This window comes from Nothobranchius furzeri, chromosome 7 (genome assembly GCF_043380555.1).
Source record: "Nothobranchius furzeri strain GRZ-AD chromosome 7, NfurGRZ-RIMD1, whole genome shotgun sequence".
Classification (NCBI taxonomy): domain Eukaryota; kingdom Metazoa; phylum Chordata; class Actinopteri; order Cyprinodontiformes; family Nothobranchiidae; genus Nothobranchius; species Nothobranchius furzeri.
Genome location: NC_091747.1, coordinates 53,837,694 through 54,073,664, shown reverse-complemented (window position 1 = coordinate 54,073,664; position 235,971 = coordinate 53,837,694). Strand labels below are relative to the sequence as shown.

Genomic DNA, 235,971 nt, shown 5'->3' with positions numbered 1-235,971 from the left:
GAGTAGCTCTGTTGACTATATGTAAGTTTTGTCTTTTCTTGGGCATTTTTTCTTATAGTTTCTCAAGAAAAACTGTATTTTTTGGACACTTTACTTTTCTGTTTCTGGTGCTGTGAAGCTTGGAGGATTTTTACTGCTATTTCTTTTAGCTTTTTTCACTTTTTGAGCATTTGTTATGATGCATAACCATGGCAACAAGCTGGTTTACAATCGATAGCAGCTGATTAACATTGGAAAGGCTGAAATAATACCTCAACTGAAGCCACAAATCCCAAATGAGCTAAAACGCAAGAAGCGTGGGTGCAGAGCGGGAGCAAAACGGAGATGGAGAAAGAGGAAATTCAAACCATCTCTTCCATCGATCATAATGGGCAATGTGAGATCACTGGCCAACAAGATGGAGGAACTCCAAGCCCTTTCAAGGACTCAGCCAGAGTGTCGGCAGTTTCGGAACCACTGGAGGAGATAATGTAAAGAAGGATTCTCCAGAGAATCAAGAAACTTAAGGACAACCCTGAGCATTCTCTTCACAAGACTGTCCGACAACAGAAGAGTGTCTTCAGTCAGAGGCTTCTTCAGTTTCAATTCAATTCAAAAATACTTTATTAATCCCAGAGGGAAATTGATTGCTGTAGTAGCTCAGAATAATAATAATAATAATCAAGTCATCAAAGAGTTATTGTATATTACAATGGCTGTTGGCAGGAAGGATCTCCGGTAGCGGTCAGTGTTGCAGCCAAACTGAAGAAGCCTCTGACTGAAGACACTCTTCTGTTGTCGGACAGTCTTGTGAAGAGAATGCTCAGGGTTGTCCATCATTTTCTTGATTCTCTGGAGAATCCTTCTTTGCATAATCTCCTCCACTGGTTCCACAGTCGTCCCCAGAACAGAACCAGCTTTGTTATTAGGCTGTTGAGCCTTTTCAGGTCCCTGCTTCTGATGCAACTACCCCAACAGACGATGGCTGAAGAGATTACACTCTCAACAACAGACGTGTAGAAGATTTGCAGCATCTTGCTACAGACATTGAAGGACCTAAGCGTCCTCAAGAAGTGCAATCTGCTGTGTCCCTTCTTGTAAACAGCTTCACTGTTCTTTCTCCAGTCCAGTCTGTTGTCCAGGTGAACTCCAAGGTATTTGTATTCCTCAACCACCTCCACTTCTTCTCCCATGATGGAAACAGTGTTTGACTCCACCCTTTGACTCGCTGCAACACTGACCGCTACTGGAGATCCTTCCTGCCAACAGCCATTGTAATATACAATAACTCTTTGATGACTTGATTATTATTATTATTTTGAGCTACTACAGCAATCATTTTCCCTCTGGGATTAATAAAGTATTTTTGAATTGAATTGAATTTTGGAGTCTTATTTCCTGATATTTGGACATCTCGCCTCGGATTGGATAACCATTACACGACATACCACTGACTTGCAACGTGGATGTTTTTTCTCCAGAACTAACTCAAACATGGAGGAGTTCTGCCATGTGGTGGTAAGGCTAACAGTTAGCTTCTACAAGCTGGGACGTTCTCTGCTGATTTCTAGCGTCAGGAAACTACACACAGTCTCTTTAAATGACAATGTGACGTAGATCTGTCAGGCTTTTCAAATCCTAGTTTCACCGTCTATCAGAAGCTAATGCAGGAGATAGGTGTAGGAGACTATTTTCATGTTCAGCCTGCATGAAATAATTTTTCAGTGTTCCACACCTTTAATATTAATATTCACAAGAGGAAAAAAAAGTTTTTTTCCAGCGTCCCTGATATAAGGAGGGTATTCGCTAAATGGCACTTTCCTGCCCATTCATTTGTTTGGCTTGTATAAAAGTTTGAAGATCTACTTTCTCCACCTAACTTTATGTGGAAGAAATGAGTTGTAACAACGTAATCAGAAAACATTAGTTTATTTAAAATGTTCAGTCCAGCATTTTATTCTCATGATTTCAAATAAATCTTATCATGGATGTTAAAAAATGTACAAAAATAGTCGTGAATGTGTTAAACATAGATCAGAGGGTATCAGTAAAAGAGTGATTAAACAAATGTTAGTTGATGGGCTGATAAAATTGAAAACACTCAGTTTTTTTCAAGTTTATTTCATTTTAAATATTCTCTGCCATCATTTGTTTTCTTATAAAAAGCAACCTGATTCTCTACTGTGAGAGTGTGACATCAAAGTAGAAAACAAGTGAAATAAGCAGTACGCTCACTGATCGGATGGTCACATGAAAATGATTTGAGAACCTGAATCTGTTTTTTTCCCCTCCTCTATGAGTAGTTTTACATTAAAGGTACCATAATTTTTCAAATATCAAACGTTCCGCCTTCTGTCTGAAATAACCAAATGCTCAGGTGGTCGTCAGCACCAGCCAGGAGTGGAGCAGCACGGGATGCACCTTCATCGTCCAAGGCAACGGAGAAAAACCTTATTAAGAAATGTAAAAAATAAAAATCTAATTCTCATCACAGCACTCTACGTCAGTAATCAGGGGAAGAGTTCACTCAGGATGCACACGGGAGAAAAAGCTTAGCTCCAAATGCTGTCAAACTTGGCAAGATGCAGTGGACTGATGCATCTGTCTGATGTATCTGCAGAGAAATAAAAACATTATTACTGTAAGTCTGTGTGTTGGTTATTAGCTGCCTGGGCTGCCTGTGATTAAACTTTTAGCTTTCCAAATCCCACGACTGAAGTGGGCACGTGACTTTATCTGTTTGCTTATAACCTTAAAGAAGAGTAAGACAGAAATAAGAGTGTTCTGGACAGGATGTTGATTATAAAACGGAGACAGCACACAGAAAAAAGCTATGATAGAGAAACAAAAATGTTTTATTAGTTTTTGCAGGGAGATGTGTGCAATCTTGTGTGTATGGAAGGAAACAGGGGATGTAAATACAGTACATGACATAGAAAACAGAAATAAAAACAGTGTAGATGGCAAAAGCTACAAAAAACCTTCACAGTGAAAACGAATAGGTACATGTTCAGACAGCAATACAAAAAGGACACAGCACGGTGTGAGTTGTGTTGAAATGTTATTTTTAAAATTATTACTGCTAAAAAGTGACCTGATCATCATGAAGCTGTAAATAGACACAATCTGACTAAACTTCACTTGTACTTCCACATGTTTTTGAAGAGACTTTATGGTCGATGTTGGCCCACTAAATCGGCCGACTGTCATTGGTCTGCCCCTAGTCTCTAGTATAAATGAGTGTCTCGTTGGTCGATCTCTGTGGAAAAAAAGTTCTGGTGCTCCTATTTCAAGAAGTGGAATTTAGTTAGAGGAGAGAGAGTAAAATACGGCAAAAATTAGAGTCATATTTCCTGATATTTGGGCATCTCCCCTCTGATTGGCAAACAGCAACGAGATTACAATTGACTCCAATCACTCTGCATGTTGACGTTTTATCTCCACAAATAACACAAGCCTAATGTTCTGCCGTATTGTGGAATTGCTAATGCTAACAGTTAGCTTCTACTAGCTGAGATGTGCTCTGCTTTCTCCTGGACAATAAACCAACAGCCTTCCCTGTCGAGAGCCACGATGGGTGAGTCCGTGATTATTAAGTGACAATGTGAAGTGGGATTAACAGGTTTTTCTAATTCAAGCGCTTCCCCGTCTATTTCCTGTTGGCAACTAATGCAAAAATAGGGGTAGCAGGGTTTCCCCTAGAAATCTTTCCAGCCGTGATGCTAATTTACTGGGTGAGGATGTGTGTGTGTGTGTGTGTTTCGTTTTGGTGTGTTTCCCGTAAGAGCGGGGTGGTGCAACGCCACGCCTCACCCTTTGTAGGGGAAACACTGGTTGGAAACTATTTTCAAGTTCAGCCTACATATGAAACTCAGAGTGACCTTGGTTCTTAAATAAACGACTGATAAGTGAAAATCTCTTCTTCAAAACAGTTTTGTTTGAATAAAATAATTCCATCACAACTTTTTAGATGAAATATCACAGAGATGAGGATAGAAAAGGAAACAAAACAAATATGACTGAAGCACACAGTTCAATTTAGTTGGAAAAGGCACAACAAACCCAGGCTGTAAGCCCCAAGAAAAGAAAAAATAGGCTAAACACTCTGCCTCACTAAGATGTTGAGGCTTTATGAACAAGAACCTTCAAACACACTTATCCTCAAAGTAGCCGTTACATTTATAGCATCAATCAATCAATCAATCAATCAATCAATCAATCAATCAATCAATCAATCAATCAGTCAGTCAGTCAGTCAGTCAATCAATCAATCAAATCAAAGATACTTTATTAATCCCAGAGGGAAATTAGAGCTTAATAATTTAAAATGCAAATGGTTTAATCCTTACAGAAATCAGATTGTGCACACAAGACTTTAATGATGATCAAATCACTTTTTTATGTAGATTAGGTGCACAAATTCCAAAAACAGCCATTTTCACCTCATTGTCTCGTTTCCATTTTTTCCACTTCATGTTTTTTTATACAACAGCATTCTGCTAAACCGGAGCAGAAGGTTTCTTGTTTGAATGATACACTCACATTAAAATTAAACTACGTCCTCTTTCACTGGTAAAGTTTTATGTATCAGGACTTAATAAAGAAATTTCTATTTATTAAAATCATCTATCGGGTCACTTAATATCACAAATGTCATTAATTACCAAAAATAAAGTCAAAATGTGGAGGGAAAAGTCCTCCACTCATACCTTCATGAATTTTAAGATGGTAATAATGATAAAATTGGCATTTGTGTTATAAACAGATTTTGAAAACAACTAAACAAGTATGGTTGATAGCCAGTGAATCAAGATATCAAAATTTAAGTGTGTAAATTTCAGGGAATGTGATACCATATCACTTCACTGTCAAGCATGGTGGTGGAGGGCCGATGATTTGGGCATCTTGCATTTACTGAGTTAACCACAAGCTCATTTGTTTTAAAGTATTTAGAAAACATCTTGCAACTTCAACAAAAAGCTGCACATTTACAAAAGAAAGCCTGAAAAATTGAGTGTTTCAGAGACCCAATCAAAGTTAAAGGTGTTGAACACTCGTTTAATTCCATACATCTGCAGCGGTCTTTAGTAGGGGTGAATGCCTTCAAAGAAAGAAAAGAAAGAAAATGATGTTTTATGTAGCGCCTCTAAAGATAAAAATCACGAGGTGCTTCACAAGAACAAAAATTAAAAATAGAAAAATTATTGAAAAATATGGTTAAAATGAGAAAAAATGTGATTAAAAATGTAAGGAAAGAGAAAATGAATAGGAAAGAGGGAAATCAGTGGAACAGATATGGACAAAATTGTTGGAACCCTTCAGCCAATGAAAGAAAAACCAACAATGACAAAAGTAATAAAACATTCTACGAATTTTAACCAATGAAAGTCAGACATTGTTTTTTAACCTTCAACAGAACTATTTAAAAAATTATCTCAGGGAACAGGCCTGGACAAAAGTGATGGCACCCCTAACTTAATATTTTGTTGCATGATTGTTTGCAATCAAACAATCCCCGTAACTCTCATCGAGACTTCTGCACCTCTCAGCGGGTATTTTGGCCCACCCCTCATGAGCAAACTGCCCCCGTGGTCTCAGGTTTGAAGGGCGCCTTTTCCAGATGGCATGTTTCAACTCCTCCCAGAGATGCTCAGTAGGATTGAGGTCAGGACTCATAGAAGGCCACTTTAGAATAGTCCAATGCTCTTAGCCATTCTGGAGTGAGTTTAGCTTTAGTTTTGGGTCATTGTCCTGTAAGACCCACGGCCTGCGACTGAACAAGCTTCCTGACACTGGCCAGCTGGTTTCTCTCCAGAATCCCTTGATAGTCTTGAGATATCCGTGTACAATCATCTTTCCTGATCTATCCTTGTTCACAACTCCGGAGTGGAAGTCCGCTGTAATGTGTTTTTTTGCTGGGACAGTCATTCTGTAACACAACTACGTTAAGATCTTATAAGACAGAAACTGACAGGGTTGCTAAAGGACATACTTTATTGCTACACACAATGGTGCTATGCTAAATCTGGACAGCGGATGCCAGATTTTATTGGGTTCAAATGAGTCCCAACACTGAACCGTTCGCTTCATGGTTCGGAAAGCTTTGGTTTCTCCATCACTACATAACAGAGACTCTGCCATACTTCACAGTAGGGACAGTCTTCTTTTCTTGATAAGGTCCCATTTTCCATCTGTGAACATAGACCTGATGTACTTTGGCAAAAAGTCCCACAGGACATTATCCCAGAAGCTCTGTGGCTTATATAGGCCCACTGACTGATTACAAGATTGTAGACACCTGTGATGCTAATTAGTGGACACACCTTGAATGAAATCATGTCTTTGGTCACATTATTTCCAGTCTTTTCTAGGTGTATCGTCATTGTTGCCCAAGCTTATTCCATGAATTTATTTTTTAAATAATTCTGTTGAAAGCTGAGAAGCAATATCAGACCTTTACTGGTTAGATTTAATAGAATTTGTACTTAATTGTTAACTTAACTATAATTTAAATCTCTTAAATTAAATATTAATCTTTGGATTAAATATAGACCAAGCCAGTTGGCGTATGAACTTCTATCGATTATATAAATATCCGTGGATATCTATGTAAATATAAGTTCATATGCTAATTTGTTTGATCTTTCTCAGGATTTAGCAAAGCTGATAAAAAACAGCGTTAAATCCTAGTTATGTAGAATATCTACGCTACTTTTATTATTATTTATGTCAGATTCAAGTTATTTCAGTGACCATTGTGGTTTTTTCTTTCTTTGACTGAAGGGTACTGGGAATTTAGTCCATGTCTAAGGCCTAGTCCACACGTAGCTGTTTTTTTTAAAAACGAATATCCGCCCCTCCAAAAACTTGCATCCACACCACCTCGTTAAAAAAAAAACTCTGTCCACACGTACCCGGATAAATACATTGTTAAGGACATGCCAGACCTGTAGGCGGCAGTACTTCCCCCGTTCTTAACCTCGTCCTTCGTCTGTGGTCTTCCGCAAGGAGCAGTAATACCGCTTGCAAAAACAAACAAGCAAAATGCGCCTGGACAATTGATAAAGCGAGCGCAGCTCTGAGGGCACCCATGCTGTCGGCTACAGTAAACACAGGTCGCACACGTGATGTCAGCATTTTTTTTGTCGCGGAAAGTGACGTTGCGGACCTTAAAACTCCGGTTTTGTCTGTCCACACGCAGATACCCAAAATGGAGAAAACGCAGATCTTCACTTTGGCCGGAGTTTTTAAAAAGATCCGTTTTCGTGTGGATGACAGGCCAAAACCATAGACTGTAAATACGGGCCAAAACGTAGAAAAATATCTACGTTTTAGTAGATCCCCGGCTACGTGTGGACAGGGCCTAAGTCACAGTGAGTCAGAGTGACCAATCGTGTTTTAATCCATTTAAAGACTCACCAATGACCTTGGTGTCATAAGGCGCTATACAAATAAATGAGTTGAGTTTTTATTACGTCCTGATACATAACACGTATCGAACTGATACTTCAAATTGATCAGGACAAAGACAGGAAGACATTTTAAGATTTTTCAAACATTATTGGACATTTTATTCCTTCGGTCTTGGTGAAACAAATCATCCTACTCTTCGTCCATCTTCCTAAGTCCCAACAAAATTATCTAAAGGTTTATGATGGTGAAACATGGATAGTACATGCCAAGAACACTAAATGAACACTGATCAACAATGAGTTGAAGGGAAAAAGGGGAAGATTCGGAGTTTGTTTATTTCGAAAAGCATCAATAAAATCAGCCCGAAAAGTTAATCTGAGCAATGTGAAAACTTTTGCACTTTTTTCCCGGTATAAAAGTCTGTTTCAGTACAAAGAGCATCTACAGGGAAAAAGAAGTCAGTCAGACTCAAATGTATGTTTGCTAAAAAGCAAATACTCTCTTTAAATAAGAAAAACCTGTGAAAGAGTTCATAAACACATTCTATGGAGAATCTGAACATAAGTTCTGAATACACCTGAGCCAGACTTACTGTTGCTATGCAGCATATGATGCATTTCATCCTTTTAAAATCACCACCTTAAGCTCATGAGATGAGACCATTTAAAGCTGTTTTGTAAACACCTTTTAAAGGATTTTTCTCTCAATTTTGAAGCACGTTTCAGCATAAAATGTGTAAATAGTTATTATTTTAACTGCTGTTGACGGCTATCTGAAGAGCCTCAGTTTAGAGAAACAGAGTTGACCTCATTTACAACTGATGAACAAAGCAAGTCCAAATGTACCCGTTTTAAAACGGTTTCGGTCTCTAATATTTGACCGTTTTTTAAGATTAGCGTTTTTGACTTTTTTTTTTAACTTAAAGTATCTTTCCGGAGTTTCCCCCTTTCAGAAATTATGTATGATTTTTCAGAAATCCGTAAAAATGATTATCTTATCATGTACTGTGATATAATGTAAGCAATAAGTCTTTGTTTTCATTTGCTAACCACGCCCCCTGCCCTGCAGAGCTCCGTGCAATAGAGCTCCCTGCAATAGAGCTCCGGGAGTTGACGTCACTTCTCCCGGCATGCAACAGTTCAAATCGAAACGGCGCCATCTTGGCAGGCAGAAACCCGCAGCTGGGCTATTTGTTATTGTCAGAAAACTCAAACAGGAAATATGGTAGATTCCTGTTGTGCCCCAGGATGCCAGAACAGATGCAGACAACACAAGGGATGAGCCATCTACAGGATTCCCCAAGATCTGGAGCGCCGCAAACGTTGGATCATTGTAATAAAACGCGCTAGTGACCGGGCTAAAATGAAACTGTGGGATCCCGAGAGTAAAGGTTTTCACTTATGCAACGACCACTTCATATCAGGTACTTAAACCAACGTTTCCTCAACTGTATATGGTATTTATTGGATAAATTATGGATACATTAGTATTTTAAACGAAAGCTCATCCAGCTCTTTTTCCCCTGGCAACAGACAGGCGTTTGACCTTGCTTCTTCCCAGTCCTAGCTAATCAGTAAGAACGCCCTGTGCCAGCGCCTGGGTGTCTCCCTTTCGAAGTCTAAAGGAATGTGCAAATGTGTGTGCGTTTTATCATCTCTGTGTGTCTTTAATAAATACTCGAGAGGGCTTTTGACTGATGAGAGCAAAGAGACCACCGACTCGTGTGTATCATTTTATCTCTTTCTCCACTTTGCAAAGTCTAAATGGTTTATTGCTAATAAGATTAGTATGGGTTAAATTGATCAGCTTGTTAATACAACCCCGGCGTGGTGAGCTTTTCCTTCAGGTAACCCTGGATGGGAAAATGAAAATACCTAACAGTATTTTATTTTAAATGCTTTTATTACGATTCTTAGTGGGCTTCCTAAACTTATTTTGGCGTGGCTTTTTCTGTCTCATTACTCATAGCAACAAGTAAACATCACGTAAAACGTTTCCTCGTGATTTCTGCGTGCTGCCGTTTACGTGTTTTATGATCACAGCAATTAACCGGCTAAGCTGTATTTCGTTTTTAAGCAATGGTCGATCAATTGTCAGATCACACATAAAAAGCACTTTGGATTGCTATTATCTGTCTCACCGAGACAGACCTCAGACAGTTCCTGAGACGCTCCTGCCTGACATATTTATTTTATTCACGGAAAAAATCAAACTAGTGATTTCTCTTGGAGTTCAGTTTATACATTCAAACAGCACAGCACTCTATTTAAACTACTTACATGTAAATCTGTTATTTGTCCATCCATCCATCCATCCATCCATCCATCCATCCATCCATCCTCATCCGTTTATCCAGAGTCGGGTCGCGGGGGCAGTAGCCTATGTCGAGAGGCCCAGACTTCCCTCTCCCCAGCCACTTGGGCCAACTCCTGCGGGGAAATCCCAAGGTGTTCCCTGGCCAGGTCCGCTCTGACAGCTTCTGGCGTTTTTATAAAGTATCCCAGGGGCACGATAAGGGTCGGAGATGTTTAGTCTATTTAATTTCTGACTATATAAAACGATTTCTTCGGTTTTAAAGTGTGAAGTAAACTCAGACGAAGTAAAATCCAAGCTGATCCCGTTCATTTTGTTTACCTTTGTTGCCTGCCAACATGGCGTCTACTCTCTGAGAGTCACGTGACGTCCGGAGCTCTATAGGAAACTGAGCGCTGACCAGAACTAACCAATAGAGTTAGACTACCACTTACCTGCTTCAAATTTAAGGAATACCTCGGCTGATGCAGAGTTGATGAATTTTTCACGGACAAGTTTCTAAAATATAAATATATGAGAACACAACATGACATGAGAATAATACTCGTAAAACAACGTGTTTTAGTTCTGTTTGTCGGCTACAGAAGCACATTTATAAACAGAAACGTGAAGCTGCCATCTTAACAAAACAGATCCAGAGATTATTTGTGTGATATGCTTGTCAGCCACTAGATGGTGCCATCGGATAGGAGAAATACTCCGGAAAAAGACTTTAATATCATATTCTGAAAAAGAAATTCAAGAACTGAATGTAACTTTTAAGTGCTGTTGTAAATAAGAATCCAAAATAGTCTGCAAACACAGCTTAGTGAAAACTCACGCTCTGTCGGCCTTTTCTCCTGGAGTGGATTTGCGTTTACAAGCTGGAATTAATAAACTGTCATCAACTAGAGACTTGATTCAGACAGTAGCCGTAACCCTTACCCACGCTCCACTGAAGCCTGAGCAGACCCAAACAGTCTTGTGTCTTGCCAATCACAGTTGGTCTGCTGGTCAGGATGATGCCACTGAGCGAAACAGCTAAGACGGCGTCGGCTTGATTGAAACGGCTTTGGCATCAACTTTGGACTATTAAGACTTGGGCTTTTCTTTGAGTCAAGGGCAGATAAAGATACTTAAGTCCTTTATTTAGATAAAGGACGTTTTTGTGTCTTCTTCGACGGTGTATGGTGGACCACCCCGTTGACTGACATTCATAGCCGTGACGTTGTTCGTTATCCAATAGCACGTGGAGACAGTTTGAAAGACAACCATAGATTCCACCCCATGATGGATCATATGGGTCATGGCCAGATTATATATTCACATATACAGGATGGCTTGCCAGGCTTATTTTTTAGTAGAAAACTATAAGAAACTACAGCCAAAGATATTTTTGACAGAATAGGAACAACTACTAAAAGTACGGGAGTCTTTATTTATCTCTGTAGTTATGCTGCTATAGGCTTAGACTGCTGGAGGATACACTGACCACTTTCCACACTCTACTACTTTCTTCTACAATCTGCTCTTTAACTGTATTATTTTCTGCAATTTCAGCTGTTAACTTTATTTTCTCTCTAAGTGTTTTCCTCCCCAGAAGAAGCTACAATGATGTTCTGCTGAGCTGTGGTGGCCTCATGGAGGGGGCCATCGTCTAGCACACTGCTGCTAACCCCTTAAACATTGTCCCTCTCCTGATGATAACTTTTTGCTTTCCTTGACGTTGGATGTGCTACTACTAGTTTATCCGTTTAATTATAGATCCACTAGGATAAATACAATAAAGTTTATCTCTCACCAAATAGAATATTTACTAAGAAATCACAATATAACTATAGACTCATTACTTTGTCTTTGTCTGTGTGTGTGTGTGTGTGTGTGTGTGTGTGTGTGTGTGTGCTCTGTTTTCTCGATCCCCAGTGAGTTGTGGAGGATGACTGCTTATACTGAGCCAGGATCCTCTGGAGGTTTCTTCCTGTTAAAAGGGAGTTTTCCTCTCCACTGTCGCTATATGCTTGCTTAGAATGAGGATTGTGAGATAGTGACTTTACAACAATCCTCATTCTAAGCAAGCATATAGCGACAGTGGAGAGGAAAACTCCCTTGCAATTTGCTGGGTTCCTTATATAGGAAACTTTTTTTCTGATTGGCTTAATGAACTGACCTGGATTGGAATGTTTACTATGTGAAGTGCCTTGAGATGACTCTTGTCATGATTTGGCGCTATATAAATAAAATTGAATTGAATTGAATTTATTGATAAATACTAACAGATTTTTCTCTGAAGTGAGGCCTTTCAGGAAACTAACAGGCAGCGTGGTAACTTTTTGTAATTTTTACAGAAAAACACATTTCCAAATGGGAACTAATCCCGTTAATTTTTATTAAAGAAACATGCAGAAGCCAAACGTCCCTGCCCGTTTGTTGTGCCAAGAGCATTAAATTCAACTTGGTTAATACTAGTTTAATTCCAGATTTTACCGAAAATGAATTATTAGATTCAAATAGCAGCAAACTCAATAGTTTGCTCTTCAAATCATAACATGTTGCTATAGCATAAAAAAACCATGCCTAAAAATGAACTAATGAGTGTCATGAGAAAAAGGAGACAATTATTAATTTGTGTTCTTTAACAATAAAACAGAACATGTAAGAAACAAAGAACTCATTTTTTCAGCTAGTCTTCTGTGTCCATCTTTACACATTAGAACTCTGTCATCAAAGTGTTCCTTCATCATCATCAGCATCAGCATCATGCTGGCGTAAATCTCCTTTCCGCCTTTTCACAAAGTCAATGATGCTAGTTCAAACTGATCCAGGATCGCACTATCCTCAAGAAGTCTACATGATGGAGACAGTGCAACACAATGCAGAACATAAGCATACACACACACACACACACACACACACACACACACACACACACACACACACACACACACGCGCGCGCGCGCACACACACACACACACGCTTTGATCAGGACGGCAATTTTTTTTCCAATTGAAACACAAAACGATGAGTAGCATTTGTTGTGAAGGCTCTGTTAAATCCACACATGGAGCTGCAAGTGAGACTCTTTGTAATTAAGTCAAATGCTTCATACTTCTGCGCGCAGCATCTTAGCATCCACATGAAAGCATTCTTGAGGAGCGCTTGCACAACAAATGTCCCACACGTGCAACACTTCTATACTTACGTTTTATGCAAGCGTAAAACAAAACTGACACATATCATGCAAATCTACTGGAGTTTTCGGTGTAAGGGTGAGAGGAGGAAATATAGTGCGCTTTGTTGAGTGCAAATTAAACTGTGCAATTTTGTTCAAATAAATAAACTAAATTCTCGCTGTGCTTTCATGTTAAAATTTTAATGATGATAGGAACATAAATAGTTTCGTCTCCGTTAACTAACCTCTAAACCCCTCCAGTTCATGTCAGATTTATCTGGAAAAAAGCTCACAGATATTTTGGGCTTTGACTTAAACTAATTATCTTTTTTCTGATTAAAACTGAATTATTTCTAAATCTTTAAGTTCTTATTAATTGAGGGAACTCTAAAACTATTTGAAAATTTTAGTGTTCTTAGCAATGAAACCCAAATTACTCATCAAATGTTTATAGTCAATATAATTTTGTTTAGCTTCCAACCTTTTGTGGCCAAAGAGGGAATCCTACCTCTAGATCCCGGGGCATGAAGCCAAATTTACACGGGGGAATTTTTAGAATGTCTGCCGATTTTCAAAGCATGTGATGAATAAAAAAATAATAAAAAAATCACGAATATACCAGTTTTGGTCTTACATGAACATTTCACAGTCAGACGGGAAATCTCGCGAGACAAAAACATGACTTTGAAGCAAATAAACATGGTGGAGGAGGAGGAACATGAAGCCCACTTCCGTTACCTCGCTTCCTGATTGGCTGGACTTCACTTTCAACAGGCAGAACATTTGTTTGTCCCCGAAAATCAGACCAAGACAATCCAACATGTTTCAAAGCCTGGGTCAATGATCAACACAGTCTTGACGTTCTTCCAAGCAGAGTGCTTGCAACACCACACACTGTAGGATTATCTGATAAGATTATCTTTAGAACCATCAGTGTAACTACATAATTATCCTGTCTTGTGAACTGGGCTTAATATGATTGAGTTTTGTGGAACTTCAAAGCAAATTTCGACCCAATCTGTAGAAGAAATGGACAATTTTCCGACCGGATTATTTCTCAAACACCGTGCTGGTGTATGTACAAGACTCCAATAGTGTGTGTTTGTGCTTAGCACAAATGTCATCTGTGCATTATCAAAGGTACATAATTTTTTTGTGCAAACTAAGATCAGTTCATGACAGGGTAATCACGAGATTACCATAACAACTCTTAAGATAATTTTTTCAGATAATCCTCTGTGATGTGTTAGAAGTAGGGATGCATCGATACCGATACTGGTATCGGTATCGATGCAGACACCAATACCAATACCAGTATCTGTAAAAGTTAACTGATACCAGGAACCGATACCAATGCAGTTGCTTGAAAATGGCTTCACTGTAACTTGTCATTTCTGTTCACTTAATATTTTAGTTTTGTGATGATTTCCATTCATATATTTTACTTTTTAGCTACCTCGCAGTCTTTTCCTGTTGAAAGCAGAGAAGAAAATAAAATCTGTATTCCAAATCATTGCATTTTTTTGTGTGGTGTCAGTATCGGTAATCGGCATCGGCGAGTACTCAGATCCAAGTATCGGTATCGTATCGGTTTGGAAAAAAGAAGTATCGGTGCATCCCTAGTTAGAAGCATTCTGTTGGACTCATTCCAGTTATAAATCCAGGCATTCAAACTTATTGGATTGTCTTGGCCTGATTTCCGGGGACCATGGTCATTCTGCCAGTTTAATATAAGTAGCCAATCAGAAAGTCAGGTGACGGAAGCGAGATGCACAATCCTCCTCCATTATGTTTATTTTGAAGTTGTGTTTTATCTCGCAAGGTTTTCCATCAAATTAACTCCTTAACTAAATATTAATTTATTCACAAATCAAAATGAACTAAAAGCAAAATATTTTGTGAACCAACAATGTCTATTGTTACTATATGCAAAATGCATTAATAGATGGTTTATCTAATTTACTTTTCTCCTTTTCATTTACTGAAAATTTGAGGTGACTGTGTATCAAATAAGCTGCAGTTCTATGGGGAGAAATGGGAATAGGTAAAACATGTTGACCAATATTAATTACTGCTAAAACAATTTAAAATTCCTTGCTAATCTGTAACATGGTGTAAAGTGTATGCCATCTAAAGAAGAGGACACAGTGAACTTGAGCACCACAAAGACTTCAACCAAACTCACTGAGAAGGAAAGATGGCTGCAAGCCAGGAGACCATCTTGGTGAAAATGAACATTGACAAAGCAAAGAAATAAAAGTACAAATAAATGAAACATAAGCCGTGCAAAAGTCAAAGAAACTTAATTACATGAAAGCAAATACTCACGGAGCAAACAACGACTATACGACAACATTTAAAGATGTTGATGTTAGATAAGCAGGCTTACCTTGAGATTGTCTCCTAGACCCTAGTTGTGTTGTACTCTGATTCATGTTTGCTCAAAGAGCCAATGAGGCAGAACCTGAAATGTTACGGCTCTTTCATTTAGTATCAAACTTTCCTTTGCATAGAGGTCAGATTGCATGACGTGTCACATAAAATACAAGAAACTTCATCAAATGTTCCACGGCTTTTAAGAGCCTTGCATGCAGATTTGCGGTACATCGATACTTTGAAGAGCTCATACAAAATGCATGCAAAAAATTCGTATGTCATGTAAAAACTGCTCTGACACATTCCTAATGTATTTTTGTAAACATATAAGGTTGCTTTCAAGTTGTCAAGGTGCAAATCCACTATAAAATACTTGTTTTTGTCATTAACTCATTCACTGCCAATGACGACTAAAGTCGTCATTTGCATTTTTTTTACTGTTTGAGCATTGGAACGAGCCCCCGCGCTGAGAGAACAAACATCTCAGCCCTGAAGCCGATCTTCATCCGCATACGTCACAGATCACATGATCAGGAAGCAGACCATCCATGTGTTTGGAGATCGTTTTGGGCCGTTCCTGTAAAAAAAGTGAGGCGCGAACCGGAAAAGCGTTTGCCGATCACAATTCGACAACAAATTATGAAAGAACGGATAACGCTCGAAACACACGGCTTCTTCCTGATGTAAGAGGTGAGTCTCCTCTTTGTTTAGGTTGTTTTGGCATCGACATCATGCTAGCGCGCAACGTTCTGTGACTCTTAAAAAAAACAGTAAAAACGGTGAGAAACGCTGGCAGCGAAGGCCGTTAGCGATCAGGAAACGGCTTCCAGTGAATGAGTTAAAAATCTGGTTTATGCTGTAATTACCTTATGAATTATATATATGAATAAATATGTTAATTATAAATGCATATTTTATAATTTGCAATCTTGTCACTAATAATCTTTTAAATCAGACACCAATTCAAGCCCTTGTGTGAGTAATGTAAAATGTTGTTACAGACAAAAAACAAGAGGTTTGCAACTCTGTAAAGATTGCTGACAAACTTCAAATCTCAGGAGAATTTAAATAAAGTCAATATAAAAATAAATGTTCACTTAAAGGAACTTATCTGGGCTGTCTTAACAAAAATGATCATGCAAGAAGGAATTAACAGAATTATCTATGTTATTTTTGCCTAAGATTTGCAATGATGGAACACGTGGAAACAACAAAGGTTAACTCAGAAATGAAGGTTATACTTATAGGTAAATATATAATGAGAGGAAGAAAAAAAATCATGAATAAAGAAGACAACAAAATAAAAAAATAATGTTTTCATGGTTAGATATAGAACTGCTGCTGCTCCCACATCAGAAATCTATGGATACTGACCGCTGTACCGCCTTTTCGTGCCGTGACAGTCGGTGGCTGGTGGTAGGAACGTCTTCCAGGTCATCGTCTAGGTCGCATCCATTGTCCGCTGCCTCTTGTGAGTAGCTGTGCTTCATGACTAAGATGCTCCTGCGGTTCCCTGCATTCGGCAGCAGGGGGCGCACGGACATGGGCGGCTGTGGGAGGTCCGCAAGCAGAGTGGCGGCCCCTGTGTCACGAGCGCTCAGGTTACTACGGCTGCCACGTCCGCTGAGAGACAGCTGGGATATGTGTGCAGAGCCAGGGTTAGTGGTGGAGCCACAGTGGTGATCGTGGATGCAGCGGGAGGAGGCCCGGCGAAGGGCATGGTAGTTCCCAAAGTCTTCTGCCAAGTCGACTAAATCCGCAGAGGCCGCCGTGGGCGTGGCGGCACTCCGCAACGTACACAGCTCATAGTGAGGGGGCTCAAAGACCTCCTGAAACATGGTGGGGTCGAAGTCCTCACGTCGTAGGATGTACTTCTTACGCGGTTGCTTTATCTGAACAATCACTGAGACGATGAGGAGGATGAAGACGATGCAGCAAGTTACTCCAATGATAGCCCCATTTGTGGAGTTGAGGTTGTCCAGGAATTTGGTGTTGGTTTTCTCTGTGCAGAAAGACATGAGGCAAATGTTTATTAATCCCATTTTCCTTTTACACACACACATACGGTAGTTTTTCCGGTCATTAATTCGTCGAAATTTCTGAAATTACAGAAAAAGAATATCGATCTGTTTTCAAGTAAACAGCAGACACGGGCGTTCCCGGCCCTCCCATATTCAGTTAACGGATGATCATAAGAGCTCTTCCCCTGCTCGTCTGATGCTCCTGCACTGGGACGCGTACACATAGAATGCTATTGTGTCTATTCGAACACCAGAGCGCACCCGCAACCCTCCTGTCTGACCTTTTTTGTCCTAAAGTTGAAGCGGTAGCAGTCGTTTCTCCTCTAGCTCCCAAACACCTGAATCCCCTTGCAAAGGCTTACGTCACGGCCCAGCCGCTCCGGTCATCGAAGGATCACCGGCTAGCAGCGCCTACACCACACTCAGGACAATCCAGACTCTTTTTATTTGCCATTCCACAGATGTGGAATGACCTACAAGCACTACTAGAATAGGGGCTTCATGGTCGATTTTCATGAAACTCCTGAAGACCCAGCTCTTCAGAGATCATTTTCTGAACTAGCACCCTCCCTGCACCCGTCCCCCTCTCTGCTGCACTCTCCATGTTCTCTGTGATTGATTATGCTGCCTCACTGCCACCTACGATTGACTGAATAATGTTTGTTAGCCTCAAGGACAATCTGTATGTTGCTCTGGACGAAAGCGTCCGCTAAATACATAAACATTACTGAGCAGGGAACCTCTCACACCAATAGCTCAGTTGTTAAATACGCGAGTGCGTAATAAATGGAGGACCCGGGGAAGTGTGGCGGTTCAGCGAGACTGACAAGTGGATGGTCCAACAGTTGGCGTTATTGGCGGTATATTTATAGCTATATCATGTTAGAACATTGTTAAGAGGCATGAAAGAAAAATTTAAGCTTATTTATTTTCCAAATATGTTATAATAACTTAAAATGAGTGAGAGACATTTCTAATGACGTATTGTGTTCCTTTTATGTTCTGCGTCCTTCTTTGCCATCATCATGAGCTCTGTTGGCTCCAAGAACAATGGCAACGCTTTCTTCTGTGGTCAGGTTTCCTGGGTTTCTAGATGTAAAACATGTGGATGACTCAGATAAAACTACTAGTGGTGTTGTCTCTTAGCTGGAAAAAGCACTGGCTGCTAACTAGATGAAACTTTGTTCATTAGGTAAAACAAATCCTCGGATGTGTGAGTTGTATTCAGTTTAGAAATGGTCAGAGATTCCTTTCCAGTAAAGAATGACCGACGCTTCTGAGTGAGAACAGCTCATGACAAATGGAGCAGCGTCAGATAAAGCCACAGGCTTTCACGTGCACTCCAACAGTTGGACACAAAGGTCAGATCACAGCTACGGCCTGGCTATCACAAGAGGAATCAACAAAGAGACAAATGGAGTGCAAAGAATACTAATCTGTAGGCCGATCTGTGACATTTAAATGCTGGATGAACTCAGCTCAGTGCACCGGGCTCCGGCGACAGTTAATGGTTACGTTTACATGTGTAAAGAGGAAGAGAATAAAACCTGACATTTTGCTGCTAATGAGAACAAATGTGGGCCTTGTGCATCACCAGAGCAGAAAATGCAAGAAGACAGAGTAACAGATGAGGAGATTTCTTACAAAGTTCAGCTACCCTATAGAATGGGTTGGTCACAAAACATGACAGGAGAAGATGGGTTTGTGGGTAATATTTGTGATTGATGATTCATGACTTATGTATTACAATGTGCAGAATAAAAGAGCACGTAGAGTCAAACAGTCCAGGTGAGCTGGTAGGTGCATACACACTACTCTAACCCATGCACCATTTTAAACACCTTTTTGTAGGTTGGGAATATGCCTGCTTTTTAACCTCACATGGCAGCAGGCGTGCGTCTTGTTCACATACTTTGTGCTGTACTGCCTGTAGTACTGGAAGATTTCACTGGGTAAGTAAATTTAGTAAGTACATTTTATTTATAAAGCACTCATCACAGACATAGAATCACAAAGTACTTCACATAGATCAAAACAAAATAAAACAAAGTCATAAAATCATAAAGATCTCAAAACAGAAATAGATTAACATCAGAAAAAATAAAGTCATAAAATTATAACATTTCATAAACAAATGAAAGATGATTACAAATTTCAGTTAAAAATAAGAAAATAAAAGGTTTAGGTAAAAGCAGCTTTAAATAAAAGGGTCTTTAGCTGTTTTTAAGTGTCCAGACTTTCAACGCTGCATAAGGATAAAGGAAGAGCATTCCAGAGACGGGGTGCAACAGTCTGGAAGGAGCGATCACCTCGACTTTTAGATCTGGTCTTTGGAACTTCTAGAAGGTTCTGGTGGGTGGACCTGAGGGCTCGGGTTGGAGCATAAGGCTTTAACAGTTCAGTAATATAGGGAGGAGCTTGACCATGTAGAGCTTTGAAAGTTCTAGTCAGGATTCTAAAATGAACTCTAAAGTTAACGGGTAACCAGTGCAGAGACATCAGAATAGGAGTGATGTGTGCTCTTCTGTTTGCTCCAGTTAGGAGCCTCGCTGCAGAGTTCTGGACCAACTGAAGGCGGTCAAGGGTTTCTTTGTTAAAACTTGTGAAAAGTGTGTTACAGCAATCTAGACGGGAGGAGATAAAGGCATGGAGAACCCTTTCAAGTTCATGTTTTGACACCAACCTTTGCAGTTTGGAGATATTTCTTAAATGATAAAAACAGTTTCGGACCGACGTTTTTCAGTGACCTTCAAGAGACATTGATTGGTCAAAAACAACACCCAAATTCCTTAAGGTTTTCTTGACGGCAGAGGATAAATGACCCAATTTTAGACTAATCAGGGGAGCCATGCTCTCAGGGGCAATGATCAGACATTCACTCTTTTCAGAGTTTGAAGGACATTATCTTCTAGCCAGCTGGTGATAGCTGATAGACACTCTAGTAATTCAAACAGTTTGTAGAACTCAGAATCCTTAAAGGAGCAGTACAACTGAATATCATCTGCATATAGGTGATAAGAGACATTATGAAAAGATTCAGGTATCTGTCCAAGAGGGTGTAAGTACAGCGGAAACAGGAGTGGACCCAAAACAGAGCCTTGAGGTACGCCACAGATCAGATCTAAAACTGACATGATTTGGTTTATACAGACACTGCAACTTCTGTTAGAAAGGTACAATCTAAACCAGTCTAGAACAGTTCCAGAGATCCCCACTGAGTCACCAAGTCTGTTAATTAAGGTGCTGTGATCAACAGTGTCAAAAGCTGCAGCGAGATCTAACAATACTAACACTGTGAACTCCCCGTTTTCTGCAGCCATCATGATCATCGGAAACTTTAAGCAAAGCTGTTTCTGTTGAATGCTTTTTATGAAAACCAGACTGGAATTTATCAAAACTGTTGTGTAGTTCCAGAAAAGTAATCAGTTGATCTGCCACATCCTTTTCCAACATTTTAGAGATAAAGGGTCATTTAGAAATGGGTCTGTAATTTTTAGGCTGAGATGAGTCCAAACTTGTTTTTTTAAGGATAGGTTCAACAACTGCATGTTTGAAAACAGAGGGTACAGAGCCAGATTGTAGGGATAAATTAATAAAATCTACAGAAAACAGTACAGAACTCAGGATGGATAGAGTACCAGATATGTAGGCTACAAACAAAACATGGCAACAGTAGAAGAGATCAGCAGCTGGGTCCTTTTGAGATTACCAAAAGAAGAAGAAAAAAAAAACAGCTGCAATATCATAGATGGTATGAAGACCTCTAAACCAGAGATGGCATGACTTTCTGCCAACTCCTCCTATTGGTTACTCATATATTACTGGATAGCTTTTGGGGCTCCCTGTAGCTCTCCCATAATTTGAACCCTGTCTAGTTGGGAAATTCTAAGTTTCAGTATTTCGATACCACAAACACTAAAGCTGAGTAACTCACCTTTACACTGGTTTTCATCCCAGGGGTAGACACAGTTCTGCATGCCGTTACACACCAGCGTGTAGTTTATGCACATGTTACTGTGACAAAAGAAGGCATCGGCATCACATGGGGCTAAAAGGAGAGAGAGCAGAGTTAAAATAGAACAGAAATATTTTTCTTAATGAAATTTTTTTAAAAGAAAACTTCATTTTGTGACTTGACCAGATTTAACGAATTTGCTTCTGCATAAACCGATGTTTGAGGTGCAGCTGAGGAGAGGCTACAGTGTGTCAGGATTTGAGAAAATAAATTTGGACTGGCATTACTCAGATCAGACGGGTTCTCTGCAAACCCATCTGTTCTTCATGAATTTTTCATCTTCAACCACATCTTCAAACATTTGCAGAGGAAACCTGAGGATCTGAAGGATCATGGGGAGGTTGTGGGTTGTGCCTGGATGTGCAAAAGGTATACATTGGCGCAAAAAGAATGTAACAAACTTGATTGCCTGAAATAGAAACATCTCTAAACTGAACAACCGAAGCAGCTCAGTGGCCTAGTGGTAGAGTGTCCGCCCTGAGACTGGGAGATCAGGGTTCAATTCCTGGTCGGGTCATACCAAAGACCTAGAAAAAATGGGACCCAATGCCTCCCTGCTTGACACTCAGCATTAAGGGGTTGGATTGGGGGGTTAAACCACCAAATGGTTCCCGAGTGCGGCTGTGTCTGCAGCTCACCGCTCCCCCAGGGGATGGGTCAAATGCGGAGAACAAAATTTTGCACACACACCTGTGTGTGTGACAACTAATGGGAAGAGGAAGAGGAAGAAGAAGAAAAACATGACCCACTATGTGACATAAACCATTCTAAAGACACAACTTAGAGATCATTCACCCCGTTATGAGGTGCAGCAGCATCATCCCCGGGAAGGACAAGGCTACAAAATCAATGTGGTTCCATTGGAAGTACAAGCGGACGTACAGAAATTAAAGCCAAGGTGCCTTTCAGCTAGACAACCAATCAGCCTAATGTGTAATCCTGCAGAATGGCCAGTTTATTTCTTTTAACTGTCAATTCTAGAAAGGACCAGAGCATGAAATGTTATTTTTGCAAATAGAGAAGAAGATTTGAATCTTTATTAATCATTTTGCCCATTAAAAAAAGTATTCTCCCCCAGATGTTGACTCCTATTGCTTCACATAATTACCACCTTGCTATCTTATGTGCAAATATTCATTTTTCTAATATGTTAAACGGTAATTGGTTCTTTGATGCTTAGCAGTTACCATGATGCAAGACCCTTATCAGGCTCTACTCCAAAAGCGCAACACGGCAGAACATTAAAGGAAGTTTTTTTATTTACTTTGCAACAAAGAAAAAACAGTGATGCTTGGTCCATCGTCATTTACATCACAGTCACTAAGAAATCTGACTAATCCCAAGAGTTAAAAAACACAAAACTACAATAAAAAGCAAGAATTAAAACAAAATAAAGAAAAAAACCCAACAACAATAAAGATCGTATCGACCAGTGATGGAATGTAATCAAGTACAAGTACTTTGTTACTATAAGGATGTAAGAATGTGGTGAAATATCACAATATCTCATGTTATTACTAACTACTACTAACATTATTCAGTTATACTGAATTGATCTTTAAAAGCAGTGTGTTGATTTTCTATTGAGAATTTACAATCAAATACATTTACTGTATTTCTTTTCTGAGGTGCAGTTCATAACTCTAACTGCTAGGTGGCAGCAGTTGTTACCACCTTCATTCTTGTGTAACAACAGGATCTTGCGATAACACTGGACGTGTCTTGTATTCAGTCTTAAAAATGCATCTATTGGCTTTTAGTGTCGCAAAAAATTGTATGCAATAACATACATTTAAATGTTAATTTAATTTCTTTACTTTTAGGTACATTTGAAAAAGCATACTTTAATACATTTACATAAGTAAAAAATGTCTGATTTAATGTCTCAGTCACGTTGGAAGGAAAGTTAAATTGGACCGGATTCAGCCTACAGAGATGGAAAAAACTGTTGGTACCCTTCGGTCAATGAAAGAAAACCCCATGGTCACAGAAATACCTTGATTCTGACAAAAGTAATAATAAATAAAAATTCTATGAAATTTAACCAATGAAAGTAAGACATTTCTTTTCAACCATCCTTAACTCATTCACTGCCAATGATGATTAAAGTTGTCATTTGCATTTTTTTTACTGTTTGGGCATCGGAACGAGCACCGTGAGAACAAACATCCCAGCTCTAAAGCCGATCTTCATCCGTGTACGTCACACGTCACGTGGTCAGGAAGCAGAAAATCCATGTGTTAGGAGATCGTTTTGGGCCGCTGCTGTAAAAAGGTGAGGCGCGAACCGGAAAAGCTTCTGCCGATCACAATTCGACAACGGATTATGAAAGAACGGATAACGCTCGAAACGTGTGGATTCTTCCTGATGTAAGAGGTGAGTCTCCACTTTGTTTTGGTTGTTTTGGCGTCGACATCATCCTAGCGTTATGGAACAGACCTGGACAAGAATGTGACCAAAGGAACATGTTAATTCAAGGTGTGTCCACTAATTAGCATTACAGGTGTCTGCAATCTTGTAATCAGTCAGTGGGCCTACACATAGGGCTCCAGGTAGTCACTGTGTTGTTTGGTGACAAGGTGTGTACCACTCTCAGCATGGACCACTGGACTAAAATCGAACATATCAAATAAATAAATAAATAAGCCACACAGTTTCAATGGCACTTTTGAATCAGTGCTAAAATTATATGTAGGACTACATTGGACAGTTTAAATCCGGTAACAACCAGACAACCTTGTGTAATCATGGGTGTAATGTAATTGGAAGGTTGCAGGTTCGATCCCGGCTCTGGACAGAGAATTCTGCTGTTGTCTCCTTGGGCTAGACACTTTACCCACCTTGCCTGCTGGTGGTGGACGGAGGGACCAGTGGACAAGTGTTCGGCAGTCTCGCTTCTGTCAGTGCGCCCCAGGGCAGCTGTGGCTACATCGTAGCTCATGATCACGAGTGTGTGAATGGGTGAATGACTGATTGTGTTGTGAAGCATCTTGGGGGATTGTAGGCGCTATACAAATGCAGGCCATTTACAATAAATTAGCAACAATAATAATCTCCCCAAAATACAAATCTCTGTTATGAGAAGTACTTCGAGAGTGTGCCGTCGGACGCGTCCTTCCCTGTCTCTGATTGCCTCCCTTTATCTCTTTTTTCTCCCCGCTTAGACACAACACCATCACTGATGCTGAAGGAGCTTGGCAGTGCTGAGGCCTCTCTGACAGTGTTACCACGGTGATGTACGGCTGTTTTTATTCCAGCTCTCATCTCAAGTGAATAATACCGCCCCAAATTAAAGTGACTCATCGACATCCCTGTGTGTAACTTATCCGAGCTCAACCTTGTGATCAACTTCTGAGTCAAACTGTCTTTATATGTGTATTATACCCCCCCCCCTTCCTCCAATATGCTTTTTCTACCTCTCCTGTTTACCCATACTGTGACAGAGCTGTTGTTTCAGTTATCAGCCTCTAGAGGGAGCCCACGCCTTCTCTTCAGACTCCAAAAACAAACACGATTCTTGTGCAATCCACTTTAATCTCCAGCAAAATTAATTTTCAAGACACTGTAATAAATGTGCCCTTTTGCCTGCAAGATAATGCCCACAGTTGCTGGTGGAAGCATAAATTAACTCCTAAATGAGCAGCTGATGAAAACAACCTCTGTGGAGCTTGAATTTTAGTTTTTTCTTTTCAATCCAAAAGTTAATCCGTGCTTTTTTCATGATTTTGGCTCGAAGAGTTCAAAAAGTCACAAAAGTAGGTGAAAGCAGCCTCCCTTTTAAAATATTTCTATTTGAAATCTGTAACAAGAGGTACAAACAGTAACAGAAGGTGAGTTGATAACCTTTTAAAAATAAATTTGAACCTAATTTAATCTAAACACATCACCAAAGTGCCCACCTTGGCTACAATAGGAGCAAACACGCCGAGTCACCGGAGTTGCTGTAAACTACCACAATCTATCCCCACACTTCCTGATCTCCTTGATCGCACAGCAGCCAAGATGACAAGCGCACGCAGATGGCATAATCTGATCAGAACCGAGCGAAAATCCCCACACTAACAGACATTAGCATACTGCGCTGGTCTCCAAAAGCCTCTATGCGCGTGGCAAAAAGAAGCTTTGTGAGAAACAAGAAGTGATGTGTGTAGTGAAGCCCGAGCACATTTCCATCTGCAGCCCCAGAGACGTGCTGCAAGATGAGGCGAAACAATGCTGACAGCCGAGATGTCGCACAGCCATATTTATCACCAAAGACATAACTGGTTCTTGGGTAAAGGTAAGTTTTGATTTCTTAGTGGTTGTGTTTTTCAGACTGGCCTACATTTAGATGTGGGAAAGGTGCTCTCCACACAGGAGACCCTGTGCTGGTTGCACGTGGATCGAACATAAAAACGGCTCCAGGGCGATGGCGGCCGAGGAGTAATGACTGTTAAAGCTGCCCTGTAGGGTGCACATCCTGCAGTATGCATCGTGACAAGCAGCACAAACTTTTTCCAGTGAGAGTAAAGAGTCAGGAGCACCCAGCTGATGCCTTACCATGCCGGTCTGGAACTACTAAGCTGCGACGGATGCTGCTCTAAAGGCTCACGTCTGACTGAGTGGCTTAGGCAGAGGCGTTGCCTCGGCAACAGCACATCCTGGCTCCGCTTGGTGAAAAGGTCTTACAGAAAGGGACACTGACTTCACAACATAAACAACTCCACTGCTGCTGCCTATACTGATTAGAGTGCTCATCCCACTGCAGCAACACACAAACAAGTTGTTTTGGTAGATTGTAGCTGGTTAGATTGTTTATTTACAATGCAGTGTGTTGTGTTTTAGTCACACGTTTCTAACAAATGCATCTACTTCTCCAAAACTCCATGTCAGTCCCATCTAAAAGACGTACAATAAAGAAAAGACTGCCTACTTGTCCCTTTCTTGTCCTCAATGCTAACAAGACAGAGACCCTGATCGCTGCACCCCCGGAACTTCAGCCAAAAATCGAGCAGGAATTTTCCTCTTTTTGCCCATCAGCCAAGGCCAACATTAGAAACCTGGGAGTTATTTTTGATCCAGCTTTAAGTTTAGACTCACACGTCAAAACCATCTCCCGCTCTTGTTTCTTTCAACTGAGAAGCATTTCAAAAGTCCGTAAACTGGTTTCTACTGCAGATCTGGAAAAAATAATCCATGCCTTTGTGTCATCACGCTTAGACTACTGTAACGCTCTTTTTACTGGTCTCAGCAAAACCTCCCTCTCACACCTTCAAGCCATCCAAAATGCAGCAGCCAGACTCCGAACCAAATCCAGCAGACGAGCTCACATCACTCCAGTTTTACAGTCCCTCCACTGGCTCCCGGTAGAATATAGAATACAGTTTAAAGTTTTAGTCCTGACCTATAGAGCTCTTAACAACCAGGCTCCAAGCTACCTATCTGAGCTTTTATCCCCACACACCACCTCTCGGAACCTTAGATCCACATCTGAAAACCTCCTGGCTGTTCCTCGAACCAGACTGAAAACCAAAGGGGACGGGGCCTTTCAGACTATTGCACCCAGACTTTGGAACAGTCTCCCTTCAAATCTCCGTCTTTCTAACACTGTAGAGGTCTTTAAAAATCATCTAAAAACTCACCTTTTCATCCAGGCGTTCCCTCCCTAAATGTTCCAAATGATGGCTTTGTTCAGGTTCACACCTTCACTTTGTTTTTACTACTGATTTTATTTACTATTTTATCACTGCTATTGTTTTTACGATGTTTTTATTGGTCAGAGGTATTTGCCCTGATCTTACTCAAGTTGTACAGCGCTTTGTGATTTATATCTGCGAAATGCGCTCTATAAATAAACTTTTACTTACTTACTTTACTGCCTCTACAAACACTTGAAACGTGGAAAAAAAGTCCTCGTTTGTGATGTCACAACCCTCCCAAATATCAGAGCTTCTCAGCTTACGGCAGCCTGATAGAGGTGATGGGTGGGCGTGGCCAGCTTGTTTTCCTAAAGTGACAAAGCCCTGAAACGGCTCATTCTGGAAGGTACTGAAAATGCCAAGAAGAAGACTGCTGAAATTGCCTCTTGTGAGAGGGATTTAAGCCTGAGGCACACTGCAGACAGACACGTTGCGTCGTAATGCACCATCATTTTCAAAAGAAGCCATTATAGTTACTGAGAGTGGCTACATGGGGAGTGCAGCACCGTGTCCCAGAAGCGCCGCGCTGAGGCGTGGAAGACAGGCACCAGCTCTATTTCAAGCATTGTTGCGCAGGGGAGGCTGTTTACAACATATTGGAGTACGGTTTTACGGCACAAACCCAACCACAGTATAGATTACTTTAAAGTACCACTGATCTTAAAATATTCTAATAAGTAGCGTACGTTCATTTTTAATGAATTAAAGTCTCACAAAACACGACGGCGAGTCTGATCCTGTTCTCACGTCCTGCGTGATGTTGTGACTATTGTGCGACTTTCAAAGAAGCGTGCAGCGACGCGGCGCTTCCTGTTTGACCATTTGACTTTCCAAAACCGAGGCTTACGCATAGGAAACTTCATGAATATGTTTGGTATCGACCATAGATTATTAGAACTTAAGAAAAAAAGTAATCACATGTCTCCTTTACTTCCTTTTTCCAACACAAAGTGATTTTGCAGGAGACTTTTCTTGGTGTGCATGTCAAAATGCAATAAAGAGCATTACATAAAATGTAATTAAAAAAAAAACAAATGTTATTTTTACAAAGACCAGTGGACCGGTACCTGTAGCCGTCATCAAAAATGAAAGGAAATATAATAAATGAAAGAAAAGCAGATAGAAGCGACTGAAAACACAAACTAAACTTTTTAGAAGAAGTTTTTAAAATGAGCCTCAAGTGTCCCAATCCTGGATGTAAACAGTGAATATATTAGTAGACACTCCTTAACTACAGTATCTGTGAATTCAACAAAAGAACACATTTTTAACTTCATTGCTAACTACAGTATGCTTAAACATCCTGGAACAAGGCAGAAAAGGCCTTGAGAGAATCTTCAACCATAGAAACCTGAAAAAATATTCAATCAAAAACAACAAAGTTGAGTAAACAAAGTCATAATCACAACAGGCCTCGACTGTGAGGTGTCAATTCCATACAGAAGAGAAACCTAGAAAGCCTTTTTTAATTTAATGCTTCCAAAAAGTTGCCCAACTCTGATGAAAGCCATAATGTCGGAACAATCGGACTTTGATACGTCAGATTGTTGGTTTGAAATGAACTGTGTGTTGTATTCTCTATCTCTTTTCTCTGTTTGGGAATCCTTTTAGATTGTTAGATTTGGATGTTCCAGAAAAACAGTTGTTGTTCAGAGTGAGAAAAATAAAATTTGTAAGCGGTTCTTTGTTGTAATATTTCTCATTTCTGCTTCCAGCCATGTTTTAGAGACATTTTCTACAAAACAGGGAACTTCTAACTGTGGATCGTGACAAAGTGGGGAATAACTTAGCCTAGTAATCTAGACAGACATTTGCAGAAGTAAAATGATTTTGCTCTGATCAGCAGCCCAGACCAGTATTGTGAGACTGGCTTGGTGGGCGGGATGTTACTGCGACTGAGCGAAACTAAGATAGCGATGGCTAGTTTGACATGTCTTTGGCATCAACTTTGGACTATTTAGACTCAGCCTTTTCTTAGAGCAGATGGAGGTACTTAATTTCTTTATTTAGAAAAAGGATGTATTTGCGTCTTCTCCGACAGTGTGTGGAGGACTAACCCATTGACTGACACCTGTAGGGGTGAGTACGTCACGTCTTGTTGAGACTATTTGAAAGACAACCATTGACCCTGCCCCACGACCAGTGTTGGGAGTAACGCGGTACAAAAGTAATTAATTACTGTAATGCATTGCTTTTTGCTGTAATGTGGTAATGTAAGGCATTACAGGGAAGGAAAATGGTATTATTTACTCGGCACAATTGTCAGTAACGCGGTAATTACAATGCATTTTTAAACCCAGAATCGAGCTGCGTTTCTTAAAAATTCAAATTGCGGGAAACCCGAAAAAAGTTCCAGTATCTGCATATGTTACATCATTTATGGACTCAGCTTTGCGGGCAGAGAGGACGCCGCAGTACCGGCTCAAATACTCCAACTGCATCCTGCACGCGGCCGCTGTAACATTCACAAAATCGCTCCACTACAACAAAATAATTCACTTGCGATTGTTCATATCAGCGCATATTCTCTGGTATTCTGTACTTTTCTGACGTGCTTTGCCTCAGCTGAGTTAATCTGGGCTCCGGTGATTTCAACTCATTGCTGCTGGAGCGCCGCACATGTGAAGATCCTTTTGGCTGATTAGTTAGAAAGTAGGAAATCTAGGAAACGGGTTTTCTGGAAGACGGAGAAAACCTGCAGCATGCAGGAAGGTTAGAGAGAGAAAGGGCCGGAAATGATTCAAATAAAATCAAGAAAACAAAACAAAGTGCTTGAAAAGAAAAAAAAGTAGGTAGATTTATCCCCATTACTCATTTTTACCAGTGAAAAGCAATAATATATAAGCATTTAATATTTATACACGTGATAGAATCAGATCACCCCAGAAGTCAGTCCCACATCCAGGGCCGTATCAAGGCATTTGGGGACCAAGGCAAATATAGGCTTGGAGCCCCCACCACCTCACTCCCTGCTCAGTTAATCTAAGATGGCAGCATGCTGAGAGTACAGATTGTTGTTGCTTTTATTTAATAAACAATCCTTCTAAAGAACTGTTTTTAACAGCAATCCTAGCTCAGACACCACATCACCTTCCACCGGATGTGTCATGAGTTCACCAGGCATCAGATTACCAAACTCATACTGAAGTTGTTTTGTTGAAAGTAACTTAAGAGTAATGCAAAAGTAGTGTAATGCCTTACATTTTAAAATCAGTAATATTGTAATGTAAAGAATTACTTTAAAATGAAGGTAACAAGTAATAAATAATGCATTACAGTTTTGAAGTAACTTGCCCAACACTGCCCACGACTGACATCTGTCTACGGGTCGTCACGCTTTCAAAGCATTCTTTAAAAATCTACTTCCGGTTTCACTTTGTCACCAACAACCGTGCGGTACGGTGGATGGAGGTTGCCCTGAAATTCGTGTTTCTCATCTTACGTTCTTGGTAGGTGGTGAAGAGGATTCGGAAGCGGCTTCTGCGGCTGAGCTCATCCGCCCACATACGGACGACTCCCAGAGTGGAGACCAGCATGATGTCGTTTGCCACCGTGGAGCAGAACTTGCTCTTCAGGTCTTCCACCGAACTAAAACAAGACAGTGAGATCATTTTTTTATTGAAGATAATTGGTTTAATCATAATATTTAACCCTAGAAATGCCAAAACGGGCATATTAAGTTTCCAAGATGTCTACCTCTCTTACAGGATTAGTACTTTCCAAAAACCTGCTGTAGCTACGCCAATACTTGTTCTCTGCCCTCTAGTGGAGAATCAAAAAACCTCATGTAGGGAGTGTACATTTTATTGTTCATATTTTTATTGTTAAATAATCATATTATTATTTTATAAGCTAATCAGTTTTATAAAATATTAAGACATATTTGCAAAAATGTCAATAAAGGAAGTGAAAACGTGTTTAGACACAGAAGACTTAAACATATTAACTATAATTTGTTCTAAAGCTTATAAATGAGTTTTAAATTGAAATTTAGCTTCATGTGAAGGTTTGCAGGAATCCAGAATCTTTATTTTTAATAAATATTTAGCTAATCTTTGACCATATTTGCATTTTTTTTGCATAAATACGACACCAAATATCACCCTAAAGCTGCAGTTTATTGAAATGAGCCAATTTAACAACCATATCTAAAACAATATGCTTGTTTTAATCAAGGTCATCTCTCTAACCTTACATATCTGTGAGATGTTTTGATCAGTCCTGGACCAACACTCAGGAGGAATATCATCCCTTTCCTCTGTAAAAATTAGCTTCAGCTCTGGGATGTTTTCTCACATTGTTTCAAGTCTTTATTTATCTTAAACTACGGTCACAACTTTTACCTAGAGAGGATACTTTCTGTAATGATTCCACCTTGTTCTGCCATGCCTGTCATGTTTGTAAGCGGTGTAAATCATCTTCACCCAGTTCACCTGAGCCCTGCCTGATTGTCTCCTTGCTTCACCTGTGGGCTCCTCCTTTTAAGCAAAGCTCAGGCTCTGTCTCCCTTCCATGGCGTTACATCGGTTGGGTGTTAAGGGTTGCGAGGTGTGTTTTGTCTGGGTTCTCACGCATGTGGGGGTGGAGGGTAACGAACGGGCGGATGCTGTGGCTAAAAGCGTACTGGGGAGGCAGGTTGTGGATTTCAGGGTGGAGTTGGGGCCTCCGGAGTGTCGCTCTGCAATTGGTCAGGTGGCTATGAGGCTGTGGCAGGCCTTCTGGGATGAGGGGACCACTGGGCGGTCCTATTTTGCTTTACAGAGACGGGTGGGTGATCGTGGGCGGGATATTTCCTGTAGGAGGCGAGACTCTGTGGTTATGACCAGGCTACAGCTAGGACATTACGGTTTGTGTGTGTGTGTGTGTGTTGGGGGATGGGGGGTGGGGGGTTCTAGTTGATAGGCACCCGAATGGTAGGTGTGAGTGTGGAGATCTGGAGACAATAGGGAACGTTCTTCTGAGGTGCAGCGGACAAGCAGTGGAGTGGCAGACTTTATTTGGGGCTTTGGGCGCATTGGGGGTGACTGTGTTCAGTCTGAGGACTTTACTGGAGGTGGTGGAGTGGCGCAAGGTGGAGCTGTTGTTACGTTTTCTGTGAGCGGTCGGTGTCTATGACAGGATATAGCCAGGTTTGGCTGTGGGCATAATGTTGCTGTGGCAGCAATACGCCGCGAGGCCTCCAGCCTGCCTTATCCAATGAAGCAGAAGAAGATTGTCTCCCTGCCAGATTATCGACAGCCTAGTGCCAGTAGAGACTCCAGCGATAGTTTCAACAACGCCTTTTGTCTTTTGACCACATTTTTTGTCCATGGATTGTGCCTTCCTTGCCCCTCACGGATTCTCTCACCCATCTGTCATCTGGACCCCGACCTTGGCTCTGAACTTTGACTACTGATCCCTGCTCAACCCCCTGATAAGTATTGCTGACTTCTGCCTGTTCGTGTATGACCTTCCCTGTACCTCACTCTGACATTGGATTTTTGGATACTTGAACTTCTATGGGCTGTACTAATTGTCTGTGTCGTTTTGAGGAGAGGAGTTGAATCCACAGATCGAAGAGGAGCTCCCATGGCAAAAATAAACAATAATGAACAAGAGTCTGCTTCTAGACCTGCAGAAAAGGGACACACAACAATACAACAGGAGCAAGCTATCACTGTGTCAGCTTGATGAAGAAATATAAAATCAACATTGTTTTACTGAACAATCACACGATAATAACTCACAGTGCATTTAGTGCCAACCACAGCCTTAAGACATGTGTTGAACGTGCCCAAGTCTATACTTATGAGAGCACCATGTGAGCACCTGTGTGTGTACACGCGCTTGCTTATGTAAGGTTTCTCTATAGGAGCGTCCAATAGACAGTGTGAGGGGCCACAGATCTGCCCCGAAATATGTGTAGGAGATGGAAGGAGCTCCAAGTCCCAGAGATCCAGGAGCTGCCCCAGAGCGCAGGAACCCCAGGGAGACTGTAACCAGAAAAGCCCCTGCCCCCCTTGAGAGGCGCAGAGGATTGCCCCGGGGGGCCACAACCAGCAGCCGGCAGAGTCTCGGGAGATATCAGCGGCAAGCCCACAGGCCCGCCCGCAGCCTCTCACTCCCTAGCCGGCCGAGCCTGGGACCCAGCGACCCGGGACCCAGGGGCGACAACCCCCGCCGGGGACCTAGCAGATCCCAGGGACTCAGATCCCACCAGGCAGCCAACGGGATTGATCAGGCAGACACCAAAAATCTTAAACCCCCTGACCCGGGAGCCACGAACATTCAGGCAGACCAAGGCACCGCACTCCACACCAGGTGTGGCAGGGGGAGGGCAGGCAAAGATGTATAGCATCAAAAGAAGAAGATTCTCCCACATTTTAAATAAACCTTCTTTAACGTTTTACTGCTGTGTTCTGGCTGAATTTCCGGGTCTGAGGTGATACCCATTACAACTTTCTAGGTATTTCATTCACAACACTAATAAAAACACTTTTTCATTCATGTTGCATCATAAAAAACACAAAGTTTAACTGTAAAGTAGCTAAAACTAGATTTTTGGGGCTGAAATAATTAAAGGAAAGACACACAAAAACTCCTACCTGCCACCGTCATACACTGCTACAAAATTGCGTTTGCATTCGTTGGAATTAGCCATCTCGTAGTCCAGAAACCGTAGGTAGATCTGTTCGATGCAAAGAGAAAAAAGGCAAAAACAGAAGTTTAGCTGCGAAGGGCAAAAAAACCTAAAGAAAATATATGAGAGAACAGATTTCTGCTGCTTCCTTTTCCAGTTTTTACTGTAAATCCCAGAGGCGGATATGGAATAGTTGTAATTAAATAGGACTAACAAATCATTATGTATGTATATAAAGTTAGGACTCAAAGCCAGAGTCTACTGGGTTTTGTTCATTATCTACATTTGAGATCAAGCATCACAGAACCTTCACTCTTGTGGAGAAAATTAATTTTCTGTCATAAATCTATGAATTGTTCAAAAGTTAACTATACTCGTGTTAATACATCTGAAGTAGTCTCTTGTAGGAATGAATGCCGTTTACGTGGTAAACAAGCTCTGTTGCGCCTGTTTCAGGAAGTGAGTCAGCCGGAGGAGAAAGTAGCTTCGGACTCTTATCTGACGCCTCAACGTGACACTACCTCGGACTCAGTTTGCTCTGCAACGTTGATGTTTTATCTCCACAAATAACACAAATCTGAGGACTTTTGCTGTGTGGTAGAGCTGCTTGCTAATGCTAACTGTTAGCTTCGACTAGGCCGAGAGGTTCTCTGCCGTTTCCTGGATGCTAATCCAACAACAGCCTTCCCCGTCACGAGCCAAGATGGGTGACTCTCTGAATGTTCAGTAACAGTGTCGTAGAGCTGTCAGGATTTTCAAATAGTTTCCATTTTCTCTCAGAGGCTAACGCAGGAGATGTAGGAAATTATTTTCATGTTCAGCCTGCATAAAAAACTCAGAGTGACCGATCATTTTCAAAAATAATAAGTAAAAAATTATTTCTCAGTGAATCTGCTCTTTAGGTTTTTGATGAATGAGTAGACCTCATTGCGCATTCATACTCCTCACATAAGCTTCGATTGCTTCTGCCTGTCCATCACTCATCAGATCACAGCTCTGGTTCTGGTCCGCCACGTGCAGCTCTCGCCATCCTTTTGGCTAACGAGTGAACGGCTTCCTGATTGTGACTCTTTCACCCGGAAATAAAGCAGAATGATGGGCAAACTTGGCTCTGACAACATGACAAATGAATCGGATCGCAGCACGAGCTAACTGCCTCCCCTCAGGTCCCAAACTAAGTTCAACAAGCTAGAGGCCCTGCCAAAAAGCTACCTTACTTAAGATTTATTATAAGCATAGAAAATAACCTGCAGAAGTATCAGTTAGTATATTAATTAAGACACTTGGCCCAGTTATTCCACTGATGAGCAGTGAACAAATTAGCCAGCGTTTTTCACCCACAGCACTAAGAATCCACTGAGTGCATCGTCTGTAACCAGTTAAAAAGTTATTACAAGCAGGGGAGACAGATTTTCTTAATTAATGCCAAGTTTTTTGTTATTTTTCACTGACTTTGAAAAGCGTTTGTGATTCAAACAACGAAAACACAGAAAACAAGCGCATTCTGAATGGTTTTACAATTGGATGGAGAACAATAATGATGCAGATGGTGATGGATTGTGTTCAGCTTTGCTTTCAAAGGCTAATGTCATCAGGTTGTCTTAATGAAGCCTGAACAGAGTCACCTATCAGCAAAAGAGGGTCGTGTCTGTAGGGTAGATCGTTAGAAATCAACAAAAAAGGCTTTAATTCATGATCACACCCTAAAAGACAAGATGATTTAGATTTACAACCATACAGTTTTAATGAAATCTTCTTTGGCTGTTCATCAACAACCCATTCGCTTTTGGATTAGAGCACTAAAAGATTGGCCTAATTATAAATTATCATTAGATATTATTATGTAAAGATGTTCTGTCCTCGGAGTGAAGGGAAGTAGATTAGAAACGTAGACAAACAGTAGCAAAAGATTTTGCTCTGTAGGTTGATCTAACCACGCTCCATTGTACCCTCAGCCCTGATGAATTAATCTGGGCCTTCTTTACCGTTTTGAGTCCAGTTGGTCTAAATGGTTATGACATCATTGTGACTCAAGGTGGTTTTACTGTGATAAGAACCTAACCAGTGTTTGATAAACTCATTTGTTTTCTGCTAAAAATCAAGATAACACCATAAAATGACACAAAATGTGCAGTTTAGTAATATTTAATGTGCATCTAAGCAGAATCGTTACTTGCATGATGCAAAGCTACTCACGTTTAGACACTTTCTTCACGCATAACTGGAATCCTTGGTATTTATCTGGACACTCTTGCTACAGTTCATCCTCAGAAGGATGAAAGAGATTATTTATGTGATTGTTTACATGGCTTTGTGATTTTCACCCACAACCATTTTTAGAATTCCCAGAGGACGGTCTGAAAAAGTGAAACAATGAAAGAAAATGTTTTGCCGGTGTTAGAAAACACAGAAATGTTGGTAATCTTTAACTTACACTCTACATTTCCCCTGAGTTTCTTCTCCTGTCTCTACAGCAAAATGAATCATTTACGAGAGCCTAGAACATTGGCCAATAGAGTTGCGTATTAATAGGAGGGAATATGCCCCAGTTCCCAGCATGCACTGCGGGTGAAGCACAGTTAGCTTAGCACACCAACCTAGCTTGAAGGATAACACAACCTGCATTGAATTAATGTCAGTCTGTAAACTTCAAGCTGACTGTGGAAGAGAAGGAAGAGGAACGAAAAGGGATTTATCTTGTGTGCATGGGAGCTAAGTGATTAGCGTAGCATTCAACCTTATGCTACACCAGAATGTTTTCTCCTGTTAGCAGGGATGTGTTAGCATGTGCCAGATTATGGTGTGTCCGAATCGTCCGAATCCACGGGTAGTATGCTTATGAGTACGGGTCCTTGCCGGTCTAGCAAGGCCGGGCCCTTGCTAGACCGCTAAGACCAGAACCCAGCGGCTCTGAATTCAGGCAGTCTAGCCTTCACCTCTACGGTGGCCCATAGGTCCCGTCACAGCCGTGGCGGCAGCTACACGCAAAGGAAAAATGCTAAAGCTAGCGAAAATTGAGCAGGAATATTAAGGAGCTAGAGCAGCTTCACGTCCATCAGCAGCGTTTGTTCACAACCGTTTTCAGGTAAAGTAACTTTGTTTATTCTAGAAGCTTTCAGGACTTACATGATAACTTTATGGTTTCATGTATGTTTTAAGCTACAGAATGAACTTGTTAAACCCACAACACATTACTACAGAGTATTAACGTGTAGGTAATTAATATAAACCAAGTGCATTATAAATGTTGAATGCAGTAGGACGTTTTCTAATGTTAATTGGACCTTAGAATTTCTTATTTTGCATCAAATGGGGGTAAAATGCTTTAAAAAACAGGCTTTTTAATAAAATAGCATTGAAGTGTTTTCAATAAGCATTTGTTTATTCAAGTTAAGCCTAATAATGATTAGATATGTCTTAAAAATGTAAATTCTCTGTAGTTTTTATTTAAATATTCCCTGCTGCTTTTCTTTAAACTGAACAGAATCAGTGTACTGCAGGTTATTGGTTTGTTTTACATTTTTCTATAAAAACCTCTTTTTAATCTATTACAGGTCAGCATGCACTGTGCTGCACATCTGCCTCTGTGCTGGTGAAGTTGTGGGTCTGGAGGATGAGTCTGAGGAAGATGTGTGTGGAGGTCAGCGGTGCTCTGTCCTGCAGGAGGGACCAGCAAACCACCACTAGTGTTAACAGGCAAGTCATTTATGTAGGAACCTCTATTAAAAACAACACTGTGGTTTTATTTGCTGAAGAGTCATAATTGTTATACCAGTGGATCCATAAACCATCTCCTCATTTCATATTTCTGAATACATCTTAGAGATGTAACAGCTGTCGTCTGAGCCAGCCCAGCAGTCCCTGTAGATGGACGATGGACTGGACAGTGAGAGGAAGCGTCCCAAAGCTCTCTCTGCAGACCGTCCTGTATGATGTTCCTCTGACCAGAAACGTCCAGCCACGGGTCTGCTCCAGCCCTCCATCCACGTCTGGATCCTCCTGCAGCAGATCCAGCTGCACTGTTAAAGACTTCCTGCTCACTCAGTTTAAATAAATGATCCAGGAAGAGTCAGTCAGGCTAATCCTGCTTTAACCGTACATAACTGGTCCATACTGGTTTTGATCTGTAAATAAGTGTAACGTATTATAAATAATCTTGTCTCCTTACCATCTTTTCATTTTCTGTCCATGTAACATGTTCAAAAACATCTGTAATAATAAAACTGGTGATAAAATCAATGACCAGAAAGAGTTATCAGTTAGTATTTGTTTTAATAAACGTGTTCAAATATCAAACAGCTAAATAACATTAACATGATGACAGTAGAAGGCCTCTCTCCCAGGAGGACCACCAGGTAAAGCCTCTCCTGACCCTGGACACCTGCAGTCCTACAGAGAAAATCAGAGACCACGGGTGACAAAAAGGCAATAAACACATTTTTACATTTATCCACATGAAAAGATAAAAATTATATTCTTCACACAAACAATTTTTACTTCATTAAAACGTGTCAGCTGTGTAAATCCCTGAATGTAAACCTGCTTTTCACAGAGGAACTACTGTGGTTGTGTGTGTAAACAGCTTCACTCTTCACCTCTAAGCTTAATAAAAACGCTTCTTTGCTCCGTTGTCCTGAAAACAAATGACAAGTTTAATTCGCTACACACACACACACACACACACACACACACACACACACACACACACACACACACACACACACACACACACACACACACACACACACACACACACACACACACACACACACACACACACACACACAGGACCCGTGATACAAACTCATTCTGGCTGATTTCTGCCTAAAATGTAATTAAAAAAACAATTATACAAACAAATGTCTATAAACAGAACCGCTTTAAGCTTTTTAGGTTTCTACGGCTAGTTTTTAACAAACTTACGTTTAAAACTTCGTAGCTCTCCCCATTTTCTCTTCTTGTTGAAAATCCACAGCCAGCGCGCAAAGCATGCTGGGATAGCCTTGTTCTGTGAGGATACAACAGACCCGTCCTCGAAATGTAGGGGGAGCGAGGACACATTTGAGGACGAGAGAATGAGTATTCTTGGAATTCGGACAGTACTCGTCGCTGCGCTGTGACATCATCGACCTCAAAATGCGCTCTTACAAGCATCCTTCCCGTGGATTCGGACACACCCCCTGTCCTGTGGGCGACAACGGCACAGGAGTTAAGTGCTCGCCTTGTAATCGGATGGTTGCAGGTCGTTGTGTCCTTGGGCAAGACACTACACCCATGTTGCCTGCTGGTGGTGGTCAGAGGGACCTGGGGCACCTGTGATCAGTAACCTCGCCTCTGTCAGTGCGCCCCAGGGCAGCTTTGGCTACATCGTAGCTCATCACCACCAGTGTGTGAATGTGTGTGTGAATGGGTGAATCACTCATTGTTTTGTAAAGCACCTTGAGGGGTTCCAGGACTCTAGATGGCGCTATATCAAATACAGGCCATTTACCATTCCTGTCGGTTTACCCGAACATGATGATGGCTACAATCAGGTGTGTCTGAGCAGGAACATATAAAATTAAAGCTGCAAGCAGCGTCGTTCGGCCCTCGCAGCTCCGCGCCGCTCCGGCCTGGCCGGCAGCCCGGGGCACCAGGGCACGTCTGGCAGAACAGAAACGTCAACCACCCCGACACCAGAAACCGCAAATGGCCTCCTCGTCCGCACCTCACCCTGACTCAGCATCCCCTCTGAGCTCACCATTAAATTGAATTGTAAGGTTACGGCGTTACGCCAGAATTCGCCATGGCATCAAAGCCCCTCCCTATCTGGAAAGCTATCAGATCTGAATGGTCATTACAGCATCATGAAGACCGTGCATGACCTTAGTGTCATGTTGACTAAATTAGAGGGGACAAATATGGGCATTTCAGCATAAAACAATAGACTTCCTGTATTCAGGGGGCGGGGCTTAGGTGATGTCAGCTGTCCACATTGTCATTGTTTAAAGATATGGTCAATGATCACACAGACAAAGTTCGAAAAAGATCTGATCATGCACATGGGAGTTATTAAGTCAAGTAAAGTAATGGCGAAAGGTCAAAGTTTGAGACTTAGCCACGCCCACACCTTTCAACTTTTGAAAAATCCGACGGTTGAATTTTTTCTCCTATGTCTTAAGAGTAAATAGCAGAAGTTTGAAGGCGATTGGTGAAAAGGGCAACGGAGCATCACTCTCCAAACAACGTGTGCCAAAACAACTAAATCGCGTACTTGGACCAAAATGCCCGACTTCCTGTGCGACTTTGCACTTGGCTCCAAGAGACTTTTTTGTAGGTCCGGAGACACCTCATTAGTGTACCAAATTTCGTAATCCTCAGTCAAAGAATGGCTAGGGGCTGACAGTTTTAATGGTCCTAGGGGGCGCTATTTCAGAAAAATGGCCACGCCCACAAATTTTAGCTGTCCATTTCTATTGGGGGTCAGACTAGGATCACTCACAACAAATTTCGAGGTGATATCTCGATAACTTAAGAAATGAGAGGCAAACGTATTTCCATGGCGTGATGGCGATTTTCGCCATGCTCCCAAAGCCCCGCCTTTTTTCAAAACCTGCCAGTACTGGAGACAAAGTAACCTCAACTTGTCTACTGCTGTTTGCCACAGAATCCTGGTGTTTGGGTAAAAGGAGTCCAGTAGGGAGCTGTGAAAAAAAGAGTGGCGTGGCGACAGGTCAAAGTTTGAGGCTTAGCCACGCCCACATCTTTCAACTTTTGAAAAATCCGACGGTTGAATTTTTTCCCCTATGTCTTAAGAGTATATAGCAGAAGTTTGAAGGAGATTGGTGAAAAGGGCGACGGAGCATCACTCTCCAAACAACGTGTGCGAAAACCACTAAATCGCGCACTTGGACCAAAATGGCCGACTTCCTGTGCGACTTTGCGCTTGGCTCCAAGAGACTTTTTTGTAGGTCCTGAGACACCACATTAGTGTACCAAATTTCGTAATCCTCAGTCAAAGCATAGCTTGGGGCTATTAGTTTAAATGGTCCTAGGGGGCGCTATTTAAGAAAATAGGCCACGCCCACTAAATTCAGATATCTATGTCGCTTGGGGGTCAGACTAGGATCACGCACCAGAAGTTTCGTAGCAATATCACGATAACTGAAGAAATGAGAGGCAAACATACTTCCATGGCGTGATGGCGATTTTCGCCATGCTCCTGAAGCCCCGCCTTTTTTTGAAACCTGCCAGTACTGGATACCAAGTGACCTCAAGTTGTCTACTGCTGTTTGCCAGAGATTCCTGCTGATTGGGTAAAAGGAGTCCAGTAGGGAGCTGTGAAAAAATGAGTGGCGTGGCGACAGGTCAAAGTTTGAGGCTTAGCCACGCCCACACCGTTAAACTTTTGAAAAATCCGACGGTTGAATTTTTTCCTCTTTGTCTTAAGAGTATATAGCAGACGTTTCAAGGAGATTGGTGAAAAGGGTGACGGAGCATCACTCTCCAAACAAGGTGTGCGAAAACCAGTAAATCGCGTACTTGGACCAAAATGGCCGACTTCCTGTGCGACTTTGCACTTGGGTCCAAGAGACTTTTTTGTAGGTCCTGAGACACCACATTAGTGTACCAAATTTCGTAATCTTCAGTCAAAGCATGGCTTGGGGCTGACAGTTTTAATGGTCCTAGGGGGCGCTATTTCAGAAAATAGGCCACGCCCACCGGATGTTCACATCAGATCTTTTGGGGGGCCAGACTAGGATCACTCACAAGAAGTTTCGTGATGATATCTTTAGAAATGACGAAATGGGAGGCAAACGTAAGGCCACGGCGGTACGCCTGACTTCGCCGCGCCGCCACAGCCCCGCCCTCTGCCGAAAACTCACATAATGTGACACCAAGCAACCCCCACTTGTCTTGAGTTACCAGCTACAAATTTGTGGTGATTTAGTGAAATGGGGCAATTTGGGACCTTTCACAGTAAAACTTAACCTTTTTGGTCCTGAGGGGGCGGGGCTTGTGTGATGTCATCATGCGACCATTCAATTTACTTTGTGAGGTGATGACGAATGACCACAGAAAGTTTGGTAACTCTATTCCATTCAGTTATGAAGTTATAGCAATTTAAAAATTTTTGGCGAGTAGTCAAACTTCGAGGCCTGGCCCCGCCCCTTCAGTATTTACGAAAAGTCAATTTTATTGTCTCATTTTGTTCGCCCATCTCTTCTGAGCAATTTTACAGAATTTTTGAGATGATCGTGCAAAAAATGATCGAGCAATCCAATCAGAAACGGACCCTAAAAACGGCCAAAACGGCAAAAAATCGCCATTTCAACCCAAAATGGCCGACTTCCTGTTTGATATTGACCATGCTTGCAAGAGACTTTTCTGTGCGGACTATTGAGTACTATAAGTGTACCAAATTTCATAACGGTACGATAAACTAAGCTTTATGGAGAGGGTTTTTTTTCATTTTCTAGGGGGCGCTGTTCAGCCAATTTCTTTGCGATTTTTTTGGGACCTTTAAAATATCAAATTTTTCACCAGGCCTGACAAGTATGCAAAATATTGTGAGTTTTGGGGTATGTTAAGGTCCCCAAAAAGCCATTCAAAGCGGCACCGGAATAATAAATAAAATTAAAGCTGCAAGCAGCGTCGTTCGGCCCTCGCAGCGAAGCTGCTCGCCCTCCTTCCGCACCCCCTCCGCTCCATCCCCGACCCTCTCCAAACCCAGCTCCGCGCTTCTCCATCCTGTCCGGCAGCCGGGGGCACCAGGTCACGTCTGGCAGAGCAGAAAGTCAACCACCCCGACACCAGAAACCGTGAAAGGCCTCCTCGTCCACACCTCACCCTGACGCAGCATCCCCTCTGAGCCCACCATTACACGTCTCACCACTAGGAGATACTCTATCTTTACCACACTGGTGATGTGATGTTCAGTCTCGGGCAAATCGGAGGCTGTTTGTGGAAGTTACAGTCAAATGTAAGGTCACAGCGTCACGCCAGAATTCGCCATGGCATCAAATCCCCTCCCTTTCTGAAAAGCTAGCAGATCTGAATGGTCATTACAACATCATGAAGACAGTGCATGACCTTAGTGTCATGTTCACTAAATTAGAGGGGACAAATATGGGCATTTCACCATGAAAAAATCGACTTCCTGTAGTCAGGGGGCGGGGCTTAGGTGATGTCAGCTGTCCACATTGTCATTGTCTTGAGATGTGGTCAATGATCACACAGACACAGTTTGATATAGATCTGATCATGCACATGGGAGTTGTTAAGTCAAGGAATGTAATGGCGAAAGGTCAAAGTTTGAGGCTTAGCCACGCCCACACCTTTATACTTATTTGAAATCCGATGGTTGAATTTTTCCCCCTTTGTCTTAAGAGTATGTAGCAGAAGTTTGAAGGCGATTGGTGAAAAGGGCGATGGTGCAACACTCTCCAAACAACGTGTGCGAAAACCACTAAATCGAGTACTTGGACCAAAATGGCCGACTTCCTGTGCGACTTTGCACTTAGCTCCAAGAGACTTTTTTGTAGGTCCTGAGACACCACATTAGTGTGCCAAATTTCGTGTTCCTCAGTGAAAGCATGGCTTGGGGCTGACAGTTTTAATGGTCCTAGGGGGCGTTATTTCAGAAAATAGGCCACGCCCACAAACTTCAGCTGTCCATTTCTATTATGGGTCAGAGTAGGATCACTCATCAGAAATTGTGTGGCGATGTCACAATGATTGAAGAAATGAGAGACAAACGTATTTCCATGGCGTGATGGTGAATTTCGCCATGCTCCCAAAGCCCCGCCTTTATTCGAAACCTGCCAGTACTATAAACCAAGTGACCTCAACTTGTCTGCTGCTATTTGCCAGTGATTGCTGGTGATTGGTTAAAAGGAGTCCAATAGGGAGCTGTGAAAAAAAGAGTGGCGTGGCGACAGGTCAAAGTTTGAGGCTTAGCCACGCCCACACCTTTATACTTATTTAAAATCCGACGGTTGAATTTTTTCATCTATGTCTTAAGAGTGTATACCAGATGTTTGAAGGTGATTGGTGAAAAGGGCGATGGTGCAACACTCTCCAAACAACGTGTGCGAAAACCACTAAATCGAGTACTTGGACCAAAATGGCCGACTTCCTGTGCGACTTTGAACTTGACTCCAAGAGACTTTTTTGTAGGTCCTGAGACACCACATTAGTGTACCAAATTTCGTAATCCTCAGTCAAAGCATGGCTTGGGGCTAATAGTTTAAATGGTCCTAGGGGGCGCTATTTCAAAACATAGGCCACGCCCACAAAATTCAGCTGTCTATTTCTCTTGGAGCTCAGACTAGGATCACTCACCAGAAGTTTCGTAGCAATATCACGATAACTGAAGAAATGAGAGACAAACGTATTTCCATGGCGTGATGGCGATTTTCGCCATGGTCCCAAAGCCCCGCCTTTTTTCAAAACCTGCCAGTACTGGAGACCAAGTAACCTCAACTTGTCTACTGCTGTTTGCCACAGAATCCTGGTGATTGGGTAAAAGGAGTCCAGTAGGGAGCTGTGAAAAAAAGAGTAGCGTGGCGACAGGTCAAAGTTTGAGGCTTAGCCACGCCCACACCTTTCAACTTTTGAAAAATCCGACGGTTGAATTTTTTCCCCTATGTCTTAAGGGTATATAGCAGAAGTTTGAAGGAGATTGGTGAAAAGGGCGACGGAGCATCACTCTCCAAACAACGTGTGCGAAAACCACTAAATCGCGTACTTGATCCAAAATGGCCGACTTCCTGTGCGACTTTGAACTTGACTCCAAGAGACTTTTTTGTAGGTCCTGAGACACCACATTAGTGTACCAAATTTCGTAATCCTCAGTCAAAGCATGGCTTGGGGCTAATAGTTTTAATGGTCCTAGGGGGCGCTATTTCAGAAAATAGGCCACGCCCACCAGATGTTCACATCAGATCTTTTGGGGGGCCGGACTAGGATCACTCACAAGAAGTTTCGTGACGATATCTTTGGAAATGACGAAATGGGAGGCAAACGTAAGGCCAAGGCGGTACGCCTGAATTCGCCGCGCCACCACAGCCCCGCCCTCTGCCGAAAACTCCCATAAAGTGACGCCAAGCAACCCCCACTTGTCTTGAGTTACCAGCTACAAATTTGTGGTGATTAAGTGAAATGGGGCAATTTGGGACCTTTCACAGTAAAACTTGATCTTTTTGGTCCTGAGGGGGCGGGGCTTGTGTGATGTCATCATCCGACCTTTCAATTTACTTTGTGGGTGGATGACGAATGACCACAGAAAGTTTGGTAACTCTATTCCATTCAGTTATGAAGTTATAGCAATTTAAATATTTTTGGCGAGTAGTCAAACTTCGAGGCCTGGCTCCGCCCCTTCAACATATACGAAAACTCAGAATCCTTATCTCATTTTGTTCGCCCATCCCTTCTGAGCAATTTTACACAATTTTTGAGACGATCGTGCGAAAAATGATCGAGCAATCCAATCAGAAACGGACCCTAAAAACGGCAAAAACGGCAAAAAATCGCCATTTCAACCCAAAATGGCCGACTTCCTGTTTGATATTGACCATGGTTGCAAGAGACTTTTCTGTGCGGACTGTTGAGTACTACAAGTGTACCAAATTTCATAACTGTACGATAAACTAAGCTTTATGGAGAGGGGTTTTTTTCACTTTGTAGGGGGCGCTGTTCAGCCATTTTCTTTGCGATTTTTTTGGGACCTTTAAAATATCAAATTTTTCACCAGGCCTGACAAGTGTGCAAAATATTGTGAGTTTTGGGGTATGTTAAGGTCCCCAAAAAGCTGTTCAAAGGGGGCACGGAATAACAAAAAATAATAATAATCAGAGCAAAAACAAGAGGCCTTCGCAGCGCTTTCGCTGCTCGGGCCTAATTAAAGCTGCAAGCAGCGTCGTTCGGCCCTCGCAGCTCCGCGCCGCTCCGGTCTGCCGTCGCACCAGTGCACGTCTGACAGAACAGAAACGTCAACCACCCCGACACCAGAAACCGCGAATGGCCTCCTAGTCTGCACCTCACCCTGACTCAGCATCCCCTCTGAGCTCACCATTAAATTGAATATTAAGATTACGGCGTTACGCCAGAATTCGCCATGGCATCAAAGCCCCTCCCTTTCTGGAAAGCTATCAGATCTGAATGGTCATTACAGCATCATGAAGACAGTGCATGACCTTAGGGTCATGTTGACTAAATTAGAGGGGACAAATATGGGCATTTCAGCATAAAAAATAAATTCCTGTAGTCAGGGGGCGGGGCTTAGGTGATGTCAGCTGTCCACATTGTCATTGTTTACAGATATGGTCAATGATCACACAGACAAAGTTCGAAAAAGATCTGATCATGCACATGGGAGTTATTAAGTCAAGTAAAGTAATGGCGAAAGGTCAACGTTTGAGGCTTAGCCACGCCCACACCTTTCAACTTTTGAAAAATCCGACGGTTGAATTTTTTCCCCTATGTCTTAAGAGTGTATTGCAGAAGTTTGAAGGTGATTGGTGAAAAGGGCGACGGAGCATCACTCTCCAAACAATGTGTGCGAAAACCACTAAATCACGTACTTGCACCAAAATGGCCGACTTCCTGTGCGACTTTACGCTTGGCTCCAAGAGACTTTTTTGTAGGTCCTGAGACCCCACATTAGTGTACCAAATTTCGTAATCCTCAGTCAAAGCATGGCTTGGGGCTGAAAGTTTTAATGGCTCTAGGGGGCGCTATTTAAGAATATAGGCCACGCCCACAAACTTCAGCTGTCTATTTCTCTTGGAGCTCAGACTAGGATCACTCACCAGAAGTTTCGTAGCAATATCACGATAACTGAAGAAATGAGACAAACGTATTTCCATGGCGTGATGGCGATTTTCGCCATGGTCCCAAAGCCCCGCCTTTTTCCAAAACCTGCCAGTACTGGAGACCAAGTAACCTCAACTTGTCTACTGCTGTTTGCCACAGAATCCTGGTGATTGGGTAAAAGGAGTCCAGTAGGGAGCTGTGAAAAAAAGAGTAGCGTGGCGACAGGTCAAAGTTTGAGGCTTAGCCACGCCCACACCTTTCAACTTTTGAAAAATCCGACGGTTAAATTTTTTCCCCTATGTCTTAAGGGTATATAGCAGAAGTTTGAAGGAGATTGGTGAAAAGGGCGACGGAGCATCACTCTCCAAACAACGTGTGCGAAAACCACTAAATCGCGTACTTGATCCAAAATGGCCGACTTCCTGTGCGACTTTGAACTTGACTCCAAGAGACTTTTTTGTAGGTCCTGAGACACCACATTAGTGTACCAAATTTCGTAATCCTCAGTCAAAGCATGGCTTGGGGCTAATAGTTTAAATGGTCCTAGGGGGCGCTATTTCAAAACATAGGCCACGCCCACAAAATTCAGCTGTCTATTTCTCTTGGAGCTCAGACTAGGATCACTCACCAGAAGTTTCGTAGCAATATCACGATAACTGAAGAAATGAGAGACAAACGTATTTCCATGGCGTGATGGCGATTTTCGCCATGGTCCCAAAGCCCCGCCTTTTTTCAAAACCTGCCAGTACTGGAGACCAAGTAACCTCAACTTGTCTACTGCTGTTTGCCACAGAATCCTGGTGATTGGGTAAAAGGAGTCCAGTAGGGAGCTGTGAAAAAAAGAGTAGCGTGGCGACAGGTCAAAGTTTGAGGCTTAGCCACGCCCACACCTTTCAACTTTTGAAAAATCCGACGGTTGAATTTTTTCCCCTATGTCTTAAGGGTATATAGCAGAAGTTTGAAGGAGATTGGTGAAAAGGGCGACGGAGCATCACTCTCCAAACAACGTGTGCGAAAACCACTAAATCGCGTACTTGATCCAAAATGGCCGACTTCCTGTGCGACTTTGAACTTGACTCCAAGAGACTTTTTTGTAGGTCCTGAGACACCACATTAGTGTACCAAATTTCGTAATCCTCAGTCAAAGCATGGCTTGGGGCTAATAGTTTTAATGGTCCTAGGGGGCGCTATTTCAGAAAATAGGCCACGCCCACCAGATGTTCACATCAGATCTTTTGGGGGGCCGGACTAGGATCACTCACAAGAAGTTTCGTGACGATATCTTTGGAAATGACGAAATGGGAGGCAAACGTAAGGCCAAGGCGGTACGCCTGAATTCGCCGCGCCACCACAGCCCCGCCCTCTGCCGAAAACTCCCATAAAGTGACGCCAAGCAACCCCCACTTGTCTTGAGTTACCAGCTACAAATTTGTGGTGATTAAGTGAAATGGGGCAATTTGGGACCTTTCACAGTAAAACTTGATCTTTTTGGTCCTGAGGGGGCGGGGCTTGTGTGATGTCATCATCCGACCTTTCAATTTACTTTGTGGGTGGATGACGAATGACCACAGAAAGTTTGGTAACTCTATTCCATTCAGTTATGAAGTTATAGCAATTTAAATATTTTTGGCGAGTAGTCAAAATTCGAGGCCTGGCTCCGCCCCTTCAACATATACGAAAACTCAGAATCCTTATCTCATTTTGTTCGCCCATCCCTTCTGAGCAATTTTACACAATTTTTGAGACGATCGTGCGAAAAATGATCGAGCAATCCAATCAGAAACGGACCCTAAAAACGGCAAAAACGGCAAAAAATCGCCATTTCAACCCAAAATGGCCGACTTCCTGTTTGATATTGACCATGGTTGCAAGAGACTTTTCTGTGCGGACTGTTGAGTACTACAAGTGTACCAAATTTCATAACTGTACGATAAACTAAGCTTTATGGAGAGGGGTTTTTTTCACTTTGTAGGGGGCGCTGTTCAGCCATTTTCTTTGCGATTTTTTTGGGACCTTTAAAATATCAAATTTTTCACCAGGCCTGACAAGTGTGCAAAATATTGTGAGTTTTGGGGTATGTTAAGGTCCCCAAAAAGCTGTTCAAAGGGGGCACGGAATAACAAAAAATAATTAAAGCTGCAAGCAGCGTCGTTCGGCCCTCGCAGCTCTGCGCCGCTCCGGCCTGGCCAGCAGCCCGGGGCACCAGGGCACGTCTGGCAGAACAGAATCGTCAACCACCCCGACGCCAGAATCCGCAAATGGCCTCCTAGTCCGCACCTCACCCTGACTCAGCATCCCCTCTGAGCTCACCATTAAATTGAATTGTAAGGTTACGGCGTTACGCCAGAATTCGCCATGGCATAAAAGCCCCTCCCTTTCTGGAAAGCTATCAGATCTGAATGGTCATTACAACATCATGAAGACAGTGTATGACCTTAGTGTCATGTTCACTAAATTAGAGGGGACAAATATGGGTATTTCAGCATAAAAATAGACTTCCTGTAGTCAGGGGGCGGGGCTTAGGTGATGTCAGCTGTCCACATTGTCATTTTTTACAGATATGGTCAATGATCACACAGACAAAGTTTGAAAAAGATCTGATCATGCACATGGGAGTTATTAAGTCAAGTAAAGTAATGGCGAAAGGTCAAAGTTTGAGGCTTAGCCACGCCCACACCTTTCAACTTTTGAAAAATCCGACGGTTGAATTTTTTCCCCTACGTCGTAAGAGTATACAGCAGAAGTTTGAAAGTGATTGGTGAAAAGGGCGACGGAGCATCACTCTCCAAACAACGTGTGCGAAAACCACTAAATCGCGTACTTGGACCAAAATGGCCGACTTCCTGTGCGACTTTGTCCTTGGCTCCAAGAGACTTTTTTGTAGGTCCTGAGACACCACATTAGTGTACCAAATTTCGTAATCCTCAGTCAAAGCATGGCTTGGGGCTATTAGTTTAAATGGTCCTAGGGGGCGCTATTTAAGAGAATAGGCCACGCCCACAAACTTCAGCTGTCTATTTCTCTTGGGGGTCAGACTAGGATCACTCACCAGAAGTTTCGTAGCGATATCACGATAACTGAAGAAATGAGAGGCAAACGTATTTCCATGGCGTGAATGGCGATTTTCGCCATGCTGCCAAAGCCCCGCCTTTTTTCAAAACCTGCCAGTACTGGAGACTAAGTAACCTCAAGTTGTCTACTGCTGTTTCCCACAGAATCCTGGTGATTGGGTAAAAGGAGTCCAGTAGGGAGCTGTGAAAAAAAGAGTGGCGTGGCGACAGGTCAAATTTTGAGGCTTAGCCACGCCCACACCTTTCAACTTTTGAAAAATCCGACGGTTGAATTTTTTCCCCTATGTATTAAGAGTATATAGCAGAAGTTTGAAGGAGATTGGTGAAAAGGGCGACGGAGCATCACTCTCCAAACAACGTGTGCGAAAACCACTAAATCGCGTACTTGGACCAAAATGGCCGACTTCCTGTGCGACTTTGCACTTGGCTCCAAGAGACTTTTTTGTAGGTCCTGAGACACCACATTAGTGTACCAAATTTCGCAATCCTCAGTCAAAGCTTGGCTTGGGGCTATTAGTTTAAATGGTCCTAGGGGGCGCTATTTAAGAGAATAGGCCACGCCCACAAACTTCAGCTGTCTATTTCTCTTGGGGGTCAGACTAGGATCACTCACCAGAAGTGTCGGAGCGATATCACGATAACTGAAGAAATGAGAGGCAAACGTATTTCCATGGCGTGATGGCGATTTTCGCCATGCTCCCAAAGCCCCGCCTTTTTTCAAAACCTGCCAGTACTGGAGACCAAGTAACCTCAAGTTGTCTACTGCTGTTTCCCACAGAATCCTGGTGATTGGGTAAAAGGAGTCCAGTAGGGAGCTGTGAAAAAAAGAGTGGCGTGGCGGCAGGTCAAAGTTTGAGGCTTAGCCACGCCCACACCTTTCAACTTTTGAAAAATCCGACGGTTGAATTTTTTTCCCTATGTCTTACGAGTACATAGCAGAAGTTTGAAGGAGAATGGTGAAAAGGGCGACGGAGCATCACTCTCCAAACAACGTGTGCGAAAACCACTAAATCGCGTACTTGGACCAAAATGGCCGACTTCCTGTGCGACTTTGCACTAGGCTCCAAGAGACTTTTTTGTAGGTCCTGAGACACCACATTAGTGTACCAAATTTCGTAATCCTCAGTCAAAGCATGGCTTGGGGCTGACAGTTTTAATGGTCCTAGGGGGCGCTATTTCAGAAAATAGGCCACGCCCACCGGATGTTGACATCAGATTGTTTGAGGGGCCAGACTAGGATTACTCACAAAAAGTTTTGTGACGATATCTTTAGAAATGACGAAATGGGAGGCAAACGTAAGGCCACGGCGGTACGTCTGACTTCGCCGCGCCGCCACAGCCCCGCCCTCTGCCGAAAACTCCCATAAAGTGACGCCAAGCAACCCCAACTTGTCTTGAGTTACCAGCTACAAATGTGTGGTGATTAAGTGAAATGGGGATATTTGGGACCTTTCACAGTAAAACTTGACCTTTTTGGTCCTGAGCGGGCGGGGCTTGTGTGATGTCATCATCCAACCATTCATATTACTTTGTGGGTGGATGATGAATGACCACAGAAAGTTTGGTAACTTTATTCTATTCAGTTATGAAGTTATAGCAATTAAAAAAAAATTGGCGAGTAGTCAAACTTCAAGGCCTGGCCCCGCCCCTTCAACATATACGAAAACTCAGAATCCTCATCTCATTTTGTTTGCCCATCCCTTCTGAGCATTTTTACACAATTTTTGAGACGATCGTGCGAAAAATGATCGAGCAATCCAATCAGAAACGGACCCTAAAAACTGCAAAAACGGCTAAAAATCGCCATTTCAACCCAAAATGGCCGACTTCCTGTTTGATATTGACCATGCTTGCAAGAGACTTTTCTGTGTGGACTGTTGAGTACTACAAGTGTACCAAATTTCATAACTGTACGATAAACTAAGCTTTATGGAGAGGGTTTTTTTTCACATTGTAGGGGGCGCTGTTCAGCCATTTTCTTTGCGATTTTTTTGGGACCTTTAAAATATCAAATTTTTCACCAGGCCTGACAAGTTTGCAAAATATTGTGAGTTTTGGGGTATGTTAAGGTCCCCAAAAAGCCATTCAAAGGGGGCACGGAATAACAAAAAAAGAAAGAATTAAAGCTGCAAGCAGCGTCGTTCGGCCCTCGCAGCTCCGCGCCGCTCCGGTCTGCCGTCGCACCAGTGCACGTCTGACAGAACAGAAACGTCAACCACCCCGACACCAGAAACCGCGAATGGCCTCCTAGTCTGCACCTCACCCTGACTCAGCATCCCCTCTGAGCTCACCATTAAATTGAATATTAAGATTACGGCGTTACGCCAGAATTCGCCATGGCATCAAAGCCCCTCCCTTTCTGGAAAGCTATCAGATCTGAATGGTCATTACAGCATCATGAAGACAGTGCATGACCTTAGGGTCATGTTGACTAAATTAGAGGGGACAAATATGGGCATTTCAGCATAAAAAATAAATTCCTGTAGTCAGGGGGCGGGGCTTAGGTGATGTCAGCTGTCCACATTGTCATTGTTTACAGATATGGTCAATGATCACACAGACAAAGTTCGAAAAAGATCTGATCATGCACATGGGAGTTATTAAGTCAAGTAAAGTAATGGCGAAAGGTCAACGTTTGAGGCTTAGCCACGCCCACACCTTTCAACTTTTGAAAAATCCGACGGTTGAATTTTTTCCCCTATGTCTTAAGAGTGTATTGCAGAAGTTTGAAGGTGATTGGTGAAAAGGGCGACGGAGCATCACTCTCCAAACAATGTGTGCGAAAACCACTAAATCACGTACTTGCACCAAAATGGCCGACTTCCTGTGCGACTTTACGCTTGGCTCCAAGAGACTTTTTTGTAGGTCCTGAGACCCCACATTAGTGTACCAAATTTCGTAATCCTCAGTCAAAGCATGGCTTGGGGCTGAAAGTTTTAATGGCTCTAGGGGGCGCTATTTAAGAATATAGGCCACGCCCACAAACTTCAGCTGTCTATTTCTCTTGGAGCTCAGACTAGGATCACTCACCAGAAGTTTCGTAGCAATATCACGATAACTGAAGAAATGAGACAAACGTATTTCCATGGCGTGATGGCGATTTTCGCCATGGTCCCAAAGCCCCGCCTTTTTTCAAAACCTGCCAGTACTGGAGACCAAGTAACCTCAACTTGTCTACTGCTGTTTGCCACAGAATCCTGGTGATTGGGTAAAAGGAGTCCAGTAGGGAGCTGTGAAAAAAAGAGTAGCGTGGCGACAGGTCAAAGTTTGAGGCTTAGCCACGCCCACACCTTTCAACTTTTGAAAAATCCGACGGTTAAATTTTTTCCCCTATGTCTTAAGGGTATATAGCAGAAGTTTGAAGGAGATTGGTGAAAAGGGCGACGGAGCATCACTCTCCAAACAACGTGTGCGAAAACCACTAAATCGCGTACTTGATCCAAAATGGCCGACTTCCTGTGCGACTTTGAACTTGACTCCAAGAGACTTTTTTGTAGGTCCTGAGACACCACATTAGTGTACCAAATTTCGTAATCCTCAGTCAAAGCATGGCTTGGGGCTAATAGTTTAAATGGTCCTAGGGGGCGCTATTTCAAAACATAGGCCACGCCCACAAAATTCAGCTGTCTATTTCTCTTGGAGCTCAGACTAGGATCACTCACCAGAAGTTTCGTAGCAATATCACGATAACTGAAGAAATGAGAGACAAACGTATTTCCATGGCGTGATGGCGATTTTCGCCATGGTCCCAAAGCCCCGCCTTTTTTCAAAACCTGCCAGTACTGGAGACCAAGTAACCTCAACTTGTCTACTGCTGTTTGCCACAGAATCCTGGTGATTGGGTAAAAGGAGTCCAGTAGGGAGCTGTGAAAAAAAGAGTAGCGTGGCGACAGGTCAAAGTTTGAGGCTTAGCCACGCCCACACCTTTCAACTTTTGAAAAATCCGACGGTTGAATTTTTTCCCCTATGTCTTAAGGGTATATAGCAGAAGTTTGAAGGAGATTGGTGAAAAGGGCGACGGAGCATCACTCTCCAAACAACGTGTGCGAAAACCACTAAATCGCGTACTTGATCCAAAATGGCCGACTTCCTGTGCGACTTTGAACTTGACTCCAAGAGACTTTTTTGTAGGTCCTGAGACACCACATTAGTGTACCAAATTTCGTAATCCTCAGTCAAAGCATGGCTTGGGGCTAATAGTTTTAATGGTCCTAGGGGGCGCTATTTCAGAAAATAGGCCACGCCCACCAGATGTTCACATCAGATCTTTTGGGGGGCCGGACTAGGATCACTCACAAGAAGTTTCGTGACGATATCTTTGGAAATGACGAAATGGGAGGCAAACGTAAGGCCAAGGCGGTACGCCTGAATTCGCCGCGCCACCACAGCCCCGCCCTCTGCCGAAAACTCCCATAAAGTGACGCCAAGCAACCCCCACTTGTCTTGAGTTACCAGCTACAAATTTGTGGTGATTAAGTGAAATGGGGCAATTTGGGACCTTTCACAGTAAAACTTGATCTTTTTGGTCCTGAGGGGGCGGGGCTTGTGTGATGTCATCATCCGACCTTTCAATTTACTTTGTGGGTGGATGACGAATGACCACAGAAAGTTTGGTAACTCTATTCCATTCAGTTATGAAGTTATAGCAATTTAAATATTTTTGGCGAGTAGTCAAACTTCGAGGCCTGGCTCCGCCCCTTCAACATATACGAAAACTCAGAATCCTTATCTCATTTTGTTCGCCCATCCCTTCTGAGCAATTTTACACAATTTTTGAGACGATCGTGCGAAAAATGATCGAGCAATCCAATCAGAAACGGACCCTAAAAACGGCAAAAACGGCAAAAAAATCGCCATTTCAACCCAAAATGGCCGACTTCCTGTTTGATATTGACCATGGTTGCAAGAGACTTTTCTGTGCGGACTGTTGAGTACTACAAGTGTACCAAATTTCATAACTGTACGATAAACTAAGCTTTATGGAGAGGGGTTTTTTTCACTTTGTAGGGGGCGCTGTTCAGCCATTTTCTTTGCGATTTTTTTGGGACCTTTAAAATATCAAATTTTTCACCAGGCCTGACAAGTGTGCAAAATATTGTGAGTTTTGGGGTATGTTAAGGTCCCCAAAAAGCTGTTCAAAGGGGGCACGGAATAACAAAAAATAATAATAATCAGAGCAAAAACAAGAGGCCTTCGCAGCGCTTTCGCTGCTCGGGCCTAATTAAAGCTGCAAGCAGCGTCGTTCGGCCCTCGCAGCTCCGCGCCGCTCCGGTCTGCCGTCGCACCAGTGCACGTCTGACAGAACAGAAACGTCAACCACCCCGACACCAGAAACCGCGAATGGCCTCCTAGTCTGCACCTCACCCTGACTCAGCATCCCCTCTGAGCTCACCATTAAATTGAATATTAAGATTACGGCGTTACGCCAGAATTCGCCATGGCATCAAAGCCCCTCCCTTTCTGGAAAGCTATCAGATCTGAATGGTCATTACAGCATCATGAAGACAGTGCATGACCTTAGGGTCATGTTGACTAAATTAGAGGGGACAAATATGGGCATTTCAGCATAAAAAATAAATTCCTGTAGTCAGGGGGCGGGGCTTAGGTGATGTCAGCTGTCCACATTGTCATTGTTTACAGATATGGTCAATGATCACACAGACAAAGTTCGAAAAAGATCTGATCATGCACATGGGAGTTATTAAGTCAAGTAAAGTAATGGCGAAAGGTCAACGTTTGAGGCTTAGCCACGCCCACACCTTTCAACTTTTGAAAAATCCGACGGTTGAATTTTTTCCCCTATGTCTTAAGAGTGTATTGCAGAAGTTTGAAGGTGATTGGTGAAAAGGGCGACGGAGCATCACTCTCCAAACAATGTGTGCGAAAACCACTAAATCACGTACTTGCACCAAAATGGCCGACTTCCTGTGCGACTTTACGCTTGGCTCCAAGAGACTTTTTTGTAGGTCCTGAGACCCCACATTAGTGTACCAAATTTCGTAATCCTCAGTCAAAGCATGGCTTGGGGCTGAAAGTTTTAATGGCTCTAGGGGGCGCTATTTAAGAATATAGGCCACGCCCACAAACTTCAGCTGTCTATTTCTCTTGGAGCTCAGACTAGGATCACTCACCAGAAGTTTCGTAGCAATATCACGATAACTGAAGAAATGAGACAAACGTATTTCCATGGCGTGATGGCGATTTTCGCCATGGTCCCAAAGCCCCGCCTTTTTTCAAAACCTGCCAGTACTGGAGACCAAGTAACCTCAACTTGTCTACTGCTGTTTGCCACAGAATCCTGGTGATTGGGTAAAAGGAGTCCAGTAGGGAGCTGTGAAAAAAAGAGTAGCGTGGCGACAGGTCAAAGTTTGAGGCTTAGCCACGCCCACACCTTTCAACTTTTGAAAAATCCGACGGTTAAATTTTTTCCCCTATGTCTTAAGGGTATATAGCAGAAGTTTGAAGGAGATTGGTGAAAAGGGCGACGGAGCATCACTCTCCAAACAACGTGTGCGAAAACCACTAAATCGCGTACTTGATCCAAAATGGCCGACTTCCTGTGCGACTTTGAACTTGACTCCAAGAGACTTTTTTGTAGGTCCTGAGACACCACATTAGTGTACCAAATTTCGTAATCCTCAGTCAAAGCATGGCTTGGGGCTAATAGTTTAAATGGTCCTAGGGGGCGCTATTTCAAAACATAGGCCACGCCCACAAAATTCAGCTGTCTATTTCTCTTGGAGCTCAGACTAGGATCACTCACCAGAAGTTTCGTAGCAATATCACGATAACTGAAGAAATGAGAGACAAACGTATTTCCATGGCGTGATGGCGATTTTCGCCATGGTCCCAAAGCCCCGCCTTTTTTCAAAACCTGCCAGTACTGGAGACCAAGTAACCTCAACTTGTCTACTGCTGTTTGCCACAGAATCCTGGTGATTGGGTAAAAGGAGTCCAGTAGGGAGCTGTGAAAAAAAGAGTAGCGTGGCGACAGGTCAAAGTTTGAGGCTTAGCCACGCCCACACCTTTCAACTTTTGAAAAATCCGACGGTTGAATTTTTTCCCCTATGTCTTAAGGGTATATAGCAGAAGTTTGAAGGAGATTGGTGAAAAGGGCGACGGAGCATCACTCTCCAAACAACGTGTGCGAAAACCACTAAATCGCGTACTTGATCCAAAATGGCCGACTTCCTGTGCGACTTTGAACTTGACTCCAAGAGACTTTTTTGTAGGTCCTGAGACACCACATTAGTGTACCAAATTTCGTAATCCTCAGTCAAAGCATGGCTTGGGGCTAATAGTTTTAATGGTCCTAGGGGGCGCTATTTCAGAAAATAGGCCACGCCCACCAGATGTTCACATCAGATCTTTTGGGGGGCCGGACTAGGATCACTCACAAGAAGTTTCGTGACGATATCTTTGGAAATGACGAAATGGGAGGCAAACGTAAGGCCAAGGCGGTACGCCTGAATTCGCCGCGCCACCACAGCCCCGCCCTCTGCCGAAAACTCCCATAAAGTGACGCCAAGCAACCCCCACTTGTCTTGAGTTACCAGCTACAAATTTGTGGTGATTAAGTGAAATGGGGCAATTTGGGACCTTTCACAGTAAAACTTGATCTTTTTGGTCCTGAGGGGGCGGGGCTTGTGTGATGTCATCATCCGACCTTTCAATTTACTTTGTGGGTGGATGACGAATGACCACAGAAAGTTTGGTAACTCTATTCCATTCAGTTATGAAGTTATAGCAATTTAAATATTTTTGGCGAGTAGTCAAACTTCGAGGCCTGGCTCCGCCCCTTCAACATATACGAAAACTCAGAATCCTTATCTCATTTTGTTCGCCCATCCCTTCTGAGCAATTTTACACAATTTTTGAGACGATCGTGCGAAAAATGATCGAGCAATCCAATCAGAAACGGACCCTAAAAACGGCAAAAACGGCAAAAAATCGCCATTTCAACCCAAAATGGCCGACTTCCTGTTTGATATTGACCATGGTTGCAAGAGACTTTTCTGTGCGGACTGTTGAGTACTACAAGTGTACCAAATTTCATAACTGTACGATAAACTAAGCTTTATGGAGAGGGGTTTTTTTCACTTTGTAGGGGGCGCTGTTCAGCCATTTTCTTTGCGATTTTTTTGGGACCTTTAAAATATCAAATTTTTCACCAGGCCTGACAAGTGTGCAAAATATTGTGAGTTTTGGGGTATGTTAAGGTCCCCAAAAAGCTGTTCAAAGGGGGCACGGAATAACAAAAAATAATAATAATTAAAGCTGCAAGCAGCGTCGTTCGGCCCTCGCAGCTCTGCGCCGCTCCGGCCTGGCCAGCAGCCCGGGGCACCAGGGCACGTCTGGCAGAACAGAATCGTCAACCACCCCGACGCCAGAATCTGCAAATGGCTTCCTAGTCCGCACCTCACCCTGACTCAGCATCCCCTCTGAGCTCACCATTAAATTGAATTGTAAGGTTACGGCGTTACGCCAGAATTCGCCATGGCATAAAAGCCCCTCCCTTTCTGGAAAGCAATCAGATCTGAATGGTCATTACAACATCATGAAGACAGTGTATGACCTTAGTGTCATGTTCACTAAATTAGAGGGGACAAATATGGGTATTTCAGAATAAAAAATAGACTTCCTGTAGTCAGGGGGCGGGGCTTAGGTGATGTCAGCTGTCCACATTGTCATTTTTTACAGATATGGTCAATGATCACACAGACAAAGTTTGAAAAAGATCTGATCATGCACATGGGAGTTATTAAGTCAAGTAAAGTAATGGCGAAAGGTCAAAGTTTGAGGCTTAGCCACGCCCACACCTTTCAACTTTTGAAAAATCCGACGGTTGAATTTTTTCCCCTACGTCGTATGAGTATACAGCAGAAGTTTGAAAGTGATTGGTGAAAAGGGCGACAGAGCATCACTCTCCAAACAACGTGTGCGAAAACCACTAAATCGCGTACTTGGACCAAAATGGCCGACTTCCTGTGCGACTTTGTCCTGGCTCCAAGAGACTTTTCTGTAGGTCCTGAGACACCACATTAGTGTACCAAATTTCGTAATCCTCAGTCAAAGCATGGCTTGGGGCTATTAGTTTAAATGGTCCTAGGGGGCGCTATTTAAGAGAATAGGCCACGCCCACAAACTTCAGCTGTCTATTTCTCTTGGGGGTCAGACTAGGATCACTCACCAGAAGTTTCGTAGCGATATCACGATAACTGAAGAAATGAGAGGCAAACGTATTTCCATGGCGTGATGGCGATTTTCGCCATGCTCCCAAAGCTCCGCCTTTTTTCAAAACCTGCCAGTACTGGAGACTAAGTAACCTCAAGTTGTCTACTGCTGTTTCCCACAGAATCCTGGTGATTGGGTAAAAGGAGTCCAGTAGGGAGCTGTGAAAAAAAGAGTGGCGTGGCGACAGGTCAAAGTTTGAGGCTTAGCCACGCCCACACCTTTCAACTTTTGAAAAATCCGACGGTTGAATTTTTTCCCCTATGTCTTAAGAGTATATAGCAGAAGTTTGAAGGAGATTGGTGAAAAGGGCGACGGAGCATCACTCTCCAAACAACGTGTGCGAAAACCACTAAATCGCGTACTTGGACCAAAATGGCCGACTTCCTGTGCGACTTTGCACTTGGCTCCAAGAGACTTTTTTGTAGGTCCTGAGACACCACATTAGTGTACCAAATTTCGCAATCCTCAGTCAAAGCTTGGCTTGGGGCTATTAGTTTAAATGGACCTAGGGGGCGCTATTTAAGAGAATAGGCCACGCCCACAAACTTCAGCTGTCTACTTCTCTTGGGGGTCAGACTAGGATCACTCACCAGAAGTGTCGGAGCGATATCACGATAACTGAAGAAATGAGAGGCAAACGTATTTCCATGGCGTGATGGCGATTTTCGCCATGCTCCCAAAGCCCCGCCTTTTTTCAAAACCTGCCAGTACTGGAGACCAAGTAACCTCAAGTTGTCTACTGCTGTTTCCCACAGAATCCTGGTGATTGGGTAAAAGGAGTCCAGTAGGGAGCTGTGAAAAAAAGAGTGGCGTGGCGGCAGGTCAAAGTTTGAGGCTTAGCCACGCCCACACCTTTCAACTTTTGAAAAATCCGACGGTTGAATTTTTTTCCCTATGTCTTACGAGTACATAGCAGAAGTTTGAAGGAGAATGGTGAAAAGGGCGACGGAGCATCACTCTCCAAACAACGTGTGCGAAAACCACTAAATCGCGTACTTGGACCAAAATGGCCGACTTCCTGTGCGACTTTGCACTTGGCTCCAAGAGACTTTTTTGTAGGTCCTGAGACAGCACATTAGTGTACCATATTTCGTAATCCTCAGTCAAAGCATGGCTTGGGGCTGACAGTTTTAATGGTCCTAGGGGGCGCTATTTCAGAAAATAGGCCACGCCCACCGGATGTTCACATCAGATCTTTTGATGGGCCGGACTAGGATCACTCACAAGAAGTTTCGTGACGATATCTTTGGAAATGACGAAATGGGAGGCAAACGTAAGGCCAAGGCGGTACGCCTGAATTCGCCGCGCCGCCACAGCCCCGCCCTCTGCCGAAAACTCCCATAAAGTGACGCCAAGCAACCCCCACTTGTCTTGAGTTACCAGCTACAAATTTGTGGTGATTAAGTGAAATGGGGCAATTTGGGACCTTTCACAGTAAAACTTGATCTTTTTGGTCCTGAGGGGGCGGGGCTTGTGTGATGTCATCATCCGACCATTCAATTTACTTTGTGGGTGGATGACGAATGACCACAGAAAGTTTGGTAACTCTATTCCATTCAGTTATGAAGTTATAGCAATTTAAATATTTTTGGCGAGTAGTCAAACTTCGAGGCCTGGCTCCGCCCCTTCAACATATACGAAAACTCAGAATCCTTATCTCATTTTGTTCGCCCATCCCTTCTGAGCAATTTTACACAATTTTTGAGACGATCGTGCGAAAAATGATCGAGCAATCCAATCAGAAACGGACCCTAAAAACGGCAAAAACGGCAAAAAATCGCCATTTCAACCCAAAATGGCCGACTTCCTGTTTGATATTGACCATGGTTGCAAGAGACTTTTCTGTGCGGACTGGTGAGTACTACAAGTGTACCAAATTTCATAACTGTACGATAAACTAAGCTTTATGGAGAGGGGTTTTTTTCACTTTGTAGGGGGCGCTGTTCAGCCATTTTCTTTGCGATTTTTTCGGGACCTTTAAAATATCAAATTTTTCACCAGGCCTGACAAGTGTGCAAAATATTGTGAGTTTTGGGGTATGTTAAGGTCCCCAAAAAGCTGTTCAAAGGGGGCACGGAATAACAAAAAATAATAATAATCAGAGCAAAAACAAGAGGCCTTCGCAGCGCTTTCGCTGCTCGGGCCTAATCAGAGCAAAAACAAGAGGCCTTCGCAGCGCTTTCGCTGCTCGGGCCTAATTAAAGCTGCAAGCAGCGTCGTTCGGCCCTCGCAGCTCCGCGCCGCTCCGGCCTGGCCGGCAGCCCGGGGCACCAGGGCATGTCTGGCAGAACAGAAACGTCAATCATCCCGTCACCGGAAACAGCAAATGGCCTCCTAGTCCGCACCTCACCCTGACTAAGCATCCCCTCTGAGCTCACCATTAAATTGAATTGTAAGGTTACGGCGTTACGCCAGAATTCGCCATGGCATTAAAGCCCCTCCCTTTCTGGAAAGCTATCAGATTTGAATGGCCATTACAGCATCATGAAGACAGTGCATGGTGTCATGTTGACTAAATTAGAGGGGACAAATATGGGCATTTCAGCATAAAATAATAACTTCCTTTAGTCAGGGGGCGGGGCTTAGATGATGTCAGCTGTCCACATTGTCATTGTTTACAGATATGGTCAATGATCACACAGACAAAGTTCGAAAAAGATCTGATCATGCACATGGGAGTTATTAAGTCAAGTAATGGCGAAAGGTCAAAGTTTGAGGCTTAGCCACGCCTACACCTTTCAACTTTTGAAAAATCCGACGGTTGACTTTTTTCCCCTATGCCTTAAGAGTATATAGCAGAAGTTTGAAGGCGATTGGTAAAAAGGGCGAAGGAGCATCACTCTCCAAACAACGTGTGCGAAAACCACTAAATCGCGTACTTGGACCAAAATGGCCGACTTCCTGTGCAATTTTGTGCTTGGCTCCAAGAGACTTTTTTGTAGGTCCTGGGACACCACATTAGTGTACCAAATTTCGTAATCCTCAGTGAAAGCATGGCTTGGGGCTAATAAATTAAATGGTCCTAGGGGGCGCTATTTCAGAAATTAGGCCACGCCCACATATTTCAGGTGTCTATGTCTCTTTGGGGTCAGACTAGGATCACTCACCAGAAGTTTCGTAACAATATCACGATAAATGAAGAAATGAGAGGCAAACGTATTTCCATGGCGTGATGGCGATTTTCGACATGCTCCCAAAGCCCCGCCTTTTTTTGAAACCTTCCAGTACTGGATACCAAGTGACCTCAAGTTGTCTACTGCTATTTGCCAGAGACTCCTGCCGATTGGGTAAAAGGAGTCCAGTAGGGAGCTGTGAAAAAAAGAGTGGCGCGGCGACAGGTCAAAGTTTGAGGCTTAGCCACGCCCACACCTTTCAACTTTTGAAAAATCCGACGGTTGAATTTTTTCCCCTATGCCTTAAGAGTATACAGCAGAAGTTTGAAGGCGATTGGTGAAAAGGGCGACGGAGCATCACTCTCCAAACAACGTGTGCGAAAACCACTAAATCGCGTACTTGGACCAAAATGGCCGACTTCCTGTGCAATTTTGTGATTGGCTCCAAGAGACTTTTTTGTAGGTCCTGGGACACCACATTAGTGTACCAAATTTCGTAATCCTCAGTCAAAGCATGGCTTGGGGCTATTAGTTTAAATGGTCCTAGGGGGTGCTATTTCAGAAATTAGGCCACGCCCACATATTTCAGCTGTCTATGTCTCTTTGTGGTCAGACTAGGATCACTCACCAGAAGTTTCGTAACGATATCACGATAAATGAAGAAATGAGAGGCAAACGTATTTCCATGGCGTGATGGCGATTTTCGCCATGCTCCCAAAGCCCTGCCTTTTTTTGAAACCTTCCAGTACTGGATACCAAGTGACCTCAAGTTGTCTACTGCTATTTGCCAGAGACTCCTGCTGATTGGGTAAAAGGAGTCCAGTAGGGAGCTGTGAAAAAAAGAGTGGTGCGGCGACAGGTCAAAGTTTGAGGCTTAGCCACGCCCACACCTTTCAACTTTTGAAAAATCCGACGGTTGAATTTTTTCCTCTATGTCTTAAGAGCAGATGGCAGAAGTTTGAAGCAGATTGGTGAAAATGGCGACGGAGCATCACTCTCCAAACAACGTGTGCGAAAACCACTAAATTGCGTACTTGGACCAAAATGGCCGACTTCCTGTGCAACTTTGCACTTGGCTCCAAGAGACTTTTTTGTAGGTCCTGAGACACCACATTAGTGTACCAAATTTCGTACTCCTCAGTCAAAGCATGGCTTGGGGCTGACAGTTTTAATGGTCCTAGGGGGCCCTATTTCAGAAAATAGGCCACGCCCACCGGATGTTCACATCAGATCTTTTGAGGGGCCGGACTAGGATCACTCACAACAAGTTTCGTGACGATATCTTTAGAAATGACGAAATGGAAGGCAAACGTAAGGCCATGGCGGTACGCCTGACTTCGCCGCGCCGCCACAGCCCCGCCTTCTGCCGAAAACTCCCATAAAGTGACGCCAAGCAACCTCCACTTGTCTTGAGTTATCAGCTACAAGTTTGTGGTGATTAAGTGAAATGGGGCAATTTGGGACCTTTCACAGTAAAACTTGACCTTTTTGGTCCTGAGGGGGCGGGGCTTGTGTGATGTCATCATCCGACCATTCAATTTACTTTGTGGCTGGATGACGAATGACCACAGAAAGTTTGGTAATTCTATTCCTTTCAGTTATTAAGTTATAGCAATTTTAAATTTTTTGGCGAGTAGTCAAACTTCGAGGCCTGGCCCCGCCCCTTCAACATATACGAAAACTCAGAATCCTTGTCTCATTTTGTTCGCCCATTCCTTCTGAGCAATTTTACACAAGTTTTGAGACGATCGTGCGAAAAATGATCGAGCAATCCAATCAGAAACGGACCCTAAAAACGGCAAAAACGGCTAAAAATCGCCATTTCAACCCAAAATGGCCGACTTCCTGTTTGATATTGACCATGCTTGCAAGAGACTTTTCTGTGCGGACTGTTGAGTTCTACAAGTGTACCAAATTTCATAACTGTACGATAAACTAAGCTTTATGGAGAGGGTTTTTTTTCACTTTGTAGGGGGCGCTGTTCAGCCATTTTCTTTGCGATTTTTTTGGGACCTTTAAAATATCAAATTTTTCACCAGGCCTGAGAAGTTTGCAAAATATTGTGAGTTTTGGGGTATGTTAAGGTCCCCAAAAAGCCGTTCAAAGGGGGCACGGAATAACAAAAAATAATAATAATCAGAGCAAAAACAAGAGGCCTTCGCAGCGCTTTCGCTGCTCGGGCCTAATTAAAGCTGCAAGCAGCGTCGTTCGGCCCTCGCAGCTCCGCGCCGCTCCGGCCTGGCCGGCAGCCCGGGGCACCAGGGCACGTCCGCAGAACACAAACGTCGACCACCCCAACACCAGAAACTGCTAACGGCCACCTTGTCCGCAACTCACCCTGACTCAGCATCCCCTTTGAGCCCACCATTATATTTTATGTCTCACCACTAGGGAATCCTCTATCTTTACCACACTGGTGGTGTGATGACAGTGACCAACTTTAATGCTATTCTGACCATGTTTTTTAAAGTTATCGAAGGATAACGTTATCTAGGTGGCGCTGTGACCAACTACAGAAAAGTCCCATTGAGGTCAGCTTTGGTGACATTATATAACATTCACCAACCGTTTGTGCCTCATTGGCTAAAGGGCATGATTGTTCATTGCCATATTCAGTTTCGGGCAAATCGGAGGCCGTTTGTGGAAGTTACAGTCAAATGTAAGGTCATGGCGTCACGCCAGCATTCACCATGACATCAAAGCCCCTCCCTTTCTGGAAAGCTATCAGATCTGAATGGTCTTTAAAACATCATGAAGACACTGTATGACCTGAGTGTCATTTTCATTAAATTAGAGGGGACAAATATGGGCATTTCACCATAAAACAATAGACTTCCTGTTGTCAGGGGGCGGGGCTTAGGTGATGTCAGCTGTCCACATTGTCTTTGTCTTGAGATGTGGTCAGTGATCACACAGACAAAGTTTGAATTAGATCTGATCATGCACATGGGAGTTATTAAGTCAAGTAATGTCATGGCGAAAGGTCAAAGTTTGAGGCTTAGCCACGCCCACACCTTTATACTTATTTAAAATCCGACGGTTGAATTTTTTCCCCTTTGACTTAAAAGTACATAGCATAAGTTTGAAGGTGATCGGTGTAAAGGGCAACGGGCTATCAATGTCCAAACAACGTGTGCGAAAACCACTAAATCGAGTACTTGGACCAAAATGGCCGACCTCCTGTGCGAAATTGCGCTTGGCTCCAAGAGACTTTTTTGTAGGGCCAGAGACCCTACATGAGTGTACCAATTTTCGTAATCCTCAGTCAAACCTTGTCTTGGGGCTGACAGTTTTAATGGTCCTAGGGGGCGCTATTTCAGAATATAGGCCACGCCCACAAATCTCAGATGCCCATTTCTATTGGGGGTCAGACTAGGATCACTCACCAGACATTTTGTGGCGATGTCACGATAATTGAAGAAATGAGAGGCAAACGTATTGCCATGGCGTGATGGCGAATTTCGCCATGCTCCCAAAGCCCCGCCTTTTTTCAAAACCTGCCAGTACTGTAGACCAAGTGACCTCAACTTGTCAGCTGCTATTTACCAGAGATTCCAGGTGATTGGGTAAAAGGAGTCCAATAGGGAGCTGTGAAAAAAAGAGTGGCGTGGCGAAAGGTCAAAGTTTGAGGCTTAGCCACGCCCACACCTTTATACTTATTTAAAATCCGACGGTTGAATTTTTTCCTCTATGTCTTAAGAGTATATAGCAGAAGCTCGAAGGCGATTGGTGAAAAGGGCGACGGAGCATCACTCTCCAAACAACGTGTGTGAAAACCACTAAATCGCGCACTTGGACCAAAATGGCCGACTTCCTGTGCGACTTTGCACTTGGCTCCAAGAGACTTTTTTGTAGGTCCTGAGACACCACATTAGTGTACCAAATTTCGTAATCCTCAGTCAAAGCATGGCTTGGGGCTGACAGTTTTAATGGTCCTAGGGGGCGCTAATACAGAAAATAGGCCACGCCCACAAACTTAAGCTGACCTTTTCTATTGGGGGTCAGACTAGGATCACTCACAACAATGGTCGAGGTGATATCACGATAAATGAAGAAATGAGAGGCAAACGTATTTCCATGGCGTGATGGCGAATTTCGCCATGCTCCCAAAGCCCCGCCTTTTTGCAAAACCTTCCAGTACTGGAGACCAAGTGACCTTAACTTGCCTGCTGCTATTTACCAGAGATTCCTGGTGATTGGGTAAAAGGAGTCCAATAAGGAGCTGTGAAAAAAAGAGTGGCGTGGCGAAAGGTCAAAGTTTGAGGCTTAGCCACGCCCACACCTTTATACTTATTTAAAATCCGACGGTTGAATTTTTTCCTCTATGTCTTAAGACTATATAGCAGAAGTTTGAAAGTGATTGGTGAAAAGGGTGACGGAGTATCACTCTCCAAACAACGTGTGTGAAAACCACTAAATCGCGCACTTGGACCAAAATGGCCAACTTCCTGTGCGACTTTGCACTTGGCTTCAAGAGACTTTTTTGTAGGTCCTGAGACACCACATTAGTGTACCAAATTTCGTAATCCTCAGTCAAAGCATGGCTTGGGGCTGACAGTTTTAATGGTCCTAGGGGGCGCTATTTCAGAAAATAGGCCACGCCCACCAGATGTTCACATCAGATCTTTTGGGGGGCCGGACTAGGATCACTCACAAGAAGTTTCGTGACGATATCTTTGGAAATGACGAAATGGGAGGCAAACGTAAGGCCAAGGCGGTACGCCTGAATTCGCCGCGCCGCCACAGCCCCGCCCTCTGCCGAAAACTCCCATAAAGTGACGCCAAGCAACCCCCACTTGTCTTGAGTTACCAGCTACAAATTTGTGGTGATTAAGTGAAATGGGGCAATTTGGGACCTTTCACAGTAAAACTTGATCTTTTTGGTCCTGAGGGGGCGGGGCTTGTGTGATGTCATCATCCGACCTTTTAATTTACTTTGTGGGTGGATGACGAATGACCACAGAAAGTTTGGTAACTCTATTCCATTCAGTTATGAAGTTATAGCAATTTAAATATTTTTGGCGAGTAGTCAAACTTCGAGGCCTGGCTCCGCCCCTTCAACATATACGAAAACTCAGAATCCTTATCTCATTTTGTTCGCCCATCCCTTCTGAGCAATTTTACACAATTTTTGAGACGATCGTGCGAAAAATGATCGAGCAATCCAATCAGAAACGGACCCTAAAAACGGCAAAAACGGCAAAAAATCGCCATTTCAACCCAAAATGGCCGACTTCCTGTTTGATATTGACCATGGTTGCAAGAGACTTTTCTGTGCGGACTGTTGAGTACTACAAGTGTACCAAATTTCATAACTGTACGATAAACTAAGCTTTATGGAGAGGGGTTTTTTTCACTTTGTAGGGGGCGCTGTTCAGCCATTTTCTTTGCGATTTTTTTGGGACCTTTAAAATATCAAATTTTTCACCAGGCCTGACAAGTGTGCAAAATATTGTGAGTTTTGGGGTATGTTAAGGTCCCCAAAAAGCTGTTCAAAGGGGGCACGGAATAACAAAAAATAATAATAATCAGAGCAAAAACAAGAGGCCTTCGCAGCGCTTTCGCTGCTCGGGCCTAATTAAAGCTGCAAGCAGCGTCGTTCGGCCCTCGCAGCTCTGCACCGCTCCTGCCTGGCCGGCAGCCCGGGGCACCAGGGCACGTCCGCAGAAAACAAACGTCGACCACCCCAACACCAGAAACTGCTAACGGCCACCTTGTCCGCAACTCACCCTGACTCAGCATCCCCTTTGAGCCCACCATTATATTTTATGTCTCACCACTAGGGAATCCTCTATCTTTACCACACTGGTGGTGTGATGACAGTGACCAACTTTAATGCTATTCTGACCATGTTTTTTAAAGTTATCGAAGGATAACGTTATCTAGGTGGCGCTGTGACCAACTACAGAAAAGTCCCATTGAGGTCAGCTTTGGTGACATTATATAACATTCACCAACCGTTTGTGCCTCATTGGCTAAAGGGCATGATTGTTCATTGCCATATTCAGTTTCGGGCAAATCGGAGGCCGTTTGTGGAAGTTACAGTCAAATGTAAGGTCATGGCGTCACGCCAGCATTCACCATGGCATCAAAGCCCCTCCCTTTCTGGAAAGCTATCAGATCTGAATGGTCTTTAAAACATCATGAAGACACTGTATGACCTGAGTGTCATTTTCACTAAATTAGAGGGGACAAATATGGGCATTTCACCATAAAACAATAGACTTCCTGTTGTCAGGGGGCGGGGCTTAGGTGATGTCAGCTGTCCACATTGTCGTTGTCTTGAGATGTGGTCAGTGATCACACAGACAAAGTTTGAATTAGATCTGATCATGCACATGGGAGTTATTAAGTCAAGTAATGTCATGGCGAAAGGTCAAACTTTGAGGCTTAGCCACGCCCACACCTTTATACTTATTTAAAATCCGACGGTTGAATTTTTTCCCCTTTGACTTAAAAGTACATAGCATAAGTTTGAAGGTGATCGATGTAAAGGGCAACGGGCCATCAATGTCCAAACAACGTGTGCGAAAACCACTAAATCGAGAACTTGGACCAAAATGGCCGACCTCCTGTGCGAAATTGCGCTTGGCTCCAAGATACTTTTTTGTAGGTCCGGAGACCCTACATGAGTGTACCAATTTTCGTAATCCTCAGTCAAACCTTGTCTTGGGGCTGACAGTTTTAATGGTCCTAGGGGGCGCTATTTCAGAATATAGGCCACGCCCACAAATCTCAGATGCCCATTTCTATTGGGGGTCAGACTAGGATCACTCACCAGACATTTTGTGGCGATGTCACGATAATTGAAGAAATGAGAGGCAAACGTATTGCCATGGCGTGATGGAGAATTTCGCCATGCTCCCAAAGCCCCGCCTTTTTTTCAAAACCTGCCAGTACTGTAGACCAAGTGACCTCAACTTGTCAGCTGCTATTTACAAGATATTCCAGGTGATTGGGTAAAAGGAGTCCAATAGGGAGCTGTGAAAAAAAGAGTGGCGTGGCGAAAGGTCAAAGTTTGAGGCTTAGCCACGCCTACACCTTTCAACTTTTGAAAAATCCGACGGTTGACTTTTTTCCCCTATGCCTTAAGAGTATATAGCAGAAGTTTGAAGGCGATTGGTGAAAAGGGCGAAGGAGCATCACTCTCCAAACAACGTGTGCGAAAACCACTAAATCGCGTACTTGGACCAAAATGGCCGACTTCCTGTGCAATTTTGTGCTTGGCTCCAAGAGACTTTTTTGTAGGTCCTGGGACACCACATTAGTGTACCAAATTTCGTAATCCTCAGTGAAAGCATGGCTTGGGGCTAATAGTTTAAATGGTCCTAGGGGGCGCTATTTCAGAAATTAGGCCACGCCCACATATTTCAGGTGTCTATGTCTCTTTGGGGTCAGACTAGGATCACTCACCAGAAGTTTCGTAACAATATCACGATAAATGAAGAAATGAGAGGCAAACGTATTTCCATGGCGTGATGGCGATTTTCGAGATGCTCCCAAAGCCCCGCCTTTTTTTGAAACCTTCCAGTACTGGATACCAAGTGACCTCAAGTTGTCTACTGCTATTTGCCAGAGAATCCTGCCGATTGGGTAAAAGGAGTCCAGTAGGGAGCTGTGAAAAAAAGAGTGGCGCGGCGACAGGTCAAAGTTTGAGGCTTAGCCACGCCCACACCTTTCAACTTTTGAAAAATCCGACGGTTGAATTTTTTCCCCTATGCCTTAAGAGTATATAGCAGAAGTTTGAAGGCGATTGGTGAAAAGGGCGACGGAGCATCACTCTCCAAACAACGTGTGCGAAAACCACTAAATCGCGTACTTGGACCAAAATGGCCGACTTCCTGTGCAATTTTGTGATTGGCTCCAAGAGACTTTTTTGTAGGTCCTGGGACACCACATTAGTGTACCAAATTTCGTAATCCTCAGTCAAAGCATGGCTTGGGGCTATTAGTTTAAATGGTCCTAGGGGGCGCTATTTCAGAAATTAGGCCACGCCCACATATTTCAGCTGTCTATGTCTCTTTGTGGTCAGACTAGGATCACTCACCAGAAGTTTCGTAACGATATCACGATAAATGAAGAAATGAGAGGCAAACGTATTTCCATGGCGTGATGGCGATTTTCGCCATGCTCCCAAAGCCCTGCCTTTTTTTGAAACCTTCCAGTACTGGATACCAAGTGACCTCAAGTTGTCTACTGCTATTTGCCAGAGACTCCTGCTGATTGGGTAAAAGGAGTCCAGTAGGGAGCTGTGAAAAAAAGAGTGGTGCGGCGACAGGTCAAAGTTTGAGGCTTAGCCACGCCCACACCTTTCAACTTTTGAAAAATCCGACGGTTGAATTTTTTCCTCTATGTCTTAAGAGCAGATGGCAGAAGTTTGAAGCAGATTGGTGAAAATGGCGACGGAGCATCACTCTCCAAACAACGTGTGCGAAAACCACTAAATTGCGTACTTGGACCAAAATGGCCGACTTCCTGTGCAACTTTGCACTTGGCTCCAAGAGACTTTTTTGTAGGTCCTGAGACACCACATTAGTGTACCAAATTTCGTACTCCTCAGTCAAAGCATGGCTTGGGGCTGACAGTTTTAATGGTCCTAGGGGGCGCTATTTCAGAAAATAGGCCACGCCCACCGGATGTTCACATCAGATCTTTTGAGGGGCCGGACTAGGATCACTCACAACAAGTTTCGTGACGATATCTTTAGAAATGACGAAATGGAAGGCAAACGTAAGGCCATGGCGGTACGCCTGACTTCGCCGCGCCGCCACAGCCCCGCCTTCTGCCGAAAACTCCCATAAAGTGACGCCAAGCAACCTCCACTTGTCTTGAGTTACCAGCTACAAGTTTGTGGTGATTAAGTGAAATGGGGCAATTTGGGACCTTTCACAGTAAAACTTGACCTTTTTGGTCCTGAGGGGGCGGGGCTTGTGTGATGTCATCATCCGACCATTCAATTTACTTTGTGGCTGGATGACGAATGACCACAGAAAGTTTGGTAATTCTATTCCTTTCAGTTATTAAGTTATAGCAATTTTAAATTTTTTGGCGAGTAGTCAAACTTCGAGGCCTGGCCCCGCCCCTTCAACATATACGAAAACTCAGAATCCTTGTCTCATTTTGTTCGCCCATTCCTTCTGAGCAATTTTACACAAGTTTTGAGACGATCGTGCGAAAAATGATCGAGCAATCCAATCAGAAACGGACCCTAAAAACGGCAAAAACGGCTAAAAATCGCCATTTCAACCCAAAATGGCCGACTTCCTGTTTGATATTGACCATGCTTGCAAGAGACTTTTCTGTGCGGACTGTTGAGTTCTACAAGTGTACCAAATTTCATAACTGTACGATAAACTAAGCTTTATGGAGAGGGTTTTTTTTCACTTTGTAGGGGGCGCTGTTCAGCCATTTTCTTTGCGATTTTTTTGGGACCTTTAAAATATCAAATTTTTCACCAGGCCTGAGAAGTTTGCAAAATATTGTGAGTTTTGGGGTATGTTAAGGTCCCCAAAAAGCCGTTCAAAGGGGGCACGGAATAACAAAAAATAATTAAAGCTGCAAGCAGCGTCGTTCGGCCCTCGCAGCTCTGCACCGCTCCTGCCTGGCCGGCAGCCCGGGGCACCAGGGCACGTCCGCAGAAAACAAACGTCGACCACCCCAACACCAGAAACTGCTAACGGCCACCTTGTCCGCAACTCACCCTGACTCAGCATCCCCTTTGAGCCCACCATTATATTTTATGTCTCACCACTAGGGAATCCTCTATCTTTACCACACTGGTGGTGTGATGACAGTGACCAACTTTAATGCTATTCTGACCATGTTTTTTAAAGTTATCGAAGGATAACGTTATCTAGGTGGCGCTGTGACCAACTACAGAAAAGTCCCATTGAGGTCAGCTTTGGTGACATTATATAACATTCACCAACCGTTTGTGCCTCATTGGCTAAAGGGCATGATTGTTCATTGCCATATTCAGTTTCGGGCAAATCGGAGGCCGTTTGTGGAAGTTACAGTCAAATGTAAGGTCATGGCGTCACGCCAGCATTCACCATGGCATCAAAGCCCCTCCCTTTCTGGAAAGCTATCAGATCTGAATGGTCTTTAAAACATCATGAAGACACTGTATGACCTGAGTGTCATTTTCACTAAATTAGAGGGGACAAATATGGGCATTTCACCATAAAACAATAGACTTCCTGTTGTCAGGGGGCGGGGCTTAGGTGATGTCAGCTGTCCACATTGTCGTTGTCTTGAGATGTGGTCAGTGATCACACAGACAAAGTTTGAATTAGATCTGATCATGCACATGGGAGTTATTAAGTCAAGTAATGTCATGGCGAAAGGTCAAACTTTGAGGCTTAGCCACGCCCACACCTTTATACTTATTTAAAATCCGACGGTTGAATTTTTTCCCCTTTGACTTAAAAGTACATAGCATAAGTTTGAAGGTGATCGATGTAAAGGGCAACGGGCCATCAATGTCCAAACAACGTGTGCGAAAACCACTAAATCGAGAACTTGGACCAAAATGGCCGACCTCCTGTGCGAAATTGCGCTTGGCTCCAAGATACTTTTTTGTAGGTCCGGAGACCCTACATGAGTGTACCAATTTTCGTAATCCTCAGTCAAACCTTGTCTTGGGGCTGACAGTTTTAATGGTCCTAGGGGGCGCTATTTCAGAATATAGGCCACGCCCACAAATCTCAGATGCCCATTTCTATTGGGGGTCAGACTAGGATCACTCACCAGACATTTTGTGGCGATGTCACGATAATTGAAGAAATGAGAGGCAAACGTATTGCCATGGCGTGATGGAGAATTTCGCCATGCTCCCAAAGCCCCGCCTTTTTTTCAAAACCTGCCAGTACTGTAGACCAAGTGACCTCAACTTGTCAGCTGCTATTTACAAGATATTCCAGGTGATTGGGTAAAAGGAGTCCAATAGGGAGCTGTGAAAAAAAGAGTGGCGTGGCGAAAGGTCAAAGTTTGAGGCTTAGCCACGCCTACACCTTTCAACTTTTGAAAAATCCGACGGTTGACTTTTTTCCCCTATGCCTTAAGAGTATATAGCAGAAGTTTGAAGGCGATTGGTGAAAAGGGCGAAGGAGCATCACTCTCCAAACAACGTGTGCGAAAACCACTAAATCGCGTACTTGGACCAAAATGGCCGACTTCCTGTGCAATTTTGTGCTTGGCTCCAAGAGACTTTTTTGTAGGTCCTGGGACACCACATTAGTGTACCAAATTTCGTAATCCTCAGTGAAAGCATGGCTTGGGGCTAATAGTTTAAATGGTCCTAGGGGGCGCTATTTCAGAAATTAGGCCACGCCCACATATTTCAGGTGTCTATGTCTCTTTGGGGTCAGACTAGGATCACTCACCAGAAGTTTCGTAACAATATCACGATAAATGAAGAAATGAGAGGCAAACGTATTTCCATGGCGTGATGGCGATTTTCGAGATGCTCCCAAAGCCCCGCCTTTTTTTGAAACCTTCCAGTACTGGATACCAAGTGACCTCAAGTTGTCTACTGCTATTTGCCAGAGAATCCTGCCGATTGGGTAAAAGGAGTCCAGTAGGGAGCTGTGAAAAAAAGAGTGGCGCGGCGACAGGTCAAAGTTTGAGGCTTAGCCACGCCCACACCTTTCAACTTTTGAAAAATCCGACGGTTGAATTTTTTCCCCTATGCCTTAAGAGTATATAGCAGAAGTTTGAAGGCGATTGGTGAAAAGGGCGACGGAGCATCACTCTCCAAACAACGTGTGCGAAAACCACTAAATCGCGTACTTGGACCAAAATGGCCGACTTCCTGTGCAATTTTGTGATTGGCTCCAAGAGACTTTTTTGTAGGTCCTGGGACACCACATTAGTGTACCAAATTTCGTAATCCTCAGTCAAAGCATGGCTTGGGGCTATTAGTTTAAATGGTCCTAGGGGGCGCTATTTCAGAAATTAGGCCACGCCCACATATTTCAGCTGTCTATGTCTCTTTGTGGTCAGACTAGGATCACTCACCAGAAGTTTCGTAACGATATCACGATAAATGAAGAAATGAGAGGCAAACGTATTTCCATGGCGTGATGGCGATTTTCGCCATGCTCCCAAAGCCCTGCCTTTTTTTGAAACCTTCCAGTACTGGATACCAAGTGACCTCAAGTTGTCTACTGCTATTTGCCAGAGACTCCTGCTGATTGGGTAAAAGGAGTCCAGTAGGGAGCTGTGAAAAAAAGAGTGGTGCGGCGACAGGTCAAAGTTTGAGGCTTAGCCACGCCCACACCTTTCAACTTTTGAAAAATCCGACGGTTGAATTTTTTCCTCTATGTCTTAAGAGCAGATGGCAGAAGTTTGAAGCAGATTGGTGAAAATGGCGACGGAGCATCACTCTCCAAACAACGTGTGCGAAAACCACTAAATTGCGTACTTGGACCAAAATGGCCGACTTCCTGTGCAACTTTGCACTTGGCTCCAAGAGACTTTTTTGTAGGTCCTGAGACACCACATTAGTGTACCAAATTTCGTACTCCTCAGTCAAAGCATGGCTTGGGGCTGACAGTTTTAATGGTCCTAGGGGGCGCTATTTCAGAAAATAGGCCACGCCCACCGGATGTTCACATCAGATCTTTTGAGGGGCCGGACTAGGATCACTCACAACAAGTTTCGTGACGATATCTTTAGAAATGACGAAATGGAAGGCAAACGTAAGGCCATGGCGGTACGCCTGACTTCGCCGCGCCGCCACAGCCCCGCCTTCTGCCGAAAACTCCCATAAAGTGACGCCAAGCAACCTCCACTTGTCTTGAGTTACCAGCTACAAGTTTGTGGTGATTAAGTGAAATGGGGCAATTTGGGACCTTTCACAGTAAAACTTGACCTTTTTGGTCCTGAGGGGGCGGGGCTTGTGTGATGTCATCATCCGACCATTCAATTTACTTTGTGGCTGGATGACGAATGACCACAGAAAGTTTGGTAATTCTATTCCTTTCAGTTATTAAGTTATAGCAATTTTAAATTTTTTGGCGAGTAGTCAAACTTCGAGGCCTGGCCCCGCCCCTTCAACATATACGAAAACTCAGAATCCTTGTCTCATTTTGTTCGCCCATTCCTTCTGAGCAATTTTACACAAGTTTTGAGACGATCGTGCGAAAAATGATCGAGCAATCCAATCAGAAACGGACCCTAAAAACGGCAAAAACGGCTAAAAATCGCCATTTCAACCCAAAATGGCCGACTTCCTGTTTGATATTGACCATGCTTGCAAGAGACTTTTCTGTGCGGACTGTTGAGTTCTACAAGTGTACCAAATTTCATAACTGTACGATAAACTAAGCTTTATGGAGAGGGTTTTTTTTCACTTTGTAGGGGGCGCTGTTCAGCCATTTTCTTTGCGATTTTTTTGGGACCTTTAAAATATCAAATTTTTCACCAGGCCTGAGAAGTTTGCAAAATATTGTGAGTTTTGGGGTATGTTAAGGTCCCCAAAAAGCCGTTCAAAGGGGGCACGGAATAACAAAAAATAATAATAATCAGAGCAAAAACAAGAGGCCTTCGCAGCGCTTTCGCTGCTCGGGCCTAATAATAATCAGAGCAAAAACAAGAGGCCTTCGCAGCGCTTTCGCTGCTCGGGCCTAATAATAATCAGAGCAAAAACAAGAGGCCTTCGCAGCGCTTTCGCTGCTCGGGCCTAATTAAAGCTGCAAGCAGCGTCGTTCGGCCCTCGCAGCTCTGCACCGCTCCTGCCTGGCCGGCAGCCCGGGGCACCAGGGCACGTCCGCAGAACACAAACGTCGACCACCCCAACACCAGAAACTGCTAACGGCCACCTTGTCCGCAACTCACCCTGACTCAGCATCCCCTTTGAGCCCACCATTATATTTTATGTCTCACCACTAGGGAATCCTCTATCTTTACCACACTGGTGGTGTGATGACAGTGACCAACTTTAATGCTATTCTGACCATGTTTTTTAAAGTTATCGAAGGATAACGTTATCTAGGTGGCGCTGTGACCAACTACAGAAAAGTCCCATTGAGGTCAGCTTTGGTGACATTATATAACATTCACCAACCGTTTGTGCCTCATTGGCTAAAGGGCATGATTGTTCATTGCCATATTCAGTTTCGGGCAAATCGGAGGCCGTTTGTGGAAGTTACAGTCAAATGTAAGGTCATGGCGTCACGCCAGCATTCACCATGGCATCAAAGCCCCTCCCTTTCTGGAAAGCTATCAGATCTGAATGGTCTTTAAAACATCATGAAGACACTGTATGACCTGAGTGTCATTTTCACTAAATTAGAGGGGACAAATATGGGCATTTCACCATAAAACAATAGACTTCCTGTTGTCAGGGGGCGGGGCTTAGGTGATGTCAGCTGTCCACATTGTCGTTGTCTTGAGATGTGGTCAGTGATCACACAGACAAAGTTTGAATTAGATCTGATCATGCACATGGGAGTTATTAAGTCAAGTAATGTCATGGCGAAAGGTCAAAGTTTGAGGCTTAGCCACGCCCACACCTTTATACTTATTTAAAATCCGACGGTTGAATTTTTTCCCCTTTGACTTAAAAGTACATAGCATAAGTTTGAAGGTGATCGATGTAAAGGGCAACGGGCCATCAATGTCCAAACAACGTGTGCGAAAACCACTAAATCGAGAACTTGGACCAAAATGGCCGACCTCCTGTGCGAAATTGCGCTTGGCTCCAAGATACTTTTTTGTAGGTCCGGAGACCCTACATGAGTGTACCAATTTTCGTAATCCTCAGTCAAACCTTGTCTTGGGGCTGACAGTTTTAATGGTCCTAGGGGGCGCTATTTCAGAATATAGGCCACGCCCACAAATCTCAGATGCCCATTTCTATTGGGGGTCAGACTAGGATCACTCACCAGACATTTTGTGGCGATGTCACGATAATTGAAGAAATGAGAGGCAAACGTATTGCCATGGCGTGATGGAGAATTTCGCCATGCTCCCAAAGCCCCGCCTTTTTTCAAAACCTGCCAGTACTGTAGACCAAGTGACCTCAACTTGTCAGCTGCTATTTACAAGATATTCCAGGTGATTGGGTAAAAGGAGTCCAATAGGGAGCTGTGAAAAAAAGAGTGGCGTGGCGAAAGGTCAAAGTTTGAGGCTTAGCCACGCCCACACCTTTATACTTATTTAAAATCCTACGGTTGAATTTTTTCCTCTATGTCTTAAGAGTATATAGCAGAAGCTTGAAGGCGATTGGTGAAAAGGGCGACGGAGCATCACTCTCCAAACAACGTGTGTGAAAACCACTAAATCGCGCACTTGGACCAAAATGGCCGACTTCCTGTGCGACTTTGCACTTGGCTCCAAGAGACTTTTTTGTAGGTCCTGAGACACCACATTAGTGTACAAAATTTTGTAATCCTCAGTCAAAGCATGGCTTGGGGCTGACAGTTTTAATGGTCCTAGGGGGCGCTAATACAGAAAATAGGCCACGCCCACAAACTTAAGCTGACCTTTTCTATTGGGGGTCAGACTAGGATCACTCACAACAATGGTCGAGGTGATATCACGATAAATGAAGAAATGAGAGGCAAACGTATTTCCATGGCGTGATGGCGAATTTCGCCATGCTCCCAAAGCCCCGCCTTTTTTCAAAACCTTCCAGTACTGGAGACCAAGTGACCTCAACTTGCCTGCTGCTATTTACCAGAGATTCCTGGTGATTGGGTAAAAGGAGTCCAATAGGGAGCTGTGAAAAAAAGAGTGGCGTGGCGAAAGGTCAAAGTTTGAGGCTTAGCCACGCCCACACCTTTATACTTATTTAAAATCCGACGGTTGAATTTTTTCCTCTATGTCTTAAGAGTATATAGCAGAAGCTCGAAGGCGATTGGTGAAAAGGGCGACGGAGCATCACTCTCCAAACAACGTGTGTGAAAACCACTAAATCGCGCACTTGGACCAAAATGGCCGACTTCCTGTGCGACTTTGCACTTGGCTCCAAGAGAATTTTTTGTAGGTCCTGAGACACCACATTAGTGTACCAAATTTCGTAATCCTCAGTCAAAGCATGGCTTGGGGCTGACAGTTTTAATGGTCCTAGGGGACGCTAATACAGAAAATAGGCCACGCCCACAAACTTAAGCTGACCTTTTCTATTGGGGGTCAGACTAGGATCACTCACAACAATGGTCGAGGTGATATCACGATAAATGAAGAAATGAGAGGCAAACGTATTTCCATGGCGTGATGGCGAATTTCGCCATGCTCCCAAAGCCCCGCCTTTTTGCAAAACCTTCCAGTACTGGAGACCAAGTGACCTCAACTTGCCTGCTGCTATTTACCAGAGATTCCTGGTGATTGGGTAAAAGGAGTCCAATAAGGAGCTGTGAAAAAAAGAGTGGCGTGGCGAAAGGTCAAAGTTTGAGGCTTAGCCACGCCCACACCTTTATACTTATTTAAAATCCGACGGTTGAATTTTTTCCTCTCTGTCTTAAGACTATATAGCAGAAGTTTGAAAGTGATTGGTGAAAAGGGCGACGGAGTATCACTCTCCAAACAACGTGTGTGAAAACCACTAAATCGCGCACTTGGACCAAAATGGCCGACTTCCTGTGCGACTTTGCACTTGGCTTCAAGAGACTTTTTTGTAGGTCCTGAGACACCACATTAGTGTACCAAATTTCGTAATCCTCAGTCAAAGCATGGCTTGGGGCTGACAGTTTTAATGGTCCTAGGGGGCGCTATTTCAAAAAATAGGCCACGCCCACCAGATGTTCACATCAGATCTTTTGGGGGGCCGGACTAGGATCACTCACAAGAAGTTTCGTGACGATATCTTTGGAAATGACGAAATGGGAGGCAAACGTAAGGCCAAGGCGGTACGCCTGAATTCGCCGCGCCGCCACAGCCCCGCCCTCTGCCGAAAACTCCCATAAAGTGACGCCAAGCAACCCCTACTTGTCTTGAGTTACCAGCTACAAATTTGTGGTGATTAAGTGAAATGGGGCAATTTGGGACCTTTCACAGTAAAACTTGATCTTTTTGGTCCTGAGGGGGCGGGGCTTGTGTGATGTCATCATCCGACCATTCAATTTACTTTGTGGGTGGATGACGAATGACCACAGAAAGTTTGGTAACTCTATTCCATTCAGTTATGAAGTTATAGCAATTTAAATATTTTTGGCGAGTAGTCAAACTTCGAGGCCTGGCTCCGCCCCTTCAACATATACGAAAACTCAGAATCCTTATCTCATTTTGTTCGCCCATCCCTTCTGAGCAATTTTACACAATTTTTGAGACGATCGTGCGAAAAATGATTGAGCAATCCAATCAGAAACGGACCCTAAAAACGGCAAAAACGGCAAAAAATCGCCATTTCAACCCAAAATGGCCGACTTCCTGTTTGATATTGACCATGGTTGCAAGAGACTTTTCTGTGCGGACTGTTGAGTACTACAAGTGTACCAAATTTCATAACTGTACGATAAACTAAGCTTTATGGAGAGGGGTTTTTTTCACTTTGTAGGGGGCGCTGTTCAGCCATTTTCTTTGCGATTTTTTTGGGACCTTTAAAATATCAAATTTTTCACCAGGCCTGACAAGTGTGCAAAATATTGTGAGTTTTGGGGTATGTTAAGGTCCCCAAAAAGCTGTTCAAAGGGGGCACGGAATAACAAAAAATAATAATAATTAAAGCTGCAAGCAGCGTCGTTCGGCCCTCGCAGCTCCGCGCCGCTCCGGTCTGGACGGCAGCCCGGGGCACCAGTGCACGTCTGACAGAACAGAAACGTCAACCACCCCGACACCAGAAACCGCGAATGGCCTCCTAGTCTGCACCTCACCCTGACTCAGCATCCCCTCTGAGCTCACCATTAAATTGAATATTAAGATTACGGCGTTACGCCAGAATTCACCATGGCATCAAAGCCCCTCCCTTTCTGGAAAGCTATCAGATCTGAATGGTCATTACAGCATCATGAAGACAGTGCATGACCTTAGGGTCATGTTGACTAAATTAGAGGGGACAAATATGGGCATTTCAGCATAAAAAATAAATTCCTGTAGTCAGGGGGCGGGGCTTAGGTGATGTCAGCTGTCCACATTGTCATTGTTTACAGATATGGTCAATGATCACACAGACAAAGTTCGAAAAAGATCTGATCATGCACATGGGAGTTATTAAGTCAAGTAAAGTAATGGCGAAAGGTCAACGTTTGAGGCTTAGCCACGCCCACACCTTTCAACTTTTGAAAAATCCGACGGTTGAATTTTTTCCCCTATGTCTTAAGAGTGTATTGCAGAAGTTTGAAGGTGATTGGTGAAAAGGGCGACGGAGCATCACTCTCCAAACAATGTGTGCGAAAACCACTAAATCACGTACTTGCACCAAAATGGCCGACTTCCTGTGCGACTTTACGCTTGGCTCCAAGAGACTTTTTTGTAGGTCCTGAGACCCCACATTAGTGTACCAAATTTCGTAATCCTCAGTCAAAGCATGGCTTGGGGCTGAAAGTTTTAATGGCTCTAGGGGGCGCTATTTAAGAATATAGGCCACGCCCACAAACTTCAGCTGTCTATTTCTCTTGGAGCTCAGACTAGGATCACTCACCAGAAGTTTCGTAGCAATATCACGATAACTGAAGAAATGAGACAAACGTATTTCCATGGCGTGATGGCGATTTTCGCCATGGTCCCAAAGCCCCGCCTTTTTTCAAAACCTGCCAGTACTGGAGACCAAGTAACCTCAACGTGTCTACTGCTGTTTGCCACAGAATCCTGGTGATTGGGTAAAAGGAGTCCAGTAGGGAGCTGTGAAAAAAAGAGTAGCGTGGCGACAGGTCAAAGTTTGAGGCTTAGCCACGCCCACACCTTTCAACTTTTGAAAAATCCGACGGTTAAATTTTTTCCCCTATGTCTTAAGGGTATATAGCAGAAGTTTGAAGGAGATTGGTGAAAAGGGCGACGGAGCATCACTCTCCAAACAACGTGTGCGAAAACCACTAAATCGCGTACTTGATCCAAAATGGCCGACTTCCTGTGCGACTTTGAACTTGACTCCAAGAGACTTTTTTGTAGGTCCTGAGACACCACATTAGTGTACCAAATTTCGTAATCCTCAGTCAAAGCATGGCTTGGGGCTAATAGTTTAAATGGTCCTAGGGGGCGCTATTTCAAAACATAGGCCACGCCCACAAAATTCAGCTGTCTATTTCTCTTGGAGCTCAGACTAGGATCACTCACCAGAAGTTTCGTAGCAATATCACGATAACTGAAGAAATGAGAGACAAACGTATTTCCATGGTGTGATGGCGATTTTCGCCATGGTCCCAAAGCCCCACCTTTTTTCAAAACCTGCCAGTACTGGAGACCAAGTAACCTCAACTTGTCTACTGCTGTTTGCCACAGAATCCTGGTGATTGGGTAAAAGGAGTCCAGTAGGGAGCTGTGAAAAAAAGAGTAGCGTGGCGACAGGTCAAAGTTTGAGGCTTAGCCACGCCCACACCTTTCAACTTTTGAAAAATCCGACGGTTGAATTTTTTCCCCTATGTCTTAAGGGTATATAGCAGAAGTTTGAAGGAGATTGGTGAAAAGGGCGACGGAGCATCACTCTCCAAACAACGTGTGCGAAAACCACTAAATCGCGTACTTGATCCAAAATGGCCGACTTCCTGTGCGACTTTGAACTTGACTCCAAGAGACTTTTTTGTAGGTCCTGAGACACCACATTAGTGTACCAAATTTCGTAATCCTCAGTCAAAGCATGGCTTGGGGCTAATAGTTTTAATGGTCCTAGGGGGCGCTATTTCAGAAAATAGGCCACGCCCACCAGATGTTCACATCAGATCTTTTGGGGGGCCGGACTAGGATCACTCACAAGAAGTTTCGTGACGATATCTTTGGAAATGACGAAATGGGAGGCAAACGTAAGGCCAAGGCGGTACGCCTGAATTCGCCGCGCCACCACAGCCCCGCCCTCTGCCGAAAACTCCCATAAAGTGACGCCAAGCAACCCCCACTTGTCTTGAGTTACCAGCTACAAATTTGTGGTGATTAAGTGAAATGGGGCAATTTGGGACCTTTCACAGTAAAACTTGATCTTTTTGGTCCTGAGGGGGCGGGGCTTGTGTGATGTCATCATCCGACCTTTCAATTTACTTTGTGGGTGGATGACGAATGACCACAGAAAGTTTGGTAACTCTATTCCATTCAGTTATGAAGTTATAGCAATTTAAATATTTTTGGCGAGTAGTCAAACTTCGAGGCCTGGCTCCGCCCCTTCAACATATACGAAAACTCAGAATCCTTATCTCATTTTGTTCGCCCATCCCTTCTGAGCAATTTTACACAATTTTTGAGACGATCGTGCGAAAAATGATCGAGCAATCCAATCAGAAACGGACCCTAAAAACGGCAAAAACGGCAAAAAATCGCCATTTCAACCCAAAATGGCCGACTTCCTGTTTGATATTGACCATGGTTGCAAGAGACTTTTCTGTGCGGACTGTGGAGTACTACAAGTGTACCAAATTTCATAACTGTACGATAAACTAAGCTTTATGGAGAGGGTTTTTTTTCACTTTGTAGGGGGCGCTGTTCAGCCATTTTCTTTGCGATTTTTTTGGGACCTTTAAAATATCAAATTTTTCACCAGGCCTGACAAGTGTGCAAAATATTGTGAGTTTTGGGGTATGTTAAGGTCCCCAAAAAGCTGTTCAAAGGGGGCACGGAATAACAAAAAATAATAATAATTAAAGCTGCAAGCAGCGTCGTTCGGCCCTCGCAGCTCTGCGCCGCTCCGGCCTGGCCAGCAGCCCGGGGCACCAGGGCACGTCTGGCAGAACAGAATCGTCAACCACCCCGACGCCAGAATCTGCAAATGGCTTCCTAGTCCGCACCTCACCCTGACTCAGCATCCCCTCTGAGCTCACCATTAAATTGAATTGTAAGGTTACGGCGTTACGCCAGAATTCACCATGGCATAAAAGCCCCTCCCTTTCTGGAAAGCAATCAGATCTGAATGGTCATTACAACATCATGAAGACAGTGTATGACCTTAGTGTCATGTTCACTAAATTAGAGGGGACAAATATGGGTATTTCAGAATAAAAAATAGACTTCCTGTAGTCAGGGGGCGGGGCTTAGGTGATGTCAGCTGTCCACATTGTCATTTTTTACAGATATGGTCAATGATCACACAGACAAAGTTTGAAAAAGATCTGATCATGCACATGGGAGTTATTAAGTCAAGTAAAGTAATGGCGAAAGGTCAAAGTTTGAGGCTTAGCCACGCCCACACCTTTCAACTTTTGAAAAATCCGACGGTTGAATTTTTTCCCCTACGTCGTATGAGTATACAGCAGAAGTTTGAAAGTGATTGGTGAAAAGGGCGACAGAGCATCACTCTCCAAACAACGTGTGCGAAAACCACTAAATCGCGTACTTGGACCAAAATGGCCGACTTCCTGTGCGACTTTGTCCTGGCTCCAAGAGACTTTTTTGTAGGTCCTGAGACACCACATTAGTGTACCAAATTTCGTAATCCTCAGTCAAAGCATGGCTTGGGGCTATTAGTTTAAATGGTCCTAGGGGGCGCTATTTAAGAGAGTAGGCCACGCCCACAAACTTCAGCTGTCTATTTCTCTTGGGGGTCAGACTAGGATCACTCACCAGAAGTTTCGTAGCGATATCACGATAACTGAAGAAATGAGAGGCAAACGTATTTCCATGGCGTGATGGCGATTTTCGCCATGCTCCCAAAGCCCCGCCTTTTTTCAAAACCTGCCAGTACTGGAGACTAAGTAACCTCAAGTTGTCTACTGCTGTTTCCTACAGAATCCTGGTGATTGGGTAAAAGGAGTCCAGTAGGGAGCTGTGAAAAAAAGAGTGGCGTGGCGACAGGTCAAAGTTTGAGGCTTAGCCACGCCCACACCTTTCAACTTTTGAAAAATCCGACGGTTGAATTTTTTCCCCTATGTCTTAAGAGTATATAGCAGAAGTTTGAAGGAGATTGGTGAAAAGGGCGACGGAGCATCACTCTCCAAACAACGTGTGCGAAAACCACTAAATCGCGTACTTGGACCAAAATGGCCGACTTCCTGTGCGACTTTGCACTTGGCTCCAAGAGACTTTTTTGTAGGTCCTGAGACACCACATTAGTGTACCAAATTTCGCAATCCTCAGTCAAAGCTTGGCTTGGGGCTATTAGTTTAAATGGACCTAGGGGGCGCTATTTAAGAGAATAGGCCACGCCCACAAACTTCAGCTGTCTACTTCTCTTGGGGGTCAGACTAGGATCACTCACCAGAAGTGTCGGAGCGATATCACGATAACTGAAGAAATGAGAGGCAAACGTATTTCCATGGCGTGATGGCGATTTTCGCCATGCTCCCAAAGCCCCGCCTTTTTTCAAAACCTGCCAGTACTGGAGACCAAGTAACCTCAAGTTGTCTACTGCTGTTTCCCACAGAATCCTGGTGATTGGGTAAAAGGAGTCCAGTAGGGAGCTGTGAAAAAAAGAGTGGCGTGGCGGCAGGTCAAAGTTTGAGGCTTAGCCACGCCCACACCTTTCAACTTTTGAAAAATCCGACGGTTGAATTTTTTTCCCTATGTCTTACGAGTACATAGCAGAAGTTTGAAGGAGAATGGTGAAAAGGGCGACGGAGCATCACTCTCCAAACAACGTGTGCGAAAACCACTAAATCGCGTACTTGGACCAAAATGGCCGACTTCCTGTGCGACTTTGCACTTGGCTCCAAGAGACTTTTTTGTAGGTCCTGAGACAGCACATTAGTGTACCATATTTCGTAATCCTCAGTCAAAGCATGGCTTGGGGCTGACAGTTTTAATGGTCCTAGGGGGCGCTATTTCAGAAAATAGGCCACGCCCACCGGATGTTCACATCAGATCTTTTGATGGGCCGGACTAGGATCACTCACAAGAAGTTTCGTGACGATATCTTTGGAAATGACGAAATGGGAGGCAAACGTAAGGCCAAGGCGGTACGCCTGAATTCGCCGCGCCGCCACAGCCCCGCCCTCTGCCGAAAACTCCCATAAAGTGACGCCAAGCAACCCCCACTTGTCTTGAGTTACCAGCTACAAATTTGTGGTGATTAAGTGAAATGGGGCAATTTGGGACCTTTCACAGTAAAACTTGATCTTTTTGGTCCTGAGGGGGCGGGGCTTGTGTGATGTCATCATCCGACCATTCAATTTACTTTGTGGGTGGATGACGAATGACCACAGAAAGTTTGGTAACTCTATTCCATTCAGTTATGAAGTTATAGCAATTTAAATATTTTTGGCGAGTAGTCAAACTTCGAGGCCTGGCTCCGCCCCTTCAACATATACGAAAACTCAGAATCCTTATCTCATTTTGTTCGCCCATCCCTTCTGAGCAATTTTACACAATTTTTGAGACGATCGTGCGAAAAATGATCGAGCAATCCAATCAGAAACGGACCCTAAAAACGGCAAAAACGGCAAAAAATCGCCATTTCAACCCAAAATGGCCGACTTCCTGTTTGATATTGACCATGGTTGCAAGAGACTTTTCTGTGCGGACTGTTGAGTACTACAAGTGTACCAAATTTCATAACTGTACGATAAACTAAGCTTTATGGAGAGGGTTTTTTTTCACTTTGTAGGGGGCGCTGTTCAGCCATTTTCTTTGCGATTTTTTCGGGACCTTTAAAATATCAAATTTTTCACCAGGCCTGACAAGTGTGCAAAATATTGTGAGTTTTGGGGTATGTTAAGGTCCCCAAAAAGCTGTTCAAAGGGGGCACGGAATAACAAAAAATAATAATAATCAGAGCAAAAACAAGAGGCCTTCGCAGCGCTTTCGCTGCTCGGGCCTAATTAAAGCTGCAAGCAGCGTCGTTCGGCCCTCGCAGCGAAGCTGCTCGCCCTCCTTCAGCACCCCCTCCGCTCCATCCCCGACGCTCTCCAAACCCGGCTCCGCGCTTCTCCATCCTGGCCGGCAGCCGAGGGCATCAGGGCATGCCTGTCGGAACAGAAAGTCAGCCACCCCAACACCGGAAACCGTGAAAGGCCTCCTCGTCCACACCTCACCCTGACTCAGCATCCCTTCTGAGCCCACCATTACATGTCTCACCCCTAGGAGATACTCTATCTTTACCACACTGGTGATGTGATGTTCAGTCTCGGGCAAATCGGAGGCTGTTTGTGGAAGTTACAGTCAAACGTAAGGTCACAGCGTCACGCCAGAAATCGCCATGGCATCAAAGCCCCTCACTTTCTGAAAAGCTATCAGATCTGAATGGTCATTACAACATCATGAAGACAGTGCATGACCTTAGTGTCATCTTGACTAAATTAGAGGGGACAAATATGGGCAGTTCACCATAAAACAATAGACTTCCTTTAGTCAGGGGGCGGGGCTTAGGTGATGTCAGCTGTCCACATTGTCACTGTCTTCAGATGTGGTCAGTGATCACACAGACAAAGTATGAAATTGATCTGATCATGCACATGGGAGTTATTAAGTCAAATAAAGTAATGGCGACTGGTCAAAGTTTGAGGCTTAGCCACGCCCATACCTTTATACTTATTTAAAATCCGACGGTTGAATTTTTTCCTCTATGTCTTAAGAGTATATAGCAGGAGTTTGAAGGTGATCGGTGGAAAGGGCGAGGAGATATCATTCTCCTTATAACGTGTGCGAAAACCACTTAATTGAGTAATTGCACCAAAATGGCCGACCTCCTGTGCGACATTGCGCTTGGCTCCAAGAGACTTTTTTGTAGGTCCTGAGACACTACATTAGTGTGCCAAATTTTGTGATCCTCAGTCAAAGCATGGCTTGGGGCTGACTGTTTTAATGGTCCTAGGGGGCACTGTTTTGGAAAATAGGCCACGCCCACAAACTTCAGCTGTCCAATTATATTAGGGGTCAGAGTAGGATCACTCATCAGAAATTGTGTGGCAATGTCACAATGATTGAAGAAATGAGAGACAAACGTATTTCCATGGCGTGATGGCGAATTTCGCCATGCTCCCAAAGCCCCGCCTTTATTCGAAACCTGCCAGTACTATAGACCTAGTGACCTCAACTTGTCTGCTGCTATTTGCCACTGTTTGGTGGTGATTGGATAAAAGGAGTCCAATAGGGAACTGTGAAAAAAAGAGTGGCGTGGCGACAAGTCAGAGTTTGAGGCTTAGCCACGCCCACACCTTTATACTTATTTAAAATCCGACGGTTGAATTTTTTCATCTATGTCTTAAGAGTATATAGCAGAAGTGTGAAGGCGATTGGTGAAAAGGGCGACGGAGCATCACTCTCCAAACAACGTGTGCGAAAACCACTAAATCACGCACTTGGACCAAAATGGCCGACTTCCTGTGCGACTTTGCACTTGGCTCCAAGAGACTTTTTTGTAGGTCCTGAGACACCACATTAGTGTACCACATTTCGTAATCCTCAGTCAAAGCATGGCTTGGGGCTGTCAGTTTTAATGGTCCTAGGGGGCGCTATTTCAACAAATAGACCACGCCCACCGGAATGTCACATCAGATTTTTTGGGGGGCCGGACTAGCATCACTCACAAGAAGTTTCGTGGCGATATCTCTAGAAATGACGAAATGGGAGGCAAACGTAAGGCCTAAGTGGTACGCCTGAGTTCGCCGTGCCGCCACAGCCCCGCCTTCTGCAGAAAACTCCCATAAAGTGACGCCAAGCAACCCCAACTTGTCTTCAGTTACCTGATACAAATTTGGGATGATTATTTGAAAGGGCAAATTTTGGAAAATTTCCCAGTAAAACTTGACCTTTTAAGTCCTGAAGGGGCGGGGCTTATGTGACATCATCAATTGACCATTCATTTGTCTTCGGGGGGCGATGATGATTGTCCATAGAAAGTTACTTTAACTGTAATTCTTTCATTTATGAAATTATAGCAATTTGAATTTTTTTGGCGAGTGCTCGAACTTTGAGGCCTGGTCCCGCCCCTTCAGTATTTACGAAAAGTCAATTTTATTGTCTCATTTTAATCGTCCGTCGCTTCTGTTCGATCGCACACTATTTTTGAGACGATCGTGCGAAAAATGACCAAACTGTTCAACCAAATATAGACCCAAGAAATGGCCGAAACAGGGTCAAAATGGCCACTTTAGTCCAAAATGGCCGACTTCCTGTTTGATATTGACCATGGATGCAAGAGGCTTTTCTGTGCGTATTGTTGAGTTCTACAAGTGTACCAAATTTCATAACTGTACGATAAACTAAGCTTTATGGAGAGGGGTATTTTTCACTTTCTAGGGGGCGCTGTTCAGCCATTCTTTTATGAACTTTCACATTGCCAGTGAAATACGTAAATTTCACGCACTTTCAATATTGGGCCAGAATTTGGTGACTTTTTGGATATGCTAAGACCCCCTAAAGGCCAGTCAAAGACGCGGAAGAAAAAAGAAAGAAAGAAAGCGTAATAATAAACGGAGCAGATACAATAGGCCTTCGCAGCTTCACTGCTCGGGCCTAATTAAAGCTGCAAGCAGCGTCGTTCGGCCCTCGCAGCTCCGCGCCGCTCCGGTCTGGACGGCAGCCCGGGGCACCAGTGCACGTCTGACAGAACAGAAACGTCAACCACCCCGACACCAGAAACCGCGAATGGCCTCCTAGTCTGCACCTCACCCTGACTCAGCATCCCCTCTGAGCTCACCATTAAATTGAATATTAAGATTACGGCGTTACGCCAGAATTCGCCATGGCATCAAAGCCCCTCCCTTTCTGGAAAGCTATCAGATCTGAATGGTCATTACAGCATCATGAAGACAGTGCATGACCTTAGGGTCATGTTGACTAAATTAGAGGGGACAAATATGGGCATTTCAGCATAAAAAATAAATTCCTGTAGTCAGGGGGCGGGGCTTAGGTGATGTCAGCTGTCCACATTGTCATTGTTTACAGATATGGTCAATGATCACACAGACAAAGTTCGAAAAAGATCTGATCATGCACATGGGAGTTATTAAGTCAAGTAAAGTAATGGCGAAAGGTCAACGTTTGAGGCTTAGCCACGCCCACACCTTTCAACTTTTGAAAAATCCGACGGTTGAATTTTTTCCCCTATGTCTTAAGAGTGTATTGCAGAAGTTTGAAGGTGATTGGTGAAAAGGGCGACGGAGCATCACTCTCCAAACAATGTGTGCGAAAACCACTAAATCACGTACTTGCACCAAAATGGCCGACTTCCTGTGCGACTTTACGCTTGGCTCCAAGAGACTTTTTTGTAGGTCCTGAGACCCCACATTAGTGTACCAAATTTCGTAATCCTCAGTCAAAGCATGGCTTGGGGCTGAAAGTTTTAATGGCTCTAGGGGGCGCTATTTAAGAATATAGGCCACGCCCACAAACTTCAGCTGTCTATTTCTCTTGGAGCTCAGACTAGGATCACTCACCAGAAGTTTCGTAGCAATATCACGATAACTGAAGAAATGAGACAAACGTATTTCCATGGCGTGATGGCGATTTTCGCCATGGTCCCAAAGCCCCGCCTTTTTTCAAAACCTGCCAGTACTGGAGACCAAGTAACCTCAACTTGTCTACTGCTGTTTGCCACAGAATCCTGGTGATTGGGTAAAAGGAGTCCAGTAGGGAGCTGTGAAAAAAAGAGTAGCGTGGCGACAGGTCAAAGTTTGAGGCTTAGCCACGCCCACACCTTTCAACTTTTGAAAAATCCGACGGTTAAATTTTTTCCCCTATGTCTTAAGGGTATATAGCAGAAGTTTGAAGGAGATTGGTGAAAAGGGCGACGGAGCATCACTCTCCAAACAACGTGTGCGAAAACCACTAAATCGCGTACTTGATCCAAAATGGCCGACTTCCTGTGCGACTTTGAACTTGACTCCAAGAGACTTTTTTGTAGGTCCTGAGACACCACATTAGTGTACCAAATTTCGTAATCCTCAGTCAAAGCATGGCTTGGGGCTAATAGTTTAAATGGTCCTAGGGGGCGCTATTTCAAAACATAGGCCACGCCCACAAAATTCAGCTGTCTATTTCTCTTGGAGCTCAGACTAGGATCACTCACCAGAAGTTTCGTAGCAATATCACGATAACTGAAGAAATGAGAGACAAACGTATTTCCATGGCGTGATGGCGATTTTCGCCATGGTCCCAAAGCCCCGCCTTTTTTCAAAACCTGCCAGTACTGGAGACCAAGTAACCTCAACTTGTCTACTGCTGTTTGCCACAGAATCCTGGTGATTGGGTAAAAGGAGTCCAGTAGGGAGCTGTGAAAAAAAGAGTAGCGTGGCGACAGGTCAAAGTTTGAGGCTTAGCCACGCCCACACCTTTCAACTTTTGAAAAATCCGACGGTTGAATTTTTTCCCCTATGTCTTAAGGGTATATAGCAGAAGTTTGAAGGAGATTGGTGAAAAGGGCGACGGAGCATCACTCTCCAAACAACGTGTGCGAAAACCACTAAATCGCGTACTTGATCCAAAATGGCCGACTTCCTGTGCGACTTTGAACTTGACTCCAAGAGACTTTTTTGTAGGTCCTGAGACACCACATTAGTGTACCAAATTTCGTAATCCTCAGTCAAAGCATGGCTTGGGGCTAATAGTTTTAATGGTCCTAGGGGGCGCTATTTCAGAAAATAGGCCACGCCCACCAGATGTTCACATCAGATCTTTTGGGGGGCCGGACTAGGATCACTCACAAGAAGTTTCGTGACGATATCTTTGGAAATGACGAAATGGGAGGCAAACGTAAGGCCAAGGCGGTACGCCTGAATTCGCCGCGCCACCACAGCCCCGCCCTCTGCCGAAAACTCCCATAAAGTGACGCCAAGCAACCCCCACTTGTCTTGAGTTACCAGCTACAAATTTGTGGTGATTAAGTGAAATGGGGCAATTTGGGACCTTTCACAGTAAAACTTGATCTTTTTGGTCCTGAGGGGGCGGGGCTTGTGTGATGTCATCATCCGACCTTTCAATTTACTTTGTGGGTGGATGACGAATGACCACAGAAAGTTTGGTAACTCTATTCCATTCAGTTATGAAGTTATAGCAATTTAAATATTTTTGGCGAGTAGTCAAACTTCGAGGCCTGGCTCCGCCCCTTCAACATATACGAAAACTCAGAATCCTTATCTCATTTTGTTCGCCCATCCCTTCTGAGCAATTTTACACAATTTTTGAGACGATCGTGCGAAAAATGATCGAGCAATCCAATCAGAAACGGACCCTAAAAACGGCAAAAACGGCAAAAAATCGCCATTTCAACCCAAAATGGCCGACTTCCTGTTTGATATTGACCATGGTTGCAAGAGACTTTTCTGTGCGGACTGTTGAGTACTACAAGTGTACCAAATTTCATAACTGTACGATAAACTAAGCTTTATGGAGAGGGTTTTTTTTCACTTTGTAGGGGGCGCTGTTCAGCCATTTTCTTTGCGATTTTTTTGGGACCTTTAAAATATCAAATTTTTCACCAGGCCTGACAAGTGTGCAAAATATTGTGAGTTTTGGGGTATGTTAAGGTCCCCAAAAAGCTGTTCAAAGGGGGCACGGAATAACAAAAAATAATAATAATTAAAGCTGCAAGCAGCGTCGTTCGGCCCTCGCAGCTCTGCGCCGCTCCGGCCTGGCCAGCAGCCCGGGGCACCAGGGCACGTCTGGCAGAACAGAATCGTCAACCACCCCGACGCCAGAATCTGCAAATGGCTTCCTAGTCCGCACCTCACCCTGACTCAGCATCCCCTCTGAGCTCACCATTAAATTGAATTGTAAGGTTACGGCGTTACGCCAGAATTCACCATGGCATAAAAGCCCCTCCCTTTCTGGAAAGCAATCAGATCTGAATGGTCATTACAACATCATGAAGACAGTGTATGACCTTAGTGTCATGTTCACTAAATTAGAGGGGACAAATATGGGTATTTCAGAATAAAAAATAGACTTCCTGTAGTCAGGGGGCGGGGCTTAGGTGATGTCAGCTGTCCACATTGTCATTTTTTACAGATATGGTCAATGATCACACAGACAAAGTTTGAAAAAGATCTGATCATGCACATGGGAGTTATTAAGTCAAGTAAAGTAATGGCGAAAGGTCAAAGTTTGAGGCTTAGCCACGCCCACACCTTTCAACTTTTGAAAAATCCGACGGTTGAATTTTTTCCCCTACGTCGTATGAGTATACAGCAGAAGTTTGAAAGTGATTGGTGAAAAGGGCGACAGAGCATCACTCTCCAAACAACGTGTGCGAAAACCACTAAATCGCGTACTTGGACCAAAATGGCCGACTTCCTGTGCGACTTTGTCCTGGCTCCAAGAGACTTTTTTGTAGGTCCTGAGACACCACATTAGTGTACCAAATTTCGTAATCCTCAGTCAAAGCATGGCTTGGGGCTATTAGTTTAAATGGTCCTAGGGGGCGCTATTTAAGAGAATAGGCCACGCCCACAAACTTCAGCTGTCTATTTCTCTTGGGGGTCAGACTAGGATCACTCACCAGAAGTTTCGTAGCGATATCACGATAACTGAAGAAATGAGAGGCAAACGTATTTCCATGGCGTGATGGCGATTTTCGCCATGCTCCCAAAGCCCCGCCTTTTTTCAAAACCTGCCAGTACTGGAGACTAAGTAACCTCAAGTTGTCTACTGCTGTTTCCCACAGAATCCTGGTGATTGGGTAAAAGGAGTCCAGTAGGGAGCTGTGAAAAAAAGAGTGGCGTGGCGACAGGTCAAAGTTTGAGGCTTAGCCACGCCCACACCTTTCAACTTTTGAAAAATCCGACGGTTGAATTTTTTCCCCTATGTCTTAAGAGTATATAGCAGAAGTTTGAAGGAGATTGGTGAAAAGGGCGACGGAGCATCACTCTCCAAACAACGTGTGCGAAAACCACTAAATCGCGTACTTGGACCAAAATGGCCGACTTCCTGTGCGACTTTGCACTTGGCTCCAAGAGACTTTTTTGTAGGTCCTGAGACACCACATTAGTGTACCAAATTTCGCAATCCTCAGTCAAAGCTTGGCTTGGGGCTATTAGTTTAAATGGACCTAGGGGGCGCTATTTAAGAGAATAGGCCACGCCCACAAACTTCAGCTGTCTACTTCTCTTGGGGGTCAGACTAGGATCACTCACCAGAAGTGTCGGAGCGATATCACGATAACTGAAGAAATGAGAGGCAAACGTATTTCCATGGCGTGATGGCGATTTTCGCCATGCTCCCAAAGCCCCGCCTTTTTTCAAAACCTGCCAGTACTGGAGACCAAGTAACCTCAAGTTGTCTACTGCTGTTTCCCACAGAATCCTGGTGATTGGGTAAAAGGAGTCCAGTAGGGAGCTGTGAAAAAAAGAGTGGCGTGGCGGCAGGTCAAAGTTTGAGGCTTAGCCACGCCCACACCTTTCAACTTTTGAAAAATCCGACGGTTGAATTTTTTTCCCTATGTCTTACGAGTACATAGCAGAAGTTTGAAGGAGAATGGTGAAAAGGGCGACGGAGCATCACTCTCCAAACAACGTGTGCGAAAACCACTAAATCGCGTACTTGGACCAAAATGGCCGACTTCCTGTGCGACTTTGCACTTGGCTCCAAGAGACTTTTTTGTAGGTCCTGAGACAGCACATTAGTGTACCATATTTCGTAATCCTCAGTCAAAGCATGGCTTGGGGCTGACAGTTTTAATGGTCCTAGGGGGCGCTATTTCAGAAAATAGGCCACGCCCACCGGATGTTCACATCAGATCTTTTGATGGGCCGGACTAGGATCACTCACAAGAAGTTTCGTGACGATATCTTTGGAAATGACGAAATGGGAGGCAAACGTAAGGCCAAGGCGGTACGCCTGAATTCGCCGCGCCGCCACAGCCCCGCCCTCTGCCGAAAACTCCCATAAAGTGACGCCAAGCAACCCCCACTTGTCTTGAGTTACCAGCTACAAATTTGTGGTGATTAAGTGAAATGGGGCAATTTGGGACCTTTCACAGTAAAACTTGATCTTTTTGGTCCTGAGGGGGCGGGGCTTGTGTGATGTCATCATCCGACCATTCAATTTACTTTGTGGGTGGATGACGAATGACCACAGAAAGTTTGGTAACTCTATTCCATTCAGTTATGAAGTTATAGCAATTTAAATATTTTTGGCGAGTAGTCAAACTTCGAGGCCTGGCTCCGCCCCTTCAACATATACGAAAACTCAGAATCCTTATCTCATTTTGTTCGCCCATCCCTTCTGAGCAATTTTACACAATTTTTGAGACGATCGTGCGAAAAATGATCGAGCAATCCAATCAGAAACGGACCCTAAAAACGGCAAAAACGGCAAAAAATCGCCATTTCAACCCAAAATGGCCGACTTCCTGTTTGATATTGACCATGGTTGCAAGAGACTTTTCTGTGCGGACTGTTGAGTACTACAAGTGTACCAAATTTCATAACTGTACGATAAACTAAGCTTTATGGAGAGGGGTTTTTTTCACTTTGTAGGGGGCGCTGTTCAGCCATTTTCTTTGCGATTTTTTCGGGACCTTTAAAATATCAAATTTTTCACCAGGCCTGACAAGTGTGCAAAATATTGTGAGTTTTGGGGTATGTTAAGGTCCCCAAAAAGCTGTTCAAAGGGGGCACGGAATAACAAAAAATAATAATAATCAGAGCAAAAACAAGAGGCCTTCGCAGCGCTTTCGCTGCTCGGGCCTAATCAGAGCAAAAACAAGAGGCCTTCGCAGCGCTTTCGCTGCTCGGGCCTAATCAGAGCAAAAACAAGAGGCCTTCGCAGCGCTTTCGCTGCTCGGGCCTAATTAAAGCTGCAAGCAGCGTCGTTCGGCCCTCGCAGCTCCGCGCCGCTCCGGCCTGGCCGGGCGCCCGGGGCACCAGGGCACGTCCGCAGAACACAAACGTCGACCACCCCAACACCAGAAACTGCTAACGGCCACCTTGTCCGCAACTCACCCTGACTCAGCATCCCCTTTGAGCCCACCATTATATTTTATGTCTCACCACTAGGGAATCCTCTATCTTTACCACACTGGTGGTGTGATGACATTGACCAACTTTAATGCTATTCTGACCATGTTTTTTAAAGTTATCGAAGGATAACGTTATCTAGGTGGCGCTGTGACCAACTACAGAAAAGTCCCATTGAGGTCAGCTTTGGTGACATTTTATAACATTCACCAACCGTTTGTGCCTCATTGGCTAAAGGGCATGATTGTTCATTGCCATATTCAGTTTCGGGCAAATCGGAGGCCGTTTGTGGAAGTTACAGTCAAATGTAAGGTCATGGCGTCACGCCAGCATTCACCATGGCATCAAAGCCCCTCCCTTTCTGGAAAGCTATCAGATCTGAATGGTCTTTAAAACATCATGAAGACACTGTATGACCTGAGTGTCATTTTCATTAAATTAGAGGGGACAAATATGGGCATTTCACCATAAAACAATAGACTTCCTGTTGTCAGGGGGCGGGGCTTAGGTGATGTCAGCTGTCCACATTGTCGTTGTCTTGAGATGTGGTCAGTGATCACACAGACAAAGTTTGAATTAGATCTGATCATGCACATGGGAGTTATTAAGTCAAGTAATGTCATGGCGAAAGGTCAAAGTTTGAGGCTTAGCCACGCCCACACCTTTATACTTATTTAAAATCCGACGGTTGAATTTTTTCCCCTTTGACTTAAAAGTACATAGCATAAGTTTGAAGGTGATCGGTGTAAAGGGCAACGGGCCATCAATGTCCAAACAACGTGTGCGAAAACCACTAAATCGAGTACTTGGACCAAAATGGCCGACCTCCTGTGCGAAATTGCGCTTGGCTCCAAGAGACTTTTTTGTAGGGCCAGAGACCCTACATGAGTGTACCAATTTTCGTAATCCTCAGTCAAACCTTGTCTTGGGGCTGACAGTTTTAATGGTCCTAGGGGGCGCTATTTCAGAATATAGGCCACGCCCACAAATCTCAGATGCCCATTTCTATTGGGGGTCAGACTAGGATCACTCTCCAGACATTTTGTGGCGATGTCACGATAATTGAAGAAATGAGAGGCAAACGTATTGCCATGGCGTGATGGCGAATTTCGCCATGCTCCCAAAGCCCCGCCTTTTTTCAAAACCTGCCAGTACTGTAGACCAAGTGACCTCAACTTGTCAGCTGCTATTTACCAGAGATTCCAGGTGATTGGGTAAAAGGAGTCCAATAGGGAGCTGTGAAAAAAAGAGTGGCGTGGCGAAAGGTCAAAGTTTGAGGCTTAGCCACGCCCACACCTTTATACTTATTTAAAATCCGACGGTTAAATTTTTTCCTCTATGTCTTAAGAGTATATAGCAGAAGCTCGAAGGCGATTGGTGAAAAGGGCGACGGAGCATCACTCTCCAAACAACGTGTGTGAAAACCACTAAATCGCGCACTTGGACCAAAATGGCCGACTTCCTGTGCGACTTTGCACTTGGCTCCAAGAGACTTTTTTGTAGGTCCTGAGACACCACATTAGTGTACCAAATTTCGTAATCCTCAGTCAAAGCATGGCTTGGGGCTGACAGTTTTAATGGTCCTAGGGGGCGCTAATACAGAAAATAGGCCACGCCCACAAACTTAAGCTGACCTTTTCTATTGGGGGTCAGACTAGGATCACTCACAACAATGGTCGAGGTGATATCACGATAAATGAAGAAATGAGAGGCAAACGTATTTCCATGGCGTGATGGCGAATTTCGCCATGCTCCCAAAGCCCCGCCTTTTTGCAAAACCTTCCAGTACTGGAGACCAAGTGACCTCAACTTGCCTGCTGCTATTTACCAGAGATTCCTGGTGATTGGGTAAAAGGAGTCCAATAAGGAGCTGTGAAAAAAAGAGTGGCGTGGCGAAAGGTCAAAGTTTGAGGCTTAGCCACGCCCACACCTTTATACTTATTTAAAATCCGACGGTTGAATTTTTTCCTCTATGTCTTAAGACTATATAGCAGAAGTTTGAAAGTGATTGGTGAAAAGGGCGACGGAGTATCACTCTCCAAACAACGTGTGTGAAAACCACTAAATCGCGCACTTGGACAAAAATGGCCGACTTCCTGTGCGACTTTGCACTTGGCTTCAAGAGACTTTTTTGTAGGTCCTGAGACACCACATTAGTGTACCAAATTTCGTAATCCTCAGTCAAAGCATGGCTTGGGGCTGACAGTTTTAATGGTCCTAGGGGGCGCTATTTCAGAAAATAGGCCACGCCCACCAGATGTTCACATCAGATCTTTTGGGGGGCCGAACTAGGATCACTCACAAGAAGTTTCGTGACGATATCTTTGGAAATGACGAAATGGGAGGCAAACGTAAGGCCAAGGCGGTACGCCTGAATTCGCCGCGCCGCCACAGCCCCGCCCTCTGCCGAAAACTCCCATAAAGTGACGCCAAGCAACCCCCACTTGTCTTGAGTTACCAGCTACAAATTTGTGGTGATTAAGTGAAATGGGGCAATTTGGGACCTTTCACAGTAAAACTTGATCTTTTTGGTCCTGAGGGGGCGGGGCTTGTGTGATGTCATCATCCGACCATTCAATTTACTTTGTGGGTGGATGACGAATGACCACAGAAAGTTTGGTAACTCTATTCCATTCAGTTATGAAGTTATAGCAATTTAAATATTTTTGGCGAGTAGTCAAACTTCGAGGCCTGGCTCCGCCCCTTCAACATATACGAAAACTCAGAATCCTTATCTCATTTTGTTCGCCCATCCCTTCTGAGCAATTTTACACAATTTTTGAGACGATCGTGCGAAAAATGATCGAGCAATCCAATCAGAAACGGACCCTAAAAACGGCAAAAACGGCAAAAAATCGCCATTTCAACCCAAAATGGCCGACTTCCTGTTTGATATTGACCATGGTTGCAAGAGACTTTTCTGTGCGGACTGTTGAGTACTACAAGTGTACCAAATTTCATAACTGTACGATAAACTAAGCTTTATGGAGAGGGTTTTTTTTCACTTTGTAGGGGGCGCTGTTCAGCCATTTTCTTTGCGATTTTTTTGGGACCTTTAAAATATCAAATTTTTCACCAGGCCTGACAAGTGTGCAAAATATTGTGAGTTTTGGGGTATGTTAAGGTCCCCAAAAAGCTGTTCAAAGGGGGCACGGAATAACAAAAAATAATTAAAGCTGCAAGCAGCGTCGTTCGGCCCTCGCAGCTCCGCGCCGCTCCGGCCTGGCCGGCAGCCCGGGGCAATAGGGCACGTCCACGGAACAGAAACGTCGACCACCCCGACACCAGAAACCGCAAACGATCACCTCGTCCGCACCTCACCCTGACTCAGCATCCCCTCTGAGGACACCATTATATTACACGTCTCACAACTAGGGCATACTCTACCTTTACGACTCTCGTGGATCTGATGACACAGACCAACTGTAATGCTTTTCTGACCACGTTGTTTGAAGTTATTGTAGGTTAAACTTATCTAGGGCAGCTGGAAAGCTTTCAGATCATGACAAATATGGGCATTTCACCATAAAACAATAGACTTCCTGTAGTAGAGGGCGGGACTTAGGGGATGTCAGCTGTCCACATTGGCATTGTCTTCAGATGTGGTCAGTGATCACACAGACAAAGTTTGATATAGATTAGATCATGCACATGGGAGTTATTAAGCCAAGAAATGTAATGGCGAAAGGTCAAAGTTTGAGGGTTAGCCACGCCCACACCTTTCAACTTTTGAAAAATCCGACGGTTGAATTTTTTCCCCTATGTCTTAAGAGGATATAGCAGGAGTTTGAAGGCAATTGGTGAAAAGGACGATGGGGCATAATACTCCAAACAATGTCTGCGAAAACCACTAAATTGAGTACTTGGACCAAAATGGCCGACTTCCTGTACGATTTTGCACTTGGCTCCAAGAGACTTTTTTTCCTGAGACAACACATTAGTGTACCAAATTTCGTAATCCTCAGTCAAAGCATGGCTTGGGGCTATTAGTTTAAAAGGTCCTAGGGGGCGCTATTTAAGGAAATAGGCCACGCCCACAAACTTCAGCTGTCTATTTCTCTTGGGGTCAGACTAGGATCACTCACCAGAAGTTTCGTAGTGATATCACGATAACTGAAGAAATGAGAGGCAAACGTATTTCCATGGCGTGATGGCGATTTTCGCCATGCTCCCAAAGCCCCGCCTTTTTTTGAAACCTGCCAGTACTGGAGACCAAGTGACCTCACGTTGTCTACTGCTATTTGCCAGAGATTCCTGCTGATTGGGTAAAAGGAGTCCAGTAGGGAGCTGTGAAAAAAGAGTGGCGTGGCGACAGGTCAAAGTTTGAGGCTTAGCCACGCCCACACCTTTCAACTTTTGAAAAATCCGACGGTTGAATTTTTTCCCCTACGTCTTAAGAGTATATAGCAGAAGTGTGAAAGCGATTGGTGAAAAAAGCAACGGAGCATCACTCTCCAAACAACGTGTACCAAAACAACTAAATCGCGTACTTGTACCAAAATGGCCGACTTCCTGTGCGACTTTGGACTTGGCTCCAAGAGACTTTTTTGTAGGTCCTGAGACTCCACATTAGTTTACCAAATTTCGTAATCCTCAGTCAAAGCATGGCTAGGGGCTGGCAGTTTTAATGGTCCTAGAGGGCGCTATTTCAGAAAATTGGCCACGCCCACAAATTTTAGCTGTCCATTTCTATTGGGGGTCAGACTAGGATCACTCACAACAAATTTCGAGGTGATATCTCGATAACTTAAGGAATGAGAGGCAAACGTATTTCCATGGCGTGATGGTGATTTTCGCCATGCTCCCAAAGCCCCGCCTTTTTTCAAAACCTGCCAGTACTGGAGACCAAGTAACCTCAAGTTGTCTACTGCTGTTTGCCACAGAATCCTGGTGTTTGGGTAAAAGGAGTCCAGTAGGGAGCTGTGAAAAAAAGAGTGGCGTGGCGACAGTTCAAAGTTTGAGGCTTAGCCACGCCCACACCTTTCAACTTTTGAAAAATCCGACGGTTGAATTTTTCCCCCTATGTCTTAAGAGTATATAGCAGAAGTTTGAAGGAGATTGGTGAAAAGGGCGACGGAGCATCACTCTCCAAACAACGTGTGCGAAAACAACTAAATCGCGCACTTGGACCAAAATGGCCGACTTCCTGTGCGACTTTGCACTTGGCTCCAAGAGACTTTTTTGTAGGTCCTGAGACACCACATTAGTGTACCAAATTTCGTAATCCTCAGTCAAAGCATGGCTTGGGGCTGACAGTTTTAATGGTCCTAGGGGGCGCTATTTCAGAAAATTGGCCACGCCCACCGGATTTTCACGTCAGATTTTTTGGGGGGCCAGACTAGGATCACTCACAAGAAGTTTCGTGACGACATCTTTAGAAATAAAGAAATGGGAGGCAAACGTAAGGCCACGGCGGTACGCCTTACTTCGCCGCGCCGCCACAGCCCCGCCCTCTGCCGAAAACTCCCATAAAGTGACGCCAAGCAACCCCCACTTGCCTTGAGTTACCAGCTCCAAATTTGTGGTGATTAAGTGAAATGGGGCAATTTGGGACCTTTCACAGTAAAACTTGACCTTTTTGGTCCTGAGGGGGCGGGGCTTGTGTGATGTCATCAACCGACCATTCAATTTACTTTGTGGGTCGATGACAAATGACCACAGAAAGTTTGGTAACGCTATTCCATTCAATTATGAAGTTATAGCAATTTAAATTTTTTTGGCGAGTAGTCAAACTTTGAGGCCTGGCTCCGCCCCTTCAACATATACGAAAACTCAGAATCCTTATCTCATTTTGTTCGCCCATCCCTTCTGAGAAATTTTACACAATTTTTGAGACGATCGTGCGAAAAATGATCGAGCAATCCAATCAGAGACGGACCCTAAAAACGGCAAAAACGGCAAAAAATCGCCATTTCAACCCAAAATGGCCGACTTCCTGTTTGATATTGACCATGGTTGCAAGAGACTTTTCTGTGCGGACTGTTGAGTACTACAAGTGTACCAAATTTCATAACTGTACGATAAACTAAGCTTTATGGAGAGGGTTTTTTTTCACTTTGTAGGGGGCGCTGTTCAGCCATTTTCTTTGCGATTTTTTTGGGACCTTTAAAATATCAAATTTTTCACCAGGCCTGACAAGTGTGCAAAATATTGTGAGTTTTGGGGTATGTTAAGGTCCCCAAAAAGCTGTTCAAAGGGGGCACGGAATAACAAAAAATAATTAAAGCTGCAAGCAGCGTCGTTCGGCCCTCGCAGCTCCGCGCCGCTCCGGTCTGGACGGCAGCCCGGGGCACCAGTGCACGTCTGACAGAACAGAAACGTCAACCACCCCGACACCAGAAACCGCGAATGGCCTCCTAGTCTGCACCTCACCCTGACTCAGCATCCCCTCTGAGCTCACCATTAAATTGAATATTAAGATTACGGCGTTACGCCAGAATTCGCCATGGCATCAAAGCCCCTCCCTTTCTGGAAAGCTATCAGATCTGAATGGTCATTACAGCATCATGAAGACAGTGCATGACCTTAGGGTCATGTTGACTAAATTAGAGGGGACAAATATGGGCATTTCAGCATAAAAAATAAATTCCTGTAGTCAGGGGGCGGGGCTTAGGTGATGTCAGCTGTCCACATTGTCATTGTTTACAGATATGGTCAATGATCACACAGACAAAGTTCGAAAAAGATCTGATCATGCACATGGGAGTTATTAAGTCAAGTAAAGTAATGGCGAAAGGTCAACGTTTGAGGCTTAGCCACGCCCACACCTTTCAACTTTTGAAAAATCCGACGGTTGAATTTTTTCCCCTATGTCTTAAGAGTGTATTGCAGAAGTTTGAAGGTGATTGGTGAAAAGGGCGACGGAGCATCACTCTCCAAACAATGTGTGCGAAAACCACTAAATCACGTACTTGCACCAAAATGGCCGACTTCCTGTGCGACTTTACGCTTGGCTCCAAGAGACTTTTTTGTAGGTCCTGAGACCCCACATTAGTGTACCAAATTTCGTAATCCTCAGTCAAAGCATGGCTTGGGGCTGAAAGTTTTAATGGCTCTAGGGGGCGCTATTTAAGAATATAGGCCACGCCCACAAACTTCAGCTGTCTATTTCTCTTGGAGCTCAGACTAGGATCACTCACCAGAAGTTTCGTAGCAATATCACGATAACTGAAGAAATGAGACAAACGTATTTCCATGGCGTGATGGCGATTTTCGCCATGGTCCCAAAGCCCCGCCTTTTTTCAAAACCTGCCAGTACTGGAGACCAAGTAACCTCAACTTGTCTACTGCTGTTTGCCACAGAATCCTGGTGATTGGGTAAAAGGAGTCCAGTAGGGAGCTGTGAAAAAAAGAGTAGCGTGGCGACAGGTCAAAGTTTGAGGCTTAGCCACGCCCACACCTTTCAACTTTTGAAAAATCCGACGGTTAAATTTTTTCCCCTATGTCTTAAGGGTATATAGCAGAAGTTTGAAGGAGATTGGTGAAAAGGGCGACGGAGCATCACTCTCCAAACAACGTGTGCGAAAACCACTAAATCGCGTACTTGATCCAAAATGGCCGACTTCCTGTGCGACTTTGAACTTGACTCCAAGAGACTTTTTTGTAGGTCCTGAGACACCACATTAGTGTACCAAATTTCGTAATCCTCAGTCAAAGCATGGCTTGGGGCTAATAGTTTAAATGGTCCTAGGGGGCGCTATTTCAAAACATAGGCCACGCCCACAAAATTCAGCTGTCTATTTCTCTTGGAGCTCAGACTAGGATCACTCACCAGAAGTTTCGTAGCAATATCACGATAACTGAAGAAATGAGAGACAAACGTATTTCCATGGCGTGATGGCGATTTTCGCCATGGTCCCAAAGCCCCACCTTTTTTCAAAACCTGCCAGTACTGGAGACCAAGTAACCTCAACTTGTCTACTGCTGTTTGCCACAGAATCCTGGTGATTGGGTAAAAGGAGTCCAGTAGGGAGCTGTGAAAAAAAGAGTAGCGTGGCGACAGGTCAAAGTTTGAGGCTTAGCCACGCCCACACCTTTCAACTTTTGAAAAATCCGACGGTTGAATTTTTTCCCCTATGTCTTAAGGGTATATAGCAGAAGTTTGAAGGAGATTGGTGAAAAGGGCGACGGAGCATCACTCTCCAAACAACGTGTGCGAAAACCACTAAATCGCGTACTTGATCCAAAATGGCCGACTTCCTGTGCGACTTTGAACTTGACTCCAAGAGACTTTTTTGTAGGTCCTGAGACACCACATTAGTGTACCAAATTTCGTAATCCTCAGTCAAAGCATGGCTTGGGGCTAATAGTTTTAATGGTCCTAGGGGGCGCTATTTCAGAAAATAGGCCACGCCCACCAGATGTTCACATCAGATCTTTTGGGGGGCCGGACTAGGATCACTCACAAGAAGTTTCGTGACGATATCTTTGGAAATGACGAAATGGGAGGCAAACGTAAGGCCAAGGCGGTACGCCTGAATTCGCCGCGCCACCACAGCCCCGCCCTCTGCCGAAAACTCCCATAAAGTGACGCCAAGCAACCCCCACTTGTCTTGAGTTACCAGCTACAAATTTGTGGTGATTAAGTGAAATGGGGCAATTTGGGACCTTTCACAGTAAAACTTGATCTTTTTGGTCCTGAGGGGGCGGGGCTTGTGTGATGTCATCATCCGACCTTTCAATTTACTTTGTGGGTGGATGACGAATGACCACAGAAAGTTTGGTAACTCTATTCCATTCAGTTATGAAGTTATAGCAATTTAAATATTTTTGGCGAGTAGTCAAACTTCGAGGCCTGGCTCCGCCCCTTCAACATATACGAAAACTCAGAATCCTTATCTCATTTTGTTCGCCCATCCCTTCTGAGCAATTTTACACAATTTTTGAGACGATCGTGCGAAAAATGATCGAGCAATCCAATCAGAAACGGACCCTAAAAACGGCAAAAACGGCAAAAAATCGCCATTTCAACCCAAAATGGCCGACTTCCTGTTTGATATTGACCATGGTTGCAAGAGACTTTTCTGTGCGGACTGTTGAGTACTACAAGTGTACCAAATTTCATAACTGTACGATAAACTAAGCTTTATGGAGAGGGGTTTTTTTCACTTTGTAGGGGGCGCTGTTCAGCCATTTTCTTTGCGATTTTTTTGGGACCTTTAAAATATCAAATTTTTCACCAGGCCTGACAAGTGTGCAAAATATTGTGAGTTTTGGGGTATGTTAAGGTCCCCAAAAAGCTGTTCAAAGGGGGCACGGAATAACAAAAAATAATAATAATCAGAGCAAAAACAAGAGGCCTTCGCAGCGCTTTCGCTGCTCGGGCCTAATTAAAGCTGCAAGCAGCGTCGTTCGGCCCTCGCAGCTCCGCGCCGCTCCGGTCTGCCGTCGCACCAGTGCACGTCTGACAGAACAGAAACGTCAACCACCCCGACACCAGAAACCGCGAATGGCCTCCTAGTCTGCACCTCACCCTGACTCAGCATCCCCTCTGAGCTCACCATTAAATTGAATATTAAGATTACGGCGTTACGCCAGAATTCGCCATGGCATCAAAGCCCCTCCCTTTCTGGAAAGCTATCAGATCTGAATGGTCATTACAGCATCATGAAGACAGTGCATGACCTTAGGGTCATGTTGACTAAATTAGAGGGGACAAATATGGGCATTTCAGCATAAAAAATAAATTCCTGTAGTCAGGGGGCGGGGCTTAGGTGATGTCAGCTGTCCACATTGTCATTGTTTACAGATATGGTCAATGATCACACAGACAAAGTTCGAAAAAGATCTGATCATGCACATGGGAGTTATTAAGTCAAGTAAAGTAATGGCGAAAGGTCAACGTTTGAGGCTTAGCCACGCCCACACCTTTCAACTTTTGAAAAATCCGACGGTTGAATTTTTTCCCCTATGTCTTAAGAGTGTATTGCAGAAGTTTGAAGGTGATTGGTGAAAAGGGCGACGGAGCATCACTCTCCAAACAATGTGTGCGAAAACCACTAAATCACGTACTTGCACCAAAATGGCCGACTTCCTGTGCGACTTTACGCTTGGCTCCAAGAGACTTTTTTGTAGGTCCTGAGACCCCACATTAGTGTACCAAATTTCGTAATCCTCAGTCAAAGCATGGCTTGGGGCTGAAAGTTTTAATGGCTCTAGGGGGCGCTATTTAAGAATATAGGCCACGCCCACAAACTTCAGCTGTCTATTTCTCTTGGAGCTCAGACTAGGATCACTCACCAGAAGTTTCGTAGCAATATCACGATAACTGAAGAAATGAGACAAACGTATTTCCATGGCGTGATGGCGATTTTCGCCATGGTCCCAAAGCCCCGCCTTTTTTCAAAACCTGCCAGTACTGGAGACCAAGTAACCTCAACTTGTCTACTGCTGTTTGCCACAGAATCCTGGTGATTGGGTAAAAGGAGTCCAGTAGGGAGCTGTGAAAAAAAGAGTAGCGTGGCGACAGGTCAAAGTTTGAGGCTTAGCCACGCCCACACCTTTCAACTTTTGAAAAATCCGACGGTTAAATTTTTTCCCCTATGTCTTAAGGGTATATAGCAGAAGTTTGAAGGAGATTGGTGAAAAGGGCGACGGAGCATCACTCTCCAAACAACGTGTGCGAAAACCACTAAATCGCGTACTTGATCCAAAATGGCCGACTTCCTGTGCGACTTTGAACTTGACTCCAAGAGACTTTTTTGTAGGTCCTGAGACACCACATTAGTGTACCAAATTTCGTAATCCTCAGTCAAAGCATGGCTTGGGGCTAATAGTTTAAATGGTCCTAGGGGGCGCTATTTCAAAACATAGGCCACGCCCACAAAATTCAGCTGTCTATTTCTCTTGGAGCTCAGACTAGGATCACTCACCAGAAGTTTCGTAGCAATATCACGATAACTGAAGAAATGAGAGACAAACGTATTTCCATGGCGTGATGGCGATTTTCGCCATGGTCCCAAAGCCCCGCCTTTTTTCAAAACCTGCCAGTACTGGAGACCAAGTAACCTCAACTTGTCTACTGCTGTTTGCCACAGAATCCTGGTGATTGGGTAAAAGGAGTCCAGTAGGGAGCTGTGAAAAAAAGAGTAGCGTGGCGACAGGTCAAAGTTTGAGGCTTAGCCACGCCCACACCTTTCAACTTTTGAAAAATCCGACGGTTGAATTTTTTCCCCTATGTCTTAAGGGTATATAGCAGAAGTTTGAAGGAGATTGGTGAAAAGGGCGACGGAGCATCACTCTCCAAACAACGTGTGCGAAAACCACTAAATCGCGTACTTGATCCAAAATGGCCGACTTCCTGTGCGACTTTGAACTTGACTCCAAGAGACTTTTTTGTAGGTCCTGAGACACCACATTAGTGTACCAAATTTCGTAATCCTCAGTCAAAGCATGGCTTGGGGCTAATAGTTTTAATGGTCCTAGGGGGCGCTATTTCAGAAAATAGGCCACGCCCACCAGATGTTCACATCAGATCTTTTGGGGGGCCGGACTAGGATCACTCACAAGAAGTTTCGTGACGATATCTTTGGAAATGACGAAATGGGAGGCAAACGTAAGGCCAAGGCGGTACGCCTGAATTCGCCGCGCCACCACAGCCCCGCCCTCTGCCGAAAACTCCCATAAAGTGACGCCAAGCAACCCCCACTTGTCTTGAGTTACCAGCTACAAATTTGTGGTGATTAAGTGAAATGGGGCAATTTGGGACCTTTCACAGTAAAACTTGATCTTTTTGGTCCTGAGGGGGCGGGGCTTGTGTGATGTCATCATCCGACCTTTCAATTTACTTTGTGGGTGGATGACGAATGACCACAGAAAGTTTGGTAACTCTATTCCATTCAGTTATGAAGTTATAGCAATTTAAATATTTTTGGCGAGTAGTCAAACTTCGAGGCCTGGCTCCGCCCCTTCAACATATACGAAAACTCAGAATCCTTATCTCATTTTGTTCGCCCATCCCTTCTGAGCAATTTTACACAATTTTTGAGACGATCGTGCGAAAAATGATCGAGCAATCCAATCAGAAACGGACCCTAAAAACGGCAAAAACGGCAAAAAATCGCCATTTCAACCCAAAATGGCCGACTTCCTGTTTGATATTGACCATGGTTGCAAGAGACTTTTCTGTGCGGACTGTTGAGTACTACAAGTGTACCAAATTTCATAACTGTACGATAAACTAAGCTTTATGGAGAGGGGTTTTTTTCACTTTGTAGGGGGCGCTGTTCAGCCATTTTCTTTGCGATTTTTTTGGGACCTTTAAAATATCAAATTTTTCACCAGGCCTGACAAGTGTGCAAAATATTGTGAGTTTTGGGGTATGTTAAGGTCCCCAAAAAGCTGTTCAAAGGGGGCACGGAATAACAAAAAATAATAATAATCAGAGCAAAAACAAGAGGCCTTCGCAGCGCTTTCGCTGCTCGGGCCTAATTAAAGCTGCAAGCAGCGTCGTTCGGCCCTCGCAGCGAAGCTGCTCGCCCTCCTTCCGCACCCCCTCCGCTCCATCCCCGACGCTCTCCAAACCCAGCTCCGCGCTTCTCCGTCCTGGCCGGCAGCCGGGGGCACCAGGGAACGTCTGGCGGAACAGAAAGTCAACCACCCCGACACCAGAAACCGTGAACGGCCTCCTCGTCCACACCTTACCCTGACTCAGCATCCCCTCTGAGCCCACCATTACACGTCTCACCACTAGGAGATACTCTATCTTTACCACACTGGTGATGCGATGTTCAGTCTCGGGCAAGTTGGAGGCTGTTTGTGGAAGTTACAGTCAAACGTAAGGTCACAGTGTCACGTCAGAAATCGCCATGGCATCAAAGCCCCTGCCTTTCTGAAAAGCTATCAGATCTGAATGGTCATTACAACATCATGAAGACAGTGCATGACCTTAGTGTCATCTTGACTAAATTAGAGGGAACAAATATGGGCATTTCACCATAAAACAGTTGACTTCCTGTAGTCAGGGGGCGGGGCTTAGGTGATGTCAGCTGTCCACATTGTCACTGTCTTCAGATGTGGTCAGTGATCACACAGACAAAGTATGAAATTGATCTGATCATGCACATGGGAGTTGTTAAGTCAAATAAGGTAATGGCGACTGGTCAAAGTTTGAGGCTTAGCCACGCCCACACCTTTATACTTATTTAAAATCCGACGGTTGAATTTTTTCCTCTATGTCTTAAGAGTATATAGCAGAGGTTTGAAGGTGATCGGTGGAAAGGGCGAGGAGATATCATTCTCCTAATAACGTGTGCGAAAACCACTAAATTGAGTACTTGGACCAAAATGGCCGACCTCCTGTGCGACATTGTGCTTGGCTCCAAGAGACTTTTTTGTAGGTCCTGGTACACTACATTAGTGTGCCAAATTTTGTGATCCTCAGTCAAAGCATGGCTTGGGGCTGACTGTTTTAATGGTCCTAGGGGGCGCTGTTTCAGAAAATAGGCCACGCCCACAAACTTCAGCTGTCCAATTCTATTAGGGGTCAGAGTAGGATCACTCATCAGAACTTGTATGGCGATGTCACAATGACTGAAGAAATGAGAGACAAACGTATTTCCATGTCGTGATGGCGAATTTCGCCATTCTTCCAAAGCCCCGCCTTTATTCGAAACCTGCCAGTACTATAGACCAAGTGACCTCAACTTGTCTGCTGCTATTCGCCACTGTTTGGTGGTGATTGGTTAAAAGGAGTCCAATAGGGAGCTGTGAAAAAAAAGAGTGGCGTGGCGACAGGTCAAAGTTTGAGGCTTAGCCACGCCCACACCTTTATACTTATTTAAAATCCGACGGTTGAATTTTTTCATCTATGTGTTAAGAGTATGTAGCCGAAGTGTGAAGGCAATTGGTGAAAAGGGCGACGGAGCATCACTCTCCAAACAACGTGTGCGAAAACCACTAAATTGCGCACTTGGACCAAAATGGCCGACTTCCTGTGCGACAATGCACTTGGCTCCAAGAGACTTTTTTGTAGGTCCTGAGACACCACATTAGTGTACCAAATTTCGTAATCCTCAGTCAAAGCATGGCTTGGGGCTGTCAGTTTTAATGGTCCTAGGGGGCGCTATTTCAGAAAATAGACCACGCCCACCGGAATTTCACATCAGATCTTTTGGGGGGCCAGACTAGGATCACTCACAAGAAGCTTCGTGGCGATATCTCTAGAAATGACGAAATGGGAGGCAAACGTAAGGCCTAAGTGGTACGCCTGAATTCGCCGCGCCGCCACAGCCCCGCCTTCTGCAGAAAACTCCCATAAAGTGAAGCCAAGCAACCCCAACTTGTCTTCAGTTACCCGCTACAAATTTGGGGTGATTATTGGAAAGGGCGAATTTTGGAAAATTTCCCAGTAAAACTTGACCTTTTAAGTCCTGAGGGGGCGGGGCTTATGTGACATCATCAATCGACCATTCATTTGTCTTCGGAGGGCGATGACAATTGTCCACAGAACATTTCTTTAACCGTAATTCTTTCATTTATGAAATTATAGCAATTTGAATTTTTTTGGCGAGTGTTCGAACTTTGAGGCCTGGCCCCGCCCCTTCAGTATTTACGAAAAGTCAATTTTATTGTCTCATTTGAATCGTCCATCGATTCTGTTCGATCTCGCACAATTTTTGAGACGATGGTGCGAAAAATGACCAAACTGTTCAACCAAATATAGACCCTAGAAATGGCCAAAACGGGGTCAAAATGGCCACTTTACTCCAAAATGGCCGACTTCCTGTTTGATATTGACCATGGTTGCAAGAGACTTTTCTGTGCGGACTGTTGAGTACTACAAGTATACCAAATTTCATAACTGTACGATAAACTAAGCTTTATGGAGAGGGGTATTTTTCACTTTCTAGGGGGCGCTGTTCAGTCACTTTTTGACGAACTTTCACATCGCCAGTGAAATACGTAAATTTCACGCACTTTCTATATTGGGCCAGAATTTGGTGACTTTTTGGATATGCTAAGACCCCCTAAAGGCCATTCAAAGACGCGGAAGAAAAAAGAATAATAACTGAAGAAATGAGAGACAAACGTATTTCCATGTCGTGATGGCGAATTTCGCCATTCTTCCAAAGCCCCGCCTTTATTCGAAACCTGCCAGTACTATAGACCAAGTGACCTCAACTTGTCTGCTGCTATTCGCCACTGTTTGGTGGTGATTGGTTAAAAGGAGTCCAATAGGGAGCTGTGAAAAAAAAGAGTGGCGTGGCGACAGGTCAAAGTTTGAGGCTTAGCCACGCCCACACCTTTATACTTATTTAAAATCCGACGGTTGAATTTTTTCATCTATGTGTTAAGAGTATGTAGCCGAAGTGTGAAGGCAATTGGTGAAAAGGGCGACGGAGCATCACTCTCCAAACAACGTGTGCGAAAACCACTAAATTGCGCACTTGGACCAAAATGGCCGACTTCCTGTGCGACAATGCACTTGGCTCCAAGAGACTTTTTTGTAGGTCCTGAGACACCACATTAGTGTACCAAATTTCGTAATCCTCAGTCAAAGCATGGCTTGGGGCTGTCAGTTTTAATGGTCCTAGGGGGCGCTATTTCAGAAAATAGACCACGCCCACCGGAATTTCACATCAGATCTTTTGGGGGGCCAGACTAGGATCACTCACAAGAAGCTTCGTGGCGATATCTCTAGAAATGACGAAATGGGAGGCAAACGTAAGGCCTAAGTGGTACGCCTGAATTCGCCGCGCCGCCACAGCCCCGCCTTCTGCAGAAAACTCCCATAAAGTGAAGCCAAGCAACCCCAACTTGTCTTCAGTTACCCGCTACAAATTTGGGGTGATTATTGGAAAGGGCGAATTTTGGAAAATTTCCCAGTAAAACTTGACCTTTTAAGTCCTGAGGGGGCGGGGCTTATGTGACATCATCAATCGACCATTCATTTGTCTTCGGAGGGCGATGACAATTGTCCACAGAACATTTCTTTAACCGTAATTCTTTCATTTATGAAATTATAGCAATTTGAATTTTTTTGGCGAGTGTTCGAACTTTGAGGCCTGGCCCCGCCCCTTCAGTATTTACGAAAAGTCAATTTTATTGTCTCATTTGAATCGTCCATCGATTCTGTTCGATCTCGCACAATTTTTGAGACGATGGTGCGAAAAATGACCAAACTGTTCAACCAAATATAGACCCTAGAAATGGCCAAAACGGGGTCAAAATGGCCACTTTACTCCAAAATGGCCGACTTCCTGTTTGATATTGACCATGGTTGCAAGAGACTTTTCTGTGCGGACTGTTGAGTACTACAAGTATACCAAATTTCATAACTGTACGATAAACTAAGCTTTATGGAGAGGGGTATTTTTCACTTTCTAGGGGGCGCTGTTCAGTCACTTTTTGACGAACTTTCACATCGCCAGTGAAATACGTAAATTTCACGCACTTTCTATATTGGGCCAGAATTTGGTGACTTTTTGGATATGCTAAGACCCCCTAAAGGCCATTCAAAGACGCGGAAGAAAAAAGAATAATAATTAAAGCTGCAAGCAGCGTCGTTCGGCCCTCGCAGCGAAGCTGCTCGCCCTCCGTCCTTACCCCCTCCACTCCATCCCCAATGCTCTCAAAACCCAGCACCCCGCCGCTCCTTCCTGACCAGCAGCCCGGGACAACAGGGCGCGTCAGCAGAACAGAAACGTCCACCAGAACAGAATTCACCATGGCATCAAAGCCCCTCCCTTTCTGAAAAGCTATCAGATCTGAATGGTCATTACAACATCATGAAGACAGTGCATGACCTTTGTGTCATGTTGACTAAATTAGAGGGGACAAATATGGGCATTTCACCATAAAACAGTAAACTTCCTGTAGTCAGGGGGTGGGGCTTAGGTGATGCCAGCTGTCCACATTGTCACTGTCTTCAGATGTGGTCAGTGATAACACAGACAAAGTTTGAAATTGATCTGATCATGCACATGAGAGTTACCAAGTCAAGTAACGTAATGGCGACTGGTCAAAGTTTGAGGCTTAGCCACGCCCACATCTTTATACTTATTTGAAATCCGACGGTTGAATTTTTTCCTCTATGTCTTAAGAGTATATAGCAGGAGTTTGAAGGTGATCGGTGGAAAGGTCGACGAGACATCATTCTCCTAATAACGTGTGCGAAAACCACTAAATCGCGTACTTGGACCAAAATGGCCGACCTCCTGTGCGACATTGTGCTTGGCTCCAAGAGACTTTTTTGTAGGTCCTGAGACACTACATTAGTGTGCCAAATTTCGTGATCCTCAGTCAAAGCAAGGCTTGGGGCTGACAGTTTTAATGGTCCTAGGGGGTGCTATTTCAGAAAATAGGCCACGCCCACAAACTTCAGCTGTCCAAATCTATTAGGGGTCAGAGTAGGATCACTCATCAGAAATTGTGTGGCGATGTCACAGTGATAGAAGAAATGAGAGACAAACGTATTTCCATGGCGTGATGGCGAATTTCGCCATGCTCCCAAAGCCCCGCCTTTATTCGAAACCTGCCAGTATTATAGACCAATTGACCTCAACTTGTCTGCTGCTATTAGCCAGTGATTGCTGGTGATTGGTTAAAAGGAGGCCAATAGGGAGCTGTGAAAAAAAGAGTGGCGTGGCGACAGGTCAAAGTTTGAGGCTTAGCCACGCCCACACCTTTATACTTATTTAAAATCTGACGGTTGAATTTTTTCATCTATGTCTTAAGAGTGTATGACAGAGGTTTGAAGGTGATTGGTGAAAAGAGTGATGGAGCATCCTTCTCCAAACAACGTGTGCGAAAACCACTAAATCCAGTACTTGGACCAAAATGGCCGACTTCCTGTGTGACTTCGCACTTGGCTCCAAGAGACTTTTTTGTAGGTCCTGAGACACCACATTAGTGTACCAAATTTCGTACTCCTCAGTCAAAGCATGGCTTGGGGCTGACAGTTTTAATGGTCCTAGGGGGCGCTATTTCAGAAAATAGGCCACGCCCACCGGATGTTCACATCAGATTCTTTTGGGGGCCAGACTAGGATCACTCCCAAGAAGTGTCGTGGCGATATCTCTAGAAATGACGAAATGGGAGGCAAACGTAAGGCCACGTCGGTACGCCTGATTTCGCCGTGCCGCCACTGCCCCGCCTTCTGCAGAAAACTCCCATAAAGTGACGCCAAGAAACCCCAACTTGTCTTCAGTTACCAGCTACAAATTTGGGATGATTATTTGAAAGGGCGAATTTTGGAAAATTTCCCAGTAAAACTTGACCTTTTAAGTACTTAGGGGGCGGGGCTTATGTGACATCACCATTCAACCATTCATTTGTCTTCGGGGGGCGATGACGATTGTCCATAGAATGTTACTTTAACTGTAATTCTTTCATTTATGAAATTATAGCAATTTGAATTTTCTTGGCGAGTGCTCGAACTTTGAGGCCTGGCCCCGCCCCTTCAGTATTTACGAAAAGTCAATTTTATTTTCTCATTTGAATCGGCCATCGCTTCTGTTCGATCGCACACAATTTTTGAGACGATCGTGCGAAAAATGACCAAACTGTTCAACCAAATATAGACCCTAGAAATGGCCAAAATGGCTAAAAATCGCCAATTCAACCTAAAATGGCCGACTTCCTGTGTGATATAGACCATGGTTGCAAGAGACTTTTCTGTGCGGACTGTTGAGTACTACAAGTGTACCAAATTTCATAACTGTACGATAAACTAAGCTTTATGGAGAGGGGTATTTTTCACTTTCTAGGGGGCGCTGTTCAGCCAATTTTTTACGAACTTTCACATCGCCAGTGAAATACGTAAATTTCACGCACTTTCTATATTGGGCCAGAATTTGGTGACTTTTTGGATATGCTAAGACCCCCTAAAGGCCATTCAAAGACGCGGAAGAAAAAAGAATAATAATAAGAAGAAACGGAGCAGATACAATAGGCCTTCGCAGCTTCACTGCTCGGGCCTAATAAGAAGAAACGGAGCAGATACAATAGGCCTTCGCAGCTTCACTGCTCGGGCCTAATTAAAGCTGCAAGCAGCGTCGTTCGGCCCTCGCAGCTCTGCGCCGCTCCGGCCTGGCCAGCAGCCCGGGGCACCAGGGCACGTCTGGCAGAACAGAATCGTCAACCACCCCGACGCCAGAATCTGCAAATGGCTTCCTAGTCCGCACCTCACCCTGACTCAGCATCCCCTCTGAGCTCACCATTAAATTGAATTGTAAGGTTACGGCGTTACGCCAGAATTCGCCATGGCATAAAAGCCCCTCCCTTTCTGGAAAGCAATCAGATCTGAATGGTCATTACAACATCATGAAGACAGTGTATGACCTTAGTGTCATGTTCACTAAATTAGAGGGGACAAATATGGGTATTTCAGAATAAAAAATAGACTTCCTGTAGTCAGGGGGCGGGGCTTAGGTGATGTCAGCTGTCCACATTGTCATTTTTTACAGATATGGTCAATGATCACACAGACAAAGTTTGAAAAAGATCTGATCATGCACATGGGAGTTATTAAGTCAAGTAAAGTAATGGCGAAAGGTCAAAGTTTGAGGCTTAGCCACGCCCACACCTTTCAACTTTTGAAAAATCCGACGGTTGAATTTTTTCCCCTACGTCGTATGAGTATACAGCAGAAGTTTGAAAGTGATTGGTGAAAAGGGCGACAGAGCATCACTCTCCAAACAACGTGTGCGAAAACCACTAAATCGCGTACTTGGACCAAAATGGCCGACTTCCTGTGCGACTTTGTCCTGGCTCCAAGAGACTTTTTTGTAGGTCCTGAGACACCACATTAGTGTACCAAATTTCGTAATCCTCAGTCAAAGCATGGCTTGGGGCTATTAGTTTAAATGGTCCTAGGGGGCGCTATTTAAGAGAATAGGCCACGCCCACAAACTTCAGCTGTCTATTTCTCTTGGGGGTCAGACTAGGATCACTCACCAGAAGTTTCGTAGCGATATCACGATAACTGAAGAAATGAGAGGCAAACGTATTTCCATGGCGTGATGGCGATTTTCGCCATGCTCCCAAAGCCCCGCCTTTTTTCAAAACCTGCCAGTACTGGAGACTAAGTAACCTCAAGTTGTCTACTGCTGTTTCCCACAGAATCCTGGTGATTGGGTAAAAGGAGTCCAGTAGGGAGCTGTGAAAAAAAGAGTGGCGTGGCGACAGGTCAAAGTTTGAGGCTTAGCCACGCCCACACCTTTCAACTTTTGAAAAATCCGACGGTTGAATTTTTTCCCCTATGTCTTAAGAGTATATAGCAGAAGTTTGAAGGAGATTGGTGAAAAGGGCGACGGAGCATCACTCTCCAAACAACGTGTGCGAAAACCACTAAATCGCGTACTTGGACCAAAATGGCCGACTTCCTGTGCGACTTTGCACTTGGCTCCAAGAGACTTTTTTGTAGGTCCTGAGACACCACATTAGTGTACCAAATTTCGCAATCCTCAGTCAAAGCTTGGCTTGGGGCTATTAGTTTAAATGGACCTAGGGGGCGCTATTTAAGAGAATAGGCCACGCCCACAAACTTCAGCTGTCTACTTCTCTTGGGGGTCAGACTAGGATCACTCACCAGAAGTGTCGGAGCGATATCACGATAACTGAAGAAATGAGAGGCAAACGTATTTCCATGGCGTGATGGCGATTTTCGCCATGCTCCCAAAGCCCCGCCTTTTTTCAAAACCTGCCAGTACTGGAGACCAAGTAACCTCAAGTTGTCTACTGCTGTTTCCCACAGAATCCTGGTGATTGGGTAAAAGGAGTCCAGTAGGGAGCTGTGAAAAAAAGAGTGGCGTGGCGGCAGGTCAAAGTTTGAGGCTTAGCCACGCCCACACCTTTCAACTTTTGAAAAATCCGACGGTTGAATTTTTTTCCCTATGTCTTACGAGTACATAGCAGAAGTTTGAAGGAGAATGGTGAAAAGGGCGACGGAGCATCACTCTCCAAACAACGTGTGCGAAAACCACTAAATCGCGTACTTGGACCAAAATGGCCGACTTCCTGTGCGACTTTGCACTTGGCTCCAAGAGACTTTTTTGTAGGTCCTGAGACAGCACATTAGTGTACCATATTTCGTAATCCTCAGTCAAAGCATGGCTTGGGGCTGACAGTTTTAATGGTCCTAGGGGGCGCTATTTCAGAAAATAGGCCACGCCCACCGGATGTTCACATCAGATCTTTTGATGGGCCGGACTAGGATCACTCACAAGAAGTTTCGTGACGATATCTTTGGAAATGACGAAATGGGAGGCAAACGTAAGGCCAAGGCGGTACGCCTGAATTCGCCGCGCCGCCACAGCCCCGCCCTCTGCCGAAAACTCCCATAAAGTGACGCCAAGCAACCCCCACTTGTCTTGAGTTACCAGCTACAAATTTGTGGTGATTAAGTGAAATGGGGCAATTTGGGACCTTTCACAGTAAAACTTGATCTTTTTGGTCCTGAGGGGGCGGGGCTTGTGTGATGTCATCATCCGACCATTCAATTTACTTTGTGGGTGGATGACGAATGACCACAGAAAGTTTGGTAACTCTATTCCATTCAGTTATGAAGTTATAGCAATTTAAATATTTTTGGCGAGTAGTCAAACTTCGAGGCCTGGCTCCGCCCCTTCAACATATACGAAAACTCAGAATCCTTATCTCATTTTGTTCGCCCATCCCTTCTGAGCAATTTTACACAATTTTTGAGACGATCGTGCGAAAAATGATCGAGCAATCCAATCAGAAACGGACCCTAAAAACGGCAAAAACGGCAAAAAATCGCCATTTCAACCCAAAATGGCCGACTTCCTGTTTGATATTGACCATGGTTGCAAGAGACTTTTCTGTGCGGACTGTTGAGTACTACAAGTGTACCAAATTTCATAACTGTACGATAAACTAAGCTTTATGGAGAGGGGTTTTTTTCACTTTGTAGGGGGCGCTGTTCAGCCATTTTCTTTGCGATTTTTTCGGGACCTTTAAAATATCAAATTTTTCACCAGGCCTGACAAGTGTGCAAAATATTGTGAGTTTTGGGGTATGTTAAGGTCCCCAAAAAGCTGTTCAAAGGGGGCACGGAATAACAAAAAATAATAATAATCAGAGCAAAAACAAGAGGCCTTCGCAGCGCTTTCGCTGCTCGGGCCTAATCAGAGCAAAAACAAGAGGCCTTCGCAGCGCTTTCGCTGCTCGGGCCTAAAAAATAATAAACAGAGCAAAAACAAGAGGCCTTCGCAGCGCTTTCGCTGCTCGGGCCTAAAAATTTTTTTTTGTACATTACCGCTACAAGGATATTTGTGTGAGTGTGCACTGTATTAGGGGCGTGGCTTCAGCTCCTTCCAGAAGCTGTAGCTGTCCTCTCCTCCTCCTCTACTTAATGACCTCATGCTGCAAACCTAACACTCACAAAAACGTCAAGATCAAATAAATCCGATGGACATTCAACAGAAATCAGGTCTAGTGAACTCATAAATAAACCTTTCAATACAAATGAGTGGAGCTGTGTTGAGAAATAAAAGGGTGCGGGTTTTATATAAGAAATAAAAATAAAAACCTCTGCCGGGCAAGGTGGTGGATCAATAACGCTCCAGGCAACGGTACAGAGAGCATTTTACTGGTTGAAAAATCCTGTAAGCTAACCTGCAACCATCTGTAAAAAATCTGAAGAGTGGGAATAAATATGTGATTCTCGTATCAACTCAAAATTCTCAATCCTCTGCACAAGCTGAAGGCTTTGCCATATTCCTACAATCTCCTGACTTAGACATCAAAGAAAATCTGTGAAAAAGAGCCGTGAACACAAAATCACCAAAGCATCTTAGAGGACAAAAACCTCCGGGGAACAAAAATCATCCTAAAATAGTTTTTGCTATAAATGATCATTTATTTCCTCATCTTTGACATTTTTCACACATCTGATTTAAAATATATGATCATTTTATTACCCTTTGGGCTGATATTTTTATACTTATTAAATTTTTTGTCCATCTGTGAGCCTCCTGCTCAGATTAGGGATGAAAAATTTCCCTTTTTTTACCGGTTTCATCGTCTGCGGTGTCGTTAAAATCATTGCCTTCTGTAAGCTGCTGTTGTTTACAGACTGGAGGCTGAACAGAAGGACCTAATTATGTGACAGAAGCAAGAGACAAACATCAAAATAAGAGCTTCTGATGCACGGAGCCCCAACAGCAGGGAACAATCAGAGCCCAACGTGGCACAAAAAAAAGAGGAGATAATGTTTAGGTGAGATACTAGCTTCGATGGCGCTCAATAATGAAGAGGAATCCATCACTGACCGGATAAGAGAGCTCCCTCTGCGGCTGAAAGGGTCTGCTGCGGCTCATTACTGGCCGTATATTGACAGTGACGTCACAAAAATGCACAACAGGTGTTAAAAAGTGCAAATGGTTAAAAAACTGTCAGGTACATTTGGACAAACGTCCAGTCAACGATATAAAAGAGGAAAGTCACAGAAGAAAAGCACAGATGTGTTTGAAATGTGACATTTGGTTTCACTGCCTCGCTGCTGATTAAATCTTCTTTAATGTCACATTAGATACCAGTAAAATCTTATTTATTCTGCTGATCCCCCCCCCCCCTCAGAGTGTTCTCCACCAAGTCCTTTTTACAGGAGAAGCTGCCGTTAAAAATGACGTGCTGGTGTAAAGTTATAGCGCCGTCATTAAAAGTGCTGCATTGTGGCAACAACACATGGCCATTACTGCTTTTTCCTGCAGGTACATCTCGCCACCTCTCTGTCTGTGCCATCTGCAGTCTCACCCTTAATCTCAATCCTTCATATGTTCAGACCCGGGATAAAATGCATTATCGAGCATCTTTTTCCACTTTTCCCCTCCCGACTTGCTCCTCCAAACCTCGTGTTTTTTACTTTTCCCCCTGCCTTTTCTCTGGAGTCCTCGGTGCAGTCTAATTAGAGCCTCCGGTGTAGGATGTCATTATCTCTCTCCTTTTTTCTGGCACACAGGGTACAGTGCAGCACTTTATCTGCATGGAGGAGTAAACGCCACGTCCAGTTTACAACACATGTATGCAGAGCTGGAGGAGGGGGTGGACTGGTGGTGCTGGTAACACTCTCTGCATCTCCTTTGCTGCATTAAGGTTTGTGTGCTTGACAGAGAAATAAGAAATCCATGTCTATGTTTATGTGAAGACTGAATAAAAGGTTTTGTTTGTCTTCTTGCCCATTAGTACCAGTGAATGTCAGCTTTTAGCCCCTAATTTGCCCTGCAAGGGCCTTCCACGGGGCGGGGGGAGTTGAAACTCATCCAAATTTTGTCGGATTGTTATGAACAAACCCTCCCCAAGTGACTCATGCAGAAATTGGTACTCCAATTTGGCCTCCAATGTGCTGCTAAAAAGCTGCACTTGACCAGAACAGAGGAATCAATGCTGCTTCTTCAGGGAGGCCAGCATCTCCTCTGATCCCCGTTCCACCTTAGCACTTATCGTATGGCTCAGAATGCTGATGACTCGGACAAAAGTAGTTCCTGTGGCCTTGACTTTTAAAGCAGCTGAATCAGAAGGACATTTGCGAAGGAAACAAAGGCGTTAGCTGGAAAAATGCAACCCAAAGAGTACGCCAGATAAGAACAGCTGCCGTGGCCATGAATCACGGAACCATTGTTATCAGCCAGCTGTGTTATAGGCCAGTGTGTGTGTGTGTGTGTGTGCGTGCTCCACAGGACGACGGTTGATGTAAAAAAAGCAGGAAGTGCCTTTGTTATTTTGAATGTACTTGTGAGAAATAAAAATACACCTTTAGGTATGAATGTATATTTTCACTGATATATATGAATTAACATCGAGCATCCCTAGTAATTACCAAATATCATCTTAAAGCAACACCTTTTAAAACTATTGATTTTAAATTGGTTTCAGCAATTCTCGAGGCAGAAACTTAAGCAATTTCACATTGGACAGCACTCTGCTGACCTGAAACCACACTTAACAGTTTTATGGATCAGGTAGGAACACTAGCTGTTTAATATGCCAGTGGCTAATATGAAGGCTAGCATTTAGCTTTTCAGTTCGCCCACCTTCAATAAAACGCACAAGTTATTTTTTTGTTGGCATCATGGCAGAGCCTGGAAGTAAAAGTAAGAAAGTAATGTCTTTTGAAGGGACGCAAAGAGTTAAAACCAGAGTGAACATTGCTGCGGCCTACCCTCGTTTAAGAAAGGTGAAGGACGGTACGAAATCATGGACTGACTGTGACCTGGCTTTGTTGTTACTGGACTTTTTTATGTCCAACAGTGTGGATCTTTTTACTTTGTGACTTGTTTAGTATCAGTTGGCTCATGTTAGCTTCAGCTCATTGTAAGAGCTACAGCAGGCTGCAGCAGGAATGTTTATGACTGTAAGAGGGAAAAGTGGGACTTTTTTAATGTTGCTTTAAAAACACCCTGGGTTACTTCACCTCACTCCCCTGCTGCCCACAAACCAGCAAAACAGTAACATTCTGCACAAAACCTGAGTCTGAAACGTTTCATCAGCCTCCAAGACTCTCCAGATACAAAACAAAGGGGACCTGAAGGCCTATGTGACACATAAGCAGGACCTCACACTCATCCTAAAAGTCATTTGGTCCTATTGCCATGGTTGATCAGCTTAGAGGTTGCAGCATTTGCATGATGTGTGCTTCCTGCTTCTGGCTCATGAGACTTTTAATCTGGTAGCATTAATGCAGCACAAGTACCTCTCACAGATAAGGAAGCATGCAGAGTATATGAGCGGTTGCAGTAAAGTTGTGTGTGCACATCTGTATTTGTGTACGGATGCAGGGCTGCACACTAACAGAGAACACAAAAGCAGGGTGTTTGAAGCGTTGAGGTCAAACTGCATGAACAGTTTCATCTCCTTTTTCCTTGGCGACACAACGATGATTTTAAAAATGAGCCGTACTCCCCTCAAGAAACCCCTTCTGGCTGGCTGTCTGACCAAAGAGGAACATGTCCTCCCTGCAGCTACAAAAATTCACAGCGGGATAATGGTGACAAAAATTCCCGCTGCGGCAAAACCATCTGAAGCAACACAAGACACTGCTGCAGGATTGGCAGGACACTGCAAAGAAAAAAGCTAATTATAAGAAATTTAACATTGCATGATGTCACTAACCTTGGATCTTGGCGGAGCTCGGATGTACCATTTACAGTCAACGGCTTCAGCGGCGCCAGCCTTCCCGTCTCTGGTGATCTGATGAGACTCAACGATACCTTCAGGGCCAACCATGTCGTACTGACAGGCTGCAACACACATGCATAAACACACACAATCACATGTAAATATGTACACATCTACACACATGTGCAAACCACACCAACAAGCGTGACGTGCAAACATTGGAAAAGCAGTGTACACAGAGACATTGTGTGCCTTAGTGAGGGGAAATAGGAGCACGGATTAAAAGAAATGTAAAAAACACGAGTGAGATAAAAGGAGAAAAACAGGAGCAACAACAGAGATTGAGGGAGTATACCTACAGGGCAGAGGCGGGGGTACTCCCAAGTCTGCAAAGTCTGGATCTGAGGAGAGAACAGAAGAAGTGCAGGTGGGAGAGCAGGGGCATTCATTTTTAATGTCAGACTTAAAAAAAACAAGACTAAACTTCACAGAACAAAAGGTGTAACAATGCACTAAAGAACTTTCTCTAAAGATTGCACATGTCTACCATAAGTACTAAATCACTTTTAGCATCCATAACTGCCTGCTAAAATGTGTTTGTAGGAATATTGTGCAAAAACTGATGCTATATTTGCATCAAAGGCTTGTTTGTATCTGAGAGCAGGATTCCTGGTTTTCATGTTGGGTCTTACTGCCCCCCCCTTTGGTGCAGATATGCTTTGTTTCACTTCCAACCTGCTCCTGCAGTCAGATTTATCCGTACTCACCCTGCTCTTAAGTTTGAGCTGTTACATTTGTTGTTGAGTTCCTGGGGTGCGTTCAGGAAAACATCTACTTTACAGGCAACAGATTATCACTTAGCACAATGGGAAACCCAGACCAGTAATGTATATACGCTGCAGTTAAGTCTACCCTCGAGGGTTATAATTTCTTTGAAGACCAAGTTCACTTTTCTTTTCAACACATTTGCAGTGATCTCTAGTATAAATGAATGACTTTTGGTTGATTGCTGTGGGGGAAAAAGCTCTGGTGCTCCTGTTTCAGGACGTAGAAGTTAGCAGGAGCTGAGGGGAGCAGAAGACGGCAGGATTTAGAGTCTGATTTCCTGATATCAGAATCAGAATCAGGTTTATTGCCATTGTCAGTGAACAAACAATTCACAAACTAGGAACTTGCTTCGGTACTAATGTGCTACATATAACATGAATAATAAGATTAAAAATAGAATAAAATAGAAAAAAATATAATAAAAAAAAACTAGAATAAAACTTTCAGATATAAAAAAAGGCAGGTAATGGTAACATAGCCGATAACGTGACTTTGTGTCGAGTACAGAAGACGAGCATGGTTGTGTGTTTATAAGCTGTTCACAAGTCTAACGGCAGATGGAAAGAAGCTGTTCTTATGGCGGGAGGTTCTGGTCCGGATGGACCGTAACCTCCTGCCTGAGGGACATCCGATTAGTTAGCAGCAACACAACTCTGCAACACTGATGTTTGATCTACAAAAATAACACTAGCCTGGAGGAGTTCTGCCATGTTATGGAGTTGCTAATGCTAATCGTTAGCTTCTACTAGCTAAAGCTGGGTGGACACTGTGCGACTTTTTCACTCGTAGCACTCAGCTTCAGCTCAAACTGTACGACTTCCTGGCAGAGCAGATCTCACGAGTCGTGTGCTCACACTGTACGTCTGGTAGCAACACGTCGGACCTAAAAATATGCTAAAAGTAGCAGTTTTTACACAACACGTCAGACTTTTTTCTCTAGTTTTGCCTGTTGTCCTTCGGGAGTGCTGCAGGAGGACACACAGGGATTTATGGGGTTGGATGAGGAAAACGAAATAAAAAAAGTAAATCTGTGTTTTGTGATCAGTTTAATTTGACATGAGCACGACAAACACGCTTTCTCGACAATCCTTGTGAGTAAAAAAACGTGTAGAAATAAACATGAACAACGTGTGTTATTAGGGAAATAGCGGGCGAGCGGTGTTGATGCAGGATTAAGCATGCGCCGTGAGCGGTTCTGATACTTTGTGTCGCAGCGCCGCTTCAACAGCGCGATACCCTCATGAGGGACGAGCAAAATATCAAACACGCCAGAAGTCCATGCGAGCTCACGATTGCTGATCACGTACACTACACGACGCTCGGCGCAAAACTCGCCCCGATCTCGTGGATTTTCGCACGAGTGGAAAATCGGCTCAAAAAAGTGAAAAAGTCGCACAGTGTACGCCTGGCTTAAGACGTGCTCTACTCTCTCCTGGACGCCAAATCAAATGTAAGGATAAATGACCCCCACTTGTGTAGCGCCTTTCAGAGTCAATGGACTTCAAAGCGCTTTGCACTACAGTGTATCATTCATCCATTCACACACACTTCCGCACACAAATCAACAACAGCCTTCCTTGTCGTGACCCAAGATGGGTGAGCCAGTAAATATACATTTGCAACGCGACGTGGAATTGACTGGCTTTTCTAATCTGAGCGTTTCGCTGTCTTTTTTCACCATCAAATACATTATTTCTGTGTTTGAAATGACCCACCAGGTGAGTGCAATATTTTTCTTCTTTCTTTTCCTTTTTTTTCTCCCTGCAATATTTTTCACTGCTGCACCCAGAGATGAAAGTGTATTATTTAGCAGCTGTAAACTCTCACATCTAAACTTTCAGTATTGCTGCTCTATCAAAGGTAATCAGTTATCAGATATGGTGGGTGACAACAGGCTGTGGGGTTACTAGTGACTTCCATTTTAGCTTGAAGTTTTCAGGGGATGAGAGCGTTGAAGAGTCTACTTTTGTCAGTGAGAAAGAAATCCACACTAGAAGGCTTCTTTTATCTTTTGGAAAGTTTGTGTATAAACTAATGGTGGCCATTGCACCCCCCAGCAACCCCATGGTGATGCCACTGGCCATTAAGAATGCTTTGGTTGAAATATGGTTGAAATAATGTTTTTTCCAATTAATTATGAGATTTTATCCATCAAAATCATGGCTGTTTTACACAATTTGGTGTCATTAATATATATTAAAAACTCCAAATAGACAATATCTTGACTTTAAAGTAGCTGTAAATAGCTCAGAGATAGCTGAGTCGTATCGGTGGTACGCTAAGCCTCCAAGTCATCCTGGGAGGCGTAAGACTGAAAATATTCTGAAGGTGTTACAGGGTCAATGCCAGGTCAGTGTTTACTTTCAGTTCATTTTAAACATAAAACAGGAATAACAATTAGTGGGACGGCCTGTAAAATCTCAGCTGAGCTCAACGCATTGCTTGAGTGTCTAATCAAAATGCACGAATGTCTTTCTATTTGTAGAAAATACTCTAAAATCTCTCCTTGTGAGCAGCTTTCACTCTTTATTGCTGCTCTATGACCTTTTCCAAGGGCACAGATTCAGCTCCATTTCACCACATTTTCTTCTCACAGCCTGGATGTTTTTATTTGGACACCGACAAAATTGTGTGACGATCCAAATGGCTCTGATGGTGCCTTTAAAGCATTTTGAATGAGAGGTGATAAAAAAATGTTAAAGGACCAATTGATGAAGTCCAGTTATCGTCTATAGAAGAACTTGGAATTCAGGATCTAGATAAATGAGAATCTGCTCTTTTTAAGGCGTTGAGACTTTGTTTTTGTTGCTGTGTTTGTTCAGATTTAGTCAAACATTCAGCCTTAAAAACCTTATATATTTACTTGAACCTTACTTTATGAGCCTTTTCTTTCTTGACCACAATTTTTCTTTTTCTAATGTATTGAAAACTTCAGAAGTGAGAGAAGCCAAGTTATTTTGTACAAATAATCAAAAATATTCCAAATAAAACTGTTCTATTAATAACTGATTTGCTCTTTAATGGCCTAAAATGAAATTCTTACACAACAAGAGACCTCTACAAGCTCTTCCACTTTGGGTTCAACCCAAGATTAGTTAGGTTAGTTCACCGTCAAATTATTTTCCACCCATTCTTTCCTTCATTGGCTTCCATTGGTTTGGGTCAAAATATTTCAGAATTATCTTTTATCTGAGTTTGCTTGAATCGGGACAGTTTTTAGATATCTGGCTTGATGGACAGCATAGCACGTTAGGAGTTCTGGGAAATTTCTAGGAGGGGAAAAGTCCCTCAGCCGTTGTGTCTCCATACAAATTGTTCCTTTGAGGACTTTGCTAAAATGTCAGCATTGGTCCACTGCTTCAGCAGAGCCACTAATCAGCGCCAGAAAGCGTCCACAAACATTAATACCACTAAATGTTTTATACTGTCGAAGTACACCGTAATTTAATCTATATATATATATATATATATATATATATATATATATAGAGAGAGAGAGAGAGAGAGAGAGAGAGAGAGAGATGCATGTCCATGAACGAGAGGTGTGGCTTCCAGCCGTAATCATGGAAATTGGGACTGAGGATTAAGGTGCAGTGCATTTCTTCTGCCTCTAGATGGTGCCCTCTGAGAAAAAAACTCTGGATTCTTGTTTTAAATCTTTTTACCTTGCTGGCAGTTTCGTTCGCGACTGCAAACTTCCCCAGAGCTCAGCACGCAAGGTAAAAAGAAACCTTTTCTGTGTTTTAAAAAAGAACCAAAAATGGAATTTTAAACCAAAGAGCTCCATGCAATTAAACACATTACCGGTGAACCTGTTTAATTTCAGCCTAGCAAGCAACAGAGCGGTTTTGCGTTCAGAGATCTCCTGTTAGCTGTGATAGCTGCCTTCTTCTGAGGACAGACGCAGAACAAGAAACACTTGGTAATAAATCCATTCCATGGCCAAACGGTGACACGGCTGTCACTGACTGAGCTCAGTGTGGAAAATGAGGCCTGATTGCACAGCACGAACACCTCTCCTACATGTCAATCTCTCTCTATTTTATTCGGAACATACGCCCTAATTTTTCTGTCTAGACATGAGTCAAAGACTCATTGTGTGTGTGCACCAGATGTGATAAACAAGTGGCTGGTGATGGTGCACACCTGCTCTAACTCTCTCAACATAAACTATACGAGTATTCGGTGCATCAGATGATAACGCTTTCAAGATACATAAGAAACAAATACAGGCGTGCAATTCTGATCAAATCTGAGAAGTCTGCAAAAAAGCTTCAGCTGTCGGTGCATTTAGCAACATCAGAGAGCTGAAAAACATTTGTTCACACACGGGAAGAAAGCCCAAGTGCTCTTACTACTCCTCCCTCCTGAATACTTGTTGCTTTTTGACCACGGCTCTAATGATTCAGCCTGTGAAAAGTTGAGTAGGGAATACCGCACATCAGAAGCACTTAGCTGCAGTGGTAAGAAAAGAGATCTATAAAATTATCTGTTTTTATCTTTCGAGCAGAGCCATGACTGGATCAAGTGACAAATGAAAATTAACAAAAATAATGTGAGGGTTGTTTTAACTGAATGTACTTATACATAATGAATTATTAAGTTAAACAGATGACCTGGTCTCTTTTTTGTTTTAACACGTGCCTCAACAGGTCTACCATTGGCTAAGCTAAGTTTAGGCTGGGCCAATCACAGAGCTCTATATTTGTGGAGAGACACTGGGTGGGCTTAAGCCTAGTTTATGCTTCTTCGTCGGTGCGGAGACACGCAACACCATTATTCATCCATGCAAGCCTGCTGGAGAGGCCTTGCAAGGTCATTTCATGGCGTTATGCTATGAGCCCACTTTTCTAAACATCTGTCGAATGAGACGGAGAATGCAAGCTTGTGACTGGTCAGGACGCTGCTTTCATCAACAGCATCGCCATTGTGCCCTCAAAAACATAAGCAAGTGTTTTATTCGTGGACGAAAATGACGGGAGTTTAGAGGTGGTGAGTGCACGAAGAGGTGGAGGAGAATGAGGGACAGTTTTACCCTGTTAAGTCTCTGAGATACCAAAAACACAACGTAAACACAATATTCAGGATACCCCAGAACAGCGCTACGCCCTCTGTTGTCCTGGTGGAAAAGTGCTTTGCAACACTCCCCAGGAGACGGAGAAGTCCGAGATCTAAACGTCTCAGTGTGTGTGCTGATGCAGAAGCATAAACTGGGCATTAGTGCCAGCAGAGCTGCGGCATAATAAAACTACAAAGATGGCGGTGGTTCTGGAATGGCGATCGCTTGAAATGGCTTTGACAAAATTTTTCTATGATCTTGACTTTGACTTTTCTTTGAGCCATGAGCAAATAGACTTCTTTTTTACTTCTTTCATGGTTTATGGTGAACTGCCTCGTTGACTGACATCTGTTGCTATGAATATGTGAATATGTCACATTGATCATTGCTCTGATTGGCCCTAGCACTGTCCAGTTGTGAAACTATTTGAAAGACAGCCGTAGATTTCACTCCTATGACTGAGCTCTGTCTATGGGTCTGCCTGTAGAATCTAATGAAGGCTGAGGAGACATTTCAGCTGTCAGATGAAGATGTTAAAAAGATGAATGTACAGCAGAGATAAGTTTCACTTTTGGTTTAACAAACGGAACACTAAGGGGTGCTGAAAGCAAGTCAAAACTGCCTAGTATTCATTTAAGTTAACTATCACGATTTCATCTTCATGTCTCCCAACTGAGGGCCTTCTGTGTGGACTTTACAAAAACTCCAATAGTTCACAATCTTTCAACAGAACCCCTCTTCTAAAGATGTCAATGGCCTCTTTAAAGGTCCAAATGTATTTTTAACAGTTCACAGAGTAGAACCGACGTTCCCTTCTGAGTCTCATCAAACCGTCTAATCAGGAATTCTCAAATTTCAAACTACTTTTTTCCTTGTGAATCACAAAAGCCTTCATCCTCTTTATCTTTGTCTATGAAGCCATTCTCATCCCTCACGTCTGTGAGATGAGAAAATCAAAGTGGACGACAGTTAATGAAGCAGTGACCTTGAGGTCATCCGTGGTGTTATTTTTCCAAAGATTTATCAGAGAGCTGTGGCATCCGAAACCCTACCACAGTCACAGGGCTGAGCAGCAGGAGGGGACTGTGTCAGTATCCAGGCGTCCACCTTTAATAAAAGCTTTTCTTAACGCAGCATCAAAAGGTCCCACTACAAGGCTGCTCAGCTCATAAATGTCTCATGGATGACCCTTGACCTTTTCAGACTCCAGCTGCTGAATTTAAATCAGTCAAGCTCCGTTTCCCCATCCATCCATCACCCCCTCTCATCCACTACCTTTTTTGATTAATAGGTTCAATCAATTACATGATTGATGAAATGAATGATGAACTACATGAAGCGTGTACTCTCTCTGCAGCTGATGATTTCACCTTCTTATTTATAATCTCAGCTCAGCCGCACCAGTAATACCAGATTACAGAATGTGAACAAGACATTCCCAAAACATCGCTGCATTTTTTCACAGCACGCTGACACATGGAATTAGTTGGTTTTCTGCCGCCATTGTATTAAATTCCCTTTTATAAGGTTCTGGGTTTCACTTTTGTGCAAACATCTTAGCATGAATAGGATACATTTAGAGCGCATCCACACATGGGCACACGTTCTCCTCTCCTCCTAAAGCATTATTACTTCTTGCATTAAGGCTTTGCAGAAGGATGAAGAAAATCCTCACGTCAAAGCTCAAGTCACAGACTTTAAGTAGTCCTATGTGAGCTGTCCATGCATGCCTTGAGCTATGTGAAGAACAAAAGGACTAATGTAATCAAATTGTCAAATCTAAACAAGAAGCCAATGTGTAAGAATGAAGTAAGAAGGACATCCTGTGGTCAAATTTGGTTACTGCAGGCCATTTTTCTAAACAAAAAGTTTCTTTCTCACTGGCGTTTAGTGAGTTTCATGGTTGTTGGCAGTTGTGGATCAGCACCAGTAGATTCTAGATGACAGGTAAAGACGGGTAATACACAGCAAGCTGATGAGTAGATAATACATTGTTAAACCTTGTGCTAGCACTCTTGGGTTTTTTGCAATAGGGAGTACTTCCTACAGTTATTACGGTAACATGCCTCCGACATTAGAGGGAGCATAGTTGTTGGTCATCTTGCTGTTATAGTTCTTAATGACTCATCATAGGAAGTAAAATGCCACAATTGACTCATTATTTATTTCACACATACATTTCACTGTAACATCGAGTTGTTGGTAACTCAAAAAGTAGCTTGCTATTTACTTCTATTTCACCATTAGCATTGTTAGCTCAACATTAGCCTCTAGCCTTCTTTTTTATATTAGAGTAAAACAAAAAGATGCCATGGCTTCTTAGAGGTACAATAGCTTCTGGATCACTCCTGTTTACTGGCTTTGGTTCTTTGGAACTTTATGCCTGCTGGTGTCCAAATACAAAAGCAGATGCTGCAGCGTTAGCTCGGTGTAGACTCTGCAACCTTACGAGGCTCACAGATTGTAAACAGTGATTTTGTCCCACTTTAGCCAGCTGAGAATGAAATCTTTTCCAATGTTACCTTTCTTCCAACATGAGACATTAGTTTTGTGATGATTTCACTGTAGAATTCTTACATATTGCTCCTTTAAAGTGTAAATGTGCCACGAAGCAAGCAGTTGGGAATTTGCTAGCTAACAATTTTGTTTATTGGATTCTTTTTGGAAAGATTTCTTCACATTTCGTAGAATATTCATTCATATGTGTATCACAAAAGCAACCACTAGGGGTTTTGCTACAGCAAATATCTCGATAACAATTTATCTCATTCTGATTAGGGTCGCCAAGCTGTGCAGTATATGTTCCCTATGTATCTTTAAGGAATGTACAAAGGAATCAGAGTAGTGCAGAGCTGTTGGGAGATACAAACCTCTAACAATGTCCCATGAGTTTGGCGATGCTGTTTAAATAATGAGACAAAACAAGACCAATATGGGTATCAAAAGGATGCTTCATTGCAACATATCACTTTTCTATTAGCTGCTCCATCCATCCATCCATCCATCCATCCATCCATCCATCCATCCATCCATCCATCCATCCATCCATCCATCCATCCATCCATCCATCCATTTTCATCCGCTTATCCGGAGTCGGGTCACGGGGGCAGTAGCCTAAAGCGAGAGGCCCAGACTTCCCTCTCCCCAGCCATTTGGGCCAGCTCCTCCAGGGTAATCCCAAGGCGTTCCCTGGCCAGGTGAGAGACATAGTCCCTCCACCATGTCCTGGGTCTACCTTTAGGTCTCCTCCCGGTTGGACGTGCCCGGAAAACCTCACCAGGGAGGCATCCAGGAGGCATCCTGACCAGATGCCTGAGCCACCTCAACTGGCTCCTTTCGATGTGGAGGAGCAGCGGGTCTACTTCGAGCCCCGCCCGAATGACCGAGCTTCTCACCCTATCTCTAAGGGAGAGCCCAGCCACTCTTCTGAGAAAACTCATTTCGGCCGCTTGTATCCGCAATCTCATTCTTTCGGTCACTACCCAAAGCTCATGACCATAGGTGAGGGTAGGAACGTAGATCGACCGGTAAATCAAGAGCTTCACCTTCTGACTCAGCTCTCTCTTCACCACAACAGACTGGTACAACACCCGCATCACTGCAGATGCAGCACCAATCCACCTATCAATCTCACGCTCCAGTTTTCCATCACTCGTGAACAAGACCCCGAGATACTTAAACTCCTCCACTTGGGGCAGGACCTCATCCCTGACCCAGAGAAAGCATTCTGTCCTTTTCCGAATCAAGACCATGGTCTCAAATTCAGAGGAGCTGATTCTCATCCCAGCTGATTCACACTCAGCTGTGAACCGCTCCAGCGAAAGCTGAAGATCACATTCTGATGAAGCCAACAGGACCACATCATCTGCAAAAAGCAGAGACCTGATCCTCAGGCCACCAAAACGGATGCCCTCCACACCTTGGCTGCGCCTAGAAATCCTGTCCATAAAGGTTATGAACAGAATCGGTGACAAAGGGCAGCCTTGGCGGAGTCCAACTCTCACTGGGAACAAGCCCAGCTTACTGCCGGCAATGCGGACCAAGCTCTGACACCGGTCATACAGGGACCTAACAGCCCGCATCAGAGGGCTTGGTACCCCATATTGCTGGAGTACCCCCCTCAGGGCCCCCGAGGGACGCGGTCATACTCCTTCTCCAAATCCACAAAACACATGTAGACTGGTTGGGCAAATTCCCACGCAACCTCCATGATCCCCCTAAGGGTATAGAGCTGGTCCAGTGTTCCATGGCCAGGACGAAAACCACATTGCTCCTCCTGAATCTGAGGTTCAACAAGCCGACGGTCCCTCCTCTCCAGAACCCCTGAATATACCTTACCAGGAAGGCTCAGGAGTGTGATCCCCCTGTAGTTGGGACACACCCTGCAGCCCCACTTTTTAAATAAGGGGACCACCTCCCCAGTCTGCCAATCCAGTGGGACTGCCCCTGATGTCCACGCGATATTGCAGAGCCGCATCAGCCAACACAGCCCCACAACATCCAGAACCTTAAGGAACTCCGGGCGGATCTCATCCAACCCTGGAGCCTTGCCACAGAGGAGCTTTTTAACCACCTCAGTGACCTCAGCACCAGAGAATTGAGAGGCCAACCCAAAGTCCCCAGACTCTGCTTCCTCACTGAAGGACATGTCGGTGGGATTGAGGAGGTCTTCGAAGTATTCTGGCCACCGATCCACAACGTCCTGAGTAGAGGTCAGCAGCACACCGCCCCCACTATAGATAGTGTTGGTAGCGCGTAGTCCACCAGCGGGTTCGGGGGTTGCCACCACGACAGGCACCGACGATCCTGCGACCACAGCTCCGGTCGGCCTCCTCAGCAATGAAGGCATGGAACAGGTTCTATTCAGACTCAATGTTCCCCGACCTGCCCCGGAACATTTTGGAAGTTCTGTCGGAGGTGGGAATTGAAGCTCCTTCTGACAGGAGACTCTGCCAGATGTTCCCAGCAGACCCTCACGATACGTTTGGGTCTGCCTGGTCTGACCGGTATCCTCCCCCACCATCTGAGCCAACTCCCCAACAGGTAGTGGTCAGTTGACAGCTCTGCCCCTCTCTTCACCCGACTGTCCAAGACATGCGGCCACAGGTCAGATGAAACAACAACAAAGTCAATCATTGCGCTGTGGCCTAAGGTATCCTGGGTGCCAAGAGCACATATGGACACCTTTATGTCTGAACATGGTGTTCATTATGGACAATCCATGAATAGCACAGAAGTCCAATAACAAAACACCACTCGAATTCAGATAAGGGGGGCCGTCCCTCCCAACCACATCTCTCCAGGTCTCACTGTCGTTGCCCATGTGAGCGTTAAAGTCACCCAGCAGAATGAGGGAGTCACCGGAAGGAGCGCTTTCCAGCACCCCCTCCAAGGTTTCCAAAAAGGGTGAATAGTCTGAACTGTAGTTTGGTGCATAAGCACAGACCACAGTCAGAACCCGTCCCCCGACACGTAGGAGGAGGGAGGCTACCCTCTCATTCACTGGGTTAAACCCCAATGTACAGGCACCAAGATGGGGGGCAACTAGTATGCCCACCCCTGCTCAGCGCCTCTTAGTGGGAGCAACTCCAGAGTGGTAGAAAGTCCAACCCCTCTCAAGGAAACTGGTTCCAGTGCCAGAACCATGCGTTGAGGTGAGTCCGACTGTATCTAGTCGGAACCCCTCAACCTCACACACCAACTCAGGCGCCTTACCCACCAGAGAGGTGACATTCCATGTGCCAAGAACCAGCTTCTGTAGCCAAGGATCAGACCACCAAGGTCCCCGCCCTCGACTACCATCCGTCACACACTGCACCCGACCGCTTTGGCCCCTCCCACGAGTGGTGAGCCCGTGGGAAGGGGGACCCACGTTTCCTCTTCGGGCTGTGCCCGGCCGGGCTCCATGGGTGAAAGCCCGGCCACCAGGCGCTCGCCAAAGTGCCCCACCTCCAGGCCTGGCTCCAGAGGGGGGCCCCGGTGACCCACGTCTGGGCGAGGGAACACGGTTTCCATTTATATAATTCATCATAAGAGGTCTTTGGGCTGCTCTTTGTCTGATCCCTCACCTAGGACCTGTTTGCCATGGGTGACCCTGCCAGAGGCAGAAAGCCTCAGACAACTTAGCTCCTAAGATCACTGAGACACTCAAACCCCTCCACCATGGTAAGGTGGCAGCCCAGAGAGTGCTGCTACACTGAATGTAAATAAAACTAATGAATAAGCCCGTGATTATCAATGTGTCGCCATATTCCAGGAAGTAAACACACACTCAAGCAGCCCGCACACATGGAAACACAACGTCCCAGTGGCCTCATTTTCTCTCAGCTGCTCGCTGGTGACATTTAAATAACCATCTGATTAATAATCTCTGTTTAAGTGGTTGATCGAGTAAATGAATGGCTACCATTAATCACAGCAGCCTCTGCTGTAGATAAGAGACACTTCCACAGAAAGATGCAGGAAGATCTCGAGAGAGACAGGGACAAGATAAGAATTAAAGAACTTTCTCACCGCAGTTCGTGCTGGGGTTGGTCTACGCTGAGATGTGATGGAGTTTAGGGCATTTTTGTGTTTTCTACGATTAGCTGTGATGGTCATTTTGAACTGGATTGATTTTTATAAGTTGTAGAAAGTTTTCCAGCGGAGACCTTTTGGTCATTAAGTGCATTTAGAGATTTATGAGATAGTTAAAAAAAGAAAATTTCCCCACAAGAAGCTTGTTGTTTTACATACCTACAGACAGCTCGCCCTTGACCCCCTAATATATGGTCTGCAACCTGGCAGGATGAGCTTGTCACTGGGGGAATTCTCCTGAGTAATTTCCAATTCTGCCGCGACCATCTATGGTTCAGATGCCCTTGATTAAAAGCACTTAACCCCAGGATGTTCTGTGGAGAAGTTCAATATCCAGAAATATCTGCTGAAAGAAAAAAGATCTGTCAGCGCTTGGAGGACGGACTGTTATGGCATTGTCAGAGACGTATAGATTACAGAAACAGTGATCTCTGTCCTTGTGTGTGAACTAAAGATTCACACGATACACTATTGATTTCCATAAGAGAAGCAGCAATGAAATACAGTGACTTTCAAGGACGACTACATGAAAAATACACCAGCGCCTATGCTTTGACTTTATAAAATGTATATATCTATGATAATGCAAAGTCCATCTCTTTGCTTGGGCTTAAAACACATAAATATGAATTTTTCATGACAGCATGCAAACACAACACTGAATCTCATCTCTTACACTCCAACTACACCAAAGAAGTTTCAGCACTTGCAAAGGAAGCTGCATGACTCGAGTCACGTGGATAAGAACAGTAAATAGGAGGAAAGAGACCCTGATTCTTAAAAAAATGTGCTTTTTGTCTACATTTCTCCTTTATTAGGCATGCTGGCAGAACAACAGCCAACTAAGTGGATGTCTGTTCCACAGCCTGAGAATGAAGAATCTGGCTTTAAAATACAACCTGGAAACAAGATGTTGAGACTTCACTTTCACACAAAGAAATTTCCTCAACAGTCTTTGACAGCTGTAGATCCAGATGGAAACAGTGACAAGGGCCATAAGCCACAGATCTATCTGGCATTCATAGTTCACCCTGGAGCACGAGTGGTGCTCCAACATTCTTCTTTGTTTTCCTCTCATCCAACAAAGACGTTACCATAGACATTAATACGTAAATGCTTCATTGGTCGCCACCATGTTGGGTGGGTTTCTCACTCTCCAAATTTGAAGTCAATAAAGAGTGAGCAACTATGCCTGTTTCTGTGGAGCCTACGGTTGCAACAACCGGTGCACTATTGAAAACAGATCACGTGGAATTACTTGTCACTACGTGCCGGTGAGTGAAGGGGAGGAAAGGATCCACATGCGGGTGAGGAAGGCAGGCAGGCAGACAAACTAGAAGGCGTAAAAGGGTTTTAATGGTAAACACACGCTGGACACTGAAACAATGAACCGACACAAGACACAGAACTGAGAGGGTTTAAATACATGAGGGCTGGGAGCTTGGGTGATTGGAAAACGAGAGGCAGGTGGGAGCAATTAACAGAGACACATGACTGAACAGAACAGGGAGACAGGACAGGGTGTGACATTACTATGTACTTCTCTAGCATATCTGTTGGTCATGTTTTAATTAATTGTATTTAATCATATTTATATTTTAACTATATGTCTGATTTTGTGAAAAAGTATAATGAAATGTGTTTTTTAGTGAGGTAAGTACCCTCCTCAGTAGTAATAAATGCTTTGGGGGTGAAGATGACCCCATCCAAGATGGCAGCCTGCTGTTACGCCAGCTACTATAGTTAAGTGCCAGTTCATGGGGTGCCTACGTATATGATGTCTGTGGTTAGCAGTAACTCAGGCTAACATTAGCAGTAGCTCAGGCTAATGTTAGCAAATGCTAATGTTTGATTGATGCTTCTAAATGGCATGTGTCTTCAGGCACGGAGACCACAAATGAAAATGAGCCTTTCGGCTATAAATGGGTACATGCATCATACAGTTTTTTATTAATGCACATTGTCCCTCTACAACAAATAAAACGTTAGTCATTCATTCAACAATAGCAGCAGCTAAGGCTAGCATTGTTCTGCAGTTAGCATTACTGCAACCAACGTTTATATAATACTAACATTGAAGTGGGTTGGGACATGCAGATCTACGGGTGTGTGTCTCAGAATGAACCGTTTCTCTGTGGGTATTCCAACATTACTAATTCTCTTTTTGTTAACATAGGAACATTTTACTTCAGCGGAGACCATGTTTTGGAAGAATTGTTGGACGGTTCAGTGTTTCTTTCCGGTTCTATTCTGAGATTAGATGAGCAGAAAAATAAATAAAAATGAGTGGATATGATGACCAACCTTGGTGCACGCAATACATTTATATTCTGAACAATTCTTGCTTCCTCCACCTTTTCCAGATAAGTCTTGACCTTTTTATAAGTGCGTCACACACAGAAAGACATCATACATACCACAATCTCCCGAGTGCTTACCAATTAATAGATATCTTTCACCTTTCTGTATGTGACACATCTGCTATTTAAGGTTTGGCACACATTGCAGTTTGCCTCTAGTCACACAGCACACAATGTATCCAAGATTGAATAAATGCATCCATCAAGACTTTCACGTTGAAGAGACGGCAGGGAATGTGATCATTAGGGTGGATTTTCACTTCATTTTTCAAACGTATTCCCAGGGACGGGAATGCTCTCCTTCATAGTGCCCATGGGGAAAAAAACACAAGGACATAAACTTGATTCCAAAACAACTTTATAACAACACCTTGAGAATGTCTCCTTTATTAAAGGAAGAAAAAAAGGAAAAAAAAAACTACTGGTACTTACAACGGGAAAAGTCAAAATTTAGCCAAAATCGATGCTGCTGAATGTGATAAAAAATGTTCAAATTATTGTTAGATTTTAGCACATCTGTCTGGTCAGAAATAATCCCACACACACAAACCACCTGGGCCTCTTTGATCATCTCCACCTGCTCTCTCCGTGATACCAGCTCCCTGCAGCCACAGCTTCAGTACCAGATCATCATGCAGACCAGACACAGCCTGTTCAGGTAAAATCCATGCAAAGTCAAGCTGAGTCAAATTTAATAATTACCACTTGTACACCGGCTGGGAAACAACTTCAGGGTTCAATATCTTGCCCAAGGATACTTCAACACATGACCTTCAGGTCCAAGAATTGAACTGCACACCTTTTGATCAGTGTTCATCTAGTTCTCCCATTGAGCCAAGTCAAGCTTGGGAACCCTTTTAACCTTCCTTTTCTTCCTGTTAAGTGAATAAACCATTCCCATTTGTTCTGTTCTGTGTATCATCACTGAATCCTTGGTGTTTGATTCACCTGAACATGACATTAAGTATATGCATTTTGTCCAATTTGCTGTATTTAGACTAATGTTTTTCCTGCGTATGGCATTCCCATTATTGTTGGTATTTGGCTCTCATCTCTATAATCTAATGTGACCTGTCATAAATCCAACAAAAAAAAAAAAGAAAGAAAAAGAATGAATCTGTTTTCCCAAACTGAGATTGTATAGAAAGCCTCATCAGGAAAGATATGATCAGTTCATTTTGCCACAGAAACTCACTTCAAAAGGTCATTTCAGCTAAACCAAGCTTTGCATATCAAAAATCAGCAACACACAGCCAGTAGAGGTGGGAAAAATGATCGATTCTAAGATGCATCGCGATTCAGCTGTGCATGATTCCGCAACGATGCAGCAACGTGACATAATGAGATTTTCTCCCTATGTCTATGTCTATGCGAGGACAATAAAGTTTCGAGGTTTTACAATTACTTCTGGGGGCAGAGTTGCAATGACATGCGCACTGCGTTGCCCTAGCGCCAATTTAAAACAGAAATGGCAGACAGGGATACATTACCAGTAATCAAAGATGTACCCGTTACATTTAAATCAGATGTCTGGGCTAATTTTGGTTTTGGGATCCTGGATGTGAAAGAATCACTTAACACAGTATTTGTTTACTATTTTTAAGTTCAGTAATATTCTATCTTAAAGCTGCTCTACCGAAAACATTATTTCTTATTTTATTTAAGTAATTATCGGCAGCACACTTTAAAAATTATTGCTCACTATAGTGAATAGATGAATGTTCTGTTTTTCAGGGATTTCGAAATAAAAAAGAAATTGAAAACTATTCAACTGCTTTTATTAAGTAATGAAAATTTTTGTGTGAAGAATCGTGATGCATTTCAGACTCAAATCGAATCGTTAGGCAGATAATCGGAATCGGATCGAATTGTGAGGTAGGTAGAAATGCACACCACTAACAGCCAGTGTTAAAGTTTTTCATCACCTTTAAGCATCAACTTTGCTAAAGCTTGTAACCTCGACTAACGTGGAAAGCCTGTCCTGTTGAGGACTGTTAAGACTTGCAGGGGAGAGAAAGAAAGTCACTCCTCAGGTTATAAGATGTTGCAGCAGTTTATTCATTCTGCTGAACATTTGCAGATCCCCTGGGTCATGAAAAAGGTGGGTGCTGGCATTGATCGTAAACTTTCTGTCACTGTAGGTATAAATAAAATCAATACAACGAGCATCCATACACCACTTATACTGCTTGCGAGGTTAGAGTTGTTTAAGATGGCAAAATTCCCCTTTATAACTGACTTGTAGTAAAACCCAACGGGCAGGGTCTGCTTTACTTTTTCTACTACTGTCACACGTGAAATACCACAATTCCCCTGAAAATACTTAGCAAATATTCTTTCCCATTCCAATTGATTTGCATATGGTTGTAGTTTATTTTGGAACTGTCCGTCCATGGACAATTATCCAAGGTCTTGTTGCATGTAACAAATCTAATAGTGAAAATCAGACATTAGACAGAGACTCACTCCTAATCCAGAGGAAGCATATTATACCAAATTCCCACCACCTTCTCAGCAACCCTGCAAGGGTGAAGATCTGGTCAACTGTTCCATGAGACAAAAGCCGCATTGCTACTTCTGAATTTCAGTTTCGACACTCAATCAGATCCTTTCTTCCAACATATTGGAGTGACACCCCAGGGATGCTAAGAAGATGGATCCACTGATTTCCTGGACAGTTTTCCTCCTTAAAATTTAGGACCTCCAAATTTCAAACCAAATTCTACGGCAACTCATTAGAAAGTCTTCTATTTGCCTCCCTATGAAGGTTTTCCAAGCACGTCCCACTGGAAGGTCACATGACCCAGGTAAACGATGAAGCTTACATCATTAAGGCAAACTGCAACCTGGACTTGATAATGACCCATTGATTAGGCGATTTGTTTGTTTTCTTTTAGAAAATACCGAAACTCTGCACGTGCAGAGGTGGACTTATTTTGTTTTCAGTGTTGGTACGTTTCTGTAAACACTGTTTGTGATTGTGCAGGTTGGTGTGTGTGTGTGTGTGTGTGTGTGTGTGTGTGTGTGTGTGTGTGTGTGTGTGTGTGTGTGTGTGTGTGTGTGTGTGTGCGTGTGCGTGCAGGATGCGCCGTTAGCTCAGGTGGGGACCCATTACTGATAGAACAGTTAGTTGTCCCTGGGCATCACAGGTGTTTCTATCTAAGGGACACCACAATGACAGACACTTTCCATCTAAGTTCCATTTGACCAACCATGCAATAAATCAACACAGCATCGCCACTCTGCCAGTCAGTACTACACAAACAGACCGAAAGGCAGAGGTGTGTGTGTGTGTGTGGGGGGGGGACGGGACGCAGGGACAGAGCAAAGACAGATCTGCTGATCTGCAAGCAGTGCTCCAATAAGAAAGGTAATGGAAGGTTCTGATTGCTTCTTTTCCTCTGGAACATGGTTTCATTTCCCTGCCATGGAATTATGAGAGACGACAGATCTCTGCAGTTGTTTCAGCAGGCCCAGGAGGAAATCAATGACTCAGACTTTTTTGTGCCAACAACAGGATACAATTTGACCCAGTAGGGTAATGAACACACTTATACTAGTAGCCAACACAAACACTGGTGACAGCTACGTTGCAATGTGTTAAACTTAGAAATCATGTGATTGTCAATTTTTATTTTAAGTATAAGCGATACTTTAAAATATAAGAAAAACAAAGAACTGTCGAATAAATTAATATTGCAAAGATTGAGAGAAACAGAAAGGAAAATTACGAGAGATGCAGATTACGATATTGCTGTAGTGTTTTCTACACTTTATCTTCAATAAAGCGACTGACAAATCTGTTGGAATGGACTATAACAATGTTTACTGCTGCAGTGCAGAAAGCACACACTCAAGATTGGCTCAAACCAACGTTAGAAAGTCTACAACACTGCAGCAAATGTTGACCATGCTGGATGTTTATGTTCCTTTTGGGATTAAATTAATCAAACTAACTATGCAAACATTTCACACTTAAATCTAAACCAAAAGTTGGGAGTTTCAGTCATGATAAACAATAAATTGGATTTCATTTAGTAGTATGCAAGTGCAACATAGCGGTGTTATGCTAGATGGACTCAGTTTCATATTCTGCAACATAAGGAAAGACTTTTCTCTGCTAATAGATAGCAAATAATGAATTCACTTTCCCACTCCATAGAAAATAAATAAATAAAACAACCCAAAACAAATAAACAAGCAAAAATGGTGCACACTGTTGCTTACTTGTAGATGAGAAGAACTCCATAGAAAGTAAAATAGGAGATTATCACAGATGTGTTTAGGGGTTCGAATCCGTTTTTATTGAGAATCGAGAATTAAAAGTAATGATCTGGGTCTAATAAAGCCCAGCACCCAAATAGTTTATGCAAATAAATGTTTAACTTACAGTAAAGTTCGCTACCACAATCTCCTTCTAGCCCAACCATCTCAAGCCCTACTGCTTCATTTTCCTCTTTTTCCCCTGTCACTGAGAACTGTGTGTCCAAGCTTCTCACGTGCAGCTGCCCTACCACATGCCCACTTGACTCCGTTCCGACTAAGCTGCTCCAAGCTATTGCTCCTACAGTAGCCGCAGCAGTCACACATGTGATCAACGCTTCACTGACATCCGGTACATTTCCCACCTCTCTCAAGCATGCTCAGGTTAAACCGCTGCTAAAAGAAACATCTCTTCCTCCAAATCATGTGGAGATCTACCGACCTATCTCTCTCCTCCCTTTTCTGTCCAAAATCATTGAAAGGGTGGCTTTCAAGCAGATCACAGAATACCTCTCACAAAACTGTCTGCTTGACCCTTACCAATCTGGGTTCAAAAAGGGCCACTCCACTTAAACTGTTCTGTTAGCAGTGACTGAATCCTTAAAAGAAGCTAGAGCGACTGCCAAATCCTCAGTGCTTATCCTGCTAGACTTATCGGCTGCATTTGACGCTGTTAACCATGGCTTCCTTTTGTCCACACTCTCTAGCATGGGCATCACAGAGAAAGCACATGCCTAGTTTGAATCGTACCTCACAGGACAATCATTCAGTGTATCATGGATTGGACAATCCTCTACCATGCAACATCTTGCCACAGGAGTGCCCCAGGGCTCTGTACTAGGACCTCTTCTCTGTGCCACATACACCACCTCACTGGGTGAGATCATTCGATCACATGGCTTCTCCTACCACTGCTATGCAGACGACACCCAGCTCTACCTGTCATTTCCACCGGAAGACCACACTGTCTCTGCACGAATATCAAACTGTCTCTCTGACATATCAAAATGGATGAAATCCCACCATCTCCAACTCAACCTCTAAAACTGAACAACTTGTCATCCCAGCAAAACCATCCATACAGCACAATATCTCAATCCAAAATGACTTCCTATCTCTGGCTCCTTCAAAGGCAGTTCGAAATCTGGGTGTTGTGATTGATGAACACCTGAGCTTTAAAGATCATGTTGCCTCTGTTGCTCGTTCATGCTGCTTTGCGCTGTGTAACATACAAAAGATCAGACCATACCTAACAACATGCCACCCAGCTCCTGGTGCAACCTACTGTCATCTCCCGCCTCGATTACTGCAATGTCCTTCTAACTGGTCTTCCAGGCTGTACTGTGAGACCTCTTCAAATGGTCCTGAACACAGCAGCCCAATCAGCCAAAAAGAGCACACTTCACCCCTCTGTTCATTGAGCTCCACTGGCTACCGCTAGCAGCACGCATCAAATTCAAATTGCTAACACTAGCATACAAAGTCCGAGATGGTACGACTCCCATCTACCTGAATCCTCTTGCAAGGGCTTACGTCTCGGCCCGGACGCTCCGGTCATCACAGGATCGTCGGCTAGCAGTGCCTACACCACGCTCAGGACAACCCAGACTCTTCTCATGCATTGTTCCACAAATGTGGAATGACCTACCAAGCACTACCAGAACAGGGGCTTCCTTTTCAATTGTCGTGAAACTCCTGAAGACCCTGCTCTTCAATGAGCATCTTCCAAACTAGCACCCTCCCTGCACCCGTCCCCCCCTCTACTGTCCACTCCTTGTTCCCTCCTCTCCATGACTGATGTCAAGTTGTTGTTGTTAGCCACAAGGGCAATATGCTGATTATCACTTGTAAGTCGCTTTGGACAAAAGCGTCTGCTAAATACATAAACATAAATCATGTTTATTATAAAGGAAAAAGTTTCCAAAGCCATGAACACAATATAGATGACTTTTAAATAGTTCTTAATAGTAACTTAAAGGTACAATATGTGAGAATTCTACAGTGACTATATTACAAAACAGTCTAATGTCTCAATCATGTTGGAAGGAAGGTTATATCAAAACAGACTTCTTTCTCAGCCGGTTGTGTCGGTTGTTTGTTTTTCTTCTTTCAAAAAACAAAAGTGGGACGTATTTTCTGTTTACACTCTGTGAGGTTGCAGAGTCTGTGTTTTAATCAGTGATGTGTTTAAAATGAATGTCTTTCCTGCAATGATCCATTTCAGATCTTAACTATACCAGATCAGTTCTATCAGTATACTCACACACATTATAATAAGATTATTCTTAATGTTTAACATCCACTTCACACAAGTGTTTAAACATTCTCATTCACACAAAGAGTTGACCTCTCTGAGCATCTGAGGGAAGGAATGACATTCTGAGGTATTTTTGGTAATGCCCTCAAACGTGCCAAATTCTGATCTGCCAAATTTATAAATAAGGCAGATGATAAAACAGAATTGTTTCTTGATCCAGTCAGTCTCTAGCAGACTCACGATCCGGCCAAATCTGTGAAAAAGGCATTTTGAAACCATCCTCTTTTTTTAACCTCAGATCAAAACATTGCTCTGCAACGCTTGGTGATATCAGATAAAACAACCCTCCCACTGTCCTAATGGGTGACCCCCTGAGGAAAGTTGACCATTGAGCAGGATTGAAGGTTTATCCCTTGAGGTCCATGTGGCAGAGGTGAGGAGTGAGCACCACCTCACCCCTGCCACATGGACCTCAAGGGATAAACCATCAATCCTGCTCAATGGTCAACTTTTCTCGCGGGGTCACCCATTAAGACAGTGGGAGGGTTAACCCTCTCAGGCTCAAAATAAGTTTTGATAAAAGGACGAACAACTAAGTCCTTCTGAGTTAAAAATTGCTCATGAAATACGTATGTGGAGTAACCAGGTAGGTAGGTTTTAAAGTTGCAAATCTGCAACGCCTGCCTCCAGAGGGTTAAGAGCCACCGAACAGTCTTTACCGCAAAACAAGCATTCCAGCTTCCTGTCGTGACCTGGAGATATCTCAAGACTAGATGGGTTGTACTGAAGTTAATCTTTGAGTTCCTGGTACCTAGAGGTCCATGCCATCGGCAGTGTCCGTCCCGACCTCTTGACCCCCTGGATCTGAACGAGGATCCTCACACAAGGGTGCGTGGACTCGACACAAATTGTGTTGGATGGTTTTATAAACAAATCTCTAGTTTACGAAACATACAGCCAAATTGTGTCACGATGAGAGGATGGTTTGGACCCAAAATGCAGTTACCCAGGATGACATGAGGCAGGAGTAGATGTATAAAGACAAATCCTTTTATTTTAGGAAGAACCCCAAAACTAACATAAAATCCAAAAGGGCAGGAAGGCAAAGTCAAAAATCAGGAAATCCAAAAACACAAGAGGAACGAGCAGACTGAGAATAAATCACGGTGACAACAACAATGGACCGACAAGAACAATGAGACAAGGAGGGCTTATATAGACTAGGAGGAGCAATTAGGGAAACAGGAAGCAGGTGTGTGGAGTGAGGCTGGAGGGAAGGCAGGTGACAGCAATTATCTGGATGGGGAAGAGAACCAGTGGAGGGCAGATAAACCTAAAACTATATAAAACACCAAACTAAACCTAAAGACTAAGGGAAGGACTCACACAAACACATACACATACTGACACACACAAACTCATACACACATACAATGAACTGGGGAACAAGAGGCTGGGGCTATAACTTAAGACACACAACAGAGATGCAGACAAAGGACACATGAGGGCGCTAAGAGAACACAAAAGGGAATCCAGAGAGGGATGGAGAAACATTAGGAGACACATGGGGAAAGACGCAGACAAAGGACACATGAGGGCACCATGAGAACACAAAAGGAGAACCTGGAGTGGCAACTGGAGGGGCTGGGGAACAAAGGGACACAGAACATGACAAATTGATTATACAACCCAGACTTCACAAACTCTCTGATACTTAAGAAAGGTTTTGCTAAAACATCTAGCTTCCATCCATTACATTCCATCATAATTTTAATAAACTATTCTTGACTCTGCCTGAATTAATATGAAGTTTGTTTATGGTCCCTGATAAGTAAAAAAAAAACTATAATCTTCTGATTAAACATTCAAACATCAATAAGATTGATTTTTCCTATTTATACGGAGCCTAAGTCATGCCCATCTACTTCCAGACCACGAGTCCCCGGCACAACGAAAAAAAGAACGCAAGTCAACGGGGCTAAAACGCTATTTTCTAATTCCGCTTGTTCTGTGCCATGGATTTCACATATGATCTCTGTGAATTTTAAAGACACATTTTGACACCAAGAACACACTTGTTTTCGATTTCGCCCCCTGGACCAATTTTAGGGTTTTTATGAAAATAAGTCCAGGACTACAAATGTGCTTCACGAAAGGGACGTCATCGAACCAGACTTGAAGAAAACTGAGGGAAAAGGGCTGTAAGTTTAGCAAACTTCCCACAGGAGGAAAGAACCACCATAAATCTGGTCATTTGGTAAGTATCAGCTATGTTAGGGGAGAGGAGATTATGTGGTGACGTCACATATGCGACGTGCTGATTTCTGGTGTGTAGTCATGCTAATTACAAACTTTAACAAGCTGATAAATCTCAAAGTACATGACAGGCGTGGTCAAAACACCCATCAATACTTTTCATTTAAATTGCAGTACAACATATGTGCGATCCAGGGCGCTAGGCAAAGCGGATTATAAAATAGAGTTTTTAGCCCCGTTGACTTGCATTCATTTTTTCGTTCTTCCGGGGACCCATGAACCGACCGGAAAGGGAGGAGACTTAGACTCTTTATATGGAATTATCACATCTTGTTGATCATTTGTTACAAATGCAGCCAATCCTTAACGCTACAAAAGTGAACTAATGTCTTTTCTACAGAGGAATGAAGTCACATTAAAAAAATAATATAGAGGATTTTCAGTTTGACACCAATGACAGTGACTGACCTAACAAGCAAATTAATCTCAACTGTCTTGTTTGCATTGCTCTGACCTAGAACTAGCTTTGTTTTGTGTCACTTGCATAATTTGTAGCTGACAGGATGCAGCTGCTTCAGGCTCACATAAGGGATTCTTTCTTATCTAGAAACAACTAATAATAATGAAGTCCTTTCTTACAACAAGCTGCTACTGCCTTCTGTTGTCAGCAGGGACAAGCTGACCCTGATTATGACCCAATGGCCTTCTGACAACAAAAACTGTGTAGGCAGTCGGGACAAGTTAGCATCATAAGCAACAGCAAGAAAAGGCTTCTGGAACATGACAAGTACAAGCTCAGGAGCTTAGGTTTTTGTTATTTTCTCTCAGGTCTTCTGGGACGCACACACACACGCGCGCACACACACGCACACACACACACACACACACACGCATACACACATGCAGTGTAAAAAGCTGAATCACAACGCTAACGCACAGAACTGTACTGAGAACCGTGGGGTGCCTGCACCAGCCTCCCCCCTCGGAGGGGATTCACCGGGACACGTGTGGCCATCCTGACCCCTTTCATAATTCCTTTTGTCGTTTCACCAACTAAAGTGGATTACCTTTCCTGTCCTTTGCATATTTCATCTTAGCATTATTTCCCATGTATTAAAGGTAGGAGTGATCTATTTGAATTGGATTCAGCTGGATTTATTTCTTCTCTACAAAGCTCCGGAGGAAAATAATAATCCATACCCTTTGTTCCAGGACTGAACCACGTAACGCTGTCAGTCGACATTCATTCCTGTCCTCGCCATCCCCAACCCTTTATGAGGTCCGTTTAAAAAAAAGGAAGAAAAAACTGGATTGTGAACACATTTATACCAGTTAGCATGTTCTAATTGAGAAGGTTTCTCAACAGAGTGAGAGGCAGCAAACAAATCCTGTTCCATTCTCACGAAAATCTAATTTCACTGAATATTATTCAGGTTGTGTCACTATCCCCAAAATTCTCACATTAAGCATGAAATGACGTGAAATTGCCTGTAAAGTAATCACTAAGATGTGATAAAACATAATCAGGGCAAATATCCAGGCTGAGTGCTTTCCTTATGCGTCAGGAGCCATGGCCGCCACATTTAGGTGAGCAAGTACAATTAATGTGGAGGGCGAAACGGGGGATGTGTGTGTGTGTGTGTGTGTGTGTGTGTGTGTGTAGGGAGGTATTAACTGAAATCCAATTCTTGTTGCGCACACTGAAACCTCAGGTTTTATTGCTTCAGCTGTTCCAAAACTCTCCCAGCAGAGCAGGCAACAAGGCGATGGAGGGTGACCGCAGAGTTGCGTTTCATTTTTTTGGCAATTTACATACAATGAAAGAGCTGAAAGGCCTGAAATAAGAACTAATAAGTTACTGTAAAAGAATAATTAGGTTGCTTTAATCTATCAAACACTTGCATTTTAACTCCTTTAATGTCAAAAGATTAGGGAAATCTACAGGTTGAAAAATGAAACCACTGTCTCACGAGTTTAGCAGTCCCGTATATTTGTCTTCTTTGTTTTTCAATTTCCTTATTTAACTATTTATAATTTTGCTGGAGTCTGTTTTTAGCCCACAGATCTCCTCCGTAGTTTTTTACATCCATCATCACTCATATACACTATAAAAACAACCCATAGAAACTACCCATTAAAAGAGAGGTAACAATTTGCTTAGTTAAATTAAACCCCATATGTGTTTGTAAACATGACCTCGTAACGGAATGAAATGACTGTTTTCCACCTAAAAGTCAATTCCCCCCTCTCCTCAACAAGAACTTATCTGCATGAGATATTGCTCAAGGTCTCATGCATTTAACGCCAGTTCAAAGCGTTCTAGAGAAGTGTCGGAGTGGCCAATCCGTAACTTTCCTCTTCAGCCGAAAGAACCAACGACAAGCTGGATAAAATCTGTTGCATTTTACCAACCAAGCAACGGTTCCTTTCAGAATAAAAGCGAAACTCATTGACCCTCTGGGTCAGTCTGACGCTGTCAACCAACTGTCGCTTTTTACCTGGAGACAATCCAAAGACTAGTCTGTCGTACTGCTGACGCTGTTTCATCGGCTCCGGTATCGAAAGAGGGGTTCGAGGACCTGGCATTCTGGATCTGTACGGAGGTCTCATTCTAAGGGTATGTGCGGAGCGACAAAAATGGCGTCTTATGTGTTTATGAATCTCCTAATCAAAGCTTAGCGCGAAGACATCACCTTCACTCCCATCAGAACTAATCATTTTTCTGGATTTGCCGGTTCTGAACAACATTCCACACTACACCATTCTCCGTCTCAATTCACCTTAGTTACACCATACATTTAGTGTTTAAAGTCTAGTTTTAATTTGTTTAGTAATACATTTTTTAACTTTTAAAACTTGACCCTCTCTTCTGTTGTCTCTGAGTTAATAAGAAATTGTTACATAATCCCTGCAATAAAACGTTCCAATCTTCTGATTAAACAGTACCCAAAGATCCATAAGATTGATTTAATATTTATTATGGAATCTCATGTTTTATGGTTCATTAAATAGATGTAAATTAACCCTTTACAACCTTATATTCAAAGTTAAGCAATACCTAAGGGAATTAGATCAAATCTAACTGACATTTATTAGTAAATATTTTATTATAAAAAAATAAAAAACTGGACACAAATGCAGAAGCTGGGATCAATCCTGCAACCCTCTGCTTACTGGACAACCTGCTTTACCTACTGAGCTACACTGCTACCCAATCTGATACTGGTATAAATAAGATTTATTAAACCAAAAGTAAAAAATAGAATATTTTCCATTTTACAAAAGCTGAACTAAACTTGCATTCACTGTAACTCAAGATTTTTTTTAGGAATGCTGAAATATTTCCCTTTAAATCAAGGTGCATCTGTAACTATGCGTCTGGTGTGTTTGCTAATTAATTAAAATGGGTAGAATTAACTCATTTCTCTTTATTTCAGTGTTTAACCCTTTGATGCATGAATTATGAAATCTTCAACCATGATTTTTTGAACAATTTTTTGATTCATCTTTAGGTGTGAATGAAACAAATTTCAACAAATATTTTTTGTAACATTTAATAATTTACAAATAATTTATTACATGTCCAACTCAGTGGACAGCGTGCATTCTGAACATGAAATATGTTGGCTTGGCTTGCTGAAGTCCAAATGGAGGGGCTCAAATGCAATAAAGTCTTCAACAGCTGTGCTTAATAGCAAAAATAAATAAATAACAATTTTGGGTACCTGTCCACTGTAGTGGCCATTATGCCTCAAAGGGTTAATATATTTTGTCACATTTTAGAATATTTTATTCAGTGATATTTAGCATAAAAATATCAATTTTTCAGTGTAGTGATGATGAATGACATACTGAATATGACACCTCTTCACTCTAGAATGTTCTGGCTCTGATCAGTAACTGGCAACAGCCATGAAGCTCACACATCAGTAGTGATATCAGTAGTGATAGAGTCACATTTTGCTAAGAAAAATGGCCTGCAGTAAACAAATTTGAGCACAGAATCTTATTCTTACTTCATTCATATTGCACCTTTAACCATCAGCTAACAGGCACATACACACTCCTGTCACCATCTTTCCTCCTCTCACTCCCATTCTTACCATCAGCATGCAACGAGGGGATATACGCTTGTGTGTCACACACCACACTTTATTACACCCTCATCCCAACAAGCACACCACTGATCACCATCAGCACTGATGGATTTCACTTAGAGGGGCCTACGATGTGAGGCTGTCACCGAGTGGTCAAAGACATCATGCAGGACCTGGTGTCATATAAATGTGATTCATAGGCTAACATGGCTGCATGCATGTAGTAAGGCTTCGTCCAAATGTTCTGTTTTGTTTTGTTTCACCCTGTGCTCTCATGATTGCTCTAGCATGTTTGTCTACAAACGCCGCTGAAAGGATCTCAAATACATCGAGAGCTGGTGGAGCTTGCACCATGAATGTACAATTACATCCATCCCTGTTCAGGGTTGATGTTATAAATTCTGAAACGGTTTCCCTGCTTTACACAAATACTCAGCAGGAGTGTTGTGCAGGATGTTCGTACATGTGTACGAGCTACAGAATAGTTAGGCATGGCTGCAGGTGAGGTTTAATGTTTGTAAGGATGTTTTCTGTTTCTGATTCTAGAGTTTGGTCCTCAGTGAAATATCTCGACAACTTGAGCATAGCATCAGTGATGCTCAAGTCCTAATGATGCTAGCATCTCCTGACATAGTCCCCAAAGTTAAATATTACAGCTCATAGCTGGCCAAGAAATCTTACTAATGAGGTTTTTAAAAGAAGGATATGAGGTCTTTGTTAAAATAGAAAAAAACAACGTATGTATTCAGCTATGGCTGCTTGACTGGGAACACTTTATGACTACGTTTACATGCAGCCAATATCCGGGTTATGATCGGGTTAAGGTCGGGATTCGGGTTTCTGAGTTGATCAGAATAACCCGTTTACAAGCATAAATAGAAAGAGTTACCCCTAACTTGCATAACCCGATTTAAATGCGGACGTTGGGGTAGCGTCAGGACGTATGGACTACGTCCAGACGCAATACGCCTCATTTCCGGTTCTTCTTGTTCCGGTATCCGTGAAAACAACATGTTTCCCAGTTTGGAAGAGATAGCGACCGCGTTTGTTTGTGCTTTAGTTTCTTCGTCACTCCAAAAGCGTGGTGCTGTGCCGCGACTCTCCATGTTGCTCCCAACTTGTTGTTTACTTCCGGTGTTCTGGCGCATACAAGACGTCTCGCTACTCAAAAGACCAAGATTCCTTGCGAACAGAGCATGCGCAGAACACACCCTTTGATGGGGATATCCCGATATGCGTTTACACGTCCAAACATTCGGGTTAGAAAAGGGTTACCCCAGGTGTAGGAACCGGGTTTTTAAAAACCCGGATATGCTCATAACCGGGTTTTTGGCGGTGTTTACATGGACCCGCGGAACCGGGTTATTATGAATATTCGGGTTTTAAAAGGGTTACTGGCTGCATGTAAACGCACTTTATGACTACGTATAATTGTTGGGTTTTATACTGGGTATTAGCACGCTCAAGCCCAAGCACCCATTGTTTTAGCCTCAAGTGGAGGAGTTCAGCAGTATTGGAGTCTTGTTCATCATAAGTGATGACAAAAAGCAATGACAGATGATTGATGAATCTGAGATTTGTCAGAAGTAATGAGGGGTTTGCTTCAGTTGGAAAACGGTTTGGTCTTACTGTTACGATTCTCTAGCCTGGCCTGCCAGACTCCTCCTTTGTTTAATTCTGCACAGAGAAAGGGTCTGGGAACTCTCCTATTCAAATATCCCCACCCTGTGAGAATTCTAACCGAGCCAATCAGCGCTGAGTATCGTACATCACACACCACAACGCCGAGTTTGTCATAAACATGGTGACTGCAGTGGAGTTCGCTGCGGCTCTTTCCTTTGTTCTAAATGAATTGAACATGTCTAGCGATATCAGAAGCTTGACCTAGTGTCATTCTGCGGTTAGTATTACCGTTACTAATGGTTATATATTGATGACGTTAAAGTGGGTTGGGACTGGGGTGGGAATTGAAAGTTTTTATCAGTATCAATGGCATTGCCGATTCTGTCTGTCGTTTCAATTCCTTATCATTTCCAGAGTAGTTAAACAGGTGGCAAAAAGACTAATTGCACACAGCCTCCAGCATGTTAACTGTTGGTTTATTTATGATAAACAACCAATTGTACCTGTATCGCTTTTGTGCCCAAATGCTTTTGCATATTTGTAGTGTTGAAATATCTACCTTGCAATTATTGCAAGTTACCCTGTTGTCACCCTTTCTTATAAAATATAAACAAACTTTAGAGCATTAGACACCATGTTTCCTGCTTCTGTAAGCTACGCAACGTGTATGGGGACATCGTTTGCTCTGACTGGAATCGACAAGGGGAATTATTTGCAAAAGTGGCAAACAATTCCTAAGAATTGAAACAATGGGAACTGGTTCTCAAGAAGAACTGGTTTTTGATACCCACCCCTAGTTTGGAGAGGCAGATTTAAGAGGATGTGTCTGAGCTTATGACACGTTAAACCAGCTTTTCTCAGAACAAACCATTCTCCACGGCCATTACAACATTACTAGAAAGCAGGTCGGTTTAGTACATTTGACACCCCGGGTTGTCTTTATTCATCAACAAGGGAAATGAGGTTTTACTTTCTAGGGCTGACTTAAAGCTTCAGAGTAGAGCTGCACATTAGAACATTCAACTGTGGTATTATCAAACGGCATTGCTCTTTCTCTGTGTTTTATCATCTCACTTACTGTATTCTAAATGTGGGTTGGGCATTGAGGGTAGAGGATCCAGTTTATCAGGCAAATTCATTACTGGGATGCAGAGAAAGAATGTTTGATGCTACAACAACTTGTGATTTATCGCAGTCAAAGCACTGTTTTGCAAAATTGATATATTTGGTTGTGATGATAAATTTGCTCTATATTGCACAGCCCTGCTTTTGCAAACACAAGGGTTTTGAATCTAGTCAATACCACCAAGCAAGAGTGAAACAACTTTGTGTGTGTGCTCCTAAGGACGTCCATGACATATGGCGACAGCAAGCCGGGGTAGACTCTTATTTATAACTTGCTCCGTTTTATTCTATGTATCCTCTCTTCAGTATCTGTCTTCAATCTCTGTTGTCAGCCACAGCCCCGAGCCCCAAGGCACCTCAGTGAAATATCTAAGGGACGAACAGTTTCACCGGACACTGACACTATTTCTTTTCTCAGATTTACCAAGATTGCAGTTTTTGTTTTAACTGCAGCCTTTTCAATGGCAATTCATGACAGGACAATAGTGTTATGGTTCTTTGGCTGTACTTTGCTATGCAAGCACTTTTTTAAGATCCCTTTACGACCTCTATCAGCCTCAAAACACAGCAGCAGTTCCATTTGTTCTGTGCATTGCAGTAAAGGTTCAGCTCCCATAATATGGTCATGCTGAAATATTCAATCCGTTACTCTTTGGGGAGAATCTTTGCATCTTAAAACTTTATTTATTAGGATTAACTGATTATTAGATGAAGCAGAACTTTGATAGACGTTAGATGGTGCAAAACCCTTGTTCTCTGTGTGTATACCTATGGATAGTGTGTGTTTGTGATGCTGTCAGCATGCCAACCTCTCTCTCTCTCTGTTTGTGCTCGCTATCCCATGGTGCACAACAGAGGGGTGAGGAACTTCCCTTCTCCCCTCCTCTCCTTCATCTTCCTGCCTTTGCTCTTCACATTTAAGTTGAAACCATCATTTGCACCACTCTATGATGCACCATCAGCCTGTTCACCCGATAAATTGCCCACCGTGCTCCGGCGCAGTTTTGATCACCATTTAACATCTGTGACTCTAAAGGTTTATGCATAAACAGAGTAAACATCAGCGGAGTGCTGTGCTTTCTGCTGTCATTGTAAAAGTCGAAGTTCGGCAGACTCATGAGAATAATGGCAGCCCAGAAACAAAATGAAGACACTAGACTTAGACCCAGAGGTTTGCATCATTTCACCATGTCATGCATGCCTCACAATATTGCTTGATTTTGGCTTTGCTACCAGTCTGACATTTCTGTCAAAACACTAAAAGCTCTAATTTTTCATTATTCATATGGATATCCTGTGGTTTTTATTATAAATGGGAAAAAAGCTCTAGCTCTCCTGTTTCAGGATGTAGGACTAAGAACAGCAAATGACAAAATTGCAAACTGCAACAGTCATGCAATCCATTGAAACCTAATCACTAGGTGTCCTAATTATGTCTTTTTGTTCTTGATTTACCCTCATCCTGTTTGCAAGATCGCTTTGAACCCGCATTGCTTACACTTTCAGACTGAAGCCTCCTTTCCACGGACGTGAACGTGTCACAAAACGTACTTTGTGGCAATTGGCCGATATAGTGGATGGGTTCCTTTGGACACGTCCCAGAAGCAAAGGAAAGCTATCTTTACATTTTGCGTCTATTTTTTTAGGCTCTTTGCCTCCAAAACACATCAAACTCTTTAGAGGAAGTAAAAATAGTCCATGCACCATCTGATTCCAGTAGGAATTCAAATCCCTATCACTCCCAGTGCTTAACCGGGCCTCTCCACTGGACATGTAGGTGTCCCAAAACGTCTCAGACATACAGTGGGGCAAAAAAGTATTTAGTCAGCCACCGATTGTGCAATTTCTCCCACTTAAAATGATGACAGAGGTCAGTAATTTACATCATAGGTACACTTCAACTGTGAGAGACAGAATGTGAAAAAAATTCCATGAATTCACATGGCAGGATTTTTAAAGAATTTATTTGTAAATCAGGGTGGAAAATAAGTATTTGGTCAATAACAAAAATTCAACTCAATACTTTGTAACATAACCTTTGTTGGCAATAACAGAGGTCAAACGATTACTATAGGTCTTTACCAGGTTTGCACACACTGTAGCTGGTATTTTGGCCCATTCCTCCATGCAGATCTTCTCGAGAGCAGTGATGTTTTGGGGCTGTCACCGAGCAACACGGACTTTCAACTCCCTCCACAGATTTTCTATGGGGTTGAGGTCTGGAGACTGGCTAGGCCACTCCAGGACTTTCAAATGCTTCTTACGGAGCCACTCCTTTGTTGCCCAGGCGGTGTGTTTGGGATCATTGTCGCGTTGGAAGACCCAGCCACGTTTCTTCTTCAAAGCTCTCACTGATGGAAGAAGGTTTTGGCTCAGAATCTCACGATACATGGCCCCATTCATTCTGTCCTTAACACGGATCAGTCGTCCTGTCCCCGTAGCAGAAAAACAGCCCCAAAGCATGATGTTCCCACCCCCATGCTTCATAGTAGGTATGGTGTTCTTGGGATGCAACTCAGTATTCTTCTTCCTCCAAACACGACAAGTTGAGTTTATACCAAAAAGTTCTACTTTGGTTTCATCTGACCACATGACATTCTCCCAGTCCTCTGCTGTATCATCCATGTGCTCTCTGGCAAACTTCAGACGGGCCTGGACATGCACTGGCTTCAGCAGCGGAACACGTCTGGCACTGCAGGATTTGATTCCCTGCCGTTGTAGTGTGTTACTGATGGTGACCTTTGTTACTGTGGTCCCAGCTCTCTGCAGGTCATTCACCAGGTCCCCCCCGTGTGGTTCTGGGATTCTTGCTCACCGCTCTCATGATCATTTTGACCCCACAGGATGAGATCTTGCATGGAGCCCCAGATCGAGGGAGATTATCAGTGGTCTTGTATGTCTTCCATTTTCTGATAATTGCTCCCACAGTTGATTTTTTCACACCAAGCTGCTTGCCTATTGTAGATTCACTCTTCCCAGTCTGGTGCAGGTCTACAATTCTTTTCCTGTGTCCTTCGAAAGCTCTTTGGTCTTGGCCATAGTGGAGTTTGGAGTCTGACTGTTTGAGGCTGTGGACAGGTGTCTTTTATACAGATAATGAGTTCAAACAGGTGCCATTAATACAGGTAACGAGTGGAGGACAGAAAAGCTTCTTAAAGAAGACGTTACAGGTCTGTGAGAGCCAGAGATTTTCCTTGTTTGAAGTGACCAAATACTTAATTTCCACCCTGATTTACAAATAAATTATTTAAAAATCCTACCATGTGAATTCATGGATTTTTTTTTCACATTTTGTCTCTCACAGTTGAAGTGTACCTATGTTGTAAATTACTGACCTCTGTCATCATTTTAAGTGGGAGAACTTGCACAATCAGTGGCTGACTAAATACTTTTTTGCCCCACTGTACAGTAGTATGCAGCAATTAGCTGCTGTTAGAGTGGTTGGGTGGATTCCACCAGCTGAGACGCATCATAGAAGCATAGAGACTGCATGCTTGCATTTCTATTTCTATTTTTCCACAGTTTCAAGTCCAGACAGGAAGTCCAACACGAAAGCAGTATCCAAAACCTTTCAAAATAAAAGTCACATTCAGAACGCAAGTCATTTCCTGTGAATCCCTCGTAGTCGGTGTAAACAGAACAGAAAATAAGCCACAAACCTTTTTAGACACATGCAGCAGTTTTTTGGTCGTTGCTTGTTATTATGTGTACTTCTGAAATCACAAGTGGTGTTGCAATTCTCCTCGCTCGTGTGTATAACGTTACACGCCACTTTCACGTCCGGTGGAAAGGAGGCTTCACAGACGCTAAACCGAGAAGGGTTCTAGAAGGGTTCAGCAATATCAAGGTTCAAAATATTGTCTGTGACCTTTTCTGCTAAACCCACTTATTTGATGCTTTCATGTTGTCCTTCATGGAAACAAAGCATGCCTGCCAAAACAAATTCAAATCAATGGCGTCATTGATCAAACCTGGAAAATAAGACGTTAAATTCAATTCGTTCATGTGGTTTGTAGAAGTTTTTGTGATGACTCTCCTTACATTGTTATTCATGTGAGCATTTTGTGCATTTGTGTGAATAACCTGCATCTGAACTCTTTTATCTACTATCAGTTAACACCTACAGCTTTATTGTTTGGATTCACAAACATAATGCTACCTGATTTACGAGCGAGACGATGGCCAGTAAAGCTGAATCAAAGCTGCGGAGCAGTTTAAGTCCTTACTGACCTCTAAACCACCTCAAGCTTTCCACACTATTTTACATATAAAAAATTAAAGCCCAATAGGAAACATATTTTTCACTTTAAACAGTTTTCATTGCAAGATGGCACATTCTTTATTTAACTTAGGTTAGTCTTTGTTTATGAGTTAGCATTATGAGCTCATGAGGAAACATTTGAAAGCAGCGGGGCATTAAATTTGCTGGTTTGACTTGTGTGTGCGTGTACTCCAATTGTGCATCTGGTCGGTAGACAGATGAGTGAATATTGAAAGCGTGCAGATAAACATAGGTGTCTGTTTGCAGCCAGACATGTTTAAATACAGCACAAACATGGCTGTGCTTTTATTGGAGAGAAAACAGACAGAATTAAAAGAAAATACTTGAAAACTAGAAACTCTTCAGGTACTTTCTAGTGGTTCAACACTTATCTGTCACCCTCAGATGGATAGAATATGGTTTGGGGATTCAGGAACAACTGAGAGAACCCCCAATGCAAGCCACCATCCAACTGGAAAAACAACAGTGTGTCAATGAATCGAGTTTAGCATCATCATGGACTAAGAGGGCCAAGAAAGAAGCTCCTGCTCTAAAAGAGACTGAAATGTGCAGACAAGACAAGACAAAGATTGAACTTTTTTTTGGCCACAATGAAGAGATGTATGTTTTTGTACGAGTGTACAGCACATGACAATAACCCCAAACATACATCAGAATTGTTTTATGAATAAAAAATGCTCTAAAGCCCTAGCTCCATCATGACTAAAGAATTGGACTGAGCTGTGCCTAAATGATGAGTCTACGCAGGAAAGCCACCAATTTAATAGGAATTCCATCAACTCTTTTAAGAAGAGTGGTCAAATAACCACCCAGAAACATCACAACAGCTTCTTGATGGTTGCAAAAACAACTAAAGAACATTTAACCAAATGTAAGTGAAGGTGTACGTTTCTATTTGAGGTTGTTTTAATAATTTTGAACCCTTCTGGGGGTAAAAATACTTTGTTAAAGATGCTACATGCAAGAATGAAGTAAGAATGACAAGCTGTAGTTAAATTTAGTTATTGCAGCCCATTTTTCTTAACAGAAGTCACTCTCTCACTGTCGTTGCCTGAGATTCATGGCTGCACCAAAAGATCCTAGATGGCAGGCAAAAATGAGTAATAAAAAGTAAGTTGATAAGTAAATAAATACAATGTGATAGCACGTTTGGGTGTTTTACGATAGGGAGCACTTACTACACTTATTACGGTATAATTTTTCCGGCATTAGAGGAATTTGATGTTAGCTTGTTGTTATAGCTCTGAACGAGTCATTAAAGTAAAACGCCACGATTGACCCATTATTAATTCAGACATTTCATTGTATTATTGAGTTGTCGATAACAAAAAGCAGTTTGAGATATTATTACAGCTGATTTGCTACAAATTCACCGTTAGCATTGTTAGCCTAGCCTAGTAAAACGAGACGATGCCGTGGCTTCTTACACGAAATAACATCTGGGTTACTCCTGTTTACTGGTTGTGACATTAGACTGTTTTGGGATCATTTCACTGTAGAATTCTTTTATATTACTCCTTTAAGTTATATAAAGATTTGTTGTATTGCATTGTAGCAGGATGAAATAAGCCTGTTCCAAATTATGTGGGTTGGCGCAAACTGGCTTCCATACTCATGAGGGAGCTGTGAGTATAAAAGGGAGCTCTGCTCACTGTTGGAGCATGCCAAGGAAACTGCTGCACTCTGGCATTAGCTGCTGTCCTCAAACTGTGCCACAGTAGGCGGTCGGCTCTTCTTTGGTGGTATGTACCATACTGGCTAATAATAATAATACATTTTATTTAAAAGCGCCTTTCAGGACACCCAAGGTCACTTGACAGAAAACACTTAATAAAATACAATAAAACAATAATAAAACCCAAACAAGAAAAAAACAAAAAACAAAGAGAGACTAATCAGCTAGCTCTAAAGAGAACCATACTCAAACTGTGTTGTGTACTCGACAGCTTGGGCATTTGTTTGTTTTGTGCTGGGCGTGACGCTACCGCTCATCCCAGAGTGAATTCAGCATGGAAAAAAAGGCATGTAGCTCCTGCAGGGGACAGCATTCGAGTTGAATTAATCCAACTCAAGCTCTCTGTGTTAAAACTAGGACAGGTGTTGAATACCTGTGTGCTGCCGGGCGGGGAAGCTTCCTTGCGGCCCGGATGATACTAGCTGGCGGACTGGTAGGTGTGGGCCTCACCTTCTCCAGACTTGGTCAAAAGCATAATTTGTTAACTTGTACCTTTTCCTTGTTTTCTTTAAGATTACACTCTGTGGTCTGGCTGGTGGCGCCGCTGTTTCGCTTTAGTTATTTTATCCATTTTTAGTTTCTCCCCATCCTGTGGTCTCTACACAGACCTCTGTACATTGCTGGCCCGGACTCCCCACTCTCAGCGTGGGAGTCCAGTGGGGAAAACAACCGTGTTTTATCAAAAAAGTTTTAGTGTTTATTTGTAACTCCTCTTTCTTTTGTGCAGGCTGGGACAGGAGGTGGTGAAGGTGGGCTCGGTGGTGGCGGTCTCGTTTTGTGCGTGTGCTGGTGCTGGGTTCCCTCATGTTGGCGTGAATGCTCACTATTGCCTGGGGTGACTATTATATATTTTTTGTGCTTGCTTCTTTTTGGGATTTATCACCCCGCGTGTCCATTCCCTCCTCCATTTAGTCTCAGCCCTGCACGTTCTATTCCCTGTTTGTCTTGTTGCCCCCCTTTTTTTTTAAAGAGAAACATATTAAACGTATTTTTTTAAACTTATCTTTCTAAAATAAAATCACTTGTAAATTGTGGAACCACGTCTCATGCCTCATTTAGTGGAATGAACCTACAGTATGTGCTTTCTGGTACTTGTTTCCTTGGGTGAAATTCCCAAGGTGGCGTTGTTGCCACAGTATGAAAATCATCCAATCAATTATTAAAAGCTAACTTTTGTTTTAAAGATTGTTTCTTTGCAGACTTGAAAGATTTTTTACTAACACTCACCAACAGCAGTGGTAATTGACTCTTAAAAAATAAAGCTCTGAGGGAAGCTAAGGCCGCCGTGCTCTCTTTCCTGCCACCAGCACAATAAGAAGGCAACAGGAAGTTAGCCAAGCACTAGCTCTCAGCACAAGCTGTAAGCGCCTATGAGCAGAAAGTGCTTTTGCTACAAGTCAGCCAGATTTGAGCATGAATAAATAAATGCAACAAGATCTGTCCAATTTTCCCTCTCAGGCCCGAGGCTGTGAACCAGAATACTTTTTTGACACCTGCTGTGATCATTCATGATCCTTCTCTCACATGCATTATTTCACATGTTAAAAATAGTTTAAATTGTGACAAATCCCGAGAAGGAAGAGAAACGAAGCCGGCTGGCGACGGATGCAGCAAACAGTGCCAGATGAGAAGATTATTGCTGGTTAAGCTGTTCCTACTGAGGTCCGTGCAACCAAATTACTCAACAGGTCACAGTTCACATGTGAGGAAACGAGTCTTCTGAGGGCAAGATGGATGGAGAGAAAAATAAAATCATTTTCTGCTTGATGAGATTGAACGGATCATTCACATGAGGGATTTTAATGGATGATAAGCTTTAAAATGATCAGTTTTCAGTGTTTTCTAATTCAAACTTACAGAACAGTTGCACTGAACACAGTAGTACTTACAGCCGAAATTATGTCCGTAAGTGATGCCGAGTTTTGAATCATGAATCTGAATTTAACAAAGAAATTGCAGAGAAACAGCAGTGAACTCGCTGCACGCGCCTGTCAAAAACACACCAAGTAACCACCAGCTCACTTCCTGGTATAACTGAGATGAATACAGAGCGTGCAGACCTACTGAGTGTCACGATCCAACAGGAAAACACATCTGCAGAGATCTTGTATGGCAGAAATAAAACGAAAGCAGGATGTAAAGAACACGAGAAGCTGACATTCCTATTTGAGTGAAAATATTTTCAGAAATGTGATCTTCTGCTTGCACATACATCTGTCAGGTTTAATCCTCAAAAGGTGGGATGAGAACCTGATTCATCCATTATAATTATTTTTAGAGATTTGCTGTATTTTTATGTCAACTGATCTCACATTAAGAAAATATTAGAACAAAGGCGTTCAATTAGTCATGAAAATGACAAGATGACGGTTTTTTTATCTCGATACGTTGCCAAATATCGGACTCATTAAAAATACACGAGCAGCTAAAACTGATACGAGTCTGAGTTAGATTCAACACATGCAACTTTAATGCAAAATAACAAATCAAAGTAATTAATCAATGTGAAAATTCACATACATTTCTAACACTATAAAAATGACCAATCGTGACTCTTTCCTAAAAGCAGGTCTAGTGCAAAATAACAACAACAAAAACCTGACAGGCTGTTGTGTTTCTTTCAGTAACCCATCAGTCAGTAACAAAATACATTTTCATTATTATAAATACGTGTAATGGGCGTATGAATAGACTAGACTCTGGAATGGAAGAGGAAGTGGAAGTCAAAACAGTCCATGCATTTCAGACATGAATCTGCGGCAAATGTGTTCTTTGCATCTGGACCCACAAAGTCAAAATAATACATGGAGAATTGCAAGACTGCTAAATAACAAGCAACGAGAAAGTGTAATGGTGTAAGGTGAGTGGCCTCCTCTAACTGGGAGCTCTATTACAGGTGGGCGGTCCAGAGGAGCGGGCAGCTGAGACTAATCTCACCATCAACCGGCCTTGGTACTTAAGGAGGAGTGAGGCACACACACCTCACCAGACGGATACTTCGCTTGGGTATTACCTTCCTTGGGTGTCGGTAGTTACTTTCCAAGTTTTTTCATAGTTGCGAGTTAAGTCTCTTGATATTCTCAAGAGTTTTTGGTGATCACCTGTTTGTCTCTCACCTTGCCTCCAGCATCTCTGCTTCCACCTTCACCTCTCCAGCCATAACTCACGGATCATGCCTCACTCCTCCTACTTGACCGACCCGCTCTCAACCGCTCACCTGTCCCCTTCCTGAACCTAACTTTAACGCCAGGATCTCCTCCCTAGAGCAGCCACCACCTCCAGACCTGACCTCTCACCCCCTTAGACTCACTGCTGTCTACATAACAGTAAGCCTGAGCATATTCACCCATCCTCTTCCCTTTGGTCAAATATTAATTTGTCTGTTTTTGCCTCTTTTGCCTAAAATGCCTCACTCCCGATGCCACCTCCTTTTATGGTGCTTCTTCAGTTTAAATAAACCTTTTTTTTTTTACTTTGTGCCGTGTGCCGATTCTGTTGCTGCCTTGGGTCAAAACATGACAGAAAGACGGGAGGATGTATCCAGAAGATCTGTGGTTTGATTTCTGTTTTGGTCACCTCAGCTAAGGACAAATATTTTTTTTACTAGTTAACCAATTGAAAATCTACATCTTCTATTTGGATAGTTACCAGATGTTTTATTGTGCTTTCACATCTGGGCAGGCATGGACCAACCCTAGTAAGTTAACTGTGTTCACATCTGGGTGTTCGGTGTGTTTTCCGTGCTCAGCTGACCATTGTTTCTTTTTTAACCTGCTATCTGGTGGTCCACTTTGCGCGGAGCCGACCTAACACACCCGCTACCGACTGATTGGCTGAAGTTCTCGTCTACCTATAGTGGGAGCCTCTGATTAGCATGTAGAATCAGCCAGTGGAGGCATCCCATATGAGTGATTCACTATGAATCAGCATGCAGTGGAGTAAACATCTACCCACACTGCTGCTCGGACCTTCCGCTCTGGCGAGAGGACAAACTGCTGTGAGGAGCACACAGCCCTCAATATGAGAGAGAGAGAGGGAGGGAGAGAGAGAGAGAGAGAGAGAGAGAGAGAGAGAGAGAGCGAGAGAGAGAGAGAGAGACACTAAGCCTAGAGGAGAGAAACCGACGCATGTCCTCCAAACTCTGCCTTTATTGTGGCCAGCCCGGCGACCCTGAGGACGAGGAGGAGGAGGAGGAGGCACGTGAAGCCTTGAAGTCCCGCACCAACGACTGGTCGTTGATCCAGGAACGGGGAATCCACTGCCGGTGCTCAGGTCCATAACCCTCCCAATCGACTAGATACTGCAACCCCTGACCTCGGGGGCGGACGTCCAGGAGGCGCCGAACCTTGTAGCCCAAGCCCCCACTGGCGAGCTGGACCGGAGGTGGGGGTTCATCTAGAGAACACAGCGGACTTGATTCGACAGGCTTGAGCAGGGAGACGTGAAAAACCGGGTGGATCTTCAGAGACGAAGGGAGATCGAGTCGGACAGAGGTGGGGTTGATGATGGCAGAGATGGTGTAGGGTCATATGAACCTAGGTGACAACTTCTTGCACACACCCTTGATAGCAATGTCTCGTGTGGAGAGCCAAACCTGTTGACCGGGAGAGTAAGGAGGCGCCGGCCGCCTGTGTCGGTCAGCCAGACGGCGGTTGCGATCAGCCGTCCTTTGAAGTGCGGACCTCGTGTGCATCCATATGCGACGTGCACCTCGGATGAACTGCGGGATGGAGATGGGCGACTCAGATGAGGAGGATGGGAACAGAGGAGGTTGATAGTCGAGTGTGATTTCAAAAGGTGAGTAGCTCGTGGAAGAGGAGGTGTGGGTACTGTGTGCGTACTCTATCCAGGGAAGATGTTGACTCCAGCTAAAAGGGTTAGAAGAACACACACAGTGCAGCATGGCTTCCAGCTCTTGATTCATGCGCTCGCACTGACCATTAGTTTGGGGGGTGGTAACCCGAGCTGAGCGCGACTTGGGCTCCCAGGCTAGCAGCAAAGTCCTTCCACAGTCGCGACAGGAACTGGGGGCCATGGTCAGATACGATCTCCGCCGGTATTCCATGGAGACTGAAGACATGTTTTATCAAGAGCTGGGCGGTTTCGGCGGAGCTGGGAAGGTGCTTGAGGGGAACAAGATGACAGGCCTTAGAAAAATGGTCCACAATGGTCAAAATAACGCTCATACCCCGAGAAGGGGGAAGACCAGTTACAAAATCCAGCGCAATATGTGACCATGGTCTGGACGGAGTGGGAAGGGCTCGAAGGAGTCCGAATGGAGCTTGTGTGCTGCTTTTACTTTGAGCGCAGATGTGACAAGCCAGGACAAACTCCCTGACGTCACGGTACATGAGAGGCCACCAGTAGGTTCGGCGTAGGAGGGCCAGTGTTCTACCAACCCCTGGGTGGACAGAGAACCTTGCTTTGTGTATCCTGTGTATGAGGGAACCCCTGCAAGAAACCGGAACATAAGTTCTATTGAGGGGCACAGAACCTGGGCCGGGGTCTGTCTTGTGGGCCTCCTTAATCTTCCTTTGAATCTCCCAGCTTATGGAACTTATAACAACTGAGGAAGGGAGAATGGTGGTGGGTAGGGTTGTCACGGTATGAAAATTTAACCTCACGGTTATTGTGACCTAAATTATCACGGTTTTCGGTATTATCGCGGTATTTTTTAAACGGTGTTGCATATGTTCAGAAAGCATTGATAGTCCTGTTCTACACAAACTGAAATAGTTCAGAAAAGGTTTAACAGTGTTTATTAAACCTAAAATAACACAAAGCCTTAGCAAAAGTGCAACTTTTCACAAGTAAAGGAACAAATAGCTTATTTTTCTGGAACATGTTACAGTAGTCAGTGCAGGTTTAAATGATACAAATCCAAGCATTCGAAACATAAACAATATGTAAACAAATCAAAGAAACACCACTTGTTTTCTCATATACTTGTTTTCTTCATTATCAAAATGAAAATCTAAAACTCCAGTCGACACTTGACTTGAGCACTGTACAAGTCAACCTTAAAAATATGTATTTAAAATAAACAGCCACTTTAAACAAATTACTAAAATAACTACTACACTATGTAATCAAATCCAAATGTTCAAGTATAAATGGCATTGAATAAGTAAACAAATCAATGACAAGGAACTAATTGTATATTTCTCTTCATCATGAACAAATAAGATGCTTCATCCAGCAACAGGGTGTCCGTGACACGGTTTAAATGCTGGCAGAGGACGCTGCGGCTGCAGTATATAGTGACTCGTTGCATTCTCCCTCAACCAAAAGTCCTCACATCATGCATTTAAGCTAAAATGCTAATGTTAACTTACCTTGCACTGGCTGTAGAGACGTGGGTGATGGTCACACAGATGTGCCATTAGATTCGAAGTGTTGCTGCCTTTTGCAGACACTTGTTTCCTGCACGTTCTGCAAACGGGATAGCCGTCTTCTATTAACTGTCCCTCAGCATATTTCAGAAATCCAAAATATGCCCATACTTCCGATTTAGTCTTCTTTGAGGGCTGATGGATGTCCTGGGCGCTGCCATCTCCTCCTTCGGCCATTATTTCAGCTTCAAAGTTTTGGTGCCGTTGCAAACTAAAAAGTGCGTGTGCGCGCCGCGGGAACTTCAGCTGAAGCGACGGTGGCTGGTAAGGGTCACCGCGCCGAAACCGCGGCCACGGTAAACCCACCGAGATAATATAGTTTTTTAAAAACTGGACGGTTATTTTTATTGTCAACCTTTTTACCGGGGTTTACCGCTATACCGGTTACCGTGACAACCCTAGTGGTGGGCTCTGTGTTGGTGTCTGGAGAGAATTGTCTGGATAATGCATTGGGCTTGGTGTTTTTGGATCCGGGTCTGAAAGAAATCACAAAGTTAAATCTAGAGAAAAACAGAGACCACCTGGACTGACGAAGGTTACGTCTCTTGGCTGTCTTTAGGTACGAAAGGTTCTTGTGGTCGGTCCAGACTATGACCGGGCGCTCGGAACCCTCCAACCTGTGTCTCCATTCCTCAAAGGCCATCTTGATAGATAGCAGTTCCCGATCTCCCACATCATAATTATGTTCAGCAGGTGACAAGCGACGGGAGAAAAAGGCGCAGGGGTGCAGCTTGTTGTCTGAGGGACAGATCTGAGATAGGACAGCTCCCACCCCAGTGTCAGAAGCATCCATCTCCAGAGTCAATTGCCTCGAGGGATCAGGACGGGCGAGTATTGGAGCATTAGTGAAGAGGGATTTGAGGTCCGCAAAAGCGGCAGCAGCAGATGGGTTCCAAACGAAAGGCTTGTTAATGGAGGTTAATGAAGTGAGAGGTTAGGCAGTTCGACTGTAGTTCTTGATAAACCTGCGATAAAAGTTGGCAAAACCCAGGAACCGTTGCAATTGTTTCCGGGTAGTAGGTATAGGCCAATCCAAAACGGCCTGAACCTTCTCAGGGTCTGCTCTTATCCGCCCGCTCTCAATGATGAAGCCCAGAAATCTCATGGATGGGGCAAGGAACTCGCACTTCTCCCCCTTTACATAAACACGATTTTCCAAAAGTCTCTGAAGGACAGTTCGTACATGTTGGCGGTGTTCAGACAGGGTTCTTGAGAAAATGAGTATGTCATCAAGGTAAACCGTTACAAATTTATCGATGAGGTCGGCCAGCACAGAGTTTACCAAATGGCCAAGTGGTGTTTCAAAAGCAGTTTTCCACTCATCTCCCTCGCGTACTGGAACCAAATGATAGGCGTTGCGGAGATCTAACTTAGTAAAAACAGTGGCATTCTGAACCGGCTCGAAGATGGACGACAACAAAGGTAGGGGGTATTTGTTTTTTATATTTATCTGGTTGAGACCCCGATAATCGATGCAGGGCCGAAGGGAACCATCCTTCTTTGTGACAAAGAAAACCCAGCTCCTGGGGGGGATGTGGAAGGTCTGATAATGCCTGACGTTAGTGATTCGGTGATGTATTTCACCATGCATTCGTGTTCGGGTTTGGACAGGTTATAAAGGCGACTAGAAGGTAACGTGGCTCCAGGAAGCAAATTTATACAACAATCAAAGGCTCTGTGTGGGGGTAGAGATGAGGCATTGTCTTTGCTAAATACCTGATGAAGGTCGTGGTATTCGAGAGGAACTCCTGATAAGTCTGGTTGAGCCACTGGGGGGCTAGAATGGTTCGAGGTAGTAGTAGTGGCAGCTTGCAAACAGGTGTTGAAACAGCGGGGACTCCTGGCCTCCACGTTACTTGTTCTCCAGTTTATGTGTGGGTTATGAGTTACGAGCCAGGGGTGACCAAGGACTACAGGAGACTGGGGGGATGGAAACACAAAAAATGTTACTTGTTTGTGATGGTTACTTGAGACTTGAAGGTTTATGGGTATGGTCTTATGGGTGAAGGGAGAGAGAGGATTTCCGTCCAAGGAGGAGGCCTGTATAGGTGTAGGTAGAATGACCGTGGGAATCTGGAGTCGGTCCACAACTGCCTGATCCAAAAGGTTCTGCTCACTTCCAGAATCCACTAATGCGCGAAAAGGAAGGCTGTGGTGTGAGAAGGAGATGATACAAGAAAGTAAACACCGGGATAAACCATATGCACTTAAACCCACCCGTAATCCCGGTTCTACTGATGGGTTCTCCCTTTTGGCTGATCAGGCCATTGGGAGACGAAGTGACCGGGCTGGCCACAATTAAGGCAGAGTTTGGAGGACATGTGTCGGTTTCTCTCCTCCAGGCTGAGTCGGGTTCTTCCAATCTGCATAGGTTCGTCCGGATCAAAAAATTCACAAGAGAGCTCGAGACTTGGTCGTGTACCCAAACGAGTTAATCATCCGACATCGTGTAGGTCTCAGACTGCTCCTTTTATACCCAACCGGTGATTGCAGCGGAATGGCTGCAGCCGGGCAGCTCTCCGACACCGCCCACCTGCAGGAAAGAGGTTAGTTTGGAGATAATATACCTCAGGCCGTGACAGTAGGAAGCAGTGTGGTTTATATCAGAATCTCCAAAAGCAACAGTGCTAACGGCTGCCTTTGTTTACTAACAAAGGAAAACACCACAGACTTCTCCACACATCTTTTGTTCTGATCACGTGCTCAGAGACATCCGCATTCCTGAAAAGGATATGTGAACTAAACCTGGCCGCACAGGGGCATGCTGACGTTACCAAGACGGGTCAGGCCATATGTGAAAATGCCACCACACCACTCCTGTATGTCATCGTAATGACTCGAAGCCTGTTAGTAAATGATCTGCTTTATAAAGTCAACCAGCTGCTTGGCATGTTCTCTAATATAAACCAGCTGAAGCCTGTCCAATACAAATTAATATGAACCATGCATAAAGAGCCTGACTTGACCTGCCTGTTGAGAAACTTAAAGAGACACAAGAGTTTTGAAGAAAAAAGAAGAAAAGAAAACTCCAGAATGAGAAGGAAATGCCAATAACTAGAAATAGGAGAAGGGAAATGAAAGAATACAGATTCTTGGATGGTGCTGAGGGATTGGAAAAGCAAGTGAGGATTAGCTGCAACAGCAGCTGATAGAGGCAGACACAGATAAAAGACAGGCAGGTGATTAGTAGAGATGTGATGACTCAAGGTAAGTGTGTGTGTGTGTGTGTGTGTGTGTGTGTGTGTGTGTGTGTGTGTGTGTGTGTGTGTGTGTGTGTGTGTGTGGATGAAGAATAGATTTCCAGCAACAAACCAACCAACAGCCAAGTGTTCCAGCACCACCTTGGGGGAAACAGCATCCGTCTCAGCAAAACAGAGGAGCAATCAATAACTATACAGTTAAGGTGCGAGTGCACACGTGTGCGAGTTTTTTGAGTGATACTCCTCCATGAGCCTCAGCGGTTGTGCTTACAGTGCATCTTCAGCACGTTTCCGCATTTTGATGAAGGCATTCAGCATCAGAACAAGATGCGAGTTTAAAAATGACGCATGTTGATCTTTAATGATCTCCATTCTCCTGTTTTATCCGCTTTAGGTGCAACGTGAGTACGTCAGGATGTTTGTGGCTGAGTGTGTAATGCAGCTTATAATTAATAATCATAACATGGCTAATTAGTGATGAATAACCATTTGGATTCGATTGTGATTTTTAAATATTAAACTATCTGTTGAAAATGAGTCAAACATCTCTGTCTGCAGCCATTTAACCGCCATATTACAATTTCACATTTATTTTACTCCCTTCCAGGACATTTCATTATGTTTTTATTGCCTCAAACACTTGTTAATAGCTTCACATCATATTGACTCTTTCAACATAAAAAACTGTGGTAAGCTTAGAACATTCATCAAAACATTGATCAATTTTCATTTATTTCCTACAGTGGCAGACTGAGACATCCCAGACGTAAAACAGAACGCTATCGTAGGTCATTCATCCCCCCCCCTGCAGTAAGAGTGTATAACTCCACAGTTGAACTGATACTGGCATTATCGTGTTACACAATGACACAACTCAAAATTATATTCAGCCAAACCGCACGGCGTCTCTTTCTAGCAGGACACGCTAATGTCCCGACCATATGTGCCATACGTCACTAAAAGTCGACATATAGAAAAAACAACAACGATAAAAAGCTAGAGATGCGCTAGCGTAACTTCTTCTACTAGACTCTGAATTAAACACCAGTGAAGAGTGGCCCACATTATTGAATGTAGCCCGCTCAGTTGCTAATGTTGCTAACGCTACTCTCACATTGCACATTCGTCACTATTTTTTTGTCTCGCTCCCTGTGTGTATTTTCATTGGTTGATTGCAGACCGGAGTCGTAGGTTTTCTGATGCTGCTTGAAGACTGTCGGAGGCCAGATTGGTGAGGGTGCTCAATAAGCTATTGCAGAACTGCAAATAACCCTCACGTTCACCGTTTTTTGGAAACATTCTTTTCACAAGGGGTTTGTCTAGGACAGCTAAAAAATGAAACAGTGTGGCCCGGGCTTAAAACAAAAATTATTTATATCTTTTGCTTCTGGGCCATTCCTTTAACTGGCTTCCATTCTGCCCACAACAATGCTGCTCTTTGCTGGCCAGTGCTGAATTATAAATGCTGGTGCAGTGTTTCCCAGCGCAAATCTCGCGGGCACACATGTCTGGCTTTGGAACCAGGAAGTATGGAGGCGGGACATTTGTAAACAACGGCTGCATCCCTTTAAAGGCTTTCTAAAGGTGTGGAACATTAAAAAAAAATTTATAATGATTATTTCTGATCATAATTGTCATTCTGCTTTTTTTCATGCAGGCTGAACAAGAAAATAGGCTCCTACACCGATCTCCTGCATCTAAAAATTTTGGATTTGAAGATCCTGACAGACCTACGTCACACTGTCATAATGACTATCATGGACTCACCCATCTTGACCTGCGACAGGGAAGGCTGCTGTTGGGTTAGCGTCCAGGAAGCAGCAGAGAACGTTGCAGCTAGTAGAAGCTAAATGTTAGCATTAGCAACTCCAACACATAGCAGAACTCCTTCAGGCTTGTGTTATTTGTGGAGATAAAACATCAACACTGAAGAGCAAACAGATCCAGTGGCAGAGATGCGTTGCTGCAAGTTCCTGAAACAAGCGCATCAGAGGTTTTTATCCCCCTGAGTACGACTTGCAAGGCATTAATTCCTACTAGAGACCACTGCAAACGCATTAATTAAACGAATGCCTGGTACCTTTAATAAGGGAAAACTGGTACCCATCCAGCTGGCTAAGAAAGCAGTTTCAACAAAACCTTCCTTCCAACATGATTGAGACATTGAACTGCTGTGTGAATATTTCACAGTAACATTCTTACATGTTGCACCTTTAAGACCCTGCTTTGCTCTCCATGCCTTTTTAGGTGAAGACAAACTCATGTACCTTTCCCTCTCTCAGCGGGAAGGCAGTCCTAATGCTGTGAAGCTCGTAGGTCCTTTTCTGCTAATATCCATGTCCCTTAAGGTTGGTTTATGCTTGACGCGTCCGCGAGGTCCGCACGGCTCCGCGCGGAAAAGTTGCGTCATTTTTACAACCACGCCCCTCCGCCGCGCCTCCGCACGGCCCAGAATTTCCGCAACGCGCACCTCGGAAAATTTCTAACCATGCGGACGGTCGGACGTGGAAAAACATGGTGGACCGGCAAGAACTAGTATGGCAGAGGTTCGTAAACACAGACATTTGTATGATTCAGCTCTCAAAGATCACCGTGATCAACATGTTGTTAATAATTCTTGGAGAAATGGCTCGCACTGTCGGAAAAGACGAGAACGCTGTTAAAAATGCTGGAATGCCATGTTGTAAACAGTAATTTCTACTTCTACTATGGTGTAGTGTTGGATGCATGCCGTAGAGCTCCATGCTGCCCCGTTCAGTTTGGGAGAATATTGGCTCACCGCAGAGACGAGCCGTACGAACCATAAACGCTGCGAGTTGTGAAGCACGTTCCAGCCGCGAGCCGCATCACCAAGCGGAAAGTGAATGCGTCAAGCATAAACCAAGCTTAAGACTGTGAGACACGCTCTTTATGTAAATGACCTGGGTCTCCTATCACCTCTTTCTTAGACCAGTTTGCCCCTTTTCCAATGCTCCATACCAACAATAAACCCTTTTTAATAAAAAAAGGGTGGTTTTGATCTCGGTAAGCAGCATAACAGTAAAACCCATTACTTTTTACCACCCAATCCTTAGCAAGTGTTATCCATTTAAAAATGCTAAATATGTGTTACTAGGCAGGAGAAACATGATCAGCTTTATGCAAATATCAGTTTCTGTGGTGTGACCGGTGGTAAACTCAAAGTGCAAACCACATAATGGATTTCCCGGACGTGCCTGGGTCGTCTGTGCAGAGTTGGTGCTTTTATGCAATAAAAATTCAAGATTCATTCATTAGTCTTATAGGAGTATGCAAACGTTACTCTGCAGAACTTTCAAAACAGACGGGTTCACCATGGATTAAAGTGTGGCCACAGCTTTCAGGGGAATTAATTAAACATACTGTATATGCGCTGAATGGATCCCTGCATGTAACCTTTGAAGTCTAATAAAAATGGGAAAAATGCCCTGATCTCCCAAAGAGAATAACCCTGTTGGTCAGATTCACGGCAAAAGAACCGTCAGTTTCTCAATGCGTGTCTAGGGGAATTAACGCCCCTGAATGAGAAATCAAATCACACAGCATTTCCTTTCATCCCCTCTTGAATCAATAGCATGTCATAAAGTATGTTGGAGGAGACCTTGGAGCATTCTGGCTTTTTCTACAAATTGGGATGGCTTCTTTTCGATTTCACTGTGATTCAGGCTACATTAAACCCCTCACAAAACCCAGAAAGAGCACCATAACTCAGTGTCACAGAGACAAGCTCGAATTAGAAGTTCATCAGAACTATTGTCTTTACAATGCACGCATTTGCCTCATCTAATCCAGTCAATTTAGGCTTTTTCCTGCCTGGCTGGATGATGGGTACCCAGAATATTGGCGGTGGAGTGAATAGTAGGCCCAGACTTTTAAGAAACTGAGGTTGATTTAGAAAAAAATCATTAGGTGCCACCATAGCCCCTGTTCTCCACTTTTCTAGCGAACACATTCATGCTACAAGACCAGGACAAAGTCTGGGAGGTGGGTGGGGGTGGGGGGACCACCCGCTGAAGCAGCAGGATGAAAAACTTTATAATCTTTGTTGTACAAGTTAGTTAAAGCTATGGGACATTTTTATTTGACTTTAAACTGGTCATGCTCCAAAAATGCTAATTTACAATGTAAAATAAAGTGATTCTAAAACTGTAAACAGAAGTAATCTTTTGTCCAAAAGGCAACATTTATTTTTGCTTACCTTGTAAAGTAGAACAAATCTGTAGTTACCTAACAGTAGCTTTGAAAGTAATACGGTCAAATACTTTTCAAGTATGTATAGAAACAAGTTACATGAGTAATCCTGAGTACTCATTTATCAACTTAGAAAATAAATATGAGAATGTCTCAAATTTCTGAGTATGGAAAAAATTACATTCAAGTGCCCTCTTATCAGCAGATTCAAACATAAATCATCTCAGTTTATGGGAGCACAAAAGTATACGGAGTACTGACTCTCCTAACAAAGATAAAAAAAAAGTGCATCTCAAACCTGTAACGTGCCAAATATTTGAGTTCTTGGAATCGATTCTGAACCTTTGTGAATCGATTCTGAATCTTTATAAATAAGAATCTCGATTCAGACTTGAATCGATTTTTTTCAGCACCTCTAATGAGTTTCATACAAATTAAGAATGAGAAGTTAATTGTGTGTCAACTTCCTTAGAAATGTCTGACTCAAACAAAAACACCCGCGAACTAAGGCCTAGTCCACACGTAGCCGGGGTTTTTTAAAAACGAATATCCGCCCCTCCAAAAACTTGCATCCACACCACCACGTTTAAAAAAAAAACTGTCCACACGTACCCGGATAAATACGTTGTTAAGGACATGCCAGACCTGTAGGCGGCAGTACTTCCCCCGTTCTTAACCTCGTCCTTCGTCTGTGGTCTTCCGCAAGGAGCAGTAATTCCGCTTGCAAAAACAAACAAGCAGAAAGCGCTTGGACAATTGATGAATCGGGTTGTGACAGAGCGCAGCTCTGAAGGCTTCCATGATGCCGGCTAATGTAAACACAGGTCGCACACGTGATGTCAGCATTTTTTGTCGCGGAAAGTGACGTTGCGGACCTTAAAACTCCGGTTTTGTCTGTCCACACGCAGACACCCAAAACGGAGAAAACGCAGATCTTCACTTTGGCCGGAGTTTTTAAAAAGATCAGTTTTCGTGTGAAAAAACTCCGTTTTCGTGTGGATGACAGGACAAAACTTAGAAAAATATCTACGTTTTGGCAGATCCCCGGCTACGTGTGGACAGGGCCTAAGCTTTGTGTGTCTATGGAGGTTACGCGCTAAAACAGAAAGATTTTCAATCAGAAGAATTTTGAACTCAGAAATGTGCTAAAAACATCGGATCAAATGAAGACCTCACTCCAGAGTAATGCTCTGCTCTGCTTGGTGCACATCCTAATTATTGAGGCAAATGTTACAGCACAGACTGAAATAAAGAGAGAGCAAAAACAGGAAGGACAGCGATAATGAACTTACTGCCCATGTACTTAAAAAGACCCTTTGGCAATCAAGAAGAGATTGTTGTTTTACATGTTCTGTCCTCATCTGAACCTTTTTTTAGGGCAGTGCCTAATAATCCCATCTGTTAGGTAAAGGGAATAAAGCCCTATCATAGCTTCACACTTCTAAACCCCAAGCAAAGTGTAGCCTTCAGCTGATGAAATCCCGATCGTGTTTAATAAAATGAAAAACCCGCCCCTACCACGGTTGTGCTGAGAAGGTCCAAATGGGATTTTCTAAAAACTGACGAGATGCAAGCTGTGCCAAAAAAAAGGGGGAAAGCTCAACACTTTAAAAGTTGCCGTCACTTCACCATCGTTTGTAAACGTGACAAAACTTTTGTTGCTGAATTCTGCAAAGTTGTTTAATCAATGTCGCTCCGGTGAAATACGGAGCATAAAGCGCCAGAAGGATAAACGTGCTACAGCAGGAAATCAATATACATCTACTAAAACTGTACAGAGCATAAATAAGCCTCTCTCTTATTTATATAATGCATGAACATATTGGGGTTTTTAGGCCATCCTAACAACCAGTTTCATCACAGTGCACACTGGTAAAGGTGGACAAAAATTCTACCCATCAGGAACCGGCAAGACAAGTACATTTTTAGCTATAATAAAACCTCCAAGCCTATAAGTGATAAGCCAGGTCCAGGTATGGCTTGTGGCGACTCCTGCTGTAATTTACTTGCTTTCAAACCTCGCATTGATGCAGGCTGCGTCTTCGTCCACATACTTGCTGCTGCACGGCACGCAGTACTGGAGTGTTCCACAGTAGAGAACTCATACCGGATAGAGCCCCGGTGTCAGTACCAGATCGGCTCGGGGTCTTGCATCTGCTAATTACGTCACAGTAGATGACTGGCTGAACATAAGACTTATGGAAGTTACAATACCACGTTCGTAAAAGTAACTTTAGCAAGTTGACGATGATGATTTTGATTGGTCAGAACGAATTTACAGTTGTAGTCTTAGCGGTTGTAGTCCTGTAGTCTGAAAATCAACACTTTTCAGAGAAAATATGTTTTAATTTCCAAAGGAAATGTAAAATAAAAGCAAATTTATCAACTGATAACAGTGACCCTCAAAGCTCTTGATTTTGATGAAATGGGGCAAAATAAAATATAAGATCTTTATTGAAAAGACACCAAGCAATATTTTGAATGAACGAATGAATGCATTTACATAACAACTAAGGAAATATACAGACGAATTCCACATTAATACAAACAGATATGGCTTCACATGTAAGAACTGTTGTCTCTTTTGGCAGTCTGATGTTGGTTTTATGTAGTTTCACGTTTTACAAAACAAATATAACAAATTACACTTATAAAGAAAACATTTAGGTGGTAATAAACAAGAATTTATTACCAAAACTGCGGATATCTTTCCAAAACTTAAGTGTGAAAGCCGAGTGGATTTGCCAGCATGTGACATCATCAGCAGGTGCAGGACCCCGAGCCGATCGGGCAGCCTGAGCAGATCTGGTACTGACACTAGGTTTTTGGGGTACGACCAAAACAAGCATGATGTCAACAGAAGAGATCAGTACCTCTTTAACCCATTAACTGCCAGCCATTTTTTGATCAGAAAGCCCCTGGCTGACAGTGTTTTGGAGCAGTTTTACTGTATTTTTTTTGAAGAGTAATGGAACATTGTGCTCTATGATCATGTAAGAAGAAGTAGACTCACTTCTTACATCAGGAAGAATCCGCGTGTTTCTAGGTTTTTCCGTTCTTTCGCAATCTGTTGTCGAAGTGTGAGCTGCATAAGCCTTTCTGATCAGCCCCTCACGTATTTGACAGCAGCATCCAGTTTAGGCGTTTTCACTGAGCGCTCTCTGAGTTTCCAGAAATCTTACTCTTCACAGGCAGACTACAATAAAATCAATGATTCAAAACATCTTCCAGATCAATCACCCGTATGAGTAGGAACCACACCGTGTGTTATTCTTAGGAAAGTTTAAATTTAATCTTCTTTTTATTTCTCTGAATGTGATTATGTTTCAGGCTGTTGGTGAATCTTTTTCAGGAACTAGAAGTGAGCCACATCAGAGTTGAGCTTCAGACAGCAGGATTTGGCATCTTATTTCCTTATATTTGGACATCTCGCCTCAGATTGTCTAATGGCAATGGGACTCCACTGCTGACTTTGTTTGCTCTGCAAAGTTGATGTTTTATCTCCACAAATAACGCAAGCCTGGAGGAGTTCTGCTGTGTGGTGACGTTGCCAATGCTAACAGTTAGCTTCTACTAGGGCAAGTCCGTGAATGTTCAGTCACAGTGTGATGTAGATCTGTCAGGATTTTCAAATCTAAGAGTTTCAATCAAATCAAATCAAATCAAAGATACTTTATTAATCCCAGAGGGAAATTAGAGTTTCAGTACACACAATTCAGAGATCAGACATACATGGGCAAGACACATGACAAGAATTTGTGACTGTGATCATTTGCAACCCTGAGTCGCGCTACCTTAATAGAGATAAGAGGGGTTTACATGAGGATTGGTTCAGGTGGAGGGAAAAAAAAGGCACTTCAAAGTTACCTTCCCACCAGGAGGGCAGCTTTGCTCTGCAAAAAAAAAAAACACCTCAGACAGAGATATGCAACAGACTTCAGACAACACAACATAAGTGTCCACTAGGTGGGGTGGTGGGTTGGGACTATCCCAACTTCAGTTCCTGCAGCCACAATGAAGCAGCGCATGTCACCTCAGTGTGGATAGGGGGGGGGCATTGAGGGTTGGCAGGTTGCAGTGATCCTGGACACTTCGGCGGCCTTCCCGCTGTCCCGCCCAGGCTGGGAAAGGAGGCAGAGTTGAGTTGCCATAGCGACGGCACATTCCACATATCTTTTGAGGGAGGAGTTTTCGTTGGAGCCTTGCAGGCTCAAGGACGCCAGATTCCGATTAGAAATTGTTTTGGAGCCAGACAGATAATTTCCTCTCTGTCTTACAGTTTGTTGGTCCTCAACCTCTCAAAATCCCAATAATGGACGTTAATCTATCCCAATCCGTGCTGATTCGTCCACTCTCTCCTTGATGGCATCCATCTTTTGTGCCAAAGAATTAATCTCCACCAAAGTCCCAAGCTTACGATTCATCTCGACAATTATTTGAGTCTGTGAATTCACAGCGCGGTGCAAACCATCTCTGAGCTCCGGGATCAGGCCAATATTCCTCGACAGCTCGTTAATTTTCCGGTAAGCCAGGTAGCCTCCAAGGCCAATGAGCAGGAAACCTGACACCAACACCAAGAATATCCACACGTCTTCAGAGTCCTCCACAGACAGCTGAGCTAAACAAATCAAGTTCCACTGTTTCCAGGAGTCCATGATGTGTCCAACTGGGTCTGTACCATCAGGACATCCGGGAGCCCTTTCTCCCTTTCTCATCGTTGAAAATTTTTTATCAATCGCGTTGAGAGACCAGCTGATGAGATCCATTTAAATGTAAATTTAACCATCTATTTTCTAACAGAAGCTGATGCAAGAGATGGAGAAAGCTTTTTTTATGTTCAACTTGCCTGAAAAACTCAGAGTGACCGATTATAATGAGAAATAATAAATAAAAAATGTTTTTTGAGTGTTCCACACCTTTAAAGACTAAAGCTTAATGGGAGTCACAGCACAACCTAAAGGCCATAATGACATAAATTATGAATGACCTGCACATATAAGCACTTGTAAGCCCAGGGTTTCATGATCCTGCCATGTCCTGACCTCCATGCAACCATCTTCCACCCCATCAGCCTTCATGCATCATACCTGGTCCCCTCATCAATCTCATGCCACACACCTGCCTCCCCAGTTATATATTCCACAGTCTACCACCAGCACTCTGCCAGATAATTGAACGCTCCTGCTAGTAGATCTTCCAGCCTTTTCATCCTGCCTGATCATCGCCTACCGGCCTTGTTTCACGCCTGACCCTCGCCAAGAACTCTGCCTGCCTCCATGGCCCACGCCTGTCCACGACCACGTCCCGAACGTCCCTCTTTCTAATCCATGCCTGTCTTTGACCATGTCTCTCGACTGCTCCTCGTATCTGCTTCGTATCATCTTGGTTCAGGCCCATGCCCGCCCTCGCCTCTGCCTTTACCTGAACTGATCTCCGGTAACGTCTCCTCTTAGCTTCAGGTTAATAAAAACTGTTTACGACCACCTACTGTGCTCAGGTGTCCGTACAGTCCTTTGCAAAGTTCATAACACAGGGTACTTGTTTTAGAGGCTTTTATTGAGAATTGATCCATGTTAGTGAAAGGCAAATATATTAAAGAGCCATATGTGGACAAGTGAACATTAATGTGTGTCTTTGGCCCCATCTGGTCACCCTTATTACACATTTTCTGAGGGCGCCCCTGCCCATAAAAAGTAAAAAGTACTGATAATATCATGAGGAGTAGAAGCAAAAAGTCATCTAATAGATAAATACTACTGTGACATGTGTGTGTGTGTGTATATATATATATCCAAATATTTCTACTTAAGTAAAGTATTTGTACTTTGTTACTTGCCTTTTTTGTTCATCGAAGCCTTTATAAGAAACAACTCTAAAGACCAAAATGTATATAACAAAATGTATTACCGCATGGGTTAACCTCGGAGACCTGTTACAGTCATATAATTATAACACAGCTTGTGTTATTTTAAAGTGAAGTGTGTATTTGCGCTAGGGAGCAGTATATACATACATTTCAGGGTAGTTTTACACCATGTCGCCGTGACAGAAAGCATGCGACCTCAGCGTGACTCCTCAGACTTTGATGGTCCTTCAGTTAATTCCATCGAGAAAAGGCAATGCCGATTGTAGTTTCCAGATCTCCTCCGGGTCCTGAGCCTGTTGATGATGCCATCATACTACGACAATACCACTTGGCCAAAATATCTCTTTTGATTCTGTTCTGTTTCACATTTGTTTTGGGAAGAGTTTAGCAGTTTTGTTATTAAAATCGTGTTTCTTACTGCCTAATTTTTTTTAGTTTGGTAACACATCAAGAGGAGCCAGTTGAGGTGGCTCGGGCATCTGGTCAGGATGCCTGCTGGACGCCTCCCTGGTGAAGTTTTCTGGGCACGTCCAGCTGGGAAGAGACCTAAAGGTAGACCCAGGACACGGTGGAGGGACTATGTCTCTCACCTGGCCAGGGAACGCCTTGGGATTCCCCCAGAAGAGCTGACCAAAGTGGTTGGGGAGAGGGAAGTCTGGGCCTCTCGCCTTAGGCTACTGCCCCTGCGACCCGACCCTGGATAGGTGGAAGAAGATGGATGGATGTATGGTAACGTAACTTCTATAAGTCGTACGTCCAGCCAGTCATCTTGTGTGACATCATTGAGAGGCGCAGGACCCCGAGCCGGCCAGAAGGAAACACAGCGTCCCCGAAAAACGCTAGTCCCGTACCCTATGTACTTTAGACCCAATTTTAATGGTTATTTGATACAAAGCTGCCAATATTTTCCACAACTGGACATCATTTAAATAATTTTCAACAACGGCTGGCTCTTTAATGGTAAAATCTACACAATGTCTCTTTAACTACTCTGGTACAGTTTTCTGAGCCATCAAAATAAAGCAGTGAATTACCTCTAATATGGTAAAACACAGAAAGGTAGAAGCTAAAGTTGGAAGTAAAACTGTTCCTCGCAAGGCGACACAATTTTAAACCAACTATTCTTGATTCATCCTCGTCTTTTCTAATTTAAGTGAAAGGAAACTGTACCCTTTGAGGTACAAAGGTCTCTGCGGAGAGAAAAGTGATTTCAATCTCACTTGGATTCTACTTCTTACCAGAAGAGCCCCAAAAGGATTATGTCTGCACATTTAAGGGACGGCTAAGCATCCTTAGAGATTTTTGACAAAGTGAATTTACTGTCCTATTCCCAAGAAGATGAAGCTCTGCTACTAAGTAAGTTCGTTTCATTTAGGTCTTTTCTTTGGGCCTTTAAAAACATCTCAACGCAGAAGCAGAACCAACAAAACCCACCAAACAAACCGTGGGGAATAAGGAGATCTGAGGGTTGACATGCAGCTGCTATGTACAGGTCAAGAGTGTGAGAGGATTAGGAGCAGCATTCAGATTTAAGTCCAGCTGAAATCCAGCAAGACTCAACTCTTGGAAAAGAAACGTCCTCTCTGTGCACTGAGGATAAAAATACACGAGGTCAACAGACATCTACCAATAGAGCAATTTAATACTTTCATTGATGTGACCAAATAAAGCCACCAGGCTGATCATGGAGGGTGCAGAGTCTGCAGATTTCACCCAGCAAAGATTCCTTCAATCCTGTGAAACACGATCATTCATGTTTTACTGCGAACCTAACAACCCAACATCAGAACCCGATGGCATCACGTAAATGTGCCAGATGAATAAACAATCTAGTTTTTGTTTAAAAGGTGCAGATTAAATATTTAATTTGGATTGAATAAGCATGAAAATAGCATGCATGGTAGAAGTCAGCAAGTCTGAGTTTAAGTCAGTAAGACATGAAGCCAAGAAACAGAAAAAAATGAGTGAAATTGAAAAGCTTTTGTCATGCACAGCCTTAAAAATCACACAGAGTTATTTTCTTGGCATCTTAATTTGTTTTAAAGCTGCTCTTAAGAAAGCGTGCGTGTTGTGTTGACGAATCATTTGTATGCATGCTAGACATGGGGGTTTATTAGAAGCCAGTAGGTAAAAGCCAGTTGGCGTTCTTTAATAGATGGAGGGGAGAAAAGCCGGTGTCAGCTGAATGAATATGCAGATAGAAGCTGAGCCTTGAGGGGACGTGGAGCAGACCCAGTCGTTTTATCAGTTTTCCTCACAGCATGACCACATTCTGTGCAACCCAAATCTTTTTTGGGTGTTACTAAATCCCCTCTTTTTATTTCCTTCTTTTTCTCTTCTCCATCTTTTCTGCATGTTACTTTTATCTTTCATTGAAACTGTCTTATTTTTTGCATAGTGTTCTTTTTTCTCTGCCTCGGTCGTCCCCTAGCTGTGCATTTTCCTGCATCTGGGAATAATGAGAGCCAGCAGCAGTGGGTGGCCATGTGCGTCGCATTACATAGGACCGCTGTGATTAATCGAGCTTGCCAAATGGAAAATGAAATGCCAGCATGGCCCCACCGTTCAGGAGGATATTGTGGGGTTTTTTTTTAAAAAGGAAGAAAAAAAAAGCGAATGCACTTGATCGACTTTCTGACTTTTCTAGGTCCTTGCTCTCCGCACTCTTCCATAAATACGTCTGTCTGTATTTGGAACATGATGGTCTTAGGCCTAGTCCACATGTAGCCGTTAAAAAAAAAAAAACGAATATCCGCCCCTCCAAAAACTTGCATCCACACCACCTCGTTTTAAAAACAAACTCTGTCCACACGTACCCGGATAAATACGTTGTTAAGGACATGCCAGACCTGTAGGTGGCAGTACTTCCCCCGTTCTTAACCTCGTCCTTCGTCTGTGGTCTTCCGCAAGGAGCAGTTATTCCGCTTGCAAAAACAAACAAGCAGAAAGCGCTTGGACAATTGATAAAGCGAGCGCAGCTCTGAGGGCATACATGCTGTTGGCTAGTGTAAACACAGGTCACACACGTGATGTCAGCATTTTTTGTCGTGGAAAGTGACGTTGCGGACCTTAAAACTCCGGTTTTGTCTGTCCACTCGCAGACACCCAAAACGGAGAAAACGCAGATCTTCACTTTGGCCGGAGTTTTTAAAAAGATCCGTTTTTGTGTGAAAAACCTCCGTTTTCGTGTGGATGACAGGCCAAAACGTAGAAAAATATCTACGTTTTGGCAGATCCCCGGCTACGTGTGGACAGGGCCTCAATTGACTTACTAGACTCAACTGGGGTGATATAGAATTTTATAATTAAAATCCTTTTGAAACCGACCTGTCCAACCAATGACCACAGATGGATGGGCAAGTACACTTTAAAATGTGGGAGAAAAACTGACATGAAACAAACACTACTGGATTGTCTAAGTTTGACATCTTGCTGGGATGTGATTGTTGGTGACGGTTGTTTAAAACACCAATGAACACAAAGACAGAAATGAAAGAGAAAGGGGAGAGCGAAGGAAGAGGTGGGTTCACAAAAATAAACAATAAACGATTAACTAGAATCTGCTTCTAGACCTGCAGAAAAAGAGAGAGAGAAAAAAGGGGACACAAAATACAACAAGACTAAAATATCACTACACCAACATGAGGATATATAAAAGTAACTATTTTTGCTGAGAAACACACGGTTATAATTCACAGTGCATTTAATGCCAACCACAGCCACCACACAGGTGATGTGTTGAAAATGCCCATCCTTGTGAGAGTGCCTGTGTGCGTACACGCGCTTGTATATGAAAAAAACAGTCAGAGTTGCTGAAATTATCTAGCCTGAAAAAACATCCTATATATGTAAATAAATGGTTTGGCCACAACCCACAGTGCTCAGTCGAAGGGGTGGAGTCTCTGCTTGCAATTGGACAGCAGTAGGACCGATCAGAGCAATGAACAACATGATGTATTCATACCAACAAAAATCAGTCAAAGGGGCAGCAGTCATCTGGAGCATGTCTTAAAACTCTCTTACACCTGGAAAGGTTTAAGGTTATGGAAGGTTAAGCTTCCCAGTGGCCTAGTGGTAGGGTGTCCGCACTGGGACGGGGAGATCGGGGTTCAAATCCTAGTCGGGTCAATTTAAAGACTTTAACAATGAGACCCAATGCCTCCCTGCTTGACAATGGGTCAAATGCAGATTAATTTCACCAGTGTGCGATGACTAATGAGACTTTAACTTTAAAGCGGAGCTGGCATGTTGCATGTCCTCATGCACACATGAGTGTTCTCCAAGTACTCCGGGTTCCTCCCACAGGACAAAAACATGCATGTCTTGTTAACTGGGGACTCTAAACTGTCCCTAGGAGTGAGTGTGTGTGTGTGTGTGAGAGAGAGAGAGAGAGAGAGAGAGAGAGAGAATCGTTGCTTGTCTTTGTCTTTGCCCAGGTGTTCCCCAGGCCGCTCACCTGATTACTGCTGGACACCAGCTCGCCGTGACCCTACTGAGGAGGAATCACTTCTTTTAAAAACAATTCTGATTTGGGGACTTTACCAGTATGAACTCCATCAATTTTAATGGCTGTATTAAACGTTTTAAATGAACATCCATTAGTGATTTTACTGATAAACTTGAGTCTGTTGGTGGCAGAAGAGAAACACCAATATACAGAGCACGTGGAACTCGGCGAAGATGCGTATTTACAACCAGCTATGCTCCATAAACGACTTGTCATGGCTCATTGAAATGATAACACCATTCATGAAACATCCAACACAATTCCAAGAATGGAGAACTTGATAGCTGCTGCATTATTCAAACTTCACTCGTATGTTTTAAAAGTGTTCCAAAAACTCATTCAACTGCCATTTCCTTCAAGGTGGCATCAGAGACTGCTCAGTCTGTTTGTCTGCCTGCCTGCCTGTCTGTTTGTCTGTTTGTCTGTCTGCCAACAAAAATCCACATCTGTTCCATCATTCTGAAGTGCTGTGAGGATTACTGACACTCCATATTTCATAATCCCATCATGGTCTTGCCCTCCTTCACTTGTGAAAGACGACATCGTTCTCCTGGCAGCAGAACAAAAACGCTCCATTACTTATTAGATTACGATGATGCCAAATGCAATTTAGTTACCTTTGGGAATCAGACGATTGCTCTTGGATAAGCCTGGAATGCCAGAGAGCATGTGACAAAATAAGGGAGCAAAGCATAAACTGATAGAAGATTTATAATATATCCCGTTTTTCAGATGGTCATCAGACTCCTCATCTCTCTCTCTATATAGATTTCTGAGTAATTATTCCATTAAAGGAAATTCTGTCAATGTTGAGAAGTGATCTGAGAGATACGGAGGTACAAATCAGACACAAACTCCTTCAATTTCCCAAAAACAAAAGATATTTCTTTAACTTTTTTAAAGAGAATTGTACTCTAATATGATTTTAATGGGTTAATCCCGTAATGTGAGATAAATCACACATCTTAGTCTCCTTTCTAGCTAATACATCCTAATGGTTAAAGTTAGGGAATGACAGCCAAGGATCCATCACAGTGATAGGATCATCACAAGCACAGCCTTTGGCAAACTATTATGCAGATAAAGAGGAAGAGAGTACAACTGAGTACATTTTAAATTCAGTGCAGACACCAGAGTCCGTATGTTTCATATAAGCAAACATGCACAGTAGATTATCCTGTAACTCGGGGAAAGCTTTGAGCTGATGCATGCAGTGTGTTCAACAAGCTCTGAGCTTTATGCACACAGACCTCCAGCTAGCAGACTGCCAGTGTGAACCCTGCAGCATCTGTAGCGCAACAGCAGGTCTGGCTAACAAATGGCCACAGAGGACCAAAGCAGGAGTCATCGACTGATCTATGGAGTAACTGGCGAGGAGCGGCTGAAACAGCAAGATGACACAAATATCAGCAATCCTGCTGGATGGTGAGTTAAGTTCAGCCAGAGCAATAAACTCTGGTTGTCCTCGGAGTAAAGATGCTCCGGCCGATCAGATGCTCATGTGTTAGTACTACAGAGAGAAGCACTTTCTATTGCAGCAAAACTGTGGAATAGAGCAGCTATATAAACAGCAAACTGTTGTTTGTGTTTATTTTAAAAACTTTGTAAATAAAAGGCTTTAAAAATAAAAATAATAATTTATTTCAAAAAAGCAAAACACAAAAATAAAAAGTGTATATAAGTAACCTCTCAGTTATGTTTTAACAGGCCTAAAATTTCTATTGCCTATTTTTGTGCAGTATTAAATTTAATTGAACTCATGAGTGGTAGCAAAAATATGCATTTTATTAAAGTATTTACAAATACTTCAAATCCTTTCTGGATTGAACATTATCCCAGTACTCTAAGCAATGGATGTAAATGTAATAAAGACATATTTCACACCTCAGCTCATCTTATTATTGTCAGTCATTTGCAAAACATTATTTTTCTTATATTTTTATGGGTATTTTCAGAAATAAAAAAAATCCCAGAAACATAATTGTAACGCCCATGTATCCCATTGGCATGGTTGTGTGTAGTCCCTGAGTGGTGGCACCTGTGGGTCCAAGATAAAAGTCTGTTGGTGCAGCTTCAGAGATCACCACAGGAGCTCCTTCTATTTTTGCTATTTTTGTGGGCTTTTTAATTGGCTATTTTTAATTTAAATACTCAAACTCTCAAATTTGTGCTCTGTCTCCATTTTATACTGTGGTCCCACAAGCCTGGTCACAACAAATGGGGCTCGTCCGGGATGTGCTGGTATGTTTAGTTATAACAATGATCAATATACTGTGCCATCTGGAGCCAGTGTTGAACATGCTGTGACCAGGTTTTAGAGACAGGAAAATCTGAAGGTCATCAGCATAAAAGTGGTAGGACAAGTGATGCCAAGATAAAATTGCTGACTGGCAGCAAAGAAAGCAGAAAAAGGAGAGGACCAGGAATGAAACCCTGTGGCACCCCACAAGAGCAAGGAGCACTGGAAGAGGAGATGATGAACATCTCTACAGAATTAGCAGCACATTGGAGCAGAAGTTGGCTGCACAGATGCACAAATACAAACCAAAAGCCTTAGATATGTGGGCCCATCTACATAACACACCATCTTTGCAGATGCATTACAGAAAGTATAAATAAGATTCCTAAAAGACACCTTTTGGTATGCTTGGATGTGCCACTGAAAATTTGAACCACTCCTGGTGCTTGGAGAAGAAAAGAAGAAGTGTTTCCTGGAGAGAAAAAAACTGCAGAGGGATGAGTGAGGAGAGTGGGTTCAGCTGACCTCTTCCACAGCTGCAAGAGGTGTGACTGCAATGCTAACTCGTTGTATTCATCTCGCTTTGCTACAACAGTGAGGGGAGACAGTGGAGTTCAAATGTTACACCTGTTATTCTTTCTTACTACATATGAGCTCAGGAGATTTGTCTTGAGATGAAATTGGTGCTGGTGGACTGAAACAAGAAGCACTAGCAGGAAAAATCTGCACAAAACATTTGAAAGATGATCCTCCTTTTCGTTCTTTTCAGTTTGGGGATTTTATCAAAAGGGACTACATGCAAATGTCTCATTCATTAAACTAGAAAACTCACTATGGAAGACTTCTCTCAATTAGCATAATTAAAGAAAACGAAAGACAAAGATCAAAATGCCGGACGTTATCACCAGCAAATGCCTTTGGAGGGCGATGTAAAAATGGAACGCTGCCCAACATCCTGTCTAGCCACAGAGATAGTGCTGCAGAGTCCACCCAAAAGTAATGAGTCAATCTTAATGGTTCAATTTCCAAGTTTTTCCATTTTGAGCCGATCTAGACTCGATCTCATGATGCTGGCTCGTTGATGATAGGGCCATTTGTCCTACTTCAGCTACCATCCTGAATTCCAGCTGACTCGTTTCATTTAGAAGAAATTCTCGGTTCACTTAAACGTTTTGATGCACTTTGATTAACCAGTGTTGCTATGATGACATGACCAAAATTATAGTCAGGGAAATCATTAAATTTGATAAAACCGGGACATCAGAGGAATGGTTGACTAATTTCAACATTAATTGTCAGGTTTCTAACAACACCGATGGAACGAACCCTTTTCAATACTTCCTGGATGTTAAAATAAAACATTAGTGACTTCACCACATGGCAGAAGCTCCTCCAGGATTGTGTTTTGTGATGGTAAAGTGGTAAATGGTCTGTATTTGCATTGTGCCTTCTTAGTATCCTACAACCCCCCAAGGTGCTTTACAACACAATCAGCCATTCACCCATGCATACACACATTCACACGCTGGTGAGGATGAGCTACAACGTAGCCACAGCTGCCCTGGGGTGCACGGACAGAGGCGAGGCCAGCCATACACTGGTGCTACCGACTCTCCGACCACCAACTGCAAGCAAGGCAGGTTAAAGAGCAAGTCCCCCCCCCACCAGAGTCTTACTCCACTCCCATTTCCTGTTTGAAAAATGCGCTACAAGGAGGCGTTGCCTAGCAGACCGAGAGGACGAAGCCTAACACACAAATACTAACACACACAGGCTCACATTAGCATTGTGACATCATATGGTACCCACTAACGTCATATGGTACCTCTTAGCCAAATGTAACGGCAGATTTAAATTCAAATGTGGTGCAGAGTTTTTACTTGAAGGGGCACAACACGGACAGTTTCAGGCAGCTTATTTAAATTTTAACTAAGATGCACTAAAAAGCCAAATTATTGACTACAAATGTCTACAGCATGATTAGACACTCATTTTTATAGTTTGTCAGCAAAAAGGTTGATTTGACGGTGACTTGCTCTTTAAGTGTCTTGCCCAAGGACACAACAGCAGCATTCTCTGGTGGGGGGCCAAGACTGAACCAACCTTCCAATGACTGGACAACCCGTTCTACCTCCTGAGCTACTGCTGCCCAAATACAGAAATAATGATTTTCTGGTAAAAAGTTATAACAAACCCAAATGCTATAAGTTTTTTTTTTCAAACAGCAACAATCCATTTTGGTCTATTTCTGAAACTAGCTGTTTGCTTATCAATCCTGTCAGAATTTCTTTGCACTTCTCTAAACTGAGGTTGTTGAGAGCTATCTATCTATCTATCTATCTAAAGCATTAATTATTCATAATATTTCTACAAAATCCTACATCTACAGCAGATGATAACAAACACTCTATATTAAGGCCTTATGCTCCAACCCGAGCCCTCAGGTCCACCCACCTGAACCTTCTAGAAGTTCCAAAGACCAGATACAAAAGTCGAGGTGATCGCTCCTTCCAGACTGTCGCACCCCGACTCTGGAATGACCTTTCTTTATCCTTACGCAGCACTGACAGTCTGGACACTTTGAAAAAAAAATAGCAAAAGACCCTTTTATTTAAAGCTGCTTTTACCTAAACCTTTTCTTTTCTTATTGTTAACTCAAATTTTTAATCTTTCATCTGTTTATGAAATTTTATAATTTTATGACTTAATTGTTTCTGATTTTAATCTATTTCTGTTTTGAGAGCATTTTGATTTTATGACTTTGTTTTATTTTGTTTTGATCTATGTGAAGCACTTTGTGATTCTATGTCTTTGATGAGTGCTTTATCAATAAAATGTACTTACTTACATAAACTCAGAATCAGGGCTCATCTCAACACAACCTCTTCTGCTCTTCTGCCTCAACAGCAAGTCTGAACTCAGTTAACATGGCTTAAGGTACCGAAACACACCACTTAATCTAGCAGTCCACACGGGTCTCGGGTCAAAATGCCAGAGGACAGCCCGAAAAACAGTGTGCTGCTCAAATCCCCCGGCAGCCTTGAACCCACACACACACACACACTCCACAGTTCCTCTGCTCAGTAATTTTCCCTGCTGCACGCACCGCTTTCAACTCCTCCACTCACAGCGTTAAATTATGTGGCATTATTCCAAGGCTGCCTGTCGCTACGTGGCACATTTGCTGTCGCTGACCTCCAAAGATGATTTGAATCTTGAGTCGTTCCTTTGTGTTTCATTTCGTTTTATTGAGATCCTCATTTGCTTCTGCCTAAATGCAGATGCTAGTCTTCCTGGGGTCTCGAACATTTTCATACAATTGTTTACATAAGATAATACACGCACACACACACGCACACACACACACGCGCGCACACGCACACGCACACACACACACACACACATCTCTAATTCACATAATCCCAGTAGCTCAAGATGAAATCACATATCTAGAACAAAATTACATATTTAAACTAATATCGGGAAAGGAGTTAATCACACCAATAAAGATTGAAAATAAAATACAACAGAATGGTGACCTCATGTCCATTGTTTCGTATCATAGTCCATCGATATCCAGTATTCAACCTCAAACCCAGATACCCAATCCTTCGTTACAGAGTTCATGGTCACTATACAATTAAGTGTGTACTGTAAACAAAAAAAAATCTGTTACTTCTGAAAAGAAATGTTATTATTTTCAAATATTAAAAATCTAGGTAATGCATTCCATGCAATCATAGCTTTATAGTGAAATGATCGTTGAATTTGATTTGTTCTACTGCGTGGTAAAACACCTTTCATCTCATTCATCTGTTGTGTATTATAAGTATGATTATCTGAGAAAAACAATAATTTGCCATGTATAATTTTTGGTGTTTTTGTAATTATAATTTTCCTCACAATTGTTACCAAAAAATACTTCAATCTACTCTTTACATTGAGCCAAGCAATGTGAATAATGAAAAGCTGATACTGAAAGCTTTCATGGTAGAAAACTGAATTGGACTCATTTATACTGTACAACAGCAGACTAGAGGAATTAGCACATGGACATAACTCCATATTACACTTCCTTTTGATTTTTCGACTCAAATATAGTTTCACCCAAAGAAACGCCACATAATGAAACCAACTGCTAATATAGAGTCTCTGACTTCTGCTTTCTAGTTTTTCTCTTTGCTAAACTAATTTTGTGAGGGTGGTTGGCTCTCTCTCTCTCTCTCTCTCTCTCTCTCTCTCTCTCTCTCTCTCTCTCTCTCTCTCTCTCTCTCTCTCTCTCTCTCTCTCTCTCTCTCTCTCTCTCTCTCTCTCTCTCTCTCTCTCTCTCTCTCTCTCTCTCTCTCTCTCTCTCTCTCTCTCTCTCTCTCTCTCTCTCTCTCTCTCTCGAAGTTGGTTAAATTACAGCCCCTCTTTGAAGATGAAGCTACCGTTGCCACCCTCCAAATCCTGTTAGCCGAGTGCCAAATCTGGAGAATGTTGACTTCTTACAGTCAGGCTGGGAATGTTGTGCAAGCTTCACACTTTGAACGAGAAAAAAAAAAGAATAAAATGTTTTCACGTTTAAGAAGTAAGAGCAGGTTTACACTTCAAAAGGATCTGGTAGTTAATTTCAAACGGGTAATTCTGTTTATTATTTAATTCCCTTGTGCATTTCTCCAGATAATTCAAGCAAAAATAAAGTTTTTCATTCATATTTCAGCTATAATATAATATGAGTGATTAATTAGAGAAATATGTACGTTGCACAATATTTTTGGAGCTAAAGTATTCTGAAAATGTAAAACCTATTCAGAGTTAGTTTATTTTGATAATGCATTACGGTTCTTTCTCTGTGGAGGTCGGTCGGTCGGTCGGTCGGTCGGTCGGTCCGTCCGTCTGTCCGTCCGTCCGTCCGTCCGTCCGACCGCTTATCCGGAGTCGGGTCGCGGGGGCAGTAGCCTAAAGCCTGATTTATGCTTCTCCGTCTGCGTCAGTGCGGAGCACAAGCAACGCCATTATCCGTCCTTGCGTAGGGCTCCGGCAGGCACGCAAGTACGTACGGAGTCAAGCCCACTTTTTTAAACATCTGTCGAACGAGACGGATTACGCAAGCTTGTGAATGGTCAGGACGCCGCTGTTGTTTACAGCGCCGCCATTGCAAAGAGAGCCGAGTTTAACTAGCGGCAGACACAGAGAAGCTTGAAGAATACCTCGCGAAAAAACTCTAAAAATATTAACGTTTCATCCTCCTGTGACTGGAGGAGTGAAAATATGCGCAGCAAGCATTTTATTTGTGGACGGACATGACAGGAAACGTGGGTTAGAGGTGGGCAGCGCATGAAGCGGTGGGAGAATGAGAGACAAATATGTCCGTGTTAAAAGTCTCTTATATACACAAAAAACACAATAAAAAACAAACGATCTTGGACCGATACATGACAGGATACCACAGAGCAGCGCTACTCCCTCTGTTGTCCTGCCGGGCAATTGCTTTGCAACACTCTCCAGGAGACGGAGAAGTGACGGAGAAGTATGAGAGCAAAACGCTTCCGTCAATCCGTGCGTGTCTGTCCCTGCGGAGCTGACGGAGAAGCATAAACCAGGCTTTAGGTGAGAGGCCCAGACTTCCCTCTCCCCAGCCACTTGGGCCAGCTCCTCCGGGGGAATCCCAAGGCATTCCCTGGCCAGGTGAGAGACAAAGTCCCTCCACCGTGTCTTGGGTCTACCTTTAGGTCTCCTCCTGGTTGGACATGCCCGGAAAACCTCACCAGGGAGGCATCCAGGAGGCATCCTGACCAGATGCCCGAGCCACCTCAACTGGCTCCTCTCGATGTGGAGGAGTAGCGTGTCTACTCCGAGTCCCTCCCGAATGACCAAGCTTCTCGCCCTATCTCTAAGGGAGAGCCCAGCCACACTTAGGAGAAAACTCATTTAGGCCGCTTGTATCCGCGATCTTGTTCTTTCAGTCACTACCCAAAGCGCATGACCATAGGTGAGGGCAGGAACGTAGATCGACAAGTAAATTGAGAGCTTCGCCTTCTGACTCAGCTCTCTCTTCACACAACAGACCGGTACAACGCCTGCATCACTGCAGATGCAGCACCAATCCGCCTATCGATCTCACGCTCCAGTTTTCCATCACTTGTGAACAAGACCCCGAGATACTTAAACTCCTCCACTTGGGGCAGGACCTCATCCCTAACCCAGAGAAGGAATTCTACCCTTTTCCGAATCAAGACCATGGTCTCAGATTTAGAGGAGCTGATTCTCATCCCAGCTGCTTCACACTCGGCTGCGAACCGGTCTAGCGAAAGCTGAAGATCACGTTCTGATGAAGCCAACAGGACTACATCATCTGCAAAAAGCAGAGACCTGATCCTCAGGCCATCAAAACAGATGCCCTCCACACTTTGGCTGCGCCTAGAAATCCTGTCCATAAAGGTTATGAACAGAATCGGTGACAAAGGGCAGCCTTGGCGGAGTCAAACTCTCACTGGGAATGAGCCCGACCTACTGCCGGCAATGCGGACCAAGCTCTGACACCGGTCATACAGGGACCTAACAGCCCGTATCAGGGGGCCTCGTACCCCACACTCCCGGAGTACCCCCCACAGGGCCCCCCGAGGGACGCGGTCAAACGCCTTCTCCAAATCCACAAAACACATGTAGACTGGTTGGGCAAATTCCCACGCACCCTCCAGGATCCCCCTAAGGGTATAGAGCTGGTCCAGTGTTCCACGGCCAGGACGAAAACCACATTGCTCCTCCTGAATCTGAGGTTCAACAGTCCGATGGACCCTCCTCTCCAGAACCGCTGAATAGACCTTACCAGGAAGGCTCAGGAGTGTGATCCCCCTGTAGTTGGAACACACCCTGCGGTCCCCCTTTTTAAATAAGGGGACCACCACCCCAGTCTGCCAGTCTAGTGGGACTGCTCCCGATGTCCACGCGATATTGCAGAGCCGCGTCAGCCAACACAGACCCACAACATCCAGAGGTTTAAGGAACTCCGGTCGGATCTCATCCACCCCTGGAGCCTTGCCACAGAGGAGCTTTATAACCACCTCAATGACCTCAGCACCAGAGATTTGAGAGGCCAACCCAAAGTCCCCAGACTCTGCTTCCTCACTGGAAGAAGTGTCGGTGGGATTGAGGAGGTCTTCGAAGTATTCTGCCCACTGATCCACAACGTCCTGAGTAGAGGTCAGCAGCACACCGTCCCCACTATAGATAGTGTTGGTAGCGCACTGCTTTCCCCCCTTGAGGCTCCGGATGGTGGACCAGAATCTCCTCAAAGCCGTATGGAAGTCTTGCTCCATGGTCTCACCGAACTCCTCCCATACCCAGGTTTTTGCCTTGGCGACCACCCGAGCTGTGTTCCGCTTGGACTGCCGGTACCCGTCAGCTGCCTTTGGAGTCCCACAGGCCAAAAAGACCTGATAGGACTCTTTCTTCAGCTTGACAGCATCCCTAACCGCCGGTGTCCACCAGCAGGTTCAGGGGTTGCCACCACGACAGGCACCGACGATCCTGCGACCACAGCTCCGGTCGGACGCCTCAGCAATGGAGGCATGGAACAGGGTCCATTCAGACTCAATGTCTCCCGCCTTCCCGAGAACATTTTGGAAGTTCTGTCGGAGGTGGGAATTGAAGCTCCTTCTGACAGGAGACTCTGCCAGATGTTTCCAGCAGACCCTCTTGATACGTTTGGGCCTGCCTGGTCTGACCGGCATCCTCCCCCACCATCTGAGCCAACTCACCACCAGGTAGTGGTCAGTTGACAGCTCCGTCCCTCTCTTCACCCGAGTGTCCAAGACATGCGGCCGCAGGTCAGATGAAACAACAACAAAGTCGATCATCGAGCTGCGGCCTAAGGTATCCTGGTGCCAAGAGCACAAATGGACACCTTTATGTCTGAACATGGTGTTCATTATGGACAATCCATGACTGGCACAGAAGTCCAATAACAAAACACCACTCGAATTCAGATCAGGGGGGCCGTTCCTCCCAACCACACCTCTCCAGGTCTCACTGTCGTTGCCCACGTGAGCGTTAAAGTCCCCCAGCAGAACGAGGGAGTCACCGGAAGGAGCGCTTTCCAGCACTCCCTCCAAGGTCTCCAAAAAGGGTGGGTAGTCTGAACTGTAGTTTGGTGCATAAGCACAGACCACAGTCAGAACCCTTCTCCCCGCACGTAGGCAGAGGGAGGTTACCCTCTCATTCACTGGGGTAAACCCCAACGTACAGGCACCAAGATGGGGGGCAACTAGTATGCCCACCGCTGCTCAGCGCCTCTCAGTGGGAGCAACTCCAGAGTGGTAGAAAGTCCAACCCCTCTCAAGGAAACTGGTTCCAGAGCCAGAGCCATGCGTTGAGGTGAGTCTGACTATATCTAGTTGGAACCTCTCAACCTCACACACCAACTCAGGCCCCTTCCCCACCAGAGAGGTGACATTCCATGTGCCAAGAGCTAGCTTCTGTAGCCGAGGATCAGACCGCCAAGGTCCCCACCCTCGACTACCACCCGTCACACACTGCACCCAACCCCTTTGGCCCCTCCCACGAGTGGTGAGCCTATGGGAAGGGGGACCCACGTTTCCTCTTTGGGCTGTGCCCGGCCGGGCTCCATGGGTGAAAGCCCGGTCACCAGGTGCTCGCCAACGTGCCCCACCTCCAGGCCTGGCTCCAGAGGAGGGCCCCGGTGACCCACGTCCGGGCGAGGGGGTACGATTTCCATTTATATAATTTATCATAAGAGGTCTTCGGGCTGCTCTTTGTCTGATCCCTCACCTCTTTGGAGCTCTTGAGCTCCTGTTTCAGGATTCAGAACAAGATTTTGAGTCTTACTCGTTATTTATGATATTTGGAGTCTTATTTCCTGATATTCTGTCATCTCAGTTCTGATTGGCAAACAGCAACATGACTTTTCCACATCCTCCATTTGCTCTGCAATGTTGATGTTTTATCTCCACAAAAACACAAGCCTGTGTTATGGAGTTATCTTCTACTAGCCAAAATGAGCTCTGCTCTCCCCTTGAAGTTAAAACATCAACACCTTGCCATGTTGGGAGCCAAGATGGGTGAGTCCATGGATGCTAATTTACAGCATTACAAGGATTTGTTAGACTTTTTCTGACCCAAGTATTGCCCCGTCTATTTGCTAATGCAGGAAATAGGGCAGAAGTGTATTTTCACATTCAGCATGCATTTGAAACTAAAATTGACCAATCACATTAAAAAAATAAAAAAAATAAAAATGGTTTCTTAGTGAACCTGCTCCTTGAGAAGATTGCATCAGCTGGTGGAAGAGTGAAACCTGCTATAAAATCAGAGAAGAGCTGCTACGGGAGCCTGGAAGTGGGTGCAAAAAGAGTGTTTTTTTTCCGGAACACTCTTGCTTGAATTTACACAACATGGTAAATATTGCTGAATACCATGCAAGAAGGTGTGTTGGTGCCATAATAAACAGTAATGGTGCAGTTTTAATTTTTTACTTTTCTATTAATATCAAAAATGTTTTAGATGTTTTGTTTTTTTTCTTCCAGAGCCGAAGTGAACAAATGCTTTTAAAATGTTATTTGATGTTTGTGAATTGTTTAATTTTTGGCATGAATCATATTTTTTCCACTATATAAAGAAACTGTTCTTGGCGTTGACTTTAAAGGGTTAATACTGTTTGATTATCCCTAAAATCCCTTTCAGCTCTAACTAAAAAGATAAGAGTAACGAGCTGCCCCTGTCACCCATCACACTAAAATGAAGAACTATTAATTGAACAAAATGCAGAAAATGAACCACTTAATGTGCTGCAATGAAAGTTCGGTGAAGCAAAGAAAGAGCTTTAGCCATCTGAGTGTAATTTCTTTGACAGATAAATTGTGCATCACATCACTGGGGCATCCAAGTTCATTTGGAGTCTTTTATATCAGCATTTCCTGCTTCCTCTGATGCCAAATATGATTGAATACATTTCATATGAGGGCTTTAAATGCTTAAATTAAGCCCTTCAACATATACAGTACATCTGCAGTTCTATGAGCTGGAAGGTGCAAGAGTTATTGGGGAGTGTGCAAGGCTTCAAGAAGCTAAGGAAATGAAATTTGCCAACACATTCTCACACCCAAGGCGTCAAAATATGACGATTCGGGACGCCCCAGCGCGTCAGGAGACGACGATCAGGGACACGCTGGGTCACGTGGCTCCGCTGGCGTCACTGTTTGATGCGCGGTCACACGGACATTTTTCGACTATTTAACCTTCCCCTCACCCCAATCCTAACCTTAAGGTCCATAAACTGTGACCTTAAGGTTAGGATTGGGGTGAGGGGAAGGTTAAGTAGTTCACAAGTAGTTCTAATGTCCGTCTCACCACCGACGTCGGATACTGACGCTCTGGGACGCTGCGTAAGATCTTTGTCCCTGATCGTCATCTCCTGACGCGCTGGGGCGTCCCGAATAGTCATATATTGACGCTTGGTCACACACGTCATATTTTGACGGCTTGGGTGTGAGAATGTGTTGAATTTGCACAATCTGAAGATGCATTGATGGGATTTTCAAAAGTTTGAGAGAGAATTAAGAACATGAAATGCTGCCAAAACAAAAGGTTCAACCAGACAGCAGCAAAAATGTGCAAACGGTTCATTTCTCATGACCAATGTGCAAACTGGGAAAAAGAAATTAGCAAAAATGTTGCAAAACCCTAATCTAATCATCAATATGTTTTTTTTTGTTCTCTTAAAGTGGCAGTGTGAAGTTTCCTGGTGCTTGGGGGGAACGCATTAATTTCTGGGCAGTATCAACGTGACTGTTGCTAGTTAAAAACAACATTACGGTAAGAGTTGTTGCCTGTGCAGCAGAAAGTGAATTCCATCGAGAGGATGCAATGCCAATTCTAGTTTTCTGGGATCTGCTCAGAGCCCTGCACCTGCCAATGATGTCCTCACGCTATGGCAATACCACTCGGCCAAAATATGTTTAATCTCTTTTTCGATTCCGTTCTTTTACATAGGTTTTGGAAATAGTTCAGCAGTTTTGCTCTTAAATTTGTGTTTCTTACTACCTAAATGTTTTGAACGTGGTAACGTAACTTCCGTAAGCCACACGTCCAGCCAATCATCTAGTGTGATGTCATCGACAGGTGCCGGACCCCGAGCCAGCCAAAAGGAAACATGGTGTCCAATATAGCATGCCCCAGAGACTTGGACCTGTACCTTCAACCCAGTTTTCATGGTTATATGTTACAAAGTTGCCAGTATTTTTCAATGACCAGACATCATTTCATTAGGTCTAAACAACGTTTCAATGGATATTTCCAGAGATTAATGGTAAAAATACACACTGCCACTTTAAAAGAGAACTAATACAATAATAGGAGTAGTAAGGTAAGTGGGTTAGTTTTTACCAAATCAATGAGCTTTAAAAGCATCACTACAAATATCATTAGTCGTAAAAAAAAAATAATAATAAAACATTTTGAAAAGGAGAACCTGAAGGAGAAAGGAAAGACAATGTTTTATCTCTCTGCTCCTAAAACATCTGAGGCAAGACGGTAGGAGGAGCAGGTTTCTGTCCCCTCCGTTGCCACTTCGTTCCCATTCATCAGACGGCTGCTTGAATAAGCACAGCTGCAGATGTGAAACGCCATTCACAAAGCCACGTTCCTGAGTATCAAGCAGAGTAATTCAAGACTTTTATCTCCTTTAATTATGCAAATCACATGCCACAGATATCTCCTATCAGGTCGAGAGTCAACTTTCTTTTTCTCCCAGCGAAATTTCAATGAGACTCCTGGGAAACGCAAGAGGAGGAAACAATCCTTGAAATGCACATTAAAGGCAGAGTTGTGAAAAAAGATCCTTCATTTAAACCTCTTAGAATCTTTTGATGCAGATATATGTATTTTGCCCCTTAATAATAAAAAAATAAATATTTATGACGTCTAATTTTATATGAACTTTCAGGAGAGGAGGAAGGAGTCCCTATTTGTTGCAAACGTGAGATTTTACCACAATAAACCTGTTCAAATACGCATTTGGTATTTTGCCATGCTTAAAACAAGTAAACTCAATGGTGTTGTGAAGGGAGAGATTTGTCTGGTGAGAGGTGATCTGAGAGGAAGAGCATTAAAGGTGCAATATGTAAGAATTAAGACTCACTGCCTGTGCGATTTTCGTGGCTGTTGCCAGTTGCAGATCAGCACCAGACGATTCTATCACAAGCAAATACGGGTCATAAACAGTAAGCTGATAAGTAGATGAATGAATTGTCATATCTGGCATTAGCATTCTTGGGTGTTTTATGAAGCAAGGTCCCACCCCCCTCCCCGGCCTTACCTTCTCTGCTGACATGGACAACGCATAACAGTGAAATTAACCGCAGGCCTCCCCTTTGCTGATACTGACGAGAAACGGTAGCAGAGCGATCCATGCGAGAGAGAGAAAGTACCTCCTAAATGTCATTAGAGAACCCTAAAAGTCTAGGCAACCACAGATGAAGACTCCTTTAAAAGCCTGACTAGCCATCCTATGTGTGTACATAAATTGCCTGGCCACGGCCTATTGACAGAGATCAGTCGTAGGAGTGGAATCTACAGTTGTCTTTCAAACTGTTTCTGCATGAAATTGGACAGCACTTGGACCAATCAGAGCAACGACATGAAGTAACCATAGCAACAGAAATCAGTCAGTAGGGCTGTCCAGCATACACCGTTGAAGAAGTAGAAGACGTACCTTTATCTGCTTGTGTCTCAAAGAAAAGCCCGAGTCTTAAATCATCTAAAGTTGATGGCAAAGCCGTTTCAAATAAGCACCAGTCCCGAGCTGCTGCCATCTTGAAAGTTTTGCTCCATCGCATCTCTGCCGTAATGGTGCTAAGCTCACCCAACGTCTCTCTACAAACATTGAGTGCCTAAATTTACGCATAAGCTAGTGGTAGACCTGCTGAGACTACAATGGAGCATGACTAGACCGAGCTGCAGAGCAAAATATTTTGCTAGAGTTTGTCTAGATTTTTAAGGCTAATGAAATCTTTTGTAAGACAGTTAAAGCAACTGTTCTTTGAAAATAAACATACATTTCCTAAGCAATCATATATCTGCATATATCAACCATCTAGTGATGGAATTTGATCACGTAAAATAAACTATATCTTTTTATTATTTCTGACAATAATCAGTCAATCTGAGTTTAACATGCAGACTGAACATGAAAATAGTCTTCTACCCCTATTTCCTACATTAACTTCTGGTAGAAAATAGACAGTGAAACTCTAGAATTTAAAAAGCCTGACAGATCTACATCACACTGTCACTTAAAACTCATGAACTCATTTTGACTCATGACAGGGAAGGCTGTTGTTGGTTTAGCGTCCAGGAAACAGCATAAAATATCTCAGCTAGCAGAATCTAACTATTAGCGTTAGCAACTCCACCACATAGCAGAACTCTCCCAGACTTGTATTTGTGGCGATAAAACATCAACGTAAACTGAGTCGGTAGTTGAGTCACGTTGCTGCTAGCCAATCAGAGGAGCGCTGTCGTCTGAAGCTCAACACGGATGCGGCTCACTTCTAGTTCCTGAAACAAGCGCACCAGAGCTTTTTCCCCCAGAGTACGACTTCCAAGGCATTCATTCCTACTATAAAACATTGCAAATGCATTGATTAAACGAGTGAACCCCACTCATGCACTGCTAAAGCCACTGAGCAAGATACAGATAGTTACTGACCAATGACAAGTAGAGATATTCACTTTAATTAGAAAAATATATAAAAACCTAAGAAAAATAAAGCACAGACCTCTAATTTATTTCTACAAGGCCAAACTTGTGGTTGAACCTTTGAGAAATAAATGAAAATACAGCTTTGGAAAAAAAATAACTCCAATTGTTTTTACTGCAGTTAAGCAGACCGATGAGCTCTGAGAGCCACATTTCATGGCTACCAGCTATACTTCGTCACAGTAATGTGCCACAAGGAGCTCAGCCATTCTGATTTCTCCATAAAAACACAATCATTTCACACACTTCTATTGCTCCTGTTCACCTCAACAGTGCTCCTCTCAATGGCCTGCAGCTGCTAGCATGTTTATTGGATGAAAGGTCCCTACACCCCATGTGTGTTTGTCATATAAACAATGACACGCTCAAATATCCAATGGCAAAGCGCCCCTGCAGGTGCGGCGGATGTGGAAACAAACAGGCAAAGACTTCATGTTTCCTGGCATCGTGCCTTCTGAGACTCGAGCACATCCAAAACATCGGTAGTGCCTTAAAACCCGGTTGTGAGTCGCTAAAATTACATTAATTTGCTGTTTCCTGTTTATTTTAACCAAAATGAATTATCTTCTAAACACAATTTCCTTTGCCAGAGAGATTTTTAGACTGATGATGTTTCAGTCAGCATTCCACAGATTTGCTTCTGCTGAATCATTTGTTGCCAATGCTCGGTTTGTGTCAGTAAAAACAGGAAAATCAAAAAGTACAAGAGCTGCCAGTCGGTTCTTACCTCCCTAAACCCTAGAAATGCTCAACGTCTTTCCAAAGAAGTGACAAGTCAATCAGCCAAATGGTGCTATTGGCAGTGTGTTGGCAGATGATCGATAAAACTGCAACAGGCCCCCAAAAGGTCAAGGCCCAAAGGAAACGATGGCTGAAGCCATAAAGCTGTCGTGCACCTACCAGCTGTGAAGTTGTAACTTGCTGAAAATCCCACCCCTTCCAGTTCTCCGTCGGTTACAAATTTTATCCACAGATATCGGCCGCTGCTCCTGATGTCCGGTGGGCTGTGCTGACCGCAGTGCCGGCCGAGCATCGGGGAGAAGCCGAACGGTCCATCGCGAACCTCGATGTTGTCAAATTTACATTCCCAAGAGGACTCGATGGAGTAATTCTCCTCAAAATGTAGATCAATGCACTGCCGTGGGGGAGCTGGGGATGGAGGGGGAGAGACAGTGAAATCAATTAACTCAAGAGTTAAAAAAAAAAAACTTCCACATCTTCAATCTACACAAAATCAGATCAGGTCACAATCACCTTCCAGGATGTAAACACACTCTGTGTTCGGGGGGTATTTGTTTGGGTAATTGGGAGAAGTAAAGAGCCCTCCTTCTGATTCCTTCACCCACGCTCCACACTGACCTGCAGGCTTCACTCCAGAATTGTTTTTCACTTAAAGCAAAGACATGAAATGAAAGGTCGACGAATAAAGTTTTATTACAATGCATAAAAGACCGTAGTGGTGATTCTACCTGTAGTTGAGTCTTTCTTTGTTGCCCCAGACAACCCAAGCAGGAGTAGACTTGCAACAACTAAAAGATCAGAAGCAAATAGTTTGTTGCTTTTATCAGATTTTTTTTACACAGCTCATAATTTACCAACATTATATAATTGATAAACTTGTTTTGATTAAAATCTTCTTTAATAACAAATAAACCAAAGAAAATGTGATCATTTGTATCCAAAACAAATCAAATATGACCATTATGAGGAAACAGAATCCAGCAGAAATATATGTTTGCAAAAGATGTGACCTTCACGTGAACTTAGATTAAAAATCACCATTTCTAATCCAGTGGATTTTAGATCTAAAGTCATTTCAGTAAAGAATATGGACTTTGTTTTTATTTATTTTGACAGAAATAAGGATTTCTTACCGTGATGGAAGCTGTGCCCATGTACCATGTCTGTTTCTTTCACAAACGGCTTCAGACTCAACTAATTCCATTTAGATTTATGAGAAAAAAAGGACAAAGATGATAGTTTTGTTTCCAAATCTCACCCCTCCATGACATGAACCTCCAGAGGAAGAAAATCCAAATTAAACTAAAACTGCTTTTTATTTCTGAAGTGGGGAAAAGGAGCCAGAGCCACTAATCACCAGTTTCATATAAAACCAAAAACAGTTCCAAACATTGGTCCGATTTCCATCCGCACGTTTCCAAACCCCTCTGGTGCTTTTGATGCACTGAAAGGATTAACGGTCCCTTCATCAGCCCTGCTCTAATCGCTCCACCTTTGCGACTTTCTTCTGGAAAAAACAATAATGATAAAATAAATATATAAATAAACCGTGGACAGTCTTTAATGTCCCTTTTTGGTCCCTTTATCAGGACTGGGGATCCTTCAGGAGCACGCACCGCGCAACACTCATCACACGCGGCGTTTTCTCCTGTCTTTTGCGGTGCGTAAAGATCTCAGGTAAAGCTGCGTTTTTGAAGGAAGAAGCGTGAAAATGAGGCGGAATGCCGTGCAGGTTTCATCTGTCCGCTCCTGCGTGTCTCGGAAGGTTGTCTTCCCCCTCTTCCGCTTTGGCTTCGGTCAGATGATGGACGAGTTCATGTGTGATCGCCCTCTCCCCCTCTCTTTCTCTTCCTCTTTTCTTTGGGTTCTTTCAGCACCGATCGGAGCTGTCCAATGCGCCACAAGCCTCTCGCGCTCGTCCACGCACGCGTTCTAAACTTCTTCAGTGCGCGGTATCGCTTCCAAATGAAGAAAGGACGCACGGGCAGCGGGAAATTAGCCAATCCACGTGGGTGGTTAGTCAATGAAGATGAAGAAAAGACCATGAAGGGAGAAAAAGGCTACTTAACCTTGAATGTTTCAGATCTTCTCCAGAAAAAATGCAATGAGAAGTTAATTTATTAAGGTGAAAAAATAATAAATTAAAACCACATTATGGAACTTTTTTCATATATTTAAATCATTTTCTCGAGACAGTATGTACTAAAATTAATGAAACGCCACTCAGACCCCCAGTGCCCTCTGTGGCCAGAATACACACTTGCAACTTCAGAGTGCCTTCTGGTCTGTTAGAATGAATAAAGTGGAGCTGCTATGCCTGGTGCTGCAGTCTGCTTCCAGCACGTTTCCTGCACGTTTTAGATCATTAACACAGCAAATTTTTTATCTAGTGATGAACCGCTCCTGTAGACACGAATGAAGGCTGAGGAAACAATGTTAAAAAGACAAACACACAGCAAGCAAATACGTTTCACTTTTGTTTTCACTAACGGAACACTAGGGGTGGTAAAAGCAAATCAAAACTGCCCAAAGTGGCAGTGTGTAGTTTTCTGGCACAAGGGGGCAGTACATACACAAATTTCAGGGTACTTTTACACCAAATTGCTGTGACTGTCACTAGTTTAAAAAAACATTACTGTAAATGTTGTTACCTGTGGCGCAGAGAGCATGCGACCTTGGAGTGACTCCTCTGACTTTGACGGTCCTTTAGTTAATTCCATCGAGAGAATGCAATGTCAATTCTAGTTTTCTGGTGCTGTACTTTCCAGATCTGCTCAGGCCCTGTGCTTGCCGATGACGTAATCATACTACGGCAATACCGCTCGGCCAAAATATACTGCATCTCTTTTTTGATTCAGTTCTTTCACATAAGTTTTGGAAAGAGTTTAGCAGTTTTGTTATTAAATTCATGTTTCTTACTACCTAAATGATTTTGAAGGTGGTGACATTACTTCCATAAGTCGTACATCCAGCCAATCATCTAGTGCGAAGTCATCGACAGGTGCAGGACCCCAAGTCGGTGTCGGTACAGGATCTGCTCAGGTGCAAGATCGGCTCGGGGTCCTTCGACTGCCGATGACGTCAAAGTATGGCAAACCCACTCGGACAAAATACATACACATCTATACAGTTGGAAAGAATTTAGCAGTTTCGTTATTAAAATAATGTTTATTACGACATAAGTTTGTGTTTATAATGGTATTTGTAAAATAAAACACTATATAGTATTCATAATGCTGAACTCCTCTTTGAGCACATCCCTTGAAGGATCATAGGTATTAGCAACACCTGTGAAATTGTATTTGCAAGAAAGAAGTGTGTCCCGTTTACTATTCTTTTCTTGAATACGCTTTATTGACGAAGCACATAATACAAGTACAAAGAAACAACAAGCACAATGTCAGGGGGTTTCTATGAGAAAACAAAACAGTCTAACAAAGAATCACATGATATTGAACAGGGAACATAAGTTTATGGTTTTGACAGCTTTCAAATTTTGAGAATGTTGTATGGTTTTTATATATTGTCTGGTTTCATTTAAAAAGCACTGAAAGGATGGTTTTGCATTAGAAATTTTCGACTTATGTGTATGAAATTTAGCTAATAATATCAATAAATTAATCAAATAAATTGCCCTGTGCTTAGGGTACTGAAAGAAACCAAACGATATTTCCTCATAACAAAGAGAGAACTCAGAAAAGATTAAGGAAACAACAAAAATGCTAAATTCTTGCCAGAAAAGATTTGTGTATGAGCATGACCAAAATAAATGAGACATATCTTCCTTCACAGAGTTACAAAATGTACAGTTAACATCAATTTCCTTTTTATAACGTATAGTGTGTGTCCCGTTTATTGAAGTATTTTGTGTTTAGTTTTTGACGTCTTGTTCGTGCGTAGTTCAGTTACGCTCATAGCTGCTAGCCAAAACTCTGGAGTTAAAAGTTTTCTGGCTTTACTAAAATACCTGTCTGTACTTATTTGATTGATGGTAGTTTTACTTTCTATTAGACTCCAAATGTAATCATTTGGCAAGTTTCTAATTCATAATTTGTAAGAATGTAATCAGTGATTTTAGCATTAGCATTCCTATGGGTTTTTCCACATATATTAGCATTGCGCTAACCACTCGCTGCCAAATTGCAGCCTTTGCGATTAGAAAATCTCCTTTTGTCACATCGCAATTTAATTGCACATGCAGTTAATCGTTCAGCCCTAATATACATGCAGCTCTATGCTAAAAGTGTATTTTCAAAGAGGTAATGATGGATTTCTTTGCAAAAGTTGTCCATCTTTCCAACAGAAAAATTTGCCTGGACCAACGTAACGTGATAACAATGTAACGTGATTGCGTAATTACGTAAGGTTCATGTTCAGCCAATCAACTACTTTGACGTCATCGGCAGTCGACGGACCCCAAGCCGATCTTGCACCCGAGCAGATCTTGTACCGACACCGGCCAGAAAGAAAGGGACTTAGACCCACGCCCTACGTACTTTCGGACGCAAATTTTTATGGTTAAATGTTACGAATACTTTTCAATGCCTGTACATAATTTTTTCATTTTCAACATTTAGATGGATAATTCCAGAGATGAATGGTAAAAATTACAGATTGTCTCTTTAGCTGTAATTTGGAAAGCTGAGTTCAACATCAGTAGTCAAAGCCACTCCTAATGACTGATGCAGTAGAACCTGTTAACCCTCTCAGGCTAAAAATACGTTTTGATAAAAGGATGAACAACTAAGTCCTTCAGGGGTACTTCTGAGTTAAAAAATGCTCATGAAATACTATGTGGAGAAACCAGGAAGGTAGGTTTTAACTGTTGCAAATCTGCAACGTCCAGAGGGTTAAAAAGGTGAAATATGCTAAACGATCTCAAAAGGAACACATCATTCCATGTTCTGAAGGGAATTAAAGCAACACTTAATAAGATTCCCCGCTTCTCCATCCTTCATCCTACTGATTGAAAAGGAAATTACAACTACCATAAACAACCCTGCTGCAACCTGCTGTAGCATGTGCTAACAACAAGCTAACACTAACACGAGGTAACTGATACTAAATAAGTCACAGAGTAAAATAATCCACACTGTTGGACAAAAAATATTTTTACTAACAAGTCCATTTGCAACAAAGTCAGGTCACCATTTTGTAGCCTCCTTTAGCTCCCTCAAACAAGTGTAGGCTGCACAGATTTTCAGTCTGGTTTTAGCTCTTAGTGAGACATTACCCTCTTACCTTTACTTCTGCTTCACCACGATTCAAACAAAAAGCTAAATTATTCTTTTTTGATGTGTTTTTTCTTGATGGTCGGTGAGCTGAAAAAGCTAACTGCTAGCCTTTAAATAAGCTACTGGCACAGCTTTTGCCAAAAACCAAGTAGAGACCTCCCACTAGTGTTCCTACCTGAACCCAGAAAATGGTTTAGTGCCGTTTATGGTCAGGAGAGGGCAGCAGAGTGCTGTTCAATGTGAAGTTGCTCAAGTTTCTGGCTGAAGAACCACTGAAACCAGTTTGAAAGCAATAGCTTCATGTCTTAAAAACTCTTTAGTGTTACTTTAATAACAGAAAAAAACAGAACAATTCCAGTAGCCATATAGGGTTCATTTGGTCATGGTAAAGATACAAGTTTATGATTAAATGACAACAAAACTGGGGAGAGTTCTAAGACTACCCTCTGCAGAGAAAAAGCACAGCAGCCATGGTTCACGTTAGCCAAAATCATCTCGACTGTTGGAAAGAAAACTCTGTGGACTGAATATTCTGTATGATGTGTGTCCTTTTACATCTGGTGTAAAACTAATATTGCATTTAGGGGGGAAATGGTCACAACAGGCAAACATGGTGGTAGATGTGTGATGATCTGGGGCAGCTTTGTTGTTTCAGGTCAACTTCTCATTGATGGAACCACAGATTCTGTCGTCTACCGGAAAATCCTGAAGGAGAATTTCTGATTTTTGACTTTATTCTAGGATATCCTCTTGTTGCTGGATTTAAAAAAAATCCTATGAAGAAGACTGAAACTAAATTCCTTTAAAAAGGTACAAACACTCATTATTAGTTCTTTATAGTTCATCAAGGGCGTAACAAGCAGCTATTAAGTTAGCTTTTTTACCGAAGAAATCTTTTCAGTCTGTGATACATTTTCTTAATTATATTTATTTATAATTAAATCTGTATTTATTTCATTATTACACACACTGAATGAAGAATACACAGATGTACAACTTTCCTAACTCAGAACCTAGTTTCAGCTTTTCAGGAAGTCCTGATTTTCCAATCTCCTCCTTTTAATAGAAAGACAAACGAAGAAGGGTAGAGAAACTGTACTTCTCTTTCCCTTTTCCCTGAAGTACCAGGGATTACTTTCCTGATGTGTGTGTGTCAGGGTGTACCCACACTTCTGTACAGAAAGTGTTGTCGCTCTCACACCTGATGACAAAGCTGATCACAGGCTGCTCAGGGACAACTCAGAGGCTCCCAAAATAGTCTTGGCACCCAAGAGACAATATCCATCTTCTGATCCTCCTGCTGCAGAGGCAGTCCTTTTGAGCTGGAGGTTAATATCACTGGTTTGAATCAGCTTTGCAGGAATGATGATGAAAGTCAGATTTTGAGGAAAATTCCCTTGTAAAACTATAAAAGCTTTGTCTGAACTTATCCCTTCCTTTCTTTTGATGATGTTGCGTCCCAGAGATTCACGTTTTACTCAACATCCTAAAAGCTGAAGTTTAAATGGTATTTTTTGGTTTAATATGCGATAAAGTGGCTATTAAAATACATATCTTGCTGTTATTCTTTTATAGAATGACCGATAAAAGACGATAGCGGCTGATTTTAAACAGCTTTGGTGCCAAATCTGGAATAATTGGGCTTTTCTTTGAGTCAAGAGCAGATAAAGGTCCTTTATTTAGAAAAATAACATGTTTGCATCTTCTTCGACAGTGTATGGTGGACTACCCCGTTGACTAACATCCATGACGGTGAGTATGTCATGTTGTTTATCTTCCAATAGCGTGTGGAGACAGTTTGAAAGACAACTGTAGATCCCGCCCCACGACTGAGCTCTGTCTATGGGCCGTGGCAACACTATATATTCATATTTAATAGGATGGCTAATGGGTCCCAGTTTTCCTCATGAATCATCGTGACTCATGTATGCTTACATTATCAGCCAGTTTTCAGGAACTACGTTTATTCAGTACCCCTAATAACTTATAAGCCTGTAGCCAGACACCCTGGGGAGGCTACCTCACGCCCGTCTACTTTTGGACCATGGGTGCCCGGAAGAACGAAAGAATGAATGCAAGTCATTGGGATAAAAATGCTATTTTCTAATCCCGTTTGTTATGTGCCATGGATTTCACATGTGATGTCTGTGAATTTTAAAGATGTATTTTGTGTTTTATGTGAAAACACGTCCAGAACCACAAATGCGCATCACCAAACTGACGTCATCAAACCAGACATGTAGAAAACTGAGGGAAAATGGCTGTTCAGTAAACTTCAAATCCTTCCTCCATTAATCTGGCCATGTGGTAAGTAGCAGCTACGCTAGGGGAGAGGAGGTTATGTGGTGACGTCACATATGTGATGTGCCAACGTGTGATTTGTAGTCATGCTGATTACAAACTTTTACAAGCTGATAACAGGCGTGGTCATAACAACATCATTAGTTTTCATTTAAATTGGAGTACATGTTTAATCCAGGGCGTGAAGCAAAGTGGATTAGAAAATTGCTCTTTTAGCCGTAGCATTCATTTTTTTCGTTCTTCCAGGGACCCATGAGGCGACCGGAAAAGGAGGAGACAGGCTTCTTATGCTGTCACATTTCAACAGAACAGGGGCCTCATTTATCAAGCTTGCTTACGCACAAAACGGGGTCGGAAAACTGCGTAAGCAACTTTCCACGCTAACTTTGGGATTTATGAAAGAAAACTTAGTGGAAAAATGTGCGCAACTTTAAGTTGACTGAGGACCTGGCTTACACACATGTTGGACATGGAGAGCACCTGCAGTGCTGCTGCTGAGAAGGATAAAATTATGAAATTCTGCAGCATTATCACTTGTACTGCTTCGTTTTCACACAGAACAAGACACCCCCCCCCCCCCCCCCCACACACACACACACACACACAGCCTGAAGTGCAGAATACGGGAAGGCAGAATATCAGCAGGGGGACAGATTGAGACAGAATGCCAGGCGTCTGTGACAGTGTGTGTTCTGTCACTGTGACCCGATTGATCATGCGCCCTGGTTATTTGTTCAAGGGAGATCTCGGTTTGGGTGACTGGTTAGCGTGTGTGACTTTCACCCGGGAGTCTGGGGACTGAATCCTGATTGGACCATTTTTTTTATATCCGCCACAGATCTCTCTTAAGAATTCACAACATTGACGGCTTCAGTAACGCTGTGCCACTCCGTGGATTTTCTCTTATTTGTTTTGCAAAAGCACTTCCTTTCATTTCTCCACCTACAGGTACCTGAATTTCTGCTTCCTTGATCTGCCTTGATCTACGGTCGCCATCGTCATTGGCGGAGAGCTGCAACAAGCCGGCTTATGTATGTGCATGAGATCCACAAGGCACTTTGCACTGACTATTTATGGTAGTAAGTGGGCGTGGTGGGGGCAGGATGTGACTAAAAAGCAGCTGAGAAACTTTCTAGTTAATTTCTGATTTATGAAGTGGAGATTGCGTGCAGCTGTGCGTACTCCATGTTTGATAGATCACAAACCTACTTGGCATAAGTACATTTTTTTTGCTGAGCTTAAGAACGGTTTTAGTAAGGATTCTATGCAATGTTTGATAAATGAGACCCCAGAACAGTTTCTCATTGCACAACACAGACAACAAAGTGACTCTTTGACCTAATCTTAATAGGCTCTATTTACATTTACTAAAATATAGGATATACTGTACATCATCAACTCACAGAAACCCTAAACCTCACATTGTTGTTGAGATTTCTTCCTTCACTAAACATTCAACCAAGTTTTTATTTTCTGCACTAGAAAAGCTTGTTAGAAGTCTTGCTCTGAAGGGATGAGAGTCAACCAAAAAGACAATCAAATGACCAAAGCTTGCTGCTGATTAAAATTGGTGCCATGTTTCTTGGTTTCTGATGAGTAAACTCCAAGATAAAGCAGCGGTGCAATATGGGAATTGATAAAGTGCATCTTATCTGGCCTAGCGTACGCAACAGTAACCCTGATTAATTCAACAGACGCCTCCTCGTTTAGATGTATAAACTGCCTCTTTGACTGAACGACGCCGAGCCTTTGAGTGAAACTCGGGAATAATTCATTCAGTACCTGACTCAAAGTCTGCCATTTTTAATTAAGTAAGCCCATCATTTGGCTGGAGATAACAATTGTGCTGTGACCAACTCACCTAAATTTGTAATTGTAATCAGTCTGGGGAAATGGAACGTTAAGACACAGAAGCATATGCTTTCTGATCAGCAAACGCTTACAGCTAAACAGAAACATCAACAAAGAAAGCCATTAACATGTGTTCTGCTCTGTTTGCTCTTTCGCTTTCTGCTATTTTTCTTATAATTTTTCTTCTGTTGAGTTGAAGAAACTTCCACTTCCTTCCCCCTGGAGGCAACAAAGCCACTAAGCATCGAGGTGCAACAAGCATATTATTGTCTGTTAGGTGTTCAAAATAAATCAAGGCTGTTATTTTATTTGCATGAGATGTGATTATTAAATTAGGCATTCACCTTTAGTGTTGCAGCTGTTTCTTTTAGTTGGGTTAACAAGGGACGATGCTAAAGAGGATCAACTCTCTGGATATAAATTAACCTCATTAGTGATGCACTGGGCAGTGTGCTGGCCTAGAAGAAACAAGAAGAAAATGCAGTTTATTTGACATGCAAGGTGTCTTGTAGTTCATTAAGGAGAATCCAGCTAGAAGACAGGGTTTTGTCTTGTGCTGCTCTTTATGCTTCGTTAGCTGTCTGGGTCTGCAGTGACGGAGTTTATCCTGGTGCTGCACCTGGAACCGGCAGGAAAAATAACAGAAATGTCATCAGTCCATAGACCGTACCCAACCTGCGGCTTCATTTTTACTGGAAGTGTTTTTGTTAGTTTGCTACACAGAATGCAATTCGAAGGCTTCTGCTATCTCCCTCTCGCCTGTGCTCTCAAAAAGTGTTGCATTTAAAATAAAAAAGGGAAAGAAGGTAAGTTTTAAAACCAGAAAAGACATATGCCATATTTTTAGTTGATAAACGAAATTACAGCATTGGCACTTATAAACTTTATTCATGCGTCATTATTCCTTTTGAACTCTAAAAAGTAAAAAAAAAAAAAAAGATATTTTTTTATTTTTATTGTCCAAGAAATTGAGTCAAACCTGTATAAACCAAAGGTTCATCATTAATAAATATATAAACAGCAGAAGTATTTGTATCATCCAAACATGTGGATGTCATGTTGTGGGTAAGCTGTTTCCGTCAGCCGTCAGCAGCACGTTACTCCAAAAGGTTTGTGTTTTATGTTCTGTCCGTTTTATAATCGCCAATACGGACCTGAAAAACAAAGGAGACCGCTAGCTAGGTGATGACTTCTCACGGGGCCGCACAGTTAGTAACTTCTTTTAAAGTAAAGCAACCAGAAGGCAGTATGTTTCTTTATTCTGAAAATCTCGGGAGTTTTGCTCTGTTTCTGCGTCCGATTTCCTGTCTTTCCTTCCCCAAAAATGTCAAACTTGACCCGTTTCAGAGGCGTCGCACGTAGAAAATAGAACCGGCGCTTAAGGGCCGCGACATGCTGCTCCTGAGACGCGGCCGACTCGCGCTGCTGACGGCTCCGGTGGAAAAGGTTCTGTTGACCACAGCGGTTCCTATCAGCAGCGATGACGTGCTGCTGCAGTAACGCGCTGCTGACGGCTCCGGTGGAAAGAAGGGGTGAGGCTAAAGTGGAACATAACAGGGACCGGACCGGCAACTTTGAAGTTGCATGTGTGATTTTCCGGCCACAGAGGGCGGCAGGGATCTGAGTGACATTTCCTTCACCCTGTCAAGGACACATGCTGGCTCAAGGAAATTATTTAAAAGTATGAAAAGTTGCATAGTATAGGAAGCCTACAGGAGCCGTCAGCAGCACGTTACTGCAGCAGCACGTCATAGCTGCTGATAGGAACTGCTGTGGTCAACAGAACATTTTCCACCGGAGCCGTCAGCAGCGCGAGTCGGCTGCGTCTCAGGAGCAGCATGTGGCGGCCCTTACCCCAAAATTCCACTATCTCCGCTCCGGCACTAACTCCGCAGTAAAAATGGTCCCGTTGTAGTCAATCAGAGCTGTTTCCCTACTGCGGCCGTCCGGCGCCTGCCGTTCCGCCATCCAGCAAAAATAGGATTGATTCTATTTTTGCCGGTGTTGTGCCATAAATCGACTCGCTGCCAAAAAATGATTAGCCACCGCGGGATCGCGCACGGTTAGGTAATTGCATTTCTAGACGAAATTCCCCAGGATTTCGCCTTGAAACCTAGCATATCTAGCAATATGGACATTCAGAAAGCAGAGATAACCTCTTCCGGTACTTAAACAGATATTTATCGCGGATATTAGTTTTTCCAGTTCGGAAGTTGTTTTAAGTGTTGCTATTTGTCTTAAACGTTCACAACGAGGATATATTAATCCTTTTTGCAATATTTGCGATTGAAAGATGGTTTGTGGTCAGAACTGGCTTTCTTTATGTTACAGCCTTGATACTAAAAAAATAAATAAACAATGTAAAATGGCACCCTGTATTGAATGTAATCGTTGTATAAAAGGAAATAAACAATTCTCCAGCAATTTGACTTTTTTCCCCCTTGCTTTCTTTAGTACTTGACATGGAGCCACAGTTAACTAGTTTGGGGCACATTTTTACTTGAAAAATAGTATTTAAACTGATCAAGCTTTGGCTTTAATGACACTGTGTAGGTTACTATCTATTCATTACGTTGCTCTATTTAAAAGTAACAAGATAAAAGCACTTCAGCACATAAAATTAAGATTGTCACTTGCCAAATAGAGACTACACCCTCCTGTTTACCTATAAGAAATGCCTCAAAATATCTTTAAATTCTTTATTGATGATTTAATTGTAGACAATTAAAATGGCATTTTACTTGCCAAAAAGTGATTGAATCGCTCAGATTTTCATGAAGGCTAAAATTGACCAAATAAGGGTTTTATGTATTATCTGTTGATGTTATTGTACTCATACTGCCTACTGTATCATCATAAACACCCCAAAAATGGCAACAACAAAAAAAGATAATTTCTCTTGCCAAAAATTGATTACAGTGTCCTGGTCACGTGTAAAGGGTTACATTGACCTAAATATTACTTTATTTATTATCTCTTGATGTTATTAGTGCCATCACAGGATGCTGGGTGTCTTCCACATTCATAAACACCCCAAAAATGTCAATAAATGATCATTTCCCTTGCCAAAAATTGATTACTTAGTGCTGTTTCTGGTCAGAAGAGGGCTGCAGAGCGCTGTTAAATGTTCTGATTCAAGAACCACTGAAACCATTTGAAAACAATAGCTCTTCAGTGTTGCTTTAAAATCTTATCATGATGGGTTTTTTCTTTAGAAATCACTGATTCAAATATTTTTTTTTAAAAACAGTTTCATGCAGACGAAGCCCCAAAAAGTCAATTGGCAAAATAAAAACAAACACATTTTGCACAATCGCGGAAAGATAATTTTTGATATGTTTTCTTTTGAACTTTTCCAAGCCTTCATTACTGTTTTTCCTTTCTTATGCTGCCTCACAATTACTCCCCTCAGCTCTCTTTATTACTGCAACTCATCTGTCAATCACGCCGGCTTCATTCACCCTGCAATTATCTAAGCACGAGGAGGGCAGCTGCACTCGCTTTGTGCTTAAGTGTTTGCTAAATTACTGAGCTTGATTTCTGCTCCAGTAATCCTGGCAGAATTCGTGTGCTCCATTGTGCTACCACTCCTTGGCATCCTGCTCATGAAATTAGGCATGAAGGAAGCAGTGATTTTTCACAGCATTTGGGTTAACATACCCTCTGCAATCTGTCCAGTGTAAGAGGGCCCAAAGCCCTTTGGTTAAACTGACTGTGTAATTCGTCATTCAACCTCATTACCCATTTAGGCAGGGTGCCATCGATGCTGTAGAGCGACACGAGGAGGACAAGGTAAAAATTCCATCACTCTTGGGTAGCAACATATTGTTTTATTCAAAAGCAAGGGACAGATCACTGGTCAACAACCAATATTTGGAAGGAATCTTAAAATGATGAATGAAAATCAACCTAATAATAATACAATTTGGATCATTTTTCAACAAACAACTAAGCCCCCAGCAAAATACTTGGGCCTGCACACGTGCACTGATCTTAAATGGCTCACGGGCACAGCCAGCATTGTTCAAAAGGCTCAACAACGGCTAAAGAGCTGAAACGGCTGGTCTCGGAGCTGCTGTTCTTTTATTTTTGTGCGGTAGAGAGCATCCTGACATCTTCCACCACGTTCTGGTGTCATAATGGGACTGAGGCTGACTAAAGAGGACCTGTTGGGGTCAGGACCCTGTTATGTGTTGTGAAACAGCAACAGAAGGGTCTGAAGATGAATGTCAGGATGTCAGATTAAGTTTAAAGTCTACTTGTTGCATGTAAAACACAGATAAAATCAGTGCAATGGTGTTTGAGTCTTTGGATGTTTAAATGGAAAATTTGTGATGTTTATTTACTTCAACAAGCCACAGTTGGGGTCATGAGACTCTTCCAGTGTTTTAAACGGGTCAGAAGCTACAAAGCTGGAAAACATTGCTCTAAAAACACATTCAAACCAGTATAAGCAGAACCAGAGCAACGATAATGGCAACCCCCACCCATTCAGCTCATGAACTATTCACCCTCTTTCCCTCAGGCAGACAACTGAGCAGCCTCAAGCGCAGACAATAAGACTGAAGAGCAGCTTCTTCTCTGAGGCAGTGGAGTTCATGAGCTTTTATGTGTCTTCTGTTCCTTCATACTATTGACTACAGGAAATATAGTAAAATATCAAGTGCATGACTTTAAAAAACATGTTTTTATCTCTATCCTTTGTAGAGTCAAATTAAAATAGGGTGCACCTGTTGCAGGAAATAGAAGTGAGCCACATTTGTGTTGCGCTTGGACGGCAGGATTTTGAGTCTTATTCCCTGATATTTGGACATCACACCTCTGATTGGATGACAGCAATGCGACTCTACCACTTACTCTGTTTGCTCTGGAATGTTGATGTTTTATTTCTACAGATAACACAAACCTGAAAGAGTTCTTTAAACACAGAAACAGTTTTGTTTACCTTTTTGTAGCTACGGTTTCGCCGACAGCTGCCGGCTTCTTCAGGCTGACGCTGATGGTGGCGCGTCACTTCCTTCTCCGTTTATCTGCGGGCCCGCATTAAAAAAGAACGAAAGCATGGATTTAGAAAGACACAGCAAGAACACACCTAAGATGCTGAAAGAGTTCTGCCGTGTGGTGGAGTTGCTAATGCTAGTTAGCTCCTACCAGCCAAAACGTTCTCTGCTGTTTCCTACACACTAAACCAACAGCAGCCTTCCCCGTCATAAATCAAGATGGGTGAGACCACGAACGTTGAGTGACACCGTCTATTTTCTATCAGAAGCTGATGCAGGAGATAGGTGTAGGAGACTATTTTCATGTTCAGCCTGTATGAAAAACTCAAGAGTGACCAATTATAATCAGAAAAACTAATTAAAAATGGCTTTTCAGTGAACCACACAGCAGGTAATACCTGAGTTAACATGGGCTAGAGAGCTGGCCGTTCTCTCCAAAATGAATTATCTTGCAGTGTTATACTTCCTGCTTCATGTTTGGCAGCAGAAGCAGAATTCAAATTTTTATACTGTAACTGCCATCTCAGACCATGCTGCTAAATAATGCTATGTCTCATAGTACTTTATTCATTTCAAACGATCTGATTGGCTGATCACCAGGAGTAAAAGTCGGAGTTTTGTTCTGTGAGGTGGCCTCAGTCTCCATTAACTAGCTGTAGTACCTATAGTGGTGGTCATTTAAACAAGAGTAAAGCCAGATCAGTGTGGAGAAATGAGAAACCTGTGTCAGTTCATTGAAATAGAATCAAAAATCCACAGGCAAATCCAGTGTTTTGCTTCTGAAGCAGAGCGTCAAGCGTTGCAACTACATCCCTCGGACATGGGAGTGTGTGTGTTAGATAAAAAGCCAGAATGTTACAATTCTTTTCACTTTCCTTTACCTGCTGCTTAGGCGGTGTAGAAAATATATTCATCCTCATCCTCATGGTGTCCCAATGTAAGCTGCCATGCATGAAGCTCATTTCTGCAGAAGTGCAAGCTGAGCTCTGCGGTATGAAGACATGACCTTTTATATTTGCTCCGTGTGTGAGGACAGGCCGTAGTGGCAAAGATCATTTCACACTTAAAAATCCCTGAGTTACCACACTGTGTGTGTGTGTGTGTGTGTGTGTGTGTGTGTATATACATGGTATATTTCACTCAGTAGTATCACTGACCAACAATACTGCAGGAAATGTCACAGTGAGGTATGTATTTTCATACAGGTCAGAAGGAACTAGAAAGGCCTGACTTTAATTAGTAAACAGCAGGTTATCGCAGAAGCTAACACACGTAGCCGGCTATCCCAAAAAACAAAGGATTTTTCCACGGTTTGACCCAGGGGCGGCGTTAGGCCCGGCTACTTGGGCTCAAGCCCCGAATGTTTTATGAAAAGCCCCAGATCTAAAACGTGGAAGTAACATGCAGTACCAAAGTCCAACAGAGGGGGAGCAGCTGGCAGTAATTTGTATACAGCCTGCCTGAGCCTCCACCACTGAAGAAGCCCTTCAGCAGCCGGCTTCTTCTACAGTCTCTGCCTGAAACGCATGAGTAAAGATGGACATAAGGATGTTTTTTAGACCAAAAGTACAACGACAGAACCCCAGCTTTGAGGAGACTGGTGTTGACTCAGGTTTGTGAGTCTTATTTGAAAATATTTGTTGTGCTGCTGGTTTGCCTAAAGTTAGCTTACTATCAGGTAACGTTGTTGGGAGAAAGAACGCAGGAATATTTACTATCATCCCACACTAAACACTAACAGGAACTATACTCTGCCCTGAATATGCTTAATATGTAGCTTCAGATTAAAAATGATGTGGTACAAGACAAATATATATGATGTTGACTAGTGCGTGTCACATGTGTGTGTGTGTGCGCGCGCATGTGTTAAGCCCCGGATCTTCTTCAGTTCTAAATCCGCCCCTGGTTTGACCCATGATCCACATGAAAAGGATGATGAACAGCACTAAAACGAATTCGTTCAAAAACTGCAAGGGTGAGACATATGCAAATTCTCCGGTGTCGGTGTTTTCTGTCTACGTAAACCATGATTTTACATATCGTAACATCACTGCCCACGACAAAAATGTGTGTTTACATTCACTATAGCTTGTTTTTACAAACTCAATTAGAACGCAGGCAAGGGAGGACGTTGAGGACGGTTTTTGTCTGTTTTGCGGCAAAGACGCTGATGATTTGTGGAACTACTGCCACCTACAGGCTTGGCATACTTATGAATATGCTTTATAGTGTTCTGGGCATTTTCAATCTTTGCTCCAATTTCCACTATATACTCCTCCTTGAACCGTCACTTTATCATGGTGGAGGAGTTTGAGTGCCCTAATGATCCTAGGAGCTATGTTGTCTTGGGCATTTTGTGCCCCTAGTAGGGTCTCCCATGACAAATTGGTCTTAGGTGAAGGGTGAGACAAAGAACGGTTCAGAGGATCTTTCATGGATGAACTATCAAGGAGTTGGAGTACCCGGCCCGGAGGGTTACCGGGGTCCCACCCTGGAGCCAGGCCTGGGGTTGGGGCCCGTGAGCGAGTGCCTGGTGGCCGGGCTTTCGCCCATGGGGCCCGGCCGGGCCCAGCCCGAACCGGATACATGGGCAACTCAGGACCCACCACCCGCAGGAGGAACATGAAGGGTCCAGTGCAATGTGGATCGGGTGGCAGACCGAGGCGGGAGCCTTGACGGTCCGATCCCCGGACAAGGAAACTGGTTTTTGGGACATGGAACATCACCTCGCTGGCGGGGAAGGAGCAGGAAGTTGTGGTAGAGGTTGAGCGGTACCGGCTAGATAAGGTCGGACTCACCTCGACACATAGCATTGACTCTGGAAGTCCTTGAGAGGGGTTGGTCGCTCTCCTTTGCTGGAGTTGCTCCGGGTGAGAGGCGGAGGGCTGGGGTTGGCTTTTTGTTAGCCCCAAGACTCTCTGCCTGTGTGTTGGGGTTTACCCCGGGGGATGAGAGGGTAGCTTCCCTGTGCCTTCGGGTCGGGGAACGGGTCCTGACTGTTGTTTGTGCTTATGGACCAAATATCAGTTCAGAGTACCCACACTTTTTGGAGTCCCTGGGACAAGTGCTAGATAGTGCTCCATCAGGGGACTCCATTTTCCTGCTGGGGGACTTCAATGCTCACGTGGGCAATGACAGCTTGACCTGGAGGGGTGTGACTGGGAGGAACGGCCCGCCTGATCTGAACTCGAGTGGTGTTTCGTTATTGGACTTCTGTGCAAGCCGCAGTTTGGCCATAACGAACACCATGTTCGAACATAAGGATGCCCGTCTTGGTACCAGGGCAGCCTAAGTTGCAGGTCGATGATAGACTTTGTAGTTGTATCATCTGACCTGCGGCCGTATGTTTTGGACACCTGAGTGAAGAGAGGAGCAGAGCTGTCAACTGATCACCACCTGGTGGTGAGCTGGATCAGATGGCAGGGGAAGATGCCGCTTAGACCTGGCAGACCCAAACGCATAGTGAGGGTCTGCTGGGAACGCCTGGCAGAAGAACCTGTCAGGACGGTCTTCAACTCCCACCTCCAGCAGAGCTTTGACCGCGTCCCGGGAGCAGTGGGGGACATAGACTCCGAGTGGGCCTTGTTCCATTCTGCGATTGTTGAGGCGGCTGTTGCTAGTTGTGGTCGCAAGGTGGCCGGTGCCAGTCGTGGTGGCAATTCTCGTACCCGCTGGTGGACACCAGAGGTTTGGGGAGCCGTCAGGCTGAAGAAGGAGGCCTACAGGGGGTGGCTGGTCTGTGGGTCTCTGGAGGCAGCAGACAGGTACCGGATAGCCAAGCGGGATGCAGCAGTGGCAGTTGCCGAGGCAAAATCTCGGGCGTGGGAGGAGTTTAAGTATCTTGGGGTCTTGTTCACGAGTGAGGGTAGGAGGGATTGAGAGATCGACAGGCAGATTGGTTCGGCGTCTGCAGTGACGCGGACACTGAGCCGATCTGTCGTGGGGAAGAGGGAGCTGAGCCAGAAAGCCAGGCTCTCGATTTACCGGTCGATCTACGTCAATCCTCACCTATGGTCATGAGCTTTGGGTAATGACCGAAAGAACAAGATCGCGGATACAAGCGGCCTAAATGAGTTTCCTCCGTAGGGTGGCCGGGCTCAGCCTTAGAGATAGGGTGAGGAGCTCGGACATTCGGGAGGGACTCGGAGTAGAACCGCTGCTCCTCCGGATCGAAAGGAGTCAGTTGAGGTGGTTTGGGCATCTGGTCAGGATGCCTCCTGGATGCCTCCCTGGGGAGGTGTTTCTGGCATGTTCTGCCGGCAGGAGGCCCCCGGGTCGACCCAGGACATGTTGGAGAGGTTACATCTCCAATCTGGTCTGGGAACTCCTTGGGGTCCTGCCAGAGGAGCTGGTGGAGATGGCCAGGGAGAGGACGGTCTGGAGCTCCCTAGTTGGGATGCTGCCCCCGCGACCCGGACCCGGATAAGCGGAGGAAGACGACGACAACAACGACTTTAAAATTAACAATATTTTCCTAAATACATTGTATTTTCGGAAATGCTAAACAGCATTTACAGAAAGTCCTACGAACAGCCCGAGTCAGGGCTGCAGAAATTGGACGATCATTGCAAAAATCCTTTTTATGACATAATTTGCCTTTTTCTTGTTGTGTTAAATGTTATAGAATTAAAACATCCCCTAAATTTTTTGCATGCGTTGATGATTTTTAACAGTCAGACACATTTACCGGAGGATACTGCGAATGAAGAGTATAAAATCAGTTTTACAGAATTATTGCTTTACAACAGACCAAAGAGGGTACAGCGCCATATGGATCTATTTTATCAGAGACCAGCCCAAACGTTCCAATGTGGTATTTTAATATTCAGTCTCAGATGAAAGCACTTGCCATATTGCACTGATCTCAAGCCCAAAATGTATTTTTTATATTTTTGGGAATAGTCTGGTTATTTTTCCATTTCCTGTAATGACAGACAACCTGTGGCTGAGTAACCTGTTTCTGCTGAAATTATCATTTAATTCTCTCACCTGTGTTTTATCATGAAACAGGAACATGTTGATTTGTATATTTTATTATCTGGAGTAAGAAAAAGACAGTGAGGACTTATAATGTGAAGCGGCCTAATTAGGACTTACATCATAAAGCTGAAATATGGTGCAAACTGAAATGTTAAAATCCTCCTAAAGATGGCTTATAGCATTTTTATTCACATGGCGTGCCACAGCAGCGCCGTATCTGACTAATTTGTATACCGTAGATTCTTTGTCAGCTCTACTGCATTCTTGCTAGTAGGTCTTATCTCATCACTGCAGCACTTACACAAATGCTGGAGCACTCGGCGGCAGGAGAGCAGATATGGAGTGGAGCAGGAAAATAAAGGAGAAGATGTGGGGGATGGGAGAGGGAGGAAAGGAGAGCAGAGAGGTGGAAAAGAAAGGAGAATAGAGAGATGATTAATGGTGATGGCAGAAAAGATGACCAAGGTGGTTTGTGGAATGAACACAGACCCAGCTGGTAAAGGACCATGGGGAATAGAAGGTGTTAAAGCTCCTACCAACACACTGTCAACTTGGATTTGTGTTAATGCGGGGGGGGGCTGTGGTTGTCCACTTATAAACAAAACGATAATTTTGGTAACAATTGGTTTTAAATGGTAACAAAATAAGGCGAGAGGCTGACATTGAGTGGGGTTCCTGGAATAGGTTATGGTCGAGGAAATAGAGTTTAAATATTTCAGGGCTGAGGAGCTGAAGTGACTAAAGTGTATCAGATTCAGATTTCAGATTTATTGGCCAAGTAAAAGTACATTTACAAGGAATTTGTCTTCGGTAGATGTTCGCTCTCTAAAACATACAACAACCACAATAAATGAGAATAAAAATACCTAAAAACACATAAGAACATGTATACCCACACACATGTTCATTTACTCACACACATATATACATATACACATACCCCCCCACACACACACACACATCCATAAGCATACTGATTAAGTATTAAAAACTATAATAAAAGGATGGTAAAAGAATCTACAGATTCAGGAGAGAAATGGCTGAAGGAAAGAAACTGTTCTTGTGTCTGGTAGTTTTTGTGTACAGTGATCTATAGTGTCTGCCAGATGGGAGGAGATGGAAGACAGTAGATGCAGGATGTGTGGCATCTTGGACAATATTCACTGCCTTTTTCCTGGTCCTGCTGATGTACAGTTCCTGGACAGAGGGCAGCTGGGCACCAATGATTTTTCCTGCTGTTTTAATAATACGCTGTAGTCTGCATTTGTCCATTTTTGTGGCTGACCCAAACCTATGAGGCCAGAACAGTCTCAATAAGAATTAAGTCACACAACGTTTTCCACAAATGCACACGTTCATTCGGAAATCCACATTCTGTGTTTCACAAATATAATTCGGAGGAACACAAATGCACACGCTCATTCGGAAATTCACACTCTTTGACTCATAAATATAATGTGAAAAAATAAGTCACGCAACATTTTCCACAAATGCACACGCTAATTCTGAAGTTCACACTCTGTGGTTCACAAATATAATTTGTAAGAACACTTGTAATATAAACTCAGATCATACGAATTGCTGAATGTGCATTTACGAACAGCTTCTCATTTGTGAACCTTTCTGCGTTTGTGAGTGAAATCTGTGTGGTGCATTCACGGACAGCTTCTCATTTGTGAACCTTCCTGCATTCGTGAGAGAAATCGGTGTGCTGAATTTTGAGACTCTCCTAACGTCGCAGGTATACAAACGTCCCCATTGGCTAATGAACCTGTCAATCAAATATATGCTTCTGCCAGGGCTGTTCGCATTCAGCCAATCATATGGCTCCTTATGTCACAGAACAGATCTGCTGTGCGCATGCGCATTGCAGTTCACACGGCAGAGCAGGATGGACCGGTCACGATCTGTGAGTAATAGTTTTATCTTATTCCCTCGTTGTAATTTATGCAATGTTATAGAATTATGAGTAGAAGCGTTCTTCATGATCAAGTAAAATGTTTTATGTTAAATTCAGTCCAGACGTTACGTGAAGTCTGGTCCATTCTTCATCTAGTTTAACATCAAGCTAAACTCAAGTGAACATTTGTTTAGTTAGCGTTTCTAGGTACCATTTTTTAGGCCACGGTTGTCAAACTCAAGGCCTTGGTCTATTTTTATTTGCCCCGCGAAATCAAATATCAAATATATAATATTAAACTGGCCCGCCGGGCGATTTTGCTAATAAGACTACTAATCCCACAGTGCTTTGCGGCGTTAGCGCGCGAGATGAAGCAAGCCCTCTTTTATGTTTACATCATTAGCATCCATGCTAGTCGAATCAGCGTGTGCAGCGTTACCCTCAGTCTTAAACAACTGAAGATACTCCTCTAAGCACCCAGTTTACTCAGCGAGTTTCCGACTTTGAACGCCTAGAAAGAAGGTATCTGGCTGGAACAGGTGACCATCAGAGTGGAGCGAACTGAGCTTGAAATATTTGTCATGCACTTTTTCTGCTCCAAAGCATGAACGTTAATAACTGAGATATTTTCATAGAAGATAATTGCTATTTTTGGTTTTCACAGATCTTAACTTATTTAATTATCTAACATGTTATTGTATGGCTGTTGTACCTTTCATTTGGTAATTGATTGTTTTGACCCCTATAAAAATGTGTCATATGAGAGTGTTTGTGCTTGAATTACATAGATCATGTACCTGAAGGTAGCTGACAACAACCAGGCAGACACCCACCTTGCCTTCTTCAGTGAAGCTGTGAATGAGCATGGCTTTCCTCTGAGGTATTCATGTTATTCCCAACTTTACCCTCTGTTACCCTGTTACAAATCTGCTTTTGCCTAAAGTGTGTTATTGACCAAAGATAACATGCCATTTGAGGTCATATAGTAAAATCTATTGGGGGGGGGGGGGGGGGGGGGGGTGAACATTTCCCTCTTTCAAAAAATATTTCCCCAGCAGAGGGTTAATAATGCCACATTGTTTACTCACTTAGTAGCAAGGTACATAAGGAAATTTCTGTGAGACTCAAATTGATGTAGATTGTTATAGATGTGCATTAAAAATGTTTGAAGCAAGATTCTAATGTTTTTTTTTTCATGGTGAGAGGAGATCATGGCGGAGAAAATGTAGGTAGGTGTTGCATAATTAATGTTCTCAGTTCGTGGAACTGACACCAACAGCTTCATTGCAGGAAAAAGTGTACACAATCAACGGTGAGTTTAACCTAATTTGGAAGCTTTGTGTCTGTGCGCGCGTGCCTGTGCCTGTTGACCTGCCCAGGGTGCACCCTTCGTCTCACACTGTGACTGCTAGAGATAGGCACCAGTCCTCCTGCGACCATTCAAAAGATAACTCAAGTTGAAAACGGATGTATGGACATGTAAATGTGTGTGTATATTATAATTTTCTTTTATTTAATCCCCCTCCAAATCCAGGATCGAGCGCCTGTGGCGTGATGTCTTCATGAGTGTTACTGGTCTATATTACAACATCCTGCACTCTCTGGAAGACCAAGACTTGCTCGACATCAGTAACATCCTTCACATGTTTTGTTGCCACTATATTTTCTTGTCTCGCATCCAGGCCAGCCTGGATGTCTTTAGAGATGCGTGGGACAACCATCCAATCAGGACAGAGGAAAACATGACACCAAATCAGCTGTGGCATCTGGGCCAGGCTCTGAATCCTGTTTCTGATCCAGGGGCAAATGTATGTTCTGTTAAAATGACTGATCACATGTCAAGTTGATCCTTAACTAAAAATCAAATGTTCAACACTTTGATAATCTACCTCTGCTCTATGCTTCTTGGATTCAAGACAAAATGGCTGTTGAAATTACAGTTCTGTTTGTGTGCACCTCTACTGAAATGGACACTCAACTATAATGTCATGACATTACAAAGTCATGACACATCTGCAAGTTCAAAATGCAAGGCATTAGACCTTCCAGATGTGATATTCTCACTGCTGTTTTAACATAAAAGTAGCCCATTAATTAAAAAAATAATAATTTATGAAATAATGGAGATGCTAGGTTCTGCCTGACATCATTGATGTTAAGTAATTGTTAAAAGGTCATGATAGGGCTTTATTAAATGTGTTTTCTTGAGATTCATTATGCACAATGCTCATACACACTTTCCTTTTCCAGGGTATACCGACACCAGAGATTGAATGGGAGGAGAATGGATGCATGACTGAACCTCATCCTGGGATCAATGTCCCTGTACTGGACAGTCCTCTTACAGATCATGACATTTTGGAACTGCAGGACAACATTAATCCGTTGAAACATTCAGACTCTTTTGGGAGTGGACACATATCTTCACACTGTCCAGTATGTTGAGAACTTACTTGAGGCTAGATGATTACATGTGTGAAGAAGGAAGGAGAGAGAAGGTAGGGAGTTAGGAAGAAAGAAAATAAAGAGACAGGAAGGAAGGAAGTAAAAAAGTGAAGGAGTGGTCCATTTTAAGGTTAATGTACTGTATATTGTTATTCAAGGGATTTGCCGTTGTAAATATGAAATGCTAAAGGATAGACCCCAAAATAGATGTCTAAATTCATTTATAGTTGTGTATTTCCTTAAAGTCTTTGTCAGCCTGATTTATTTTAGACCAGGAATGTATTTGAAAAGGCTGCTGTTCACTTCATCTATGCTACAATTCTTCAAAATGTAAATGTGCTATCATTACTAGTGTTGGTTTAGTAACATGCATCTTCCTGTGTATCCAGCTCTAATAATAACATTTAAAGGTGAAGCACCTACTTATCAGGAGATCCATTTATTTTTACATGTTATTGTTTGAATTTTGTCTCGTTTCATAATTTTTGCTCAACATTTAAGGGGAACTGTGTTACCCTGCGATCATCTTCATTACACTTGAAAACTTGTACTATACCTCCGTCCATCTACTTATTAAATGGAATAACATGACAAGATTCTATCTACTGGTTTTTTGATCAAGGGATGATTAGGTGTTGTGAGAAGATTCTCTATGCTTCTGAGTCTGTGTTAAGTTGCATCTGGACACACATACCCACACACAGTTTGTTAATTTGTTCTTAGAATGAGAATAATGTCTTTTACAATTAAAAAGTTTTTTTTCTTGATGTCACTGAAGGCTGTGTTAGAAATATATGCAGCTCATTAAAAGGAAAAGTAACTGATGTAACCAAAAGCCTGAACACAGGAGAATAGAGACACCTGCCAAGATAAAGACCTGGAGCTTTTGCTCCTTTTCAGAGTCACTCCCATGGAATAGGCCTGATGATTTACTAGCTTCTCTTATCTTCTCTGCAGACAATGTTTAATATGAGCTTCAAGAGGTCTCTGCCCCTAACGGGTTTGCTTTCACTTAGTAAAAATGCATAATTTTTCTGAATAAGATTATTAAGAGGCCACCCATATGGTGGAGCGTTGGTAATGTAATGTAACCGGTTAGATTTGTGTCCGACTTGACGCCGACTTGCTCTGACGTCATGCATACGTAGGCAACGATAACCACTTGAGATCAAGGCGGCCGCAGATTTTGGAGCAAGGCGCTGCAGTTGTTCTCCCTTGGCTGCAAAACCTTGGGCATGATGGGAAACGCCTGGCTCTCACCTGATCTAAGATCTGATTGGTTCATATTTTGATCCAAACATCCGGTGGTAGAACATGAAATGTTAGTTGGTCACATGTATTCTGTAAATCATGTAACGTTAATGATGACAACTATATAGGCCATAAAGAGAAATGTGGTTTGTGTTCTTTTGTCATGTTTCCTATGAGCACACTGAAGCTACAGCTGCTAACCTTTACTTATTATTACAGTCATGTTTTCATATTCGATATTTGATATCCACAAGCACGTGATGATGTGTTTCAGCTGCTAACAGGCACCAGAATTAAAATTGAAAATTAAACAAGTATGAACGCTAACGCGATATCTTCATCCATCGTCACCCCCGAGCTACACATGCAGGAAATTGTGTCCGACTTATGCGCACAGCAGATCTGTTCTGTAACATAAGGAGCCATTGGCTGAAAGCGAACAGCCCTGGCAGAAGCATATATTTGATTGACAGGTTCATTAGCCAATGGTGACGTTTGTTGACCTGCGACGTTAGGAGAGTCTCAAAATTCAGCACACCGATTTCTCTCACGAATGCAGGAAGGTTCACAAATGAGAAGCTGTCCGTGAATGCACCACACAGATTTCACTCACAAACGCAGAAAGGTTCACAAATGAGAAGCTGTTCGTAAATGCACATTCAGCAATTCGTATGATCTGAGTTTATATTACAAGTGTTCTTACAAATTATATTTGTGAACCACAGAGTGTGAACTTCAGAATTAGCGTGTGCATTTGTGGAAAATGTTGCGTGACTTATTTTTTCACATTATATTTATGAGTCAAAGAGTGTGAATTTCCGAATGAGCGTGTGCATTTGTGTTCCTCCGAATTATATTTGTGAAACACAGAATGTGGATTTCCGAATGAACGTGTGCATTTGTGGAAAACGTTGTGTGACTTAATTCTTATTGAGACTGTTCTGGCCTCATACAAACCAGACAGTGATGGATGAGCAAAGTATGGATTCGACTGCAGCAGTGTAGAAGATGATCAGCAGCTCTTGTGGTAGGCCGTACTTCCTTAGTTGCCGTAAGAAATACATCCTCTGCTGAGCCTTTTTGACGATGGAGTTGATGTTTGTTTCCCACTTCAGATCCCTGGAAATGATAGTTCCCAAGAAGTTGAATGAGTCCACCATTGACACTGGGCTGTTGGATATTGTGAGGGGGGGCAGCACTGTGGGAAGCTTCCTAAAATCCACGACCATCTCCACAGTCTTAAGGGTGTTAAGCTCAAGATTGTGCTGACTACACCAGACCACCAGCCTCTCAACTTCTCGCTGATAAGCAGACTCATCACCATCCTGGATGAGCCCAATGACAGTGGTGTCATCTGCAAATTTCAGGATCACTGCTATGTTAGAAATGTTAAAATCTCTAAAACTGCAAAGCGACTCATACAACAGCTCTTGATAAACATTTACACCATCTTCAGTTAAGCACTACAACTTTAATTACAACCATAAATATCAAGAGCCCCATGGAGACTTTTTGGTGGATCCAGAGGTCAAGTAAAGCACAGATTTGTGTTACAACCTGGTGGTGGTAAGTAAAGGATGGCGTTGCACTAAAAAAAGAATGTGTGAGAATTAGCCATAAGTAAATTATTTATCTACATGAGTTCATATTTACTAGAGAAACTCAGAGGGCGTAAAGGACAACAACAATTTTAATATAAACAAATGATTCATAATCAATCAAACCTATGAGGGTTCAAGTACTCCATCAACAAAACCACCATAAGAGCTTAACAACTAACAAAGCCTCTTAAAGTTAGTCGCAAACTCAAATACTGTCTGCATCGTTCTGTAGCAGGTAACACTAGAAAAAAAATCAGGACATTCCCATTAAAAGGGAGTTTTCTAAAACAGTTATTCAGCCAACAAGATCACCAGCTCTAGGCGGACTTAAAACATGATCAGAGGCCACGGAGTCTCATGCAGACTGCAGCCTTTGGAAGGCTCCACTCATGACCACTGGTTGGGATCAGCTGTGCAGGCTGCAGCCAGAGGGAGAAGGGGCAGAAGCAGAAGCCTGTATGGGCACTGTCCGTGGTGCTGAATCCCACAGAGCAGGAGAAATGCTCTCCTTGGGCTCAGGAGCTGTCCACGGGACTGGAACATGGAGAACAGAAGGAGTGCAGTCCAGGCAGGACAACTAGACATGTGACACCCCCAGCTTTTGGCCGGAGGGCAAGAAGATGGTCTTCCCCCATTGAATACTGTTATTATCTGTCAGTTGTCAACGAATTATGCTAAATAGCTGCAAAATCAAATCTATCACATGGTTACCACTTGCAGAACTGTGGATGGAACAAATAGAGGAAAAAAGGACAGTAACATAAAATTTCACAGTTTTCTAGCTGATAAAATATGCAGAGGGCAATGGTTAATAGCCATGAAGAGGGGCTGGACATCCACATTGTTGTGCCAAAGTATCATAACAGAATAAAACACAAACAAGCTATAGCCATCTAATGACTTGTACGCCTTTGTAAACGGGTTAAATTAGCTTCTTTTGATACAATCACAAAAAATATGTTTTGTAATTGGAGAAAGCAGCCTTTGATGTCATTGGTTTACTGAGTGTGTCAGGTATGTCAACTATATAAAAGTTATTTATTCATGAACTGTTCGTCTCTCCTGAGATCGGCCCATTTGTTCTTGTGTTGTGGGAGAGGGCAGCCTTTAATGTTGTTAGTTTTGTGTTGCTGTTTACGGTGCTCATCAAAATAAACAGAGAATCAGTTCATCTCCAAAGATGAACAGTGTCCTGGCAGTCCTTCAACCTTAACCCACAGAAGAGATCCGGCTACTAATTCCAGAAAATGTTTTTTTTTTTTTTTTACCTTGCTGACAGTTTTGTTTACTGACTGCAAATCATCCTCAGAGCTGACGCTGATGGTGGCGTCACTTCCTTCCCCATTTGTCCACGGGCAGCAGAGGACGTTGTCACCCTCTGCTGCCCGCTCTCCCCTCACCGACGATGCAGTCCCATGCACGATCCAATGAGTAAACTCCATCGTCTGTTCATGGTCCCACATCCACGTCTCCTTATCTCTATTGCTTCTTTTATCCATCTTTTGTATTTCTGTTGTTCGGTGTTTATGATCCTTGTGTTGTCCCAGTCCATTACATGGTTTTCCCTTGTGCAGTGATCTGTTACAGCTGACTTCTTTATTGTACTTTCTGCTTCTTGTTTTGGTGCTCTTGTGTGTTTTCGACTTGTTTCTCTCTCGCACTCCTTTCTATGTTCTATTGTTCGTGTGTTGAGTTGGCGTCCGGTTTCTCCTATGTATGTTTTATTGCAGAGTTTGCATGAGATTTTGTAAACGACTCCACATTTAAGTCTAGCTGGTACTTTGTCTTTTAGGTGTACTAGTTCAATTCAATTCAATTCAAGTTTATTTATATAGCGCCAAATCACGACAAGAGTCGTCTCAAGGCACTTCACATTAACAATAAACATTCCAATTCACAGTTCATTAAGCCAATCAGAAATAACGTTTCCTATATAAGGAACCCAGCAAATTGCATCAAGTCACTGACTAGTGTCAGTGACTTTACAGCAATCCTCACACTAAGCAAGCATAAAGCGACAGTGGAGAGGAAAACTCCCTTTTAATAGGAAGAAACCTCCAGAGAATCCTGGCTCAGTATAAGCAGCCATCCTCCACGACTCACTGGGGATCGAGAAGACAGAGCACACACACACACACACACACACACACACACACACACACACACACACACACACACACACACACACACACACACACACACACACACACACACACACGCACGTAATGTGTCTACAGTTATATTATGATGTCTTAGTAAATATTCTATTTGGTGAAAGATAAACTTTATTGTATTTATCCTAGTGGATCTATAATTAAACGGATAAACTAGTATTAGCACATCAAAAGTCAAGGAAACCAAAAAGTTATTATCAGGGGAGAGAGAATGTTTAAGTAGTTAGCAGCAGTGTGCTAGTCGATGGCCCCCTCCATGAGGCCACCAATGAATTATTGTACTAGTCTGCTTCTAACTGTTGTGTATGGTTTTGTTGGTGTGTTTATGTTGTGTTTTTTTCATTGTTGCTCTTATTTTCTCTGTTATGCCTTTGATGTATGGTTGTCATTCTCTGTGCTGAACTCACCATCCTTGTCTGAGCTTTGTTTGCAGGTAGGTGTGCCTGGAGAGCTCAGCTGTGTCTAATCAGCTCATCAGTGGTCAGGAGATTTAAGGAGCGGCAGGACAACTCGCCAGTGCCAGATGATACTCAGTCTTGGGTAGTTCCTAGCCCCCTGATCTTTCCTGAAAGATATCAGAATTTGTTTGCCTTCCCATTCCTGCCCTTCTGGCCAGTAACTCGCTCTGTCCTCTTGATCCTTCCAGGTTCCATTCATCTATTCCAGTGGTCGGCAACCCGTGGCTCTGGGGCCGCATGAGGCTCTTCCATCCATGCGGCTCTCAGTGCTTGTAAAATAACGAATGGATATTTAAATAAAATGCTTTATATTTTACTGAATTAATTTTACATCTGTATGCCAATTCTAAATGTAAAGATTGTCTGTGTAAACCTGAACAGTTCCAACCCGGTCTTACTGAGAGACCGGGTTGACGGGTCACGCTTGTGCGTAATCACATGCGCTTTCTGAGCTGAAGAGGATGTGAGATTCTGGACTTCTCCTCAGACGGCTCCTGGATGTGTCGCCACATTGGAGACAGGAACAAGAGCTATTCAGCCAAAGTTTCATAATCGGGGAACATTTTCTAAGTGACAAGTCCCTCTGAGAGACAGGGTTTGGAAAACACTCGCTTCAGTGGGAGGAATCTTCCCGCATGCGCTCTGGTTCTGTGACCAATCCCCTCTCCACATCTTCAGCTCGCTGTGCACTGTACGTACGCGCTGACAGCGAGCTGCGCTGAGCAGTGTCCAGCTCAGATGTTCAGATGGGAATCTTTTCTTGAGCGACATAGCTACATCTGCGATGTGCGTAGAATAACATGTCAGTTTGTCTGCATGCGTCGGGGTAATTCTTTCTATTCTTTCTCCGTCAAAATAAATGGTCAAATATGGGAACTATCCGGTCAACACAAGCCCAGCTTTTAACGGTTTAGTTTTCTTGTGAAATTTGTTGCAAAGAGATAAAATTAAACTTGATTAACACCAGAGCCAGGCGCACCGCGCCGTTATCTCCATCACTGTAAATGAGGGAAAAACAAACTGATTGGATCCTTTTCTGACCTTCCCCACCTACAAAGTTTAATTACAACAATCAAACGTGACAGAGCTTGGATTTGTATCAACAGTTTAAACCTGCTTGAAAAACGAATATTTTTGACAAAAGTGGCACCTGCTCAGTAAAACCACTAACAGGGTGAAAAATATCAAAATATTGTAAGCAGAGACGGGCGACAACTTCTGCATCCATTTATCTTCTGTTGAAAGATAACTTTGATGAACAGGAGCGACCGATATTGGCTGCTGTCACCTGTTGTGATTGTCAAAGCAGCTCTCTGCTGTGGCTCCCAGTGTTTTCTTTACTGTGGGAAACAGGTAATAATGGCTCTTTGATGGGAAAAGGTTGCAGACCCCTGATTTAGGGTATGAAAATGGACAACATTCCAGTCCCGCCGTTTGCCCCTGATCACCTGACTCACCTGCCCACCTGCAGCTCCTCGGTCTCCCTGCTCGGCCAGGCCTGGCATACCCTCCCCGAAGAACCTGGATCATCCAGGAAACCGTAAGCCCTTTTGCCTTCCTCATTATCCTGTCACGTTTGTCACAGACTCTGACCTCGTCCTCTCTCAGAACCCAACGGATCCATTTCCTGTCCCTCGTAAGCAACCTCTTACCTCACTATACAAATAAACCATTTTTACATACCTTCCAACTCCTGGTGGTGATTCCTCATGTCGTGGTTTAAGAAATTGCCTTCAAACATGACAATGGTAGGGTTATCACTGGTTTTGGTTGTTGTCTTTCTGGGTTTCTGGTTCTTGGTTGTGGTTGTTCTTTTCTTTCTGTTGTTGTTTTTTGTTTTCCTTTGTTTATCGCCCATGTCGGATATCCGCAGGTCTTTAAAGTATGTTGTATGTGTGTGCCCTCTTGTTAATGGTCTTTTTCTTCAGTTATCGTATTTGCTCGTGATATAATGTTCTGATTACTGACATTTTGTCATTCGACATCAGTAAAAAAAAAACTTTTCTGTGTTTTAAAAAAGAAACAACAATGGAATTAGAAACTAAGCACAGCAAGAACACACCAAAGATCCGGTTACTCCTTTGTTGCTTCAGCTGTGTAAAGTCCAGGTGGCCGATTCTTTCGTCCCCACTGCTCGTTAGCTATTTTAGACGGATCTAGAAGCTTTGTGCTTAAACCCGTTAGCTTTGAGATGTGCATGTTTTAATCATCTGCACAAAGATGTATTAGATGATTTAAAGTAGTAACATCTAATTCCCTGTTTTATTTTGTTATCATGGTGATGCAGCTCTGGATAATGGCTGGAGACGTTGTTTTGCCTCCCAGCGTTGTACGCATGTGCACTATAATTGGATGAAAACAATGACATTCAAAAGGCTACAGATTCATTGATCCCAGTGGCTACCTGGTGGGATCTCAGTCCCTGGGCTCTGTTGGGTCCCCGGCGGGGGTGGTCGCCCCTGGGTCCTGGATCGCTGGGTCCCGGGCTCGGCCGGCTAGGGGGTGGGAGGCTGCGGGCGGGCCTGTTGGCTTGCCGCTAATATCTCATGGGGCTCTGCCAGCTTCTGGTTGTGGCCCCCTGGAGCAATCCTCTGCACCTCTCGAGAGGGGGCTGGGGCTTTTCTGGTTACAGTCTCCCTGGGGTCCCTGCGTTCAGGGGCAGTTCCTGGATCTTTGGGTTTTGGAGCTCCTTCCATCTCCTACGCATCTTTGGGGGGCAGATCTGTGGCCCCTCACACTCTATTGGATGCTCCTATAGAGAAACCTTACATAGACAAGCGTGTGTACACACACAGGTGCTCTCATGGGGCTCTCATAAGTATGGACTTGGGCACATTCAACACATGTCTTAAGGCTGTGGTTGGCACAAAATGCACTGTGAGTTATTACCGTGTGATTGTTCAGTAAAACAATGTTAATTTTTTTTATTTCCTCATCAGGTTGACACAGTGATAGCTTGCTCCTGTTGTATTGGTGTGTGTCCCCTTGTTTTTTTTTTTTTTTTTGTTTTTCTCTTTCTACAGGTCTAGAAGCAGTCTCTTGTTCATCGTTGATTGTTTATTTTTTTTTCTATTTTCACCTCTGACTCCGTGTCTGGTCGGAATCACAAAGCATTAAAAAACAATAACAATAAAGTTTTAAGTATCAGGCATGACATAAAAGCAGAAGCTTTGATGCTCCACCCGAGAGTAAATCTGTAAGGCTTGTTACCAGCATTCAGACATCAATTCTGTTTGCTTCACAGCATCACTGAAAATTGCTTCACTGACAGGACATGGGAAAAATAAATAAACAAAAAATAAACAAATAATCTTATAAAAGTATTTTGCCTAAAGGGCTTCAAGTGATAATCTGAATATTAGGTAAAAATTAGACTTGTCTTAGTGAGGTGTCACCACACTGATGAAAGTCCCTTTCACCTTCCATCAGAGAATCAATGGATCCAACTCATGATCCAACTGTGCTACAAGAATCACATTTCTCATGTTTTAATCAGTCTTTGTTAACGTTAAAAGAAAACTTCATGATGAAAGCAGATTTCTCCCCTGGAAGGAAACTGCTGTGCAGGGTTTTTTTTCTCACAACTAGGAGACTTTACCTGCTCAGAGGGAACTCTGACGTTAAAACTAGAATCAAGATAACATTCATGCCTCACGACCCAAAAGTCACCCTATAAAGACTGAAGAAGCTGTAAAGGCTCTTGTCCATCCGTCCATCCATCCATCCATCCATCCATCATCCATCCATCCAACCATCATCCATCCATCCATCCATCCATCCATCCATCCATCCATCCATCCATCCATATATCCATGTGTCCATCCATCATTTAAACTACTACATTCTCACTAGGGTCGACGGGAGCTGATGCACAATTACAGAGGTTATCAAGCAAGAGGCAAGGCCTGCCAAACACAGGCGCCACCGGTCCCTCTGACCACCACCAGCAGGCAAGTCAGGTCAACCATCTTGCCCAAGGACACAACAGCAGCATTCTCTGGTGAAAGCCAGAATCAAACCTGCAACCTTCTGACTAACCCGTAACCCGCTCTACCTCCAGAGCTACTGCTGTCCTGACTGTACTGTACTACTGCAAATGTATAAAAAATATGAGGGACCTCTGAAAGTTTAGCCACGTTAGCTTGTAGAGGAACAGGAGAATTAAAATTAATTTGATAAAATAAACTTTTAAATGGAAATGTCAGATTTTCTTCTTCTATCCCAGCACTTTCCCACTATCTGTTCTGATGGAGGTGAAACTAAGGACTTAAGCAGAGAAGACCCTGCAGACGGCGGCTGGTTCCATTTCCGGCCTGAATATGTTTATTCACTTCTGGGGACTCTTTGGCTGTAATCAGCTTGCATAAATCTCTTTGATGATAGCCACAAGAACATCTGCTGGAGCAATAAAAAAATTGAGGCAGGCAATAAAATGTCTGGCTGAACATATGCTAATGGAAATGTGAGTCGTCCTGAGAAGTTTGTTGCACTCCCAAAGTTGCTGCCACAGTGTGACTGTGTCGATTGGAAATTCACGTTAAGGATCATTGATTCGGTTATTCCTTTTTGTGCAGTGCGACGATCAACAGCCCCCCAAGCAGAATGAGTTTGTAAAATTGTGTGCTGAGGCAGCTTGGTCTTTTTTCTGATTTTCTTTCTCCCCTCTTTTTGCTTTTCCTCTTTTGTTTTACTTTCTCCCCGTTACAAAAACTCTCCCTGAATTTGATGGAAATTTTAGGAACTGTTAATATAACCTGTTATCTAGGGCTTGTGGTGGCATACCCTCGTTGTTTATTATTTGCATGTTTTTTTTTTTCAAGTGAGTGACTTTTCATTTCTGTCTAGTTTGTCTTTTATAACACAGATCTTAAACCACAACTTCAACTCAGTTTTCTAAAATAGTCTTTATTTCTTACTAGATTGACATGCTAATGGCTAGTCATAATGGGATGAAGGAGAGGATGATGACATTACATAATAAAGCCTAACACAAAAGTTTTAAAGGTGTGTGTTCAGGTTGGCTGTTGTACCAGGAAATAGCACAAGTAGCCAGGATTTCTTGTCCAAGCTTTCCAAATTTAATCTGTGTCACATGTAGTAGTCATGCTTGGTTTATGCTTGACGCGTCCGCGAGCTTCGCACGGTTCCACGCGGCAAATTTGCTTCATTTTAACAACCACGCCCCTCCACCGCGCCTCCGCACGGCCCAAACTTTCCGCACCGCGCACCTAGGAAATTTTCTAACCACGCGGATGGATGGACGCGGAAAAACATGGCGGACTGGCATGAACTAGTAAGGCAGAGGTTCGTAAATACAGACATTTGTATGATTCAGCTCTCAAAGATCACAGTGATCAAAATGTTGTTAATAATTCTTGGAGAGAAATAGCTCGCACTGTCGGAAAAGACGAGGACGCTGTTAAAACTGCTGGAATGCCATGTTGTAAACAACAGTAATTTTTACTTCTACTATGGTGTAGTGTTGGGTGCATGTTGTAGAGCTCCATGCTGCCCCCTACAGTTTGGGAGAATATTGGCTCCCCGCAGAGACAAGCCGCACGAACCATAAACGCTGCGAGATGTGAAGCGAGTTCCATCCGCGAGCCGCATCACCAAGCGGAAAGTGAATGCGTCAAGCATACCAAGCATCAGGCATCCCTCAAGTCGCACATCCTCTCCTCCAACCTATGTTCTCCTATCCTATACTGCCCTCTATTGGTAGACACAACATTGTGGTTCAGTCGTGTAATTAATACATTTGCATGGCCTCTTGTAGTAGGCCTGAATGCCTTGTAAGTTGTACGCTGGGTACAAAAAGCCCTGTTTCAGGATTTAGAAGAATGTCAGATCAGAGGAGAGCTTCAGATGATTTGGAGTCTTATTTCCTGATATTTGGACATCTCTCCTCTGATTGGCTAACAGCAACTCTACTGACTCCATTTACTTTGCAATGTTGATATTTTTTTCTCCACAAATAACACAAGCCTGGAGGAGTTTTGCCATGTGGTGGAGTAGCTAATGCTAGCAGTTAGCTTCTACTAGCCGAGAGGTTCTCTGCTTTTTCCTGGACGCTAAACCAACAACAGCCTTCCCCGTTGTGAGTCAAGATGGGTGAATCCATGAATGTTAAGTGACAGTGTGAAGTAGATCTGTCAGGATTTTCTTAACCTACAGTTTCACTGTCTATTTATATCAGAAGCTAACGCAGGAGATAGGTGTAGGAGACTATTTTCATGTTCAGCCTGCAAGAAAAACTCTGACCAATTGTATAAAAAATAATCATTAAAAGATATTTTTCAGTGCTCCACACCTTTAAAGTGAATTGTTGAAATGATGTTCCATTATCCTATACATTACTAGCCTGGCAAGCCAGACTAAATAAATGTATTATTTAATCTGGCCACGCTCCATTGACGGCTCTCGGTTGTGGGGCGGGTTCTACCGTTGTCTTTCAAATGATCTCCACATTCCACTGGACAATGAATGTGACATACTCTTGTTTCACTCTGTTGCATCATCCCACCCACCAGGCATATAGAGTGCCCTGATTGGCCCACAAAGCGGATAAAGCTCTGTGATTTGTTCACTAGGCAGATAGAGCACTATGATTGGCCCACCATTATGGACCAATCACAGCTCTTTATGTGTTTGAAACCCCTCTAGAGAGCTGTGATTGGCTAGCCAGAGTCCTGGTAGGAGCTGCTGAGGTTTCAATGGAGCATGCCTAGACCATTCTTTACAATGCAAGAATTTGGTCTAGTTCACTAGGCTAATACATTACAGCTAGCTGTAGCATATCCAGCAATAATATATATGTTCTTTGTATTTTTTGCCAGTGTTCTATTGTGTAATCTTTGTAAATGGGATTTGATATTTGCTGCTTTATCTCTCTTGAAAAGAGGGTTTTGATCTCATTGGGAATCTATTAAATAAATACTTCTCCTGGACTAATCGTATGGTGAAACTGAGTCGTACACATTTCTTTAAAATTGGATTCATTGTGGTGTTGCTGTTGGTGAATTGCTTGTCATGGTATGGTGCTTTTCCACTGTTTTACTTTAGCTTTTTTTATTTTAAACCTATTTATTTTTTCATAGTTTTTCTTTTTTCTCTGGTTCTTTAGTTTCCCTTGTCACTTTTCATTGTTTCCCATCCACTTCCCACTCAGTCAGCATGTTGCCACCAAACCTTCATCTGTTAATTAACCAAAGCTGCCTTCACTCAGAAATCATCTCCCTAACCATTAAATAGTCCTCTGGCATCCTCAGTCAGATGTCAGATCCTTACGTTTACAGCATCATGCCATGTTCTTTGCATTTGTTTTCACCAGCTCTCTTGTGAATTTCTAGTTTACAATTCTGGGAGTTTTCCAGTATTAATCTTCCAAATATTGTCATTTATTTAAATACAGTATTAGTTTTAACATGGGAGACATAACATTGACCGTGTTTGATTGAACTGCAGTGGAATGATTGAGAATGGAGTTTATAGTGGTAATCTACTTTGCTCTTCAGCTCAGTCTGAATTAAACTCTTTTTGTTTCCGAACTTTGGTCATAAAAAGAGACTAGATCCTTTAAACTAAGCACAGCTTCTAAAGAACTGAAGAATTTAATGATCTTTAACCTTTATTTAAGCACAAAGTCTCATTAGTTTGTTTTGTTTCTCTTTCTATATAAAAATATATGTACATGCTGCTCTTTTCCCAAACCTTTGAAGGTAAAATGAAGAAATATACACTCAATAAATAGCCTACAAACATTTGGAGGACTCTCATGCAGCTGATGGGTTTTACTGGTGATGCAGATCTATTGGGGTCAAACGTTGTACAAAACATCATTGGCCAGCTAAAACCATAGCAAACAAATGACCAGACATGGCATTACAACTAGTAGGAGTTGTATTTCTCATGCTTCAGTGGAGACCACTACACTGGACATGAAAAAGGAATCCTAAGCAAGGATTTATCGCTACAAGCTCACATGTGTTAGCCTGTTTATTTATTGATATAATCGGGCAACTTTTCAACCTTTGATTGCTTTGCTTTGTCCCAAAAAGACACAAATTGTAAAGATTTACAATAAAAACAGCAAATCTTATTTTGCTGTGTGAGAAACATGAATGCATATGGTTTATCCAGTTGACCTCTAGTGTTTTTATGGGGTCATCCATTCATAAAACGCACAATTTTTTCTGCCTCTCATCTCTTGTTATATTTTATTTTTTTCTAATTTTGTAAAAATGGGGAAAAAATGGAGTTTAATGAATGCCTTGCAAACAGAATGGTAAATATTAAATAAGCAGCAGTAGCTCAGGTGGTAGAGCGGGTTGCCTCATGATCGGAGGGTCATGGGTTCGATTCCAGCTCCCGCCAGGGGTATCCTGCTGTTGTGTCCTTGGGCAAGACACTTCACCCAACTTGCCTGTGTTAGTGGTGGTCAGAGGGGCCGACGGCGCCAAATGGCAGCCTCGCCTCTGTCAGACCTCCCCAGGGCGGCTGTGGCTACAAGTAGCCTACCATCACTAGCAGTGTGTGAATATGAGAGTGTGTGAAAGCGTCTTTGGGTGTCTAGAAAAGCACTATATAAGTTCAATGCATTATTATTATTATTATTATTGTTTAACCAGTGTCTTCTACA

The 235,971-nt window shown here is 43.3% G+C and overlaps 1 protein-coding gene across 3 annotated transcripts; it reads right to left on the bottom strand.

Moving 5' to 3' along the window:
• Positions 1-1,892: 1,892 nt before the first annotated feature.
• neto1l (neuropilin (NRP) and tolloid (TLL)-like 1, like) lies at positions 1,893-200,203 on the bottom strand. Of its 3 annotated transcripts, XR_008565920.2 has the most exons (13): positions 199,272-200,203; positions 198,867-198,926; positions 198,652-198,786; positions 198,298-198,546; positions 121,124-121,165; positions 120,759-120,886; positions 33,529-33,611; positions 30,387-30,532; positions 21,186-21,299; positions 16,605-17,232; positions 15,244-15,318; positions 10,140-10,203; positions 1,893-2,593 (listed from the first exon to the last, which is right to left on the bottom strand). XR_008565920.2 is itself a non-coding variant. In XM_015955308.3 (12 exons), exons 1-11 carry the CDS (start codon positions 199,297-199,299, stop codon positions 15,258-15,260), a joined length of 1,674 nt encoding a protein of 557 aa, XP_015810794.1. In that variant the 5' UTR covers positions 199,300-200,203; the 3' UTR covers positions 1,893-2,593; positions 15,244-15,257. The 3 variants fall into 3 exon arrangements, 2 of the variants coding, with proteins under 2 accessions (XP_015810794.1, XP_015810795.1); XM_015955308.3 differs by lacking the exon at positions 10,140-10,203; XM_015955309.3 differs by lacking the exons at positions 10,140-10,203; positions 15,244-15,318.
• Positions 200,204-235,971: the final 35,768 nt, after the last annotated feature.

Coding starts and splice junctions, on each gene's coding strand:
- neto1l (XM_015955308.3), bottom strand. CDS start 199,299: ATGGTACATGGGCACAGCTTCCATCACG. Junction 33,612..120,758: donor GAGCTCCGCCAAGATCCAAG/GTTAGTGACATC, acceptor TGCATCGAACAG/ATCTACCTACGGTTTCTGGA. Junction 21,300..30,386: donor CTTCACCACCTACCAAGAAC/GTAAGATGAGAA, acceptor CTCTCCTTTTAG/CCCCATGTGATGCCGATGCC.